General features: G+C 43.2%; 2 protein-coding genes and 1 long non-coding RNA gene across 7 annotated transcripts; 2 read left to right on the forward strand and 1 right to left on the reverse strand.

The window, feature by feature from the left end:
• Window positions 1–6387: 6387 nt before the first annotated feature.
• On the forward strand, window positions 6388–145052 carry LIMS1 (LIM zinc finger domain containing 1). 4 transcript variants are annotated; one of them, XM_045006911.1, is made up of 10 exons: window positions 6388–6586; window positions 86884–87043; window positions 107766–107832; window positions 116913–117033; window positions 119312–119461; window positions 122218–122368; window positions 125198–125290; window positions 126967–127015; window positions 138285–138360; window positions 138643–138805. In XM_045006911.1, the coding sequence occupies exons 1-10, from the start codon at window positions 6555–6557 to the stop codon at window positions 138788–138790; spliced, it is 1047 nt and encodes a 348-aa protein (XP_044862846.1). In that variant the 5' UTR covers window positions 6388–6554; the 3' UTR covers window positions 138791–138805. The 4 variants fall into 4 exon arrangements, with proteins under 4 accessions (XP_044862846.1, XP_044862839.1, XP_044862828.1 ...); XM_045006904.1 differs by lacking the exons at window positions 6388–6586; window positions 138643–138805 and adding exons at window positions 64771–64891; window positions 143318–145052; XM_045006893.1 differs by lacking the exon at window positions 6388–6586 and adding an exon at window positions 84293–84594.
• LOC123364639 lies at window positions 108763–150289 on the reverse strand. Its single transcript, XR_006577190.1, has 4 exons — window positions 149366–150289; window positions 147127–147231; window positions 115384–115469; window positions 108763–110842 (listed from the first exon to the last, which is right to left on the reverse strand). It is a non-coding gene; the product is annotated as an uncharacterized LOC123364639 (long non-coding RNA).
• Window positions 150290–150537: 248 nt separating this feature from the next.
• On the forward strand, window positions 150538–218515 carry LOC123364640 (E3 SUMO-protein ligase RanBP2-like). Of its 2 annotated transcripts, XM_045006932.1 has the most exons (29): window positions 150538–150624; window positions 155112–155179; window positions 155729–155840; window positions 157190–157342; window positions 159464–159694; window positions 160128–160273; window positions 163483–163675; window positions 164388–164478; window positions 165428–165637; window positions 168989–169167; window positions 169250–169425; window positions 170636–170759; window positions 171220–171381; window positions 179664–179801; window positions 179877–180023; window positions 182052–182234; window positions 182316–182399; window positions 184259–184394; window positions 184608–184705; window positions 185256–190341; window positions 199425–199589; window positions 200699–200791; window positions 211160–211362; window positions 212540–212813; window positions 213387–213482; window positions 213745–213890; window positions 215637–215910; window positions 216032–216366; window positions 218021–218515. In XM_045006932.1, exons 1-29 carry the CDS (start codon window positions 150553–150555, stop codon window positions 218321–218323), a joined length of 9678 nt encoding a protein of 3225 aa, XP_044862867.1. In that variant the 5' UTR covers window positions 150538–150552; the 3' UTR covers window positions 218324–218515. The 2 variants fall into 2 exon arrangements, with proteins under 2 accessions (XP_044862867.1, XP_044862858.1); XM_045006923.1 differs by lacking the exons at window positions 150538–150624; window positions 155112–155179; window positions 155729–155840; ... (9 more) ...; window positions 171220–171381; window positions 179664–179801 and having other exon boundaries at window positions 179900–180023; window positions 212540–212593; window positions 212624–212813.
• Window positions 218516–226186: the final 7671 nt, after the last annotated feature.

Consider the following 226186-nt stretch of genomic DNA (forward strand, 5'->3'; position numbering starts at 1 on the left):
AAGGTGGGGCACAGAAGGAGGGTCTGACCCTTGAAGAGGAGAGAGGGCAAGTCCCCAGGGATAGGATTTTTGTATGTGGGAAGACAGGATATATTAAAAGTTTCTGTCCCGTGAAGAACTTGAACTTTGGGTAGAAAGACATAGCAAGGGAGCAGTCAGAAGGCAGATAATTGTATTTTTCACCAGCTTGGTTTTATAGCTGTATCTACGGCCAATTGTTGCTGAAACTCTCCCACCAGCACTGCAATAATAGTTTTATCACTGGTGCTAGCACTTTTGGTCATCTAGGCCTGCTCAGAGTAAGTGACCAGCCTACACTATGATTGCCACCACTAACTAACCCTAGCGGTGTTGCACTGGCACTTCAGCAATAGTGGGAGATTTTGAGAGAAAGATCTTTGTATATAAGGCCAAAAGCATAGGCCTAACTAAAGCTTATTTGTCATCGTCTAGCATGGAGGTGCCAAAAGCGAAAGGAGGAAGGATTTGTCAAGTGGTTAGAGTGCTAACTTAGGACTTGGGAGCCCAGTGTTGTTTCATGCTTTGTCACAGATCTTGAGCAAGTCACTTAGTCTGTTTCCTCACTTGTAAAATGGAGCTAGTAGTTCTTCCCTATGTCACAGTGGTGTTATGAAGATGGGTTCGTTAAAGATTGTGAGACCTCAAATGTTTTGGGGGAGGGATAGCTCAGTGGTCTGAGCACTGGCCTGCTAAACCCAGGGTTGTGAGTTCAATCCTTAAGGGGGCCATTTGGGGATTTAGTTGAGGATTAGGCCTGCTTTGAGCAGGGGTTGGACTTAGATGACCTTCTGAGGTCTCTTCCAACCCTGGTATTCTATGAACTAATAGGGGCCATATAAGTATATTATGTAAATAGTGGCTGAAATGAGTGGATTCTGCATAAGAAGGAAATAATCAAAGTGTAAATGTATATAGCACTCACATGGGTTAAACATTTAATCATTTTTTGCATCTTACTAAACTATTTTCCTCAAAAATATCCTGAGACAGTGAATTTCACAGCTTCATTAGAATACACATATTGTAGTGGAATATTGGCTGAGTCTCTGATATTGCATACTGCCAGCGAGCAGAAAAAAGACAACGGAGATTAAATCAGCACCCTGACTGAGATGGTCTAACCACCACCCTAGGGAGGGGCAGGTATTGGAAACCATTAACTTCCAGATTTTCATATAGCAGCATTTGCAAAAAGTGCTTTTTTATATTTGAGCTAAATTTGTACACCTGTTGGACAAAGTCATCTCCATGATTACCAGTGCCTTCATCACTTTAACATTAGATTATTAGTGCATTATGCTTTATATAGGGCTGTACTAAAGTCATGCAAAACCTGCATGTAGTGCAGAATACATCTGCCAGCACATGATAACCAGTGCACACCAGTAATCACAGATATCAGATGATTTCCAGATAAAGTGTAAAAGGTTTTGAAGATCGGGGGGGGGGAGGAGAGGGATCATATAATTAATGCAAACACACAAGGGGGGCTGAACTGAGGTTGCAAAGGCTACCTTAATTCTTCCATTTACCAATTTTTTGTATGCTTGACTTTGCAACCTTGATATTCTTTTTAATATTGTGGCTTTTGTATGTATAAATATATAGAACACCATTCTTAACACAGATTTATGGGATATGCTGCTATCCAACTCTGTCAGTAATTGTTCTCAGGTATTTGTTCCCTGGCAAACTGGAAAATGACCAGTTTTCCAAACTCAGCTATACAATCAATAGATTGCTGGCTTTTCATAGAATTATACAATATCAGGGTTGGAAGGGACCTCAGGAGGTCATCTAGTCCAACCCCAAACTCAAAGCAGGACCAGACAGGGCTTTGTCAGACCTGACCTTAAAAACCTCTAAGGAAGGTGTGACAGTGCGGTTCTGGCGAGACCCAACTGAGAGTGCCAAATCAGGACCAATTGCTCAAACAGGGCAATCACAGCCCTAGGCTGGGGTTTTTCCACCTCTAAGGCAAACCAAACCAGCCAGACAAAAAGGACTTTGGTCTCACCCCACTGGCTAACCACAAGTCACACAAGCAATTTCCTTAGACACTCCAGTTTCCCAGTATCACCACCAGTGCACTCGTCCTGGGGATGAATGGTTATGAAAACCAACACCCCAATAAAAGAAAAAGGTTCTCTCGATCCCAAAGGACCAAGCCCCAGACCCAGGTCAATATACACATCAGATCTTACCCACAAATCACGCTGTTGCCAATCCTTTAGAATCTAAAATCTAAAGGTTTATTTACAAAGGGAAAAAGGTAGAGATGAGAGGTAGAATTGGTTAAATGGAATCAATTACATACAGTAATGGCAAAGTTCTTAGTTCAGGCTTGCAGCAGTGCTGGAGTAAACTGCAGGTTCAAATTAAGTCTCTGGAACATCCCCCGCTGGGATGGGTCATTCTTTCAGTCCCTTGTGTAGAGCTTCAGTTTGTAGCAAAGTCCCTCCAGAGGTCAGAAGCAGGATTGAAGACAAGATGGAGATGATGCATCAGCTTTATATAGGCTTTTCCAGGTGTAAGAATCTCTTTGTTCTTACTGTGGAAAATCCCAGCAAAATGGAGTCTGCAGTCACATGGACAAGTCTCTGCATACCTTGCTGAGTCACAAGGCGTGTCTGCCTTCTCTCCATGGGTCAATTGTGTAGCTGATGGTCTTTAATGGGCCATCAAGCCAGCTAGGCAGGGCTAACACCAGCTTGTCTGGGATATTTCCCAGAAGCAGAGCATAATACAAAATACAGACAGTACAGAGCCAATACTTATAACCTCAACTACAAGATGATACACAGACATACAGACAGCATAATCATAACCAGCAACCCAGAACCTGGTCTTAGACACCTTATATGACCCCCTTTACTTAAGATTTGGTGCCACTACAGGACCTTGGTTGCAACCCATGTTCTATATGGTCCCCATTTATATCAATAATGTCACAGAAGGAGATTCCACCACCTCCCTAGGTAATCCATTCCAGTGCTTCACCACCCTCCTAGTGAAAAAGTTTTTCCTAATATCCAACCTAAACCTCCCACACTGCAACTTGAGACCATTGCTCCTTGTTCTGTCATCTGGTATCACTGAGAACAGTCTAGATCCATCCTCTTTGGAACCCCCCTTCAGGTAGTTGAAAGCAGCTATCAAATCCCCCCTCATTCTTCTCTTCCGCAGACTAAACAATCCCAGTTCCCTCAGCCTCTCCTCATAAGTCATGTGCTCCAGCCCCCTAATCATTTTTGTTGCCCTTCGCTGGACCCTCTCCAATTTTTCTACATCCTTCTTGTAGTGTGGGGCCCAAAACTGGACACAGTACTCCAGATGAGGCCCTTGATCTGCTAGCAGTGCCCTTATTTATACAGCTCAAAATGCCGTTAGCCTTCTTGGCAACAAGGGCACACTGTTGACTCATATCCAGCTTCTCATCCACTGTAACCCCTAGGTCCTTTTCTGCAGAACTGCTGCCTAGCCATTCGGTCCCTACTCTGTAGCAGTGCACGGGATTCTTCTGTCCTAAGTGCAGGACTCTGCACTTGTCCTTGTTGAACCTCATCAGATTTATTTTGGGCCAATCATCTAACTTGTCTTGGTCCCTCAGTATCCTATCCCTACCCTCAGGGCTGGCTGCAGCTTTTTGCTGCCCCAAGCGGCAAAGTGGGGGGAAAAAAAAAAAGATAAAGCCAATTGGCGGCACTTTGGTGGCAGCTCAATTGTGCCACTTAATTCTTCGGGGGCAATTTGGCAGCGCGTCCTTCATTCCCTCTCTTCCTCTTCAGCGGCACTTCGTCGGCAGCTCAAAAAGGAAGAGAGGGACTGAGGGATCCACTCCCGAATTGCCGCTGAAGACCCGGATGTGCCGCCCCTTTCCATTGGCCACCCCAAGCACCTGCTTCCTTCGCTAGTGCCTGGAGCCGGCCCTGCCTACCCTCCAGCGTATCTACCACTCTCCTCAGTTTAGGGTCATCTGCAAACTTGCTGAGAGTGGAGTCCACGCCATCCTCTAGATCATTAATGAAGATATTGAACAAAACTGGCACCAGGACCAACCCTTGGGGCACTCCACTTGATACCGGCTGCCAACTAGACATGGTGACTACCTGTGCAGTAGTTTGATTGATTATTGGCTATGCGCTCCTACTTTTGCTTCCTATCACTGAACCAGATTTTAATCAATGACAGAATTTTACCTCTGATCTCATGCTTACTGTCTTTCCCTCTTTTGAAGAATTAAGCCTATTGGAAAAACTATAGCCACAGATTGTTCTTTATTCATTCTGAATACTTTCCAGCATGTATTGCAAGTAAAGCCCAACCTTCTCTTTAAAAAGCCATGGTGCTTTAAAGAAATACTAGAAAGGCTTTCGTTTTTCTGTTGAACTGTTGACCAGGATACTGATTGTGTCAATAATAAGGCCTTATACTCTGCCCATATTTTTTCTGCATCTTGATGTCCTACTGTTTTTTCTTCTTTGTTTTGCTTATACTGTTGGCTATTTTGATGACAAGAGGACTGGTAAATAGCACAGCTGTATTTGAAAATAGGGCTGTTAAAATAAAAATTGGCACTGGTAGAGTAGAAAGTGTTGAGATAAGCACCTAACGAATAACCAAGTGTTGAGTCACTCTTACTTGGGGGAAAGAGAGAGAACAGATCTGCCAGTGAAGTTACTGAGTTTCAAAGCTGCATAAATTCAGTATAGAACATAAACTGGAAGAAGAATTAGAATGAAATGTTGTTTTGATTTCGATGTACAGTTCTGAGAAAACAGTCCTGTTCATTATCTAACATAGTGGTTCTCAACCTATTTATCATTGTGGGCTGCATATGTGGCCCCCAATATATTACCTGGGCTGCACGCAGTGCCCCCTCCCTCAAGCCTCCCCACAGACCCCTATGCCTAGCACCTCCCCGTCACATACCCCCCCACAGAATGGGGCCAGGAGCAGAGCCCTGCGTGGGGGGCTAGGCAGCAGGGATCCCAGACTCTGTGGAGCCAGGTGGCAGCCCTGGACTCCTGGCAGCCACCTAGCAACCCCAACCCTGCCATACTGGGCGTCCAGGCAGCTGGGAACCTGGACTCTGAAAGGCCGTGTGGCAGCCCCGGACCCCCACCACACGGGGCTGGCTGGTGACCCCAACCCTGCCAGGCTACCAGGCAGCTGGGAACCCCAGACCCCATGCGATCCGGTGGCCTTTAGCATACAGTTGGCCAGTGAGGTGAGAACATCTGGTCTAATGTAGACTTCATTTGACTCCTCTTAGCTTTCCTCTGGTTGTGTTTCTCTACAGACACATAAAATATGTGGATAATCTAATTACATGATTGTGTATCACTATATTTTCTTTGAAAGAATTCATATGGGCATTCCAGAGGTGGGTCTTGAAAACTTGACAGGGAATTTGTTTCTTTGACTAGAAAAAAACCCAGGGTCCTTCTAAATGAGGGGAAAGGGTCTAATAATATTTGACTGGGTTTGAGGCAAAGGCAGCCTCTGTACTTAACATCCTGTGGAAGCTGCAGGCCATCACTGTCTATTTTCCTGACTCATGAGTGTTTTTCCAAGAAACTGCAACCACTGAACGTTTACTCAACTATGCTTTTAAATTCAGTGAGAACATTTATTAACTGAATAGCAGACTAGTGTGGCTTTTAAAAACAGCCCTCAGGAGATGATTTCAGTGGAAACTATGTCATATGCCAAAGTAGGGAACATGATGGCTTTCTCCCGTCTTCTTCCAGTCTCATTCTTTTTTTCTGTTCCGCCCCTTGCACAGACCATTTAAAAGTTTGGAAAAGTTTAAGCAAAGACCAGCCCCACACCAGGCTAAGCTGGCTGCTCCTACTGCCATTTACAGCAGTGGCAAAACTCCGCTTGAGTGCGGCGCTGCCAGCTCAGCCTCAGACGCGTGTCAGTCAAGTCTGTCTTCAAATGCAGAAGGCTCCCGTGGGCGGGCTGAGCATGGCCGTGGCGGGGGGGAGGAAGGAGCGTGGCAAATGCTGCTTTGCCCCAGCCCCCGAGGCGAGACCAGGCCAGCCAAAGTGAGGCCTTCGCACAGCCCCTAGCCCAATGGGCCGCTGCGAGCTGCCGCCAGCCGCTACCCCCGTGCAAGTAGCTAGCGCGCCTCAAGCCCCGGGGCCAGCCCCGCAGTGTGCGCGCCCCTCGGCCGGGGGAGGTGGCAGGGGCTCCGGGGCCAGGGAGCCGGCGCCGCGTGTGTAATAATGTACCCAGGGGACAGCAGCACCCACCCCGCTGCCTGAGGCGGGAGAGCGCCCCGGCCAGCCCGGCGTGGCCGGGCGGGGAACGTGGGAGGGGGCGGGCGCCGGCTGCGCTCCCCTCCCTGGCGGCCGAGCAGCAGCGCTGCAGGCGGCGGGCCGGGAAGCGCCATTGCTGCCTGTCCGAGCCCCGCTCCGCCTTCCTGCTCCTCCCGCGGCGGCGGCGACTCCTCCTCGCTGCGGCGCGGAACTTGCCCGGAGCAGGGCGCGAAGTTGTCTGGCGGGAGGCGGCTCCCGGCCGCCGGGATGTTGGGGGTCGCGGCGGGAATGACCAACAGGTAGGAGCCCGTCAGCAGCGCCAGCCCACCCGGCCCCATTCATCCCTCCCGGGCCGCGCTGCGCCGGGGGCTCTGCAGCTCCCCCTCCTTGCGGGGCGGCGCTCGGTCCCCGGCCTCCCGGGCTGGCGGGTGCGGTCCGGGCGCTGAGCGGGAGCCAGCCCTAAACTTGCCCGCAACCTCCCAGGGTGCGGCAGGGGGCAGAGACCCCGCATCCCCGGGGGTGCGCTTCACCGCTCCGCGCCCGGCAGCGGCCCGGCTGGGGGTGTGCGCGTTTGTGGGGCTCGTTGGGAGGAGAGCAGCGACCCCCCAGCTGGGTCATGCGGGCAGGGGCCGCGCACCCCGGCGGAACGGGGCAGGGGAGGAAGTAAGTGGTTCTGGGCGGACTGCGGAGACCGTGATTATTAGGCAGACCAGTGGGGTCACCACCCCGGTGGCTGCTTCTGGGGGCTTGTTAGTAAAGCGGGAGTGACACAGCGCCGGCTGTTGAACACCGGGGGCGGCTTCTGCACCCCTGTTCAGCTGGGCCCGGGCTAGAAGATTTTAGGCGGGGGTGGGGCGTGACTCAGATCCCCAGATGCAGCGTGTGACCGGCTCGGGCTGGGGGTGTTCCTCCTGCTGCAGGGTGTGATCTGCGGCTTGCAAAACCTGCGGGCTCTTACAGCCACACCCAGGCGTGGGGTAGTTTTTTGTCAGCAGTCCCGCCCAGGCTCCCGCTCTCAGGTAACAGCACCTGCAGTTCTCATTCATGTTTTCACAGTGATCCGCTGCTCACCAGGGGCTAGCAGGAATTGCCTTCCAGCTTGTACTTGTAGAGTTTTCTAGGATTTTTTGTGTTGGGGCAGTGGGTGTGGTAGCCCCCGTTCTCCCACCCCGCCCCCCATCATACACCAAGGACTTGTCTCCATTGAAACTCCTATGCCTGCCCCAGGAATGCTTCACCAGCATAGAAATACTGGCATATTATATGGTAAAGCATACTGGGTGCAGCAATATCAGCAATGCTGTGTTTTGTACCCATATACTAAACTAAAGCCACCCCTCACTAGTCTGCACTAGGGACTTGGGCCAGCCCAACTATGTTGGTCAGGGATCTACACCCCCCTGACAGAGATAGCTGTGCCAGCAGAAGTCCATACGGTGAACATAGCCTTACTCTGTTTGAGTTAGCCTACCTCAAATGAGAGCAGTTATCCTGTGAAGCAGCGCTGAAGCTGCACAGAGGGACTGGATTAGTAGCTGATGAATTATGCTAACTCAAGTTTCTAGTCTGTAGCTGCACCCCCACTGCATTACTAGCTCAAGTGTTGGCAGCACCAATGCTCCTGACAGGCCGGTTATCTCAAATTTAAAGGACCACTGAACTCAAACTATACATTTTTGTGTGTAGACAGGAGCTGAGTTAGGGGTAACACTCAAATTGTACCTTGAGTTAATACTGCAATGAAACAAGCTGTTCCTTGTGGATGAAGCAGAGGGGTTTGGCCTTTGAGATCCAGCGGTCCTGTGTATCAGTACTAGCTCCCAGCCTCGCACTCCTGAACAGCTTGACTTCTGCAAAATTCATCTTGCCAGGGACTCTCCTAGAGCAGCTGCTCCTGGAAATCACCATCAGGCTAGTTTAGATTAGTGGTGGTGGGGAAATTTAGACTGCATGGGAATATTGGGTGGTTTGGAGGGAGGGTAAAGGTGAGTAAATGCACTAAAGTGGCTTTTCCCCAAGGCTGGTCTCCTCCAATTCACTAATTACCAAATCCAGCATGACACCTCCAGCTGGCTTGAAAGGACAGAATGAAGCCAAGAAGGTAGCATTTGGTGCTTTTGCACTCCCTGACCAGATGCATGAGGTTCTTGTCCATTCTGCTCATCTGGAGGAAGGGATAATAAGGCTGTATGTTTCATTTTATTTACAATTAAAGCTCTTAGTACAGGGATTTTGGTTTTGATGGTTATTTTTTAAGATATTGTATTTTTTCCTCACGTTCTTTCATGTATTTAAATGCTAACCCAGTCTAAACAGTTGATGTAAGCAGAATAATGTTTTATGTAAACATTTGAGTGATTCAAAAGTGTTTCTATCCTATTCATCCGAAGAAGTGAGCTGAGCTGTAGCCCACGAAAGCTTATGCTGAAATAAATTTGTTAGTCTGTAAGGTGCCACAAGTACTCCTGTTCTTTTTGCGGATACAGACAACACGGCTGATACTCTGAAATCTATCCTTTGTGTACATCTTCACAATTGTGATAAACTGCCTGTGACAACAGACACATATAATGATGCTCAGAGCAGAAATTGAGAGAGCATAATTAATTCTTACTAAAATAAAACTAGTAAATGTGTGAAAGGAGAACATAGAACTGTTTATCATTTGAGCCCTGCAGTTAACACGTCACATTTTACATCTGTTTAAATACCTTTGTATGGTGAGCTGGATGTCCACACTGAGGTGAACTTAGAGCCCATTCTACCAAAAAAAAAAAAGTGTGCTTTGTCATTTTAATTCCTTCTCCCTTTGCTTGAGCATTTAATTTTTAAATAGACTTTTTTCTTTCACCATGCAGCTTCTTTGTACTGTGGTATCTAGAATTGTAGTGAGGACCTGCAATAACTACTGTAACAGCATAGATGTTCCTTGCCTCTGATATAAGGGATTTAATGTTATGACTAGGCTGGGCAAACTGGTCAATTGACCGCCTATTATTTGACCACAGTCGGACATTGTCATATATTCCAGCAAGAATGCTCTGTTAGGCGATGGCCAACTTTTTTTTATTGCATTATGGTCTTTCATTCTTCGTGCTTTGCAGTTTTCTGAGTTAAAATAACTCAGTTATGTAACTTGTTCTTTATAATTAGGTACAAATATCTGCCTAAGCCTTTCAGAGGCCACAGATTCTTACTTTTTTTTTGTTACTGTTGTTATTGTTCTAATAAATTAGTGCTTTAAAATATTTGACTATTTTTGACATTTTATTTGATAATATTTGACCAGTCAGTTGACCAATGATTTTTGGACCAGTCAAATGCTCAGCCCTCCTTTATGACTTAATTCACACAAGAAACAGGAGCATGACTGTCAATGCGGTATGTACCAGAAGACATTTATCTCTGCCCCGAGGAGCTTATAATTTTAATGAGACAAGACAATAATTAAACAGCCCCAGGTGGAGGTTCATGTTATGGAACTATGATTTTCTGTGTAGATTTTGCAATTAGTGTAGGAGTTAATGCGGAGGGGTATGAAAAACTAATAAAGAATAATAAACTGTTTCACTAATTACACAGCATTTTAAAGCTTCACCCACTGTAAATGTTTCTTGGAAACATATGTTCCAAATTAAAGAATGTCACAATCTTTCTTTGGTAGACAAAAATAACTAATACAGTATGTAGTCTCCAGTTTGGAGACCTTGAATGCTGGCAATTTAATGGATGCTGGAAATGTTTAAAACAACTAACTTGCAAACTATAAACCAACTAAATGCTATCCTGTCTTTTTTTTTTTTTTTCCCTTCTCCCAATCCCACTACTTGGTCCTCAGCTATTGATTACTCACCCTTGTCTCTAAGAAAACAAAGACTTAATTTGGCTCAGTTGTTTGACTTCACTAGTGTTAACTTTTATTTATAACAAACAAAAATAACATTTTAATTTAATGGGGTACAAGAGCATTCTAGCCAGTGATTGTTCCTGAAAGATGCCAGACTGACAGTACTTGAAACGGAGGTTCTGTCTTTGTCCACAAAATAGATACCAGTGCAGGCAGCAGCAATGCACACTGCTGTGTCCTGCTAATGTGCCTTAGCTCTGATGTGGAGGGACTGCCTCTTCAGGTCATAGAACAATTAAGTCCTTGGCATCTTTTCTGCTGAGACAGCCATTAAATGCTGCTCTGACACGTTAATCGGGAGATGAACTGAGACAATCAACTAGGTTGCCAAACACCCAGACAGCAGTAATGAATTTTGAGGCAAACTCAGCTTGGAGTCCGCACTTGCAGCAACTTGCTGAAATGAACTAGATAAAATGCTCCTGTAGAAGTCTGCAATTCTTGGCAGCTCATAAGTCATCTGAGAGGAAGTTTCTGCAGTGCAAAACAAACAAAGTGTGTCCCTCTGGGATATACGGGTAGCTGGTGCTGCACAAGAAGTGGATGGTGTTGGGCAAAAAGGTGGTGTGGCCAGGGTATGTGTTGATTTAGTACATCCCCATGGCAGCTTCTCCTAGCAGGGTTCCTGTAGAAATTGCCAGGCCTGCCCTTCCTTGGAGTGAATCCCTCCTGTGACTGAAGGAGAGAGTTTGAATCTGGCACTTAGGCCTTGTCTACACTGCCACTTTACAGTGCTTCAACTGTCTCGCTCAGGGGTGTGGAAAACACCCTCCCCCCTCGAGAGCTCTGCAAGTTTCAGCGCTGTAAAGTGGCAGCGTAGACAGTGTACCAGTGGTGGGAGCTATTCCCCTCATGGAGGTGGTTTTTTTACAGTGCTGGGAGAGCTCTCTCCCAGTGCTGGTGCTGCGACTACACAGCTATGTGGCAGCACTTTAACGTTGCTAGTGAAGACATAGCCATAGTCACTACTAACATGTTTTGATTATGAACCAGTAACCCAGAAGTGACTGATCACCTGAATTGTCCAGTCCCCTTGTTTATGGCTTTCTGCCCTTAAAAGTAGAATATTGAAAAGAAGAAACCATTATCTGCTACAGTAGCATTTTGAGAGGATGTCTTTCTGGCATCAGTAACTGTGTGAGGGTTGTGGAGCTGCCACATACCAATCTATGAAAATGATATGTAATAATGGTGTGGATATTGTAAGTGACCTGGTCAGTGAGGAAAAGTTGCTGTCTAACTGTGGAGGGTTATCAGAATTTCCTATATGAAAGTATTTGATCTAATTTGATAGGAGGCAGTGAGAAGAACCAACAGGGAAGTGGCACAGTGACTTCCCAGAAAAATAATGTAGGTACACCTCTACCCCAATATAATGCGACCTGATATAACACGAATTCGGATATAATGTGGTAAAGCAGTGCTCCAGGTGGGCGGGGCTGTGCACTCCGGTGGATCAAAGCAAGTTCGATATAACGCGGTTTCACCTATAATGTAAGATTTTTTTGGCTCCCGAGGACAGCGTTATATCAAGGTAGAGGTGTATATGTTTGAAAAACAATGGAGCAGGCTTCAAAGACCCTGTCTCCTATTGTAAACTGTTTTGCCAGAGTGGGGAGTTGCTAGATCAAAGGGTTATACACAGTTAAAAGTGTATTTATTCCTTGGGAAAGTGTATGTGTGGGGAGGGAGTTTCCATAAGTTGCCAAGAGAGTGTCAGTGAACTCTGACAGGCTGACAGTGAGGCTCTAACAAAGAGTATATAGGGAATTAGTCCTTCGAGGGTCTCCATGAGGAAGATGGTTAGACAACCTACATGGATGCCTGCTTACCAGGTGTTTTATTGCTTTTAAGATCTATTTTCTCTGAACTGTTCTAAATAAATGATACTGTGCTTTAAGGAAGCTGTTTAGTCACTGATTACCACTGACATTATCCTGGAGGGAACAGAATTGCAGGGTATGGACATAAGTCAGACTTGCTGAAGTAAATTGTGGTTGATACACAGGGAACTGCAACCCAGGGCTCGCTTTGAGAGTGGAAGAGTCACAGGATTCTATGCCAAGAGACCAGTGACTGCTCAAAGAGGGGTCACAGGTGCTGTTTGGTAACCGCGACAATACTGTAGTGATTTCCATTCTAGGTTAATAGTGGCCATTTCTTGCTTGTGGTGGTCACAAATCAAAGTACAGTAGTTTTTTTTTTTTAATGTACTTGTATTATAATTTGGATCAAAAGAACCTTGAATTTTATGCCTGCACTTCAGAGGGAGAGCTAAGTCTTGTGTCTGTAGAAAGAACTAGGTAACTGATTTTGTACAGATTTTTGACAAAGGTGTTCTTATGCTTATGTAAAATTAAAAGTAGTCATCCTGGTGTACTGTTATTGGCAGAGTAGGAGTTTCTGCTGGGACTATTGCAGTAAATTGCAAGCTAGCATTTCACAACTGCTTACTGAAAATACTATTTTTCAGTCAATTTACCTTGTGCTTATAGTGCCTAGTTCAAAAAAGTTTTTTCTCATAGTGATATTTACAGGCAAACATACAAATAAAATGTTCTGGATATAGATTCATTTTCTTTGCTCAATATTTTAATAAGTCTGAAAAATCAGCCTAGACTCACTGCCTTTTTAACTTTTCTTCTGTATATAAGGGCTTGGCTACACTTACAAATTTGCAGTGCTGCAGCAGGGTGTGAAAACACACCCTCTCCAGCGCTGCAAATTGCGGCGCTGCAAAGCGCCAGTGTAGTCAAAGCCCCAGCGCTGGGAGCGCGGCTCCCAGCGCTGTCCGTTATTCCCCACAGGGAGGTGGAGTACGGACAGCGCTGGGAGAGCTTTCTCCCAGCGCTGGCGCTTTGACTACACTTAGCGCATCAAAGCGCTGCCGCGGCAGCACTTTGAAGTGTAAGTGTAGCCAAAGCCTTAGAGTAGATGATAAAGCTGCAGACTTCTGGGCTCTTATAGCATTAGTGACTATTGTGAATGCAGTGGTTAGGGCCTCCGTAAATCAGAAGCTGTATATAGTACTTGAATGAAATCATATTGTAACCCACAGATTCTTTTTTCTCAGAACTGGCTCCAAATGCTTACTGCAGATAATCATTTAAAGACACTCACTATACTCTGCATAGCTTGCATGGTTAACAAAGTCTTTTTTTTTTTTCCAAGTTGTAGTAAAATATTTATGGAAAAGCACTTAAGGCAAGCTTTTTAGTGTTTTCAGTTGTGGTTTCATGCTGTGTGTGTCATTCTGGACATTCTGATTCCTCTGCATTTTTGTTCTGTTCCAAATTATCATTTTTGGACTCCCCACCCACTGTAATGCAGCCTGCATTATTCTTTTTCCATACCAGGATATGTTAAATATTGTTAATATTGTCAAAGTTAAAAACAGGGCTTTTCTTAGTGGAGGAAGTGGTTCATCTTTAGGGCCTGTCCACCATGACAAGTTCTGATGAAAGGCCAAATCAAAAGAAGGCTCTGATCTGTTATATTTTGTTAAGAGCAGTAGTATATTACATACAAAATCTAGAGATTGAAGAATCCAGACAACTGACACTATATATATGCCATATAACCTTTAGAATTCAAGGCATAAAACAAGCCTGAGATTAAGCAGCAACTTTTACTATAGAGATATTATTTCATTGTCTGTTTATGGAGTTTCTTGTTCTTTTCTCTGAAGCTCTTTCAGTGACCAGGCACCAGATTATTTGATTTATCATTGATCTGATCTGGTGTAGCATTTCTCATGTTCCTAGACTTCAGAGTGCAGGAAGATAAACTACTAACTTCACTTTGTTTTAGAAGTTTCTGCCATTTTAAAATCAGATATTTTTGCTGTCTGGCAAGAACACTGAAAAACTGGGAGACGAAGGGAGTTGCTTTCCAGTATTGCTGATACGAAAGCAATTATGAGTTTGGTTTAAAAATAACAGGATTAGTTTTTTAAATACACTTTGGAGTCTTTTTATTTGCCTCCTTGTTTTGGAGCCTTTACAGTGTATTTGCGTCAAGTTTTCATGTCTTTTTTTCACAGCCATGTAGGCTAGTAACTCCCTTTTTAAACTGAAAGCTGAGATTCTCATGGAATCCATTTATTCCAGCAGTTGGGCAGGAAAAACACCAAATGTTGTAACACTTATCATGGCAAAACCACAAGAGTTGGCAATACCATTTCTCATTTGGAGTTCCTTCATGGATGTATTCTGCCCTCAATGCATGTGCATAACTCACATTGCCATTAATGTGTTTTCTGCATATAATCAGAAAAATAATCCTCCAGTTCAGCTCCACTGCTAGCCAAAGGTTTGAAACATCTTGAAAATACTGTGCAATTTTTAATTGGCTGTAAAAGACTCTCCATGAAGAGATTGTCCAGCTGGTATTAGTTAACTCTGAAGCCTGTTACTCACCACAGTTAATTCATTTTTTTCATCGGTTGGAGAACATTGGGAGACAAATGATACCAGACAAATGATGATAGCCTGTGCAATGACAAAATGTTTTGAAACAAAGGGCTTGTCTACACTGGCAATTTACAGCGCTGCAACTTTCTCGGGGGGTGAAAAAAACGCAACAAGTGCTGTAAAGCGCCAGTGTAGACAGTGCACCAGTGTTGGGAGCCACGCCCCTTGTGGAGGTGGAGTTTTTTAGAGCGCAGTGCCATGACCACGCAAGGCATGTTATAGTGCTGCTGCGGCAATACTTTAGCATTGCCAGTGTAGACTAGCCCAAAGTGACCATCCTTTCTGTAGTCTCAGAACAGAAATTTGGTGTGTCATTAATACATGTTTAAATGGTGTGTATTTGAGCATTATAGAAGTGCCTGATAACAGCTCCATCATTAGGGTTGTGTTCTAAAATGGGCTTAAATTTTGGCATAAATTCCTTTTTGTTTCTGGTAAAATGTTAGCTTTTTTGTTCTCTGAATTTTCAGTGTCGAATGTTTGGTTTCTCTTTATTAATTTTTAATAGGAAATCTTTGAATTTGGGTACTGGCTGAAATTTGTCAATGGAATTCCTACTTTTCATCGTTGACTGTTATCTCTTAAATAAACACTGACTGTAAAAAAAACAAAACAAAAAAAACTTGTGTTTTATTTAACTGATGGATTTAGGATCATTTTAGCTTTTTTCATGTTAGAACTGTAAGTTTTTAAGTACTGTGCACACAAGCCTGAATGATGGATGGGCTGTGTCCGTCCCTTCCCCCCCCCCCCCCCTCGCGAGCCACCTCCCCAATTCCAGGAGTTCCAGAGGCTGCTTCCTAGAGCAGTAGGGGAATGCCCTGGGGCACTGAGGATGGTGTTCATGGTTGGTGCAATGAATGGGGAGTTGCTGTGTAATAATCTGAGAACTTTGAGGAGATGTAATAATTTTATGAACACTACATGTGACCTGGCCAGGGAGAAGTTATTGTACGTTGGGCTGTAAGTCATCCCTGTATGCATGTGTTTGCTGTAGCTTAATAAGATGTTTGGGGCGGGAGAGAGAGAGGAGCACAAAGGAGAGAGAAAACACAATAGTTCTAGATAAGCAATTCTCAGCAAACATTGGGGGGGGACAAGACAATGGCATACTTCCAGGCCCAGGTCATAGTGACACAGCTGTTCAGCCAGTGCTGGGAAGGAAGAGATCAAAATAACACTAAACAGTTAAAAACCCTTCTCAGGAGAGGAAGGGAGGTCAGTTGTCCTGGGCTGTCAGAAGGACAGGCTGAGGGTGGGTGGGGGAGGGGCTCTGTGGAGGATGGCATATGTATGGACTGCTGTCTTTATAAGGTCTGTTTTCTCTGAAATCCTGTTCTAAATTACCGGTAATTATACTTTGCTTTAAGAAGGCCGTGTGGCTACTGGATACTGCTGTTCTTGCCTATAGAGAGAACAGAACTGCAAGCACTGAAGATAACTGAGTCCTGCTGAGGTAGTCATGGTTGATACACAGGGGACTGCAGTCCAAGGCCTTGTCTGAGAGTGGGAGAATCACCTGATTCTCCCAGGAGGCAGGTGACAGCTTGAGGTCTGAGACCTGAGGGGGGTGCACTTGAAGAAACCAGGAAGGATCAGGGTACAGTTCACCCAGTAACTGTCACAGTTAGTAGTATTGGGTGGAGCCTGTAAGCTGGGGATGAAGACCGGAACAAAGTGTGCGGAGGTGAAGACCTGAGTTGGAATCCTTTTTGCCAGAGGCAGGAAGAAATTTGTTGTAGAGGAAATGGTGGAGATGAAGGTGTCACAGTTCGGGACAACTGCACCTGTATTCTCCCTCTGTGGTCCAGCCAGGGCACCCGCTCTAGGCTTCAGATTCCTGGGCTGTCACCTCTATTGAGTGGAGACCCACGTCTCATTCCCTTCTGACTGGGGTCTTTCCAGGCTGCACTGTCCCCTGACTATACTGTGAGATCCTAACAAGAAACTCTGCCTGAGCAGGCCTGTTTACTTTCTTTTCACAGACTAATAATAATTGCGCACAGTCACAAGGTACCATACTGCAGTTCCTATGCAAACCTGGTTTATTGTTAAGATAAAAGCATTACAGAGAAAACATACTAAAAATAGTAAAAGAACTTACTCACATGCTAATAAGCTTAGTAGTCATCACCCCATCCCTAATGCGGGCTCTGGCAGGAGCAGTCCTTCAAAATCCCACCCAAAGGATTTCTTTGTGGTTTCAAGTTCCTCACAGCTTCAGCTTAGAACAAGCATCCAGAACCTAAGTCAGGAAGTTTAACTTGCTGATACTCACACCTTCTTGTCAAGTGTTGGAAATGGCTGGGGTCCACCTTGGTTGCATTGGCTTCTAGCACTACAAAAGTAATTTTCCCTCTCTTGATATTCACCCCTTCTTGTCAACTGTTGAGAATAGGCCACTTCCACCTTAATTGAATTGTCTTTGTTAGCATTGCCCCCAACTTGGTAAGGCAACTCCCATCTTTTCAATGTGCTGTAATATTTATACTGCTTTCTGTATTTTTCACTCCATGCATCTGATGAAGTGGATTTTAGCCCACGAAAGCTTATGCCCAAATAAATTAGTTAGGGCCACAAAGATTCTTCATTTTTGTTAATTCAGTAAAGTGTCTCTTAATTCCATAAAGTTTGTCGGGGTATTGCAGGCTATTGTCAGTCCGTCACAGAAGGTTTGTGAGAATGAGAGCGAACAAGGCTTCAGTGCCAGTATGATAAGAGGACAGAGGGTGCTATAGTTCACCCGAGGAAAAGTGTGGTGAGGAACATGTGGAAGGGGAAATAGCCTCCGTGGAAGCTTGAGGACAGATTCGGGAAGCAAATGCTGCAAGCAGCAGAAAAGAAACTCTGGGTAATGGTGTGGGGCAATGGTGCAGATTGGGAGATAATCAAGCAGGGGGACACTGGTAGACAGAAAAACAGTGGTGCCAAATAGGGATGTAAATAGCGTTTTAAAAAGGTAACCATTTAAACTATTAAAATTTTATCGTTTAAACATTTAACTGTTAAGTTCACAACATAGGCATGGGAACTATGGGTGCAGGGGGTGCTGCAGCACCCCCACGTTTTACCAGGTCCCAGCTGCTGGCCCTGCACCTGGGGTCCTGGCTGCCAGCCCCGTGTAAAACATGGGGGTACTGCAGTACCCCTTGAACCTCTAGTTCCCACACCTCTGACATCAGTTCCATAGCAATGGTCCCTACTCCTAACAATGTGGAACCTGGTTCCACATACACTATGAAATAGTATTGCTGTGGCGTTTTTAAGGTGCACATTAGGCATTAAAATGTTAACTGAATATATTACCGGTAAGACTGATGCTTATTGGTTAACTGGTTAACACTTTACATCCCTAGTGCAAAATGGAACAGTATTGTTAATTGAAAGATAGTAATAGCAGATGGGAGAATGGAGGTATTGTTGTTGCTGGGGGTGAAGCTGTAGTGGAATTCAGCTGCCATATGTATGTGTGTTTCAAGGCATCGTGGGTGTGGGGATTGCTGTGATAAGCTAATGGAGAGACTTTGGGCACTGGTGAGCTGAGTGAGATGGACTGATTATTATGCATACTGTAAGGAAAGACTTGCCTTTTTGCAGGTTCAGAACTGATTGAGCAAAGCAGCCTCTACTTACAAAATCCTATAATTGTGGTAAATATCCTGTTGCAGGAGAACATTTTATAAATAGCTGCATGTATGCAAGGCATGAAACCTGACAGATTAAAGCTATATGTTTCTAATTTTTTTTGTAGAGGAAATATGTGGAATAAGCGTGTAGTTTCTGGTGGGAGAGAGGTCTTCCTTATGACATCTGAAAAGATGCAGGTTACAATAAGAGGAAAATTGTACACAAAAGTGTGCTTTTGTGCTGTGGTGAATTTGCAATAAGAATACCTACAGACAGCATTTTTGTAAGCCTAGAGCAGGGGTCGGCAACCGGTGGCTCGCGGCTCGCCAGGGTAAGCACCGTGGCGGGCCGGCCCGGTTTGTTTATCTGCCGCGTCGGCAAGTTCGGCCGATCGCGGCTCCCACTGGCCGCGGTTCGCGGTCCCAGGCCAATGCGGGAGGCAGGAAGCAGCGCGAGCCGAGGGATATTCTGGCCGCGGCTTCCTGCCTCCCGCATTGGCCTGGGACCGCGGCCAGTGGGAGCCGCGATCGGCCGAACTTGCCGACGCGGCAGATAAACAAACTGGGCCGGCCCGCCAGGGTGCTTACCCTGGCGAGCCGCGAGCCACCGGTTGCCAACCCCTGGCCTAGAGATTTGTTTGTATATTGTACTTGCCTTTTTAAAGATATGTGTAAATTTGATCTTTCTCCATCCCTTTCCAGTTTCTCCTTCTGCCTGGTCTTGCAGGGAAGTTACTCCTGTGTGGATTTCATCACTCTTGTCGTAGAACTAATTTTAACAAATTCAGCCTTATGACTTGGTTGCAGGATCCAAGGGAAGGAGAGCCTCATTTGTCATCATCATAAATGGCTTATAATTAGAAGGGGCACAGAAACAGATAAACGTATGTTTAAATACATGTTAGTTTATGTATCTTCATTCAGTGGCTTCACATTTTTACATTACATTGAGGAATCAAACACTGTTCATATTAGCATATTGTTTATTTTTGTATGGTGCATTACTGATGGTAAGATCACGGTGCAAGTTAAACCACATATGGAAGAACTGGGTGGTGGGTTACTGCAGTCTATGAAAATACATTTGTGCTGTCTCTCTTGCTCTTATGAAATGCTGAACTTCAGAGATATTGTAGACAGTATTGTAGCAAAGGATATTGTAACGGGGGTTTGCAATAGACCTCATGGGAGCTGGAGTAATCTGTCAAGTGAGTATATTTATGATGAGTTCCTGTGCTACTTTTAAATATTCCAGAGAGTATGTAGAGCTGTGAAAACATTCCTGAAAACGTGATTGAACTCAGACTTAAAAAAAAATTATTGTATATTTACAAGTATATGGAGTTTATTTTCTATTACAAGATACAGCCAGTATTAAAGTGGAAGTTAAAAGTGGATTGAGTGGGATAATGTCAAAGCTGCCATTCAAAAATCTTAGTTACTGCATTCACATTTTTTCCCTTTTGTTAGCCCATTTCATGAAATGGGGGGCATTCTTTTGGCTTGCCTTATTTTAGTCAGATATTTATATATGATGAAACATCTGGAGAGGTTTGTTTCAAAGGGTTGTTTGCTTTGTAATTGGATGTTTGAACTCTGAGTGTTTGCATATTGTAAGATATTTGCAAATGTCCCTATGTTTCTGTGGCTATGGGGAGATGTGTATTACATTTCAAAAACTGTAGCAGTTCATCATCTTGTTTTCCTAAAGTATAAGTATGGTGACAAAGTCAGACTGGACAGATGTAAGAGAATGGGGGAAGGCAGGTATGTCAGCCCTAGAATGGTAAAGGTTCTTTTCCCCCATTAGCTGAAAAAAGGTTAACTCAGGTCAACTAGGGACACCTGAGTCCAATTAAGGGCTGCCTGTGACCTTTAAAAACCTCTCTTCTGGTGAGATGGAGGGAGGGAGCGCTAAGCTATAGCAGGGTGAAAAGCTGTTCTCCTTAGGGGCAGCAACAAGCTAACTGCCTGTTTGGGGAAGGACTGGTGCCCTAGAGCCCACATAACAAAGCAGCACCCCAGAGAGGGGGCAGGGAAGAGTATTCGCTTTTTGTGTTATGATCTTGGCTCAATACTGCTTGGGACCCCCCAGAGGACCACTGTCAAGGCTGATGCCCCACTCTGGCACTTTGATTCTAAAAATTAATACTGGCCACTCCAGGCTGGTATTAAACTCCTATGGTTACAGCTTCTCTCTGACCTTGGATAGGTAGATGCTACTACCACCCAAGTGCAAAAAAACCCTTTTTGGGACCTAGGAAGGCACACTTGGGAATTCCTTCCTGTGGGGTACCCTCAAGCCCTTTCTTCCCCTCTCTGGGGAAGAGCTGAGAAAGAAAACAAAGGAAATCAGCTGTTGCCACCAGCTAATTAAACAACATATGCACAAATCTCTTAGGACACACAAATCCAATCCTGTTCTTAAAAAAGGTAAATTTTGTTAAAAACAAAATGAAAGGAAATACATCTGGAACGTAGGCCTTTTTGCTAGATTAAAAAAAAATTACAAAATTAAGAAGCAAGATAGCTCTCTTAAGGTCCAGCTTAAAGGTTACAAGCAAAACAAAAGCACCTAGGGTTAGCACAGAGGAGTCTACAAGCCATAAAGAAATAAGAGATAAACCTAATCACGTCTTGCTAGACATTTTGTGATCTACTTACATATCTGGGGGTTTCAAATGAGTAGTTTCTAGGTATGGTCTGATGATTTTCATACCTGGCCCACAGCTTTTTACAGCATAGCTCCAGCCCTGTTTCTGCTCTGTCCCCTCTCTCCAGAGAACAGACAGACAAAGGGAAAGTTTTTTTCCCAATTTAAAAAAGTTCTAATCCTCTCATTGGCTCTTTGAGTTAGTTGCCCACTCCCTCCTTTTTACCTATGGGCTTTTTAAACCCTTTTCAGATAAAGCAAGTAGAGAACAGCCAATAACAGATTTTGTAGCTAACTGGCTGGCTAGATGTCCATAAAAGGGAGTCATTCTCCCCCCCCCCCTTTCATTTATCACACCCACCTTGTAAAATACTGAAAAATAAGACTTGAATGAGGAGTAAAAACTCTCTGGAGTGGGACTGCTTTATTCCAGGACCCCCGACCCCTCCCCCCCCCTCGCTAAAGGGGGAAATGCTGAGCTCATTGAGGCTGAGGAAGTGCTTTTCCACAGTATAATTCATATCATGCATTTTAAAAAATCTTTTAAAAGTAGACTTCTGGTCATTCAAATTTTGCCGAAACTGTTGTGTGTCCAAGCTGTTTATGGGCAGTTGTCTTCAATTAAACAGTAGTCATGGTCAAAGTCTGTGTTTGTCCAGGATAGGAATAATTTAAAAAGGGGGGGAACCGGGAAAGTTTCTGGTGACTCCTTCCTCACCTTAAAAAGAAAAAGAAACAAAAAACATTAAAATAATTGCACTTTTGTTTGTCAGCTAATAAGCCTGGGCCTCAGTTGGTGGGTTGGTGGTTTTTTTTTGTTTTTTTTTAAAGTGAGAGTCAAGGATATAGCAACACTTCAAACTGTGCAGAGACAGTCCTCTGTCTTTGTACTAGGGTCATGTTGGGATCATGAGACCTAGACTTAAAATAAAATAAAAAGTCTTTGTGTTCCTCCGTTGTGCTAAACTCTTCTTATTTTTAAGCAGAAAAATTCCTGCCCATATGCATACAGTGGTTATTCAGTATAGATACATTGAAAACTGTGTGGGATCAGCAAATGAGGAAACCACTACTGATGAGAGGGGAAATAATCATTGGAAATGGCTAATGAATAAAACAGGAAAATTCTTCAAAGGGTTCTTTGAACCCTTTGGCTATATAACTATAGCCATTGCTGCTGAGGAGGAGATGATTTCTGAGGGAGCGATCTGGACTGCTTTTGGTAGGTGTATTGCTGTCTGGGTATTTATATGGTCCTCACTGCTATATTATGTGAGCACCTTGTAGTTTATAATCTGTGAGATAGGGAAGTACTTCTATCCTCACTTTATAGATGGGTTACTGGGGCATGGAGAGATGAAGGTAGATTCGTAGGTGTCGCTCAAAGATTCTTTGGAGTCGCTTTGATCAGCATTGCAACACCTAATCCTTAGATGCCCTGCTGCATAGAAGAATCCTCAGCCCTGAGCTAGGTGCCTAGGCCCCTTAGACAATGCATAGGGAGAGTTAGGTGCCTAAGAAAGGGGTCCTCATATGCCAGGAATCTGTGATGGGAGCTGCCTAAGCAAGCCAGGAGTGACATGCCGAGGAGAGGGACAGGGTGAGGGATGGGGAGAGGAGAGGGGTGTAGGAGTCTAAGTGGCTGTCCTGGTGTGCCTAGCTGATGGGCCAGAGATAGGCACCTCCCTCCACTTGGAATTCTCAGCTGCAAAATCCTCTCCTGGATTTAGGCACCTAAGCCCAGTCAGCCATTTAGGTAGTCTGTGACCCAGGGCCGCCCAGAGGGGGGGGGCAAAGGGGGCAATTTGCCCCGGGCCCCGGGCTCCGCAGGGGCCCCCAAGAGAACAGCGGAGGCTCCTGCCTCCGCCCCTCTCCTGGAGCCTCAGCGCATCAAGCGCCGTGTCTCCGCCGGGGCCCCTGAGCCCCGCCCTGCTCAGAGCCGCGTGGGGAGGGGGCGGGGCTGGGAGCTCCGGGCTGAGCTCAGCTCCCTCCGCTCGGCGTGGAGCTCGCAGCCCTGCCCCCTCCCCACGCGGCTCTGAGCGGGACGGAGCTCAGGCCCCGCCGGCCACACGCTGCGGCTGTTCCGGCGAGGCGCTGAGACTCCGGGTGAGCGGGGAGCCGGGGGTAAGAGGCTGGGGCCAGGGCGGGGGGGAAGCGGGACCCGCTGCCGAAGCGCAGCCCGGTCTTCGGCGGCGGGGGGCCCCTTCTGTTCCGGGACCCGCCGCCGAAGTGCCCCGAAGACCCGTGGCGGGGATCTCCCCCCCCCCGCCATTGAATTACCGCCGAAGACCGGGCTGCACTTCAGCGGCGGGTCCCGCTTTGGCGGTAATTCGGCGGCGGGGGGCTCCCGCCGCGGGTCTTCGGGGCACTTCGGCGGCGGGTCCCGGAACGGAAGGGGCCCCCTGCTGCCGAAGACCCCGGGCCCCCGGAATCCTCTGGGCGGCCCTGCTTTGACCTAGCAGCCAAAATACTCCCTCTCTCCCCCACGCCCTTGATACCTCTCTCACATCGGCACTACGTTTTTCTGTGTGGGTGTTGTGTTGCCCCCACCCATCAATGTCCTGCATCCCACCCCACTGCTGCAGGGCCTGACAGGTATCGGGTGTTGGTCATGCTGAGAGCACACCTACAGAATTGGGCCCGATAGGCACCAACTTTTCCTGGCGGCAGTGGGTGCTCAACCTCTCTCTGCCTCCAGCCCTGCCCTGACTCCGCCCCTCCCTCCCCTGTCCTGCCCCCATTCCAACCCCTTCCCCAAATCCCTGCCCTGGGCCTGCCTCTTCCCCACCTCCTCCCCTGAGCATGCCACGTTCCCGCTCCTCCCCCCTCCCTCCCAGAGCTTGTTACGCCGTGAAACAGCTGTTTTGTGGTGGCAAGCGCTGGGAGGAGAAGCGGGGATGCGGCACGCTCAAGGGAGGAGGCAGAGGTGAGGTGGGATGGGGAGGGGAGCTTGGCTCACCCTCCAATTTTTCCCTGTGGGTGCTCGAGCCCCGGAGCACCCACGGAGTCAGCGCTTATGTTGGCCCCTACTGTGAGAATCCTGCTTCGGGGGCTCCAGGGCTTCAGTTAGAGCTAGGGCTCTGAGCTGCTCATGAGCTGGGGACTTAAGCGGCTTTGCGAATATCAACCAGTGGAAACTTGGATGCTAAAGGGTTAGGTGGCAGCTTGAGTGGCAGTTCTGAAAATATCAGTGGCACCTAAATGGTAGCCTTGGGTGCCTAAAGAGGCAGGTAGGCACCTCAGTACCGCAGAGGATCTGAACCTAACACATCAGAATCTGACATCAGAAAAGGGCAGACAAGTAAAAGTCACAAGTTTTTAAAGTGCTTGTACACAAATGCTAGAAGTCTAAATAATAAGATGGGTGAACTAGAGTGCCTCGTGTTAAAGGAGGCTATTGATATAATAGGCATCACAGAAACCTGGTGGAGTGAGGACAATCAATGGGACACAATCATTCTGGGGTACAAAATATATCGGAAGGACAGAACAGGTCGTGCAGGGGGAGGAGTAGCACTATATGTGAAAGAAAATGTAGAATCAAATGAAGTAAAAATCTTAAGTGAATCCACATGTTCCATAGAATCTCTATGGATAGTAATTCCATGCTCTGATAAGAATATAACAGTAGGGATCTATTATCGACCACCTGACCAGGACAGTGATAGTGACAATGAAATGTTAAGGGAGATTAGAGAGGCTATCAAAGTAAAGAACTCAATAATAGTGGGGGATTTCAATTATCCCCATATTGACTGGGTACATGTCACCTCAGGATGAAATGCAGAGACAAAATTTCTTGATACTTTAAATGACTGATTCTTGGAGCAGCTGGTACAGGAACCCACAAGGGGAGAGGCACTTCTCAATTTAGTCCTGAGTGGAGCGCAGGATCTGGTCCAAGAGGTAACTGTAACAGGACCGCTTGGAAATAGTGACCATAATATAATAACATTTAACATTCCTGTGGTGGGAATAACACCTCAACAGCCCAACACTGTGGCATTTAATTTCAGAAAGGGAAGAGCCTGAGTCTGTAGACCTGAGCTCTGAGACTTGCTGCCATGGGCTTTAAAACACAGTGGCGACGTACCCTAAGCCCCAATCTTGCCTTCAGAGCTATACAGACAAACATATTTTTTTTCAGGCAGAGCCCCATTGTAGTCATGAAACTCTTTGCACCGATTTGGGGGTCGGCCTGCATACATCTGATCACTGGACTAGGGCCTTAGTTTATAAAACGTTTTGAAGAAGGAAGTTATGTATTAAAGTTATTAATTAAACCCTTGTTACTTAATGCTCGTGAAGGATTTGATGTTTGCATTTTAAAAAGACTCTGTAGTCAATCCAATATAAAAGGAAATAATTTCAGTTCCTTATGACTCTGGTATAATTGAATCTCAGTTACAAAAGTGCATTGAAGAAATCAGTATTTTTATCATTACCATACAAACACTTGGTAAATTGTATAGCTCAGACGATCTTTGATGTGTTGTGGTACTTGTGGGATAATTTTTATAATGCTGATGGACTCTTAAAATGAGAGAGGATCCAGGAACAGCAGTACCCTATTTTCACAAGGAAACTTTATAAACAGGTTTTATTTTAAACCGGGTTTGCTGTACATTTATTTAAGGGATACTTTTAAGGGAATAGAACATTATTGCATGATAGTGGTTTCTTATTGTTAGCCACTGTAAATGCTGAAGCAAAGCTGAGAAATTTATTTTTAAAGTATGCAACATTGACTCTATTGCAGCATTGTGATGCCATGACTTTGTTGTCTTATATCAAATTATGTAGATTTGAGCATTTTTATTTAATGGCTTTTGGAACTGGTATACATTGTATCATTACTTAGTAGCTGCATTTTGGATTAGTTTTTATAGCAGATTTGCTGAATGTTCTTAATTGTAATTTTTCAAAGTATATTGAAGTATTAGTCCCAAGAATTGAAGAAGACGAGGAAGACTGGAGGGAAAAAGATTATGGATGAGATGCTGTGTTCTCTCCAAGAAATGCAACCCAAACTTGCAGCCAGAGGAGGAGGGGCCTAAGAAGGTTCTAAGCCATTTTTGCTCCTTATCTTGGGCTGTTCTGGGAGTTGGAGAGGTCCCCAGAATAACTTAGACAGCTCTGGGGACCTAAGTTATGGCAGATCCATTAGCCTGCCCTATAGTCTGAAGTGCTGTCTGAAATCTATGTAGCACTATGTGCTGCAACCCCAACACAGAGCTTGGGAAGGGGTCCGTGGAAGGCAGCTTTATAGTGTGCTCCACACTCCCAGTAGCAGGGGAATCCTCCCTTGGTCAGGTGCGTAGTGAGTTGGTCTTCTCTCAAGTCTCCAGTTTCCAGGAGTTAGCAGCACTTGCTCTCAGACTTCTAATGTAAGTAGCGGTGTTATCCTTGCTGCCCCCTTTTGCTGCTTCAGGTCTTCTCTCCTGAAACACAAAACAGGAACACTCATGAGTATTTGCAAAGCTACTCTACTCTAATAAACTACCTACTTCCTGACTGGTTGCTATTTTATTTATTTATTTTTTTTATTAAGTTCAGGTATCAGCTGTCTAGCAGTCTGATACAGCTGATACAGAATCCATTTGGTGTAATGGTATTAAGAGGGGAAATGGCTTCAGGTCTGTGTGGGACAAGGATTTTTCCATCTAAACACTGTAGGGCTGAGAAATAAAGACATTTACTTTTCCATAGTAAGTTTGTCAGCTTGCAGTACTTATTTACTTAAATTTCAGAGTTGGGAGAAAGTCTAGCTATAAAACTGGCAGAATCCAGACCTCTCACTACATCACCAATCACTTTTATTCACCTAAATTATACCAGGAGGACTACTTGCATATGTAAATGTTTGCAGGATCAGGGCCATAGTTTTAATTAAAAAGATTTTCCAATAAACATTGTGGGGAACAGTTACTTGCTATATTGATGATTTACTTGTTACAAAAATATTTTGTAGTTCATCCTGTTAAAAATGAATGCTTCTGCATACCATGGAAACAGGATGCTAACTCAAGAATCCTATCACTTTAATATTTTAAGTAAAAGTCCTAAACTGTGGTGTTATAAAACAGCTACATTTTGGGGATGTCTCACGTTCTGTGTAGCCTTTGAGCCACTCAACCACTCTCCTCTGAGCTACGTCAGCCATGTCTTTGCCTAGCAAGTTAACAATAGATGTACCCCAGTCCCCAAGTCCCTTTGAAACATTCCCCTATGATATCCAGCCTGTGATACTCTCAGAAATCCCAGGTCCTCTGCCCCCAAAGGAGCAGTGTTCCCCAGTTTTACCTTAAGCCACCGCTCGGGTATAACACACAGCACTGATAATAAAACAAAAGAAGGTTTAATTAAGAAAAGAGAGTGATGGAAACGAATGGTTACAACATAAAACAAAATCATAAAATGCGACCCTTGGTCTACGCTTATCAATAGTTACCTTTCCTGTCTAATAAAGTATGTTTCTCCCCTTACTCCCTTCAAAAGTCAGTCTGTTGCAGAGTTGGTTGGCTTCACAGGAACCAGGATCCAATTTTCATGAGAACACTCGCTCCTCAAGATGTCGTCTCGTTAAAAAAGAAACTGTGTCTTTCCCCAGCCTGTGATATACTGAAACAGTCCTTTGTCTTTATTCATAGGCAGGGTGACAGTCTGTTGTAATGTTCCTTTTTTACCTCCACATGGTTTCAGTTGTTTGCAGTTGTATCTGATAGTTTCTAATTTAAAGTCTAGGGATGGAGCACGGCTAGACCACTGAGTCTTGCATTACATCACCGGCTAACCAGAGTGTGCTGAAAACTCCCTCCTGCTTGAATAGGCCATCACAAAGGCTTGGTCACACTACAGACCTGTTAATGTTGATATAACTACGTTGCTCAGAGGTGTGGAAACTCACCCCGCTCCTTGTCCCCTGACTGCCGCCCTAGAACCTCCGCCCCTTCCAACCGCTCCCTGCCCCTTATCCAAACCCTCCTCCCAGCCCCGGCTGGCCCCCTTACCATGCTGCTCAGGGCAGCGTGTATCGATGCCGTGCGGCCCGCTGGAGCTCGCAGCCCCACCCCCTTACCATGCTGCTCAAAGCGGCAGGAGGCTTGCTAAGGCTCTGCGAAAGGGGGGAAGGCGGGGGAGGGGCCGGGGGAGCCTCCCCAACCAGGAGCTCAGGCGGGCCGGACAGGACGGTCCCGTGGCCCACGTAGTTTGCCCACCCCTTTACAACCGGTTCTAAACCAGCTTCTAAATTTAACAACCTGTTCCCGCGAACCGGTGCAAACCGGCTCCAGCTCACCCCTGGGCTTACCTGAAAGCAGCTTACAGAAGTGTTCTTGTCTTTAACACTCAGATACCCAACTCCCAGTGGGGTCTACACCCAAATAAATCTGTTTTGCCCTTTATAAAGCTTATACAGGGTAAATTCATGAATTGTTCGCCCTCTGTACCACTGATAGGTATGCACAGCTGTTTGCCTCCCCCCCCAGGTACTTTGGGTTAATAAATAAAAAGTGATTTTATTAAATACAGAAAGTAGGATTTAAGTGGTTCCAAGTAGTAACAGACAGAACAAAGTGAATTACCAAGTAAAATAAAACAAAACACGCAAATCTAAACCTAATACAGTAATACAACTGAATACAGGTAAAATCTCACCCTGAGAGATGTTTCAATAAGTTTCTTTTCTCAGACTGGACACCTTCCTAGTCTGGACACAATCCTTTCCCCTGGTACAGCTCTTGTTCCAGTGCAGGTGGTAGCTAGGGGATTCCTCATGATGGCTGCCCCTTTGTTCTGTTCTACCCACTTATATATCTTTTGTATAAGGTGTGAATCCTTTGTCCCTCTGGATTCCCACCCCTCCTCATTGGAAAAGAACCAGGTTAAAGATGGATTCCAGTTCAGGTGACATGATCACATGTCCCTGTAAGACCCCAAGCCTTCATTCCTCCCAGCCTGACTCACAGGAAGGCTTGCCTGCAAACAGAGCCATCCACAGTCAATTGCTCCTGGTTAATGGGAGCCATCAAGATTCCAAACCACTATTAAATGCCCACACGTTGCATAATTACAATAGGCCCTCAGAGTTATATTTCATATTTCTAGTTGTAGATACAAGAGTGGTACATTTATAGAAATAGGATGAACACACTCAGATTATAAGCTTTGTAATGATACCTTACAAGACACCTTTTGCCTGAAGCATATTTCAGTTACATTATATTCACTCCAGGGGTGAAAGTAACTTAAAGGACTTACCGGTACACTGGAGTCCTGAGTGGGTGTTGCCTCAACCGGAAGAGATGGGGCCTTTCAAGATTTAAAGGCCCTGGGGCTCCGGCTGTGGCTGGGAGCCCCAGGGCCTTTAAATCACCCCAGAGCTACCAGCTGCAGAGGTAGCTGTAAAAGCAGCAAAGGGTCCTGTGGCACCTTATAGACTAACAGAAATTTTGGAGCATGAGCTTTCGTGGGTGAATACCCACTTCGTCGGATGCATGTCCCAGAGGTAGCTGGGAATCCCAGGGCTCAGGGGCGAATTAAAAGGCTGGGGCAGCAGGGCTAGGGCTGGGGTTGTGGTGGTAGGGCTCTGGCGGTGATTTAAAGGGCCCGGGGCTGTGGCCGCTGTGGGGAGCTCTGGGCCCTTTAAATCACCGCCCCAGGGCTCTGGCAGCGGGGTTTGGGCGGTGCTTTAAAGGGCCCAGGGCTCGCCGCAGGGGCTGGAGCTCCGGGCCCTTTAAATCCCCGCCTGAGCCTGCTGCCAGAGCTCTGGCGGTGATTTAAAGGGCCCGGGGCTCCTCACAGCAGCTGGAGCCCTGGGCCTTTTAAATCACCGATGGAGAAGCCGGTCCAGTCCGGCATGGCATACTGGCTCTTGCCAGCACGGCGTACTGGACCATACCAGCTTACTTTCACCTCTGATTCATTCATTAGCATATTTTTATAAAATCATATAGACTGCAACGTCACAGGGAGAAGCTCTCCTATCGGAATAGATCACATCTTCACTAAGTGCTACAGCAGCGCAGCTGTATCAGTGGATGTGTAGACAAGCCCTGAGACATTATCCCCTATTGACTGACTTTTACTCCATACTTACCAAGCATATTTTCAATTTAATTACATTATTCCTTAAATATAACTCCTACATACCTCTTGCAATGATTAGGAATCTTGACAAATTATGACCTTTCTGTAGATTCCTTACATGCTACTTTTTATGGGTAAATAACCTGCAAGACATGTTTGGTGTAGTGAGTTTGTCAAGTCTGAGAAGAGTCACTTGCAAAAGAATAGGGGACCATTTGCCAAAAAGCCTCTGTGTCACAATCTTTACTTAATTTTTTGTTCTATAATAAGGAAACCGATCTTTCTAAAGCAATGTTATAATTTTTGAAACATGCAGAGATTATATGTGGCTGCTGGCTTTAAAGAAAATTGCTGTTGCTAGCATCATTATTTTAATGGTTGAAAATTATGGCTGCCAGTTGGCAGGATGGATCTTCCCATCACTGTAATAGAAGCTTTGTGGTACTATAATTCTGGGCTGAAATAGGTGTTGAAAACTGCTTCTAGTTAAGTGCTATCTAGAAACTATAGCTGTGTTTTCTGAACTCAAAACTCCCTCTGCTAGGCACTTTCATGGTATCTTCTTCAAATTGAAATGCAAAAGTCCTTCCACCCATGTTTAAATAACAATAAATTTGTGACGCACACTAATGAAATCTAGGAAGTTCAAAATATAAGCTGATATTCTGTGCTTTGTAGCAAAAAGAGTACCACATATGCATGAATTAAGATTGGAATGTCATGATCTGCTGTATATTTTCTGCCCTCAATCAACTTTTTATATCTAATTTTTTTTCTTACAAAATGAAAGGAAGCTTATCACAGAGTATTACATGGTTTATTCTAGTCCCTAAAAGAGCAGATATTCTCTAATGGCTCAAGTCAGAGCAAAAATGGCTGGACAATCTATGTATGTATGTTTTAAGAGGCACATCTCTAATAAATATCAGAGGGGTAGCCGTGTTAGTCTGGTTCTGTAGAAGCCTCTAATAAATGACTTTTCTAAACAAAAACATTTGCTATTTTTCCTTTTGAAAATACAGGCTCTAGTATACAGGCCACACTGTTAACTAGTGGCCTTAAAGTAGAAATATATATGAGGAAAAAAGCATAAAATAGTATTTGAAATCAAGCAGCTTTTGTTCACTCATTGGTTTTAAACTAACTGGGGATCATTTCCAGCAAGCTGACCAGTATGCCACTGCTTGCTCCTTAGTTGAGTTCATTCTGTGGACCCCCTTTCTCAGTCACACCTTTGAGGGTAAATCTTTACTGCAGAATTAGCCTGGACTTGTCTTGCCAAGGTGGAGCATCCCCCCCTGCAGAGCCCTATCCGTGTCAGACCCATGTGGCTGCAGTGCTGCTGTATTAGCTCATATATACTCGGATGGGTTTCTGGCAGGCTATCCCATGGTTCTTAGTGGTGCATGAAACTGGGCTGTTCTATGAAGTCATTCGCAGGATGTTCTCTCCCTTCTTTCTCTCTCGCCTAGCATGGAGCTGCTGTCTGGCAGTAGTGACACGAGAATAGTACTTTATGTAAATAACTTCCAAGTGGAGCTATTCATTATTAATGCAGACAGCACCGAAGGAGAAAGTGAACAGCACTTGGCAGCAAGGGCTTCTAACGAGAATGCAGGCTGAATTCCATAATGACAAACCACCAAGTGATCTGTGCGGACTAGGCTGACTTTTCTGCCTCCCACGTTTCTTTCTGTCCACCACCCATACAATTGTTATTTGGGGCATGCTCCCCCAAATGCTGGGTCTTACTGACCTCGTGCCACAGCTTTACCAGAAGGCTGGCATTAGTTTTTGGCCAGCTGGCAGCATGGTAGGAGGATTTCTTGGGTAGTGTCTCTGTTCGAATGCAATGGAATCACAGCAGAAATGGAACAACCAAGTGCGGGGTTAAAATGCTGGGTCAATGTAGATGATTTAGAGGAGGAGATAGACAGGAAATATAGGTCAGGAAGAATTGTGGAATAGCATAGGAGGAGTAATAGCACCTGGGCTTGATTAGTCTGCATCCTGACTGCAAAGTATGTGGGTTGCCAGTCCACATTGAAGTGAAATCTGAGCTCAAGCCTATACCTTTGGCTGTGCCTCCTACCCTGGGCTTAATGAACCCTTAAGCCTGAGTTAGAGGCTTTTTTGTGTGGCTTGAAGGAGGGTAGGGGCAGACAACACCTGGGGTAAATCTGCAGTGAATGTATTCTGGAATGTGAGTTTGGGAACTTAATGGAAATATAGACCAACACCGCTCAAGTCCTTTCTAGTAAGTTAGGACTACATTTCCAGCAAGAGAACTTATTAGATAAAATTGCCCCCAAAATTAAAATTGAAACACTTATATCCCAGTGTTCATCATGATTCAGATAACGAGGGCAGACAATTAAGGACAGAATTTTAATTAATAAAATCCTCTCCCGTGAATTTACTGATACCCATGTGGCAGAGACCAGGTGGAGTGAAGAGGCATAGGGAAGCATGGCAAAGTCATTTTAAAAAATACTTGCGAAGATCTTTGTTTTTGATTCTTCATGCTGATGTATACAGGCCTGAATGGTGAATTTGGATTTATGACTCTTTTCCCCTGCTTGTTTTTTTGTTTCTTTTTTGTTTTACTTTAGAAAGGTGAGGAATTTGCTCTCCCCTGGAATGCCTTGGGGATGTTTGCTGTCAACTCTTGACAGCTTAGTTGAAAAGGTGAATGTCTTAAATGTTTAATATCAAAGTTTCCTTTATCCAAAATGTTAATTAACCCTTGACAAAGCTAAGGCCTGATTTACACACACAGTTGTACAGATACCACTGAAGATGTTATTTTTATGTGTGTTTAGCCTGCACTTTTAAACTTACAGGAACAAGCTGTGCAGATGTAAACACTTTTGTTGCAACACTGTGTGCAGACTAGCCCTGAAAGTTTTAACAGTTGAGAGAAAAAATACCTTCCCATCTCAGCAGTGCAACTTGTACTGTCTCAACTCCTGTGATGATGATATATTACTAGTTTGCCAATCAAATTAGAGCCTTCCAATCTAGACAGGATCTGAATTGCTAATACAAAAAGCCACAAAAAACTGCTTCAGATACAATCATTATAAATCATAAAGAAGTGCACAAGCCCCAGGTTTTTTCTCCTTTGCACATCATTTTGAAAGTCTACCCTGGTACTAAGGGTTGAATTAATATCTTTCCAAAATAGTAATGAAAGAGTAGTTGGAGCACAGGTGCCAGTTTCCTCCGGACCCTTGGGGGTGCTCAACCCCACACTTTGCCCCAGGCCCTGCCCCCACCTGACCCCTTCCCTCAAACCCCCATACCCACCCTACCTCCCTTGAGCGCTCCCCCTCTTCTTCTTTTCCCCCCTCTACCTCCTGCACACTGCAGAACAACTGATTATGACGGATGAGAGGTGGTGGGAGGGAGAGGAAGGAGTTGATCGGTGGGGCGCTAGCTGGCGGAAGGTGCTGGGAGTTGGGGAGCTGGCTGCTGGTGCTAAGCAGCCCTGGAGCACCCACGGAGTTGGTGCCTATGAGTTGGAGCAGGGGGACTGGACCCTGATCTCTCATCTCCCAGGTGGGTTCCTGAACCACTGGGCAACAGTTAGTCTCACTTTCTCTCTCCGTAAGTATGTATACACAGTGGAACAGACTCAGCTGGAGAGACTGGGGGAGCACCACACCAGAATACCCCAGAGCTCAGAGGTTAGAGCACTCTTCTAAGAGTTGGGAGACTCTTCCTTTCTCCCTTTCAGGAGGGGGATTGGGCGGGGGAATTGCACCTGGGTCTCCCACATCCCAGATGAAAAGTTATAAAGGGGGTATCACCCCCACTCCTTCCTTCTCTGCCCTCTATTTTGTGTGGAGGCAGACGCCTGCCTAAGTCATTCTCACAAGAAACACCTCAGGCGCCTAAGCTGCCTGACTCCAGAAGAGGGGTTCCTGGCTGTGGATCACTAGCAGAGATCTAGCCACCTCCCTGCAGCCTGGGCTTTTGTACCTATCTCTGTGAAAGGGGCAGAGCTTAGTACACCCCTCTCATCAGCATCTCCAGTTAACTTTCTTAAGTGGCTCCTGGCCTACTATGCTGGCTTTTGTGAATCCCATTCTGAGGCACCCTATCTTCTAACTTAGTGCATGACTTGGCTTTGTGGATCTCAGGCCTGGTCTACACTGGGGGGGTGGAATCGATCTAAGTTACACAACTTCAGCTAACTTCAGCTGCCGCTCCCCCATCGACTCCGCCTGCGCCTCTTGCCGAGCTGGAGTACAGGAGTCGATGGGAGAGCACTCGGGGGTCAATTTATCGCATCTAGACTAGACGCGATAAATCGATCCCTGCCCGCCTATCCACTTAGTCTTGTTCCTGTGATTTTCTAGGCACCAAAAATTTGGTACCAAGACACTCAGTGTCACACTGCCTAAGTCCTTCTGTGAATGTAGCCTTAAGTGACTTGCCCAAGAGTCAGGAATAGGCTCCAGGTCCTTCCTTCATGTTTCAGTTAGTTTTCTGAGTTTGCTGGCATGGTCCTCAATGGAGACCTCAAGTTTTAAAGCAATAGCTCTTGGCTAGGTAAAAGTCTGTTAGTAGTATTCATTACCGTGTGTGTGTGTCTCTCTCTCTCTCTCTACTTGGTTGCAGGTTGTCTGGAGTATAGACTGGTCTTTCTCTGTGTTTGGGAAGGTGCCTAGCACATGGTGAGTGCTACAGCAATCTAAACAATATAATAATTGTGACCTGATTGTAAAGACCTCTTTAGCCACCTTCATTCAGAAATAACTGATGTTGCAATGAAACTATATGCATACAATTTTCTCCCAAGTCAGTTATGTTGTATGATGTCTCCTTGGGGTAGGTACACACTATTAGGCTTTGTTTAAAGCCAAGGCTGCAGTCCATATATACATTAATCAAGATTTTTTTTTAAAAATTGCTATTGTGCTTAATCTAAGCAAACATAATGCATTAATGGTAACAAAACTGTCAGAGGGGTTCAAATAGGTATATTAGTGTGGCTCTTCACAATTAAAAATAGTTCAGCTGGAAACCCTTGTGCCTTCTTTATGATTTTTAATGATTGTTTCTGAAGCAGTTTTTTGTGGATTTTTTTGCATTAGAAATTTAGATCCTGTCTAGTTGGAAGGATCTGATTTGACTGGTAAACTAATAATATGACATCACAAGAGCTGAGATGGTACAAATTGCACAGCTGAGAGGGGAAGGTGATTTGACCATGCTGAAGCAGGAGATTTTGCTTTTTTCCCCTCCATTTTTCTTCGCACGTTTCTCTTTCAGTCCCAGTGTCTAATTGCTCATTCATTGTTAGTGACACCTGGTGGTAAAAGCCAAAGATTTCAAGCATTTTGCTGATTTCTTGTTAGGCCTGTGTGTTGAAGGTCAGGATATGGAGATCCCAGATGTTAAAGAAACTTTTTGTTGATCTGTTTACCGCATGTTAGAGTGGGATGTAATTTTGAGTTCTTAAAGTCATGTTTGAAATGGAGGTACAGCAAGTGAGAACCTCTGGTTGATGAGTTACTTTTTTCCAATCTGTGTAAAGAGGTATTGGATAATTAAATCTGTGTTTAAAAAGCTTATCCCTTATATTGATTCCAGGAACAAACAGATCTGAGTTAAACCTGAGGTTTAGGAACCCAGTTCTGCCTTCCGTATGCATCTAACACTCTGCTCACTGACTTCAGTGGGCTACCCTCTGACCGTTCTGATGCTAACCAGTGTGGTACTTGCATCAGCAGCAGTAACATAATTAGTGCTTCTGAGTACAAGGGGCTTTTGTGAGCCCATCATTGAGCACTCCTCTCATGGGAACTCCTGTAAAGACATTTACTTCCATGTCAAAACTCTCTCTCTTGATCTGTTCTGTTTTTTGTTAATTTCCTCTGCATTTTTGGTCTAAAATTGAGATGAGAGAAGTTAAACTACTTTCCCATGTGTGGTTACATATGCAAAAGGTTTTGGCTTTGTCATAACATTATGGAAAAATGTCCAACTTTATTTAAAAAAAAACCATTTTGCCTGCACTGAGTCTTTACTTTGTGCTAGTGCCTTTTTCAGGATTTTTTAAAAATTATATCACAGCTACTGTTTGAAAAAGTTTCTGCTGGACAAACAGAGTGACGCTTTAAAAAAAATAGATCTTATGCCCTTGTTAAATGTTAGCAAAAGGAAACATGTGAGCACCCACATAGATAAATATATGCTGTTGATACTGTCAGGATCAGAAGATGACAGTAAAATAAAGAAATGTAGATCTGGGACTTAGAATCTTCTAAATTAATTCCATTGTGTGCTGTATCCGAACTACTGCTCCATTCTTGGAGATTTGCAATACTTGGACATGACAAGTAAGTTTTGGAAGTAACTTTCTTGTTTTTGTTGAATGCTTCATTCAGAACGTCTTATGTTTTTATGTCATGTGGTAAGTATGTGATTTTGGGATTTTCTCATATTTCCTATGTTCATATTAATACCCTGTGAATTATTTTGAAGATGTACCTATTTTTTGGCAAGCTCTGTGGTGATAATAGGTGCAGAATTCCAGAAGGGGTGAATTCTAAGAGTTGTAGTCCAGGTCCAACCACAATTTCTTCTGTGTGTAATGGTTACTATGTGTCTTCCTTTTATGGTGAAAAATAATAATAATAATAATAATAATCACTAGTTAATGGAGGGCTGTATGATATGGGATATAAACATAGAATTGCAAGTCAGAAAATTCAGTGGTCTGATATGACTCTTCTATATTTGTCTTAGTTTTCCCATCAATAACATACGTATAAAGCTTGCTTAACAGCCTCATGGGGGTTAGGATTAATTAGTTAATATTTATACACCACTTTGAATATGTCAAATGCTGCATAACAACTTGGTTTTATTATTTTTCCAGTGATGAGACATATAGGCAGGTAGTACATGGAACATATCTGTTCATAGAGGGAGCAGAGTTGGCATATCACAAAAGCCTTCACAAACCAGTTCTGAATTTAGCACTTGGTGTTTTAGCTGTCAAGTATTGTGTCAGAGGGCACAGCATCAAAGTAAACATGTGCTTACCTGCTGTGGTAAATTGGACATGTAAAATACTATCCATATGTAAATAGGCTGTAGTATTTCTCAGATTTTTTACTTTTAATCCCAAAACTATGCTTGGTTTCACCTCTTTTTTTTTTTTTTTTGGTCTCTTCTTTCCCTCCCACTCTTGGCCTTTCTGAGGACTTGTCTACACAAGAAAGTTGCATCCGTTTAATGTAAAGTGTGACGTTAAACCAATGCAAAAGACTGTGTGGCCACTTTTAATTCCATTTAAACCAAGTTTATTTCAGTTTAATTTAAGTTGATTAGGAACTGGGTGCAGATAAACTGAAAAGGCTTCTTTTATACTGAAATATTTTTAACTACATTGGTTTAAAATCAAAGCTTAAATTAAACCAGTGCAACTTTCCCAACAGATAAATCCAACTTTGCCATACTCTGTGTCTTTTCTCAGTGCTATCTTTTCCTTACTTTTTGAAGTCATTTTCCTTCACCCACTCTTAGTCAAATGGTACGGTGAGTAGCGATAGATCTATCGGGGACTGATATATCAAGTCTTGTGTAGACGCGATATATCGATCCCCAAATGCGCTCCCGTCGACTCCGGAACTCCACCAGGGCGAGCGGCAGAAGTGGAGTCGACGGGGGAGCCGCAGCCGTCGATCCCACGCCATGAGGACGGGAGGTCAATCGAAATAAGATACGTCGACTTCAGCTACGCTGTTCCTGTAGCTGAAGTTGCGTATCTTACATCGACGCCCCCCAGTGTAGACCAGGCTAAAGGCTACAGATTCCTGGTTGAGAAGGTTGGCTATGGCTGTTGCCAAGGTTGCCAACCTTGTTGCCAGAGAGCTACACAACACAGACTCTTCCCAGAGGTTGTGTGGGCCGCCTCACACCTACTGCACTTCTAGCACTGGTTGGCACAAATCCTGAGCTAAAATACAAAGCCACTAGATCACTGGAATGGCCTAGTCCTTTCTGTGAGTGTCTCATCCCACACTTCCATTCTGTACTCTCTTTCTGCTCCCTCCCAATTGTTTGTCCCCCTCCCTCCCTCTCTCTCTACCTCATTCATGCTCTCTGGCCTTGTCTACGTGCAAACATTTCACTGGGGTTTAATTTAAAACATCTTTTAAACCAATTTAATGAAACTGGTGTGAGCCCCTTTGTGGACATTCTTGTTTCAGTAAGAGTGGCTAATTTTCATTTAGGTTAAGTCTGTTCCTACTTGACTTAAATAACAGAAATAAACCTGGTTTAAACCAAAACAGGGGTTTGCACTGGTTTAACTAAATTGATTTAAAATCACAGCTTAAGCTAAACCAGTGAAAGGTTCTTGTTTAGATGAGCCCTCTATCTCTTCTCCCTACCTTTTGTTTGTCCTTTTCCACATGTCACATCTATGTTGAGAATCCTGCAAATAAGACTAGTCAAGTAGCATTATCTGGAGCAGCAGACACGTAAAACCTGATATGAGTCTCCGTTGTTTCACTCTAAGCTTCACTGGGCTCCTAGAAAAGCATCTTGTGGAGGAGCAGCATAGGCGTGATCTTTCCCTATTGGAGAATTACACAGGAGACTATAAAAAAATAGAGAGAATTGGTGTGTAATAATGTGGGTTCCCATGACTCTGCTTCAATTTTAAATTCTGATCTGCTTCATATTTTTTTCTATAATAATCTTTAATTAACATAAAGCTAGCCTCATGAGTGAAAGCAGACTGTCTAGTCTCCCTCTAAATGCCAAAGAACATCCTGTTTCTGTCATACTGTCATTTGTTGTCCAAGTGACAGTAAATATGAAAATGAATTTTCACTTTCCACTCTCTGCCTAATTGTGATTCTGCTAATCTCAGCTCTTTCAAATAGAGCCTTGCCCCCGCTTGCAGATAACATCTAATGAAAAAAACACCACAGGTAATTCAGCTGGATATTGCTTCCACAAGACAAGGAATTGGCTAACAAAATTAATCTGACTAAAAGATGGGAATGTTTTGTAGCCTGCCTCTTCCTTGTAATTAGTTATAATGCATTCTCTCTCTCTCTCGACTTTAAAGGAAATTGATTCTTTTCCAGCAACAACAGTGAGTTTGTCACCTGTTATCTTTCCTAAAGTAAAATCTGTTATTTTCTGGTGCTAGGTTTCGTTTATAGAAACTTGAGAGGAAAAGGATGTGCTTCTGGATGAAATAGTGTAGCCCAAGGGGGTGGATTGACTAAGACTGGGCTAACTTCCATAAAAAAAGCCATCAGGCTTGATTTTGAAAGGCAAGAAAGGGTGGGGTAGGAGGAGGAGAACAACAAATGCAAGCCTGGGAGGGTAATTGACTCGTATACCAAACATACATTTATACAATCAAAATTCTGCATTTCTTTTCCTTGGGGTCAGAAACTATTCTTGATTCTTCCTGTACCTCTTCTTTTTTCTCTTTGAAAAACATTTGTGTTCTCTTGCTTAAAAAAAAAAATCTTACACACTCTAGAGGCAAATCTCCTCCCCTGGACTCCACAGACTTGTTTAGGCAGGGTCTAGTGCAGGGGTCGGCAGCCGTTCAGAAGTGGTGTGCCAAGTCTTCATTTATTCACTCTAATTTAAGGTTTCGCGTGCCGGTAATAAATTTTAACATTTTTAGAAGGTCTTTTTCTATAAGTGTATAATATATAACTAAACTATTGTTGTATGTAAAGTAAATAATGTTTTTAAAATGTTTAAGAAGCTTCATTTAAAATTAAATTAAAATGCAGAGCCCCCTCGGACTGGTGACCAGGACCCGGGCGGTGTGAGTGCCACTGAAAATCAGCTCGCGTGCTGCCTTCGGCACATGTGCCATAGGTTGCCTACCCCGGTCTAGTGGCTTGAAAGAAAGCCGAGCACTGTGCTGTTGTAAGAAAGCCTGGCAGATCACTGCAGTGTCCTTGATATCTTAATTAGTTAATGTTAGTACAGATCTTTATAAGAAGCATGATATGACTGCTAAGAAGCATGTTGTCCTTGTATTGCCGCCAAGGTGAGACTCTTTGTGCCATAGAAACATAGGATGTATGATCAGAAAAATAAGGTCTAAGTTGAGGTGAAGTTAGTCTGTACAAATAATCAATGCTTTTTCTGATCACATGGAGGTTTTGATTTTTTAAATCCTTCTTTTCCTCTTCAACAAAGCTGCTTTTAAACCTGACAGTCTTGCTGTTTTACTTTTAATCCAGAAAACATGTTTCAGTGGAAGGATGGTCCAGTGGTTAGGGCGCTAGTCTAAATTTGGGAGATGTGGGTTCAATTCTCTACTTTGACAGATTTCCTGTGTGATCTTGGGCACATCATTTAACCTCTCCATACCTCTGTTCTCCACCTGTAAAATGGGGATAATAGTACTTCCCTACCTCACAGGTGGTTGAGGCTCTCAGATACTATGGTGATAGTTCCTTTAGATTAGTAGCATTAGCCCCAAGTTGACAATACTGAGCAGCTAAGTTCCCTCTAAGCTGCACGGCCACTCAGCAAGCTATCAAGGGCTGTGCAGGCGGGGAGAGGCACCTTTCCCCCAGCCCCAGCCTCGGAGCTGCTGCGGCTGGGGAGAGGCACCTTTCCCCTGCCCTGGGCTGCTGTGGCGAGAGAGGGATAGGGGGAGTCCTCTCTCCCTGCTGCAGTCCCAGGGCAGCATGCACCCCAAAACCCTCATTCCCAGCCCCACCCCAGAGCCTGCATCCCCAACCAGAGCCCTCACCCTCTGCACCCCAACCCTCTGCCTGAGCCCTGAACCCTCTCCCACACCCTGAACCCTGGCTGCACCCTAGAGCCCGCACCCCCAGCCAGAGCCCTCACCTCCCTCCCCCCACACCCCAGCCCTGTGCGTCAGTCCTGAGCTCCCTCCCACACTCTGAACCCTTGAGCCCCGCCACACATCACCTCCATATTGGTGCACATAAAATTCATTCTGCGCATGGAGGTAAAAAATTAGACGGAACATTGCTGAGCAGCCCAGTTTAATTGTTGGTTGATTTCTAATAAGAATGCGAAGATTATGGAATTACTCCTGGGGGCATTCTGTGTCAAAAAAATAAAAATACTGTGCACATTATAAAATTCTGCAAATTTTGTCAAAATATCACTTTCAATTATTTTGGTGATTTATTTCAAAATAACTGTCAGCAAGTATGTCTGCAACAATACAGACAAGAAAAAAGATTCAGGAAGTGTTTTTTGACAAATAGATTCCTTACTAGGCATATTAATACAGAACTTTGAGTAATAATTCATTTAAATTACAATACAGAAACTTATTTCCTGCACTCCTGAGAAGCAGTGCAAAGGCTTGGGGGAGTCAGGGGTAACAGAGGAGCTGAGGGAGAGGGAAGTAATTGCTGGCACACCCAACAACCCTCCAGGCTCCTGCCCAGCAATTACTTCTCTCTCTCTCTCAGCTCCTCTGTTACCCCTGACTCCTCCAAGCCTTTGCACTGCTTCTGAGGAGTGCGGGAAATAAGTTTCTGTATTGTAGTTTAAATGAGAAGTATGGAACAGGGTTCTTTTTTGGGGGAGGGGGGGATTGTTAGGGAGTTGGGAAGCATCCCCCATGCACACCCTGGCTGACCCCTATACTCTCCCATTCAGTCAGACACACCTGCCCGTGTCCCCATGTGCCCCTGCACCCCCCTGCCTATGTCTCCAAACACCCCACTCAGCTACCCCCTTTCCCTGTCCCCATGTATCCCTGCACCCCCACTCAGCCACCCCTCCTCTCTGTTACCCTACTAGCTCCTGTGCCCCTGCCCATTAGCCCTTCTGAACCTCAGTCTGTGTGACTCCCCAGCAGCCCGGTGGGCTCCACTCTTTCTGTCCCACCATATCCTGTGCCTCCTCACCTCCACACCCTGTGGGCAGGGTCCAGGGTGCTGTGAAGAAGGCAGCCTTTCCCTCCTCCCTCTCCGTGGCTGGTTGCTCTGGCCCTGAGCCAGCTGCCCTCTCTCCTTGCGCCACAGCAGCCTCTGGTGGGCAAAAGGTGTAATTGCAGTGCCTCCGCAGCAGAATGTATTATTCTGCAGAGGGAAAATCTGCAGGGGACATGAATTCTGCACACACGTAGTGGCACAGAATTCCCCCAAGAGAAACGGTCTTGCCAAGCAGCATCCACAATAAAACTGAGAAGACATGGATCAGTTTCATTGCTGCCCACTTAAACATTTTATGAACTCCACACATACCTGTGGTGCTGCTTTCATTACTGTAGAATTTCTACTTTTCTAATGGAAGAAAATCTCTTCACTTTCTCAAATTACGATGAAATAGTTCAGTAATGACATAGTGGTAGTGAGGTCTTGAGTTTGTGTCTTTATTCAGTAACTGACAGATACCAAAAACTAGTATCTGTTATTTAAACAAATTGAAAAATAAACTTAAATTGTTGAGTCCCTAATTTCTGATGTGCTAAAAATGATTGATAAATATAAAGAGGGTTAACCAGCTGGATAATTTATTTTGCTTTTTTTCTGTCTCTCTGCCCAATATTAGTGGAATCAATAATGAGTTCTTATTGCAATTTGGTCTAGGGCTACAATATATTTAAAAATATAGTGGAATTGCATAAAACAGCAGTTCTAAACCAGGAGTCTGGGGCCCTTTGAGGGGCTGAGAGCAGGTTTCAGGGTGGGGCTGCCAGCAGCACTGGCACTAGACTCACCCAGGGCAGAAAGCTGAAGCCCTACTGCATGGAGCTGATACCTGTGATCCTGAGCCCCACCATCTGGGACTGAAGCCAAAGCTTGAGCAACTTGGCTTTGCGGGGCCCCTGTGGTGTAGGGCCCTCAGGCAGTTGCCCTGCTTGCTACCCCCTGGTGTTGGCCCTGGCTTTTATATGCAGAAAAAAGTTGTTGTAGCACAGATGTGCCATGGAGTTTTTGTAGTGTGTTGGGTGGGCCTCAGAAAGAAACAAAGTTGAGAACCCCTGGCATAAAGTATGGCACTCACATTGGCACCACATTAATTCATCCTTATTTGTTGTTCAGTGAGTAACAAATCATCAGTGATAAGATACTTGATATGGGAACTGCTTCATAAATAGCACATTTTTTAGATCAGTACATTTTTGTTCCCTATTCAGTACTTTTAATTTAAAAAAATTACAGGCAGCCAGAAGACATAAGGAGGCAATCAACCATCGTTAATTCAGAGCCGAGTCAGTTGTTCAAGGTGATCAACAAATCTTTAAAGACAATAAAAGTGAATGTAATGTTGCATATTGGCATCCTCCAATAGAATGAGTGTTCATGCTCTCAGCAGATGAGGGACTGGGGAAGCTAAGCCACAAAAGAAGTTTCATTTCCAAAGTCCTGGTTGCTCTGCTCTGCAGCGTCTTTCCAGCATGCACCATGCTGTGCTACTATAGCTATTATCAGGGTGGAAAGAACATCAGGCAAGTGGGTTTTTTTCCTAGTATGTGAGAGGGCTTTGGAAAGTGATTTTTTTTGTTTAACCCTCTGTGGCATAACATACAATCTTTTAAACAAAACACTACCCCCACGTTATAAAAACCAACACAACACTTACCTACCCTTTTGTAGACTGGCACTACACTTCAGTAAGGTTTTCTGGTAGGCAGCATATCACAGAGCTGTGCATGTAAAGTGACAGAGAAGATGGTAGCGATAATTAATATTAATAAAAAAACAGCATTTTTCCAGTCTCCTCTGCTGACTAGCTGACTTGCCATCTCTCTACTTTTGCCATTTGAGATGTTCAGCTCACAACCCTTCATTTATATTGTATTCCTAAAAACATTTTCCGGTCAGAAGGGGTTTTCCCATTTGTGCGTGTGTATGGAGAGGGTCGGGGAGAGGGTATTATCCAGAGACTGTTTTGTCTTGTCCAGAGAGTAGTTTCATGCTTTTCCAAATTGTTAGAAAGAGTCTCACCAGCTACATGCTGGGGAATGTTTGGAAGAGTGGAATAGTAGGTGTTCAGTGCGTTGACACCAGAATTCCTCCTCCCCCAATCTCAGCACTTCACTTTAGGAGAAGAGGGAGTAGAGATGGAATTAAAGGGGAGGGGAATTTATCTTTGATGTCACAAGCTCACTTCTCAGAGGGCAACAGCGGAGAGTGGTGGAAGAGATGAAGATTAGACTAAGAGTTCTACCAGCCTATAAATGTTTGATGGGTAAAAGCTGATGTATATTGCTTAGAATGCAAAAACATCAAGGCATTTTTCATACTGAATTTCAAGAACTATATAAACTCAGAAATGTAATAGCGTATAGTTTGAATGAGGCCCCAAAGTCAAAAAATACTTATTTTTGTAGGTAACTTACACAAGTAGTTTACATACTTCTCTTTCCAAACCCTTTAAAGTGCTTCTGGATCCTGTAGTAGGAATTCTTGATAAATCTTTAACAAGACACTTCAAGTATGACTCACTGCATTTTTTTCTCCAAACAATTAAATTCTTCTACTGAGCTCATCTATCCCAGCTTGATGTGTAACAACTTGTTTATTTCCTCCTTCAGTGCTACTACCATATACATAGAATTCATTCTGTCTTGTAACTGTAGTTGAAAACAAGCTTTTCAATGGAAAATATTTTCTAGTAAATATTGCTTTTTGTCTGGGACTTGATCACAGAACTCTTGAAGCAATCTGTTCACATTTTATGACAGATATGGGGAGGAGAGGGAAGAGGGGTTAATTCCTTTTTGTGTACATTCTTATGCACCATAGAATATCAGGGTTGTAAGGGCCCTCAGGAGGTCATCTAGTCCAACCCCCTGCTCAAAGCAGGACCAATCCCCAGACAGATTTTTGCCCCAGATCCCTTGATGGCCCCCTCAAGGATTGAACTCAACCCTGGGTTTAACAGGCCAATGCTCAAACCACTGAGCTATTCCTCCCACCAGTTTGGTGGTCCATTCCCATTCAGCAAAACACTTAATTAAGCACATGCATAATTTTAAGCACACTTAATATTTCATGTTGGGATTTGACTTTCCTGAAGGAAGCAACTCTTTTTCCAGCCCCACAGGGTCATAGAGCAAGACCTGGGAACGGCCTTAGAGAACTAGCCTAGAGTGAACCCTTGGAGGAAGGGGTGGTGTGCTTCTTATTGATTTAAAGTAGATCTTCCAATAGCTACCATCTCCAGTCTGAAGAGTTTTTGAAGTTGGGAGTTTTCTCTTATGAGACCACCCAGTATTATTGTTTGACAAATAGTCCTCACTGTTGTCGTGGCATTCCTCCTTCAGTTAAGCATCAAAGTCCAGACGTTAAGAGCACTGACACTATCAGGACAGAGAAATGATTTCTTCTGTACTGAGATCTGCTAGTGGCAGCGTGGTCAAGGAATTCTGCTTGCTGGTCATACAGTGTTTCACCAGTGTCTTTTTTTTGTTTGTTTGTTTTTGTTTTTGGCAGAAGCTTTCTGTATGCCTTACTGCCTGGGGAAGATGAAGTATATAAAATATATAATGTTTTGAATGTCCATATTTAAAGGATGATCCTTTTTCCAGTCCAGGAGGCACACTGTTGTGAAAATCCCATTGTAATGGATCTGTGGACCTCAGCACAATGAGGAATAGGAAAATGTATCCATACTTACCTGACAATATCCTTCTTTTGAGGAATAAGACCTGGCCCACCGTGGATAAAAGCAGATCATTCAGAATAGAGATGGAAATTGACATCCAAAGATTTGGGGTTTTTTCATTATGGGGTGTTTCCCATGCTCTGCATTCGGAGAAATTACAGTGCATTTTCCTCAGAGTATAAACCAATCAGTAATGTAGGAAAGTAGAATTGAATTATTTTTGTATAGGGAAGTTGTCTTAATTGGAGGGAACTTCAGGGAGTAGGGCATTCCCCTGCAGCCAGTAACTAGTGAGTACTGGTTCTGCCTCCAAGATGCTAGCAGACTGAAGTACCCATTGTAACAGACTTGTGGAACTTACTAATTGAAGAAAAGTTTTCATGGAAGCAGATTTACATTTTCTTATTCTGTGACATTATTATACCTTTATTTTGTGTACCACATTCTGGTGAGTGGAGGCATTTAGTGTGCACTTATGAGCTTAAATCAGTTTTTATTTTGCTGTCGCGGTTTACCCAAGGTGGAAACACTATAAAACATATGAACAATTGAAATTTGAGTTTCAAGATAGAGAGTTTCTCATGCCTCCAGCAAGTGGGGGATTTAGAAATTGTGTCTTCCTTCTTTTGAGATCAACATAATTGTCTAATGCAGCATGAGAGTCTCATTCCCACCACTTCTGGTGTGTAAAAGAATGACTTTTTCTATTACATGAATTCATGGTGAACTGTAAGTTATCCTGGGTAACGTTCATGCCACAAATGTGGAGTGGGCACAGTAGAGACTATAGCATAGTACTGCAAGTCAGGCTGTTTGGGATTATTTCTTGGCTCTGACATGAATCACTGTGTAACTTTGAGTAAGATTTTTAAAGGAATTTATGTATTGCTATGCTCAGCATTTCAATGCCTGACTGATTTAGGATCAAAGTGATTTAGGCACTTAAGAGCATAAATCTCCAAGTCTCTAACGCACTTTTGGGAAGGAGATTTAGGCTCCTAAATCAGCCAGGCATTGCAACACTGAGCTCAGCAACGCCTAAACACATTTACGAATCTGGGCCTTAAGCTTTGTGCTTCACTGTCCCCATCTGCCTCTCCCCGGCCCCCCTTTCAAAAAACCCTGAGTACAGAAATAAGTGGGTAGTTGTATTTTTTCAAGTTAACCATCATTGGCTCTTGCTAATTAAAGAATTTTCCAGCTGATCCTCAAGCTTGAGTTAACTAATCTGGAGGATGAAGTTCCTGAAGCCTAAAAAGGATGAAGACTTGCCAGGCTGAAAATATAGTAAATATAGTAGTACTGTTTTTGAGACAAATATTCACCATGCTTGCGTTTTTCCTTACTGACGTAGTCCTGGCAATGCCACTGGTGTGACAGTAGCAAACAGAATGGATCAAAAGGTAAACAGTTTAACTGATAAAGAACTATGTAAATGGCTCATAAGGGGTTGCGACACCTCTTAAAAAAAACAACAAACAAACAAACAAACAAAAAAACCCCAACCCTATATACACACATACGCCTAGCGACATGGATTGAGTCAATTAAAATTTATTTAGTCGTGGAGTTGCAGTTTCTCAGCATTACTCATTGGATAGGCCCTTGTTGGAGGGATGTTTCTCATGGTCAACTGTGCTAAATGTTGCAGTATCACTTAAGAGAGACCTCCTTAATCCTATTCCAGGAGGATGAGAATGGATGTCTGTCCTCTATCCATTGATATGAGGAGATTGTCCATCAGTGCCACTAAAATGATTCTGTGTGTTCCATGTCCTGACCTGAATCCAAATTGTGCTCAGTCTAGGATATTAGTTTAAATCAGGTGAGCTTGAAGTTTTCGTTTGGCTAACTTCTTTGTGAGTCTACTCAGGAATGGGAGGTTTGACACTGGCTGGTAGTTGGCTTGAACAGATGTTCCAGGATGGGTTAACAGCCATGCAGAGTTAAATTAAAGACTGAAAGGTCACCTCCCTAGTCAGACTTTGAGCTTAATTTTCCTGTGTTGGTAAAGAAGGAAAAGGAGCTACATCTTTCTTTAGACGTCTCTGCTGCTTGCCAAGCAACCAGTTGTTTTTTGGAAAGAACAGTGTTGCAGTGGGATTGAAGAGAGGAATTTGTACAAAATCTTGAATATGACTGATAGCTGACTGAAGAACAAGGATGGAAACGGATTTTCAAAGGGGCTGGGGAGGTGTGTATGTGTGGTAATGGAACTTCCTTTGGGAATAATTAGGGATAAGCTCGTTTATATGTATGAAGAGATAGTAGCTAAAAACTGAGTAGAACAAATTGGTATTTTCTATTAACTACATCATCTGAGGGAATGCAGACACTTGTTTTGAAGATCCAACCCACGTTAAAATTTGCAAATGGAAAATATTTTCACTTCCGTTTTCATGTACTATTGGAGATGAGGGCATTTTTATTTTCAAATCTAATAGATCTCTGGCTCCATCTGCTGGACAAAAAGATTCCTGCTAGCATGCTGAAACAAAATGTTGCTAGGCCAGGCTTGTGAGGAGGGCTTTGCAATAATAGCAAGTAAAGGGGGAGATACAATCTGCCGTGAGGAGATACAATCTGCTTCTTTCATAAGGAAGTTGGGTGTGAAGAGGAATTTTTGTAAAGAAAAAGGAAGTCTGAGTACTTAGCAGCAAGCAGAGAGAATTCAAGTGCTTGTATACCTCCAGTTTTTCTCTGTGTGCATCATTCTTGGCATGGACTAGGGAGGTTACAGTCACACTCTCTCTTTTGTGAGATCACTGTTAGATAATTGAGTTTTGAGTACCTACAGGCTAGAGATAAGGTAACCTGCCGGAGAGAGTTCAGAGCAGAGGATTGAAAATTGTTGTAATTGGGTTGACAGGATTAACTTGACAGGAGTAATTTTAAAAACTGTGTGTATAACTTACCTCAGCAGTAGTGGTGGATATCTTAACCAACTGCAAGTATTTTGATAGTACTGGTGCAAAGAAGGAGGAATACTTATTTAGGGTAGCACAAGGGGATATAACTGGGGCTAGTAGAAATATAATTGGGAAAAGAAGAATTTCATCTGAAAACTGTGGGAAGAAAGCATGGACAATAAGATACCAGTTAAGCTGTGCTGCACTCTTCCACGGAAAATGGTGGAAGCTCCATCACTTTAGATTTTAAAACTAGACTGACCGGAGCTCTGGAAAGTACGAACAGAGGATTTAAGGTGCCCTTAAACGCCTTACATTGCATGTTCTGTGATTTACACGAGCTGATGTGTACAGATGCTGAAGGAAAGGATGAAACTTAGTTTGTTTAATTTTTTAAAAAGACACAAATCAGGGCAGGCAAATTATGGTTGGGATCTACTGCAGACCCTGGAAACAAAATGAAGAAATCCCACTGTTAAGAGTCTCACGATTTGTTACTCGTTGTGGATTTTAAATAACCTGTATTTGCTGAGAAACACAATACTACATTCAAGTGACTTCCTGAAATTTGTTCAGTTGGTTTTCTAATCAAAAGCTGAAGGGCTTAGCGGAGATGCTATTCTGATGAATGAGAAAAGACAACAACAAGCCTGCAGATTACTAGGATCAAAAGATCCTGAAATGATGATGGATAAAATTCCGCAAGTGCCTAAGTCTGGTTTTCAAACGTGACTGCACTTAGGAGCCCAAGTCTCATTGAGTATTAATTGGAGTGATGGGGGATAGATAACCTTAACATCTTTCATAGCAAAGCATACCAAAATACTTTACAGAAAGTTACAATATATCACTTCACCTGTCATAGAAATGTATTTTCTTCTGGGGTGGAACATGGCAGCCATTCTGTGCTAGCAACACTACTAAACAGTTTTCTCTGCTTTCCTTCTTAGGACTTTGACCTATCGTAAGGCATTCATCACCTAAAGGATTGGCTAGTTCACAAAGTTAATGTTGGTTTGGGAATAAGTGGTGGTGGAGGAAGTAGTGAGGCTAGGAGTTCTGGCTCTAGAAAACATTTTAGGAGATTGGGTCTCTTACACAGAATGACTAGCCCACTCCTCCGAGTTCATACTGAGAACTAGCAGGGATAGGCAGACTGGCAGAGACAGTATATGAATGGTCACTGATTGAGTTAAGAAAAGAGCCATGCCAATTTAAAGTGCTTTTACCAAGGTTTCTCTTTGTAATAGATGCTAGTTCTTTACCCAGTCTTGGTAATGCTTCAGCTAGGAAATAGTTCTATTCTGAAGACCCAAATTATATTAATAAACAGGAGTGAGTCCAAAGGAGAGCTGCTAAGACGATTAAACAATAATATAAATATATGAACTATACCTGGGCTGGTACTTTCAATGAGAATTTGGCACCTGCCTCCTTTAGATATCTTTGAAAATCCCAACCCTGGTCTGCATTACTTATGCAAATGGATGTTGTTATTCAAGTAGTCAGACTGTAAGATAAAGAGTAACAGGTTGGAGGTAGAAAAAGAAAAATCACATTCAAAATTTCTTCCTGTATCTGACAGTGAGCACAGTCACTCAGTGGAAGACCTAGGATGTGACGCCTTCTTGGGAAGATGCTTCTATTTTCTCTTGGAAAGCCTAGCACATCCCCAGTCCTGATGTTGGGAGTGGGATGAGGGAAAGAGAAATGGAGAGGGCTCTATGAGGAAGGGATAGCAACGCACAAGGCCTCAGGCTGAAGGGATTTAATCAATGAATATATATTGACCAAAAGGCCCTGATGTCATTGCTCTTCCTCTTTGTTGCATTTCTCAATTGTTTTAGTTTTGGCACAAATCTCTGGAGAAGGTGTTGATGCAGACAAAACTGCCAAATGCAGTTATATTGGTTTGCCAGTGTCAAATTCTACATAACTAAGTGGGTTTAAGTTTCTTCAGATGGGCTAATTTAAAGGCTAATGTTTGGTGTCTTAGTTCCTTTTTAACGGCAATTTATCTGAGTTTTCCTTGAAGTGACAAAACTTTTACCGTCCCCATGAATCAACAAACTGTATTTGACTTCCTATATATATGTATTTGACTTCCTATATACATATCTGGAGTGCTGCCGATATGTGAAATTTAAACACATCAACATTCTAAATGGCTCTTGTATTTTAACCTGTATCTTGATTATAGGAATTTGCTTTCTCCATGATCAGAAAAAACACTTCTTTCTTGGATGTAGTCATGATCCTTCTGAGAAGTAAAGCTATAACATATTTTGTCATCTGGGTAAACTTCATGTGACTATTACACAAGCTTAGATAGAATTAAAGCATAGTTGCAGGCAAGAGATAAAAAGTTCATATGAGGAAATATTGTGCAGTACCGGAAGCAGCAGCTTGTAAAGATAATTATACGGTTAACTTGTCCATAATAAAATGACACTGATATGTGAATTAAAGTGTCATGAAGACAGAAACAGAGATACTGAGGAAACAGTCCTGTATGTGATATGGCGAGACTGGGGAGTAGACAGCAAAATATGTGAAGTACCTAAAGTAAGAGTTTGTTAACATTAAGCAGTGGAATGTGTGGTTAAAGTAATCAGGATATAAATATGAAGAGTGGGGCATGCATTTTATACTGAAAATCTTTTGTAAGGAAGCCCTTGAGGTACACAGAGTTGTGTAATAGGCTTGACTAGATCCCTTACTCACAGAGTGAGTATCATAGATCCTATAAATACAACATTTCTGTTATTGCTTAATAAGTTTGTTTGTTAAATGTCAGCCTAGCAGTGCCTTTTGTGATATTCCAGGGTGAAATTCAACTCTGTGCAGTGGGCCAGCCCAAGGCCTGTGCCTCAAAACAGGGCTGAATGGGATTGAAGTTTTGCCATAGGCCCTGGATGGTCCTCTGCACAGAGCTGAATGTCACTCTTTGGCAGTGTCTCATTAAAGTCTGACTGTTTTGGCTGATCTAAATTTGGCCCTATAAATATCTTGTTCATTAACTTTGTAGGTGTTCTTTTCCTAGCAGAAAGAAAACATCCTTTTAGGAACGCTGTTTCACCTCTAATAAAGTAGAGAGGCGGATTGTTAATCACCTTTCCATAAATAGATTACTCAGAAGGTACCTTCAGAATTCAAAGTTATAATTAAAAGTGTTCCAGGAAAAAAAATCTTACCGTTAAACTTTTTTTTTAATTGATCAAGCTAGTTATGTTATAATGGGTATTTATAAAGGCTTTAAAATAATTAGGAAAATCTAATGTAGGATTGCAAGCTGGTGTGTTACTCAGTATTTTCAAAGCACTATCAGATTTAAAAAAAAAAGCTTCCTGATTCTTTTAAAAACTCTACAGAGTTTTTTACTACCTCATTGCTTTGGAGTAGTTAATGAACATTAATGGGAGTTGAATATTCACAACTAAGGCTTTGTCTACACTAGCACTTTTGTCGGCAAACCTTTTGTTGGTCAGGGGTGTGAAAAAGAAACACCCCCCCCGACCAGCATAAGTTTCACCAACAAAAGTGCTGGTGTGGACAGCGCTGTGTTGGCAAAGAGATGCTCTCTTGCCGACATAACTACAGCTGCATGTTGTGGGTGGTTTAATTATGCTGGCAACAGCACTGAGCGGCTACACAGGAGAATTTACAGCAGCGTAGCTGAAGCGGTAAAGCTGTGCTGCTGTAAGGTCTGTGGTGTAGACATAGGCTAAGTGAATATGCCTTTTAGAAATATTTCAAGGGGCACAGATACTTCTGCAAGGAAAAAGAATAAATCTCTCTTTAAAAAGAGGCAAGCTACTTATGCACAGATGCTGTGCAATGTGAAAACTATCTGCTTCCTCATTTCTTTGGTAAAGCCACAGATAAAAATCTTGTTTTTAAAGGCTTCCAGTGAGATGTATTGTTGGGGATGTTTGCAGAGTTGCATGGATTTTAGTCATACTCTTACCATTAAAATCTGAGCTGGGAACCAGATTCTGCCCTGATTTACACCCTGTGCAACCTCGTGGAAGTCAGGGCAGAATTTGGCCCAGTATCCCTAAGAGCCTTTCACTTCCACAACTCCATGGCTTTCACCCTGATCTGCTAATTGTAGCCATTCCCAAAAGTAAGGCGTTGTCTACATTTGTGGCTGTGCATAGGGTACATGTAGCTACACACCGCTGTGAAATGCAGGCTGCATCCACGCTGCAGCGTACAAAGCTACATGTGCAGAGCCCTATCATATTCACAGCTGTGAAAAACGCGTCATGTACCGTGAAATCTTGTCTCTGTCATGAAATCTGGTCTTTTGTGTACTTTTACCCTATACTATACAGATTTCACGGGGGAGACCAGCATTTCACAAACTGGGGGTCCTGACCCAAAATGGGGTTGCAAGATTATTGTAGGGTGTGACTCACCCCCACGGCGCCTCCTGCTGGCCATGCTGGGAATTAGCTTGGGGTTGCTAGTGCGCCCGCCTTAGATGGTGTCTCCTGTCTCCATGTCTGGGATCTGCTTTGCTCCCTGCATCGCGTTGTCCTCTTCTGGACACAACCCTCCGGCTGTGCTCTACTTGGCTCTTAGGAGCTGGAGGGAGGACATGCCGTTGCTTCCGGGAGCTGTTTGAGGTAAGCACCGCCGAGAGCCTGCACCCCATAACCCCTTAGGGTCACATGAGTAGAGTTAAAGACACCCCTAAACCCTATGGGTATGTACTCTACACAGCTCTCTACCAGCCCATGCCATGCTTCCCCATCTATGCTGCTGTTTTTAGCATGTAGTGTATTCTGCCTCCCTGCTGCTGGAGTCTTTCCCTATTGCGGGGAAAGGCTCTGGAAGTGGGGAAAGGCTCTGGCAAGTTCCAAGCTTTTCCCCACTGCTTCTCCCTCATGCCTGAGCCTTTCACTGACCTGGGTAGCTCCACATTGCAGTGTGGATGTAGCCTGCTTTGCAGTGCAGCATGTAGCTACATGTACCCTACACGCTGCCACAAAAGGTGTGCAAAGTAGACGTAGTCTAAGAGTACACTGCTAAGGAGATCTGCACTTTTAGTATGATTGCATACTAAAGGCAAGCAACTGTTCTGAATCCTGAGAGAGTGTATTAGTTCTTTCGCTTGTTAATAGAGAACTGCTCAGTCCCTTTGAAGTCACATGCAACATTTTCAGACATCTTTCAAAAAGGCAAATTTAATGCCCTGTTTGTCCATAGAACAAGTGCAGAACAACTCCTTTTTGTGCCAGATCCCCCACGATGTCCTGCCAGTGCCCTTCCTTCCTGCCCAGGAATTAGAAGGTAGTTCATTCTCTGTACCCACTGTATCCTTTGCCTCTGATGAGGCTGCCAGCAAGGGGGGCAGTTTTCTAGGAGATGGGGCAGAAAAGTGAAGCTGCTCCCTCCATTAAGGTAAGATAAAGGATTCTCTGCTTCCTTTATCAACAACCAGGAGAACAGTGTAAAAGGGTTCCTAGCTCCGGCACATGGATAAGGGGAGAAGCTCTGTATTCACCGGGCCTGTTAGCTGCCAAAGGTTGGGTGCCTGCTTATTGTTGTTTACTGCTTGTGGTGACTAAAGCTGTTGGTCTTTCATGTCATGTAATTGTGTTAAAATAAATGTATATATTTAAGTGCATAGCGTATGGATGACACACACAGCACTTACCATCTATTTTTCTGCTCTTCATCCCCTCCCTCTATTGTGTAATTCCCCTTCCAAGAGCAGGCCTTTTTGCTTACGTTGTTTTAAAATATTGGAAGGGCACTTGAATTTAGTCCCCTTTTCTGAGGAGGCAAGTGTTTTCTTTCTGCTCTGCCCTGATGGCCTTAGGATCGCGGTTTGCCATGGCAGGAGCTGGAGTGTGGAATTTAGTGAACTCCTTCTGTTGGTTTGCTGTGTGAGATACTTTAATGGCCAAAAGTAGGAAGTGGTTTGCTAAGTCACATTGTTTTTTATCACTACCACCAGTAATAACCACGAGAGAAATATGCAAATGCTGAATGTTCAGGGTAAAGCTATATATGGGAAAGATTACTTGTGCAATTCTTCTGTTGGCAAGTCTACACACTGTAAGTACCAGCTTCTTCATGCTTTGATCCTTCAGGGGCTGGCTTTGGCTTCTGTATCCATATGCGTTAAATTATCTTCAAGGCACAAGCTGGATGCCTTATACAGATATACTGTCTTATAGTCAGTTTAAGTGTTTCTTATAAACAGCAACCATATATGGGAACTAACATAAACATTGCTATGGGGATTTTGGAATTGAAAAATTAATGTCAGCTTGCTGGCTTTTACGGTGGTTAAAACCTAATTGCACAGATCATATAGCTTTGAATTTAGTCATTTATTCCATTTTCAGTCATCTTAAAATTGATGTGATGGTCCCTGTGTTCTTGTTGCTTCTATTCTGTGTAAGTGTTTTTAGGAGAAATATTTTGTCTTTGTTCTGTCTTGTGGAACTAAGGATTCACGTACACCAAGGAAAATGACCAGTTAGTGACAATGATTCCTTCTTAACTGGTATTAAGAATTGTGTACCTGCTAGTGCATGGGGGAAGAGGGGCATTTTTAGAACCATTACAGAAAGCATAACTGATACCTGGAATCATAATTTCTGTGGGGCTGACAAGGGTTTTGTCCCACCTTCTTGTAGAAGCATGTCAACATGATTTGAGAGCCAGTTGCTGACAGTCATTGTTCAAAATGGGTCATTTTCCTAGTGCAGATGAATCTTTAGAAAAGGGTGGTTTTTTTGCCATTGAGATGGCCATTCTGTTCCATTGTTTTTAGTAATCTATTTTTCAGGTACTTGAAAAATGTCACCTCAGGAAGAATTTTGATAACATTTTTATGTTTGTCAAGTATCAGAGGGGTAGCCATGTTAGTCTGGATCTGTAAAAGCAGCAAAGAATCCTGTGGCACCTTATAGACTAACAGACGTTTTGGAGCATGAGCTTTCGTGGGTGAATACCCACTTCGTCGGATGCAAGACATCCGACGAAGTGGGTATTCACCCACGAAAGCTCATGCCCCAAAACGTCTGTTAGTCTATAAGGTGCCACAGGATTCTTTGCTATTTTTATGTTTGTTCTTACTCCTAAGGTGACTTCTTTTACATAGTTGCGTAAAATCTGAGTTTTTTTGTTTGTTAATTATCCAGTTATTGCAGAAAAGGAGCATGATCATACTCCAAGACAAAAGTTAAGTTTTGTTTCTTTTGCACTGTGATAGCTCATTTCTAAAACTTCCAGTTTGGCATGTATATTGTTTTCAATTAGTATTACCCCTTTTGTTAAGTTTGAATTTAAAAAAACAAATTAAGAAATGTTGAGTGACTGAAAATTAACACATAGCAAAATAAAAAGAATGTGCTTTGTGCACATGCAAACTACATAAGCATGTACGCTGCGCATAATCTTCAATAGACAGTATACACTGGCTTTTCCAAATTCAAGAACCCTTAAACTATAAATTTCATACTTTTTAAAGGTGATCTGGAAAGGAAAAATTTAATTAGACTTATTTCCCTTTTTTCTTCTTCTTTGATTTACTGGACCAACTTCTACTGGGGAAAGAGACAAGCTTTTGAGCTTACACAGAGCTCTTCTTCAGGTCTCTTCTTTTTCTACTTGTTTTTACCATAGTAACAGTACCCCAAGATGCTGGGGGATTAGTGAAATAAAATCAGAAGGGTTAACAATGTAAAAGTTGAGCAACTGAAAGAGACCTTAATATGAACTAGGGTGACAAAATGTGTTTCCAAGGAGCCAAAAAAGTCAAAGATGATACGGTACCGTCCAAGTGCAAGGGTCTTTTTATTTGGACTAAACAGTGTGTGCTAAAATATTCAAAGGTTACCAAGACAAGTGCAACCAAAAAATGCAAAAATATAGTGACCGGGTCTTGAATTGGCTGCTCAAAAAGAAAGACATAACCAAAAAAAAGGGGAGAGGGTGGACCTCCTTACACAAGCAAACCAGGAACAATGGAATATAACAGTAAAAACAACATAAAACCAATGATCACTAGGAGAGAATAGGCAGATTCTAAAACTCCCCAAGGGAAATATTGTATTATTCAAATTCAAAGATTACTTGCTTGATGAGCCCTTTCCAATATTGTTAGTACTTGCCCTCCACAGGGATGTGAGGATGGAGTTTGACAGAATATTTACAGCAAATGCTACAATACTTATAATTAAAATCCTGGTCAGGGTAAGAGCACTCTGCATAACTAGCACCTACAAAGACTTTCTAGTCTTGGTTCACTGGGCAAATTACCCTCATAAGAAATCTCATTATAAAAGGCAGGATAAAACTGACTAATTCTATGGCATGTGGCACTTTTCCACTTATCACACAGATTTTGTCGATCTACTAGACATTTTTCATTGACTGACTACCATTGTTACCCGTTAGTCATGGCCCCACCCTGCATGTTTAACCACTGGTTTACCCTTCCCTGCCTCTCTGTCTTTTGTCCCCATCTACACCCTGAAAGCAAATAATATTCTCACAGACTCTGCCTTTGCATGGGGGAAGAGGGTGAATATCAGCATTTCTGAATTGTAAAAATATGAGTTGAACTTTATTCAACTCATATGTGTAATAAGAAATGGTGAAGGAGAACCAAGGTGATACTTAGCCAGTAGGGGGAGATGCTGTAAAGCTCATTTTAAGTGTACTAATATGTAGGGTGACTATATTTCCCAATGCTGAATATGGGACATCTGGTAAAATTACTTGTATTCAAGTGAGTTCAGTGGCAATCAATCAGAACTATGCAGTACAAACGTTCAAATTAACATCAAGTTGCTTGAGCCCCCGTTAAAAAGAAATACTGTGTAATTGGATTATTTTTATGTACCTTCTTATCTTTAAGGCTTTACGGTTCACACTGGGAAGGGTGACGGCCCCCCACCCCTACACACACACACATACACACACACACGGAGAGATCACACACACACACACACACACACTCCGGTACACATTTCTCACATGGAGGTGGGAGGGACTGACCGACTGACCCTCCTGCCCGGCACTCTCCACCTTCCATGCCTGGCTGGGCCCCTGGGATGGACCCGCCTCTCCTGGTACCTGGTGCCACGTCTTCCCGAGGCAACACAAGGGGGGGCATGCAGGGTCATGTGCGCCCCCCCCACGGATTTATGCCAGGGTTCACACCAGAATGTGGCCAGAAGCAGCCTTTTGGCACTGTGCAGGAGGGAAGGGATGGGAGCTGCTTCCAGCCGCGGAGGAGTGGGTGGGGATGGATGATGTGGCCCATGTCTTTGCAGAGCTCATTTCTTTCCTTCCCCCCTCCCCCCTCCGCCTGCCCACTCCCCTCTGGCTGGAAACAGCTTGTCCCTTCCTGCCCGCACAGTGCCGAAATGTAGCTAACACCTCCAGGCTGCTGCTGGCCACCGACATAACCGAGCTGCCTCCTGTCCCCCCAGCTACAGCGCAGACAGGAAGGGGTTAAGCCATAAGGATGCATTGTGCACCAGGGCACCTCCTTGTCCATGACTTTGTCCTTGGGGTTAAGTCTGCTGCCTCCAGCCCTGCTGAGGTATCCGCAGGGCTCTTGGCAGTGGAGGTGGGGTCACCGCCAAGGATGGTGTGCAGATCCTTATAGATTCATTCATTCATTCATTCATGCCCGTCACCCTAATCAGGGTATGGGCCGCCAACAACAGATCTCCAAAGTCCTCTATCCTGGGCCATTTGCTCTAGCTGGTTCCAGGTATAGCCCATTTTTGTGCTCTCAGCCTGAAGGTCGCGTCGCCAGGTGTTTCTAGGACAGCCTCTTTTCCGCTTGCCTTGGGGGTTCCACCGCAATGCCTGTCTGGTGATGTTGGTTGGCTGCTTGCGTAGTGTGTGTCTCCTCATCTCTACTGCAACCTGCGCCGTCTTTCCTGACTCGTACATGGTCCTCACGTTCCATGTGCCGATGGTAATCCTCCTGGTTGCAAGAAGGGTGATCGGCTTAGTGGCTTCCTCACGGCTTTCACCACCCAGCGTCATGCGTCTTCGAATTGAAGACCCTTCTTTTTCCAGGATAAAAATCTCTGATATCTCTATTGTTGGCGTTTCTGTAGCAAGTTGATTTTTTACGGGGTGGGGTTGCTAGCCCCACACCCAACCCTCCTCCTTTACCCTGACTTGGGACAGGCAGATGGCCCCAAAGGACCACTCTGGTGGAGTTGATCCTTATAGAAGCAGCAGCTTTTGGGCACAGCGCTGGAGCGACAGTTTGCCTCCCTGGCCTTCTGGTATGCCTGCCTCAGCTCCTTTATCTTCTCTCTGCACCTGCACCGTGTCTCATTCATCGCCCTTATCACACAAAGCAAGAGAAATCTGCGCGTGGGTATCAAAGTTCCTACGTCTGGAGCAAAGCTGGGCCTGGACAGTCTCCTCTCCCCATATACTCAGCAGATCCAACAGCACCACAGTGGTTCATGTGGAGCCATCATGGTCAGCTGGGAAGATGCGATGTGAGGTATCCACACCAAGCAAACAGGAAGTGGAATGTCAATAATTCATGGGCCTTTAAAGAGGAAGGGGCAGATGCTTGTTTACTTTGGTGAAGGGCAGCAGAGTTTGAAGTGTGTGTGTGTGTGTTTGGGAGGGGAGTTGTATCTTTCCCTCTTCTGAATTGTTCAGTTGTAGAGATTTCTCTTGTTATTCTTTCAGAAACTTGTGCCATGATTACCGTTTTCTAGATAAATGCATCTCTTTTTTTGAGAGAGATTAATTGGCTCTAATCTCCTAATTTTCTTATCTTTAAGGAAAGCCCTCTGTCTCCCTGCGCGCTCCCCCCACCACGTAAAGAAAGGTCTGAAAAGGAAGAGAGGATAAAGTTTGTATGCATTTCTCTCCATTCACTGATCACGACTGCAAGCAAACCGAAGTTATATTATTTTCCTTTGTTCCCTCCATGATCACCTTTAGCTTTATCTCCTTTAGAAGCAGTTGAATGATAAAGGCAGTAATGACAGGTTTCAGAGTAGCAGCCGTGTTAGTCTGTATCCGCAAAAAGAACAGGAGTACTTGTGGCACCTTAAAGACTAACAAATTTATTTTAGCATGAGCTTTCGTGAGCTGCAGCTCAGTTCTTCGGATGCAGTAATGTGATTCTGATTCTTCAACACATTCCACTCTTAATGTCTCATTGGGGATGGTTTTCTCTGGAGTAAAAAGTAATCTTCAAACTTAAATATAACATGTTTCAATCTAGAATAGACTATTTGCTCTAAATTTATAATTGTATTTAAATATTCTACATAAGTAGAAGGAAAAATAGTGCAAATGATAAGATTAAGGGTTTTCTCTGTGCAGAATGATACCGCCAAAGCTTTAGCTGTAACTCTTATCAAAGATGACATGCTTATTTTCCATAAATTTGAACTCATGAAAAACTTTAAATCTACGAATATTTAGAATTTTTAGTATTCCTAACTCTCAACCTGAGTTAAATTTCAGCTCTTTTAGCTTCTCTTACTGCAACTCAAGCTCCTTTAAGCATACTGAAAGTGTTTCTTATCCCCTTTTTTAGGAACAACATATGTCTTGCAAAATATATAGAATTATTACAGGTACCTTCACAGCATTAGCTGAGACAGGACACTGATCCTGCCAAATACTTAATCGTGTGCTGAACTTTTAGCTCATGGGTTGTCTAATATGGTCTTTATATCTTGTAGTATTGTTGCAATGGATTTTAATTTGGGACTAAATAAAGGACTGCAGAGGTTCTCTTTTCTGAATCATTAGGGTTTGATTTTCTGTTAGTAAGGGCTCAGTTGAATATTTTGATCTGATATATGTTGACAATATTAAGACTGTTATGATGGTCAGTCCAGCTGTAGTACCAGCACTTATTATTTTTTATAGTTAGGAAGAAATGCATTTAAGGCTGAAGGAGGGGGTCTAAATTCTAAGGGATTAAAAGTAGGTTAAATACTAATGGTAACAAGACAAGCAACAGTGGCTGTTCGCTGATCCTGAAAAATTCAGGCTGCAGGAAGGGAGGCCAACACATCCCTCGGCCTGTGCCGCTTCCCGCAGCCCCCATTGGCCTGGAGCGGCAAACCACGGCCAGTGGAAGCTGCGATCTGCCGAACCTGTGGATGTGGCAGGTAAACAAACAGGCCCGGCCCGCCAGGGGCTTTCCCTGAACAAGCAGCGGACCGGCTTTGAGAACCACTGATATAGAGTCTCCTACATAACTAGAGGAATGTCTGGAAACATCTGCGCAGCTCAGGAGAGGACTGTCTGCATTTCCTGTAGTGCCCCCTGCAAGGTGCTGTTCCATATGTTATCCGCAGTGTTTCAGTTTTTGAGTTGTACATAGCACAGGTCGAGTGGTCTGATGAGCAAATTTAAAATTGAACCACCCAACTTTTATATGATCTTAAACCAGGTGTTAGGAGAAAAGGAAGAATTTGTTTCAGATTTCTGTTTAGGAAGGTTCTGGCACATCCCCAAATATACTCTATTAATGAAATGTCTTTTCCCATTGAAATCAGATCAACTTAGATCAGGGGTCTTAGATCGCTGGGAGCTGCGGGGAGCTGTGCCTGCAGATGATCAACGTAAACAAAACGTCTCGTGGCCTGCCAGGGGATTACCCTGATGGGCCGTGCGCCAAAGGCTGCCGACCCCTGGCTTCGATCCTTCCCAAGTTCAGCTGCTAAAAGAAGCCAGTAAACAATCTGAGGGGGTGGAAGTGAGTTCAAGAACCATACCAACAAGAAGTATCCTGGGCCTGGTCTACACTAGAAAATTAGGTTGGTTTAACTAAGTCGGTCAGGGGTGTGAAAAATCCATATCCCTGAGCAGCATAGTTAAGACGACCTCAATCCCAGGTGTAGACAGCACTAGGTAGATGAAAGAATTCTTCCATCAACCTTTCTACAGCCTTCCGGGGAGGTGCATGTAGGATTAGTATAAAATTAAAGAACTAAAGTGAGTTTGTTTGGTTAAGGAAATATATGTGTGTTGTGAAGAAAAGCCCTGTCTAGCAAGTAGAAGGAAGGCCTTGGAAATAATGTTATAATGCCAAAAGAAATGAAGTAGGGAGGATGTCCGGTGCAAAGAATAACTAATGAAATAAGGGGAAGTTTCTAAAAAGAAGCCTCTGACTGATAGGGCTGACTGCAGATGGTTTGAAATCACACAAAGAATGACTTAAAATGAGCCAACATAGCCCTTCCCCAACCCACAGTGTTAAAGCCTGTGTGAACTCAGGTGCAACAGGAAAACTGTTGGACAGCAAGGAGAGGAGGAAAGGCCTTGGGGAGAAAGGAGGTTGTAAATCTTATCTGGATTAAGACTGGAAATAAGGGTGAACTGTCTCCAATTGTTTTTTAGCTGAAGTCAATAAATGGCAGTGACATCACTTGCTTGTGAAAGGGTATAAAAAGTAAACTCTTAAAGGGTTCATTGCTAATACTTGCCTGGGTCTAAGCATGCCTGGGTTTAGCCTGTTTGTAAGTATCTTGATCAAATGCTTTTAAATGCTTTGTTATTGTTTGGATGTAGTAAATTGCTTATTAGGCTTTTTAGGCATGTTTAGAGCAATTGTATAAATACCATTTGGTATTTGGATTTAATAAAGGAATGTATGGTGTTTAGTGATTTCCCATATTAATATTAATTGGCTATTAGCCAGGATGGGCAGGGATGATGTCCCTGGCCTGTGTTTGCCAGAAGCTGGGGAATGGGCAACAGGGGTTGGATCACTTGATGATACCTGTTCTGTCCATTCCCTCTGGGGCACAGGGCATTGGCCACTGTTGGAAGACAGGATACTGGGCTAGATGGACCTTTGCTCTGACCCAGTGTGGCCGTTCTTATGTTCTTAATAATTTCAAATATTATTAATAATTCCAACAGTGGATTACCTACAGTGACGAGAGAATCTCTCCCATTGGCAGAGCGCTACAGCGCTCAGCTGTAGTAGACAGGTATCTTTGAGGATGAATAGGTGCCAAGCAGCTCTTTATTAAAAGAATGATCTCTCCAAGGTCATGTGTGGATCTGTTATATTATGCTGTAAATTGTTGTGTGTGCTGTCCTGTGACTGATTTGATCTTGGAACCACTTCACTTTGGGGCAGATGTGGGCACGTAACATTGTGGCTTGAGTTGTTGCCTGGCAAGCTCACACTGCTTGGCAGTTGTTATGCAAACAATCATGAGTTGACATTATGCATTTTGGAGCAGTCTTTCTTCATAATTAAATAGAAACCATATGTAACAAAAAGGGGCATGGCATTTTCTCCATGAGATTTTGAGCCACTCATTTAAAAGAAAAATGCAAGGTTAAACTGAACAGATACTACTGTATTTTGAAAAAAACACTGTTACTTACTTCTCTAGTCACTACCATAGCTCAATTTATTGCTAATAATTCAAAACAGGTTTTTATATAACATAATATCTATCCGTAGGTTCACTTTGTACATTGTAGTTGTTAGAAATTAGTTGTTTGGACATGTACTGATGATGTCCTTATTAAAGGACTATAAGAAGTTGGTGACGATTTATAAAAACTACCCTTCTATGCGTATCAGTCATCACCATACTTAACAGGTATTTGTAAGAGCATTAACTAGTCATTAGAAACTACTAATGTCTGACTTTAGGGAGGTGTTGCTTAATTCTGTTTAAATTTATCCTGCTGTGCATTGAGGGTTTACTTGAATATTGCACTTGAAACTGGAATGCAGCATGTTTAGGCAAATACCATAAACTGTTTTCCTGTTCTTATTTTTCCCAGTGTGATTTCTAGGTGAATGGAGATGTACAGCCTTTTTCTATCTTTAAATCAGTACAGTCCTTTAAAATCAAATATATATAATTTTGTTTTATACATGATTTTTTTCAGTCTTACAGGATACACTAAAGGTATTTCTTAAACATTGCTAAGAAAATGTTATGTTTTTTTAGGTCTGTCATATAATGCCTTTCTTAAAAATTCTCCAGATGGCATTCTATACTGAATTGTTCCTAGAATATTCTTGTATAAAACTCCCATGCTTGTTTATAATCTAATAAACTTGACAGAATTCACTAGTATGAAGCTACAGATCCAATACTACATATTTAAAACCAAAATTTGCATTCTTTGCACATTTTGTTATTGTAGGAATTTTAAATTAACCTTTATATGTGTTCCACTACAAATCAAACACTCTGATAGTTGAATGTATAATTCATACCACATAGACATGTCTTACAAGTTTCTTGCAAGTAATCAATGAGGTTTGGGTTTTTTAGCTTCCTCACTTCATTTTATCAAACTTACATTTAACAAAATAAAAACTGGAATAGGTTCATGTATAATTTCTCCCTAGAAATAAACCTGGATAAGAGTCTGTATACATGTGCCAAGATTAAAATCATTTTTTGAAAAAACATTCAGGTCTGTTTAAACCTATTTTAAAATTCAAGTGTATAGTTTTCATTACCAGTTCAAATGAGACAAGCAGCTTGGAAAACCATGATTGTCACCTTCCTGTGTTACAGGAAACTTTTAACTTTATCATTCATGTTTTATAGTCTCCAAAGGACCTTGCACCATTGAAAAATAGACAGATGCCAGAGTGGCAGTCCTTTTGATAGTTTATTGTTTTAATTTTTAGAGTTTGGGAGGAAAAGTGTTTTTGTACTGGTAGCATTAGTCAGCTAGGTTTGTAAGAAAACGTTTGAATGCTGGATGTGAAAGTTCTTGTAGGTCCTCTTGCTGCTCAGTTTATTGGATTAACCTCCAATTTTTTGGTTTGCTTACATGCTTGAGTAACTTTGGATTTTATAGTGCTAATGGGTCTCTTTTTGTTATAAATAATGGTATGGAAGAGATAATTGCTCGTGAGATTTTTAGCCAATTCCAAGAGGCATAAGGACAGTTGAATAGTTTGCATAATAAATTGTAAATTTGTTCATGATGACTGGGCACTTAAGCTTTAATTTCCAACAAACTTTCATGGAACCTGGTAGGCTTGCCACAGGCATCCCTTAGGTGTGATAAAGGAAATGTAGTGCCCTTCTGAAGGGTGTGTACCTATGAGAAACAGGAAGCAGTACAGCAACTCTGCCTGTGCTGAGAGATTTGTAACTCTGACGAGTGCAGGTGTGCAGACCCACTGCTGAGCGTATTCTCTCCAGGCATCTTGGCAGCTGCACGACTCAACAGAAACTTTAAAAAACCCTGTGGGTAGAGAAATATGACTGCATTACAACTGAAAGAGTTATCGTATTCTGGTCTGTATAGGAGGAGACGGGATCGCCCTGATAGTTTGGGACTTCATGGGTTACATGAAGAGAAGCTAAGGTGAGTGCACATTAATGGTTAACAAAGGCTCAGGATACCTTTGTAGTTAACAGGCGTTTGTTTACATGATTACAGCAAACTAAATACAAACTGAGGTTCTAATAATGTCATTGTAAAACGTGTAGTTTAAAAGTAACCCCAAAATACCAGAATAAATCTAGGAGGGACTAATAAGAAGCAGATGTCCTGTGTTTGCACCAGTCATAGTGTAGTTTTTGGCAATGGCATGAATCGTTTCCTAAATTTGGCAAATGCACTCTGTCTCCAACTTTCTAGTACACTTTTGACAGCTGGTAATGTTACTAGTAAATAACTTCCCCGTATGTGTTATTGCAGTGTAGATTAAAATTCAGTGTTAATCACGAAAGCACTCTAATTGAAGCCAAGCAAAGTTGCCTGGTTTCTCTGGGATCTTCCTGGTGTCATTCTGTAGGGCTTTTCTTTGTTTAAGATGGTCTAGTGCAGCTTGTTGGATCATGCTTCTTTTCATAGGGATTCTTTGTGAAATGGCTCTAGACAAAAGAATGCAGTAGAACCACTTGACATGACCTTATGTGAAGGAAGGGTGACCAAAAATCTGAAAACCATTTAATGACTAAGGATATTTTCCCGATATGAAGTTCCTTTTAAAATCTTACATGAGATTTTCAGTGGCCTACATTTGGAACATGAAAAAATAATAGTTTGTAGCCTCAGTAAATGCAGATTCAGACCAGTGAAAATGCTAACTTTTTGTCTCCTAGATAGGGAAACAGTCTGTTCACATTTCATGTTATTCAGTAATGGATTCTTGTGTAAATGCTGCAAAAGCATCAATGGAGAGGAAGTACTTCCTATCCCCTAATTACTTTTACTTTGCTTTTATTTTTAAACTGTGTTTTGATTTGCGTGTTTCAACTTCATAATTGGAATGCTTCATACAATTTTGTGCTTCTGTTTCATATGGGGGTTATAATGCCATCCTTTTTTTCTTATAAACTCTGCTTTTTCAGGCCGTCAGAATTCACTTTGTGCTGAAACTTTTCATAGAAGTTTACTTCTTTAATTGCGGTTTTGTTATTTGTGTTACTTTATTTCAGAAGAATGGAAGTTTACATTTTAAGATGTCCCTTTGTGTTAAGATTAAGAACTTAATTTCGTCTTAATTTTTTTTACTAAATATTAGAATAATTTACTGAGATTATTTTTAATTGTCATGACAATTATCATGACAATAATAATCAGAGTTACTTAAGTCATATAATGAAGCTGCTATATATACTTAGATTCTATTCTAAAATCTCTGCCTATGTAGATTTCTGAGGGTATTTATGTATCTGTATAATATATAACACATATGTTTTCCAATCCAAAGTCATTAACAGAATGTTAATGTTTTAACAAACCAATAGCAGCAAAGAAGTTAAGTGGAATGAAAAGATGCATTTTTCTTTAAAAACCTATATCCATAGGGGATACCTCTTTATCTGCTCCTTTAAGCACTCCATTGTGCATTAATGTTGGAGAGCTTGTCTTATATCACGTCATTCTTAATGGCAAATGTCCTTGTTTTCCTCATTACCAGTTGAATGTTCTTTACTGTAGTGCTTTATGTACACAAAAACAAACTGTTACACTAAACGCTTGTCTACACTTGAAACATTACAGCAACACAGTTGCCGTGCTGTAGTTGTGCCACAGTTGCACTTCAGTGTAGACACTACTTATGCCAACAAGAGAGGTTTTCCCACTGGCATAGGTAATCCACTTCCCCAAGAGGTGATAGCTAGGTCAATGGAAGAATTCTTTCATCAGCCTAGTGCTGTCCACACTGGAGAGGTTAGGTTGGTATAGCTACATTTCTCATGGGTGTGGCTTTTTCACACCCCTCAGAGATGTTGCTATGTCGATGTAACTTCTTAGTGTAGACCAGCCCTCAGTTAATAACATATGTATAGACTGAAAAATCACTTAGTAATTAAGCTCAGTCGAATGGGGTATGTTCAGAGGTTCATTCTCCACTCAACATTTCCTTTCCTTTGTATATATTGTTTTTAATATATTCAATGCCCTTTATCTACTTTTTGTCTCTTTTTACTAGTTTTAAATAATGTATCAAAGTCTTTATGGGATCAGAATCTGCTTTCATAAATAGAACCTGCAAATAGATCTGTTGGAAGCAAATAAATGAGATCCATACTTTATAGCTGTAATATTATCATTATTCTTGTTTAATGTGGATATCTTGGTAGCTCCTAGCAGCCCTGATTTGGATTGTGTGCGATGCTACACAAACATAAAGACAGGTTTCAGAGTGGTAGTCGTGTTAGTCTGTATCAGCAAAAACAATGAGGAGTCCTTGTGGCACCTTAAGAGACTAACAGATTTATTTGGGCATAAGTTTTCATGGGCTAGAACTCACTTCATAAAGTTGCGCGTGATTCCTACCCTCAGTAGCTTACAATTTATGAAGATAAGCAACATGTGAGGCAGAAGTGGCTCCTGAGAAATAATTTGAAGGAGAGGTCAGTAAGTAGCCTTTCGGTTAATTTAATGGAAGGTGTTCCAAGCGTAAGAATGGAAGAAAGTCCAAAGATGTTCATGGGACAAAAGGGCAAGCAGGTAAACAGTAGGCAGCCTATGTCAAAAGTGGATCACTAGGGAAGGGCCAGAGTTGTAAAGTGCCTTGAAGGTTAATGTCTAAGAGGGGACTTGATTATGTTTAAAAAAATGTTTTCAATAGATGAAAATTATAACATAAATTCAGTCCTTTTGCTCTTTTCATAATAGTTCTTATCAGATTTGCTAATTGCTGAAGTTATTTCTGCTTAATCTGGATTTTGCTCCTTGCTAACCCATTTTCTTATTTCATCCTGTAGTTGCCATGCTGCCTTATTTGTGATTTTGCAATAATTTCTATGGCAAAAGATTGCAATGTTATAAATACAGGATTATTAACTACAAGATGAAGAAGAATGAGAACTCAGGAGGAGGAAGCCCTGTAGTTGCCATGCTGCCTTATTTGTGATTTTGCAATAATTTCTATGGCAAAAGATTGCAATGTTATAAATACAGGATTATTAACTACGAGATGAAGAAGAATGAGAACTCAGGAGGAGGAAGCCCTTAATTTTCATGAATATTAAATGGAACACTGCAGAACATTCTCTGTTTTCATTGAGTTCTCCACAGTTACACCTTAGGATCTGTCCTTAGTGGTAACATTTACTTTAGATTCTATCAATAGGATAAAATATTACTTGCAGTGTGCATTACTTGTGTGCACTGAATTTAATATGCCATAATCATGTTGCCCTATTGTATAGCTTTGTAACATCCCCCTGAAGTTCTCCACTTCAGTAATTTTTCGTAATCATGACTAACCCCTCTTTTAGATCGTTATTTAATTAAATGTTAAATAGTACCAGTACTTGGGTCAATTCACTGTAAACCTTTTGCCATGTTAGAAACTGGCCATTCATCCCTGCTCTTTGTTTTCTAATCCAGCACCAAAATTTGTGTATGACTTAGTTTTCTCGGGGCTCACCCACACACCCAAAAAACCCTCTGCGGCAGTGAGTCTCAGAGCCAGGTCAACCGACTGGGGCTCTCAGGGCTTGTGCTATGAGACTAAAGCTAGCAGTATAGACATTCCCACTTGAGCTGGAGCTTGGGCTCTAAAACCCGGCAAGGTGGGGTGGGTCTGAGAGCCCAGGCTCCTACCTGAGTGGGAACATGTATACCAGGGGCCGGCAACCTCTGGCACGCGGCTCACCAGGGTAAGCACCCTGGCGGGCCAGGCCAGTTTGTTTACCTACCGAATCAGCAGGTTCAGCCAATCGCGGCTCCCACTGGCTGCGGTTCGCTGCTCCAGGCCAATAGGGGCCGCGGGAAGCCGCGGCCAGCACATCCCTCGGCCCGCACTGCTTCCTGCAGCCCCCATTGGCCTGGGATGGCGAACCGCAGCCAGTGGGAGCTGTGATCGGCCGAACCTGCTGACACAGCAGGTAAACAAACTGGTCTGGCCCGCCAGGGTGCTTACCCTGGCGAGCCGCATGCCAGAGGTTGCTGGCCCCTGATGTATACTGATATTTTTTTCCCCATAGCATGAGCTTGAATCAGTTCACACAGGTTCTGAGACTCACTGCAGTGGGGGTGGGGGGTTGGAGGGGTGTTCTTTTGTTTGTTTGGGGTTTTTTTTTCAGTGGAGATGTACCCTTCGTGGGGCATTGTGAAGAAACCTTAAACGAAGCCCAGGTAAATGTCCTCTACTAGTTCTCCTTATTCCAGCACTTTATTGCCTCTCTCCCTTATAGTGTCCCTCTCCCTTACCCTTCTTTTGTTACTTGTCTTCCTAGATTGTTATTTTTTTGGGGAGCAAGCACAGGGTGATCATACCTGTTTGTATAGGGAATAGCACAGTTACCCCACTCATTGTCCTTGGTAAGGGAATTGATTTAATATCCCTGAGAGAGAGAGAGAGTGACACTCTCTTTCTCTCAGCCCAATTATTGGCTGTTAGGTGGAGTGATGAACATCATTTTGATAGAATGTATATACTAAGCATATATTCTTCCCTGAGTTCCTGCATGTAGCTGGTGTGTTGGGTGAGTGGGTGCAGCAAAGGTTCTTTCTAGTTTTAACTGCTGGGATTTTCCTGAGACAGGGACTGTTACAGAATGCTTTAGTGATCACAGTGGGAGCTTGGACTTGAGCCCAGTTTGGATTTAATTTACTTTATGGATCAGTGTTAAAACTGAGTAGCACCATGGGAACACAAAGTCTGAGAACCCCAGTACGATGATAACTTCTGTCTTGAACTCAGATGTACGTATGATTCCATATATTCTGCAAAACCAGATACCTGTTTAATCCTCATCTTCTGGAAATCACATTTTCCTGGCAGAGTCTTCACAGACTGCTGCAGAAGCATCAATATTGGCTGGTGCCAAAGAGCTTTAAATGGATATTTGCTGCTGAATTTTTTAAATTTTTTTTTAACTTTTAATTTGAAATTAAGTGTAATGTGACTTAATCTGAAGCATTAAAATACAAATAATTAATAATTAGGACACTGTAATTCTGCATTACACCATTGAACAATATATTCAGAATATGTATGTAGGTTTTAATTCCTAAAGGTTTACAAAATAAGAAAATACCATTGACTTTCCCTAAAAAAAAAGAAAAAAAAAATCCCTTAAAGATATGTGAAGTAGAGAAGGAAAATAGAGTAATTTCCTGTGTTAACATAACTTTTGAGAGAGATCATCCACTGCCGGCTTTTAGGGTCCATAACAGGAAACAGATCTTTAACTTTTGAAGCTGTACCCATTAATGCTGGTATTAGTCTATTTCCATCATTGTCTTCCAGAGATTTATAATTCTGCTGTGCAATTTCCAATCAATCAGCCCAGAACCATTTTTTTTACTGCAGGGAGTGTTGTAGGGAAATTATGTGGGTTTGACAAATAAATTTTAAAATTTGTCATTCTCAGTCTGCAGTAGAATCCTCTTAATAGCATCTTAGTGAATGATGCTGTGTCTTCATTAAGTTACTATCTGAAAATATTTCAGACTTTACCTGTTAGACCCCTTTTTTTTCTTGTCTAATGTGCAGAACTGTGAATTGGAAAATTTGCCTTCAGTTTCTGTATCTGCCACAGTTTGTATGATGTTGGATGAGTCACTTAAGCACTCAGTGCCTCAGTTTCCCCAGCTCTAGGGGTTACAGATTGGTGGTAGTTAAATGTTTTAAAATGCTTTGTTGCTGCAGAGTTCTGTAAGTGCAATCCAGAGAGTTTCTCTCTCTCTCATTCACTACCTCTCCACAGCACTTGTTTTTTTGGTCAAAGACCTGATCCTGCACAATTGGAGTCAGTGGGAGTTTGGCCATTGTGCACTGAATCAAGCCCTAAGTGAATAACTCCCATGTTTTCTGTTTCTGCTTCTAGCTTTCCAAGGCATTAGCTTCAGCATCAGTGTGAAAGCGACATGATTCCTGGTAGTCTCACTGCTCTCTGCAAAGTTTCTGAATATCCTAAGCAAACCACCAGGAGTCTTGATAATTTCACCATGCTGCTGCTTAGCAAAATTATGAGATTTGTTTGTCTCCAGATCTGGGGAGATGACAGTGCCCATCAATATACACACAGTTCATCTATGGAACGCTTTAATGACAGGACTAAAAACTTGTTTTTTGAAAATGAAAGCTTGGATTCACCACAGGTTGATGGTGTGTGGGTCCCTTCACTTCCCAGGTCAAGCTTTCCACTTACCCTGGGTGAGTGGATTTACTAGCCCTTTCCACAGAAATTAATTTAAGACAGAATGAATATAAACCATCACAAATGTTTTTACTTGAAAACTTAAAGTACACCAGCCTGCAACGGTGTGTTTTGAGCACTGCATTGTGATGACGGACATTACATTCATCATGTTTAAGCTGTGTTCCGTGGCTCCTATTTGAATTTCTTTGTGTTCTCATAAATTGATCACATCCCCATTTTACTTTTTATAATTTACCTAGATTTGAAACAAGATAACACCAGAATACTGTACATTGGGGGTACAGTCATCATGACATCTTGAGTGAAAGTTCAGTGTACACTGCTAATGTTTGTATTTTGAAGCTCTTTGCTACCTGTTACTATGTTAAAACAAAGTATTGTTAGTTTTTCTTCCTGCTGTGCTTAGCACCTCATCTATATGAAGAATTTTAAATTCACATATCATTAGAAAATGATAGAGTGAAACATTTTTCAAAACCACCTCCTTAGAGATTTTTTTGTACTGTGTTGTGAAATACTTTTTTAAGTGATATTACAAAAATTCTAGCTATCTGGTAAATTTTTTCTCCCCTACTTTCTCCAGCAAACAGGATGCTAAGGAAATAGTAAGCATACATCTGTGACTAATCATTCGGAGCCATTCAACGGCAGCTTTATAAGTCCTATTTTCACATTCCCCTCCTCCACCCTGACCTTCCTAACTTTGTTTGGCCTGAAAAATTCTTATGATTTACTTTCACAATTCGGTAGAATATTTTGGAAAAACTGGAAGAAAATTGATTAAAACAATTGTTCAGTTAGTGTTTAATGATTACACTTGAAAAAATAATTGAGCTAAGTGTCTTACTAACTCTTTTAGGTCACTACTAAGTAAAATTAAAGTTAAAATTTTAAGAACTTGTGGAATGGCTGATAGTTTGTCAATTTCAGTAATCACAACAAATAGGAACGAACTTTCTTCATTTAGTTTTCATCAGTTATTCGAGTAGTTAGTCACTCTATTCTCTTGTCACAGAAGATATCTTATAAAGTTTTCTCCGTATTGAGAGACATTGACAGTTGAAAACTACTGGATCAGTTTTGTATTCGCCTGGTGAACGCCAACTCTTAATTTCGTGCACTGAAGTACTAAGCCGTTTTACAGACAAATTGCTTTAGACTCCAGTTAAGCACATACTTAAGGAACTTGGGATGTAAGCATATGATTAAAGTTAAGCATGTGTTTAAATGCTTTGCTGAATTGGAGCCCTAGTTTGTAAAGCAGTTCAGCCGTGTCCTGGGCCATCCATTTCTCAGTGCCCCATAGCATTTAAAGGTTATGCAGGGTGCCAAGCATCCCCAATGTAAAATCTAAAAAGCTCTCATCAGACAGACCCCTAGTTAGATCTCATAAGATGCCTATGGACTTTGCCTGCCTGCAGACCTATTAGTGCTCATAGGAGAAACAGTGAGGAGCTGACTTGGAGGAGTGAGATGAGGCAATAGGGACCCTGCAGAGCTTCTGAACTCTGCAGGATACTGAGAGCCGAGGAAGCAAATTTGCAGAATTCCTAAACTTTGGCTGTTGAATATTAATGTGTAACATTTCACAATAGTCTCACAAAACTTAAAAGAATGTTAATACATCGTTTCTTCAGCTTCTTTAAGGTGCAAATATCAGCAGAGGCTCAATACCAGTGTCAACAGCAATCAGTACCAAAGCAGAAGTACAGATATCGAGGTTTTACACAGTAAATATTCAATAATAAAAATATTGAAATAAGTTTAGAGTCCAACATTTTGTACACGGCTATGACTAGAAATACTGCCAGATCAATCTGTATTTTGGACCAGAAAACTTTGGCCATGAATCAAAAACATTTTGGACTGTTGAGGTTTTAAGTGAAGAGAGGGTTCATCAATGTCTGCTCACCATTAGAGGAAATATTGACACTTCTTATGGCAACTTCCAGAGAGTTTGACACTTCCAAAGGATTAGAGGAACACAGCTTACTTTAACCCTAAGCAATGAAAAGTAACTCATGATGAGAACACCCTCTCTCGTCCTCACCCTCCTTCTTTTTTTATGTGGCATAATCATTCCTAAACAATTTCTTTTGATTGAATCACCATCAGACAATATCCTTTGAGTCCAAATGACTAGGTGGTGATAAACAGTACTTGTGTAGGTGAAAATTGAGCAATCATTCCTCTTAAATAACTGTAATGATCCAGGCATAAAATATTGTCTGGTGGTTTTATAAAATGGTGGTAAATACAATGGTTATAGTAGATATCGACAAATAGATAGAGGAGTGAGAATTCTTTCTTTCAGTGATAGTTGGTTACATTTCATAAATAGATCTTATTTTAAAACCTGTTTTTGATATGCAGACTTAGTGTGTTTAACAAATAACACCTGCATCAAAAACATTCTATAAATAACATTTAATCTAATACCTTTTCATTTTTAATGTATGTGTGAGTATTTTAAACTAGATTTTAAATACAATATTTGCCATAAAATGATTATTTTCCACATAGGGATGCTCTGTAGCAGAGATAAAACTTAGTCTTGGTTAAAACCGACTGATTCACAGACAGCAGGAAAGAACGGTGAACCCCAGTCTTTTAGTAGAGGAGGTCTGGGTTCATGATTTTTCTGTCCCTGTAATTAATAAGTTGTGTTTTAAAATGTGAATCTAGCCCACGCAGTGTTCTCTTGAGTACCATAAACTGAGTTGGGGATGCCAGATAGTGATAATATTTTAGTGTACGTCCCAAACCTAAATAATACTCTGAATGGTCATGCATGCCATCTGATGTCTTAGTGCACATGGTTTTTTGAGGCCCCTTCATTTCGCTTGGTCTCTTCCATAAGAATTCATGAGTTGTGGGACTTAGGAATTCAAATTCCTTGTTTTTTATATTCAGAGCAGTCAACTTAGTAGCAGTTAGATTTTTCTTTAAAGTACTTGCGTGAACCAATAATTTCATTAGAGAGCTTTTCATAATGTTTTGGGGTTTATTAATGAGGAGAGGAACTGCCCACTTTTGCCAAAAGGTTTGCAGTTCTTTCTGCAAGGCTGTTCCTGTTTCTGCTTTTAGGTATCAGCTAGGCAAAGCTTGGTCATTTTGGCTGAGGTTTTTGTTTTGGAAGGAACCTGACACCACAGCAAAAATCACAGGCTGTGAACTCATACAGACAGAAGTTGAAACATAAAATGAATACATAAAATAAAAATTATCATAAACCTCTGAACCAAAACGGAAGAGTTTTGCACACTGTAACAAAAATGTCTGTATTGGCAATTTGTTTCTAAAATAAACCTGTTTGAACTATTTTTTTTAAGTGTGCATTCCCTAGAGCTTTGTTGCTTGCCCTTTGCTATACCTTAAATCTCCAGATTGTTAAACTGTTCAACTTTTTCCATCTATATCCAACCCTGCTACAATTGTCCCTCCCCCCCTGTTTTTTCCAACTATGCTTTTATAAAAGATTCAAAAGGCTTTTGTACCAAAAAAAGAATGAATGAAGGTGAAGAAAGTGTGAAATGTCCTTTTGTATTTCTGTATATTAAACCTGTGCATGTCACACTCTTAATGATTGATAATGTCCTTGGCAGAAAGTTTGTTTAGTAAATCTGGTTACTCCATGTTTCCTGGCCTAAGCAGCTATTGAAAACTGTTATCATCCATGCTGTAGATAAGAATCAGATTACCTGAGCTGGCCTGTTTGCTTTTGTTCTAGTAAACAGTGTTTGTATTTTCCTGCTGTTGACTTTACTTTATTTAGGCCTTTTCAATGAGAAATGTTTATGTATGTTTCTCCTTTTGAAGACTTTGATTATTAAACCAGTAGCAAAATCAATGTTTTAGTGGGCTCTGTACTAACCTCTAACAGCATACATTCAGTTCACAAGGAAGTGTGTGCACATTATGCTGGACTAAGTTTGCTTTTTTAAATAGCAAATGCTAGCATTGTCGCCTTGGGACAGCTAAGTAAATTGCCATGTTAGTTGTGATGAATTTTGACTGAAGTATGCGAAGCAGTCATTAGGATTAAACTGAATTCTTTATTTAAAATAACTCTCAAATTGTAACCACTTTCTTCATCTTTCCTTCCTCATCTTTCCTCACTCAATCTGTCCCTATTGTTCTCGAGTATGTATTTCAATTGTTCATTCATACTCTACTCATTTAACATTAGACAATGGGGACATACCCTGGTGCCTGTCACTTTAGAAAAGTCTAAAAAAAACCAACTGTAAACCCATAGCCCTGGGTTTAGAAAGTGTTTGGCATCTCTTATTTTACAGTTGGTGGTACTGAAATTCACATACTTGTTTCTGAGGGAGTAAGCCCTAAATACACAGTGTAAAGTGAGGGGTTTTGACCTGTGTTATGGAAGAGATCAGACTAGATGATCGTAATGGTCTGTTTTGGATCTTAAAATCTCTGAAAGCAGACATTTGTCTCATGGTCCAAGTACAATTACAATGAATACTTACTCTGTTGCTGGCTGTTAGAATGTGTTAACCAGAATATTTAACGGGGAAGCGAAATACGGGTTGTTTAGCTATTTTCCATTCTCTCCTTTCTGATGTTGGAACTTGATAATGCAGTGATGAATATTTGAGAAATAAAATGCAATGTTTAAAACCAAAGTGGTTAAGGGATGTGACTTAATCTTTATGGGAGGAAAAAACAGTGTTGTGTCAATAGATGAGCTTGATGAAGAAAGCAGATCTTCCTTCTCTCCCCAACACAGCTTGTTTAGTTCAAACAGCTAAAAACTTAACAGACTTCTAAAGTTACTAACAGAAGTTATAGAATATTTTAGACAAGAAAAGCTTTACAGTAAGGTGAAAGGTGAAATAAAATAGATTCTCCTATCAATGCTAATATCTTTGTCTACTTAAGAAGAGATTTATATAAGACTGACATGTGACTCAGTAAAGAAATAAACGCTCTCCTCCACCACCGCAGCTGAAGGTCAGTCCTTCAGTGCGGAGTCTCCAGTGGAGTCATTGCTATAATAAGAATGTAGTTTAGAGCCAGAACGTCTGGTGTTGACAGTTATCCCAACCATATAAGGAACTACATGGACATACAAGAAGGCTTTCATGGAAGGCCGGGTGTTCAGTTTAGTCAAAATATTAATTATAGCTGCTGGAAGTACTCCTGTTCTTTTTGTTCAGGTCATGGCATTCAGCTTATAAAAACATCAGTTGTAGCTACTGTAAGAAGATGGCTAATGCAGGACTAACATTTAATATAATTTCTCCTTTAAATGTACATGCTTATTGTTTAGAACAGCATCTGTGACAATATGTAATGATAGATTATATTTATTAAATACCTGGTATTGGGAAAGGAAACTGCTATTTTCAAAGGGAAGTACTGTAACCCAGCATTACCAAAGTTCACTAGGACACGAAGTTTCATAGAAAATATAAAGATCAATATTGCAGATTTGTGTTTATAGTTACAAGAAATGATGATCAAAATAGAATTTACTGGTGGGGTCAAATGCTTTGTAGCTTCTGCAGGCGGAGCTCATTGCACACATGAGGGGCTCCTTGCATCTCTCCCTGTGTGACACACTCCCATTCCCCTCTGTTTCAGGGACTCACTGGAATCCTCCCGCCCCTTCCATCATGTCAGGGCCTGCTTGCCCCTCGACTTCTCCACTCTTCTCATTCGAGGCTCTCATTTCCCCCCCACACCCCATGCCAGAGGCTCTGTGTGTGCCTGTCTTCCCCCATGCCCTCCAATTCTTACATTTTTTTTTTCTGTCTGGGAGATAAGTCATTCATGATGTCAACATGTTAAACTCCTGGGAGGATGTGTGCAATGTAGTTGTAGCCATGTCAATTCCAGGATATTTGAGAGACAAGGTAGTAATATCTTTTATTGGACCAACTTCTGTTGGTGAGGGAGAGGACAGGCATTCGAGCTTTTGAGTATAGAGCTCATCTTGGGAGGATGGGCAGAACTGAGATGGGAGGAATTGGGCTGGAAAGTTTTAATGGCTGACATGAACCAGTTCTTTAATCTATAGACAATTAGGGTATGTTTACATGCAACTAGACACCTACCGCTGGTCCATGTCAGCTAACTTGGGTTCATGCGGCTCGGGCTGGAGTCCAGGCTCTAGGACCCACCGAGGTGGGAGCTTGGGCACCTCCAGCCACGCTTGGATGTCTACACAGCTGTGAAACAGCCCCACAGCCTGAGCCCCATGAGCCTGAGTTGGCTGGCATGGGCGGCCAGCCGTGAGTTTTTATTTGCTGTGTAAACATATAACAGGCCTGGCTGAAGCTGCTGAGTCTGCTAATTAGATGAAGGGAGCTCTATGGCTATGTCTACACTGCAGTTAGACACCCACAGCTGGCCTGTGTCGGCTGACTCAGGCTATGGAGCTGTTTAATTGTTGTGGAGATGCTCAGGCTCGGGCTGCAGCCTCAGCTCTGGGGCTCACCTGGCAGGCTCTAGCATGAGCCAGAATATCTACACCTCAGTTAAACAGCCCCTTAGCCCAAGCCCTGCGAGCCCAAATCAGCTGGCATTGGCCAGTCCCGGGTTTTTAATTGTAGACTTACCCTATATGTTTCCCATTTCCTGCTTCCAGGTTTCCACTTTTACCCAAAATCAATAGGGATCTGCCTATTATTGCCTTGAGCGTTTCCTGAAATTTTGGTTTTGATCAGATGTGGTGCTCAAATGTTGTTACAAACAGACACACGCAAAGAGAAAATGCTATCCAGTCAATGTAGGACCTCGCTTCTTCTCTGAGTCAATAAGACGTACGTGTCTAGCAATAGGTGTCCAGTACCTGACACTTTTTATAGTTCACACTGTAAAATTAAATTCTAAATGGATTCTAATGTTTTTCTATAAAAAGCACTAGTGTATATATAACTGCTTAAAAATTTACTAACATTCAAGAGTTGAATATAGCATGAGTTCTTGCAGCACAGCCCAGTAAGTGTAGGGTGCCTATTTTATGGATAAGCTATTTCATGCAATGTCTCACTGCAAAGGTGTTAAAGTACTTCTGATATGTTGTGGTATATTTTTGGAGTGTTGGCGTAAAGGTATTCAGGAATAGCTGGATGGGGGACAGTGGTGGGAGGAAAAGAAATGTAATCGAAGGTAACTTAAAGAAGGGTGTAAAGAGAAAAATTATCCATGTTCTATATATTTCACACAAAGCAGGGATTCGCTAGAAAACTTTTTTCATCAGCAAAAGAAAATACACCACTTTCTGAAACATCTTAAAAAAAAGTATTGTTGAAATCTCTTCTCTCCCACAAATTCTAGTTTAAGATTACATTCACTGATTATTATGATCTATAAAGATCCTTGTGGGAAGATGCCTCTTATCAAATTCCTGTAATATTCACTTTCCAGTAAAGAAATGGAAAATGAATTCTCTGTAGTAGCAGATACCAAGCACATTTGTTTACACTGGCATAAGGTTATACCGAATTATGTTATAAAGGCTGTCTGTCATCTACCCTGTAGATAATTCTGTGTGAAAAACATCACTATAGTTTTCGGAAACACTCAACTTTGACCTAATTCTGATCATGTTGAAGTCAGTGGGTATTTTCTCATCATCTTAAATGGGAGCAGAGTTAGGCCAGTGTTGAGGACTTTTGAAAATCCCATCCATCATTTACAATTAAAAAACTAGAAAAAGAAGAATTGCTCCTTTCTTCAAATTAATTTGTAAGAACCATTTGATTTAGGGATCACTTGCCCAACAATTACAAAAACTAATATTCTGGTCACTTAAGACAATATTAAATTTTAAGTTTAATGATGAGGAGGAGAATCCAATTCAGCACTTTAAAAAAAGTCAGTGTAGAATTTTATGCAGGGTCCTGGAAAGCCATGTATATTTAATAGCAAGTGGAAATTGAATGACTTTTTTCTAACTACTGACTGTATATTTATGTGTGTTCCGTTGCACAAAGGCTGCTGATTAATTTATTTAAAATTAAATCATCCTTTTATGTGTCGCGGTTATGGAGGGGGAGGATTGTGCTGTGAGTTTTTATCCTGCTCTGCAATAACTTGACCTTGTACAGGGAATGTAGCTGCTTTGCTTTCAGCAGGTCAGCAGTGACACAGCAGCCTTTCAGATGAGGCAGACAACATTATTTCACTGTAGTGCAATTAAGTCACCAATGGCAGCTGTTATTGCCAAGCACCTAGTTTGGAGCTGTGACTGTTCTGCACATCTATTTGTGGAATGAAGTAAAATGTTCTACGAGCAGCAAGTCCTGCTGAACTTTCTCTATAAAAGTCCCCCCCTTTGATCTAAGACAGATACCCAAAATATTCAGCCTGGTTTTAATACTCACTAGACAAAAGACAGTTTTAAATAATTCTTCATGTACTGTAGAATTGACTTAGTAGCAAACGTTACAGCTTCTGTTAATTAAAACAACTTATATGGTATCATCCACCTTATGTGACATTACAGTTGGGGTTGTATCTGTGTCCTCATTATGAATCTGATTTTTCAGAAGGTTCATCCTAGAATCCCTCGATTGGAGTCCTATCTCGTGCCATATCGAATGCAGGTGCCTCATCTGTTGTGGATTAATCCCTTGCCTAGCGTTTGTGTTTTAAAAGCACAAAAATCCTTGTAAATGGTCAAAATCTTTTGGGGCCAAATTTCCAAGTAAGATTTTTACTTATATCAGTCTCTTTCCATTGTAACCAGTGTCACTTCTGACTCATAGCAGTGTAAACTGGTAGAAGTTCAGAATCAGGCTCCTTGTATTTATTTAACATTTGTAGTCATGTCACTTTAAGGAATCTGGCTCTAAAACCAGCCAACAAGATTAAAACAGCCTTTGTGGACTCAGATCTTGAGGTAAACACAACTTTTTGTAGCTGATACCACTCCTAATGAGGAGAACCGGAGCCACATGGCCAACATGCCATGAAAACTTTTGATATGCAACTCAGGATGCACTTTCATTATTATTACAAAACATTTCTGTGGCATCAGAAGTTTGCCCAGTGTTTTACACCACAGATAAGAAGAGGCAGGTTGAGATTCTGTACTGCGCCTCTTGGCACAGCTCAAAAGGCGAGAAAGCCACCTTTGCTCTCTTGGGATTCTAGACTGCTGCAGGAGCTGAAAAGGGCCACAGCATAAATTAGAGGAGCCCCTGGGGTCCTCAATTTATGGCAGTCTCCTGAGAGCAACCTAGAGGATGCTCGGCACTGCTAGCTATCTAAACAAGAAAAGACAAATAAGAATACAGAGGACAACTGAAGAGAATGGGTAAAGAGTTGATATTCGTGCCCTCCGCCTCCCCTTTAGGAAGTGGTATTTTTGAAGAAGGACTTGCAAGAAGAGGAGGCTTGGGTGGAAGAGGACAGGGAGATTGTTTTGGGTGCTGAGTGGAGCAAATTAGAAGATCACAAATCTAAGACTGGGGAAAGGGATGAAGGAAACAGTAAGGTAAAAAGATTGGGAAAAGCTTAGGCATCAGCAGGGGGAGCAGGGAAATGAGAGCATAGATGTATAGGGGAGTGGCATTGAAATGGAGTGACACTGGTATATGTAAGAACAGAATCTGGCCCAAGAGGTTTTGCCCATTTAAGATGATTTGAGGGCTTTTAAAACACAAAAACTAGTTCATAAACTGTTCTGGCAAGTGATTGATCCACAACAGCCTGTCATTTTTTTTTTTTTTTTTTGCTGCTTTAAAAATAATGACTTACTGAGATATTAAGACTAAAAAATTGGCCATCAAACATGTGTGGTAACTTTATAGTTTCATTTGGATTTTCGACATGTTGACTTAGTGCTCCTGTTGAACTCCTTAGTTCATCCTGCAGCAGCTGGATGAATTGACATGATTAGACTGCAGCTCTGGGGCTAGAGCTCTGACAACCATCAAACACTCAGTTTTTAAATGCCAAAACAGCACTCTGTCATTGAATGAAGAGGACAGGAACTGTAAAAGCATCTAGAATACAAAAAAGTATCTTGTGTTTTTACAAAATAGTAATTAATACATCTATCAAAACTCCTAAATAAATTTCTCTGAATTGGAGCAACATTTAAATCATTTAAACAGAAGGTGCTACACTAGCTGACTACCAGCACAAACATTGGACATATGTATCTATTTTTGAGTTTACATTGACCTTTTTTGGGTCAACTAAGGTATCATTGGGAAGTCAATTCCACCCTGAGAAGAGCGCTCATAGGATATGGGAGAAGATTAATAAAAGAATAGTGATACTAGGGTAGAGTGCAGCAGCACTTTACATGTAGAGAGGGAGTTTCAAATTCAAACAGGTTTTGGTTTTTTTAAGGTTTTAGGGGAACATTTTTTTTAAAGGAGGTTGCATTTGTGCTGTTTAACTCCACCAATCTAAAATATAAAACTTAAACTAAGAAAAGAGCCCCAAGTGAGAACCAAATCACCTCTCTATGTAAACTGCTGTTGCGATATTACTATAGTACTGTATTCGTTTTGATCCTGCATTTCCAATAGAGCTAATATGGAAGAGGACAAGGAATATCACAGTGGCTACATCTCCACTGCTATACCTACAGTGCCTGTTGTTCGTCACTGGTGCAGCAGTAGAATTATAGAATCGTAGGATTGGAAGGGACCTCGAGAGGTCATCTTGTCCAGTCCACAGCACTCATGGCAGAACTATCCATGAGAGGTGTTTGTCTAGACCATCCCAGAGAGGTGTTTGTCTAACCTGCTGTTAAAAATCTCCAACGATAGAGATTCCGCAGGAGCAGTAAAAGTGCTATGTAGTCAGGGCTCCCAATTTTTCCAGCACAATGTTCTGAATCTATCCTCTGACCAGGGGCGTCAGGACATAGTGCTACAGCCTCAGCCCTGTCTGTGCTAGAAAGTTCACTGTGACAGACACAGCATTGCTGTCAGCGGGTACATCGTATTCTAATATGGACGCAGCCTGCGATACTAGCACTGAGCACCAGGATCAGGGCAGGAGGGATACTGAACACATGACTATTACTGTGATAGCAGCACTGTTAGTTGAACCAAGGTACCATGACTCTAAAACATGTTTTTAAGTATCCTTTTATATCACACCAGCTCCAAAGAAACAATTACAAATTTTATCTCCTCTCATACACATGCCACATATTCTACTTCAAAGTTACAATGAAAAAAGGGAGGAAAAAAATGTTTGCTTGTCAAATATCAGTAAACAAAGTTTAAGGTTGGTGGGACAATAGCCCTGTCCACACTACATTTTTAAGTGTGATTTTTGTGATTGGTTAGATGCACAGTCAGCTTAACCATGTACAAGTGACATGATTCAGTTTGTGTCCACACAGCATCTTTTCTGATATCACAGCTATGTTTGTGCATCTGAACCTCACATGCTACCTAACCATGTGCTAAGAGAGTGTTCTATGCAAAGCTGCAAAATAGCGTGACCTGCTGAACGGGGTACCGTATGCTAGGCTAGGCCTCTGCCAAGGGTGACAGACTTTTTAATCATATTGTGTGTGGATTCAAATCATGTTTAGAGCCAACCATGCCAGAAAACACTTTCAAATTTGTTTTAAAATTGTAATGCAAACAGGTCCTTTGGAATGGATTCTTCCTTTTCTTTTCAAAGACACTGGCATTTATTAAAAATGAAAGATTTGAATGGAAATCCCTTGATTTTTGTCAGGGGCTTTTTGTAAGACCCCTGTGTTGCTTGCTGTTCCTAAACTGTATATTTGTTCACACTTCCTTCCCCCTATTCTCCTTCCTCACTTTCTCAGACTTCCCTCTAACAAGCAAATTCTCTGGATACCGAAACCTCTTGCAGAAAAGGCAAAATACATATGGTTTACTATTCATTTTTGTAATCAGTTGCTACTAAAACTGAGTTGAACGTGAGGTGTCAGTTACTTGAAAGAACTTTCAAAAATCCATTTTGGTTTGAAGTCCTAAGCTGTCAGAGGCTGGGCCTATCATAGCTGACTAAAATGTGACAAAGGAGTATAACTATTGTCTGCAAATCCAGACTTTTTTTCTTTCCAGAAAGAGTAAAGGTACTTAATCTCCTGGGATAGAACAACTTCTCCTACTAAGAAATCTGCAGTTGGAGTGCGGGGACTCATATCAAATTGAATGTTGCATTAAAATAATTACTGTATAATAAAACCCATATGAACAGACTTTCCTGGGACAATTTGAGAAGCAGAGAGAGGAAAAGCTAGCGGGTTGGACTAGATGACCTCCTGAGGTCCCATCCAACCCTGATATTCTATGATTCTGTGAAATGGTATATAGTCAGCTTCAGAAGTCATCATCATTGTGATGATAGGACAGTTGACATCCTTATAATCTGCTGCCCCCCCCTTCCCTAATAGCCATATTAAATTCATTCAGCTTTCAGATCTATATGGGATTTATCTGTCAGTGCAGTGCTGTAAACACAACCTGGTAACTTAAAATCAAGATTATACATCAGCAACTAGAATTTGTTAGTCTTTAAGGTGCCACAAGTACTCCTGTTTTTTTTGCGGATACGGACTAACACGGCTGCTACTCTAGAACTTATTTGGCAGTTCAGCTAATGATGTGTGAGACAAAATAGAAAATAACCTATCCACTTGTAGCTATATCTTCTTTGCAATGCTGGCAGAAAGAAAAATGTTTATCAATAAACTCAGCACATTTGACTGAGAAGATACATAAGGAGCACACATTGTAAAAGATTAATTTTACAATCTGGGCTAACGGAACTTTAAAGCAATCTGTATCTAATGATATAGAATACTTTTCTTGGTGTGTTCATGATACAGTATTATTGGAACCATTTCCCCCAGTAAATAGTAACTATTAATGAGTTTGACAGTGAATATGTTGAGTCATATATGCTTATCATAAATAGCTCTTCTGTGTCTGAATGGAATTCTTATTATCAGCAACAGATAGTGAAGACTGTATGTACTGCCCAAGTTTGTATTACAACCTTGTAATGGAATGTGTTCCAATGCATCTTAGCAAATCACAGCATGTCATTCTAACTCCTCTACTGGTAAACTTTTAACTTGAAACTCTAGCAGAGGGCTCAGCAAGCCTAGCTAACTGATGTGAAACTGTGGAAGTAAATCACTTTGCTGGGAACAAGGGGAAGTCCTGCATATTGTGGCTCCCAACTTTCTTGTCTGCAGCTTCTTTGCACAATAGCAGTTGATTTTTTTTTAATAAGGATTAAATTAATTGAATTTCCAATTATGGAAAATATGGAATTCCAAAGCAGAGCTCACTCCTATATGATTCCAGAGAATGAAGAAGTTCCACACAGTGGTATTCATGATGTCCATAATACCAATGGAAATGAAGGCGAGAAAGCAGTGTCAAAATTACAACGTAGGCACAGTGACATAAAAGTATACAAAGAATTTTGTGACTTTTATGCAAGATTGTAAGTTCACTTTTTCAGGTTGGGATGTTACTGTGGTAAAATCATTTTAAAATCTGCAGTTGTTTTTTTTTCCAATGAAATTTCATATAGAATGTGTTTTGAATCACACCCTAACGTAAAGCTTACTATTCCTAGGATAAATTTATAGTTTTGATTTCTTCTAAAACTTGCAACGGTTGCTATAAACAAAACCAGACTTTAATTTCAGTAGGTTTTATTTCAGTTACATGTATTAGATTGGATTTGTTGAATAGACTATGTGCTCTGTCAGACTTCTGATATTAGGTTCTGTAAATTATGGGGGAATGTGTAAACTGTCCCTTTGGTAACAATAGAAAACCATTCTACATTCATCAGTAGTGCTATAGTAATACATATTTCTCAAAGGAAAGTGAAGAAATATTTGTGCATTTTTGGGAGAAAGGAGGGTTATAAGGCTTTGTTTTGCTAGAAGCTATAATTTTCAAAGGTTCTTTATTTTATACGGTTGCCTAGATTATTTCATATCTGACAAATGCTGACAGTTGAAATTCTAAGCTATAGTCTTCGTTTATCATTCTTAGTATTCAAGAGCTGTTGAGCTCTAAAGAAAGGTCACAATTTATATTGTGATCAATATTCACGTCACATCCAGTTTATTCTGTTATTGGGTATGACAAATGAAGCGATTCAGTTGTCTTTCATAAAGCACAATGGTTTTGATGGAAATAGATTGTGGAGAAAGGCAGTTAGCTTTAGAGCTTAAACACAACTGTTTGCGCTTAACATTTCTTTTTGTATGTGTTTGACTGAAACCCCTGTGGAATAAAATGTTCTTGGTCTGATACTCTTTGTCAGGGATTTTGCTCATTTTGCTCAGGTATCTCTCTGGAAGACACTTTTTTCTGTAAAGTGCTGTAGAATAGAAAAAAGCAGCAGATTAATAATAACCAGTCAAGTGTTCCTTTAACCAGGGGTTAGCCTTTTTTGTGGTACAACAGGATAAGGAATAGACCAGCTTTCAACTATTTAATAAAATATATTCTTGCTAGTGCTTTGTATGAGATTGTTCCTGCACAAGGTGCTGAGCATCCTCCAACTCCTACTGAAATCAATGGGAGTCACAGGCACTCAGCACCTCGTGTGGGATTGAGCCTTTTATATCTATAGATACAGCATGATTCTTTTCTGAACAATAAAATCTCTTTATTTTTGAAGAATAAAGCAGAGATTGTTTTATAAACTTCTGATTAAATGTTTGGATCAAATCAGATTACCAGCAAATTCAAATACCTGAAATTGTTCTTGTATGCACTCTAGAACATGTTCTGCTAACATTTGTCAGATGTTGTGAAACTTAAGAGTTGTCCTGTGCATTCTCCATGTTACAGATAAGTATTCAATAGAAAACTTAGTCTCAAAGACTTAAGTTTTGTGAATTTAAATTTAAGCAAGAAAACTACTTGCAGTGTGAAAAATCAAGCATGGACTTTGAAATTTTAGAGCAGTTCCTCATTTGATTGTAAAGGAGCTGTTTTGATTTATTGCAGATGAGGATTTGTCCTTAAAGATAGAGTTTAGTCCCTCTGATATTTGCAAATATTGCATTATAATGTTATTACTACATGCCTTTAAGAAGCACACCCCAGGCATTGTTCTTTGGAAGTTTTCCTAATCTCTGATTCAAATTCCATGTAGCTTCAGGTCATTTTGCAAAATCGAAAAATCTAAAGAACACTTTTTACCATTTACCATTCCTTACCTCTTGATTTTTTCTGCCGTAGCAGTTATGTTAAATATGCTCTATCCTTTTTATTGATGACTCAGATCTTTTGAATTGGTTTTGAATTGATATTCACTTTCAGAACAATATTCTTGCTTTGATCTCAGATGGGGAAACATCTTTAATTACTGATGAAATTGGCTCTTGTCTTCCATAATCATTGCAATTGTTTATTTCCTTTTCTTTCTTTTGCAGTGCTTGATTGAATGAAAATATAACTTGTTTTTTTCCCTCATACAAGCTTGAATATACATTTTGACCAAAAGTTCTTAGAATAGGGTGCTGCTTTGACAAAAAAAAAAAAAAAAAGGAAACATCTCACAACTTTTTCCTCATTAAGGGACTGCTGCAACTCCCATTATAGTCAGTGGAAAGATTTCCATGACTTCAGTGGGAGTTTGATTGGGACAGTTGGCTTTTCAAAAGAGAAATGAAATAAAATCAGTGGAACTGAGTGTTTCCTTTTTCTTTATCCCCTCATTTTAGAGAAGATCAACAATCTCTTTTTGGTTTGTTTTTTGTTACAGTAATATGGCAAATGCTCTTGCAAATGCCATATGTGAGCGCTGCAAAGGGGGCTTTGCACCTGCTGAGAAGATTGTTAACAGCAATGGTGAACTGTACCATGAACAGTGTTTTGTGTGTGCCCAGTGCTTTCAGCAGTTCCCCGAAGGGCTCTTTTACGAGGTAAGTTGGTTAAAATATTTTTCTCCCCTGAGTTCCTTGGCTTTTATTTTTCATAATGTACAAATGATAAATACTGACAGTGCATTTGTTTATAAAATATTATCACAGAATGGCAGGAGCATCCTTTGAAAAGAAATATCCAGCAGAGACAGAAGGAAGTAGAGACATTTCTAGTTTTGCCTTTAAAGACACATTATGGGACATTTCTATGACATACCTACATAATGTGGGAGTGCAGGAGTTTTGCCTATATAGACACATTATGTACATCGTACTGGAAGCACGCAGAAAACGCAGGTACTAAAATGAAATGTAACATAGAGAGTGAAATCCTGACCCCACTGACTTCGCTGTGGCCAGGATTTCACCCAGAGTGTTTCTATTAGAGATGAGCCCATGATGTGATGTTCAAATTCAGATTTGAACGTACCCAGAGTATGATAGGATTTGGATCAGGTATTCTACTTCAGGACCATCTCTAGTAAGGTTTAGCATTTTAAACTAACAAAACTAAAACAATTCTGAGTTAATGCTTTGCTCATTCTATTGTATTATACTGTGAGAATTTGTATAACTTTAGTTATGCAGTTCCTTGGCATAGCAATCTGGGGTTATTCTAAATCAATTGTTAAACATTGAATTTAAGGGTCCTTTAGCATATTTTTCTAAAATTTATGTTCTCTCAAGTCAAATATGTATTTTAATTTTAATCCAGTTTCCCCCCCCTCTTTTCATTTTCATGGGGATTCAGATGGGCTATTTTCACCTAGTACAAAGTGACCTTAGAGAGAGCTTTTGACCAGTCTATAAAATATTGAGTGATTTGTATAGGACAGACTAAAGCCTGTGAGATAGGCAAGTATTGTCCATGGAAAGATTTATGTTACATTACAATCTCAGAATGGAGTAAACCAGCTCTTACTAACCTATTCACATTCTCTAGGCTTCTAAGGTGCTTCAGACACGATGCAGTATGAAAAGATGCAGTATTATTATTTCAGTTAATACTCTCGCCAAGTCCCCAGGCCCTTCCTTTTTCCTGTACAGTCAGAATCTTTGGACTTTCTCTCCACCAAATGCATTTCTTGTGTCTTTATTTTCACTGGTGCTATTTCTAATTCAGAAGTGAAGGAGATACAACTGGAGGTGGGCTAGGCTATTGGGTGGGGTAGTGGGAGCAGGAGCTTGGTTTGGGAGCAGCGCAAACAGCCAGGTAAGGAGGGGAAGAGCATCCGGAAGCAGGAGGATGCCTGGCTGTGAGTGGGGGGGGGAAAGAGTTCTGAGAACTGCAGGGCTGCAAAAGCAGAGTAGGGAGGGGCAAGGCTAGGCAGAGGTGGAGAAGTGGGTGAGAGAGGAGTAGAGAGGAAGAGACAGACAAGCACAGAGAAATAAATAACAGGGTGAGGCAAGGCTACTGGGAGAAGGGAAAGAGGATAGGTTTGAAGAGGCAGTTGGGTAGAAGCCATTAACTGGGTCCTGATCTGGAGGAGATCTATATCTGGGACATGCTGTAGTGGCTGCCAGAAGGCATCTGGAAGGAGAGTGTGTAGCATACTGGCTGGTAGGAGAGGAAACTGGGCAGGCTGATTGCTGTGAGCTTGCTGAGAATTTGCTATTCTTTGACTGGCTTGAGGATCCAGTCCTGCAGGAATTCTGCAAATCCTCAGATGTTGGAGCAGTTCTTGGGTGCCATTGTAGTGGCACAGTAGAAGGAAGGGCTTAAATCACAGCTCAGCCTATTTTTCACCTAACCCAAAAAGATTAAAATCCCTTTAGTGCTTACACACAGCCATATGTGAATAGTCTCAAAGAGCATAAGCAAGTTCCCCTGTGTTGTTTGGATGTATCTAGGCTCTTTGCATCAACAATGAAGCAAATGTCTCTCCCCTCCCCCATTATCTATTTAATGTCTCCCTTAACATTCTTGTCTATGGTGTGAAAGCACCTATTGTCTGGCCAAGCTGGAAGAAAGAAGGGAGCCAATGGATGTGGTTTATACATGGATTCCAAGGCCAGAAGGGATGATTCTGATCATCTAGTCTGACCTTCTGTATAACAGAGGCCATAGAACTTCCCCCAAATAATTTCTAGAGCAGAACTTTTAGAAAAACATCCGAGTTTGATTTAAAATTTGTCAGTGATGGAGAACCCACCATAACGCTTGGTAAATTGTTCCGATGGTTAATGTCCCTCACTGTCAAAAATTTACACCTTATTTCCAATCTGAATTTATCTAGTTTCAACTTCCAGCCATTAGATCGTGTTACACCTTTCTCTGCTAGTTTGAAGAGCCCATTATTGAATATTTGTTCCCTTTGTAGATACTTACGAACTGTAATCAAGTCACCCCTTAAGTTTCTCTTTGTTAAGCTAAGTAGATTGAGCTCTTTGAGTCTGTCACGATAAGGCATGTTTCTTCTTCGAGTGCTTGCTCATGTCGATTCCATTCTAGGTGTGCATGCGCCCATATGCACGGCCGTTGGAGCTTTTTGCCTTAGTGGTACCCTTAGGGCTGGCTGTAGCTCCCTCTAGAGCAGGGGTGGGCAAACTATGGCCTGCAGGCCACATGTGGCCCATGGGACCGTCCTGCCCGGCCCCCGAACTCCTGGCCTGGGAGGCTAGCCCCCGGCCCCTCCCCCACTGTCCCTCCTCACCGCAGCCTCAGCTCGCTCATTCCGCCAGCAGCACAATGCTCTGGGCGGCAGGGCTGACCCGGTCTCTGTGCTGCGTGGTGGTGGCGGCAGTGGCAGCGTGGCCTGGCTCCAGCCGGGCAGCATGGCTGTAGCGCCACCAGCCACCGGTGCTCCAGGCAGCGCGGTAAGGGGGCAGGGAGCAGGTGGGGAGTTGGATAGAGGGCAGGGGGCAGGGTGTGGATAGGGGTCGTGGTGGTCGGGGGGGGAACAGGGAGTTGAATGGGGCAGGGGTCCCGGGGGGCAGTCAGGAAGGAGGGGGGGTTGGATGGGGCGGAAGGGGGCAGTCAGGGGCAGGGGTTCCGGGGTCGGTTGGGGACAGGGAGAAGGGGTGGTTGGACGGGGCAGAGATCCTGGGGGGGCCATCAGGAATGAGAGGAGGGATTGGATGGAGCGGCAGGGGCCCGGGGACAGTCAGGGGACAGGGAGCGGGGGTGTGTGGATGGGGCAGGGGTCCCAGAGGGGCCGTCAGGGAATGAGGAGGTTGGATGGGACAGGAGTCCTGGGGGACAGTCAGGAAGGAGGGGAGGTTGATGGGGCAGAAGGGGGCAGTCGGGGGCAGGGGTTCCGGGGGCAGTCAGGGGACAGGGAGATGGGGTGGTTGGATGGGGCAGGGGTCCCGGGGGGGGCCATCAGGAATGGGAGGAGGGGTTGGATGGGGCGGCAGGGGCCTGGGGACAGGAAGCAGGGGTGTGTGGATGGGGCAGGGGTCCCAGAGGGGCTGTCAGGGAATGGGGGGCAGGTAAGAGGTGGGGCCGGTCCATGACCCCCTCCCCTAACTGGCTCTCCATACAATTTACAAAACACGATGCGGCCCTTAGGCCAAAAAGTTTGCCCATCCCTGCTCTAGAGTGCTGTGCTCATGCCGTGGTATATCAGGTGCTGCCGGCCCACGCCCTCTCAGTTCCTTCTTAAGGGCCTTGGTGGTCAGTCAGAGTGCCTCTCTTCCTTGTCCAGAGCAAGCAGTTTCTTCCATTGGACTTCTTACCTTTGGGCCTTTGTTGGTTAGTGTTAAGTAGTTGTTAAGTGCATAGTTAGCTGACAGTTAAGGTCCCAGCTGGGACTTCCCCCCAAGTGGGGCATGCCCCGAGTCTCCGGGTTTAAGCCCTGCTCAGTTTGTGGCAGGTCTATGCCTGTGAGTGACCCCCATGCAAGGGCAACACTAGGGAGGGGCCTGAATGGTCACATGCCCCTCTCCAGACGCCTGGGGGGAGGCATTCCAGAGGGGGGAAGCTGTCCCTGTTCTATCCTGCCCACCAGCTGTGCTTGGTACATGCCTAGACCAGAGTAGCCTGTCTGCCTGAGCTTGCTGGAGTCCATGTGCCTGCCACTGCCTATCCGAGAAGCAGAGGAGCTTCTTTCTTGCAGTGACGGGGCAAAATGGGAGGGCTCAGGGGAGGGAGGAAGGGAAGCAGGGAGGAATGGGGGCCTTGGGGGACACTGGGGATGATCATGGGAGGAGGGGGGAGGCAGCATAGGACAGGGCTGAGAGTCTGGTGCAGGGGAGGGGCAAGGAAGGAGCCATGTGGCTGGCCTGGATGGGCGTCTGGGGGAGGGAGCAGCAGGGCCAGGGGCTAGCCATGGGAGGCGTGTTTGGGGGTTGCAAAACCCATGCAGGATGGTGGATTTCTGTGGGAGAGAAGTTTCTTGGCCTAAGCTAGACGGAAATCCCTAATGTGCTTTTAGCAATGCATAGGTTTCCTTTAAAGCCATAAGGGTAGGAAACAGGTATTTTACTTTAAATAAGGCCCAGCCTGAGTTCAAACTATTGCGTGAGTGCAGAATCAGACTCATATTTCATGAAAGAAAACCAAACTTCTCATATGATCTGGGCCAGCCTACTAGTAGCTGGTGAGCACTTTAAATTCCAGTGCATCCTCCAAATGTTTGTTGTGTGTTGATATGAAATTCAAAGGAGGATGAGGATGGTCTTATGGTTAAAACACTGGCTTCTCTTTATAAGACCTAAATATTATTATTTTGCCACAGACTTCCTTTATGCAAGTCACTCAATTTCTCTCTGCCTTAGTTTCCCTATCTGTAAAATGGGGATAATTCTTAGCTAGGAAGGGCATGTGATCATGAACTTGTCTGTGAAATTTTGTAAGAATGTGCTATAGTAGCACAAAGTATTTATTAAAATATTAGAGATGAGACTTTAAAGCAGTGTTTCTCAAACTGGGGTCGCCACTTGTGTAGGGAAGGCCCCATGCACGCTGGGCCGGTTTGTTTACCTGCCCCGTCCGCAGGTCCGGCAGATTGCGCCTCCCACTGGCCACAGTTCGCTGCTCCAGGCCAATGGGAGCTGCTGGAAGCGGCGCGGGCCAAGGGAGTTGAGGCGATAAGCTGTCATATGTAAAGATATTGAAAAGATTGGCATGTTTACCAGAGAGACGTGCTAGGATTTTCAGAAGAGCCCCAGGAGTTAGGTGCCCAACTCCCATTGAACTTCAGTGGGATTTCAGTGTCTAACTTTCCTAGGCTCCTTTGAAAATCCTAGCTGAGATGAATGAGAGAGGACCGATAAATGTGTAGAAAACCATTACTGATACAGAGAAGATAGATTAGGAACTTCTGTTGACCCTGTCTCATACTGTGGGAACAAGGGGATATTAAATTAAATCGAAAGGCAAATTCAAATCTTGTAAACGGAATTATATTTTCACACAATTCAAAACTAGCACGTGGAACTCACTGCAATCTCACTGAGGCCAGAAGCTGAGAAGGAGTCCAAAAACGATTAGACATTTATGGATAGTAAGAATATCCAAGACCTCCTGAGGTCCCTTCCAACCCTGATATTCTATGATAATAGTAATTATACGGTAAAAGAAATACCCTGAGGAATTTTGGAAAGGATATAAACCCTTAACATGCTGTAGGGCATAAACTAACCTCTGCTATTGGGGAATAGGAGTAAACTTTCCCTGGGGCACCTTAGACTATAGCTGACTACTGCAGGGTTTCTTGAACCTTGTTCTGAAGCATCTGGTGCTGGTTCCTGTTGATGACAGAATACTGGACTAGGTTGACCGCTAGTCTGATCCAGTCTCATAATTTGGCAATTCCTATATTTCGGTGTTCCTGTTATTAGAAACAAGTATGACAGATTTTTGGATCCATTTATATATAACTGAACACCCTCAATTTTAAATATATATATTTTAAATAGCCATTAAATTAACCCTATGTAATATGAATTCTCTAACCAAATTATGTATTAAAAATAAAGCAAAACAAAAAAAAATCTTAGTAAACTAAGCAGCATCTGTTGTTCATCTTCTTAAACTGCCATCTTCACAATAAATCCTGAGTTGCACAGTTTATATTACTGAATGCTGGATGCAGGGTCAGAAAAGGTGGGTAAATATGCATTTATTTTGTGGATTACTAATAATGCACTACAGTGCTGCATTTAATTGTATGTTAACAGCTGCCTCATTATTCAATTTATTTTTACTTTTTCTGCAAATGAAATATTCCTTTTATTACAAGTCAAAAACGTAGGAGTTAACGGGGTATTCCTGGTTAACAGCAGGCTACATCTTTCTATATAGTTCAAGTGTGTTGCTGACTTTGAGCCTTTTAAGGTATGGGTCCTCAACCGCATTATAGACTCAGCCCACCACTTTGAAGAAATACAGGCCCTATAATGTTTAACTATGGTTTGATGCACTCTTCTGTTCTGTGTATGACAGAGCCATTGAGTTTCCTTATGGTACATGGAACAGTTCCATGCACCTGAGTTCCCTTTTGCATCTAGCTGGCCCTTCCAATTAACAGGAGGATAGACTGAACATGAGAGTTCCTTCAGGCCTGAGCTCACTAGAACCTCCCAGTGTCTTGTTTGATCTCAGGAGCTCTAAAGAATAATTTTCCAGTCCTGGGTGGTGTTCCATGAATGCCTGTCAGCTTTATTTTGCCCTTGTCAAAGCATCTGTTATAGGGGTACAAATATGTAGTAATTGGTCCAACTTAAAAATAAACCAGATTCCAGATAAACAGATTCCTCCTACTACTAACAGCAGGGAGTATCTCTGCAGACATTTTTCCACCAGATGCTCTTTTTAGGTGTTTTTGTATCTGAGGGAGAACACAATTTCCCAAATAGGGAGAGACAGGAATAAATTACTTTTGTGTCCCCTGCTTGTGTATGGACCAGACCACTTGCATTGATTCTGGAAACATACTTTCTCTTGCAGCCTTTCTGGAGCACAGACTGCTTGATCGATAATGATTTGTCAAATTTCCAGTATATTTGAAAGAGCTAAGATTGGCTGTAGAGTAATATTTCCTGAAAGCAGGGTTGCAAAAGTGCTTACATTTTTTATTAAGATGGCCACCATCCAAGTTCTGCTTTACACCAGGCCTGTGACAGTCAGTCTGGAATTCCCTACAGGTCTAGGAGTTCTGCATTCCTCCCCAGATGGGCAGAAATGTAGGATCACGGCTAAAGGCACAATGTCAACTTAAAAATCACGTTTCTGTATGAAAACTTTGTACCTACTATAGTGACAAGCTAACAAGTAAGATTACGAAAACCAAAAGAGATTAGGGTGTGTGGGTGGTGTGGGGGGTGGGGGAAGAGTCTCCTCTACTTTTTTTCAGTTTGTTTATTTTATGTATTGAATATTTATTGTATTTGTGTATAGTCAGTTTCAGTGTCCCTGTAAGGTCTGTTAGGGCTAAATTTGGGCCATGCTGCAAGCACCATGTATGGGGCAATGCAGTACCACCATAACCTTTAAATTGTGCCCCTTTACTATCAGCAGTTACTAGTCACCTGTGCCCCCACGACAGCTGCCTTAAGTGCTTGGGGGAATTACACATCAAGGAGAGTTGCCTCACACCCAGAAGGAGAGGGTCATTCACCTCAGGGCCCTCCTGATGGAGTCTTCTTGCCACCCGGCTTCTGAGCCCTCTACGCAGGCTGCACCGAGTACTTTGGCCTCTATGTGCAGTGTGCCACCAGCGCCCGACTCCTCTCGGCGCCGGTCCCGAAGAAGGAGGCAAAGAAGCGCTCACCAGCACCGAGCAAGAAGGCCCAATGGTCATCCGGTAAAGGGACCGTGCCTGTCCGCCAGCCTTCTCTGGAGCAGCACAAGTGTGCCTCCGTGGCTGGGACTCTTAGCGCTCTTAAAGGTCTGTCACTGACTCTGGTGGGCGGTATGGGACCCACCATCCTGCCTGCACCATTGTCATCCCAAGCCCAGGCACAGAGAGAGAGCACAGGTCTCCACCTGCTCCTATAACGTCTCTGGTGCCACAGGACCAGGCTAAGGCTCCCCGAGAGAGCAAGCCAGCCATTAAGACCCCACCAGGGTCAGGGGAGCGCCGTAGGTCTCCAGACAAGCAATCCTGTGGCAGGTTGCAGGTGCTCTGCTGATCGCCCAGACTCTTCCCCCAGTCGCCAAGACGTTATTCCCCAGTGCGGGGTTGAGGCTCCCCATATTATGACCGACACTGTTCGCCCTCTTGCCGATCTGTGTCTAGATGTTGGTCTTAGTCACTGGCACCATGGGACTGCTCCCCCTCATGTTACTGGTCTTCTTGGCACCGTTCCCCCGATGCTGATCTCCCCGGCACCTGGACCATTCTCCCCGGTATAATCACTGGTCACTTACACCTGGTCAGCGCTCACCGGTAGCCACGACCAGCAAGCAGACCCAGGCATCAACGGCTCCTCCCTTGTCGCCGGAAAGTGGTTCCTGTGGCGTGGAGGCCCAGTTCAGTCCATCGCCCTGGTCTCTGCGAGAGGATGGCCGTATTGGGGATCATGGGGCATTCCGGTGATGACGATGCCCCCTTTGCAAAGTGCTTCAGTGGCCACGTCAGAGCAGAGATCGACAGCACTGGGCCTGGTACTGGAAGATTGCTCTGAGGTCGGGGTGGAGGATCTGGTGCCCACCCCAAACGTCCTTCTCCAGCACCTGCCAAGCCCTCAGAGTCTCCACCGGCGGCCAGGGCCACCTCCTCTTTCCTGGACGAGGAGGTTGCAGGACCTTCTAGGGCCAGCCCCCCAGATGACTTTAAAGAACACCAAGCCCCTCTCAGGCGGGTGGCCGAGAACTTGGGGATGGAAATGCAGGAGATGGTGGAACAGGAGGACACCCTTTTCAATGTCCACATCTGCCCTGATTGCCCTATCTGTACACAGCGAGGTCCTCAAGATTTCTAAGGCTCTGTGGCAGACCACCCACCTCAAAACGGGCTGAGAAAAAGTACTTTGTGCCAGCCAAAGGTTTTGAGTACTTGTATACCACCCCCTCCCCCAGGCTCACTGGTGATGTTGGTGGCCAGTGAAAAGGACAAGCAGGTCCCCTCCGCCTCTACCTCCAAGAACAAAGAAGCCAAGAAACTTGATTTGTTTGGCAGAAAAATTTATTCAACAACCAGATTACAATTCCAGGTGGCGAACCATCAAGCCCTGCTGGGCTGATACAGTTTTAACCTCTGGGACAGCCTCCAGAAGTTCCAGGACTCCCTTCCTCAGGGTAAGACTCAGGAGTTTGGCACCCTGGTAGAGGACGGGACCGCGGCAGCCAGATGCTCCCTGCAAATGGCATGGGATTCAGCAGCGAGGGTGATTGCGTCGGCAGTGGTTATCTGACGCAGCTCTTGGCTGTGAACAGTGGGCCTCTCCCAGGAGATGCAGGCCTCAATTCAGGATCCCCCCTTGGATGGAGTTGGACTCTTCTCCGATCAAATGGACGCCAGGCTACATGGGTACAAGGACACTAAGGCTACCCTTGGCTCGTTGGGCATGCATGGGGATGGAGATGGATGGCAGGAGAGAGATCACTTGATCATTGCCTGTTAGATTCACTCCCTCTGGGGCACCTGGCATTGGCCACTGTCGGTAGACAGATACTGGGCTAGATGGACCTTTGGTCTGACCCGGTACGGCCTCTTCTTATGTTCTATGTTATGCCCTGCACTCTGCCAGAAAGCTGGTCCTGGACATAGTAGCCCGGGGCTACACCCTGCAGTTTGTAGATACCCCTCCTTCCTGCCTCCCTGCTTTCCTGTCCCTCATCAGGGACCCCTCTCATGAGCAACTCCTGGTTCAGGAGGTTGACAAGCTCCTGCATTTGGTGTGGGGGTGGAGGTGGTTCCTCAGGACATGGAAGGAACAGGATTCTACTCCCGATACTTCCTAATCCCAAATGCCAAGGGGGGCTTCAGACCCATCCTGGACCTGCATGGCCTCAACAAGTCTCTCAGGTTGAAATTCCGCATGGTCTCCCTGGCTTCCATTATCCCCTCCCTGGATCTGGGGAACTGGTACGCCGCTCCTGACTTGAAGGACGCTTATGTTAGAAGAGAACAGGCTGACCCAGAGGCGGGTTTGAGTAGATGGGCTTCTTTATTGCGATACTTGTTCCCCTTGACCCAATGGTCAAGTAAGCACTGAATTAATTACCTCACATTCTTTTATCTAAGTTAGTATGTAAATACCACCATTTAAAACCACCAAAACCCTTATTGAGTAATATGAACGCCCACACAATGAATATTAATAGCTATATACTGAATATAATTATCCCTGCCACTGATTACTGTTTACAGTATTAGCATATTCTACAGACAATTTTTACTTTGGAGATACATTTCTTTGCTATAATTGCAGCCACAAATTCCCTTGATCAGCAATTCACAGGGAAGGGAGGAAGGGGCCATGACCCCGAGCTCGTCTGTAGAGCTGGGAAAGGAAGGGAGTGGGAGATAACACTGCTTTACACAAAAAGGTATCCTTTAGATCCCCGCCTTCCTTATGCAGCTGCAACATTTATCAATCCTTAACAAGGAGAAGGGAGGGGAGAGGGGTAGTACTTTATCAAGTGAAGAGATGGTGCCTGCCCACGCCTTCCTCCCTAATACCATGCTAGCGGTTATCCAGGTCTTTACTTAACCCTTACATACCCCAACAGCTTACTTCCATGTCTCCATATTCCCAGGACATAGACGGTTCCTGCATTTCATAGTGGCAGGGCGCCACTTCCAGTTCATGGTACCACCCTTTGGCCTGTTCTCGGCCTCCAGGGGGTTCACGAAATGCGTGGTGCCAGTAGAGGCTTACTTCAGACATCGGTGGGGGAGGGGGTGTCCTGATCTTTCCATACCTCGATGACTGGCTTATCAAGGGCAGGTCTCTGGAACAGGTGTGGAGAAGCCTCAATCTGGAACACTCCACCTGCAATGACCTGGGCCCATTAATAAATACAGAAAAGTCCATATTAACGCCGGTCCAGCGCATAGAGTTTATCATAGCAGTTCTTGATTCCACGCAGGCCAGGGCCTTCCTTCTGGAGGCACACTTTCAGGCCATGGTGGATCTCATTGCCCACGTGAGGAGACATCCAATCGCCAGGACACACACTTTCCTGCGGCTGCTGGGCCACATGGCAGCGTGCACATACGTGGCCAGGTGCTCCCGGCTTCATCTGCGACCCCTGCAAACGTGGCTAGCAACGGTTTACGTTCCCAGCAGACATCCTCTAGACCAGGGGTCGGCAACCTTTCAGAAGTGACGTGCCGAGTCTTCATTTAGTCACTCTAATTTAAGGTTTCACGTGCCAGTAATACATTTTAACGTTTTTAGAAGGTCTCTCTCTCTATAAGTCTATAAACTATTGTTGTATGTAAAGTAAACAAGTTTTTAAAAATGTTTAAGAAGCTTCATTTAAAATTAAATTAAAATGCAGATCTTATCAGTTTACTGCGGTGGTTCATAACCTGGGGTGCACGCACCCCCTGGGGCAGGGCCAGTGCAAGGATATTTTGTGCCCTAGGCGAAACTTCCACCTTGTGCCGCCCCCCCCACCACGCACATCAGTTCATTGAGGGGCAAATCCCAACGAGCCTTTATAGACCCCAGGGGCCAGCCGTGCCCAGGGGCTACTCCCCAGACCAGGTTCCCCCCTCCCCGCCCCCTGAACTCCCCTGGAGGGTGCCCTGCAAAGGCGGTGGCGCCGCTAGCGGGGAGCAGCTGTGCCCCCCCGTCCCTCCTGCCTAGGCTGCGGCCTGGCACCGCCCCGAGGGCTCCTGCAGGCTGCAGTGGATGTATGCGGGTGCCAGCCCCCATGCGCCCCCTGGCTCCCCCCTCGCCTAGGGTTACCATATTTCATCAATCAAAAAAGAGGGGCAAGCCCTGCCCTAACCCCGCACCCATCCACTCCCTCCCACTTCCCAACCCCAATGCCCCTGTCAGAACCGCCAACCCCCCCTCCCCGCTCCTTGTCCCCTGACTTCCCCCTCCTGGGACCCCTGCCCCTAACTGCCTCCCAGAACCCCACCCCCTACCTAAGCCTCCCTGCTCCTTGTCCCCTGACTGCCCCCATCCTGAGACCCCCCCACCTTAATTGCCCCCATAGGACTCTATCCCCTACCTGTCCCTTGACTGCACCAACCCTTATCCACATCCCCAGACAGACCCCCGGGGACTCCCACGCCCCATCCAACCACTCCCCACCCCCTGACAGGACCCCCAGAACTCCTGACCCATCCAACCCTCCCCCTGCTCCCTGACTGCCCCCCCAGGACTTCCCTTACCATGCCCATGCCGGTCAGATGCTGGCTCTACGTGGAGGCAAAACTCCAAGTGGAGTGCTGAGGCAGCGGGCGGGGGCGGGGGCGGCGGCTCACACTCCCGGGAGCTGCAGAACCCGAGCTTGGTGATGGGGGAGCATGGTTGCGTGCCGCCGGCCCTGCTCAGCCTCCTGCCGGCCTGGGGTTCCGTTCACTCAGCCGGCAGCCGGGACCCCGGCTGGCAGCCGCGTGCCAGGCAAAATCGGCTCGCGTGCCACCTTTGGCACACATGCCGTAGGTTGCTGACCCTGACCTATGCCAACAGGAGAATCCCTCCCATTGGCGTAGGTAGTGTCTATGCTGAAGCACTACAGCATTTTAAGTGTAGACAAGCCCATAGACAACTTAGATGTCTTCAAGTCAGCAGGGCCTAATGATATACTTCACAGAAAACTTACAGAACTGGATGAAGAGATCTTTGAGCCATTAGCAATTATCCTTGAGAATTTGTGAAGGATGGGAGAAATCCCAGAGGACTGGGGAAGGGCGAATATAGTACCTATCTATAAAAAGAGGAATAAGGACATCCCAGGGAATTACAGACCAGTCAGCTTAACTTTGGTACCTGGAAAGATAATGTAGCAAATAATCAATCAATCAATTTGTAATCAGTTTGTAAGGAACTAGACAATAAGGTGATAAGTGACAGCCAACATGGATTTGTCAAGAATGAATCATGTCAAACCAACCTAATATGCTTCTTTGACAGGGTAACAAGCCTTGCAGATCAGGGGAGGGAGTAGAGGTGATAGATCTCAACTTTAGTAAGACTTTTGATACCGTCTCACACGACCTTCTCATAAGAAAATTAGGGATATATAGCCTAGACAAACCTACTGTGAGGGGGTGCCCAACTAGTTGGAAAACCATCATCAGAGAGTAGTTTTCAAAGGTTTACAGTCAAGCTGGAAGAGCATATCGAGTGGGATTCCTTAGGGATCTGTCCTGGATCTGGTTCTATTCAGTGTCTTTATAAGTGATTTGGATAATGGCCTAGAGAGTACACTTACAAAATTTGTGGATGATACCAAGCTGGGAGGGGTTGCAAGTGCTACCCCTATCCTCCAGGGCTTGGAGGATAGGATTAGAATTCAAAATGATCTGGACAACTGGAGAAATGATCTGAAATAAAAAGACATGCAATGTACTCCACTTAAGAAGGAATAATCAACTGTACAACTACAAAATGGGAAATGACTGCCTAGGCAAGAGTATTACAGAAATGGCTCTGGGGGGTTATAGTGGATTATAAACTAAATATGAATCAACAGTGCAATGCTGTTGCAAAAAAAGTGAAAATAATTCTGAGATGTATTAGCAGGAATGTTGTAAGCATGACACAAGAAGTAATTCTTCCACTCTACTCAGCACTGATAAGACCTCACCTGGAGTACTAGGTCCAGTTCTGGACTCCACACTTTAGGAAAGATGTGGACAAATTGGAGAAAGTCCAGAAGAGAGCAACAAAAAATGATTAAAGGTCTAGGAAAGATTGAAAGAAATGGGTTGGTTTAGAATGGAGAAGGGAAGACTGAGAGGGAACAGGATAACAGTCTTCAAGTATGTAAAAGGTTCTTATAAAGAGGAGGGTGATAAATTGTTCTCCTTATCTGCTGAGGACAGAACAAGTATTATGGGCTTAAATTGCAGCAAGGGAAATTTAGGTTTGATATTAGGAAAAACTTCCTAACTGTCAGGGTAGTTAAGTACTGGAGCAAATTACCAAGGGGGGTTGTGGAATCTCCATCATTGGAGGTTTTTAAGAACAGGTTAGACAAACCCCTGTCAGGAGTCCAGATGATACTTAGTCCTGTCTCAGTGCAGAGGACTGGATTAGATGGTCTATTGAGGTCCCTTCTAGACCTACATTTGTATGATTATGAATGAGAGTTCCCGTGGAATGTCGCCAATTACTAGAAGTTGAGAAGTCTCCCACCTCTGCCTCTCTTGGCCTCAAAGACTGCAGTTTTCTCAACTTGTCACCAGGATGCTTAGCAATGCATTTGTATGCTCAGGAGATAGATTCTTAGGCAGTGTGTGTACTGATACAGCTACACCTGGGCAAACCTCCTGTGTATGTGGATGCATTTCACTGGTGTGTATGCGGCTTGTGTGGGTGCAGCTCCCCCTGGCTTGATTCCAGGATGAGACACTGGTGCACACCCTGTACTACACCAATGTAGCACTCTTACAACAGGATGTTTACACTGGTTTTGCAGTATTGGTTAGCGCTACCAATGCAAAAAATCCTGTACATAAAAGGCCTCCAGAGCATTTTCCCCAGGTTTATTCACATTTTCTGTAAGATTACAGCAACTCCTGCAAAGTACAGGAGCAAAGATTCTTACCCAATTCAGATTCCAAGAATACATCATCTGGGGTGGAGGTGGGCGTGGCTGGGCTCTGGGGGGTTAGAGGGTGTGAGTGTCTGGCTGGGGGTGGGGGGGCATGGGTAGGATCTGGGGGAGAGGGGTGTAAGTCTCTGACCTCCTGGCTGGGCTCTTGTGGGGGCGGGGCAGAGAAACACGAACTGGGTTGTCATAGGGGTTTCTTTAGCTCTCCACTCCTGGGGGAATTTCTGTGTCTCTCTATATTGTTACAGACATTCTTGCTGACAAGTATTTTGAAATAAATTACCAAAATAATTGAAACTGGTGTGATTATATAGTGTTGTTTCAACAAATACAATTTATAGAATTTTTAATTTTTTGGCACAGAGTTCCCCCAGGAGTACTTGATAGACTTGTTTTCCATTATGTTTGGCCTCATCAGCTTAGCAGTTTTCCTGATCTGACTAATCTGAATAAAAATGAGTCCAAATGGAAACCCCAGATCCAGACATTTTTTGCTTTGGATTCAGGTCTACACTTTGTAGTTCCAGTGCACCTCTAGTTTTATACCATAATCTGACAACAGTATGTTCTGTATAGACACTGCAAGGAGTTTTATAGCATGTATCAATGCATAGCCATGTACTAATAACATCATAACAATCAACCTATACTGAGAGTTTTGGTGCCAATATAACCAAGGGACAATGAAACATAGCCCTAAAACACTGATATCAATCTGCAGAATTGAGAGTGGTACCCATGTTAGTCTGTATCAGCAAAAATAACGAGGAGTCCTTGTGGCACCTTAGAGACTAACTAATTTATTTGGGCATAAGCTTTTGTGGACTAGAACCCACTTCATCAGATGCATGAAGTGAAAAGTACAGGAGCAGGTATAAATACATGAAAGGATGGGGATTGCTTTACCAAGTGTGAGGTCAGTCTAATGAGATAAATAATTTAACAGCAGGATACCAAGGGAGGATAAATAACTTTTGAAGTGGTAAGAGAGTGGCCCATTACAGACAGTTGACAAGAAGATGTGAGTAACAGTAGGGAGAAATTAGTATTGGGGAAATTAAGTTTAGGTTTTCTAATGACCCAACCACTCCCAGTCTTTATTCAGTAAGTTCAAGTGTACATGAACACGCATGCTTAGTGATGCCTGTCACGTCAGTCATTACTCTTACCTTTAGTGTGGTAACACTATAATTAGAAAAACTATTTTGTCATATGGATCCTTTTCATGTCTGCTCCTGTAGGACATGGGGCTAGTACAGATGGCGTGGATTTGTGGGGAAAGGATATAGGGAAGGTCTGTCCCCTGCAGAAGTAGAGAAAAATCCCTCATAGATGCTCAAGGGGGAGGACCTGCTTTTTAAGAAGATTATAAGTGTTGCTTGGATAACAATTCATGATTTTGCTAAATCAGGCACAAACATTGGAGAGTTTTGCTTCTGAGGTGTGGGGGTGTTTTGTTTTGTTTTTTAAATATTTAACAGCCTATGGGAGGGCCCAGGGGCGGCTCTAGGAATTTGGCCGCCCCAAGCAGGGTGGCATGCCGCAGGGGGCGCGCTGCTGGTCCCGCGGCTCCGGGGGACCTCTTGCAGACGTGCCTGCGGAGGGTGCGCTGGGAGGGCGGCAGGCGGCTCCGGCGGACCTTCCGCAGTCATGCCTGCGGGAGGTCCACCGGAGCCGCGGGACCAGCGAACCTGCGGCATGACTGCGGAAGGTCCGCCGGAGCCGCCTGCCGCCCCAAGCGCACACTTGGCGCGCTGGGGTCTGGAGCCGGCCCTGGCAGGGCCAGAGGATGCTGCTGCAATTAACATGGCAAACTTAATTATTATTTATATTAGAGTAGTACCTGGAGGCCTCTCCCAGTATGGGTGGTGTTTAGCAGAAACAGTCTTAAGGAGAGGGTCCTTGAAGGAAGACTTTTTACTGTATATCTTTCTAGTAAGCTATTAAACACCTGGAGATTTGCAACTAGTTAGTGATTATTTTGAGATAAGATTTTCTACCTGGAAACTTTTGATTCTTGGAACTCCTGTATATGTCTTAAAAATGTGTATTGTGGGATTAGTTACCAGGGATTGAGGGTTTTCCCTGCTAGGTAAACAGTAGAATCAGCCACAGGGTACTGCAGAGGTGAGGTAAAAATAGATTAAAACAAACAATATGCTTGCTTGACACAATCAGAAGAGAAGGAAAACCTGTTCAGCCTACATAGATTTGCGTGCAGTGGCACTGATCTCCAAACAGAGTTAACATGTATAGGTAGAGCTCCATTGTATCACTCAATAACACAAAACAGGAAGCGGTCAGATTTCATACTCTCATATAAAGAATCCTGTGGCACTTTATAGACTAACAGACGTTTTGCAGCATGAGCTTTCGTGGGTGAATGCCCACTTCGTCGGATGCAAGAGTGGAAATTTCCAGGGGCAGGTAAATATAAGCAAGCAAGAAGCAAGCTAGAGATAACGAGGTTAAATCAATCAGGGAGGATGAGGCCCTGTTCTAGCAGTTGAGGTGTGAAAACCAAGGGAAAACCGTGGGAGGAGAAACTGGTTCTGTAGTTGGCAAGCCATTCACAGTCTGGGTGGTGTTAATGTGACCATCACTGATGTCACACCACCCTATACCGAAATGTTAATGTGACACCACCCTATACCGAAAACCTACCGACCGCTATGCCTACCTTCATGCCTCCAGCTTCCATCCCGGACACACCACAAGATCCATTGTCTACAGCCAAGCACTGAGGTACAACCGTATCTGCTCTAACCCCGCAGAAAGAGACCAACACCTAGAAAATCTCCACCAAGCATTCTCAAAACTACAGTACCTGCACGAGGAAATAAGGAAACAGATCAACAGAGCCAGACGTGTACCCAGAAGCCTCCTACTGCAAGACAAACCCAAGAAAGAAACCAACAGGACTCCACTGGCCATCACATACAGTCCCCAGCTAAAGCCCCTCCAACGCATCATCAGGGATCTACAACCCATCCTGGACAATGATCCCACACTTTCACAGGCCTTGGGTGGCAGGCCAGTCCTCGCCCACAGACAACCTGCCAACCTGAAGCATATTCTCACCAGTAACTGCACACCGCACCATAGTAACTCTAGCTCAGGAACCAATCCATGCAACAAACCTCGATGCCAACTCTGCCCACGTATCTACACCAGCAACACCATCACAGAACCTAACCAGATCAGCCACACCATCACCGGTTCATTCACCTGCACATCCACCAATGTAATATATGCCATCATATGCCAGCAATGCCCTTCTGCTATGTACATCGACCAAACTGTACAGTCTCTAAGGAAAAGGATAAATGGACACAAATCAGATATTAGGAATGGCAATATACAAAAACCTGTAGGAGAACACTTCAACCTCCCTGGCCACACAATAGCAGATCTTAAGGTGGCCATCCTCCAGCAAAAAAACTTTAGGACCAGACTTCTAAGAGAAACTGCTGAGCTTCAGTTCATTTGCAAATTTGACACCATCAGTTTAGGATTAAACAAAGACTGTGAATGGCTTGCCAACTACAGAACCAGTTTCTCCTCCCTTGGTTTTCACACCTCAACTGCTAGAACAGGGCCTCATCCTCCCTGATTGATCTAACCTCGTTATCTCTAGCTTGCTTCTTGCTTGCTTATATTTACCTGCCCCTGGAAATTTCCACTCTTGCATCCGACGAAGTGGGCATTCACCCACGAAAGCTCATGCTGCAAAACGTCTGTTAGTCTATAAGGTGCCACAGGATTCTTTGCTGCTTTTACAGAACCAGACTAACACGGCTACCTCTCTGATACTTGATACTCTCATATGTTCATGTCCAAATCCTTTCCAACTCATATGTAATCTGTTTTATAGCTTTATGCTGTATGTCATTACAGAGTGTCTGGCACATTTGATTTGTGCTAACATCAGACAGGTTGGATGACTCACTGTAAGAACACTGGCTTTTCATCCCTAGTGACCCCAGTGAAGTTCAGCATGAGAACTAAGCTTAGGATCTCATGTTGATAGCAGAGAGCAATCTGCATCATAAAATCGCCACCCTGCTAGACAGTTTAGTGTGACTCACCTTGCTGTATAATGATTCATAAAGATAAAAATTCTCTGATCCTTAGAGCAGTATACCGGAGCTAATGTGTAAATGTTATACTATTCCTAATTTATGCCTAATATTCACTGAGTTTGTTTTGTTTTTTAGTTTCCAGTTGAAAATGCTCCCCATTTCCTCCATTTTAATGGTTGTCTCAATTTGTAAAATACCAAACATTTTATAGGAAACCTAATGATGTGTGTCTGGTTTTAACATAGCTAGCATTTGCATCTGGTTATGACGGGGTCGGAAACCTTTCAAAGAAGAAGAGCCATTTTTTGTGTTTGTCTTTTGACCAAAATATTTCAAGAGCTGCATCACATGCAAAGCTACTTGTAGAGTTAGAATTTATCAACTAATAATAATTGAACATATTAAAGTTACTACTACTCACTAACACTTTTAATGTGACTTTTGCCATTTGAATATAAACAGGAGGGAGCTCCGGGCTGGGGCAGGGGATTGGGATGCAGGAGTGGGTTTGGGGTGTGGGAGGGAGTTTGGGTGCAGGAGGGAGTTCTGACCTGGGGCAGGATGTTGGAGTGGGGGTGGAGGTTGTGAAGTGCAGGCTCTGGTCGGGAGGCACTTACCACAGGTGGCTCCTGGCCGGTGGCACAGCAGGGCTCTGGCCCCATGCTGCTCCTGGAAGCGGCTGGCTGCTGGCATGTCTCTGCACGCCCCTGACGGGGGTAGGGGAAGGCAGCTCCGTGCGCTGCCTCCGCCCCCAGCACCGTCCTCACAGCTCACATTGGCCAGGAACCAGCCAATGGGAGCTGCAAGGGTGGTTCTTGTGGGCGTGGGCAGCGCACGGAGACCCTGGTGCCCTCCTCCTCCCGAGGGGCACGCAGAGACGTGCCAGCAGCCAGCCACTTCCAGGAGCAGCGTGGGGCCAGAGCCCTGCTGTGCCGCTGTCCGGGAGCTGTTTGTGGTAAGCGCCTCCCGGCCAGAGCCTGAACTTCAGACACCCCCAAAAAAGTCTGCCCGCAGGGGGGCAGCCAAAATTGCCGCATGCATCTTCGGAGCCTCAGGTTGCCGACTCCTGGGTTATGAGATGCCTGAAGGCACCCACACATGAGCAGTGCCTCCCCTTCACTCCAGGCCATGTTTTCCTGTATATTATTACAGTAGCTGTTCTACAGCACTACCTTCACTTCCTTGAAATTGTTTCCCACCTGTTTCTGTGAAGATGAGCCTGAACCAGAAAATCATGTCTGAAGCACCCTGGACTTTGAGAAAGTTCAGATCTAAATTCAAGCCACACGTCTGGCCTCAAACTCTGTAATGGGCCAGTTTGAAGCTCCAAATCTAGAATTTGTTGAGAAAGAGATCAGATATGAACTTCCTTATCCTCATCAGTTTGTCAGATTAATTGAATGGAAGTTCTCTTCCTGCATTTTTCCGTGTTATACTACTGAGCTAGAAAGTTGTTTTACACAGTAAATTGCAGAGATTTTTGACATGAACATTCTCCTGCACTTATTTCCTCCAATATGTGGGGCCATTCTTTCAGGAAGTGCAGAGGTGATCAGAGGGGTTCAGGGAAATTGCTTCCTAGTAGGAAGGGTGTTTATAAGTTGATCCAGTCATTAAAAGGTTAATTCCTGCCTGTAGCACTGTATGTTGCATCAGATTTTCTGTATCCTGTCTGAACGTAAATATTGTCTGACAATGTAAATGATAACACAGAGCAAAAACTTTAGACGCTCGGCTTTTTAAAAGGAGAGTTAATACTGTAACAAATAGTGTATTCCATGCTTAATATTAATGTAAGGTAGCTAGATTTAGTATGAAAGGGGTTGATCAGTTTGTCTCCTACAAAAACCTGTTTCTGTGTGTCTCATCTTTGTTATAGCCATGTCATCTTTCACAATTTAATTGCATCTGGGAATGATACAGTATTGTGACGGTATGCATATTATTGATGTGAAATGTGAAGTACACTTTTTATTCCTCTAACTTCCAGTTTGTTTCCCATTTACAGTTCGAAGGAAGGAAATATTGTGAACATGATTTTCAGATGCTTTTTGCCCCTTGCTGTCATCAGTGTGGTAAGTTTTATAGTAGGGGTAGTATTTCATACTGATCATCCAATGTAAATTCAACATATAACCTTGGAAACGAATGTAATCCTTGTGAACGTTCCCTCTGAAGGTAGACTTCAGAAAATGTTGGAAATAACCAAAGGATTTATTTGAATAAACAGAAGCAGGCAGTAGGGCTTAAAAGATGGATGAATTAATTCACAATGATTAGTGATTTACCATTTGATTGAGTTAACACTTTAAGGCCTTCATGAGCTTTTGATATGATGTAACAAAAAAAGTTCTCATGCAACTAAAACTCTCAGACAAGCTCTCATCATCTCCTGTTTCAATTATTTTAACCACTTCCTAATTGGTCTGCTCAAGACCTACATTGTCCTACTCCAGTCCGTACAAAGTAAGATAATCTTCCTTGCCCATCTCATGAAAACACTGGCTCCCCCATCTCTACTGCATCAAATTCAAACCCTTTTAAGCTTTAAGCCACTTCTAAGGCCTTACTTAGCACTGACTCACCCAGTGCATTTGCATTGTCTCTATTTCAATGAAAATACCCTTTGTGAGGGGTTGGACCCCTGGGATGTCACCTGGTGAGTTGGGGCACCACTGAGTCAGACTATTCTGTCAGCCTGGATCCCCTTTACCTGGCCTTGATGGGCTAGGCTCCCGAGCCTTTTCCAGCCAAGCACACAGGCAGGGCCACACCCAGCTGAACAGAGAGCCGGAGATCCGCTCTGGGAAGGCTCATCTTAGGGGACTTGCCACAGCACCCAGATGTCCACCCCCCTCCCCTTGGAGTACAAACCCAAAATTATATGAAATTCACCTCTTTTCTCAATGTGGAGGAGGGTGTACACTTCTCCCTCCCCTCATTAGAAATGGCATAAACTGTGCTATATTATAAACCAGAAATACATTTATTAACTATAACAGGTGTATTTTAAGTAGTTAAGGAGGTAGCAGACAGAACAAGGCAGATTACTAAGAAAATAAAACAGAGCACACAAACTAAGTTTAATACACTAAAGAAACTGGTTACATGTAAGGTCCACCCTAAATGTGGTTCTAATAATCTCCTTCACAGGCCAGATGCCCTTCCAGCCTGGGTTCAGTTCTTTCCCCCAGTTCAGTCTTAGTTGTTCCCAGCAGTCATCTTGGGTGGGATAGCAGGGGAGAACTGAGGACCCAGATTACCTCACTCCCCACCCTTAAATAGGATTTGCATAAGGCGGGAGTCCTTTGTTTCCTAGTTTGACTCCCCACTTCCTTTACAGTGGAAAGTTACAAGAAGTCCGAGGTAATGTTTTAGTATCAGGTGACAAGACCACCTGATTCTGTGGGGCCCTTATAGCCATTCTTCACAGACTGACTCACAGGTTCATAGGAAGACTAAGCTTTTTTACAGTCCATTGTCCTTGTTGATGGGCCATCTGCCCTGTCTGGCTTGTCCATTGTTGTACCTGGAGTGTTGGCAGTGGGCGTCACCCAAAGTAGCATAGTTGAAATACAAATACATAGTCAATATTCCTAATTTCAGATACAGAAATGATACATGCATATAAACAGGATAATCACATTCAGTAAATCATAACCTTTCCAATTATATCTCACGAGCCATCTTGCATAAAGTATATCTGTTATGTCATATTCATATCATAATATTTTCATAAAAATATGGAATACGTCACACCTTTATTGCCTGCTCCTCCCATAATCGTTTCTCAGCTTTCTTCAACACTGTCCTGTGCATGGAATGCCGTTCCTGGGCTGGTCTGAAAAGTCACTCCCCTCCCCTCATTTAAATCTCTCCTGAAGCCCCATTGTTTCCGTGAACTCCACAGGAAGCTACTTATTTCACTTATTTATCTTATGTGTGAACTGCATATTTGTATGACGGGAGGAGGTTGAATGCTGGCAGAGAGGGGTTTACGGACACTAGATCTAAAGCTAGGGATTGCTAGTAGGCAGAGCGGGTTGAATGGTGGAGGGAAGATATGGGAAAGAGTTTAGTGTGTATAACTCAAACAAAACCACAAACATGACTAACTACATGGACGATGGAGTTCATTGTTTCTGTAGGCCAAGCACATTGAACAGATGAGGGGCTCAATGCATTCCTCCATTCTCCCCACAAGTGCCTGGTGTGCTGTCCCCCTGCTCTAATTCTGCTGCCTTCTTGGTCATTTCTCTCCTTAACAAATCTCTCTGCCTGCAATATCAAATGGATACCATTTAGATGAACTAAAACACCTGTGACTGGGCAAAGGTAAATGATCTTGCCTGAGCTAGACACAGTGTGGACGGAGCCACAATGCAACTCTCGAAACTCACTCCTACTCAGCCAATATAGCTCCTGATGTGAAGGAACCTCAACTCTTCCGGTCCTAAACCTTCACGACCCCAGCAGTCTAGCAAAGCACCTCAGTCCTAACCAGCAGTTCCATTTGCTGATTCATTTCACCAATGGGATTGAAGCAGGGCTTAAATTCCCCCCCAGTATTTCCTGGAGCCTTGAACTTCAGCCCCGTGAGAGGCACTGGGGCATGGGGCTTTGCCCTGTGGGGTGCGCGGCTCTGCCCCACAGGGCACACCGGGGCTTCTGCAGGTTTTAAAATATTTACTGGAGCTCCACTCTGGATGGCTCCGGCTGAATTTAAGCCCTGGATTGAAGTATGAAAATGCAATGGACAGAGCGAATAATGACTGGCTGAGTTACCTCTGATCTCACAATGCCTCTCTGCCTGGAGCACCGTATAGGCATTGTGTGTAACTCAGGCGGCTTCTTCAAGTGCTGTTCCCTGTCTGTATTCCACTGTGGGTATGCATTCACTCCATGCATCCAGAGCCAGAGAATTGTGAAAGCAGCGTCTGTTGGTCCACACATGCATCCTGGGTCACCTTGTGCCTCCCACTTAGGAAATAAAGGGTGGGGCTGACCAACTGCCTCTCCAGTTCCTTGTCACTGCCGCTTGGTCCAGATTGGAACCTCCAGTATCCGAAGCTTTAGCTTCTTTATCTGTGAAAATACATTTAGATATCTGTAAACAGCTTTTTTAAATTCTAGTTTTTATCTGACAGTTTTAGCATTTTATAGTTAGTCTTCCCTGACCTGGGGAGCATGCCCCGATGCCAATACCCCATTTGGGTACTGGACTACGCCCAGGACTTGAAGCTTCAAAATTTCTGCTTCCTGCGTGTAAGGGTCCCCCTGTCGGGTGAGGGGTCGCTCTTCGCCCGCTGGGCGCCTGGGGACCAGGCCGCCCCACTACACACGGGTAGTACAGTCTAGGAGTCCACAAAGCCCAAGCCATAGCTCAGGGCGGGCGACAACCACAGGTGCAGGGCTCAGCCCCTCAGGCACGGCTGAGCCAGCAGTTCAAGGTAAGTCTAGAAAGCCCACTCAGGCCAGGGGGAGGGGGGAGTCTGCCACGCAAGGAGTGGGTGGCAGAGGGGACGCAAGCCCTCCCACTCCACTGCGTCCCAGCCCGGGGCCCTAGCAGCGCAAAGACTCGCTGCTGTCAGTGGGGATCCAGGCCGCAACACACTGACATGGGTTCGGGTATGTCTGCAGCCTGACTGGGGTCGGCTACCCCCGGGCTACTTCCAGTTCCCCCCTCCTCGGATATCTGAGTCGTCGTGGCTTCGGCAGGGGGGTTGACCACCATCGGCTCCTCGGGGTACGGGTGCACAGGTGGGTGGAGCGGATCCTCGGGGTTGGTGGCCACGGTCCGGCTCGACGACTCCTCGGGGTAGCGGGAGCGGGGCAGGCTTGGCCAGTCCTCCTCTGGGTAGCGTGCGAGGGGTAGGCTCGGCCAGTCATCCTCTGGGTAGCGGGCGAGGGGGAGGCTGGGTCGGCTGCTGCCTTCTGCGGCCTCCCCAGCGGGAGCTCGGTCGTGGACGTCCAGCCTCGCTGACCGCCGGCCTCTCACTGAGCCCGGAGGGCCCGCCTTTATACTTCCGGGTCGGGGCTTGACCCTTTCCGGGGCGGGCCCAAAACCCCGTGGCTCTGCCCAGTCCGGCCTCCGGCTGGGCTCTTTGCCCTCTGGGGCCCCTGTGGGCCAGGCCGCCTCACTACACTGCCTGCAATCCTTCTCGGTCAGCAATGACCACCAACAGTGCTTATACTGCTTCAGGGAAGCCCCCCATCACAGTAAGGTGCAGTATCTGCTGTTTGTTCCCCAGCCGAACGCAGGAAGCATCTAATAGAAAAGGCCACAAAGCTGCAATCGGACCCACGCCAGGGACCCCTCCCTGTACATTGAACTGATAAAGCAAGGAGCACCCCCCCCCCCCGCCACGAGGTCCAACTCAGGAGCAAAGGAGTTTACTCCCACAAGTCCCCTGTCAGGATCTTGTCAGGGAAGAAGGGAGAATAAGCATGAGTCTGAGTCTTCCTCCAAATCCACTTTGAAAAAGTTGGATTCAGTCCTGCCTAAACTGACCGTTAGCTCAGCCCAAGAGAACTTAGTACGTCGTAAGTGTCAGAGGCATGACATACTGGGCCCTCCAGTACCTCCCAAGCACAAATCCTGGGATCTGCCAGCACTGACAAAAATGAGTTGCCAAGAGCATCAGTTATCCATGGTACCATCTCTGCCTTCAGTAGCTTTGGCACAGACTGTCTCTATTGCAGCTCTAGGACACCTCTCTTCCAGACCTGGAGTCTCTCAGACCCGGAATATCTCACTCCATCGGCTCTCCCTGTTTTGAGAAAGGTTATAACTCCGCCAGGGGAGCAGGCCTTCGGGAGGAATCTGTCTCCTATTCCATCTTCAGGCTGTGATTTCCCTCCAGTGGCACTGTCAGTATCACAGTTGGAACTGGAATTGGCTTTCTTCTCATCGGGAGATTCTGAATCACACTGAACCATTATGCCTTCTTCCTCCAAGACACACCTTCCTAGTCAGAAGACTTGCCCCAGCTTGGGACCAACCTCTGCCTCCTCATCTACCTCAGAACTGTTGGTACCCCATGCCATGGGGACCATCGCAACCATCCTATTGGCCATACTCTGGGCCATGGGACCAGTACCATCTTGTAGTTGGCTCAGTCTGCTAGGGAGTCACCCCTTTTCTCCCCTTAAGGAGACAACAGGAGCTGTCCTCCAATCCTGCTGCGGAAGAGTATGCTCCGGATCCGGTGGTTCCGTTGGATCTGATAAGATTCATGTTTTTATTGCCAGATGAGGTGCTGACTCTGATGTCTCCATCCTGCCCCACCCTGCTCCCCAGTGACTATAAGCTGTTCCAGGAACTCCTTTCCAGAATTGCATGGGAGCTGAAGATTCCTCTTGAGGAGGCTCAGGATCCTTAACACAAGCTCCTGGACATCCTTCAGTCCTCCAGCTCCAGTAGAATAATGCTCTTGGTTAACAAAGCCTGGAGTCAGCTAGAGTAGTCTGGCATACCCAAGCTACCTGCACCCCTACCCCTAAGAGGGCAGAGAAATGGTATTGTGTCTCAGCCAAAGGTGCGAAATTTCTGTTCTCTCACCCTGCTCCCAATTCTGTAGTGGTCCAAGCCACTGCAGAGAAATGTAGGTAGCAACACCCCAGATCGACCCTGACTGATAAGGACAACAAGTGTTTCAGCCTATTGGGAAGGAAGATCTTTTTTTCTTCTAGTCTCCACTACTGGCTAAGTATGTCTTACTGAACTATTCAAAATTTGCAGACTTTGACAGTCTCCCACAGTGGGACATAACTCATTTCCAGGCTCTTAAATGGTTGCCATGACCACTCTCCAATCAGCAGTAGATAGACCTGATACATCTTCCAGGGCAATGGCTACTGCCATTGTGATGCACAAGGAGTCATGGCTCCATACTTTAGCGCATCCCAGGGAAGTCCAGTACACCACAGAGGATCTTCCCTTCAGTGAGACTCATCTGTTTAATCAGAAGATGGATGAGTCCTTACATACTTTAAAGGACTCCAGGGGCATCCTCTACTCCCTGGGAATATATGCACATACCCTGAAGAGAAAATTCCACCTTCAATAATACAAGTTTAGATTGATGTCTCAACAATTCTTCCACCTGAGACCTTATGAGCAACCCCTAAGAGCAGAGAGTTCAAAAGACCTGCTTCATCACACTTTCTGCAGCAGATTCCTCATTCCAATCCCAGCCCTTGTCGAAACATTATTTTAGATGGAAGCTGTAAACCACTGAGTCCAACATGTCCTGACTGCCAACACATTCTTGGGGGGAGTCATCTAGTACTCCTTTTCAACACCTAGAGTGCAATAACAATGAACAAATGGGTGCTCAGCATTATCCACTCTCGCTATATAATAAAGTTTGTGCCCTACCTCCTCCAAAACCCCCTTTTCCTCCTCCCTCTCGGAGGCCACTTTCACAAGAACATTCTCAAACAAGAGGTGGAATCTCTCTTACAGCGAAGAGCAATAAAGCGGGTTCCTCTTCAGTACCAAATAAGGGGTTTTTACTTGACATATTTCCCAGTTTCCAGAAAGAAAGGCAGTTGGAAACCTATTCTTGGCCACTGCCATCTCAACTGCTTTATTTGCAAACCCAGGTTTTGCATGGTCATGTTGGCATTTATAGTTCAATCTCTGGAAAAAGACAAGTGGTTTACAGCTCTTGACATGAAGGATGCCTACTTTCACATGGACAGCCACCCCACTCGCCAGTGCATTCTCAGATTCATAGTCACCTCCACTCACTTTCACTACAGAGTACTCCCTTTCAGCATCACTTCCTTCCCCAGGGTCTTTACCAAGGTGTTCTCTGTCATAGCAGAGAACTGTGATTATCAGATGCTGTGATTTCACCATCTTCCCCTGCCTCGATGAATGGCTCCTTGTCACCAGGTCACGCCAAGAAGCCCAGGTGTGTACTGCAACAGTTGCTACAACTCCTCTCCTCTCTGGGGTTTAGCATAAACACCGAAAAATTCGTTCTCACCCCTAAATTTTGGACTTCATCAGGGCATCCTTAAGTTCAATCAGGCAAGGGCTTACTTTCTGAGAGACAGGTTTCAGGCTATGAATGTTATCATGGATCAGTTCATAACCAACCCAGGGTGCCTGTCAAGATCTGTCTTTCTCTGCTAGGTCATATGGCCTCATGCACATGTCTCGCCTTTTGCGAGACTCCATTTTGTTGCCTACAAGCGTGGCTTCTGACTTTGTACTCACCAAACATGAGCACATGAGCATCAAAGTAATATTGTTCCTGTCATGGTGGAAAAATCCCCATCAGGTTTGTGTTGGTTTTCCTTTCCTCACCTTCACACCAGAAAGGATGATGATTACTGACGCATTCCTGTTGAGTCCAGGAGCTTACATGGACAGCCTTGTTCTCTCAGTGCTCACTAAATCTCCATTTGAAACATTAGCTTCTTGCTTCGTGTCTCTCCTATCCATGAAGGTCACATTCCTGGTAGCCATCACCTCAGCCACGTGGGTTGGTGAGCTTGCGGCATAGATGGCAGAGCCTCCTTACGCTAGATTGCATAAGAACAAGCTTCCATTACATTTATACCCTAAATTCACCCTCAATCTGAGTTTCACCTGAACCAGCCTATCCGCTTACCTGTATTCTTCCCAAAACGTCACACATCCTCAGAAGAATGGAAGCTCCATTCCCTCAATGTTTGGCAAGCCTTAGCCTTTCATAACCTGCAGAGAATGAAGACAATCAAGAAATCCCCTGGACTATTTGTCACCATAATGGACAGGGCCAAGGGTCAGCTTATATTCTCTCAAAGAATCTCAAAATAGATGTTGGCCTGTACTTAGAAAACTGATATCAGAGCAAATCTTCCCCCTCCTCACGGGGTAAGAGCTCATTCTGCAAGAACGCAAGGAACATCTATGTCTTCTTTTCAGTAGGTGCTTCTACTTGATAATTGTAAGGCAGCTACATGGTGCTCAGTCCACACATTTATTATACACTATGCTGTGGTACAGGACTCCTCTGCTGATGCATCTTTTGGAACAGCAGTCCTTTGTTCGGCTCTGCCGTCTACAACCTCTCACCCTCCTATTTGAGTACTTCTTGTCAATCACCCACAGTGGAATACACATAGGAACCAGCGCTCAGAAGAACAGAAAGTTACTTACCTTATAGTAACTGGAGGTTCTTTGAGATGTGTGGTCCCTATCTATATTCCACTACCTGCCCTCCTTCCCCTCTGCTTTAGATCTTCTCTGATTTACAGTGGAGAAGGAACTGGAGAGGTGGTCCTGCTGTTGAGCTCCTCAGTTGGAGGCTTAAGGTGAGCCTGGGTGCACGTGAAGACCTACAGACACTGCTTTCAAAGTTTTCCAGCTCCAGGCACATGAAGCACATGCATACTCCACAGTGGACTACAGATAGCGACCGCATATCTTGAAGAACCTCCAGTGACTAAATATAAGTAACTTTCTTTTTTCCAGTTTTTCTGAGTGTCAACAAAATTGGACATGGTCTTCAAAAGTTACCATGTTAGACAGACCAATAGAGAAATGACATCAAGTTGAGTGTGAAGCCTCATTTTGCTTGGCCAGCAAGAATTGCATCTATCACCACCTGATTTGTGGTGTATCCCATTCCCCCATCCTTCAGCAGATGGTATGCTCTTCAAAGAGCCGGGACTGAGTCTTTCTCTGCATTTGTAAAGTGCCTAGAGCCTTTGGGAACTACTAGAGTATAAAACAAAACAAAAATCCTGCTAATCTGCTGGTTAGTCAAAGCAGAAAGGAGAAAGTAGTTAGGAAAAAGTCATGCAGAATAAAGAACTGCATGAATACCAAAACAGCATAAGAGATCAGATGACTGGAAAAGGTGAGGGATGGTAAAAGAAAAACACAGATATACAGAAAATGAAGTGTATGAAGGAGGATGAGTAAATAAAGTGTTAGCTAGAAGGGGGAGTGCTTTGTTACTAAGGGAATTTGCTTTGGATTTGTAGCCAAGAATAAGGTTGAGAACCAGAGCCCCTGGAGCCATATACCTGAACCCGCAAGCTGGGAATTTTTGGTTTATTTTACTTTGTCTGATACAGTGTAACTTAAATCACTTTGGTATTTAAAACAACTTTATTTTATTTTTTAACATCCAGATATTTTATTTACCTACAGGTGAGTTCATTATCGGTCGTGTTATTAAAGCTATGAATAATAGCTGGCATCCAGAATGCTTCTGCTGTGACATCTGCCAACAAGTACTGGCAGATATTGGATTTGTCAAGAACGCTGGCAGGTAGATCTTCACCCCCTTCTGTATTGATCATAAGCAAAGTGGTGGTGATAGGGTTTAAAGTTTATTAAGGCTTCTAAAAATCTTTAGCTGACATGATGTAACCTCTTTAATAAAGCACAGTTAAAGGAGTAACTGAAGTATCTCTCAAAAAAATGAGGAGTCCTTGTGGTACCTTAGAGACTAACAAATTTATTTGGGCATAAAGCTTTCGTGGGCTAAAACCCACTTCATCAGATGCATGGAGTGAAAAATACAATTCAATTAAGGTGAAAGTGACACCTTCTTGTCAACTGTTGGAAATGGGCCACCTTGATTGAATTGGCCTCGTTAGCACTACAAAAGTAATTTTCCCTCCCTTGGTATTCACCCCTTGTCAACTATTGAAAATAGGCCACTTCCACCTTAATTGAATTGGCTCGTTAGCACTGACCCCCTACTTCGTAAGGCAACTCCCATCTTTTCATGTGCTAGAATATATATTCTGCTTACTGTATTTTTCACTCCATGCATCTGATGAAATGGGTTTTAGCCCACGAAAGCTTATGCCCAATGTGATAAACTCAGGACAGACAGCTGCAAGGGAGGGGTAGAAATCAGTCTCAGAGGGTTAAAAGGCCCTCCTCCCTATCAACTGGGGGGTAACTACAGGTCAATCAGGTTCAGCTGAGAAGGGGTTACCAAAGTATCAATTAGAATCAGCTGAGAGGGAGCTACCTGAGGTTAATTAGGATCAGCTGATTCCAACTAAGGACTGCCTGAGACCTTTTTTAACCCTCCCCTGGGAGGAAGGCGGGGAGGAGAGAAGAGAGAGAAGGAGCCCTGCTGCCAGGAGGTTAGGAGTAGCAAGACAGCGAGCCTCACCGGGAGGAGAGGCAGTACTCTCTCCCACAGGGGAGAAAAATATGCTAAAAAGGACTGGTAGAGAGAAGGAACAGACTTCCCCTGTGTCCCAAGGGGGACCACATTACCCAAGCCTGTCTCACCAGGGCTAAAAGCAGCAGAGGCTGGGGAGACCGAGAAGGTGCCTTGCCACACCAAATAAATGTGTTAGTCTCAAAGGTGCCACAAGGACTCCTCATCGTTTTTGCTGATACAGGCTACCACTCTGAAACCTGAAGTATGTCTGTTTACATGTAAGGTACCTTTCTGGGGCAGGGGTTCAAGCAAGTCTCATCTGCAGAGAACATAGCTCAAGAATGAAATGTAAACATTAAATATTGATTTTTTTAAAATACTTTACGAAAGCATTTAACAGATGTTCCACTACACCTTCAGACTTTCCATCAGGGTCACCTTCTGAGTATATCAGTTACCTTATATCACTCAGTGCCAGTGGTACTTTGAGATATAATAGAGCGAGAACATTTTGAAAGTAGTGTACCAGAGGTAGATAAATGTATCCTGTTAATGCTTTCACATGAAATATCAGATTTTTTCTGGTGTGATTCCCGCAACTCATGCATCACAACCAGTGGAGCTGAGGTACTAAAAATTTAGATAAAAGTGCACACACCTACCTTGCACCACTTGGAAATTCTGATGGCACCTCTCTAGAATAAAGTGCATTGCTACAGTCAGCGCTTTTTATTTTCTGTTTTTAATGCTTTTTTGTTTGTGAATTTTACCTGACTGAGATGATTTTATATTAGGGAGCCTGGAAAAAGTAGTAGTTTGGTTCATACGTAAAAGTGTTGCTCTTATTTGCAAGCTCTTTTGAGGCCATTGTGGGCTTACTCTGACTATCAGCAGCACCTTACTCCTGGAGTAGTCCCCTTAACTTCAGTGGGACTATTCCTAGAGTAAAATATTTTTCAATGTGAGTAAAGGTCCTACAGCCCTATGGCTACTATCTTGCAAACAAATACATGCTTAACTTCAAGTGTGTGACTTCACATGGTAAAAGTGACGTTCATGCATAAGTATTTGCAGAATCAGGGCCTTAGTGAGCATTAGCTTCCCATCTAAACTTCTGAGATTCACAGAGTAAAACACTTGGCAACAAAAATCTTTTGCAAATTCTAATTCCTTTTTTTACTTTTACACATACATTAAATGCAAGAGAACAGAAGAATGAGCCCCTGGGCTGGATGGAAGTAAATTGACTATTTTTTCCCTTCTCTTGAGCTTGGGTTTCCCTTAAGGATACTGCTTATATGATTTATTCAAATAACAGATTGAATTGAAATCCTAATAGATTTTTGTTTGTGTTTTTATTGTGTGGTAAGGTTCCAAAAAGTATTTATTATTGTTACCGTTTTAATTTTTTCTCTGTTTTCAGGCATCTTTGCCGTCCTTGTCACAATCGGGAGAAAGCCAGGGGTCTGGGAAAATACATCTGCCAGAAGTGCCATGCAATTATTGATGAACAACCGCTTATATTCAAGAATGATCCCTATCACCCTGATCATTTCAACTGTGCCAATTGCGGGTAATTGTATTTTATAGAAGAAAAAAACTAAGAAAATGCTGATTTTCATTTGTTTTGTCTGTTTAAATTTAAAGTCAGCTGTATCGATGTAATCCACGTTATCAGAGTGTGATTCTTTGTCCCCTCTAGTAGCTAGACCATGTATGGAGGTTTGAGTCCGCCATTACCTCTAGGCTCATGGACTGGATCCTTTAGCTCAAACAATAGAGGCTCATAGATTACAGAAATCTGGGGTGCAGTCCTCTCTCAGACAAGCTTAAATGAAAGCTGAGGTTCTGGAGAACAAGATGGTATCTTGGAAGAGGTTGTAGTATCACTGTGTGTACCCCCAATTCTAGCTCTGGGCACAGATGAGGGTTTCAGTAGTGAGGAAAGGACAGATTTTGGTAATACTGTAAGAAACAGAAGTGACCTACTGAGAGACTGGATGCAGGGGAGAACAGGAGAGAGGAGTTGAAGATGACACTAAGGTTGCATTCCTTGGAGGATAATCCAGTTACAAGTGACAAAAGAGCTAGGAGGATGAAGTGAAGAGGAATTAAGAGGAAAGATGAGAATTTCATTTTGGAAAGAGATTGAGTTTGAAATGGTGATAGAAGATGTGAGACTGGACAGAACCTCACCCCATGCAATCCTTTAAAATAATCGAACCATTTGTAACAGTGAGGGTAATAAACCACTGGAACAGTGGTAGGTTCTGGTTCACTTGAAATGTTATCAGACTTATCAGTAATCTGATTAACAGACACTCAAGTTTGTGTGGCACATAGTATTGACTAGGATTTAAGATTATAAACACTGTGGCCTGAAGGAATAAAAAAGTCAAAATGCCCAAAACCGTAGGCTGAATGAACTGCTACTTAGCAGTAATCTTAATGATAAACTAAGAAATCTCAGTGACTTTTCTATTTTTCTTCACTTGTTTAAAAAAAATAAAAAGTGCAGCCCCTTCACCTCCCCCACTTGCTTCCGTCTTTTGCTGCTTAACTTATTCCTTGGCCTCCTCTGGTTTTTAAAAGCAAATTGTAAATTCTTCCCTCCTTTTTCTTTGAAACAATGTGTCTTCAGCTGTGGCAGCTGGTCTTTGTCTTCAGGGCTGAGCCACTTCCCCAATTTTTACAGGCTGCGATGGCAGCTGTGTCGACACTATACAGCAGAAACCCTATAGCTCTTGGGGCAATTCTGAGGAGTGTTTCTGCTTCAAACAGCTCCGCAGAGTATCTATGGATTTTCAAAGTTGCCTCTGCAGCAGCTGGAAAAGGCAATTCCCCATCCCCTGAAGGGACTAAAGCTTGCATGGATATTAGCAGTGGGTAAACACTGATTTTTCCTCCAGTGTTCCATGTCCTGCACAGAGATGCTGATTGGAGGTATTATGGGAGATAACACAGGTGCACTAGTTTGTAGCTGACCATCCAGTAATTTGGTGGTAGGGAAGTTTTCACTTTAGATATTTAGTGCCACAGCAAAGATCAGTTTAAAAAGAATCTGTAATCCTAAAGCAAGAGCAACCAAATGAGACCACCACTTATTATACAGGTTGAACCTCTCTAGTCCGGCACTCTCTGGTCCAGCAATATCCGTGATCCAGCATGATTTTATGTTTTTTATGCTTTATTTACTTATTTCCTTGTGCCAATACAGTAAAATTGTGTAACAACACTAACACTTTGTTATGAAGAGAGCCAGTAAGTCTGAACTTGGTGGCATTGCAAGCGTTGTTCCATTTACTCACCTCGGCAAGATAAAAATAAAGAGAGACCCACTTGCTACAATATGGACCTCCCGTGGTTCGACAAATTCTCTGGTTTGGCACCGGTCAGGTCCGTAGGGTGCCGGACTAGAGAGGTTCAACCTGTAGTCCGTTTTAAAGCTTATTTCTGACAATGTCATTTAACTGTTCTTAATAACATAATTATTCAGATTGGATTCAGATCATCCAATTTAGTGGTTAAAACAAAGTAGCATACAGAGATTCTGAGATAGTAAAAATATACATGACTGTCACATATAGGTACATATTTTTCTTTTCCCTGAACCCTATAAAGGCATGCATGATTGACTTGGACCTAGAGCACTAAATTCCAGTCTCAGTTATACTGATGTTAATTCAGAGGAAATCAGATGACTATAGTGGATTATACTAGTGTCACTGAGAACAGAAGTTAGCCCAGTGTATCTAGGACCTTGTCTACACTAACGAAGTTAGTCAATCTAAATTATGCTAGTTAAATTACGTAAATTATAGAGCTGAAATCGAGGTAGCTTAGATTGATTTACAGTGGTGTCTACACCATGCTATGTTGGCAGGAGGCACTCTCCCATCAACATATCCGCGTCTTCACCAGACCCACTAAATCAATGCTGCTGCATCGATCGTAGCAGCACCGATTTAGCCCGTAGTGAAGACACGCCCTAGATCTTACAAATGATCTTGTGTTCAGTGTCAATGGCATGTAAGAAAATGATGAAACTATTATAAATCAGATATTTAGAGAAAGTAAAAAAAAATCATGCATTATACTTCTCACATATATCTGAGTTTTCCATGCAAACATTCAACCTTCAAGATAAAATCCACTGAACCAGGCTATTTTGAACACTAGTATCTAAATCCCATAATGGAGTGTAAATAAAACTTTTGAAATAAATTCATAACAATAAAGTCATGCCTTCAAAACATCCCATTAACTAAAATCATTCTCTGTATTCTCAGATTCTGTGTGTTCATGTTTGATTCATTAATTTTTGAACAGGAAGGAACTTACTGCTGATGCTCGTGAGTTGAAGGGAGAATTATATTGTTTACCATGCCATGATAAAATGGGTGTCCCCATCTGTGGCGCATGTAGGAGACCAATTGAAGGACGAGTGGTGAATGCTATGGGGAAACAGTGGCATGTGGAGGTAAATGTCAAAGAGTGTATTGTATTTTATAAATATTGGCATGAATATACTAGGTCTGGAATTTTATGGGTCAGTTTCAATAGAAAGGATTAGAAAATTCTACAGAAATGGTTGATAAAGTAAGTTGTAGAGCATGTCTTCAGTTGTAATCTCACACAGTTTATTCCATTTTGAAAATTTATGCATTTTGAGAGAGATTCCCTATATTTCAGATGAGAAATAGTTGTAGAACTCAAAATATCTCTTTAAATCAACAAACTTTTTAAATGTCTATATACACGAGGACACTGGCATGAAATATGGTTTAGCTGCCACAAATTTCCTGTGTGGTCTTGGGCAAATTATTTAATCTCTCTGTGTCTGCATCGTCATCTGTAAAATGGGGATAATAATGACATTGCCTACTTTACAGGCTGTGTATGAAGTTAAGTTTACTGTTCAAAAAGGTGCTTTGAGATCCTTGGAAAGTTCTATAGAAGTGCAAAGTATTATACAGAAATGTAGTAATATTTTGCATAAATACTATTCATTACAAACTGGAGAATTGGTTTGAAATAAATAGGATGAAATTCAGTAATGACAAATGCAAAGTGCTACACATAGGAAGGAATAATCAAGTGTACAACTACACAATGGGAAATGACTGCCTACAAAGGAGTACTGTAGAAAAGGATCTGGGAGTTATAGTAGATCACAAACTAAATATGAGTCAACAATGTAATACTGCTGCAAAAAAGCAAACAGCATTCTGGGATGTATTAGCAAGAATGTTGTAAGTAAGATATGAGAAATAATTCTTTCACTTTACTGATAGGGCCTCAGTAGAAGTACTGGGTCCAGTTCTGGAAACTTCAGGAAAGATGTGGACAAATTGGGGCAAGTCCAGAGGAGAGCAACAAAAACGATTATTCTTGACTAGAAACAATGACCTATGAGGAAAGATTGAAAAAATTGTGTTGGTTTAGTCTGGAGAAGAAACGACTGAGAGGCGACATAAGTCTTCAAGTACATAAAAGGTTGCTGTAAAGTGTGTCTGGGGGAGAGAGGGGATACATTTTTCTCTCCACTGAGGACAGGACAAGAAGTAATGGGCTTCAATTACAGAAAGGGAGATTTAGGTTAGATCAGTGATTTTCATCTTGTGGTCCATAGACCCCTGTGTGTCCACCCACTACATGTTAGGCAGTGGGTCTCAAACTTTTGTTTTGGTGATCCCTCTGAGTGTGACCCCTCCCTTATAAATTAAAAACCTTTTTTATATTTAACACTATTATAAATGCTGGAGGCGAAGTGGGATATGGGGGTGGAGGCTGACAGCTCTCGACCCCACATAATAACCTCGCGACCCCCTGAGGGATCACGACCCCTCACTTTGAGAACCCCCTGGTCTAAAGGGTCTGTGAAAGATGACTATGAAAATAAAGTTTTAGATCCCAGAAAAAGCATTCAATTTTTCTGATCAATCAAAAATATGTGAATACCCCCACCTACAGGTCAAAACCCAGAAGTACTATCATTACCATAGAAACCCACAGTTTAGCAAACTCTCACGCTGCGTCAACTGTTGTGCTGAGCACATGCAACATTTATATTTGAATTCTGTTCAGTCAGTTTTCAGTCTCAGACTTCTGTGGTAGGGGTCCGCAGACCACAGGTTGTATTTTGAAAGGGGGCCGCACCTTCATTTGAAATTTTTTAGGGGTCCAAAATGAAAAAAAGGTCATAGATCATAGAATATCAGGGTTGGAAGGGACCTCAGGAAGTCATCTAGTCCAACCCCCTGCTTAAAGCAGGATCAATCCCCAGATTTTTGCCCTAGATCCCTAAATGGCCCCCTCAAGGATTGAACTCTAACCCTGAGGTTGAAAACCATTGGTTTAGACATCAGGAAAATCTTCCTAACTGTAAGAGTAGTTAAGCACTGGAACAAATTACCTAGGGAGGTTGTGGAATCTCTATCATTGAAGGTTTTTAAGAACAGATTAGACAAACACCTGTTAGGGATGGTCTAAAGATAATCAGTCCTGTCTCAGTGCAAGGGAATAGACCAGATGACTTATTGAGGTCCCTGGATTCTGTTAGAGTTCCATAATACTACTTTGACATCAATGACACCTTCTATTTGAAAATCTTAAAGCATTTCACAAACAACTGTTGAGCATTTCAAAGAAGTGCAGGAGATTTAGCAATACATCTTTCATTACATTTAATGGAATATGTGTAGCTAAATCCTTTAACTGCTTTGAAAATCTCAATCAATAAATGTATCCTTACACCACATTCCAGTGAGGTAGGCAAATATTATACCCATCTTATGGATGGGAGAATTGAGGCAAAAAGAAATTAAGTGACTCCCAAAGGGGCAGGGTCCTAAATGGAACCAAAATCTGCTTAGTCTCGCTCCCTTAATCACAAGATCATCCTTCCTCCTCAGATATCTTAAAATAAATAAATAAAAAACACACCACCATTGACCAGGTTATTGTGACTGCCAAACAAGAAGTGTAGCAATAAAGTTTCTTTAAGTTAGTTTAAGAATTTTCCACGATATCAATGCAATTTATCAACTAATAATGAATCCAAAACCTTTTCTTCAGTTTATTTTTTTCTTTAGTCTGTTTCTTTAAAATAAGACTTTAAAATGAGTAATATTTTGGTTTTTTATGTTTTAAATCTACAAATAATAAAGTGATGTTTCTAATTTTAAAGAAGGCATTACCAGCAGACTATCCTTCAATAATGCTCAGTCCTGAGGTTTGTGTATCAGTTTCCAAAGAAATGCCATTAACTCAACCAATCCAGAAACAATTCATATCATTTTCTTTGCAGCATTTTGTTTGTGCAAAGTGTGAAAAGCCATTTCTTGGTCATCGTCACTATGAGAGGAAGGGCTTGGCATATTGTGAAACCCATTACAATCAGGTAAGGTTGAATTTTGTATCTTAGCCATTAATAAATTAATGATTCATCAACTCACTTATATCTGTCAGAGAGAAAAATATTAACACCAAGGGACTAGTTTTGCCTTCTGACAACCATCTATGTCTTGAAAAATAGTGTCTGTAGTATTGTAATTCCTTAAACATTTTAACATTTTTCTGCAAATGGTTCAAGTATTTAAAACCAAAACTGTTAAGGACTTAACAAAACATTCAGTATATAGTTGGCCTTCAAATCCATAATTACTAATGACTGTAGGACTATTGGCTGTGAACTGCAAGGTCAGTGCACCTGTTCAGGGGCTACTAATGACACCCAGCTTTTCAAAGAATCCAAGGAAAATTTGTCACTCACTGTCTAGGGTTTAACACTAGGCCTTAGTTAATAGAGTGGCTTCCTTACAGCTGCTACCACATGATAATATGACTCTACATGAAGATAGACTGTGTAACCCAGCTTGACTCACTTTTTCTCCATCTCAGACTACAAATACCAAATGCATTTGTCAGAGAACACCACCTAGTGATTACTTTTATTTTCATACATGGGTTATAGTCATTGTTCCTTTTCCCTACAGATCCCTTTTTTATAGTCACTCAGATACCACAGTGAGGAGCATAGTTTAAACATCTGGATGAATAAATAGACAAAAGATTTTTTTGTGTGTATTTTGTTAACTGTTTGTTGCAACTATTTTAAACATGAGCAAACTGCAAAGTTTCACATGCACACACCTTTTGGCACATAAAAAGTGGGTAATAAGCTCCATAGTTCTATGGCAGGAGTCAGCAACCTTTCAGAAGTGGTGTGCCAAGTCTTCATTTATTCACTCTAATTTAAGGTTTTGCGTGCCAGTAATACATTTTAACGTTTTTAGAAGGTCTCTTTCTATAAGTCTATAATATATAACTAAACTGTTGTATGTAAAGTAAATAAGGTTTTTTAAATGTTTAAGAAGCTTCATTTAAAATTAAATTAAAATGCAGAGCCCCCCGGACCAGTGGCCAGGACCCGGGCAGTGTGAGTGCCACTGAAAATCAGCTCGTGTGCCGCCTTCGGCATGCGTGCCATAGGTTGCCTACCCCTTTTCTATGGCATGTATTAATTACAGATTCCTGAATATTCAGTTTTGAAGGTTTGATGTTTGAAATATTGATAGTATAGCTGTAAATAATAAATGCCAAAACACTACAGATGTTAGGTAAAATTTGGGCCAAAGTAGAGTGGGAGGGTGGATGGGTGTGTACATACAAATTGAAACTATGCAACAGAAACAGCAAGACATTGTTCTAGACATGCAGGAGAACCTGAAAGTTCAAATTGACTAGAAACAAGTGATACACAAACGTGAAACTGTCCAGCTTAATTTTCCAAGATGAAAGAAATGCAGAAAGGAAACAAAACATAATTAGTAGAGAACAAAAAATTAAACATTATTTTTCATCTTTAATAATGAAGGGTCTTATTTGTAATGGGAATGGAAAGGTGACTTTAAAAAAAAGAATTAAGTAATTTGACAGTATGCATTCCTTTAATCTTACTAAGTTTGTTAGAAAAGTTGCTATGTCTATATGCTGAGCTGCAATTATTTTGTTTCTAAAATTCTATCCACGATAAGTTTTTAAAGTTAAAAATTCATATTTTCCCCCTACCCACAGCTGTTTGGTGATGTTTGTTTCCACTGTAATCGTGTGATTGAAGGAGATGGTAAGAATTTCTTAAATTGCATTTTTTTAATGTCACTTCAGTAGGAGGCACCAGGGAAAGGGAAGACTGGTGTTGAATTCCTTTCGAAATGCTGATTCCCATAATGCCTTTTTCTAAATTCTTCAGAGTTTCTGTGAGTGAAATAAGAGTGTAAAATGGCAAGGCCCCAATCCCTTAGTGAGTTTTACACAGGCAGCTTCCTTTACCTGTGTGGAGCCCCACTGACTTTAATAGACCTCAATGCAAGTGCAATAATCCACATGCATGCACCTCATTACAGAATTAGGGCCTAAGGGCCTGATTGTTAAAGGTATTTAGGTGCCTAAAGAGGCAGGGGGACCTGGCAGAGGAGTGAGGAGGCAAGCGGTGAGCCAGCAGCAGGGTGGGGGGTGGAGGCCCTAAGACCCCTCCCTCTTCTCTCCCCCCACACTTGCCTGGAGGAGCTCCAGTCTGGCCGAAGCCCTGAGCCCCTCCACCTGCCCGGAGGAGCCCCAGGCCAGCCCCAGCCGTACCTCCCCTCCCCAGACCCGAGCCACCCAGATGTGTTTTTCATTATTATTTGGACTTCTATTACGTCAAAGCATTTTTAAATTTACTTCAGAATTGTTATACAGACAGCCACTTTTACCAAAAAAGCAAAAGTAGTAGTAATAAAAAAGACAATGTGCAAAGCACCTTATTTGTGTTTTTATTCTGTTAGGTCCAGTAAAGAATAGAGATAACTGTGCATAATTTTTAGTGAGTCTGAAAAAAAAAACCCAAACCTTACATAAATAAACTACAATGATTTGGATGTATATATGTGCATATTACTTTATTAACTTTAGGAAAAAATAAATAATTTTAGGAAAAAGTGTCAGTGTGGCCACCAGCAAGAGTTGGTGGCCGCACTCTGAGGCCACCAAAAATTTTGTTGCAAGAACCCCATATCTATGGAGCAATACATCAATTAGGATGGTTCTGACGAACAGCAGAATACCTTTCTCCAAAATGACACTTATTGGACAACTAGCACCCAGAAGTTGCGGAGAGAAGTGCTTGACCAAGGGTGACAGCTACTATAATTGAACATGACTACAGCTTTCTGGCAATAGTCAGTTTCATTCATAGTAGGCGGTTGGGTTGCCAACCCTCCCGGTTTCGCCAGGAGTCTCCCGGAATCAGACACTATCTCCCGGAGGCTACTGCAGCCAAACTGGGAGATTTTGGCGCTAAAAGTCCAGCAGCGCAGTGGGGCTAAGGCGGGGCTCCCTGCCTGCTATGGCCCCGTGTCACTCCTAAAAGTGGCCATCCTGTTCCTGCGGCCCCTGCGGGGGGGGAGGGCCAAGGGGTCTCTGTGCGCTGCCCCTGCTCTAAGCACTGACTCTGCAGCTCCCATTGGTTAGGAACTGCGGCCAGTGGGAGCTGTGGGGGTGGCATTTGCTGGCACGTGCAGCACGTGGTGCTCTCTGCCTCCCTCCCCCGCCCCCAGGGCTGCAGGGGATGTGCCGGCTGCTTCTGAGAGCGGCACGGGGCCAGGGCAGGCAGGGAGCCTGCCTTAGCCCCGCTGTGCTGCCTGGCCTGAGCCTGCACCCCTCATCCTCTCCTACACCCCAGCCCCTCACCTCCTCCTGCACCCAAACTCCCTCCCAGAGCCTGCACCCCGCATCCCCTCCTACACTCCACTCCCCAGCCCCACGCTCAGTCTGGAGCCCCCTCCCACACTCCAAACCCCTCTGCCCCAGCCCAGAGTCCACACCCCAGCCCAATGAAAGTGAGTGAGGTGGGGGAGAGCAAGTGAAAGAGGGGGGAATGGAGTGAGCAGGGGCCTCGAGAAAGGGGCAGGGCAAGGGTGTTGGGGTTTGTGTGATTAAAGAGTTGACAATCCTAGTAGGCAACTTTAGGTGCATTTTTGTAGTGGAGCTGCACCTGTTGACCTGAACTAAGAAGAGGAAATAGACCATTTTTTGGCAAGGGAAGAGGTGGAAAGTGTTAGGATCTTTATTTGAATGTTCAAATGGACCAACACCAGAATTCAGACAGATTTCTTTATTAATCCAAAGATCAAATTGGCTTTTATATGGTTACTTTAAGCATGAGTTAGCTAAACTTAGCATAGTGTGACAGGGTCAGGCCAGATGGCTACAGGAGAGTGATCCTCCAGCAAAGCCCTCCCACTGCTAAAGGACCTCCCCCCAGCCTAAGGGGAGGATCTACAGGTCTGTGATACCAAATAAGTACGGGGGACAACTAATGAAAAAAACAGGATTGGGAGTGAGGTCATAGGGCTTAATGAAGGGAACCTGATGGGGACACCGAGCAGAGAACCCCGGACAACGCCCACTGCTCCTCGAAGGCGTCAAGGGAGCCAGTGGACACCGCCCAGAGGAACTCTGCCCGGATGCGTGAATGGACGGAGGAATGGAATACAGGAGAGCGATAGAAGGCAGATATATTAGCCCCAGGTTAAGTAGGCCCCCTTTCCCTGGGTAAGGTAACAGGAAAGGTTGCAGAACAATCAGGAGCTTTCTGGAAACAATTAGGGCAGACAGGCTGATTAGAACACCTGCAGCCAATCAAGAAGCTGCTAGAATCAATTAAGGCAGGCTAATCAGGGCACCTGGGTTTAAAAAGGAGCTCACTTCAGTTTGTAGTGCATGTGTGAGGAGCTGAGAGTGAGAGGGTGTGCTGCTGGAGGACTGAGGAGTACAAGCGTTATCAGACACCAGGGGGAAGGTCCTGTGGTGAGGATAAAGAGGGACCTGGGATTGTTTAGTCTGCAGAAGAGAAGAATGAGGGGGGATTTGATAGCTGCTTTCAACTACCTGAAAGGGGGTTCCAAAGAGGATGGATCTAGACTGTTCTCAGTGGTACCTGATGACAGAACAAGGAGTAATGGTCTCAAGTTGCAATGGGGGAGGTTTAGGTTGGATATTTGGAAAAACTTTTTCACTCACAGAGTGGTGAAGCACTGGAATGGGTTAGCTTGGGAGGTGGTGGAATCTCCTTCCTTATAGGTTTTTAAGGTCAGGTTTGACAAAGCCCTGGCTGGGATGATTTAGTTGGGAATTGGCCCTGCTTTGAGCAGGGGGTTGGACTAGATGATCTCCTGAGGTCCCTTCCAACCCTGATATTCTATGATTCTAAGGTGTTTGGAGGAGGCCATGGGGAAGTAGCCCAGGGAGTTGTAGCTGTCATGCAGCTGTTACAGGAGGCACTATAGACAGCTGAAATCCACAGGGCCCTGGGCTGGAACCTGGAGTAGAGGGCAGGCCCGGGTTCCCCCCAAACCTCCCAACTCCTGGTCAGACACAGGAGGAGTTGACCCAGACTGTGGGTTCCACCAAAGGGGAAGATCTCTGAGGCGAGCAAATCTGCCAATAAGCGCAGGACCCACCAAGGTAGAGGAGGAACTTTGTCTCAGTAGCTAAACCTAATATGTACCCGTATAACAGCTCTCAATCATAAGTATTGATCAGATACACCTCTACCCCAATATAATTCAGTTTAATATAACACGAATTCGGATATAACGCGGTAAAGCAGCGCTCCGGAGGACGGGGCTGCTTTACTGCATTATATCCGAATTTGTGTTACTGCAAGCGGTTCCTTTGTGCCCCTCTGTTACTTGCTGCGGCCCTCCCCACCCCCCCAGCTCACCTACGCTCCGCCTCCTCCCACGAGCACACTGCAGTTCTTCTTCGAGTGATTGCTCCTATGCATTCCATGTAGGTGTGCGCGCCGTGCGTGCACGGCTCTTCGGAACATTTTTAGCCTAGCAACACCGGCGGGCCGGCTGGGCGCCCCCTGGAGTGGCGCCGCTATAGCGCTAGTTATATACCCCAGCCGGCCCGTCCGCTCCTCAGTTCCTTCTTCCCGCCCGTGACGGCAGTTGGAACTGTGGAGTGCTTGTAGTCCTCCACGTACCTAGCTCACCTTGGTTCTAGTTTGTATTTAGTGTATATAGTTAGTTGTTAAATTGAGTTAATTCAGTAGTTAGTAGTTAGATTAAGGGGAATTAGGGGGGCTTAGCCCCTCTTTTCCCGTCCGGTGCGGGCGTATGCCCAAGACACCGGGATTCAAGCCCTGTGCGGCTTGCCAGCGGCCTATGCCCGTTGGGGACCCCCAGTCCCCAGCCTTCGGTGTCTCGGCGAGGGACATCGACCTGACAAGTGCCTCATTTGCAGGTCCTTCAAGCCGCGGACTAAAAAGGAGCGGGACATTAGGTTGCGGCAGCTCCTTATGGAGTCGGCGCTTACCCCTGCGGTGCCGACTCCTCCGGCTCCGGCATCGTCCTCGGTGCGGAGTGCGCCAGCGGTCCCCGGCCGGTCCGGTACCGAGACTGTTAAGAAGCAGCAGGCACCGAAGCCCCGGCGCCGTTCCCATTCACCATCGGGGAAACGGAAGCCTAAGCCCAAGGCTGTAGAGACTGCTCCAGCGAGACCAGTGGTCCAGCAGCCAGCAGCGGCGCCTTCGGCACCGTCCAAGACAGCGCACGGACCGTGCGCGGTACCGTCGACTCCGGCACCGGCTGGGCCGTCGAGTCCGGTACCTCCGCGCTCCCCGGTGCAAGCCGTGGTAGAGCTGCCTCTCCCGTCCACGCCCGAGACGTTCTCGACGGCGAGGGAGCTCATAGAGCTCACAGAGGCACCGAGCCTCCGGCCCCCGGCACCGCCGGTGCGGGCCGTTCTGTCAGTGGGCAAACCGGCCATGGTACGACCGGCCACCCCTGACTCACGGGATAGAAGGCGATCCAGGTCCCGCTCCCGGTCCCGATCCCGGAGACGGTCACCTTCCCGCCGTTCTAGGTCACGGCACCGGTCACCATCCCGGTACCGCTCTCCTTCTCGGCGCCGGTCGCAGTCCCGGTACCGCTCGCCATCGCACTCCCGGAGGCGTTCCAGGTCCCGGTCCCGCTCTCCGGACCGTCGGCACCGAGGGAGGTCCGGCTCCCGGCACCACTCCCGACGCCGGTCTCGAAGCCGCTCCCATCGAAGACGATCGAGATCGCGGTCGACCTCCCGCTACTCTCGCGGTCGCAGGTCCCGCTCCCGGCACCGCGACGATCGGCACCGGTACCTGGCACCGTCCACGGACAGACTAGTGGCATCGACGGCGCAGTCTTTGAGCGCCTCTGCCCCCCCGTGGCCTTCCCGGCAGCCGTCGGTCGCTTCTCACGACGACGCCGGCGCAGACTACCGCGCGGACCCGCAAGGTCAAGACCCGGGTCCCCAGCAATGGGGTTTCTGGACCCCCTGGGCCGCCCACGAGACTCAGGGTGCCCCCTTCCTCCCGCGACAGGGGACTTCGGTCCAAGGGGTGCCGGAAGCCACTGTCAGCAGGCCCCCTCCATCGCCTCCGGTTGAGGTTCCACCGCCGCCGGTGCAGACGGAGCATCCCGGGGAGGCGACGGCTGCGCACCCCATGGACGAGCCTCAGTCACTTCCCCTTGGTCAGGCCCATTCCTCGTCCTCCTCGCCAGACGAGGCGGTGGCAGGATCCTCATCATCCGATCCACCACCCATTGAGTTGCGTGCCCATCAGGACCTCCTGCGCAGGGTGGCACAAGCTGTTAACCTCCCGGTAGCGGAGGTCATTGAGGACGAGGACCCGATCACGAATGTGGTCGGAACGGAGGCCCCCATGCGAGTGGCCCTACCATTTGTTAGGACCATCCAGAGAAATGCCACCACGCTCTGGCAGTCCCCAGCGTCCATCCCTCCCACTGCCCGTGGGGTGGAGCGGAAGTACTCGGTACCCCCGACTGGGTACGAGTACCTATACACCCACCCGGCCCCGGACTCCCTAGTGGTGCAGTCTGTGAATGACAGGGAGCGGAATGGACAACCTGCGCCTGCTCCTAAATCTAAAGACGCACGCAGGATGGACCTGTTGGGCCGGAAGATATATTCGGCTGGCGGCCTCCAATTACGCATAGCGAACCAGTTGGTTCTTCTGGCCCGCTATGCTTACGATAACTTTGTAGCCCTCTCTAAATTTACGGAGTTGGTTCCAACATCCTCCAGGCAGGAATTCTCAGCTTTGCTGGAAGAGGGCAAGAAAGCTACCAGGTCCTCTATTCAGGGCTCACTGGACTCTGCTGACTCCGGAGCCAGGACCTTAGCATCGGGGGTGACAATGAGAAGGATCTCCTGGCTGCAATCGTCCACCTTGCCGCCAGAGGTCCAGTATACTCTGCAAGACTTGCCTTTTGATACGAAGGGCTTATTCTCGGAGAAAACGGACTCCAGGAGACAGACCCTTAAGGTTGGGCGCATTGCCATCCGTACGCTAGGCATGCATACGCCTGCGACACAACGGAGGCCCTTCAGGCAGCAGCCCTTTCGGCCGTTCAACCAGGCCAGGTCTCGGCAGGACAATGCACGCAAGGGCAGACTGAATCGTCGTCGCCCATCGGGCAATCGCCGTAACCAATCCCAGGCGCCTTCCAAGGGCCCCCAAGGCCCGAAGCAGGCGTTTTGATGGGACGCCCGAGGACGGCCCATCAGTCTCTCCTCCGGATCCTTCCCCGTTCTTTTTCAATCGTCTTTCCCACTTCCTCCCGGCGTGGTCCCAGATTACATCAGACAGCTGGGTGCTACGCACGGTAGAGTCTGGTTACCACCTCCAGTTTGTTTCGCCCCCTCCCTCCCACCCTCCCACCCCGTCCCTCTTCAGGGACCCCTCTCACGAGCAAGTCCTCCTGCAAGAGGTCGAGTCTCTACTGAGATTGGGTGCTATAGAGGAGGTGCCGAGCGACATGCGAGGCAGGGGATTTTACTCCCAATATTTCTTAATCCCCAAGGCGAAGGGAGGCCTACGACCCATACTAGACCTCCGAGAGCTCAACAAATACCTGGTCAAGCTCAAGTTTCGCATGGTGACCCTGGGGACTATCATTCCCTCCCTGGATCCGGGAGACTGGTTTGCCGCCCTCGACATGAAGGACGCGTATTTTCATGTCTCCATTTACCCGCCGCATCGGCGCTACCTGCGCTTCGTTGTCAACAATGTACACTACCAGTTCGCAGTGCTGCCCTTCGGCCTCTCTACAGCGCCGAGGGTATTCACCAAGTGCATGGCAGTGGTGGCCGCGGCCATCCGCCGTCGTCGGATACATGTCTACCCCTACCTCGACGACTGGCTAATCCGAGGACCATCCCGCCAACTGGTGGCGTCCCACATGGCCACAGTCCTAGCCCTGTTTCAGCGTCTAGGGCTTATGATCAATGCCGAGAAGTCGATGTTGACCCCCTCGCAAAGAGTGGAATTCATCGGAGCGGTCCTGGATTCCAATTTGGCCAGGGCCTGCCTGCCCCAACCTCGGCATCAGTCTCTGGTCTCTCTAGTTCGAGACCTACAAGCTTTCCCACGGACAACAGTACGTTCCTGCCTCCGCCTTCTAGGCCACATGGCGTCGTGTACGTTCGTCACCCAGTACGCGAGGTTGCACCTTCGCCCATTTCAAACTTGGCTCGCGTCAGTGTACCGGCCCCACCGCGACTCCATCGATATGGTGGTCACGCCCACGAAGCCAGCGCTCGCTTCCCTCACTTGGTGGTTGGACCCAGCAGTCGTGTGTGCCGGGATCTCGTTCCGCCCCCTTCAACCATCCGCCACTCTGACCACAGATGCGTCAGAGCTGGGGTGGGGAGCGCACCTAGCCGACCTGCACACCCAAGGCCTCTGGTCGCCCCGGGAGCTCGCCCTCCATATCAATGTCAGAGAGCTCCGAGCCATTCGACTTGCCTGTCAAGCATTTTGCCCCACTCTCCAGGGGCGTTGCATCGCGGTGTTGACGGACAACACAACGGCGATGTTTTATGTCAACAAGCAGGGTGGAGCCCGATCTTCCCCGCTGTGCACGGAGGCGATGCTACTGTGGGACTTCTGTATAGCCCACTCCATTCACCTGGTGGCGTCCTATCTTCCAGGGGTGCAGAACACGCTGGCCGACCGCCTGAGCAGGTCGTTCCTGTCCCACGAGTGGTCCCTCCGCCCAGATGTGGTTTACACGCTTTTCCGGAGGTGGGGGTTTCCCCCGATAGACCTGTTCGCATCCAGGGAGAACAGGAAATGCCACCAATTCTGCTCGTTCCAGGGTCGCGCCACGGGCTCCCTGTCGGACGCCTTCCTCTACCCCTGGACGGATCACCTAATGTATGCCTTCCCTCCGTTCCCGCTCGTACATCGGGTGCTTCTCAAGCTTCGGAGGGACAGAGCCCGCCTCATACTCGTCGCTCCGGCCTGGCCGAGACAGCACTGGTACACTCTGCTGCTCGAGCTATCGGTACGAGATCCCATCCCTCTGCCCTTATGGCCGGACCTGATAACGCAGGACTTCGGCAGGCTCCGCCATCCGGACCTGCAGTCCCTCCATCTGACAGCCTGGTACCTGAGTGGTTAACCCACGCGGAGCGGACCTGTTCGGCGGCGGTTCAGCGGGTCCTGCTGGAGAGCAGAAAGCCCTCCACTCGCTCGACCTACCTCTCCAAATGGAAGCGATTCGCCATATGGTGCGATCAGAGAGATCTAAATCCATTCGTCGTCCCTATCCCAACGATACTGGACTACCTCTGGTCGCTTAAAGAGCAGGGTCTTGTGCTCTCATCGTTAAGGGTGCACCTGGCAGCAATATCGGCCTTCAGGCCACCCGTCGGTCACCGATCCATCTTCTCTGATCCTACGGTCTCTCGCTTCCTCAAGGGTCTTGAGCGTTTGTTCCCACCAGTGCGGGCCCCGACTCCGCCCTGGGACCTGAATCTGGTCTTGGGCAGGCTCATGGCCCCCCTTCGAGCCCATGGCTACGTGTTCCCTGCTCCACCTGTCGTGGAAAACGGCATTTCTCGTCGCAATAACCTCAGCAAGGCGAGTTTCCGAGCTCCAGGCCCTAACGGCCGGTCCTCCGTACACCGTCTTTCATGCGGACAAGGTCCAGCTTCGGCCTCACCCGGCCTTCCTCCCTAAGGTGGTGTCAGCCTTCCATGTAAATCAGGACATTTTCCTTCCCGTTTTTTTCCCGAAACCTCATGCCTCGGGTCGGGATCAACAGCTGCACACCCTAGATGTCCGACGGGCCCTTGCGTTCTACATACATCGGACAAAATCCTTCCGACAATCGCCACAACTATTCATAGCGGTGGCGGAACGTATGAAAGGCAAGCCGGTCTCCTCTCAGAGGATATCCTCATGGATCACCGCGTGCATCAAAACTTGCTATGAGCTGGCTGGGGTGCCAGCTGACCGTCTTACCGCTCACTCTACGAGAGCGCACGCCTCATCTGCAGCCTTCCTGGCCCATATCCCCATTCAGGACATCTGTAGAGCGGCCACCTGGTCTTCTGTCCACACCTTCGCTTCCCACTACGCGTTGGTGCAGCAATCCAGAGACGATGCAGCCTTCGGCTTCGCAGTCTTGCACTCTGCCACGTCTCACTCCGACCCCACCGCCTAGGTAAGGCTTGGGAGTCACCTACATGGAATGCATAGGAGCAATCACTCGAAGAAGAAAAGACGGTTACTCACCGTTGTAACTGTTGTTCTTCGAGATGTGTTGCTCCTATCCATTCCAGACCCGCCCTCCTTCCCCACTGTCGGAGTAGCCGGCAAGAAGGAACTGAGGAGCGGACGGGCCGGCTGGGGTATATAACTAGCGCTATAGCGGCGCCACTCCAGGGGGCGCCCAGCCGGCCCGCTGGTGTTGCTAGGCTAAAAATGTTCCGAAGAGCCGTGCACGCGCGGCGCGCACACCTACATGGAATGGATAGGAGCAACACATCTCGAAGAACAACAGTTACAACGGTGAGTAACCGTCTTTTCCGCTTCTTCCTCCTCTACTCCCCCCCCCCCCCAGGCTTGCTGCGCCAATCAGCTGTTTTGCGTGGCAAGCCTGGGAGGGAGGAGAAGCAGAGCTGAGCGGTGGTGCTCTTGGGAAGAGGAGGAGGCAGCGGAGCGGAGGTGAGCTGGGGTGGGGAGTGGTTCCACTGCGCTCCCCCCTGGCTGCAGCCCCCCTGCCCCAGCTCACCTTTGCCTCCTCCCTCGAGCATGCCGCTCAGCTCCGCTTCTCCTCCCTCCCAGGCTTGCCCTGCAAAACAGCTGATTGGCGTGGCAAGCCTGGGAGGGAGGGGGGAGAAGCGGAGCTGCATCGTGCTTGTGGGAGATGGAGCGGAGATGAGCTGGGGCGGGCGGGGAGAGCCGTGGCAAGTAACGGGGTGGGGGCGGTGCAGAGGAACTGCTCCCTGCTCCAGCTCATCTCTGCCTGCACCCTGAGCGCGCTGCCGCCGCTCTGCTTCCCCCCCCCCCCCCCCCCCCCCCGCTTGCCCGGCCAAACAGCTGATTGGCGTGGCAAGCCTGGGGGGAGGGCGGAAGCTGGGGCAGGGAGCGGTAAAAACGGTTCCTCTCCCTACCCCAGGTCTCACCTATAAAACAGTGAGATTTTTTGTGTCCTGAGGACCGCGTTATATCGGGGTAGAGGTGTACTTACAACAGGATTAGGCCTGGGATACTCAAACCCATATTGGCTGGCTTCAGCTAAACAAGCAGGCACTAGCATGTGGTCCCTCCTAGTCCCTTCCCTCTTCTATATCTTACAATAAACAAGCCTACATATCTGACGTCACTGAGTTTTAGGTATCCACCTTTGTCAAAACTGGTTAGAACAGTGCTTGACCAGTTTGCTGGCAAATGCCCCAGGGCTTGAAGGACTTCCCTCACAATATTTCACTCATCTCTATCATATCTGCAAATGTTAGAGGAACTTCTCCTCCCATGAATCATTCCTTATCAAGGCCTTATGTTTCATTTCTCTAAGTTTCGTTTTGTTCTTTTTCCCAATAAAGCATGCTTTAGGAGGTTTCATTTCTTAATTCTCAGCAACCCTATGTAAAGAAAGCAGGATGGAAAGAGATACAAAGGAAGGGGAAGTAGAGACAAAAACAAAGGGGGAAAGAAAGGCAACTTTGATTCAAGATCAAAATGGAGCTCTTCCAAAGCAGAGCTATCACAAAACAAAGAGCAGAGCTAAATGTTAAGCATCAGCTTAAACACTGAAGTAATTTAGAGGCATCTATGCCTTTTACACAGCACTTACTTACAATATATGCGTATGTGTGTCTCCTTACCCTCACTTCATTTTCATTATTGTGGTCCCTAATTTTATCCCTAATTGAGAAATAGGTTTAAAAATAATCATCTTTTGCTGTACGTCTTATGAATGTGTAAATTTCAGAAGTTTTTAACAAATGCCTTTGTTTATTAAACTGCTAATATAGTCTTTTCCTCCTCCCGCTAGTTGTCTCGGCTCTGAATAAGGCATGGTGTGTGAACTGTTTCGCTTGTTCCACTTGCAACACTAAGTTAACACTCAAGTAAGTTTATCAGATAGTTTAAGAAGACGGAAAACAGTTGCGATCTCTTCAGAATAGATCAATAGTCACCTTTCAAGCACAGTTGTTATAGTCATAGCTTAACTGTAATGGTTATATAACCTTTATAGATAACTTCTTGTAAATGATATATGTATTTGTTCCTTTGCTCATTTATTACTTTAAAATCTATTTGTGCTTTGTGTTCAACTCTTCTTTCAGCTATGACTTATTCTTAAATCTTTTCCTGTTCTTTCCACTGTTTCCTCTGTGTCTTATCTAAAGGGATAAGTTTGTTGAAATTGATCTAAAACCTGTCTGCAAACACTGTTATGAGAAAATGCCAGAAGAATTTAAACGTCGACTTGCCAAACGGGAGCGAGAAGCAAAGGATAAAGACAAGCTGAAAAAGAAAAAGCCAGTCTGTTTGTAAACTTTTCTTTTCCTCCTATCACCATCTCTGCTCCTTTCTTCTTTGGTCAGTGTTTAGAACATGTATTTTTCTTTTGGTTTTCTGCATGTGTTTGTGATAATCAAAGACAAAACAACTATTAATTTCCACATATCTATGATTTGAAATTTTGAACACTACATTTTAATATGTTAAGTTTAGGCCACTGTGCTCAGAAATTGAGCTTGCAAGGTTTCTTAAACAGCAAAATTCATAAATTTTGGACTTCTCGGAGAAAAATTCTTACCTTGTTGAACAGACTGTTCTAGACCACTGTGTAGCTATGATTTCATTCCAGCTTCCCAAATTTCATCTGTTTTGTGCATATAGTTAATTACATATGCCAGTAGGCATTTGTGTGCATGCAGGCTGAATAGTTAGCTGTCCACATGCTCAAATGCAGGATTATGCTTAGAAAACTTGGGGATGCAGATTTAGAAGCTAGCTGTGAAAACCTGATAATTTTGAAATTCAGTTTTTAGTAAATGCCTTGTGCTTCCGTTTTAACACCCACAAAATAGTTTTTAAGCTAATATAAAATGTCAGTTACTGAAAACAATACTATATGCTGAGTACATTTTCTTGTTTTATGACGTTTTCACTAACATTAACATTTTGCTCCATTTTCAAATTACTGTATCACAACAGCCCTCAATTAGACATATAACCATAGGGATGAGACTATGCAAATCCACATTCTTCTTTGAGTGCTTGCTAATGTCCATTCCATTTTAGGTGTGCGCGTGCACAGCCGTTGGAGACTTTTGCCTTAGCGGTACCCGTAGGACCAGCTGTGGTGCCCTCTGGAGTGCCGCGCTCATGGTGCGGTACATCAGGCGCCGCCTGCCCTGCGCCTTCTCAGTTCCTTCTTACCGCCCATGGTGGTTAATCGGAGCACCTCTGTCCCTTGCTTCACAAGTGGTCAGTGGTTTTTCTTCATCTGTTTAGCCTTGTGCTTCTCTGTAGATAATTTTAAGCGTCGTTAGTCGTTAGTTAGTAGTTAAGTACCCGTTAAGTGTTTAGTTAGTGTCCAAGCAGGAACTTCGCCCCAGGAAGGCATGCCCTGATCTCCAGGTTTCAAGCTCGGTTCTTCCTGTGCCTATGCCTGTTAGTGACCCGCACAAGAGCTGTTTACAGTGCCTCGGGGAAACCCATATAAAGGAGTACTGTCGTTTGTGCCCGAACTTTTGTCCACGGACTCAGAACAAGCATGACATCTGCTTCAGGGCCCTCCTGATGCAGGTTGCCCTGCGTCCAGTTTCGGAGCCAGTGTGGCCCAAATTGGCACCCAGCACTTCAACTTCGGTGCATAGCACGCCTCTGGCACCGGGGTCCTCCCAGCACTAATCCCTGTCACCAGTGCCAAAGAAGAAGCCTAAGAAGATGGCACCAGCCAAGACCAAGTAAGAGGCTCCGGGCAAGGGACTCTGTTCACACCGTCCGCCCACTCCAGATCCGCTGAAGGCAGAAAAGGCCCTTTACCACTCCCTGGAGTCAGTGGCGGGTCCAAGCAAATGGTGCAACTGGCCCCCTCCAAGGGCCTGGCACCAGGAGAGTCCACAGTGCCTCCTCCGCGTGTGGCAAAGGACCCGGCTACGGCTCCCCGTGAGGGCAAGCCTGCCGGAAAGGCCTCCAACAAATCAGGCGAGCGCTGCCGTTCTCCAGAGCCAAGACAAAGCCAGAAGTTGCCACATTTTTGGTCTCCATGTCAGCTCAGTCTCTAATTAGCCACTACAAGTCACCGGCACCATGCTCTCGATCTCCGTTGTCGCACCAAGGTTCGCCCAGGCATTGTCGATCACCCTGGTACCAGTACTCATCCCGCCGTTGGTCACCGTCGCCAAGACTTTGAGGACAGTCCCCGACGTGATGCCACTCCTCCTACCCCCGGCACCGGTCTCCAGCAGCAACCATGAGCTGTCAGACTCAAGCCTCCACAGCCCCTCCCTGGTCATCGGAAGGAGACGACTTCTCGGGCTTGGAGGTGCAGTTCAGTCCCTTGCCCAGACAGCGTGAGTGGCCTCCGGAGGGCGCATCAGCAACATTGGTGCCGACCTGGTGCGAAAGCCAGTGGCCAACCCAATGGCTGAATTGGAACATATGGGGCGTTCCTGTCATACTGGTGCCCCGCTCCTGCCACCCCTTATTTGCCACATCAGGCAGACCATAGGCGGCACCGGGCTTGGTGCAGGACGTCCCAGTGACTGCCTCCTGTAAGGAGCCAGTACCCAACCCAAGGCCCCCCGCCCATCCAGTCATCTTCCTCCTCCCCAGATGAAGCAGTAGCAGCACCTTTCAGAGCTAGCCCAGCTGACAATCCGCAGGGTGGCGGCTAACTTGGCCCTCCAACAGGGGCGGCTCCAGGCCCCAGCATGCCAAGCGCCTGGTTGGGGCGGCATGCTGCGGGTGGGGGGCGCTCTGCTGGTGGACCTCCGGCAGACGTGCCTGCGGAGGGTCCGCAGGTCCCACGGCTTCGGTGGAGCATCCGCAGGCATGTCTGCGGGAGGTCCACCGGAGCCGCGGAACTGGCTACCGGCAGAGCGCCCCCAGCGGCGTGCCGCCGTGCTTGGGGTGGCGAAATCCCTAGAGCCGCCCCTGCCCTCCAAAGTGGAGGAGATTGAGGAGCAGACGGACATGCTTTTTAATGTGCTCTCTGTGGCCACCCCAACCCAGGTCGTGCTGCCGATTCACGAAGGGGTTCTGAATATCGCCATGGCCATCTGGCAGACCCCATCCTCCATCCTGCCCACCTCGAAAAGGGTGGAAAAATACTTTGTTCTCGCAAACGGGTTCGAGTACTTATATACCCATCCATCACCAGGTTCGTTGGTCGTGTTGGTGGCCAATGAGCAGGACAAATGGGCCCACCAGTTCTACCCCTAAGAATAAAGAGGCGAAAAGACTGGACTTAACTAGCGGAAAAAAAATGTTTTTCTATGGCTAGGCTCCAGTTTCGGGTGGCAAATCACCATGCCCTCTTGGGCCGCTACAATTTTAACTTGTGGAGCTCTTTAAAGTTCATGTCCCAGGAAGCAGCCCAGGAATTCGCCACCCTGGTCATGTAAGGGACCACGGCTGCTCGGTCCTCTCTCCAGATGGCCTGGGATGCTACCAGTTCAGCTGCCCAAGAGGTCACCTGAGCGGTGGTCATGCGGCGCAGCTCCAGACTGCCAGCCTGTCCCAAGAGATGCAGGCCTCAATCCAGGACCTTCCATTTGATGGTGTCAGCCTGTTTTCTGATCAAACAGATGTACGTCTGCATGACTTACAGGACACAAAGGCGACCCTCCGCTCCCTGGGGATGCACAAGCCTCAATCGTCTAGGCAGCCATTCCAGCCTCCCCACCTCCTAGGCAGTGGCAGCCTCAGCAGGGGCCTAGAAGGAAAAGGGACACTGGGTTCAACCGCCGCTGCCCTTCATCATCCCAATCTCCTGCGCAGCCTGGTCTGGCAAAACACCAGGGGAGCCAGAAGAGCTCATTTTGAGGGTGCGCTCGGGAGCGATGCACTAGCCAACTGCCCGGATCCTTCCTGCCCTTTTCTTGACTGCCTTTTCTCTGACCACTTGGTCTGGTCACGGGTTACCTCAGACCGTTGGGTCCTGGACATAGTGGCTATGGGCTACACCCTGCAATTTTTGGCCACCCCACATTCTTCATTTCCTCCCCCCCGCCCCCTGCCTGGGGGCTGTGGAGGAGCTTCCTTGGGATATGCAAGGAAGAGGATTCTACTCCTGCTACATCCTAATCCCAAAGGCAAATGGGAGGTTCAGACCTATCCTGGACCTGCAGGGCCTCAACAAGACAGGATACTTATATATGGCCACTGCTCTGATCCAGTGTGGAAATTCATAGCATCTTCTAAATAAAAGTCCATGCCTATACCCACATCAGATATCTGTAGGTCCATAACGCTGGTATCCACAGACTTCTGAAAATATAGTGTGTATCTTTACTGTTAGGTTTACAATTCAGTGGTTGCACAACATACAGTATTGCATAAAACAATTTTCCTCAGTATCCAAAAGTTCTCTATTTTTTTTCTGTTTTCCTGTACAGTTGTCTCTTTCACTTCCGCTATTTATTTTCATGTCTCTTTCACATAAATATTAACTATATGTGCAATGACTGGCCATCTCAATCTTTCAAAACTCAAATCTGTCACCTTTAGCAAATTCACCTGTACTTAACCTGCCAGGGTTAAAAAAAATAAAAATAAAAAGTCTCTCGTGAATTTGGGTTTTCCTTCCTGAATGTTGGCACCCGGTGACAAAGCTGGGCATTGCTAATAACAAATATAATTGTATGTATCATAAAAAAAATAGATTCACGTATACATCTACATTTGCTGTCTTGCTATATCATTTATAATCTTAGCTCCATGTATATTTTGAGCAAAATACTGAAAAAGCATTATTTTGCTGGCCTGTACAATGTCAATATGGAATGCTACAAATACTCTTTGAAATCTCTTTCACTAAAGATATTTTTCCTTTTATATCATTTGTAGGAACAAATTTGTTGAATTTGATATGAAGCCTGTCTGCAAGAAATGCTATGAGAAGTTTCCTTTGGAGCTGAAGAAAAGATTGAAGAAACTAGCTGAAACTTTAGGGAGGAAGTAAAGCCTCCTTCTCATCTCATCTTCCTGTGCAAAAACGAGAAGATATTACAGCTATTACTTGACTTTTATTTTATTTTTCTTTGAGGCTGCAATTAGCAATACATAAGCAAAAAAAATGAGTTTCCTTGATGCATGACTAGCTTCATACTAAAGTACTTTCCTCCTTATCTCCCGCAAAACATGCATCTAAAAACCCCTACATTTTATATAAACCTCATAACTAGCAAAAACAAAATATATCTTCAATTCTGTATTTGATATTTACATGTATACATATTTGTTATGTAGATTGTACTTGCATAGTAAATTGCAGATACAAATTCATGTTAAACTCTTATGGCTCTGGTACTGCAGTGGGATCTGCCTTGTACCCATTGATATCAGTGGGATTCTGTGCAGACATAAGATCTGCTTGTGCATATCCTGCAAGGACTTAACAGACAAGCCTAGCTTTCTGTACACAAAGAGTGCCGTTGAAGTTAACAGTAATACTCGTGCACAGAATTAAGCATCAGAGGGGTAGCCGTGTTAGTCTGGTTCTGTAAAAGCAGCAAAGAATCATGCTGCAAAACGTCTGTTAGTCTATAAGGTGCCACAGGATTCTTTGCTGCTTTTACAGAATTAAGCATGTTTGTAAGTCTTTAAATGACTAGCATCCCTTTTTATGGAACTATTCATTTTTTAGATTCAGATCCCAGTAGTCATTATGAAGCCTTATTTTAAATATTTCTGAAGAAAGTCAAACTTCTAAGTGCAACCACTGCAAAAGTGTAGTGCCTTTAATAGATAATTCTTACACAATTAATCTTTGTATATCAGACTTAAAAGTTGTAATGGAAATACAGAAAACATATTCCTGTTGCAAGAAATATGCATATTCAGAGCTACCTGAATTTTGCTATGTTCCGTTTAAAATAATCCAATAACATTCATGAGTGTTTTTGTATTTTACTTACATTTTGTGCCTTATTCTTCTGTATCTTTCACAATAGTATTCCAAAAATTTGATGCATTAAATATATATACAGTTTTATTTTTATTTTATATTTTTATGCAGAAAATGTATACCAGGTATTACAAGAGATAATATGCTTTAACTACTTCAACTCTATAGGACGTATGCAGTTGTTTTTTCAAATATTGAGAACACCTGAATTTTAAAAAATACATTACGTTGCTTCTAGGCTGAATTAATTTTTTTAATAGTACATGAAATAATTCTCTTTCATCTCCTAATGTTACTTTTACACCAGTGAGTGTATGTATAAATAGTCTATCCTGGAAGGTGCTGAGCACTTTCAGCTTCCATGTCAGCCTTGAAGGACTGGGTCCAAACTGATCAGAATTCCCTATAACAGACTTCAAAGTCTTATGCTATTCATTTGTATTCAGAAAGAATCTAGGGGAGGTTTCCCTTCCTTTAGAAAAGTGCAGTAGTATGGCAAACTTGTTTAACAAAATTAATAAATATGTTTTTCCTTTACTATAGCAACCTAAACAGATTGTATAGGATTATATTCTACCAACTAAAGTTTCATTTCATATCTTTAAGAAAAAATCTCCCTTAGTTGGTTTAAATGCTAAGCTTCCCAGTGTGATTAATAAAGGCTACAGAATACAACTTGTCTGACTTTTTCTTAAAGGGATGTTTGGTGGCGAAGGTGAGAGACCTCGTATATGTTGTCTTCTTATTGTAGCCCTGTATATGTTCTCTGCTATGTAGCCTTACTAGTGCTACACAGAATACAGCCCCCAGTTTGTTGTGTTATTGAACTGTCAGAAGTGACTCCATAGTTAAGGCTGTATTTCCCTTACTGTGCTTTTCCCTTAAAGCAGAACTACAGCCCCCAGTTTGTTGTGTTATTGAACTGTCAGAAGTGACTCCATAGTTAAGGCTGTATTTCCCTTACTGTGCTTTTCCCTTAAAGCAGAACTACAGTCCGTCTATTTCCCACTTTAATAAATTAATTTAGCTTTTAAATTTCAAATACTGTTCAGTGGATAGTTGAATTGTCTAGGAAATGTTTCAAATAAAATCCATGCTAACTTTTCCTAAAATAAAATAATTTAAAATAGGCTAGTTTTGAAATTTACCCCTGAATGCTGCCCACCCTCGTCCAACACAGTCAGTCAGTCAGCACACATTTTCACATTAGCATACGGGTCACATTAGATATTTAACAACTATACAGAATAAATTTATCTTCCTTACTCATTATAATCAAAACTAGAAAAGACCACGGAACTTCAGAGGGCCCATCTCTAACTAGTGAGCGGCTAACATGATCCCATATCAGAGGGGTAGCCGTGTTAGTCTGAATCTATAAAAAGCAACAGAGTCCTGTGGCACGTTATAGATTAACAGACGTATTGGAGCATGAGCTTTCGTGGGTGAATACCCATTTCGTCGGATGCATGATCCCATATGAAATTCACTAATGACAAACGCAAGGTAATAAACATTGAAAAGTAAGTTAAATCCATACACTTATTGAGTTCTAAGTTAACTGTAACAAATCAGGAAAAAGACCTGGGCATCACTGAGGACATCATTGTGTGGCAGCGGTACTGTGTAAATGTTATAATATAAGCAGTGGTGAGCTGGAACGGTTTGCACCGGTTCGCAGGAACCAGTTGTTAAATTTAGAAACCCTTTTAGAACCGGTTGTTCCAGGACAACCGGTTCTAAAAAAGCTTTTAAATTTAACAAAAGCTCGGGCAGCTGTCCACTCCGGCCCCAGCTCACGTCCCCTTCCTCACCTGAACGCTCCGCCCTCCTCCTCCCCTCCCCTGCTTCCTGCGAATCAGATGTTCACGGGAAGCCTGAAACAAGCAGCAGGCAGGTAAGCTGGGGCTGGGCGCGAGGAGGGCTCCAGGGAGGCATGGAGTGGCCCTGTCCGGCTCCCCTTGGCCCTGGCCTGGCCCCAGCTGAGCGCCCCTGCCCGGTCCCGGCCAAGCACCCCCGGCTCTGGCCCCAGCGGCTCCGGCCCGGCTCAGGCCCCACAGCACTGGTCCCAGCCGAGCGGATCCAGCCCGGGGAGTTAGGTCCCGCGGTGCTGGTCCTGGCCGAGCGACTCCGGCCTGGCCTGGGGAGTCGGGCCCCGCAGTGCCGGTCCCAGTCCCGGCCAAGCGGACCTAGCTGGCCCGGCTCGGGCCCCGCGGCCCCAGTCCCGGCCGAGCGGATGAGGCGGTGGGGGGCAGTCAGGGACAAAGAAGGGGTGGTTGGATGGGACGGATCCCGGGGGGCCATCAGGAATGAGAGGAGGGCTTGGATGGGGCCGCAGTGGGCAGTCGGGACAGGGAAGGGAGGTGGATGGGGCGGGTCCCGGGGGGGTGTCAAGGAACATGGGGGGTTAGATGGGGCATGACCCCCTCGTGGGGTGAGGAGGAGGGAACCTGTTAATATTTTGGCAGCTCATCACTGAATATATGTACATAATCGGTAGCATACCCTGACCTGCCATTTAGTCCTAGTCACTTCTTTTTATCACGCTAAGATCCACAGGTCAATTACAACAGGTATTTTAGCATGGGGGGCAGCTTGGCAGCAGAACCAGACCTGTCTGTCACTGGCTCTCCTTGAAGTTCCTTCTGGTTTTATCTGCTACCCCAGCAGTGTCACAACTAAAGATAAACATAGCTATCATCCCTGGTTGTGAGGGACTCAGTGTTTCAAAGAGGATTTTCTTTTTTACCTGAAAGGAGTGGCCTCTTCGTTAAACAGGCCTTTTACAGGCAGCTATATCCAAACAGGTGTCACCTCATCTCCCTCCCATGTATGAAATATGTCAGCATGAGCCCTGCAATAATGACAATCAATAAAAACAAATAAAAGTATTAAATGTTATTTGACACACTTAATGTGCAGTCTCAAGAATTGCTAACATGGGTGGACAGTATCACAAGGTTTTCTACATTTAAAAAAATCCCATAGCCAAACAGCTTCTCCTTGAAAAATATATGGGGTCCTATCTCTTTAATGCAGATACACAGGGTCTAGTTACTGAGATCAGACAACTCAGGCAAATCAGTTCCTAAACTGTCTTGGCACTACAGTGGGAAACGTTATGGAAAGTGGAGCTATTCAGAATCATCACAAAACCAGATGTACAATCCTGGCTCCTGCCAAGTGCTACAGAAAGGAATACAGGTCATTTGGCAAGTTGAAGCAGCCCCTGAAGTATGAGAGAGAATACCACTTTGCAAGTCATAGCTCAAACAAATCCAATGTGCTGAGGCAAAGTCAGCAGTTGTCCTCAGTTGTCTCAAACCAATCTGCATGACTCCCAACAAGCCCTGTCTCAAGTTAGACTCACCCCCCTCAAATCTGTGCCACACTTTCAGTTTGGAAGCAAATGGCTTCTTATGGCTTTGGTCAAAATGAGGACACTGGACACATTCTGTAGTGGTACAAGAATCAAAGCCACAGTTTTGTTTCTTCCTTATCTCAAGCAGGCCATAGAAACGTGTGGACATGAATGAAACCATCCATCATCTATAGGCCCTACCAATTTCATGGGCCGTTTTGGTCAATTGCATGGTCATAGGATTTTAAAAATCATAAATTTCATGATTTCACCTATTTAAATATGAAATTTCACTGTGTTGTAATTGTAGAGGTCCTGACCCAAAAAGGAGTTATCGGGGGAGGGGAGGTTTCGCAAAGTTGTTAGGGGGATTGCAGTATTGCTACCCTCACTTCTGTGCTGCTGCTGGTGGTGGCGCTGCCTTCAAAGCTGGGCAGTTGGAGAGCAGCGGCTGCTGGCAGGGAGCCCAGTTTTCATAGAATCATAGACATTAAGGTCAGAAGGGACCATTATGATCGTCTAGTCTGACCTAAGGCAGAACCACCGCCAGAAGTAAAGGTAGCATGGTATGGTATTGTCACCCTTACTTCTAGGCTGCTACTTGCAGAGCTGGGCCCTCGGTCAGCAGCCACCACTCTCTGGCTGCCCAGTTCTAAAGGCAGCAGCACTGAAGTAAGGGTAGCAATACCATACCATGCCATCCTTACTTCTGTACTGCTGCTGGTGGGGTGCTGCCTTTAGAGCTGGGCACCGGCCAACAGCCACCGCTCTCCAACCACCCAGATCTGAAGGCAGTACAGAAGTAAGGGTGGCAATACCGTGACCCCCTCCAAAATAACCCCCCCCCAAAATAAACCCAACTCCCTTTTGGGTCAGGACCCACAGTTTGAGAAATGCCGGTCTCCCCTATGAAATCTATAGTAGAGGGTAAAATCACATAAAAGACCAGATTTCACAGTCCATGATGCATTTTTCATGGCCTGGAATTTGATAGGGCTCTAATTATGTACTTCAGAGCACTACAACCAATTCCACATCAACGATCGTTCCTCATTCTATTTCGAGGACCAGGAACAGGGCTCCATCTGAAACATCTAAAGGAGGTGTACTTTCATATTTCCAGTTACCATCCACCAGACCATTCACCTGCTTTACATATAGATGTATGTAAATCCCACCCCAAATTCTGATTATTATTTGATCAGACACATGCTCCCAGGGTCTCTTACAGCAGTGGCTCTCAACCTTTCCAAACTACTGTCCCCCTTTCAGGAGTCAGATTTGTCTTGTGTACCCACAAGTTTGACCTCACTTAAAAAGTACTTTCTTACAAAATCAGACACAAAAATACGAATGTGTCACAGTACAATATTACTGAAAAATTGCTTACTTTCTCATTTTACCATGGAATGTAGATATTGTACTTATATTTCAGTGTACAGTATATACAGCAGTATAAATAAGTCATTGTCGGAATGAAATTTGTCTGTACTGACTTTGCTAGTGCTTTTTATGTAGCCTGTTGTAAAACTAGGCAAATATCCAAATGAGCTGATGTACTACCCCCTGGAAGACCTCTGCGTACCCCAGGGAGGCATGTATGCCTGATTGAGAACCATTGTCTTACCAGATCATGTATTAATACTGGCTTTAAGGAAGAAGGAACTCGACTCCTATTTCTTCCTGGATAATTTTGCTGGTCAGGATGCTGTACAGAGAGAGAGCTGAAGGAAACAGACTTATACAGTTGCTGAAGTAGCTTGGACTCATGATAAACACATCATAATGGCTCCAGGTAGGTAGTCAATCACAGGCTTGGTCTGAGGATTAAGCCTATTGTGTATACACTCTAATCTCAGAAGAATATTAACTGAAGATGGCCATAGTGGAAAACAAATGTCACAGACATAAATCTCTACTGGGCACGCTGATCTCATGCACCAACCCGGTTCTGTGACACAGAGTTCACACGAGTCCTACGCAGCCTCTCCACATCCCTTTTGGATCACAGAGATGCAGGGCTTTAGGGGCCCTTGAGACATCCTCAAGACCAGCCCCTTAACGCTGAGGCAGGACTGAGTTACCCTAGGCCACCCCCGACAGGTGCTTGTCCAACCCGGTCTTAAAAACCTCCAATGGCAGGGACGCCAGGGCCTCCCTCGGACGCCTGTTGCACAGTTCAACTTCCCTGAAAGTTAAGACAAGTTTCAGCTTAGGTCTAACCCAAACCTCCCTGGCCGCAGATTAAGCCCGTTACTTCTCGTCCTGCCACCAGTGGCCACGGACAATTGATCTTTGTACTCGCCCCTCAGCCCCCGACTGACACTGTTATCAGGCCAGGGCCAGGCAGCGGTGACAGGGCTCGGCCTCCGCCCACCCCGTTATCCCGGAAGAGGCCCAGGAGCAACGGCGGTTGGCGGTTGTACAGGTCGGTTCTGGGCACGCGCACCCACGCTCTCCCCCCCGCCCCCCGCCCCAACGCTGGCTGCGATTGGCTCCCGGGGACTGTGACTGGCCAAAGAACGCGCCGTGAGGGCGGCGCCGCCGCGGGCGCGAAGACAGGAGACGGGCCAGATTCAGATTCAGGACAAGACAGGAGAGGGGGTAACATGCGTAATTTCCGCTTCCGCAAGCGGTGACGACGCACACACACGTAGCGCGCCGCGTTACGTATCCTGCGGCGCGCGAGCGTCCCCCTCCCCAGTCTCACGCCAGTGGGCGCAGCGCGAGCGAGGCGGGGGGAGCTCGAGGCGGCGTTTCGGTTTCGCTCAGTGAGCGAGCGAGCGCGCGGAGCCCGGCGCGCGCGGCACGACCATGAGGCGCAGCAAGGCCGAGGTGGAGCGTTACATCGCCTCGGTGCAGGCCGCGGCCCCCTCCCCCAAAGAGGTGAGCGGCGCGCCGGTGTCCCCGCCTCCCTGGCCCGGCGAGCTCCGCGAGGGGAGTCCCGGCCCGCCGCCCGGGTGATCCCGGGGCTGGGGGGGGGCGGGGGGCGGCTTGTTCCCCAGGAGCGAGGGCCGAAGGGACTTGGTGCCTGCGAGGGGCGGCCGCGGGGCGGTGGCTGCCCCGATCCGGATCCGGCACCGGCGGGACCGCACGCAGCAGGCCCCCGCCCGCGCCAGGGAGGCTGGAGGGGCAGCGAGTCACGGGCCGCGTCTGACAGGCGCCCGGTGTTCAACGCCGCTGCCCCGGCCTGGCCTCAGTCGCTGGGGGCGGGGCCCGCCTGCCTGCCTCCCTCTGTGGGCCGGTTGCAAACGCCGGGCCCCTGGCGGTGGGGGCGGGGCGGTAGCCAAGGCTGGGGGACGAGTGTAGCAGCCGGGTCCCCTGACTCTAACGGAGACGGGTCTGAGCCATCTTCTTGGCTGTGCCAAGCGCTTTGCCTTCAGCCCTTAGACCTTCCCTCCCTCCGCGGTTGGGTTGAGTTGAGAGAGAGCGATGGGATCGTGCAGGGAAGCTCGTCCTGCTGCTTCTGCTAAGCAAAGGATTTAAGTCGCTAATTCAATGCTGCAGATTTGATTTTGTCTGATAAACACTGGTATTGCTCTCAAAGAACAAAAACATGCAATTTAGCTTTCAGGGTTGTTAATTTGTAGGGCAGTAATTCAAGGGCTCAAACTTTTTTCACAAAACTTGGATCACATTTTAATAAAAAGTGGCTGATTTATCTCCCTGCTTGTTCATGGTCTTGTAACAACCCCATCTACTACCACAATTGTTTACATGGAATTAGCTAAGTTTATCTGGTAATGCACTTTAGCAATGAAAATTTTAGCTAGTTCTATGTCACCTGTTAACTCTCTGCAGATCCCAGAAGATGTTCTCCAGATCACCGGTGGTCTAAACTGATATAGTTTAACATAGGCATTTAATTCTGAAGAGCTTAAAACACAACTGTTAACATTTGTTCTATAGTTTTAGTCTGATCAGTAATTGCTGTATATTGCAGTAGCAGGAAATTTAACAGTGTTATGTACTGCTTCCTAGGCACATCTGTGCGTTTAATATATAATAAGCTTTTTAGGCAGGATTTGTGCGCACAATATAGGTCCTATCTCCTTGAAATACGTATGCAGAGATTTTGTTGATTGTGGAAGTCATAGGATTCAGATGCCTTTTACAACAGAGACAACGTCAACAAATTTACTCAATTTAAAAGTTACACCTACCACCCATTTGTTGTTACATCACACTTTTTTAATGTTTGCTCCTGTTCACGATGTGAAAGACCCACACAAACAGGGAATGCTGACTTTACATGGGTAACATTGTAGCTGATTGTACAGTATGTACACAAAGTAAATAATGGAAAATAGATGCTTCTCATTCTTCCTTTTTCCCGATCTTCTGTACTGTAAAATTAAGAAGGGACTGAAATTAACTATCCCTTGAAATTGTAAAGAAATGTGGCTCACCAGCCCTTATCAAACTTATCAAACACATTTGTCCAATAACAGTTTTTAATCTTCTCCATAAATACTAACGGTCTTTATTAAAGGGTAAAAAAAAAAGCATACTTTTGTTCAAAAATAAATCTTTGTGCTGAAACACTGAGAGAGACGCGTAATATCTAGTGCGTGATTTGAGAAAGTTGAGGCATTGGAAATACACCGGACCCCTGCTAGGAACGCGGGATTCGGGATCCATGGACGGTACCACGTTAATGTGGGGACTGCATTACCATGACAACCAATGTAAATAATTACATTTGGGAGCCATGGCCGCAACAGCATTCTAAAAGAATTTGTGCTATATAGGCGCGCGTTCTAGTGAGGGTCCGCTTAGTGCTTAGAATGTAATAGGTCATCCTACATTTGCCCCGGATCTTAAATGTGATTAAAGTTGTATTTTTTCTTTAAAAAAAAATTGTGGTTGAGAACTTAATGATACAAACAAACCAAAAAATTCTAACCATTCTTAATTTGCTCATTACCTGTTAGGTTCACTCCCTCGGGGCACCTGGCATTGGCCACTGTCGGTAGACAGGATACTGGGCTGGATGGACCTTTGGTCTGACCCAGTATGGCCGTTCTTACATTCTGCCTCCATAGTTCATCCACTTTTCAGAGAAGCACTCAGTGTCCAATAAAGCCTCATCCCTACATGCTTTATGGATAATTTTTTGGGTTGTCTTTATTTGCTGCTAATGCAGTGGTTCTCAAGCTGTGGTCAGTGGACCACCAGTGTTCCTTAGAGCATTTGCTGGTGGCTTGCAGAGATCTGGCTGGTCATGTGATTTTTGACTCTCCTTATTTCTGGTTCCTAAATTGCATTAAAGAAAATCTAAAAATACATTGAATCTTTCTAGTGTTGCACTCTCTCGTAAGCAATTTCTGTAGCTGACACAGGGATGTTTCCCAATTGTGAATATGGGAAGTGATCCATAATACAATCTTTTTATGAACTATTAAAACATTTGAGAAAATGTAAAGATTCCATAGCTGATGCCAGTATTTCAGAAATAAGTTACTTGGACTTCCAGTAGAAATATGATAGGATCTTAGGTTGGTTTTGTTAGCATTGATGGATATATTCCTGGAAGGAGAAGTACTTGGCCCTTTCCAGTTGGTGCCATGTTAGGGGCTTGCCAGTAGCTAATGGCTGGACCAAATTTGCATGAAAAAGTCCCAAACTTCATTATATCTAAAACATTTATTTCTACTTCTGTCTTCCTTGATAGAGGAGTAGAAATTACTGTTGGCTGAATTAAATGGTGAGGGGGAAAAAGCAATTATCAGTTGCTTCCATACCCTGTAGGCACGTTGTTGTTGTTTGAGCACACAGAGATTTTTGAGGTCCATGCTCCAAGGAGCTTACAGTCAAACAAAGATAAAGTAAATCCCAGGGCAGACTTAAGTCCCAAATTGCAAAGAGGGGATAAGCTTTTGCACTAAATATCCTTTTAAACAGAGATTGGTATCTATTGTGGATTTGCGCTGTGACTTTGGCCCCATCTGCTGCTTCTGGCTGTATGTTCTGAACCATTCTCCTGCAGCGTCTTACAGGTGAAAAGGGTGTATATTTGCTTTGTTTCTTTCTTGCTACAGTTCCAAGTAAAATTAAGTTTGTAGCAAAAAATACAAAAATCAGAACTTAGTGTTAATTAGCAGTTCATTTATTTTGTCATTTTTTACCCCCTTCTTTTTGGAATGATTTCACCAGTGTCCTTTATTTATTTCCTCCCTGCTTCTCTGCATCTTTCACCTCTTCTGGTTTTACTTCTTTCTTTGAGACTTTTCAGGGACTTCCATTTTATCTTTTTATCTTGTTCATTTACCAACAACCCTTTTTTTTTAAGTGATACTCACTCTCTCCTAGAAGCCCTGGAGGTGGATTTTTTTCATTATCCCATCAGTGTTGGTCCTCCACTTAACGAAAATGAGTTGCTAGAGAAATAAGGTGCTCCCTCATTCCCCTTAATGCCTGATTTTGTAGTATACGCAGGTGCACATCACCTCCATTGGTCCAGGGAGAAAGGATCTCGAGAGTCACAAGCTGATGCTCTGCCATTAAATAAAAAGATGTAGCCTCACTGTTTTTTCTCATCTCTCCTCCTTTTTGTTACCCTTCATCTCCATTTTCTTCTTTCTTTTCCCAAGAAGTGCCTGTTTCTCTTCCACAGGAGGAGCCATGACAGGAGCTAGTCAGTTTCACTCATGTTCCTGCTCCAGCAATACTATTATCGGAGCAGCTGAGGCACAAGGATGATCTTCCGCTGTTAGAGATACAGTGGGTGGTAGAATGGAGAGAAAGTACTTTTGGCTCCTTCACCCTTCCCTTGCAGAACATCTGTATTAATATCAGCTCACAACTATATCGTTGTGGCACAAGCAGAAATTTTCCCTTTGGGGAGAACTATCAGGGAGTAATCAAGAGTAGTGTAGTTTGGGAATACTATGGGATTCCTATGCCATATTTAAACATCAGTGTTTGATGACAGACTTGTTGCAGTGTATAATTTAAGAAGTTAATCATCTCTCTATTGGTGGAGGATGCATAACAAGCTTTTCTAGTAGCAAGCATATTATATTGTGGCCAAAATTATCCCATCTGGTCTTCCATTCATTGTTTTTGTTAGCTGCCTCTCATATGTGCTCCTATTACAACCAAGCAATGAATTTGTCTGGTTCACTAGTAGCCTTAGTTTCCCAACTGTACGCTATCCATATGGTATTAGGTCTTTCTCTACAAAGATGTTATGGGGGAGAATATTACAGACCATAATGAAAAACTGGACTAGGGTTGATAACTAATGTGTCTGAAGTTTAGTCACTTAGTACAGTATATGTTAACTGGGAACTTTGTCTAAGCCATTTCGGGTCAAAAATATAGATGTATTTTAAGCATATTTATCATAACAATGTTTTTTCCCCCTCCAGAAATCAATGAAAGGATTCTTTTTTGCTAAACTCTATTATGAAGCGAAAGAGTATGAACTTGCTAAAAGGTAAAGTATGTGTTGTTCTGTTTTCCAAAGAGCTTCACTGCTATAGAAATTAAATGGATACCGGTATTGTTACAAAGCAATTTCCGATGCCTAATACTGAATGATCAAAACTGTTATTTCCAGACAGTGCTGATAGCACTTCCTTGATACAGATCCATTGAATCACTAATGGGGAAACCTGAAGGAAAATTGGAAATGGGGGACTGAAAAGTGTTCTTTATTCAGATGGCTGTCATTCAAACAGCATAGCGGAACTTTATCTTTTAGTTTCCGTAAGTTACTGTTTCTGAGTGATTCACAGACACAAGTCTCCCTTATTAGACATGCACATTTGCTGGCAAACAGGTAATGATGGCCCATATCAGAATAATGTTGGTTAATTTTTTTTTTGAGGTTCCAGAACAGATACCTGGAACTAAACACTCTGCTCGCTCTTTTTCCTCATAGTGCAGAGCACCAGTAAACTATGTTACGTTGTTTGACCATCTGTTTCAGGTTTTGTTTCAGAATTATTCATTACATACTGATATGGTAACTGCTTTCTTACAGGTACATATCTACTTATCTTAATGTACAAGAGAGAGATCCCAAGGCACACAAATTTCTGGGCCAGCTCTATGAAGCTGAAGATAACATAGAAAAAGCTGTGGGTTGCTATAAGGTAGGAAGTAAAAGTGATCAAATCAAGTGATTCTTGAATTATGGACAAATCCCAGAAGGGTTTCGTGTCACTTCTTATTTCTCTTTCCCGGCTTAAGTTACTAGAAAGCCTCAATTTTATAACCCATGAACCTCAGCACATGCTAAGTTAACTCTGAAAAAAATCTACGAATTGGAAAACATTCTGGCATATCTGTAGAAAAGCAGGTTTAGGTCTGACATTAATTCACCTAACGTGCATTATAAACATAATTGTCATGAATCATACCAGTGATTGCTCTGGTTCTGGACAAAGGCTGTTATTTCAGGGACAGCTATAGCTCTCTGCTTACCCTCCCTCAAATGAACAGTTAAGAAGTAACATGAGTATGGGGGAATATTTACTTCTAACCTTGAGTGATTGACTGGCTTATGTTCTAAAGCATGAGGATTTAGTCCTTATGAACTTTATCCTATCTAATGTAACTGGATATTCATATAAATATCTAACCCTTTAATTGTAATAAGACTTTTAGCTCAGTTTCTTGCAGGACTGAGTTTGTGAGACAGCTTTTTGTGATTCTTATATTTTCCTCTCTTTCAAAATGTGTATTTTCTTCTCTGGTGCTGTGTTAAAGACCAGCAAAACCAAAGAAGGAAACTAACTTGCTATCCCTGGGAAAACAAAATTGACTATGGTCACTACTGTCAAGTGCACAAATTAAAACCATTGAAAGAAACAGAGGAAATCCTTCACCTGATCTTACTATTGGTGAATTACTTACATATTGATGCAATATCTATAAGTGTAAAGAAAATTCAAACAGAAGTGACTGTATACTGAATCTGTCCTAGATGTGATCTTTAAAAAAACCCTGCCATTAACTTCTTCCCACACTGAAAATTGATTAATAGGGAGTTTAGGCTGGTAGAATACTTTTCAAAATAAGGCATCAAGCTTGCCCTGGGATTCCCTAACAGGGTTCCCTGTAACTTTATGGTGTGGATTCTAATTGCTAGTAAACTGCATTACAGAATCAGGACCAAAACTTGTTGGTCTGACTTGTTCCATAAGCATATAAAGGTGTAAAACTACTAGCATATGTTTCTTCACCTAATAACTTTTTGAAAAATAAGCTTATTACAAACATGTCCAAAACATTGTGTAGTGTAGTACTATAGCAGATTTTTGAAGCTGCTTTCATTGAACACTTAAAACTGTAAAAGTATGTACTGATGAGTATTGCTGAGTAATCTGAGTAGTTTTTTTGTTCCGTTTATCTAGTTATATACTGAAATACTTCATATTTCATACTAACTACAAAAAATAACAGCTGTTATTTTTTTTTGGTGGTGGTGGTGAAATATTAGCGTTCAGTGGAATTGAACCCAACACAAAAAGATCTTATACTGAAGATTGCGGAATTATTGTGTGACAATGATGTTACAGATGGAAGAACAAAATACTGGGTTGAGAGAGCTTCTAAACTCTTCCCTGGAAGCCCTGCTGTTTACAGACTGAAGGTAAACTGAAATTTTGAGGTGTGCTATAATCACTAAGTTCTAACTTGCATGCACTTATTTTAAGCTCTTCACATCTCAGGTGAGTACTCTTAACTAGTGGGATAAAGCTTATAAGGGAGGCACCCCTCCTTTTTTGTAAATTTAGTCTGCTTCTTTCCTTTTGTCAAAATGCCTGAAATTGAAGTGAATTTTTTTCAGTTGGGTTGAAACAAGTTTGTTTCAACATTACTGAAGCGTTTCATTTTTTTTCCCCTGTTCAGTCTAAATATTTGACAGATTTTTGAAACTGCTGGAAAAGTTGTCTCATCTCCATTCCCAGTATTGTGGTGATGGTAATCTTACCAAACATAAGAATGGTCATCCAATATGCATTACTTTGCATTTATCAACATTGAATTTCATCTGCCATTTTGTTGCTCAGTCACCCAGTTTAGTGAGATCCCTTTGTAACTCTTCGCAGTCCACTCTGGAGTTAACTATCTTGAGTAATTTTGTATCGTCTGCAAATTTTGCCACCTCACATTACCACTTTTTCCAGATCATTTATGAATGTTAAACAGCACTGGTTGCAGTACAGACCCCTGGTGGACACCACTATTTACCTCTCTATTCTGAAAACTGACTTTATTCCTACCCTTTGTTTCCTATCTTTTAACCAGTTACTGATTCATGAGCAGACCTTCCCTGGTATCTCATGACTGCTTACCTTGCTTAAGAGCCTTTGGTGAGGAACCTTGTCAAAGGCTTTCTGAAAGTTTAAGTACGCTATATCCGCTGGATCACCTTTGTCCAAATGTATATTGACCCCCTCAAAGAATTCTAATAAATTGGTGAGGCATGATTTCTCTTTATAAAAGCCGTGTTAACTCTTCCTCAACATACTGTGTTCACTTACGTGTCTGATAATTCTGTTCTTTACTATAGTTTCAATTTGCCTGGTATTGAAGTTAGGCTTATTAGCCTGTAATTGCTGGGATCGCCTCTGGAGCTTTTTTTTAGAAATAGGCATCACATTAGCTATCCTCCAGTCATCTTGTACAGAAGTTGATTTAAATGATAGGTTATATACCACAGTTAGTAGTTCTGCAATTTTATATTTGAGTTACTTCAGAACTTGCTGTAGGGAGAACTTCCTGGTCCATGACAGCACTTCTAGTTCTGACAAGTAACAGACCTTTAAACTGTTACTGGTTTCTTTGTCTAGTGATATATTTTCTGATCTGGGTTTATGGCTGACTACCTAACAAGTACCAGGCCCAACCTCAGTCACTCTCACACTTTGCTTATTTTGTTTGAGTTTTCTGGGAACAATTGTGGACATCTCAATTTGTTAGAATCCCTAATTCTGTATTGATTATAGATCTATAAAAATATTGTTTTCTCTTAAATTTCTGAAGTCCATCACAGACACTGACTTTCTTGCGTAGCTTTTCCTATCTGAGGGGTTAGTGCAGAAATGTAGCAGCTTTTTCGATAGTATTGGGCTAGTTTCCTACTTTCTTTACTCTTGAATAAACACTTGGATAAATATTTGTTTTTTAAATTTTTTTGTTGCTGCTTTTGCTTTCCAACATGGGGTCTGTATCTTCACTCCCATTCTTGAGAGTACTGACGTTTGCTCTTTTCAGGTAACTAAGCATCTATGGCCTGACTTGTGTATGAATGCATTAGTTTTCTAATGTATGCCAGCAATAACGTAGTTCAAATTGTCTGTCTTTTAAAAAAGTTAACTCTGCTTTTTTAACAAAAATGAATCCTTGACTAGATACAACGGTATAGAATAGGAATATAATGAAAAGAATATTCTGTAAAACCAAAATCCTACTAGATCTGACAGGGTTCTCTGAGACTCCTTGTGTACTTACTTCAATAAAGAAACATTTAAAAATATTTTTTAAAAATCTCAAATAATGCTATTAAGTTTTAGCAGATTATACAAACTCTCATTTCATATATAAATGTCTTAAAACTTGACATACTCTCAACCACTTGGTCTATGCATAATCAGGTTGCTAAGAGTAGGGATAACAAAGGAAACTGTCTTGTCATGTGGTCAGTGATTAAAAAAAAGTTTAAATGGAAAACGAGATACTAAAAACACACTGCCTTTGTTTTTAATAGGAACAGTTATTGGATTGTAAAGGTGAAGATGGATGGAATCAGCTTTTTGATCTGATACAATCGGAACTTTATGCAAGACCAGATGATGTCTATGTAAACATCAGGCTAGTAGAGCTCTACCGTTCAAATAAAAGATTGAAGGATGCAGTGGCTCACTGTCGAGAGGCAGAAAAGAAGATTACTATGCGATCAAGCTTGCAATGGTGTTCGTGTGTTGTACGGGCACTTAAGGTTTGTTAAATCCATTCTGTGGTTTTGGGAGAATCTCTTGTGTTTTCTATACTAGGCTGGTTCTTTAGTGGAACTAGTGTCTATCCTCCAAGTAGTTGGGGACTAGGGGACAGCACAGGGACTATGGAAGAGTTCTCTTTTCTAAACTAAACTCCACTAAAACAAAAGGAGGTACAACACACTTCAGTTTACTCTCCATACTTTATTACATTTGATCTTAATGTTTATACATAAGACTGTTAAAAGATTTGGCGTAGCACTTCAATCTTTGGTAGAGAGGCTTTGTTGCTGGAGAATCTGGGAGAACTGGATGTTAAAATCCCACCTTGCAAACTGGAATATTCTGTGACTGTAACTAACATGCTCTAGGGGTGGTACTATTACCATCCCAAGAAAGGTGACTAAATTATGTCTTCTGATAAATCTTTTCTAGGAATATCTGGAATCTGCACAGGACTCAGAGTCTGAAAAAAGTATTTGGAGAAACACCAACAGAGATCTGCTGCTGGCCTACTCCAACCTTGTGATAATGACACTTTCTACTAGAGATGTTCAAGAAAGCAGAGAATCACTTGCAAGGTACTATTTTCATCACATTCCTATGGTAAAAGACTTCTGAGTAATCACTTGTCAAGGGGTGTCATTCTGTGCCATGGAGCTTCAAACAGACGTTTCTTTCAGTGTACAGGTGTTTGAGGAAAACGACTAACTTTAAAAACAACTCTGTAGTAGTCACTGAGGCTGGTACTTCTGACCTATGTTATCCTGACTGGTGCTGTGCATCTGCCTTCAGTCTGCTGGATGCTAGGCTGGAACTGATGCGCATCTCTTCTCTTTAGTATAGGCTTGAAGACCCAGAGCAATATTTTTCCCATAAGCTTATACATGGTCCCTTGCTTGTCTCTTATCTTGTAAGAACACTTCATAACTGTACAGTTACCAGTGTGTCTCTTCAAATTGCTCAAGCAGCAGAGATAGGCCCCTACCAATTTCACGGCCGTGAAATATGCCTTTCCCCGTGAAATCTGATCTCCCCACAATCAGGTGGGCTGGGAGGGACAGGACTTGCCCTTCCCCTGCACGGCTGTTACCGGAGGGAGATCAAACCCACCTCCATAGGCAGAGCAGAAGAGAATGTACCATCCTCACTTCTACACTGCAGCAGCCCCAGAGTTGGGCTCTGGGCTGCTGCCCCCACGGCTCTTGCTGTTCTCCTGCCGCAGCTCTAGGCTGCTGTTCTTCTCCCCCCCCACACACCCCAAGTCTTGCTAGGGCTGGGGGCTGCATGGGCGGGGCTCGGGACTGCCACCCCCTGCAGCTGCAGCTCCTGCTCTGGGGCTTCTGTTCCCTTCCCTTCCCCCCCGGCTTCTGCCCAGGCTCCAGAGGCTCGAGCTCCAGGGCTTCTGCCCCCTCCCACTCAGCTCCTGCCCAGGCTCCGGATGCTCGAGCTCTGGGGCTCCTGTCCCCTCTCCAGCTCCTCCTCAGGCTCTGGGCACCTGGACTTGGGGCTTCTGCATCCCCCCCACAGCGGCTCCAGCTGGGATTCGGGGCTTCCACCTTGCAGCTCCTGCCTGGGCTCAAGGGCTTGGCCTGGGCCTGCCCCCCTGGGCTCGAGGCTGCTCCCCCCCAGTGGCTCCTGCCCGGCTCAGGGACCTGGGCTGGGGGCTGCCACTCCTGCGGCTCAAGCTGGGACTTGGGGCTTTTGCCTCCCACAACTCCGGCCTGAGCTCAAGGCTTCTCCTCCCTCCCCTCCCCTCCATGGCTCCTGCCCAGACTCAGGGCTGCTGCCCCCGATCCTGGCTCCTGCCCGGGCTTGAGGCTTCAGCCCCTGCAACACCTGCAAGGGCTCGGGGCTTCCACCCTATGACTCCTGCCAGGGCTGGGGCACCCATTTTTCAAAATGTCCAGTGGCCCTGGCTAGGAGCCCCCAGTTGGGGCACTCTCAGCAGCACTGGGAAGATTGGACCTACCTCCACTTCCAGGAGCCTCCTCCAGCTGCAGGAAACTCCGCAGCTGCTACCTTCAGAGCTGGGCTGTGAAGGCAGCACAGAAGTGACAATGGCAATCCTTCAACCTCCCTACAACAGCTTGCGACCCCACCCGTCCCCGCTTGGATCAGGACCCGCACAGTTACAACTCCATGAAATTTCAGACGTAAACATCTGAAATCATGAAATTGGCCAATTTTAAGACCCTGTGGTTGTGAAATTGACCAAAGTGAACCGTGAATTTGGTAGGGCCCTAGGAGGACATTTCATCATCAAAAAAGACAAGAAAGGAAGTGCTTACCAGCTTGCATACAGTCTTGTCTCAGTGTCTGGTGTAAAAATTCTTTAGAACTAAATTGCAGTTAATTCAGTGTGTGAATATTTGTATTTGTATTTGAACCTCTCAATTCATACTGTATCCCATTGTTGAGATGACACTTTCCTTCCAAACTCCTGTGATGTGTTAACTCAACAATGGGATAGAGTATGAATTGAGAGGTTCAAAAACTCAAACAAATTTTCCCTCTGGTCTGAAATGTGTCATGCTTTTGGCTCAGGCATCTGAAAAATTTAACTCCTAGATCTTTATCTGTAATTGTTCAGTAGATGGGACTCCAGGACACTAGCTGGAGGCTTTTTTGGGAAAAGCATTAGGCTTAAGGAACTTCTTGTGAATAGTCAAGTATTTCTGCTTGAGTGAGAACTGTGCTTGCCCATACTCAGTCATCTTTTTCCTTAGCTCCTTTATTACCTGTGGAGTAGTTTAAAAATTTGAAAGGAAGTTACTTTTAAGAAAAGTGTGTAGTTGATTACTTAGTGCCTGCTAGGACACACAAACTATAGGATTGGAAAATATTGCTTTACAAGGGGTAGGCCATATCATTTGGACTGCGTTATCTCCTCTAACTTTCTGAAGCAAAACAGGTTTGGGTTGGTTAGCAGTCGAATGGGTGGCCAGCTGAGAAATACATAGCATTAAAAAGCACAGGACACTGTGATACTCTCTATTACTACATAGCGTCTCATCTAATAGTATTTTTTGGCAGTATTATCTGTAGACCCATTTGATTTATGGGTTGTTGTTTTTTTCCCTGCCATCTTATCCCATGGGGCTTGAATGAATACATCTGAAACATTTTCAAAATGGGCTATGATCTTGTCGGATCACTTAAAGAATGTTTTGCCCTAGTTAGCATTTGGGAAACCTTCCAGGAATGGAGTTTGTGCAAGATGTGCTTCAGGTACCAGATTGTAGCTGCTACTCAGGTTCCTGCAGAACCACCTCCGACATTTAAAAGTCTAATGCTCAGATTTTTACTGGCTTTGGTTAATTCAGATCATATGCTCACTTAGTTCCAATCACCTTCTGCATGTCCCTTTTACCACCACTTACTGTTTTTTCATTCTAATCTTTCCCCAAATGATTCACTCTTCTCTCCTCATCTCAACACTAGCTTATGAGGTGCAGCCATGTCTCTTGAATAATTCCTTTTATTTTTGAGGCGATGCCAGTGGGAGAACTGACTCAAGGGGTGCGTTGGGGGATTGTGTCCTTGCTAAAGAAGTGGTTTTGAGAGGGAGGGGACAAGATATCAAAGCATACGATTCACTCATGGGAGTAGAATGTACTTAAAAAAACAACTTCTGAGCATTGAAAATTTGAGATTCCGGTGTATTGAGCCATTTGATTCACTATCATGCAAACATACTAGTTCAATAATCTTACTGACGTAACGGCAAGTCTGAAACCACTAGTATGCAGCTGTCCCTAGTTTTAATGACTTTTTGTTTGTACTGTAGTTTTGATCACGCTCTTCAGTCTGTGAAACCATATGTGAATGGGAATGATGAGCTGTCTATTACATTCCTGGAAATGAGAGGTCACTTTTACATGTATGCTGGAACTCTCTTGTTGAAAATGGCCCAGCACAGTGAGAAGCAATGGAGAGCTGTATCTGAACTGGCAGCTTTGTGTTACCTTATAGCTTTTCAAGTAAGCTGTTTTTAAGTTTTTGTATTATTATGTATTAGTTGATATATAACTCATTTTTATTTTATTTTGAACTGTAGTTCTCAGATGAGCAGCACTTCTATGTACATGTTTAACAGCTGTAAGACAATATTTTACCACCTCTCAGTTTGTTGTAGAAAATTTGGGGTAGGTGAGTGCACGTTTTATCTCTTGCCCTCATCAGAAGTAATCAGGCTCTAACGGGTTAGCATTTTTATCACCTTTGCTCGGACTACAACTACACCATGTACCTGCCAGTGTAAAATTGGCCCCAGCCTTGGGGAGGTACAGATCCTTTTATGTGTTTGCCCCACACCCAGCGTGTTGTGGACACAGCAAAGAATTTGGGCCTCAGTCCTTCACCTTATTAAATCAAGATATCGCCTTCCACCTTGGCACCTGTAATCTGGCATGAATACAGACTATTCCCATCTTAATCTTGCTATTAATTTACACTTCACAGAGATGTCTAGCAAAAATACATACTTAAATGCTAATTAAGAAGAACTTTTTGGGGGACTGGAAGGTGGTGTCTGGTAACTGAAAAATAGTAACTTGCTATGATATTAAACTTCCTTCATGTTCAATAAATATAAATTTTGGATTTTCTATTTTACTAACAAAAAGCTAGAGGGGAGTTTCACTTTTGAAGCAGTAACTTCTTGGTTCCTGACTCTTGTGTAATTCCCACCAGGTCCCTAGACCAAAGACAAAACTAATAAAGGCAGATCAAGCTGGACAAGATATGCTGGAAATGTTAGCCTGTGATCGACAGAGCCAGTCTGGTAACAAGAATATTAATTTCAACTGTTTAAAAGAAAACTAGTAATCCTGTTCTTTTCTAAATGTTATATAAAAGAGAGGTTTTTTAGTGATTTGAAATTTAGACATAACTGAACATTTTTCTATTTAAATTCATGAAAAATGTTCAGAGCTTCAAGTAGGTTTATCTAAAAAGCAAGTCTGATCATGACACTTAAGTTCCCATATCTTCCTCTTAACTTAGCACTCATTTTTGAACTGTTTCAATGTTCTTAAACTACAAAAACTCTCTTCTTCACATTCTTGAATAGGTTATAAAACTTTGGAAGTTGTTACCTCAGTCTCCTTAAAATCCTTTCTGCCGTAGCCCCTACAGTCACTACCAGTTATGCCCTGCTCCTATTATTATTACCATGTCTTCCTTTCCCATCACACCATCTATTGTCTCTGAGCCACCTTTTTCTTTGTCATTAATCTAAGTTGTGAATTCTAGGCTAGGGACTGTGCTGTGGGAATGCATTGTGGTTAAAGGACTTTAGGATGAGTTGCCTTTCAGAAATTTCCTTGCTCTGCAAGGGATCATTCTACTTAAGCCATAGCTATTCATACTGAAGGTAATTCCAGGGACCCCAGAATACCAAGAATTATGGCTTTCCTATTTGCTATACTAGTCCTACAAAGACTTCCATATCTTTGTGTTTAGATGATTGAATTTAAGAATTCTTTGGTCTGACTGCCTCAAAAAGGGTGGCATGAAAAAGACTTGAAAACATGTGGGGTTAAATCCTGGCCCAATTGATGGATGTCGGAGTTTTTCCCATGGATTTTATTGGGGCCTGGATTTCAACCAAAATCTTTAATCCTTGACATGTTGGATTAATGATCGGATGAGACATGCTTGCTACTGAACAATCTTTATTCACTGCACTACTCGTATTTAAAATAATTCTGTGTGAATGTTTTGCTTTACAGGTCACATGCTGCTAAACTTAAGCCATGGCAAGCAAGACTTCTACAAAGAGATTGTGGAGTCTTTCGCAAACGAAAGTGGGCAATCTACTTTATTCGATGCACTCTTTGAGAATGGAGCTCCTAGAGAGAGAACTTTCCTTGGCACCGATAATATCAGAAATGTCTGTATACAGGGACCAGACCATGTGGAGCTAGGCAGATATGATATTGGTAAGAAGCATCCCTTAAGAACACTTTACACTTACTTTCTATATCTTAGTGTGATATTTCTTCTGATTTGAAGAAAAATCATGCAGATAATACAGACTGCAACCAAGGATAAATGGCCTTTATACAAATAGCAACTTTGACAATCTACAACATGGCTATAACATAGACTTTATTAAATATTAAAACAGATGCCTCAGACAAGCAACCCATTTCTCAGAGAAATGCCTGAGGGGAAGTATATTAGGCTTGGAGTATCTGTAGAAGATCATTAAACCTGGCTGTGAGACTCTCTCCTTTTTTTGTAAGTAAGTTCAAGAGCCATAGCTCTTTGAAGAGGATAATCTATTAGCAACCCCTTTGTTAAAATAAAGGACTGCTAACTCAGGAATTTCTGATGGTGGCAGTGTTTGCAGTATTACAGAGATGACACCTAGATCTAGAGGAAAGGTATTCCATTGGCCAGTGAGTTTGCAGTTCTAAATACCGTTCTCTAGCATCCCTACTTTCATCTTAATAGTGTGTGTTGTGCAGACTTACTGGCCTCTCCTCGCTGGTTAGTCTTAAATTATAAAGTTATTTGCCCCAGTATAAACATACATTGTTCACCTGATAGCTAAAATAAATACTTACTCTTTTTGCATTCATTTTATACAGTGCAAAAAAGTGGAGATTGGGAATGAGGAGTGGTTAAAATGAAATAAATGTTAGGATGCTGCCAAGTGACTCATTAATCTCTAAGGCTGATGCAGCATGTACACTTACGACGCCTGAAGTGATGTCTGAAACACTCCATCTAATTCTACAGTATCAGAACTTTTAGAGCAAAATCATGGAGATAGTAAGACTTCATTTGCAGTGAAGTTTGGAGTTTTCATGCTCTGTCACCTGCTCATGGCCCCCTTCTGCCAAACTTATCTTCCTCAAAGCATAGGTAATTGTTTGAGTGCTTAGAAATGCAAACATAGACACAAACGTTTAAGATGCAGATTAGAGAGACAAGGTGGGTAAGATATCTTTTATTGGACCAACTTCTATTGGTGAGAGAGGCAAGCTTTTGAGCTTACTTAGAGGTCTGCTTCAGGTCTGGGAAATGTGCTCTGAGTGAATGTCTATGCAGCCGTTAAACCCCTGTGACATGACTTGTGCTTGTGGGGCTGTTTCACTGCAGTGCAGACTTTCAGTCTTAGGCTGGAGCCCAAGCTCTGGGTTCCTTCCACCTTGCTGGATCCTAGAGCCCAGGTTCCAGCCCATGCCTGGGAATCTACACTGAAGTGAAACAGCCCTGCAGCCTGAGCTCCGCAAGCCCGAGTGAGGTGGCACAGGCCAGCCACTTGTGTTTAATTGCAGTGTAAACTTACCCAGAGTGTTGCAGCTAAATACAAGGTGGAACAGATTGTTTAGCATAAGTAGTTAACCCCTTTCAAGTGGAAGTGGCCTGTTAACACCCCTCCAGTCAGAGGGCGGGGGGAGTAGCTGGGGGGTTGTAAACCATAAAGCGAGTCTCAGGGCTTGGCTACACTTGAGAGTTGCAGCGCTGGTCGTACAGCTGTGTAGGGAAAGCGCTGGTGTGTGGCCACACTCACAGCTACCAGCGCTGCAGTGTGGCCACATTTGCAGCATTTGCAGCGCTGTTGGGAGTGATGCATTATGGGCAGCTGTCCCAGCGTTCAAGTGGCAGCAATGTGCTTTTCAAAAGGGGGGGGGGTGTAGTGTGACAGGGAGCGGGGGAGAGAGAGAGAGTGGATTTTTGGAGCCGACACTGTGTATCAGCTCCCTGCCTTGCAAAATCAGAAAATTTTCCTGACCTCTTACTCTTAACTGCAAACAGCCTGCAGACCAGATAAGCAGCTGTTTCTCTCGTCAAGCAAACGCTCAACCCCTGTGAATGAGGCAGGCAGGGGGATATCTCATTTGATTGTTCACAGTCAGTTACAGATTGATCACAGCAAACAGGAGCTGAGTTTGTTTTTTAGATAAGCAGCTCCCAGAGCCCCGAGTTCACAACAAAACAAAGAGAGGCTGCATAACAAAACAAAGAGAGTAATTTAGTTAAAAGCATTCTGGGATATCTCCTAATACCCTGGAGGCCAATAACAGCGCTGGTGTGTGGCCACACCTGACGAGCAGCGCTGCATCACCGGCGCTGCACTCATTACACCCCAAGCAGACCAGGTGTACAGCCAGCACTGCAGCCAGGGAGTTGCAGCGCTGGATGTGCCTTGCAGGTGTGGACAGTTACTAAGGGTAGGTCCATACTTACCCGCCGGGTCGACGCGGAGAGTTCGACTTCTCAGAGTTCGAACTATCGCGTCTAATCTAGACGCGATAGTTCAAACTCCGAACGCGCTCCTGTCGACTCCGGAACTCCACCACCGCGAACGGCGGTGGCGGAGTCGACGGGGGAGCCGCGGAGTTCGATCCCGCGGCGTCTGGACAGGTAGGAAATTCGAACTAAGGTAGTTTGACTTCAGCTACGCTATTCGCGTAGCTGAAGTCGCGTACCTTAGTTCGACCCACCCCTGTAGTGTAGACCAGGCCTAAGTTGCAGCGCTGGAAAGCCTCCACCAGCACTGCAACTCTCAAGTGTAGCCAAGCCCTCAGTTCAGGGAGTGATTTTTAGTATCTAACAAAGTTATGAATTTACACTCCCAGTCCTGTCTTTTGAAAGTGTTGTGCACGTTTCCTTTGCAGATGGGGATTGATAGGTCAATTATAGAGTGATTGCTTTATGAAAAGCATTCACCCATTCTGTAACCCACTAACAATGTCCACAGCTGCTTCCTCCTCCTTCCTTTCCCCCTATGACTGGAGGGATATTAATGGGCCACTTTACCTTAATGGTCCCTGGAAATACGTTAACTACTGATGCTAAGCAATCTGTTCCACCTTGTATTTAGCTGTGATGCTCTGAGTACGTTTCCCAGACCTGAAGAAGAACTCTGTGTGATCTGGAAAGCTTGTGTCTCTCACTAACAGAAGTTGGTCCAATAAAAGATATTACTTCACTTACCTTGTCTCTCTAATAACCTGGGACCAACACGGCTACAACAATACATAAGATGCATACATAAGATAGTGAGGGCATTTTTATATTTAAAATAAAATTATCCTCCACACATAACACATGGGATCCATTTGCTTCTGAGGAATGGACTTGGGGGCTTAGTCATAGAAAGAGAAGTAGATTCAAAGACAGGAAGCCAAAACGTTTGGCTGGATTATCATTTTTTAAAGATTTCATAACCTAAGGATTTTTTTAATGGAATAAAATGCAGTTTTGATAAGTTTACTGTTTGCGTGGATACTGCTGATACAGACTTCAGAAGTAAACAATCATCTGTTTCTGTTTAGGCGCAATTCGAGTGCACAATGGTTGTCTCCAGCACCTTACGTGGCTTGGTTTACAGTGGAACTCCATGTCAGTCTTCCCTGAAATACGCAAGTGGTTAAAACAGCTTTTTCACTTGCCCCAGGAAACATCAAGACTTGAGACCAATGCTCCTGAAACAATCTGTATATTGGACCTGGAAGTAAGGAAACAGTTTAAGCACTGAAATTTACTACGCTATGGAGAATTGCACAGTATAACATGTATTTATTTTATGAAAACAGGTATTTCTACTTGGAGTGATATTTACTAGCCATTTACAATTACAAGAGACATTTAATACTCACTACAGTTCACATCAGCCTCAATTTTTACCACTGCCAGTGAGCAAACAGCTCTGTAGTGAAAGGCAGAGATCCTGGTGGGATGCTGTTATTAATCTTGTTCACAAAAGAACAGTGTAAGTAGTTTTTTATTATTATTATTATTTTTTACATTTTACTAAATCTAAGTCGCTTCCAGCATGAGAATCTTAGCATTATTAGTCAGGTGACTGTAGATTCTTGTAGCATGTACTTCATTATGTCAACACCTTCAATCTTAGATGCTCAAATTTTGATAGTAAAAATTTCTGAGAGTTTTGAAAGAGACTTCTATGGTATTTTTATGCTGCAAGTGAAGGTGTCATAGCCTACCCATGGTACAATCTTTAAACTAACCAGAAAGGGTAACAAATGTGGTGTCACGGGCTCCAGCGCAGGATAGCAACACAAGTACACTTGGGCAGCTAGCCCAAATACAAGTCCATGCCACCACCTCTTCACAATTGTTGTTACCAATGATTAAAGCTAGTACAGTATACCTACCTGTGCTACAATCACAGCTGTAGTTGCAGTGGCAACATACCTTTAGAAATGGATTGGTGTATGTAAAGGGATTCACTCAATGCAGGAGCATCTCCTTGTGGCTGGGTGTGGCATAGCAGCTGACTCCCTGTGTGGTGACCCCTGCCCATTGTCACTTCAGTGGTCTCTCTTCCCGCAACTTGGCCCTTCAACCAGGTTACATTTTAGTCCGCCCCTTCCTGTGTAAAAGTCCAATGACGGTATAGTAGATCTTCCATCTGTCGCTGGGCTCTGTTCTTACACCCCTTACCTCAGGAGATTTCACTTCACCTTCCTTGATGTCTGGTAGGGGAACCCAGACCCATCCTCTACAGGCCCTGTAGCTGGCAACCAAGGTCTACTCCCTCAGACTCCTTCCTGCCACCCTGGACTACTTCCTACATCTTCTATTCCCCAGACAGTGCTTGCAGACTCTTTCCCTGCAGCCCTTTTCTGCTGCAAACTTACTGGCTTTATAATTACCACCCAGGCCTGCTCCTATAGGGCTTCATTATCAATTATACCTGGCTTTCTTTCTCTCAAGTACTGCCAGTATGTTAACTGGCCTCACGGGCCTACCTAAATCCTTCAGGGCCTGTGTGGGGTGCACACCGCGATCAGGGTAGTTCTGCAGATATATGGCAAATGGGAGGCAAAAAAGGAATTCAAACCAATAATCTGCATGATATTAATAATTTATCTTCATTATTGTAATGGATAGACAAGCAAAAATTTTCCATAAAACAGAGCAGGCTAATTAGGCAATGTGTCTTCATTACTTTTCAGACCAGGAACAGTAGCAAAATTAAGGCTTCTAGTCCAGCATGAAATAAACACTCTCAGAGCACTGGGGAAACATGGACTTCAACCTGCCCTAATTGTTCACTGGGCAAAATGTCTTCAGAAAACAGTAAGTTGGCAAAAAAATATTTTTACTTTTATTATAACTTAAATAATTAACGCTGTATCTTACTTAATCTTTATAACTTACATATTTCTGTTTGAAGTGTTCTAAAATATTTTATCATTCTTAGCACAATTTAGCAAATAGTAGAAATAAACTGAAAATGTAGTAAATGTTCACTTGCAAAATTATTTCATTTGGCATAACATGATCATTTCTTTTTCCAATAGTCATTTGGTACCTTTCTTTTAAAATCTAATTTTTTTTCTAGCTGCATGTGTTGCATGCATTATGTAGGCTTGTACAGAGACTGGATGAGGCTCACCTGAGGAGTCAGAGGTGCATAAGACAATACCAGAGCTTTTGAAGACTGTCTGTAGTTGAATCAAGTTAACAGTTTGAATAATATCTAATAATAGCTGAAATTCCTTAAAATAAACACTCTTCTATTCTGCTTCCTTCACAGGGCAGGAATCTAAATTCTTTCTATGACCAAAGGGAATACATTGGACGAAGTGTTTATTATTGGAAAAAAGTTTTGCCTATGCTGGAAATCATCAAAAAGAAGAAAAGTGTTCCTGAACCTATTGATCCTTTGTTCAAACACTTCCATAGTGCAGACATTCAGGTACTAACATAACTAGCTGGATTAGATTGAGGGGCTGGAAGCAACCTGAAACCTACTCTGTTGCAGAGCTGTGTAAATAACTGTTGTTGAGGGAGGGAGAGAGTTGATTTATGGGCAGTTCTGAAATCTTGTTTTGTGTCAATCCAAAACACAATTTTTTGTGAACTAAAGTTGGAAGAGACTTCATTTTAGGTCAACCAAAATGTTTTGTTTTTGATTTTGGGCACTGTTAACTTTTTAAATAAAAGCAAATGAAATTTTGGGCTAGATTCACAAAACTCCAGAGGAAGTAGTACTGAGGACCGCATTTAGCCTAATGGTTAGTTAGGGTACTCACCTGGGATCTGGAAGACCCAGATTTGAATGACCTCTGCAGAGTAGGGAATGGAACCCGAGTGTTCTCCCTCCTTGGCGAGTGCCCTAACCATCAGGCCATAGCATCATTCTCAGTGTCTCTCTGGCTTAGAGGATATTGATTTATACTAAGTAGAACAGCTCCAACAGGGATCTGGGTCTCCCACATCCTGGGTGAGTGCCCTAACCCCTGGGCTGTTGAGTAAAAAAGGGATTTTGTGACTCTAGCTTGACACTTCCAAAACTATGTATGCAGTGTAGCTGTAGCCAGATTGGTCCCAAGATATTAGGGAGGGTGGGTCAGGTAATATATTTTATTGGACCAAGTTCTGTTGGTGAGAGAGACAAGCTTCCGAGTTCAAGACTTGTGTAAGCTCAAAAGCTTGTCTCTCACACCAACAGAACTTGGTCCAATAAAAGATATTACCTCCCCCACTTCCAAAACTGTTTTTTGACTGAAACAATTAGCTGAAATAGACACGAATTCACAAAAAGTTTCCCTCAACTTGAATCTGCATTTTTCAGCTTAAAAAAAGTTTTGATTGAAAAACTTGACCCAGCTTTACTCTAGTGCTTCAAATAAGTGCAGAGTTCTGATTTCTGGTAGGGTTTTGTACATTTCAGTGACTTGGTTACTGCCTTAATTTCTTAGCAGCTTTAATAACCTTGCCAGAAATTTTTCCTAACGCCTGGTTCAAGCTTGATCTTCTAATGTCAAGCTAATGCTCATTGTCTTGCGTACCTAAACTGTGCTATTAGAGTAGTACCATCCTTTATTTATTTTTGAAAAATTAGATTTTTATGCCTTTATACTGTGTCCTCTCTTGTGATAAGTACAATAATTTGATCCTACATATTGCATGACTAGGACCCTACCAAATTCACGGCCATGAAAAATGTGGCATCGAGGAGACCCAGTATTTCTCAAATTTGGGATCCTGACCCAAAAGGGAATGGTGGGAAGTGTGTGGGGGGTGTCACAAGGTTATTTTAGGGGGAATTGCGGTATTGCCAGCCTTACTTCTGCGCTGCCTTCAGAGCTGGGTGGCCAGAGAGCGAGCGCCCAGCTGTGAAGGTGGCGCCTCTGCCAGCAGCTGCACAGAAGTACGGGTAGCAGTACCGCAACCCTCCCTACCATAACCTGGTAACACCCTCCCACCCCCAACTCCTTTTTGTGTCAGGACTCCTACAATTACAACACTGAAATTTCAAGATTTAAATAACTGAAATCATGAAATGTATGATTTTTAAAATCCTGTGACCGTGAAATTGACCAAAATGGACCATGAATTTGGTAGGGCCCTATATATAAGGCATAATCTATTATCTTTCTGTGACTTTTTTTGTTTTTATTGGATTCTAGTTTAATCCGTTTTTTACTGAAAAGCCCAGAACTTACAGCAGTCTAGTTAGTCTTCCAAAGGCTTTGTAAAAAGAAATGATTACATCACCGTTCTTATTAGAGACCTTCAGGGCTTAGGAAAAAGTAGTAGGTAGATGTACCTTAAGGATTTATGCTGCTGCCCATCACTGTAGTATGAGTACTGAATTCTCATTGTTTGCTCATGTTTATAATTTCTCATTACTCTAGATTTTGTTCCATATAACTCTGTTAGTAGGATTTTTCCCTCTTCCTTTCCTTATTTTCTTGTCTTCCATTTCTGTACTGTATTGTGTTGGATGACATAAGGCTCCTAGATACATTGTTGCTTGATTTTATGACATACAGAGTTCAGCCAACTCTTTGCAAGGAGTAGTCGTGATTCTCCCCTTTTCAGAGCATGTAAGTAACTTCATGTGAGCCTAGTTGCATCAATTACAAGTATCGGCAATTCAGCACTTGAGCCAAATTCTCTGCTATTAAAACTCAGTGAGATGTGAAATCAGTTTGCCAGAGGTTAAGCTTAAGGTTAAAACAGTTTAGGGCATTGACTCTCTTACAGTCATGTAAGAGAGATGCCATGATATGAGAACCTGATAGAATCTAGGTGTGGGAGAAAAACCCTTTTGATTCAGTTTAAGATGTGGCCAAGATCTGTGCAGTCGACATTGATTCTGGGATATTTGTATTCAAAATTGTCTATGCGAGTGTCAAGGATTAGTAAATATTTTGTGATGGATGAGTCTGTTTGGGGCACATGAAGCATACTTTTGGGTGTGCGTGTGTGTGTGTGCACGCGCGCGCGCACAAAGTATATAAGTATTTCTCCTAATGGAGATTGGGGAAGGAACTAGAAGGCATCTGACTTTTTTTTCTGGGAAAGAACGATAGTGTTGGCCTATTACTATTCTTCCTATCTCATCAGGAGCTTTTTTGTGACCTGAAAATCAAAATTGAATCCTACAGAAAAGTGGAAACATGTACAAATCAAAAGGATGAGCACAAAAGAATAGCATAAGCATGTAGGGGAAAAAATCAGGCCAAGGCACAAGTAAGTTACACAAGAGACATAAGGCAATAAGAGGTTCTATAAATGAATTAGGAGTGAAAGAAAGATGGAAGTGTAGGTCTGCCACTTAGCTGTGATGCAGGTCTAATAAGGGATGATATCAAGAGGGCTGAAATGTTTAAGGTGTTCTTTGCTTCAATACTCACTAAAAAAGTTAATTGTAACCAGTTAATTGACACAGTTAATATTAACAAGGGGGAAGGAACATAGTCCAGAATAGGAAAAAACAGGTTAAAGAATATTTAGGTAAGTTAGGTGTATTCATCAGGCTCTGATGACTTGAAATTAATCCTAGGGTACTTAAGGAACTAGCTGAAGCAATCTTGGAACAGGTAGTAATTATCTTTGAGAACTCATGGAAGACGGGTGAAGTCCTAGAGGACTGGAGAAGTGCAAACCTAGTACCTATCTTTAAAGGGAGAATAAAGAGAACCCAGGGAATTATAGACCAATCAGCCGAACTTCAGTACCTGGAAAGATTCTGGAACAAATTATTAAACAATCTGTTTGCAATCCCCTAGATGATGATAGGACACTAAGGAATACCCAACATGGGTTTGGCAAGAACAAATCATTTCAAACTAACATCACTTCTTTGATAGGGTTACTGGTCTAGTGGATAGCAGGGAAGCAGTAGATACGATGCACCTTGATTTTTTTTTTTTTTTTTAGTAAGGCTTGTGATACCATCCCATATGACATTTTCATAAGCAAACTAGGGAAATGTGATTAGATGAAATTAATATAAGGTGAGTGCACAACTGGTTGAAATGCTACTCAGAATAGTATCAATGGTTCACTGACAAACTCAGAGGGTATGTCTAGTGGGGTCCCAGGGGTCTGTCCTGGTTCTGGCACTAGTCACTGATTTCATTAATGATTTGGTTACTGGAGTAGAAGAGTATGCTTATAAAACTTGCAATGACACCAGGCTGGGAGGGGGTGCTAGCACATTGGAGGACAGGATCAGAATTCGAAAGGTCTTGGACAAATTGGAGAATTGGTCTGGATTCAACAAGATGAAATTCAATAAAGATAAGTGCAAAGTATTTCACTTAAAAGGAAAAATGAAATGCCCAAATACAACATTGGGAATTACTGGCTAGGCAGTATTACTGCTGGAAAGAAGCTGGAGGTTATAGTGGGTCACAAATTGAATATGGGCCAGCAATGTGATACAGTTGCATAAAAAGCTAATATTGTTCTGGGTTGTATTAACACTAGTGTTGTACATAAGATATGGGAGGTAATCGTCCTGCTCTGTTTGGCACTGGAGGGGCCTCAGCTGGAATACTGTGCCCAGGTCTGAGGGCCATGCTTTAGGAAAGGTCATGGACAAATTGGAGAGTCTGAAGGATAGCAACGAAAATTACAAAGATTTAGAAAATCTGAGTGGTAAGGATAGGTTTAAAACAAACAAAAACGCTGGTTATGTGTAGTCTAAAGAAAAAGACCAGGGAGCAGATGGGAACCTGATGAGTCTTCACATATTTTAAGGGCTGTTAAAGAGGACTGATAAATGTTTTCCATGTCCATTGAAGGTAGGACAAGTAGTAATGAGTTTAATCTACAGCAAGGAAGACTAAAGTTATATATTAGGGGAAACTTTCTAATTATGAGGATAAACTCTACAATAGGCTTCCAAGGGAGATTGTGGAATCCCCATCATTGGACGTTTTTAAGAACAGGTTAGAACAACGCCTGTCAAGAATGGTTTGTTTACTTGGTCCTGCCTCAGTGCAAGGGGATGGACTAGAAGACCTCTCAGGGTCTCTTCCAGCCCTATTTTTCTATGATTTCGTTGCCAATGCTGATATTCAACATAAAATTCTGTTCTGACTACCAGGATAGTTTGAGATATGGTTGAGTAGAAAATGAAACTGTTCAGACTTTCGTAGACACTACTCTGGTTTTGACTGAGCTTTTTCTGGAGAAACTGGGAAAGTGGAAGGAACTAACACAGTGAAGATGTTTGTATTTGCATATTAAATTGAAGACTTTTTTGTTTGATTTAGTTGTTGAGGCTCTTATGCAGTACTGTTCAGGGCCCTGGGTAAGTATTTAGATATTGAAGTAACAAACTATATAGAATGTGATGACATCATATATGGAAACCGCTGGAATTGAGAGTACGCTTTTGAAGGAAGGGTTTTGACTATGATTGTGTGAATGCACGTTTTCATAGACCCCCTACAAAAAAAAAGAGTAGATGAGAATAGAAGACTAACACAAAGATATAAAATCCAATTTAGTCTGTACAAACTGGTTGTTTTTCATGACTTACTACTTTAGAGCTTCATATTCATAATTAAGTTAGGTGACATTTCAACACATCCAGAAAAATGAGCAGAAGGATATATCTTGCAAACTGGCTGAACTACTACTCTGTACTTGATCTCAGTATAATGGCGCACTCCAGTGTGTGATATAACAAAAGTTGCTTTTCCCTTGGTGTTAGAACAAGATATTTGCCATTTTATCTGAATTTTTTTCAAAATATGTAGTGTGTAGTAATATAACTTAATGCTCTTCATCCATAGAATTCAGTGTTTTACAAGGATGGCCACCTGGCCTACACTATCTCTCTGTCGGTCTCGGAGGGAGGCCACGCCTCCTCACTGTCGCGTACCTTAGAGGTGCTCAAATGGGGGAATTAGCTTCACATAGTGCTCTGATCCTCCAGCTGGGCAGAACAGTACAGCAGTCTTAGAGCCCCAGGCCCAGTCAGGGCTGGGCAGCAAAGCAATGGGTAAGCTCTGGTCTGCAATCTGCAGAGCAGCTAAGCAGTCTGAGTCTCAGTGGGAGTACATACCATAAAGTCTAGAAGCGCAGGTAAGGGTGAGCACCAAGAGAGTCTATGGGGCTCAGGTAGGGTTGTGTGAGGAGCACAGGCCTCCTGGCCTAAGGAGGGAGAGTACTGCCACCCCAGGGATGGAGTGGCAGCGGGACGCAGGCCTGCCCATCTCCACCACATTCCAGCCCAAGACTTGAACAGTGGCGGAGTGGTCTGCCACTGGGTCAGCGGGGATCCACCTGCAACACGGTGACTCTGTATCAGGCCAGCTCCCAACCAGACTGTTGCCTGGTTTCCCTGGACTGCTTCCTACTCTCCCCCTCGGGTGTACTTGCGTCTGTCATCTTGGGGGGCTTTCTAGCCAGTCAGCAGGCGTCAACCCTAGCAGCTCCCCAGCATCTTGGTCTGCCGGCAGCCCGGGGAGATCCAGCCAGTCCTCAGGAGGCAGGTCTTCTGCAGGCTCCAGCAGCAGGCGAGATGCATCTGTCTCTTGTGGTGGCTCCACCACAACTAAGCTGCAAGGCCTGCCTTTTGTACTTCCCCTTCCTATCCCACCCTTCTGCTTCTGGTGGGGTAAACATGGCTCTCCTGGTTCGGCCCATCAAGGGGCATGTTGTGGTCCCTCCCTGTCATTCTCTGAGGGCAGGGGTCACACCACCTTGCTATAGGTAGATAAACAGCATTTGCCCTATTTTACAGATAAGGAGACTGAAGCGCACAGTCTAGTCACGTAGGGAGCTAATAATCAAGCTTGAAATAGAGTACAGATCTCTTGGATACTACTCTAGTTGCTTTTTAACTCTGTACCTCTTCCGGATCACAATGCTTCTCATCTGTATGCTTCATACATAGTTTAGCAGAGGCATGCAGTATCTGAAATGCTGGAACTCAGTCATTACATCAGTTGAAGAACAATACTGCACCAAGCTTAAGTTTACTCTGCTGTGGGCCATGTTAGCCACATAATAGGGAGAGTCAAAAATTGAGAAGTATTATGTGGTGGTTGATCAACATCAATATCCACCTCTGAAAACTTGAAGGTATGTGAAATCTGACAGAAAGGGAGTGCTGTCAAGCTCTTTAAGCCTGAACTTTAGGCTTTATTTTAAAAGAACATCAGCTTGAAATCTAGTCTCTTTCAGAGTTAAAGATAGGGATGAGTAGTACCTGAAACTTAGCCCCCTTGTCATTAGTGAATTTTCTATTATATTAAAAATTTAAACACAAACTACGTTTAAGGAACATTATTAAGATTACAAAGTTGAAAATTCAGAAGTTAAGAAATGCCAGAGATGCTCTAGGCATCTAAGGTTAGACACCTAAAGTTAATGGACTCTTGACTTTGATTTCTCTTATTTCTCCATCTGTAAAATAGGGATATAGCCCCCTCATCACTGGGATGTTATGAAAATAAATTCTTTAGTGTTTGTGAAGCGCACTCGTATTATGGTGGGTATGGAAAAAGCCCATGAAGAAATAATTCCCTCTTGAGTGCAGAGTTTGAGTAGTGTCTAGTAAAGAAGGTATAAGGAAAAAACAATATGGAATAGCTACTGCACTGTTCATCCTGAGCACAGAACAAGGCAGGGATTGTGTTGAAAAAATATTATGTGGTCATGAAAATAAAGACTGTGTCATAATACATATGCTCAAGGGCAGGTTGAACTAAGGTTGCAAAGGCATTTCCTAAATTGAGTGCCTGAATTTGCAACCTTAATGTTCTTTTAATGTAGTGTTGTGTATGTAATTTCCTAGCTTTTAAAAAGGCAAACTGCAAGGGAAATTCTGCTCAGCCCCTGAGGCACAGGACCTCAGCTTGTTCAGAACAGGTGGAATTGTCAAGAAATGTGGCAGCAAAGTTGCAGCAAGTCTCCATGGAGCCACATGCAAACTACTGCTTTTAATGGCTTAAAAAAGCACATCTGACACACAGGCCAACCCTCTCCCAAATTTCAAGTTCCTGCTCAAAAGCATGGAGGCACTAGAACTACTGGATGAAAAAGTTGTAAGGAATTCTTTATCATGGGCAAAACAATGTATGTTTCCTAACCTTGTTCTTGGAAATGGCTGGAACATTTGTGTTGAAATTTATAAGCAACTGAAAACAGGATCTTATGGTTGCTTGGCATTCCTCTAAGTTATAGATGGTGCTACCAGCTCCCCCTATAACTTTAATCCCCAGATTCATACAGAAACTGAAATTGAGTAGACTCAAATTGCTGTCAGCTGCACAAATTAAACAAGCCAAACAATTTTTCTTTCAGTTTCAGTAATCTTAAATGTTAATAGTCCAATTGAAAGCTTAAAAGTTTAGGTATTTTTAAAGTTGATAACTTTTCAAAATGTTACACATGGGGACAATTCAATTGGATTTCCATTCTTAACTTTTTTCAGGCTAATTTCATGTGACTCAAACATTTTTTGTTGTTGTATTCCTGTGCAGCAATAAATGTGTTTTAGAAACGTTATTGTGACTATCAAATTGCTCTCAAAAATACAAAAAGAACACATTGGGATCTGTATTTTTATTTTTTTTTTAAAGTAGCGGGAAATAAACTTTCAGTAGGAATGCTTTTTTTAAAGCACTTCCAAGAGAGTGAGGTTAAATGTACTTTGTATCAAGCAGTTGCCTAGAGGAGGATGTAAGCTTTACTTTTAGTTTTTGACAAAGCTTCTCTTTGTAGGTTTCCCAGGTTGCAGAATACGAAGAGGAGGCATATATAGCATTTGCTATGTTGGATGCAGTTGATGGAAAAACCGAGGATGCTTTGCTAGCACTTGAAGCTATTAAAAATGTCGTTTCATATTGGAATCTTGCAGTAGTAGGTGTAACTCTTTTATTTTAATTTTTATGTTCTTAATAGTGCGTGGTAAAAATTACTACTTTTGTTGGATAGATTTTCCAGAGAAAGGCTGAAGAAATTGAGAATGATGCACTCTCACCACAAGAACAAGAAGAGTGCAAAAGTCACCTGCAAAAGAGCAGAGACTATCTATTAAAGATCATTGATGAAAGTTTTACAGACACTTCAGTAATTGAGAAGGTATGTAATTTGGTTTGCTCTATAGTTTATTACTGATGGAATCCTTTGCATCAGCAGGAAATCTCATGTTTTAAATTATCCTTTCAAAATTTGATAGAGCATTAACATTTTCTTCAGTGAAGTGTTTTGCTTTACAAACCAAATTCAGTACTTAAGGATGAACTATGCATTCAAAAGGTCTCTGCATAGTTTGTTCCTAAAATGGAGGTGGCAACAGTTCTTTTCTATTTTGGAAATATTTTGTTATGCACATTTTTTAAAAAGCTTTATTTTAAAAAAATTGTGAATCAATACTGTAGTCAAGATTCTTAAATTGAACTAAAATAAAAGGAACTTTTATTTTTGGACAAACATTAGGCCAAGGTTAGAGTGGAGATCAAATATTTGACTGCATTTAACTCTGTATCTTTGATTTAATCCTAATCAGTCAGTGCTTACAAAGTGGGGCTGATGAATCAGGAAAAGACACATTTATATACTACTACTGGTTAGATGAATCTTTCTACTGAAGTTCATGCAGAATTAGGATGAAATTTAATAGTGAAAAGTGCAATGTCATGCATTTAGGGATTAATTACAAGAATTTTGGTTATAAATTGGGGACACATCAGTTGGAAATAACAGAGGAGGAGAAGGACCTCGGAGTATTGGTTGATCACAGGATGACTATGAGCTGCCAATGTGATATGGCTGTTAAAAAAGCTAATGCGGTTTTAGGATGCATCAGGCGAGGTATTTCCAGCAAAGATAAGGAGGTGTTAGTACCGTTATACAAGGCACTGGGGTGAGACCTCATCTGGAATATTGTGTGCAGTTCTGGTCTCCCATGTTTAAGAAGGATGAATTCAAACTGGAACAGGTACAGAGAAGGTCTACTAGGATGATCCGAGGAATGGAAAACCTGTCTTATGAAAGGAGACTCAAAGAGCTTGGCTTGTTTAGCCTAACCAAAAGAAGGTTGAGGGGGGATATGATTGCTCTTTATAATATATCAGAGGGATAAATATTAGGGAGGGAGAGGACTTATTTAAGCTTAGTACCAATGTGGACACAAGAACAAATGGATATAAACTGGATACTAGGAAGTTTAGACTTGAAATTAGACGAAGGTTTCTAACCATTGGAGGAGTGAAATTCTGGAATAGCTTTCCAAGGGGAGTAGTGGGGGCAAAAGACATATCTGGCTCCAAGACTAAGCTTGATAAGTTTATGGAGGGGATGGCATGATGGGATAGCCCAATTTTGGCAATTAATTTGGCAATTGATCTTTGTTTATCAGCAGGCAAATGTGCTCAGTGGTCTGTGATGGGATGTTAAATGGGGTGGGATCTGAGTTACTACGGAGAATTCTTTCCTGAGTGCTGGCTGGTGATTCTTGCCCACATGCTCAGGGTTTAACTGATCGCCATATTTGGGGTCAGGAAGGAATTTTCCTCCATGGCAGACTGGAAGAGGCCCTGGGGTTTTTTCGCATTTCTCTGCAGCATGGGGCATGGGTCACTTGCTAGAGGATTCTCTGCAGGTTGAGGTCTTCAAACCAGAATTTGAGGATTTCAATAACTCAGACATAGGTTAGGGGTTTGTTACAGGAGTGGGTGGATGAGATTCTGTGGCCTGCATTGTTCAGGAGGTCAGACCAGATGATCATAATGGTCCCTTCTGACCTTAGTCTATAAGTCTATAATTATATCATTTAATATTTTTGTCCTATGTATAGTGATGACGTACATGCAGAGTGGTCATTGAGTTTTGGAACAGACAATAAATCATATATCATGTAAATAATAGTAGTTGACAATGGCAAAAGTTGTGGGAAACTGACACATTAGCATATCAAAAGCTAAAAGTTCAGGTTTTGCGTTAGTAAAATATTTGGAATCTATTCAGATAGAGGAATAGTCATCTTGATAATGTGGTATTTTTACATGAAATTCTATTTGCTAATAGTGCTTTATTACTCCAGTTGCACTTGAACTCAAAATGAGAGTATATCCCTAAACCTCTTTGTGCACTGCAATTCTCTCCCAGTTACCAGTGTCAATAGAAACTGTTAAGGAGATGCTGGATACAGTAATTCAAGAGCTTGGGGATTATGGCGAAGAAGGAAGTCCTGTCTTCAAGAATGGCCTATCCCGAACTGTAGATTCAGAATTTAAACACTCCACTCCATCACCAACAAAATTTTCTTTATCACCAAGTAAAAGCTACAAGGTATATCAAATAACACACACAATTCTTCTGAAATGTATTGTTTTAAATTAATGTGATAAGAGTCAATTATTGTTCTTTCAGTTCTCTCCCAAAACGCCCCCTCGTTGGGCAGAGGATCAGAAATCTTTACTTCAGATGATCTGTCAGCAAGTAGAAGCCATTAAGGTAAATAAATCCTAATTGAGTTATTGTATCAACAGATGTGTAGTGAAGAGCACTTCTAACATTGGATTTGGTACTAAAGTTAACATTAGATTACAAAGCTCAGACTGTTAAAAAATTTAAGTTAAACTTCCAGTGTGTGATGAGATTTCCAGTTATATAAATGGAACTAAAATGGTTAAATCTCTGCATAATTTGAAGAGTACGGGGGCAAGTGTCAGTGTATAGAAATTTGATTTCAGAATCTGTGAAATTAGTGCGTAAACAGATAAAGGCATCCTTCTGTGGGACCATACACTGAGCATGTGAATTCTGTTGACTTAGGAGAAGACTCTTGTAGTTTCTAAAATAAGACTCTTCTTCTTCTCGTACCTCTCAAGCCATTAATGATAAGAGAAAGATGGCTTTAGTTGGATGGTTATAGAGGCAGGACAAAAGCACTATGTAAGGTATTAGTTTCAAGTGTACTTAACATTGAATGGGGTAGCTAGTACTGACATCTAAAAATGGATTTAATTTGTTCTACCTATTCTGTGTCAGATTGGTTCTTTTACCAGTTTATTTGATCTTGCACTTAAGCAGTAAAGTTATGGAAGTCCAAAAGTAAAACAAGAAATTCATTGTTGTTGTTTGAAATATAGTTAATGGTGATTAAATTATCACTGATCTTTCTCCATATTTTAATAATTTTCTTAACAACCGCACTGCTGCTGACCAGATGCAAAATTCTTATTCATTCCCTATTTCCTATGTTAGCCTTGTAAAATTACACTTGCCAGGCAAGCAATTGTTTCTGCCTTTTAAAGGGCCTTTGTTATAATAGGACAGTCTTTCAGATTGTATCTCTGTCTTTTTATTGCCCTCTCTAGTGCTGCTAATGGTCCCAGAGAATGTCAAATGATTATGTAGTGTATATAATAATCTTCTTCCTCCAAATATTAAAGTACATTCCACTGGACTAAAGCACAGGGTCTAGTCCTTTGCACACTTCTGGAACATTCCCAAATCTGAAACTTGCCAGACAGCTACATAGAGTACTTTCTTTACTTTCATTAAACATTTTCCTTGATCTGGCTGCGAGAACAGATGCCAGATTTGGTAGGGCAGTGTTAGTCATTGTTTGGCTAAAGTGGGATCCACACGGATGACAACATTGTTACTATAAGGCAAATAAAAGTTATTCTGCAACATTAGTAAATTTTCTCTGTTAGCATATTATTGGCTCCCTATCTTTGCATTGCTTCAAGATTAAAAGAAATTAACTCAGCCAGTATATAACTAAAAATATTTCAGTGTACCTGAGCATCCTCTACCAATATTTGCTAAAAAATCAAGGGCAAGGGCAGCTATCCAAGTAAAAGCTTATCCTTTGGCTCCTCTCTAAGGACGACATTAGACGAAAAATTTGTCTCTAGCTGTTCTTGTTTCAGAACTGCTCTTTTTAGTCTACTAATGTGTGTGACTGGAGGATTTAGATATTTTATATAATGTTGAATATGGCACTTCGGATGTGTTCAGTTCATTTTTTGCTAGTACTTGACTTTTTTTTTAATTTACATAATTGGTTTTGTGTACTGGCTCAGTAGTAGACTATATTAATTCATACAAAGAGACCTCTTCAGTGTTAATTGCTGTATATGATAAACAAAAACAGCTAGAGTAATCTCTTCCTTCAAAACTGAGGCTTGGATGGCAAGAGTATCTGGATAAAAGTCAGAGTTTGTTAAACACTAAAGTAAAACTGAGAATTTTTAAGGCTTTGCGTAGATAGTACTTACCTCAAAGTAAACATCTGCTTTAATATGCAACAATACCTATCTTTAATTTTAATGTAACACTATATAAATACTCTCTCCTGATAGAATGAGATGCATGAAATGAAACTCAATAATTCCAATTCAAACTTGTCTCATCGGTGGCCTGCTGAAGGCTATGGCACAGATACAATGTCAGATGGCTATCAGGGAACACAGAACTTTCATGGAGCTCCACTAACAGGTAAACTGGTGTTGAGGGTTTAATAAGTTACTGTATCTTGTTTTCAGAAGACCTTGGTCAGCTTTTAAAATGGCTATAAATTAGGCATTTAAGGTTTAAACACTGCAAATGAGTTTAAAAATACCTTTCTGTTGAAAAGTATTACCTTTTGAAGATGGTTCTCTTTTTGGGTCATGGCAAAATAGAATTACACTTTTGTGTGTTCTCTTTTAGTTGCTACCACTGGCCCATCAGTCTACTACAGTCAGTCGCCTGCATATAACTCTCAGTATCTTCTCAGAACAGCTGCAACCAATGTAACGCCAACAAAGGTGAGGAGAGATCTGTTAATTTACTGCTTTGAACTATAGTCTTTAACAATTTTCAGCTTCTATATGTGAAACTGATTCTTCCAATGAAGGCTTTTAGGGATAACTTTGTGTGATATTCATACTTATGTGGATTATGCTCAATGCCCAAATGTGGATGACATACTGAGTGAGTCCTCTCAGATTCTGGTGGTGTGGGAGGGGAGAGAACCATCAAGAGCAATCTTTTACATTCATATTTGAAGTATACATGCTCACTATAAGTTATCTTCTATTGAGAAAATCTTTGACAATACCTAAGATCCGTTTCTCTGTAGGATGGGAAGAAGTTTTGGGAGTAGTAGGAAGGAATAGAGAAGAAACAAGCAGTATCTTCTCAAGCAGCTAGGTGTTTCTATAAAAAGCTGTTCTGCTTCACTTAATATTAAGGACTATACATATTTTTTAAGATAAGAACGAAAACATCAACAAACTTTTCAGGGCAGGGATTGTCTTATGTTTGTATGGGCACTACCATAGTACAAATAGAAAATAATAATCTTTCTGTTTTTAGGCTCCTGTCTATGGCATGAACAGGCTTACACCTCAACAACATATATATGCTTATCAACAGCCAATGCATACACCACCACTGCAGAACACCTCTGCCTGCATATTTCCCCAAGAAATATATGGTGCTCCTTTGCGTTTTGATTCTCCTGCTACTGGAATTCTGTCTCCACGTGGTGGTGATGAGTATTACAATTACAGTGTTCCACAAGCAAGCGCAAATCCACCATTGCCTGAGCCAGGCTATTTCACAAAACCTTCAATTGGTCCTCTGGTTCCAAAGTCTGCAGAATCAAAGGTGATAGAATTTGGGAAATCTACCTTTGGGCAGCCTGTACCAACAGAAGGAACAAAATCCTCTTTCACAACACCTGCACAATCAGCTCAACCAACCACTTTTAAATTTAACTCTAATTTCAAATCTAATGATGGAGACTTTACATTTTCATCACCTCAGATTGTAGCCCAGCCCCACAGTGCAGCTTTTAATAGCAGTGAAAGCCTCTTGGGTCTTCTGACATCAGATAAACCTTTACAAGATGATCGATACATGGGGCAAAAAACAGTTCATGATCATACAACAGGCCAAAGAAATGCTTTCAATTTTGGTAACAAAAATATTTCAGGCATTTCGTTTACAGAAAACATGGGGCAAAACCAACCTAAAACCTCAGGTTTTGGCAAGGGTGACATGTTCAATTTCCAAGATCCTGGAAAACCAGTGTTTGGAACCCCAAGTTCAGATCTGGCCAACAGAAGTCATGAAACTGATGGAGGAAGCATCCATGGTGCCGATGATGATGATGATGGTCCACACTTTGAGCCTGTAGTGCCACTCCCTGACAAGGTTGAAGTAAAGACAGGTGAGGAAGATGAAGAGGAATTCTTTTGCAACAGAGCAAAGCTGTTCCGTTTTGACGCAGAATCGAAAGAATGGAAAGAAAGGGGCATTGGAAATGTGAAAATATTGAGGCATAAAATATCTGGGAAGATTCGGCTCCTTATGAGGCGGGAGCAAATACTGAAAATCTGTGCAAATCACTATATAAATACAGATATGAAACTGCAACTAAACGCAGGTTCAGACAAGTCATTTGTATGGCATGCTTTAGATTATGCAGATGAGTATCCAAAACCTGAGCAGCTTGCCATTAGATTCAAAACACTAGAGGAAGCAATGCTTTTCAAGCAGAAGTTTGAAGAGGTACAGAATATTTTGAGAGCCTCAGGATCAAATGTTGGTACAACAGCCATTCAGAGTGTTGGGACTACAAGAGAAATAGCAAATCAGGATAGCAAGGAGCCTTGCAAAACTACTCCTGGAGCCCTGAATTTTGGATTTCAGTTTAAGAAAGAGATGTGGCAGTGTAATGTGTGCTCAGTGAAAAACAGTTTAACTGCTTCCCAGTGTAGTGCTTGCCAGGCTCCAATTCAAAATACAAACAGTTCTGTAAAGGGACCTGATGGCAAAAGCAGTTTTACAGTTACATCAGCTGCATCTACACCAATATCCTTTTCCTTTGTCAGGGAAATCCCATCCACATGTACTACTAGTGGATTTGGGGAACAGTTTATGTTGAAGAAAGGTCAGTGGGCTTGTAATGTGTGTCTGGTTCGAAATGAAGCTACTGATGATAACTGCTCAGCATGCCAAAGTCCGAATCCAAGAAACAAGGAAATGCATGCTGTACCATTACCTGAAACTTTTGAAGCTTTCAAACCCCACACTGATGCCACACATGATAAATTTGGATCAGTTTTTGCTAAAAAAGGAGGTCACTGGGATTGCAGTGTATGCTTAGTAAGAAACGAGCCCACTGCATCTAAATGTGTTGCCTGCCAGAATCCAAATAGAACTAACATGCCAGTATTTGGTCAGCAAGCTTCATTTAAAATTGGCCAAGGAGATGTTCCGAAGAGTACACAAAACGATTTTGGAGCTGCGTTCTCTAAAAAAGAAGGTCAGTGGGATTCCAGTGTGTGCCTAGTCAGAAATGAAGCAAGAGCTGTAAATTGTGTTGCTTGTCAGAATCCCAATTCACCAAGTCAGCCTGATGTGTCTACATCTACTATTCAAGCATCTGCTATTCCTGGAGTTGGTTCTACCACTGATGTAAGTAAAACCCAGAAAAGTGGATTTGAGGGACTCTTCACTAGAAAGGAAGGGCAGTGGGATTGCAAAGTTTGCTTAGTACGAAATGAGCCCACTGCATCTAAATGTGTTGCCTGCCAGAATCCAAATAGAACTAACATGCCAGTATTTGATCAGCAAGCTTCATTTAAAATTAGCCAAGGAGACATCCTGAAGGCTACACAAAATGATTTTGGAGCTGCGTTCTCTAAAAAAGAAGGTCAGTGGGATTGCAGTGTGTGCCTAGTCAGAAATGAAGCAAGCGCTGTAAATTGTGTTGCTTGTCAGAATCCCAATTCACCAAGTCAGCCTAATATGTCTACATCTACTATTCAAGCATCTCCTGCTCCAAGATTTGGTTCTACCACTGATGCCAGTAAACCCCAGAAAAGTGGATTTGAGGGACTCTTCACTAGAAAGGAAGGGCAATGGGATTGCAATGTTTGCTTGGTACGAAATGAAGGCTCTTCAGTAACCTGTGCAGCTTGTCAAGCACCAAATCCATGTAATAAGCCTGTTGCTGACGCCCCATCAACTCTTACATTTGGCCTTAAAAGCAAATTATCTGAACCTGCTGGAGGACAACTGGGAACAGGTTTTAAGTGTGACTTTCCTGAAAAAGGGTTTAAATTTGGCCATACAGAACAAGGAAAAGCACCTTCTTCCTTCACCTTTCAGATTCCTTCAGATACTGAAGTAAAATCTGCAAAAGAAGGATTCAGCTTTTCAATGCCTATGCCTGCAGGTGGATTTAAATTTGGCATACAGGAGCCTAGTAGAAATATCACAAAGGATGAGCCACCCAAAGAAAATTCCAATGATTTCTTAAACAGTGGTGATGAAAAAGAGAAAAGGGAGAATTCCTCAAAGGGTGTAACTGGTATCCAGTCTCATAATGTCTCTAACAAACTGAACAGTGATTTAGTTTTTGGCCAGAATAGCAGCACTTTCACTTTTGCTGACCTTGCAAAAACTACTTCTGGAGAAGAATTTCAGTTTGGTAAAAAAGATCCAAACTTCAAAGGTTTTTCAGGTGCAGGTGAAAAGTTATTTTCCTCACAGAGTTCTAAAGTGGCTCACAGGCTTAATACTTCTGTTGATCTTGAGAAGGAGGATGATGCATATAAGACAGAGGACAATGATGATATCCATTTTGAACCTGTAGTCCAGATGCCTGAAAAAGTGGAACTAGTGACAGGGGAAGAGGATGAGACAGTGCTCTATTCACAAAGAATAAAACTATTTAGGTTTGATCCAGAAACAAGCCAGTGGAAAGAACGTGGTGTTGGCAACTTGAAAATTCTTAAAAATGAAGTTAATGGGAAACTAAGAATGCTAATGCGACGTGAACAGGTACTGAAAGTATGTGCAAACCATTGGATAACAACTACCATGAACTTGAAATCTCTGTCTGGTTCAGACAAAGCATGGATGTGGTTAGCCAGTGACTTTTCTGATGGAGATGCAAAGTTGGAGCAGCTGGCAGCTAAATTCAAGACGACAGAGCAGGCTGAGGAATTCAAACAGAAGTTTGAAGAGTGTCAGAGGCTGCTGTTGGATATACCACTGCAGACCCCACATAAACTTGTGGATACTGGTAGAACAGCTCAACTCATACAGAAAGCAGAAGAAATGAAAAGTGGGTTGAAAGATCTCAAAACCTTCTTGACAGATGATAAAACTAAATTGACAGAAGAAGAGAATAAAAACTCAGCTTCAGCCAGTAGTACCTCTGATTTAATTATAAAGCCACATGCTGAAAGCACTGGGCCTACTCTGGAGTGGGATAACTATGATTTACGTGAAGAAGCATTGGATGATAGTGTAAATAGCTCTGTGTATGCCTCACCTCTGGCAAGTAGCCCTGTGAGAAAAAACCTGTTTAGATTTGGGGAGTCTACAACAGGATTTAATTTTAGTTTCAAATCTGCCTTGAGTCCATCAAAATCTCCTGCCAAACAGAATCAGAGCAGGTTGTCTGTGGGAACAGATGAAGAGTCTGATCTTACTCAGGAAGAAGAAAGAGATGGACAATACTTTGAACCTGTGGTACCTTTACCTGACCTTGTAGAAGTGGCAAGTGGTGAAGAAAATGAGCAAGTTGTCTTCAGTCATAGAGCTAAACTCTACAGATACGATAAAGATGCCAATCAATGGAAAGAAAGAGGTATTGGGGATATAAAGATCTTGCAGAATTATGACAACAAACAAGTTCGTATCGTAATGAGAAGAGACCAGGTATTAAAACTCTGTGCCAATCATAGAATAACACCAGACATGAACATGCAACAGATGAAAGGAACTGAAAGAGCCTGGGTCTGGGCTGCATGTGACTTTGCAGATGGGGAAAGAAAGGTAGAGCTCTTAGCTGTGCGATTTAAACTACAAGATGTTGCAGAATCATTTAAGCAAATTTTTGATGAAGCAAAACATGCCCAAGAAAAAGACACCTTGATTACACCTCTTTCTTCACGTGCCAGTACACCAAGAGAGTCTCCATGTGGCAGAATTGCTTTAGCTGTACTGGAGGAAACCACCAGGGAGAGAACTGATCTGAACCAGGATGGCGATACCTCTGATGTGACGCTAGAGGTTTCAGAGGTGTCAAGCACTTCTGAAACACCAACAAAAACGGTGGTTTCTCCTCCAAAGTTTGTATTTGGTTCAGAATCAGTCAAGAGCATTTTCAGTAGTGAAAAGTCAAAGCCATTCACATTTGGAAATACTTCAGCTACAGGATCTCTCTTCGGTTTCAGCTTTAACTCTCCTTCAAAAAGCAAAAGTGAAGAGGATAGTTCAGTGTCTCAAAACATAATGCAGAGAGAACTAGAGCTCACAGTAACTGAGCCTCAGGAAAGCTACACTGCCAATCAGAAGCCTACAGACAGCAAGGGAGAAAATTACTTGGTTACATCAGCAGCAGGATCCTCTACTTACACATTTAAAACACTAGAAAAAGGTAAGCATTGCCTGAATTGGCAACTGTTTATACTAAGTAGAAATGTTACTTTCTTTGAGAAGATTATTGAAAAATTTGTCATGGAAAGCAGTTAGTGGCTTTTTGTTGCAATTCAATGAAAATACTGTATATTGTGTCCCAGTAATAAAAGTAAACTATTCTCTTCAGTAGTTGAATGCAAACTTCATCTTTCTTGCAAATACCTCTTTAGCTTAAAATCTTATGGTTTTGTTCTTTGCTTACAATTGTTCTTTTTGTGCATGGTGAGGGGCAGAGGATGTCTGAACAACTGTGATATGTCAGCATAACTCAGCCCATATCTCGGAAATCAGACGAGCTAGTAATTACCTCTGCACTTGGGCCAAAATTTTCAAATGTGGTTGCCTAAAGTTTGGAACCAGAATCCGTAAGTTGGACTTGTACCTAAATAGGTAGTCTTGTCAGCACTTCTGAAATTATGGCTTTTATTTTGGTACTTGAGTACAAATGCAGGGACCTGTCTTTAGACAATCATGTTTGAAAACTTTGGCTTCCATTTCTTTATGGAGAGGCACAGTGGTTTAGCTGAAACCTGCCATAACATAAGAACATGAGTGCTGCTGATGTATTTTGATGAGGTGGTATTAGTAGAATGGTTTAAACTAGATTTTTGTCTTACTGTTTTTTCTAATCGGATTCCTAAATTTTTCATCAGCAAAGTGAAATATTTAAGTCAGGAAAACATCCTGCTTGAAGACAAGTATGGTATATGAAATTTGACTCCAGTCTTTCATGTGATCAAAGTGCAGCCCACAGCCAGTCATTTTAGAGGTCTGGCTTGAAGAGGCTGCACAAATCCTGGTATTGGTCTGTTGTCTTAGCAGACAGAAAATGAATGATGTACCTTAGTGATTTATTTGTATCTTCTGCTGGGAAAACTCTTGGGCTTCACCTTTAAATAGCCACCTACAACTTTACAATAGAAACTGAATATTTCATTGTATTATATAGCTAGTAACATTTAACATATTAGGGCCCTATCAAATTAATGGTCCATTTTGGTCAATTTCAGAGTCATCCAATTTTAAAAATAATAAATTTCATGATTTCAGCTATTTAAATCTGAAATTTCACAGTGTTCTAATTGTAGGGATGCTGACCCAAACGAGTTGTGAGGTGGTTGCAAGATTATTGTCGGGGGTTGCGGTACTGCTACTCTTACTTCTGTGCTACTGCTGGTAGTGGTGCTGCCTTCAGAGGTGGGCAACTGGAGAGCAGCGGCTGCTGGTCGGGAGCCCAGCTCTGAAGGCAGACCTGCCGCCAGCAGCAGAACAGAAGTAAGGGTAGCATGGTATGGTATTGCCACCTTTACTTCTGTGCTGCTGCTGGCAGGGTGCTGTCTTCAGAGCTGGGCACCTGGCCAACAGCCACCACTCTCTGGCTGCCCATCTCTGAAGACAGTGCAGAAGTAAGGGTGGCAATACTGTGACACCCCCTCAACCCCCCCCCCAAAAAAACCTTGCAATCCCCCCTGCAACTTCATTTTGGGTCAGGACCCTCAATTTGAGAAACACTAGTCTCCCCTGTTAAATCTGTATAGTATAGGTAAAAGCACACAAAAGACCAGATTTTATTTTGGGGGGAGGGGACCAGATTTCACGGTCCATGACGCGTTTTTCATGGCCATGAATTTGGTAGGGCCCTACATATTATGATTGTACTGGCATTTAAAAGTGGGGTGGGGGGGGTGCAGTCAAATCAATTTTGTTAAATAGAAATACTTTGAATAAAGTGCAGTCAAAATTGGACAATGCAGAATTTTGGACTAACAGTGGATTTAAGAATTATGAAAAGTATGCTGATCTATGTAGTAAAGTATCCTGGTAGGAAAAACTAGATAGCTGGTGCTTGTTTACATGCATTGGATAGATTGATAAACAGATGCAGCAGGCAATGCAAATTGTGATCTCTAGATATTGGAGACATACACTTAAGAACATAGATATGTTTGTGCCCCTCTAAAAGTCCAAATAAACACTTACACCTACATAATTTATTTTCTAGGATTTAATTTTAGTCTTTTTAAATCTAATCCTATGGCCTTTTGGACCAGCACACCTTCCTTCCAACCCGATAGTAAAGGTATTTAAACACTGCACTGAATGTGTGATGAAATCCCTCTTTAGCTGGTACTGACAATTGCCTAGTTGTGGCAAAGCAGTTGGCTATATAATGGTATGAAAATTTAAACAAATTTAATATGCATGCTGAAGAGCAGTAGTTAGAATTAGTGTGTCTTTGACTTTGTACCTGTCATAGCAAAAGAATGTCTCCCTACCTTCTGTTAGTTTAGGTCTTTTTTTAATTCACACAACTGGTGGTCTTGGAGTGCTCAACTTTGTAGACTTTTGGCTTTTGTATTGCTTCAGATTTACCGTAGGGACTCCAGATCTGCTTGCTAAAATCTTACCTAGGAAGATGAGGAGAGGTATGAGAAATAACATCCTGAGCATACTCAGTGTAGGAATTTCTTATGAAGAGGGTTTCAAACTGGCTCAGTTCCATTCCTAGTGTCTAACCAGTAAGAACTGTATATCCTTAAAAATAAGCATCTGTGAAATGGGAGGCAGAGACAGCTCTCCTGAAATCTTGAGTTTTTTCAGCTAGTGTCTGAATTGAATCCACCTGTCTGCTACTGGAAGTGTTCAAAAGTTTGCTCACTGCTCCCCTAATTGTTTACTTTTGGCCCTTTTCATAATTAAGTCACATTCTGAGATTGGGAGGCCAGTGCTCTCTACTCACCCAGTGTGTGGCTGCATAAGGAGTTGCTCTGCATCTAACTTATTTTTAAAAATAGACTTTTGTTGGGTGACTGACTACTTGCTGAATAAACCAGGTTGGTGAGAACTTTTGGAACCTTTATTTTTATTTTTTTCCTTTAAAATAGTAATATAACTATTGATCTGTGTACATTATATCTTGGTTTTTTTTAAATTGGACACAAAATGTCTTATACTTGAGTACTGCAACAGTCCTCAGTACGAAACATATATAACCAGATCTTAGAACAAACACATGGTATAATCCTAAATACATGCAGTTCTACCTAGATTAAGAATAACTTGGTCAAATGTTCTCCATAAAACAAATACTTCTCATTGATCTAACAATATTAGTTCCTCTATAGCATCCAAAAAGTGTTTTCCATCAGTATAATCTGAAAACGTATATTACATGCTTCCACCAATAGTAATTCTTTATTAAAAGCAGGGCCGGGTCCAGCAATTTTGCCACCCCAAGCAGCGAAGCACGGGGGAAGAGCCCCGATCTGCGGCCGTTCAGCAGCAGCTCAGCCGCTCCGCTTCATTCTTTGGCGGCAATTCGGTGGCAGGGACTGAGGGACCTGCCACTGAATTGCCGCCGAAGACCCGGACGTGCCACTTTTTTCCATTGGCCGCCCCAAGTACCTGCTTCCTTTTCTGGTGCCTGGAGCGGGCCCAGATTAAAAGAACCATATTGCTGTTTCCAAATTTAATCAGATTCTAAATTTAAAACCTTCAGTTAATCTCATTGTTTGTGAAATAAAGTAAATATCCTTGATTCTTTCCCCCGGCTAAATTTGTTCTTTATTATCTTAGTCGTCTTCCTTTACAGAGGAAAAAGTGATGAATATATAGTGTAGCTGATATTTTAAAATGGTGAGTACCCATAGCTTGATATTAGTTTGTAAAAAGAGGAAAAACTAAAATAGGAAACACTTTCTGCTCTCACATTCACAAGATTAAGTTGCACAAAATATTCCCTGATCTTAAAATGAAGCTTGTACCTCAAAATTTACTTTAGTGATGTTCCATTAAGGTGCATTGTTACATGGAAAACAGAAAGAACCCATATATTTTTTGGAAGTTTCAAACTGTTCTTAACTTCCACAGGTAGAGACTATAACACTCTACAAGATCTAGTTCAATAGGTTCTTCTGCATTACAGACCTTGGAAATATGGTGTGAATTTTATTCTTTTTAAAAAATTGATACTAAAAAATACCAAAATCCACATTTGACTACAGCTGAGCCTTCGAATGTACTGATCTGATGGGGGTGGGGGGTGGGAGGGAATTAATAGAGGACACGTCTAAAATCTGCCTTTCAAATCCAACCCATTAAAAATGTAGTCAAGGATTACGGATGGTGATATTTCTTTTTAGAAACTCTAGCTCTTTCCTTCCAGCCTCGGCAAAAGGCAGCCCTCTAGAAAAATGTAACTGTTAGCAGAACATAGTAGTTCTAACTCACCTGCAAAAATTATCACCCTTAGAGCAAAGCAAGGATGTTTGTTAATATAAGCCATCTGGAAGCCAGCCTCTGAGTCTTTCAGTAACATGACCTAATGATATCAAAGTATTTACAAAGAAAACTCAGTTAATCTTCAGGTCTACAAAATCTTCAATATCAGTCAACAAAAAATCAATTCACAGCTATCAAACACTAGCAGTCCAGACTCAGATACTTAGTTCTACCTAGTCTTGACATCAGTAAGTTAAAAGAAAAGCAAAATGCTAGGACAGCAATGGAGAGCTGCTTTGGATAAGTAATGCCTCTTTTCTAATGTTATGGAATGAACACTAGTGATGGATCATAATTATTTTCCTTGTATCTGCTCAGTCTGCAGAATCTAATTTTGGTTTTGTGGTAGTTAAACAGTGGTGTATAAAATATCTCATTTGTTTTATAGCTATGTTGGAAATGTTATAGCTCAGCCATGTCTATTCATATAATTAATGGGAAAATCAGATTTTGGAATGTTAATAGTAAAACATGAAACAAGGACAAATTGACTCTTCTAAAGCAACCAAATCTGGCTAGATTTTAGGTCAGTTGTCTGCAATACCTGTTTTGTAACTTGTCTTCTGAACCATGCATTTTGCGAAGTGGGGATTGGAATTCTAGGATGTTGCAATGATGCCAAACAAATATTGGACTCATTCTTGGATGATTTTGGCCACCACCTTGCTTAAACTGAACAGACTTTTCTGTTTAGTACACTCTGGTGTACCTTTAACTTATTTCATTACTTGCTTTATTGCATGGAAGTAATGTATGTTTTCTGCATGTCTGATTTAATGATGGTTTACTGGAAGCTTGGTGTTCATGAAAGGTGCTGGATTGGCAGCCTTGGAACTAAAATCCTATAGCTAGCCATCGAATGGGTGCAGCATGGCCAGTAGCAGCATGAGCTTTCCCACTCTACCTCAGCTTTGTTCTTGAGGACCCAACTCTAAGGCTATATATACCAAATTCTCCATTCTCTCTTTTGAGGGTTAATCTCACTATAACCCTACAACAAACCATGTTTTTAACCAGATATGACTGATGAGGCTTGTGCTGAAACATCCTGAGGTGGGCTTGCTCAGAGTAAACTTTCATGTCAAGTGTGAAACTTGGTGTAGCTCTATTTGAGTAGTTGGAGCATGAACTAAAAAGTACGATGTTTTTGGTACTTGGAGCTCTTAACTGCTATGATTTTAAACCCAGCCTTGATGTTTAATTCTTGAACTAATTACTCTCCCTTTGCCCGGGGGGTGGGGGGCAGGGGGGGTGGGTGGAGGAAGAGAATCTTCAAAAGATGTGCTATGCAAACTGTTCTCCTTTTTTAGAACACATAAAGCACATGGAAACTTTACTGTCTAGCACAGGGATCGGCAGCCTTTGGCACGTGGCTTGCCAGGGTAAGCCCCTCAGACGGGACTGTTTGTTTACCTGCCATGTCCACAGGTTTGGCCGATCGCGGCTCCCACTGGCTGCAGTTTGCTGTCCCAGGCCAATGAGGCTGAGGGAAGTTGCGGCCAGCACATCCGTCGGCCAACGCCGCTTCTTGCAGCCCCTGTTAGCCTGGAGCGGCTAACCACGGTCAATGGGAGCCGCGATCGGCCGAACCTGCGAACGCGGCAGGTAAACACACCAGCCAACCAGGGTGCTTACCCTGGCAAGCCTGCCAAAGGTTGCGGATCCCTGGTCTAGCAGCAGCTACTCTTTAGATTTCATCTGCACTGCTCTTCAGAAGCTGTGTTAAACTAGTGCTAATAGTATAGTGGAAGTAGAGTAAGATCTGGACAAACAGGATAATTCCTTGGATGCCCAAGTCCCAGTGATGAGCAGTGACTGTTGCAGTTCAGGATTGAGGTATCATCATCTCTGTAGCATCTAAAAGCCTGAAAGGATATAATTGTGATTTTGAGAACCAGGGAGTGTTTTTTTTAATGAGATTTTTTGCTGGCTGACAGATGTTGTGTGATTTTTGGGAAGATTTAAATAGATTTTTGGAAGTCCAATAAAGCTTGGCTGGCTCAATCTGTTTACTTCTATGAATTTGACATTGTTCTTTCTCAATGTACTGGTGGAGCTTTACTTACTAATTAGGTGTTGTTTCAACATACATGTCAAGGGGCCAAAAGCCATGGGTGTGGCACATTATACAGGCTTAGATGTATTTCCCAATGTGACCCAATTTCTTTTGCGAACAGTAGACCTTAAACTGCACAGGCATGAAAAGAAGAATTGGTGAAAAAAGTAATTTTAAAAGTTAAAGGACCAGGAAGAAGAAGCTTCTAAACTTCTTTAAAGATGTTAGATGAAATCCTGGCTCTCAAGTCAACATCAGAACTCCTGCTTACTTTCTTCAGGCCCGGGTTTTAGCTATTTTTATTTACCTAGGCAAAAGTGTACACAAGCTGGGCTTAAACCCTTTCTTAAGGAATGTATTCACTGCCAACAATCTTGATTCAAGTTTCTGTGTTGTAGCATGGTAGCAGATTTTCTGATTCCTAACGCAATAAAAGTTGCAACAATGAGTAGCTGACAATCAGCTGCCACATTCTTATCCAGTGCTTTCTTAGGGTATGTCTTCACTACCCGCCAGATTGGCAGGCAGCGATCGATCCAGCAGGGGCCGATTTTATCGTGTCTAGTCTAGACACAATAAATGGACCCCCAAGTATTCTTCCGTTGACTCCTGTACTCCAGCTCAGCAAGAAGTGCAGGCAGAGTCGATGGGGGAGCGGCAGCAGTCGACTCACCGTGGTGAAGACCACCACGGTAAGTTGATCTATGTACATCGACTTCAGCTATGTTATTCACATAGCTGAAGATTCGTAACTTAGATCCTCCTCCCCTCCCCCCCCCCCCAATGTAGACCAGGCCTTAGTAAAAGCAGAATGGGCAGCTTTGGTAGTACAAATGTTGGGGAGGGTGTGGAAATAAAATCAAAGCGATGTGCAGAAAAGATGGGAGTGAGCGAAGGTAGATGTGGCAGTCATTCTAGCTGGAGAAAGTAGTTAATTAAAATGGGCTGAAAATCAGTCCTAATTAAACTTGTACGCTTAAAATGATCCTGTTCTTCCAAACAGAGAAGGGGAGTAAGAATAATTTTAACATGAAATTTGCATGTATTGGGTGCATAGCCTGCCTTATTACTCCATCAAATTTATCGATGGAGTAGCTAACAAGAAGCCCGGTTTTTTAATATAGAAAGTCTACTATGTAAAATATTGAGCTCCTGCTTGAGATTTTTCAGGAATTAAATCCCATTTGGAGAGACTTTTAATTCATCTGGCAACACTTCCTTGTAGACAAATTCAAGTTTTTGTCCATAAATTTAGGTCTCAATCATACAATTAGATCCGTGTGGATGGAATCTGGTGGGGCTCTGAATGTGCCTGTGGGCCCACCTGTGCAGTTCCGGTTGCAGGATTGTTACTTTAATGTGCTTCCAGTGCAAGAGACAAATCAGTTGGGTAATTACACTTGCACAAGTGCAAGAGAATAGTCGATAACAAAATTTGGTATTCAATTTAGTTCTCAGTCTCTACATTGCATCTTTAAAAGTGAATTTAAATAAAATTATGCTCCATTGCTCTAATTCATAGTACTCAGCATGCGAAAAGTACCTACACTTTACTATTTAAATAACTTTCTAAATTTAAAATGCATGCAGCAGTTGGGTCTAACTAAAGTTGTGATGAAAATAAACAGAAGTAAGGACTGTGAAGAGTGAAGCATGCTTTATATAGGCTTGCCAGGCGTCCAGTTTTCGACCCGAACACCCGTTCAAAAAGGGACTTTGGTGGCTCTGGTCAGCACTGCTGTTAAAAGTCCAGTTGGCAGCGCAGGCAGGCTCCCTACCAAGCTCTGTGCAGCTCCCAGGAAGCTGCTGGCATGTTCGGCTCCTAGGTATAGGGGTGGCCATGGGGGCTCCACGCACTGTCCCCACAGCTCCCATTGGCCTGGCCATGTTTCCATCCAGGAGTCAGAGAGGGAGCTTCTGAGGAGCTGCCCAAGGTAAGTGCCCTGACCTCCCTCCTGCACCCCAGCCCTGAGCTCCCTCTTGCACCCGAGCTCTCTCCTGGAGCCCGCACCCCCTACCACACTTCAACCTCGTGCCCCAGTCAGGAGCCTCCATCTGTGCTCCGAATCCCCCAGCCCAGAGCCTGCACCCCCAGCTGGAGCTTTTACTCCCTCTGCACCCCAGCTCCCACCCCTGAGCCCCTTATGCACTCCAAACCCTTTGGCCCCAGCCTGGAGCCCCATCCTAAACTCCTCATCCAGGCCCAGAGCCCACACCCCCCAGCCAGAGCCTGTACCTCCTCCCACACCTCCAGCTCAGAGCCTCCTCTTGCATCCCAACCCCCTGCCCCAGCCCAGTGAAAATGAGCTAGTGAGTGAGGGTGGCAGAGAGCGAGGGAGGGAAGGGAATGAAGTGAGTGGGAGTGGGGCCTTGGAGAATGGGATGGGGCAAGGGTGTTCTGTTTTCTGCTGTTAGAAAGTTGGCAACCCTAGCTTTATGCCTAGCGAAAAGCATGGTGTGACACCTAAGTATTTACTAGTGTGTGTTGATGTTGGAAGGACACATTTCTTTCTTTATACTAAATTCCTTTCTCTTAGTGTTCTATCATAATTTTGATGCTAAGTTTCTTTTGGCTATATATATTTGCAGCTTACATATGTTATCTAACTTTGTCTTCAGAATTACTTTAGCTGTAGAGGCTATTTTCAGATTTGTTCTCAAGCATGTTCATTTTGATCCTGCTAATCTTTTTGGTTTTGTAACAGTTGAGAGGGAAAAGGAAACTGATGTAGAACTTCCCTCTGATGTACTCATTGTTTATGAGCTAACACCTACCCCTGGACAAAGAGCTCTTGCTGACTCTCTTAAACTACCTTCAACTTTCTTCTGCTACAAGAATAAGCCTGGCTACTTAAGTGAAGATGATGATGGTAAGGGGCTGGAAATTTTTTCATCCACTCTGGGTTAACTGTGCAGCAACAGTAGTATGCTTGGGCCTGATCAATAGAAATTTACCTTTTGGGGGTGGGGAGAGGGCAGGTCTCTTGTGCTCTGAGGAAGCATTATCCCTATTCTGAAGACACAGTGCTCCTGTCTCTTGTGGCCAGAGACTGTAATGAGATCTTCACGTTACTGTTGCATAGCTTAACTCAGCCAGATATGCCTTACTACAATTAAGTTAGCTCTTGGAACGGTAAAAGGGGATTCAGTGGAGTGTGCTCAGGACCTCATGGATCTGACACCAGAAGCACCAAGAATGGGCCCTATCTTCAATTGGCTGGATAGACTAATGGAACCACAAATGAAATGTGTTCTGCTCTTCCGTCTGACCTCCCTATTTAGGAGGCAGTTCTGGGAAAATATGAAATTATGAACACCCGCCATTCGTATCCCAAAACTTTTTAAAGGTATGGAAAAGTAACAGAAGGGGTCCCCCAACATCCTCTTAAAGTAAATGGCTTTTTAAAAATAACTTGTTTTCTGAAAATCCTAATGTCAAGATGCTAAATGTTTCAATTAATTTATGACTCTGGTTGCTGTTGAGGACTGAGATTGTCTAACTTAACAAAAGTTTGCCCTGAGAAATAAATACTTCATAAAGACTTGGTAGCATATTTATAAATCAACACATTTTAATATCCATTTCCTTTCTGAGTCCTTATCCAATTTTGCTAATTAACAGCTGCTTATGTGTACATTTTTCCTTGTTCATCTCATAATCCTGCTGTGAAACTACTTGATATGAAATTATTTTGGGCATCATAAGACTGAATTTGCCCCAAAATCAGAACTGTATATATTGAAGGAGTTTTTCAACATTTAACTACATCAACAAATACATGCACAACAAGAAATATTTAGATTAATTTTTTCTTGTTTGGCTGTTCCCGTCTTAAAAATTAGAAGCTAACATGAATATGCAGCTCATGATTCCCTAACCTGAGTGACTTGCAAGTCTGGATAGGGTAACTAGAATTGATGGTTACCAGGGGGTATGTGGTGTGAAATCACTGACTCTTTACAATTCTGTATCTTTAAGATGAAGACTATGAAATGGCTGTTAAGAAACTTAATGGAAAGCTATATCCTGATGATCCCAAAGAGCATAAAACATCAAAAGAACCTGTGCAAGGTAAATAAAAACTTTGAAACAGAATTTTCAGCTACACCCTCTGATTTGAAAGTGTAACTTTAAACTGCTGCTTAACTTAAAACCTCTTAACACTGCTTTTTCATGTCTAAATATTTAGAGTAATCAAATCTCAAAAGCTGCCATACCTTGTATTCTATCAGTGTTGCACCTTTGTGGAGGGTGAGATAGATAGAGATAGATGGATATATATATACACAATGTGCACTTCACTTCCAGAAATGATTTAAGATACAAAGTCTAGGAGAGCAACCTAAAATTGGGCACAAGTTATAGCAGTTACTTTAATTATCCTGGTATTGAACTTTTTATGCACACTATGGTATGTAATTGATATGTATATGTATATTTAGGCAAATTTGTACATAGGAATAACTCATCAGGACCTACATTGTACTTACTAAATTTATGGCAGGATGGAATACACTGACATATTCAAGATTCCATAATGATTGAAACATTAAAGAAGTTATTCTATTTAGAATTGCATAGGCTTCCTGTTTCTAATAGAGAAAGCTGTTCTCTGGAATGTAATAAAAATGAACATGAAGCCCCAGAGGCTTTAGAGCTACACACTATAAATCTGGTGGAGCATTTTTTCCTCTAGGTTGTCTTAACCGTACTATCTATCAGAAACCAGCAGAAGTTTCTTTCTGTAAATCTCAATAACTTCTCTGAATAAATTTTAAACTTTGCAATCTCAGCACTAGTGTTTCCATTCTTAGGGTTATAAAGTAAGGAAGGTAAGCTAAGTAAATTCTTCCTAGTCTTCCAGTGACTGTCCACATGGATTCCATTCTTGGTGTGTGTGGCCAGCGGTGTGTATTTGGGCTGCACCTGTGCCCTAGATGTCGTCTTGCCCTACCCCAGTGCCACCCGAGGACATAAAGGTTGAAGCAGGTCCAACTCACCATCCATTCCTTAACATCTGTGGCAGTGGGATGGAAACGCTGCAGTGGCAACTGTCTTCTCTGCACGCTGTGCTAGTGTTACCTAATTGGTTGATTTTGGGTTCGCTAGTATCTGCCCACTGGCAGAAAAGCCCCCCAAAATAATTTTCACTTAAGTTTGTTACAGTAGACACTTCTTCCTTCCCTATAGATGGGCCTAACACCATGGCAGAAGCTAAATTTGAAATTCAAGACCAGTTCTTCATGTGAAGGTGTGACACCTGTTGAGGATGGCGACTCTTGATGTCTGTTCAGACTAGAAAGACATATTCCCGAGTGGTCACTCATTCTCCAGGTGCACTCAGAAAGCTAGAGAAGACCATCTGAAGCTCTTCCTCCTTGAGAGCTCGATGCAAGATTTCTTGGAGAGGACACTCTAATAGAGGGTACTAGACCACAATCATCGAATCCAGAGTTTCTCAACCTGTGGGTCGCAACCCAATGTTGGGTTCCCAGAATGTGTCAGTGGGCCACGATGCTGGCTGGGCTCAGTTCCCCATTCTAAGTGCTGCAATGATGCACTGAGTCATAGTGCTGCTCAAGTTTGACCCAGCCACCCTTCCACCATGATAATGGGGGGCCAGCTGGGCAAAATTTGAGTGAGTCACGCAGTAACCCCATGCATCACATTGCAGCAACAACTCTCACAAATTTGGTCCGGTGAGTGCTGAGCTGCAACTGTCACTGAGTATTGCAACCTCAGTGGGAGGTGAGCCTAGCCTGCCTCGGAGGACAGGAGCCAAGAGGATGTAGTTGGTGTCATGTTCTCTAAGGAACCCCCTCCCTGACATCAATTCCCGAGCCCACAGCCAGGTACTCCTCCATCATACCATCAGTCCTGGTCCCCAGATGTTCTCTCACTGCACCTCTAGGCCATTCTGTCCCCCAGACACCTGTCCATATCTGGCTAGAGCATCTGGAATCTTCACTCTGAGCATCCTGCATGTCGTCCCCCTCCCCAGTGGACCCCTGTGCCTCATGACAGGCCATCAAGGTTTACAGATGGGTCCACAGCCCTAAAAGGTTGAGAACTATCCATCTAGTCTGTCCCTCTCAATTTCCTTTGAGCCGAGATGCCACCCTTAGCTCTTTGGCCTCATCTAAGAGGCTCCAGTCAACTGCCACCATTCTGGCATTGACATCACTAATGGGCAGAAAGGAGTGCTGCTCCAGCGAGGAACAAGGCACAAATTATCTTCTCTGATGCCTAGTAAGCTAATACCAAGAGCCACCAAACTTTTGACATTTTGAACTGAACTTCCTACAGGCCAAAAACCTGACAAGCCCTCTTCAGGTGCCTCCGTAACAATTTCCAGGAGAGCAGTTTTTATCCACTAAGTCTGTGGACCGCATTTCTCTCCGCACCAGGTTTCTCAGCACCCAGTGCCTCAGTTTCCGAAGACTTGTTCCTCCCACTTCTGAGGTGCCTATCAGAACAATTTTCCTCAATACCAGCCAAGCTGTTACCCAAAGCTATCACTGTACTACTAAGTGACTGATCTGTGGGCCTGGTACCAAGTCGCCTCTCCTTGAGGATGGTGATATCCAAGCACATCTCCAGAGTTATCATTACATCAGATTAAAGAGGTATCCCCAGTATCCATCTCTCCCCCCTTCAAAGGCAGGACACTCTGGATAGAATTAGCCCTCCATTAGAGGAAGCGTATTCCTTTTTGTCATCATGTAGACACAGCAGCAACTCATCATGCACACTTCCACCCTCCTCTCCTTGGATAGGGATTCTAGAGAAAACACCATGAGAGGTAGCAGGAAGATACTTGGGACTTGTATGAAATACCCCTCCTGGAACTTCCCCCTCACCCTCATGTGTCCCCCATCTCAGTATTCATATCCCTTCCAACCATGACCTTACTGGACACCCTGGGGTGTGCATCTATACTCTAGAAAGCCTACATCCTCTACTGTCTCTGGGGCTAAATACCCTTACCCAAAGAGAGACTGTAGGGCATCTTAGTAAAGCCAGGTAGTGCAGACTCAGTTGCAGGAGAGGCAAGAGGAGGAAAGTGAAGGAAGAGTATCAGCTACCTGCTGAAGAACTGGTCCCTGGTGTGATGATCTCATTCTCCCTTGATGAGGCAGTGAATCCCTTTTGCCTGACTTGGTGGATGACTTCAAAGTGTTCTAAGATATCATTAGGTGCATGGCAAAGATGATCCAGGACATACCGCAGAAAGCAGTAAAAGGAGAAATCACAAACTCCTGAACATCTAAAACCCTTCCACACCCTGCAGGCCCCCTATCACTAAAGAATGGACAACTGGAACTCTTGTTAGCCAAAAGGGCTCGTTTCCCCCTGGAGCTTACCTAATTACACCAAGGAGGCACGGAGACAGGAAGACAAGTACCACACCCTTTATTGATCGGTCAGCTGAGCGGGTGTTCCTCTCGGCTAGTGCCAGAGAAAGAGACACACCTTACATGGCCAGATGGGCCTACCTTTATACCCCGAAACAAACAACTTAGCCTACGTTTGTCTACGTCATTTGGTTGACCTGTAGAACCTGTACATGCATCTATTAGGGGATAATTGGATACGCAGGATACATATATCATTTTGTGGGGGCTACAAGAGACATACAGCTGTTGAGGATACATTTGTCATTCTGAAGGGGACACAAGATACATCCGTTGACCCTTTGTACTAGATACTTTGGATGCATACATGTGAACACAGCTGCATACACTTGGGGAGCCAACATATACTTGGGGAGCCAAACAAAACTGATAAGCGAAATAGCTGACTTAGGTAAATACACGGCCTTCAGTCTAATGAGTTCTGTAAGCTTTCCAACACAGTTTGGACAAGCATAACATAACTTTGGTTTACTCAGGCCTAATACAGAAAGGCTTCATTAGCACTATAATTTTCCAACAACTCCCCCCTTTGAGAATACTCACCAAACCTTTTGGCTGAGTTTTCTCACACTTTGAGGCCAAAAAGCAATGAAGCTCTGCAGAAATATTTACAACTGCTCTTTTAAGCTTAGTCACCCCCAACCCAGGAATGAATGCATGGACGAAAGAGTGGAACCTTGTTCATTTAACAACTAAGGGATCGGGGCACTGACTATAACTCAGGTAGGCATACTTAATGGTTTAATTTCCCAGATGCCTTGGTGAATAATTTAGTCCCATATGCATCCTCCCCATGGACCCGGCAGGATTCGGTATGTGGGAGCCCACATCCACCCTAACCGGTCCATATGCTTGGAAGGAGCACTGTAAATGTACACACTTTCATCCAGAAAGTGTCCAAATATGTTTCCATGACCACAGATCAGATGGTACTTCAGATGTGTCTGTAAGGGCAGTGGGCCAAGTCTGGTACTCAAGATTACTCCAAATGGCCATCAGCTGGTCATTCAGGAAATCCTGGATTTCTAAACATACTAGATCTCACTGCAATGCCTTCCCAGTCTTAGTGATATTTAACACCATTTCTGTCAGTAACTTCTGGGTCATAGAACTAAGGGTGGAAATGACATGTAACTCACCAGCTCCAGCCTGTACTTAAGATAGCTGAGCTTTAAAAATAAGGCTAGTGGCCCTTTCTAGTCGGCCCAATTTCTTATTATGTTCTTGGCCTTTAAGAATATTCCAAATGGCTGTTACAGTGTTAGCCCCAGCCTACAGGGATCTGCCCAATTTCTTCTTTTTCCAGAGGAAATAACCCAGGCTCTTTGTTGTGCTAATCTAATGGCAGCCCCTTGTGAGCAATCTGGGTATGTAAAAGTGATCTGAAAACTGGATAAAGGCAATGTCATTTAAAATCCAATTAGGGAGGGCAATACATACTAAAGGATTTATCCAAAACACAGGGCGCAGCCTGTAGAATAAACCCCAAAATTCAATTAATACCACATTTCCAAACAGGATCCCACAAGTTTCTTCCTGCCAGTGTAGAATTTTTGTTTCTTTACCAGGGTCAGTTCTCAATGTCCTTTTTAGTCAGGAATTCCTGGACTTTGGCAATGTCAGTGGAGTGAGTGTTTTTTTTCTTCTTTCCCCAAACAGTTGTAGTTCAGCATTCTACAGGGGAGGGATTAGGAATACACCAGCCTGTAATGGTTTTTGATTCTTCTAGAAAAGTTCAAAGGCACAGTAGGTCTGTCAGCGGACAAGGGAGAGGTTAGCTAGCACGTCACCTTGTCCTTTTTCCCTGCTGTCCAGAAGGCACAGTGGAGCTAGAAGAAGGAATAGGCTAATCATATAGGAGAGTTCTCCTTATGTGGACGGGTCTTTTTGCAGTGAGAATCATGGGTCCAAGCAATCAGTCTTTGGCACTTCACAGCGGTGTTGGTAATCAGCAGGACTCACTAAGGGCCTTTCCAGCGTGGAGCCAAAGCAGTCTTTCGTTGGTGGACCTGTACATTGATCCGGTCTCCAGGTTCCATGGAGTGGCAGGGCTGCTAGGGTCTTCGGGTAGTGCGTCTTTACCTGTGTAAAAAGGAAACCTAACACATTGCATTAGTGTCTTTGCAGATTGTACAGCCCCCCTTTTCTGGTTGTTAGCCAAGTGTCCTTGAACGAAGTCAGTGTATCTCTTTTTTTTTTTTTTTTTTTTTTTTTTTTGGACTGAGCTTGCTAGTTAAAGTTTTTCTCATTTAACTCGTTCTTTTTCCTTTTCCCCTTTTTGGCTTCCTTTTTTAACCTACAAAGGAAACTTTTACTTTTTACTTATACACCTTTTGTTAACAATGAACACATACACATTGCTGTTATACAGTACATTAGTCTTATTATTTAATGTATGCCACATATACCCTTCTACTAAAATAACCTTATTAGAGAGCTTTGGAACAACAAGCCAGGACAAGCACACCCACTTTGATGAGTTCATTCAATACAACCTCTAGTTCAATAGCTTCCCACCATCCCCAGCCCTCTGGCTAGAAATCTGAGGTAGCCAGAAGGATCACATGTACAATATGGGGAGTGGGTTAACTTTCCATGCCCTTGCTTCCAAAGACTGTTAGTATGCAATTTGGCCAATGCAGTTTTTTTCTTTTACTTAAGAAAATACATAAGACTTTAGTATATCACATTTTTCTGATGTATCCAAACACTTTGTATTTTAAGTTGAACAAAACAAATATCTGCATTTCAATTCAAGCCTTCTGCTTTATTTCAAACCAGACCATCCCATGAAAATATTAAACACAACAATTCTGGCCACTTGAGACAGACACCACAAGACAGAACATAGAACACAAAACATAATTTTTACTCTGCCAGTAAATCATGGTATGTTGTATGCTGTTTAGCTGGCATTAGTTTTCTTTGATTATCTGAAAGACAAAAACAAAGGTCTACCCCTTCTGGGCAGTCAATTATTGCTTAAAATATACAAATACCCTTGTTGATTTTAGGCAAAACAGGGGAATTACCCCATATTTTCTTGTATATGTTTTATAGGCAGCCCAGGGTTCAGTGGCTTTTACCTTATCAGTTAGATAATTTGCATTAATACAGATGCTTTCTGGCTTGCTTTTTACTTTTAACTCCTGCTTTTAAACACTGAAAGAAAACATCACCACTTATAGTGCCTTAGAGCCTAATAAATTTTTATTTACATAGCACTGTATACATTCTTCAGCTAATTCAACAAAATTGTTCATAGCCAAATGATTGCAATCTAATAATTTCTTTGCCTGAATTTATTTACAAACATTTAAAAAAAACACCAAGAACTTTTCTCTTTAGCATTTTTACAAAGTTCAACTACTATTCCCTCCAGCAACTACAGAGTTAACTTTTCACTCTCCTTCAAATCACTTGCTCTTTCCTTATATCACTTGCTTGGCTCCCAACAGCCACTTACCAATTCAAATCACCATTCCAAATATCATTCTGAGTATTTGAAATCCCCATGCTTACACTCACTTACTTCTTCCTTCCACGAGACCCTCAAAAGTTTCCAACCTGTTCTCCAAGCTCTCTGTCTGTTGCCTGCCCGCCTGGGCCCGATCCTTTTTTTTTTTTTTTTTTTTTTTTGCGCTGAACCGTGTCTTTCATGGGCTTCTGCCCCCACCCTTCTGTTTTTTTTCCTAAAACATTTTATTCACAAGACGACCCGAGTCCTCCCTCGTGAGGCTTGCCACCTGGGCAAAACGCATGGCCCACTGGCGTTAACTATTTAATTGCCTCTTGTAGCAAACACACTGCTGTTACGGCATATGCTGAGCACGAATGGTTACATTTTAACAAGTCCCTGAAGGACTGGTACTTGCTTAGCCAGGGCTTCCTTTTCTCCAACTACTCTATTGCCCAGTCCTGCTACGACTGGGGGTAGATCCTTTCACCTGCCACCCTTCCTGGTCAACCAGGGTGGAGAGAGGAATGCTAAACCCTTCTCCAGTTCTCAGACTTACTGCAGCTGAGAATGGGCACACCTTTAATTATGCAATCCTCAACATATAACACCAACAGAACCAAATAAAACAAACATAAAACAACAAGGGTAAAACAAATAGATGGTGTAAATTCTGCAGGGCTCCCCCATTCTCTATTGCTCACCAAACTGTGACAAATTTCTGTTACCAATTATCCCTCATGTCAGGTGATCAAACTGACACTGCAGGACGTTGCAGGAGGATAGAGAAAATACACCATATAACCAAATTTTAAAGCTTCATTAAAATGATAAAACAACAATGGAGAGTGTTGGGAATGCTTCCACATCACTCATAAAAAATACGAATGCCCCATACTTACACATATCCAGACTGGCCACGTCTGTATATAACATTCAGAAAAGGGGAATAGGTGGACGGGAGATTATCCTGTATATAGCTTGTTCAGAATTTCCAACATGCTTCCGCTCTTGGGAAGGCTGTTCTTTTACACCCTGGAATCTCCTGCGGTGTCTCTTTCAGAGATTCTAGTCCAGGTCAGCTACCTCTGGCTTCTCCAGTGTCACCAAGCCACACCAGCACCGGCATCCGTCACAAAGTCAGACTGTTGGATCTCACCAAACAGTTAAGCTTTGCAAATGTAATCTCAGTTCTGTAACTTGTACTGCCTTTGGTTTGCTTGACCTTGAGCATAAAACAACTTTCTCTTTTTATCTCTGGGCGAAGCTGAGTTTTAAATTAACCCGTTTCTAGACAAATTGCTCACACTGTGTCAGAGGCTTTTCTTTGGTGATTAAAAGCTCCTCTGAGATATATGATCTTATCTAGATTAAAGGTACCTTTTAATGGGCATTGTTTAGATGGATCTTCACGCGTATAAAGATTCCAATTCTCTAAATACCTGCAGGTTTTAGAACCATAATGTACGTACATATAATATGCTGGGGTACCCTTAGGGGGTGAGGTGGAATGTTTAGACTGTCCCTTACCCACACGGAAAAGAAGGGGGGGGAGAGAAGATGGGTTCACATGCTCCTAGACCCGGTTACAGTTTTGGCTTCCAGCATACCAATAGAACAAGAAACAAAAGTACCCCTACCAAAAAGAAAAGCCAGCCCTGGGGCTGCTCTAAGTCCCAGTAATTGTTCAGCACGGCCCACGGACTTGTGGAGTTAATGGAATTATTCATTAGCCGTGTCTGAACCTAGGTACCTTAACCAGAAAGCTTTTACCCACACACACCTTCCTATTTGTGGGTTCCTTTACCATTAGGGGCCCAAGGTCCCAACCCTCACTCTTCGGGGGCGTTAATCCTCAAACCCAGGAGGTAACGCACTTACCACGCCCGGAGTGGCCACGTCTGGCAGGTGGACTCCCCTCTTCTGGTACTGTCTTGCCTCCGTGTCGTTTGGAGTTCTCTATGGAGGGGGCGCAGCCGTCCCGGTCGATTGCGGCGACTCGGAGCTCGAGCAAACCAATAGCTCAAGGTGGCCACTCTCCTGAGCCGTCCTCGGCCGCCGGTCAGCGCCCCCAACAGGGAGAGAAGTCCCGGCGGAGTCGCCATTTGTTAGCCAAAAGGGCTCGTTTCCCCCTGGAGCTTACCTAATTACACCAAGGAGGCACGGAGACAGGAAGACAAGTACCACACCCTTTATTGATCGGTCAGCTGAGCGGGTGTTCCTCTCGGCTAGTGCCAGAGAAAGAGACACACCTTACATGGCCAGATGGGCCTACCTTTATACCCCGAAACAAACAACTTAGCCTACGTTTGTCTACGTCATTTGGTTGACCTGTAGAACCTGTACATGCATCTATTAGGGGATAATTGGATACGCAGGATACATATATCATTTTGTGGGGGCTACAAGAGACATACAGCTGTTGAGGATACATTTGTCATTCTGAAGGGGACACAAGATACATCCGTTGACCCTTTGTACTAGATACTTTGGATGCATACATGTGAACACAGCTGCATACACTTGGGGAGCCAACATATACTTGGGGAGCCAAACAAAACTGATAAGCGAAATAGCTGACTTAGGTAAATACACGGCCTTCAGTCTAATGAGTTCTGTAAGCTTTCCAACACAGTTTGGACAAGCATAACATAACTTTGGTTTACTCAGGCCTAATACAGAAAGGCTTCATTAGCACTATAATTTTCCAACACTCTCAAAGGACCTGAGGCACACACCAGCAACCATTTCAGCTGTATCAAAACAAGCTGACAGGACATACCATCATGTCCCTTCCCATCTTGAGGCTTCCATCTCTCTGCCAAATTTTTACAACCAAATTTTGAGGGATTCAGTCAGAACAGAGAAATCATAGCCTTGAAGTTATTAGCTTCAGTTCCAAAGTTGTGTCACCTTTCATGAATAGACTTCATCTGTAGGCACAAACAAGTGTGTAAATTAATGATCTAAAAGTTAGTGGTACCAAAAGTAAGGGCAAGAAAATGTCATTTTTGTAGAAAACTTCAGCATCCAATTGGCACACATCTTGTTTGGATTTATTTTACCCTGCCTATTACTTGGTTCTGGCAGTATAATTGGAAACTTTGTTTTTAAACCTCATCTAGGTGGTATGAGTTTTTTCTTGAGGTAGGAGGTGGAAGGGGTTTGGGCATTAGGAAGAGAAGGTATATCAGACAAGCCTTTTTGTGCAGATTCTTCCCGAGCCAAACTACTCAAATTGGCTGCTGGCAAAGTAATTGCAAATTTACCACCTTTTATTTTCCAGTTAAATGAAAAGCTTCTATTACCAATGGAGGGCTCTAAAATCGGTGGAGTATTATTTCCAATTGGATCAAGATACTAGAGTTAAATAAAGCAAGAAAATCTAATGTGCAATTTGTAAAAGTTAGCATAGAAGCTAAAAAATTAATTATTTATCCAAACCTCCTTTTTGTGATACTTAAAGTAGGAATTGACCAATGACTCATACTCTGTGTCCTAGAAACTTTGCTTCAGAACTCTGCTGTTTGCTACTTTTCAGTAACTTCTGATGTGCTGTCTCTCTAGGTATCATGGGAGAAACTGAACCAGAGAATGAGAGAGAGTGTGTTATTGTTTGGGAAAAGAAACCAACTCCTGAAGAAAAGGCTAAAGCAGAGACTTTAAAGCTTCCTTCTACGTTTTTCTGTGGTGTTGGTAGTGATACTGATGAGGACAGTGACAATCTGGAAGACTTTCAGACAGAACTTAAAAAAGTTCAAGAAGCCAAAGTAGGAACTAAAACTCAAAGCATGACTTTTCTAATTCATTTTGGTGGCACTAACTCTCAACACTGAAATAGCATTATGAATACCTTGTACATTTATTGAAATAATTTTAACTTTTTAAAATTAAATGTCTGGTGTACGCTAAGAAGTAAGAACAAAATAGTTTCCCCTGTACTGAAATAAGCTCAGTAGGGTGCCAATCAAATCTGTGGTAGAAGCATCTGAAATTTTGGGACCATTTATGAAACATTTCCTTTCGATTTCAGTCCCAGTGGGTTAGTATTCCTCAGGTTTCCCTTGAGATTTTTTTAAAAGTAAATAACAAATCTAATCTCAGACACAATTTTTTAAGCTGTTTGTAGAGACCATTTTTTAAAAAGCTTAAGTTGCAGAATTAAAAAATGTATTTGTGTACAATAAGATGCATTTAATATATATGGGATTTCTAACACTCTAGCACTTCATATTTTCAAAGTCCTTTAAAATCACTATCCTCAAACTCCCTGTAAACTTAGTGTGGTTGACATTTTATAGAAGATTCAGAAAAAGTAAATGATCTAACAGTATTTTTTAAAGAAGAATGTGAACATAAGGACACTTTGCCAAGTTAATCAGTAGTGTTAAGTGATTTAAATGTTAAGTTCATTACATTAACAAAAAATTCCTTCTAAAATCTTTAGACGTCTGTAACCTGTTAGCCTGCTTGTTCAAGCACCTTGGCTATTAATTTTTATTAATATTGTTACTTGGTATATTTGTTACAGTGTCAAAGGAAGGGCCCTGGATCCCAAAAACTTTTCCACTTGGGGGAAAAAAACACTTTGTAAGCAACAGAGATGTTGGATTGCAATCTGTGTTCTTTGCCCCTCTTCCTTCTAATTCCATGAGCATTTATGGCCTTATTTTTTCCCAAAGATGTTGATTACCCACAAACCCCATTGAAGTCAGTAGGAGCTAAAGGTGCTTTAGCTTTGAAGATCAGTGTGCTAGCTTTTATATAGTTTTCCAACACTCCCACCTTTCTGCAGTGTTCCTGTTCGGAGTTAGGGGAGGGGAGACTCCATTATCTAATGCTGCTGTTCTGGCAGCTTTCAAAAGAATTTAAGCAGGTGTTTTCTAAATGTTCTGAATACTTGGCTCTTTTAAAGCATTTATTGGAAAAACACATTTTCTTTTTTAGGAGTTTTTGGAAAATGAAGTTACCAGTTCAACTGATATAGTCTGTACCAGTGAGGCTGAAGTATCTGTTCCATCAACCAGTGAGGCTGAAGTATCTGTTCCATCAACCAGTGAGGCTGAAGTATCTGTTCCATCAACCACTAAATGTGAAGAACCAGACTCAACCTCAGAATCCCCCCCCACATCACAGACTTTGTCAGGAACTGATGACACACCTGTTGATTTGTCAACTAAAAAAGAAAATGATCCAAATTTAACGGAGTCCACAAACCAAGGTAATGTACTTTTGGGGCTTAAAGTCACATTTCTCTGTAGAAGTGTATGTAACTAAGATTGATTTAGAATGGTACTAATTCTGCTTAGCTACTTGTAATCATTGTACTGGACAAAGGAATAAATAAAAAATGAACATGCGCATCAAAGGTAATTCTACTATTATGAGAGCCCACACTACTGCATGCTGCTATTAAATATTGACTAATTGTCCATTGTGTACAAATTAGGGGGTGTGGAAAAGTTAGTAGTAGTTAAGGCTCTGCAGTTTTGCAAAGAAAGGGTGGTAATTTGTCACGTAAATTGTTCTCTGGGGGCCCCAAAGAACCAATATATTATTCTTTTATTAGGATAAATGTTTAAGGAGCCACTATCCACTTTGAAGTGTCCCTATACATTGGCATTCATGTGAAAAAGAGGAGGAGATATAAATTTGCTGTAATCCCTGGATTTATAGCTATATTAGCCACTTTCTGGATCTTGGTGTTATGTACAGTTATAAAGTTATGAGTATGCAGTGGGGAAAGTATCCTTGCCATGCTCTTTTCTCTTACACCTTTCTCTCATTGTGATAGGAAGCAGAACAATCGCATTTGGATTTGACACTACTTCAGGCTTGTCATTTGCAGACCTGGCTTCAAATTCTGGGGATTTTGCTTTTGGTTCTAAAGGTCAGATTCAAACTTTTGATGATAAACTCATATTGGAATTACTTTTGATTTAACTTTATGCCAAGTATTTATGTGCATTGAATCTCTACTAGTTCATAAGGTACTAAATTGTAAGTGACAGAATACATGTAAACTAAATATCTTTTTCTAGAAATGGTATTGTTTGTGAAAATTAAGAAACTTTGTGTATAATACACAGGAGTGTGTGTGTATTGGAGCATCTGGAAAGATATCTGAAACTTTAAACTCTTTTCATAACTAGATAAAAACTTCAAATGGGAAAATACAGGAGCAGCTGTATTTGGAGTACAGCCAGCCAGTAAAGGAGATAAAGATGAAGATGGTAGTGATGAAGAAGTTGTACATAGTGATGATATCCACTTTGAACCCATAGTGTCCTTACCAGAGGTAAGATGGTTTTGTCATAGTTTAGAGACTCTGTTAAAACAAGCATGCCCATGAAACTAACAACACATTTGATTAGTAAAAACTGAAAGTATTCTAGAACTCTAAATTATCCCCACTTTAGCAGGCTTTGCATTTCATTCAACTTGGATGCCAACATCTGCTGCTTCTAAAATCATTTTTGCTTTTCTGAGGCCCCGGATGGACAAAAATCAATTCTCCACCAGAGGGAAAAAGTAGGCTACACAGATTAGATACTATCAGGGCTAAACATTTTTAGGGAGTCTCCCTGGTTTCCAATAGGATGGAACACATGATTCTAATAACCCTGTTAAAATTGCAACATTGTATGGAAAAGCTGCTTTAGGCATATATTTTTAAAGCTTCTGAAATTATTTTAATTACTTTGAAGTCTATACAGCTTGACTTATACAAGGACCTAGAGTTTGTGCGCAAAAATGCACAATACTACCAGTAACTCTTTTAAGAGCTCAGATGGTTAAAGATTATTCTGTGAAATATGTGGTGTATTCAAAATAAATTATTGGAATACACTTGTTAGAGTGCTGCTTTGACCTGTAGAACTCGCTTATGGCTTTACCACTTATTTGTGATGCAGCCATCCAAACTCTTGCTAAGAATAAAACTGTTGTACCACACCATATATTCTGTTCTCTTCCCTCTAAACCTGGGTGAACACTTGCCAGGACCACTGAGCAATAAAGAATTAATAGCACAATCAGAGCTAAATTAATCTGAAGATGAAGCGCACAATAGGCAAAAGAAAGATGTTCAAGAGCTGGCAGGACGTAGTAGTCCTATAGTGGAAGGTGGATAGAATAGTGGAGAAAATGTTACATAACTCCATTATTCAGATTATCCTAGCACCAATTTCTTAATCTACAGTGAATGCAGTCTGGTAACTGGTAATGTTTAAACCATATTAGAAATGTTAATGAGGTGTCTATTTGGGTTGTATTTAAAATCTTTTCTAAAGACAAACTTGATTGTCTTTTAATTATAGACGTGGTGTAACAGTTATCCATGGTAACATTTCTCTAAAATTGTGCACAGCCTCACTCATCTTTCACCTTGTGTGTCTCCTTTTAATCTCCCTGGCCCCTTCTATTCCCTCTTCCTTTTTAACATGTCCTCCCACAAACAACCTTTCCTCATTCACCATCTCGCTTGTTTGTAATGCCAGATCTTCTCAAGCTTTCATTTATTCCAAAACAGAACTCTAACAGTAGTTTTTAACATTTGTAAAGAGACCAGAAACTTGAAATATGCACAGCCAAACAAAGCTTACACATTTGGGTGGGACCACTTCCAAAGCATTCAGGTCTACAAACATGTAGAAAAGAACTTCTGTGCCAAAAACTATGCCCCAGAACATGTCAAGGATTCTTAGAGCAAATTTAAATTTTCTAGGCGAAGCAGTATTTGAGAGATGACTTAATAAAAAGTTAACTTTCTAAACTGTGAAATAAACCTTACTTTTCAACTCCCTATTTCAAAAATGTATTCACCTCACCACAAAGTTGGGAATATATTTCCTCTGGCTACAGGCCTGCCCATGCAGAATTTCAAATAGAAAGTATGTGTTGGAGGAAGTCTTTAAATGGGGAGAAGGGTATAAAATCAGGATAATAGAAAGCTGTTACCCATTGTCTCTAATGCATGAGTAGATTCCTGGTGACTGTGACTGTCTAGGAAATGCATGAATATGCTGTTTTTGCTGCTTTCTAGGTGGAGGTGAAATCTGGAGAAGAGGATGAAGAAATTCTCTTCAAAGAGAGGGCAAAACTCTATAGATGGGACAGAGAAGTCAATCAGTGGAAAGAGCGTGGAGTTGGAGAGATAAAAATTCTCTTCCATACACAGAAAAAATATTACAGAATTTTAATGAGAAGGGACCAAGTTCTCAAAGTGTGTGCAAATCATGTAATCACAAAAACAATGAATTTAAAGCCCTTGAATACATCAAACAATGCATTAGTATGGACTGCCACAGATTATGCTGGTGAGTTTGAAAAGATAGTGTTTTGTGTAGGTTGCTTGAAAAAGTTTTCTTCATGTATATGACAAATAAAACTGTAACTGATGCTGAATAGGCTGTGATCTGTTTGGGAATTTAATTTCAGATGGCGAAGCAAAAGTAGAACAACTTGCAGTTCGATTTAAAAGCAAAGAAATGGCTGATTCCTTCAAGAGGAGATTTGAAGAATGCCAACAAAATTTGTCAGAACTTCAGAGAGCACATGTATCCTTGGCAGCAGAACTGTCAAAGGAAACCAACCCTGTAGTGTATTTTGAGGTTTCTGCTGACGATGAACCTTTAGGACACATAACCATGGAACTATTTTCAAATATTGTTCCTCGAACTGCTGAAAATTTCAGGGCCCTGTGCACAGGGGAAAAAGGATTTGGATTCAAGAACTCTATATTTCACAGAATAGTTCCTGATTTTATGTGTCAGGTAAGTGCAAGTTGAAGATTTTTTTTTTCTTAGAATAAAACCTATTTTCATTTCTTACAGCTAAGACCATTTGTTACATGGAGTGAGGAGGTTACCAAAGATTGAGTCAGTAGACAGGTTTTTACTCCCTAGTTTGAGTGTACTACTTGTCTGAAAAGTGGTTGTTTTATTTTAAAAAGTTGTAGGATTCCTTTTATTGTACCTCAGTGATTTTCATATCAAATTTGCTCATTTAAAAGTAATTGTTTTTCCTAAATACTAGGTCTTCAAATATAACCTGCATCTAAAAGTCAGGCTGTGCTCTTTCTGGCTCAGTGTACTGTCAGTAATAAAGATTCTCTAGGCCAGATGCATCAAGGCAATTGCCACTTGCCATGGATCATTTCCCTTTTCTCAAACTGATTTGCACTCTTTTCTCATCTGTGCAGACTTGATGCACCAACTTCTGCAGACTCAATCTTTGGCAAACAGTGACAGTATACTGAGTACTGTTTTTTATCTGGGTGCCCAGCCAATATGGTGGTTGGTAATTAGTGCAGCTATTTCAGTTCTCAGACAGAGAACCTAAACTGGCGGGTAAAGAGGCTGCCTTTGCATAACATTCAGAGTCAAAGAATTCAAGTTGTCATCCGATCCTATTGCATTGGAGTATGGCGCTCCGATTTCCCAGTTTAATAAGCATGCTTGAAAGTCTCCATATACTTCATACTTGTCTTTAACGTGTACTTGTTAATTCCATTCTTTACACTGATTTTTATTAGAATTCGTTTCACTTTGGATGTGGTGATCTCAACTGGTATGCTCCATAATGCTAGTAATGACCCATTTGCTTGTTAATACCCAAACACTGGCCCAGGCTAGCTGTGGACTAGAAAAACTAGTGGCCTGATTCTGAAGGGCATTAGAGTGTCTCGTATTAGCTGCAGGGTGCCCTTAGCAGTAAATATTTTCATTTTTCTTTGCTTGTTAAGAACACATGGCCAACATATGAATGGCTTGTCTACATAGACATCCAGGAAAATTAATCCAAATTGACTAAAGTTGTGAGTTTGAAGTGGATTAGTTAAATCATATTAAACCCTCATTCGGAACTGAAGTAGCCTTTAATTTGGCTTAGTTTAATTCACTTTAAACTGAACTAAGGCCACTTGAATTTCAAAAGCAGTGTCCACACAGGGATTTAGTGGGGTTAATTCACTTCAGATTCACACTTCTAGTTAATTGGGATTAATTTTCCTGGATGTCCCTGTGACAAGCCCAAAGAACGTCTTACCTGCCCAATTTTGTAAGGTACGGACCTCAAATTTGAGTAGATTCAACTAGAAAACAGAAAGGACACCAGTTATTCTCAGAGTAGAGGACTCTCTGTACCTTTCGCAGTTAGGCCCACAAATTAGCACATATGAAAACTTTGTCCTTGTTATGAGCACTTAGTATGTTCAGGTTTCTGCTCGCTTGTTATGATGATCACATGTATGGCTAAAACTAAGAATGAAAGACCATTCTGTCTTATTTTGTCAGTATCCAGACATCTGAGCTCTTAATATTTTTCTAATTCAGTTATTCTTAGAGGAAAACATGCAGGAAGTTTTCTACTTGGTAGATATTTATGGGCTAGTAATGAGTTAATTCTATAAATGATTAATATTTTCAGGGAGGAGATATCACTAGGCATGATGGAACAGGTGGACGGTCCATTTATGGAGATGCATTTGAGGATGAGAACTTTGATGTGAAACACACTGGTCCTGGATTACTGTCGATGGCAAATCGTGGCCGGGACACCAATAATTCTCAGTTTTTTATCACACTTAAAAAAGCAGAACACCTGGACTTTAAACATGTGGTATTTGGGTTTGTGAAGGATGGCATGGATGTTGTGAAAAAAATTGAATCTTTTGGTTCTCCCAAAGGGTTGGTGAACAGAATTGTCATCACAGACTGTGGGCAAATATAATGTCTAAGTAGTGATTCTACAGATATGTGCACTAACAGTATAAATCAAAGTTGGGCTGTTGTAGACTAATTATGTTCAGCTTTTTTAAAATTGATATTTCTGATGTATAAATGTAAAATTACAACTTACAGATAAGTACTTTTTTATGTGTTAATTGACTTTGCATGTTGTGAAATAAAAGTTAAAACACTGGCATATGTTATCCTGAAATTTGTTTTAAATGTGAACAATTTAAAATTAAATCCTGGTCTTGTTAAAGCAATTGTCTTTTCTTCACTTTGGTTTGTACAAGGAATATTACATGCATAATCTATTTTCAGTTATTTTAATTTGCTACACTGATGTATCCGTATTTTGAATACAGAATTAGAGCTACTTTAGTTTGGAAACATGATAGCTATGTGAGAACTATTTCCTCTTCTCCCCACTGATGTACAGAAAAATTTAAAAAAGCAAAGTGGCAATTCATTCTCCTTACCCTTAAGAGCATTCAGCTGCAAATATAAGTTAACTTCCATCTAGCGAGAGAGAGATGGTATCTTTCCTAAGTTGAAGAAAATGTGTTTTTTTTTTCTACCGGATGGTTTGTTTGTGAAACAGCCTTTGGGTACCTGAATCCTGAAGTTACTGAACTATTGTCTGTATACTATCTTAACATAAGTTCTTGTCAAAATCTGACTGAGAACTTGTGATCTTCCTGTGGTATTAATTAATATGCTTTGAGACCTGCTGCTTGTATCACTGCTTTGTATATGGGAGACTGATTGCAAAAAATACTTGTAAGGGCAATTGGATAAATAAAGAACTTGTAAAGCTTATTGGGTGAAAAAAAACAAAAAAGAAAAACCTGGTTAAAAACTCCAGATCTTAAATGAAAAATAACTATATTGTATTTCTGCATCTACTGTTACTGAGTGACCTTTTTGGTCCAAATGCTGTTAGGTTTTTTTGTTGCTTTTTATGATATCCTGTTTTTTTCAGCTGTGGTAAATGTCTGCTAAATTCAGAACTGACTAACATGTACACCAAGGAGAAGATTTTTCACTATATTAAATAGAATTCTGTGAATTTAAAGCATGTCTTATAAATGGCAATATTATGTTCAGATCCAATGCAAGCTTAACAGTATTTTGAATGGCAAGGTGAGAAAAGCAATCTTTCACTGGACCAACTTCTGTTGGTGAAAGAGACAAGCTTTCAAGCTGAAGAAGAGCTTTGTGTAAGCTTGAAAACTTGTCTCGCACCAACAGAAGTTGGTCTAAGAAAAGGTATTACCTCATCCACCTTCTCTTTCTAATATCCTGGGACCAGTATAGTTACAACACTGCATGTATCATTTTCAGTGATCGGCCCACAATTCAAAGCCAGGATATCTAAAGGTCCCCCTAGATCAGGGTTTCTCAATATGGGGAATGGGACCGAAAATTAGGTTGCCAGAATTTTTCAAAGAATCACATGGAAGGTCCTGTTGCTTCTGTCCCATAAGGCTGATTGGGCTTGCCTCCCTGCTCCAGGGTCCCAGAACTACTCAGGTTTGGCCCAGCGATCAGCATGATGGGAGTCCATGTAGGCCAAATTTGAGTGGTGGCAGTGCAGTCCCATGAGCCAGGTCACAGTGTCACTCTCACAAATTCCAGTCAGGGATGGGGCCCAACTAAAGCAGTGCTGTAACCTGGGAGGTTGCAACGCCCAGGGCTGACAGCTAAACCCTACCAGCCCCCCCCCGCCCCCCCGGAACTGCTACTGTGGGGGGAGTGCCAGGCAAGACCTGACCAAAACTATCCCACAGTCTCCATCCCCAGAGTACTGGTTCATAAGAGGTCATAAACATTTACAAATGGGTCCTGATCCCATAAAGGTTGAGAACTGATTTGCATACAAATACCATTTCACTAAAGTAGCTCAAAAGATAAAGAGCAGAAACACTTCTGAACAAAGTGGTATGGTCCACATTGAGAGCCCGTGTGCAAACAGGGCGTTGTTCAGGGCTCCTCTGCTGCTCAGTTGGAACATAGTGCCCCAGTTTGATTAAACTCTGCCCACTCTCAACTACTGGACATTCTTACTCATACCAAGAGAATTAGTACAAGCACCCTGCAACCAACAAAACTGTGGTTTGGTTATCAGCCCTAGCCAGTTTTCCTTAACCAACCATCTGGTGTCAGAATGCAGTCAATAAACTGCAATTAAAAACTGGCAGATGGACCATACCTGCTGACTCAGGCTTATGGTGCACAGGCTGTGGGGCTGTTTAATTGCAGTGTAGACATTCAGACTCATGCTGGAGCCAGGCTCTAGGACCTGCAAAGTGGGAGGGTCTCAGAGCTGTGGCTGCAGCCTGAGCCCAAATGTCTACACTGCAATAAACAACCCCATGACCTCGAGTCAGCTGGCACAGGCCAGCTTTGGGCTTTTAATTGCTGTGTAGCCATCTCCTAGCTGACTCAAGGCTATTTTCCCAAAACCTTTTGTTGCTTGTATTGTCCACATGCAATTGCTCTCTGTGTATAATAAAATTAATAGTTTAATCATGAAACTTGCTGTGAACCAAGTAGATAATCTTAAATATCTGAAAAACAAATTGTCACTTTTGCAAAGCTTTTATAGTTCTTAAAAATGTCACCTTGGCAAAATCAGCACTATTACAGTGTGCATAAAATTGTGGTGCTTTTGCACAAATGTTTGATATCTCAATCTTGCTTTGTGATGGTTAACAGTAAACTAAGAAGGATATGGCTTCGTCACTTAAAACATGAGAGCTTAAATAAAGTGGTCTGGCCAAACAATCTATACACATTTATGAAAAAACTATTAGTAGCAGGAGTCATGAGCATGGTTTATAACTTGTCAGTAGATTTAGTTTATAAAATAGTATGAGGAAACTGCTGAAACTAAGCATCTTGCCTTGTATTTCACTTTACAAAAATTATGTGGCTTTTTCTGGTTAATGGAACAAAAACAAAGCTATACTGTCTACTAATTGGTTGTACATATGCCACTTACTTCAGCTTTGCAGAGTACCAAAACAACTCTGCCAAAGGTCTGTTACAGTATGTCTCTCTGCTAGTCAATAGGAGCATACAGGCAAAAAATAAAATCCCATCTGTACTAGTCACGGAAACTATGCTGCAACCCTACTACTAGCAACCATCTTTAAAACAGTTGTTGCTAGCATATGTCTGCTCCCAGTGGGGCTGGGGCTAGCTCTGTAAAGAATTGAAAATACTTCAGCTAATGCTATGTTCCTTCAACCCCTGATTCGTATTATCCTTTTTTCCTTATCTTTGGTTTAGTTAGAGTGGAGCAGACTGGAACGAAAAAGGTATCAATGGCACTATAACCATCCATAAACCTTTTTGCACTCAGTTTGGGTGGAGAATGTCCTAATTTGCATTTAATTCAGTTAGTCTTTCTCAAACTCAGTTAAAGTTTAGTTTTCTTCAAGCTTTAGCCTGTTCCTGCTTCCTACATGGTGGTTGTAGTCAAGCATGACAAGTGGGGTAACAAGCAATTCAGTAACCTACTACAAGCAATCTATCTGAAGACTTCAGTCTGTTTTGAGGAATTCCTTATCAGTGGGCTCAAAGCTGATCAGCTGAACAACTGGCTGCTATGCCCAGCTTTGAAGCGTTAAGCCTGGTAATACAAGGGCAATGAGAAGGTATTTTATGTATATTTTCAAGATCAGCGTTGGCTTGATATAAGTACCATTCTTTATTTAAGCAAGTTATTACTTTAACAATTGTAATGAGACTTCCAAAGTGCAATGTAACTTTTTTTTATTAGTCTCTCACCACTGAAAAGCTGTCATAACATAGAGTATAAGTAATTTGGAGAGGTGCAAGAACAGCAGGGGCTCCCTATTGATTGTTTAAAATTAAATTCTACAGAACCTGCAATATTCCTCCATAATATGATGTACATATGGACTCTGGCCATAGATAAAAATCTGAAGCATACAATACAGCAGGGGTCCCCAACGCAGTGCCCGCAGGCGCCATGGCGCCCGTGGGGGCATCTAAATGTGCCTGCGTCCTGGTCAGCGGTCGAGCATCCTCCAAAATGCTGCCAAATTTCGGTAGCATTTCAGCGGCGATGCATCCAGATGACGCCACTTGCTGCTGACAGGCGTCGCTGCAAAAATTCAGCGGCATTTCAGGGGATGCTTGACCGCCGCCACGGTCCTTTGTCTGGCGGCTGCCAGACAAAAAGGTTGGGTACCACTGCAATACAGAAATAAGAATGAAGGTGAGCATGTACGAACAAAACTAACCATCTGTACTTGCAACTACTGCATACACTCATAGCTGAAAATGATCAACCTCAATTTGCATGTTTGAGGCACTAGGAATGCTGGAGCATGAAACTGAAGTAGCAACTAGAGCGAGGCAGGGAACAGTTTTTCTGCATCAGGATGAACTGTGAACCTTCTGATGTCATTTGCAAAAAGCTCGAGACCCATCCCTACATAGCCTGGTGGCCAGGACGCTCACTTGAAAAGTGGGAGACCTACGTTCCAGTCCCTGCTCCAATTAAAGTGGAACAGCTCCATCAGGAGAAATTGAGAACCCCATTCTAGAATAGCTAATAGTCTGGTGGTTAGGGCATTCACCTAGGATGTGGGCAAATGGCAGAGCAGGGACTTGAAGTTGGGTCTTTCACGTCTGAATCCTGGGCTGTTCTAGGCAGGGTCTCTCTCTTATCTTGACAAGGAATGCTATCCTGGACCTGAGAAACCTCTAATCACCGAAGTTTAATCAAAAGTGATATGATATTGTGAAGAATTTTGGTTTTGATGAATTGGCCTTTTTAACAAAGTTTAGTTGAAAAATTCCTGACCACCTCTAATTATTACCCCTAGTGTCGTGAAACTACAACCAAAGGACTGCACTTCTCATGTTAGAGCATTCGTGAAATTACTGCCCATGCCATAATTATGGATGGTTCAGTGCACTGGAGGCGATTCATAACTTTGGTTTTGTACAGAATTTAGGGGCGGTGGAAATCAGCCTTAGCAAAATTAGAGAAATTCTCATTTGCCGTGCGAGCAGAGTTTGCCATATGTGACTAATAAACTGCATTTATTCCATCTTTTACAAAAATTCTGAATTGGTTAATTTGTATTCATTGTAGATGTATAATCTATGTATAGAATACATATAAAACAGTGCTATTTGTGCATTCATGACAAGCTTAAAAGTTTCTTGTGCAATTAGCATCTTGATTCAAAAAAACTCCAAATCTTTAGTATTTTGTGTAATGAGGCCACTGACACCCTGCTCCAACTCCTCTCTCCTTACCCCCTTTACTAGTGTATGGAGCATGCACTTATCAAACAAACTGTGGCCTTGAAGTTTTAAGAAAGTGGATACAGCACCTGCACTCTCCCTACTCAAAGTACCAAACTCAAGGCAGCGAATGCATTGTTTACACTTCCAATTGAAGTCATTTTAATATTAGACATAACTGATGAAAAATGTCTCCATTTTTTACATTTTTTGGAAGAATTAAAAATGTAGACTGAGATAAATATATAAATTACTTTAAATGTACCATATCTTCATTTGTAAAAATTCATTTGTATGTTTTGGTCTTCAAAGAACATGAATCAATATACCTACCTGCTGTAGCACTGCAATGTCCTTAACAGCGTTTCTGTTTGTTTACTTTTATACTAGCCCCACGTGTACTCTTTTTCTTTGTCAATTAAGTCGCTTGATTTATGGAACATTTCCTGTGTTGATTTCTAAAACATCTCAGTAGAGATGAGGAGAGACCGCTGTAAATACTACCTAGTGAAGTAAGTGAATGACAAGTGCATGACTATGTTCCCATGTACAGGGGGAAAGTAGGCCCTATCCAAAGGACTTCACATTGTTAAAAAAATAAATCATCAGTAGTGGTAAGGCTGCACTAATATAAATGTGCAGTACATTATAATTAGAGTGAAGTGAATAATGGGAAAAAAACACATGCAAATTATCAAATTCAAAAGCAAATGTTGATTTGAATGTATTTGCCCTCTTCCATGTTTTCTTTTTGTGAATATTCAAAAGTTTAATTTCATTTTGTTGAGAAACACTTGTCCGTGATGAGAGTTTGGCAGCACAGCCTGAAAAGTCTTTAGACTCTGGTTTCATCTGATCATGAGGTTTGTTGCACAGCTGACAGCCTTTCACCAGAATGATTTATCTCTGGCTCTCCTACTTTGTCCTAGGTTTCGTGAGCTGCCTTGTCCCAGTGTCACTGATTTGATGGGTCATAGGTCATTACAGTAGATGGTTCTTGGCGTTGATCTGGTCACAGAAGTAGTCTGGGAATCAGCAAAGGGATTGGAATAGAAGTAACAGGCTTTTGGCATACCTTTCTGTTGAGCAGGCAGGCTGCCACATTCTGCACAAGTTGGAGCCTCCACATTGCCGCTACCTGCAAACCCAGATATGGTGCGTAACAGTAATCCTGGCTGGAGGTGACAAATCCATGGGTAGATGTAGGATCCTCATCTGTGAGGAAGGGGTGAAGTTTCTTTGCATGCTGGTGATGGGAGACCCTGATCGGGTAGGCTAAATATTGAGTTGACAATAGCCTTGAGGTTTCGTACTACTTTGATGAACAGTAGGAAATCTCCATGATGGAAGGTGGGAGGGCAGTGATGTAGTTATTTTTCAAAGCATTTCTGCCTCCCTGAAGTATCACTTGAATCTTGCCCAGGTTGATTTTAAGTTCTTCAAAGGGTACTGCTCTCCTTTGATCAGTATCCTGGTTATATTGGAAAGAAATGACTGGCAACATTGTAGTGCTGCACCATCTACTCCAGCTGTGTCACATAAAACAGGCCATCAGTATAGCGTAGTTGGCTGTGTTGACAGTTGCACAGAAATCAAGAAATATTAACAGAGATGTAGCTTCCATCCATTGCCATGGGGAGGTGATCTCTTAGCCCCACTAAGGTTTGTCTCATGTTGTGTCCCAGAATGAGGTCCACTGGCAAGGCATGGAGGATGCTGGCAGATGTCCCATGTTACAGTTGTTTGTCACTATTTTGCAATTATTTAGCCTAGGAATGAAAGGTTAGAGATGGATGAGATGTATTCTGCATCAAGTGTTGGCTTTTTGAGGATCAGGTGGATTATTGCATTTTTCAAGGAGGTTGACCGGTTAATTTCTTTAAAGGAAACCTTGATTTTCCTTTAGCATTGGACATACTGTTTTCCAAGAGCTGTAAGACCTACAGATCTATTCTGCAGATCTTTTCTCTTTTCATCATTTGTGGGGAGGCCAAATTCTGAGAGGTGTGGGGTGGTTAATGTGATGGGAACATGAGTAAGTTCAACAAGTTCCTCTTGTATGCAGTTGCTCTGTTCTGCAAAGTATCAGGTGAGCTCTTCATCCGGCCACATGGTTCACACACAAATGCTCCTTAACTGTAATTTGAGGGAGCTGCCACACATTAGAGTAGGCTAGATCCTCTTCTGACCAAGAGAACTGAAAGGAATAGTACAGTTACTCTCTCCACTGTATGCTAGCAGTCTGCAGGCCACACTAGGCTCACAAAGAAGCTGCTGCTTTTCAGCTGCGAGCAGTCACAGGCAGCATCAGCACGGATAAGAAACTAAGAGATTGGGGCAGAAAGTAGTGGTGTGATAGCATTCCTGTGCCCTGCCTTCCAATACTTCCTTCTGCTCACAGAGCCCCATGGCAGATGCTAACATTCTAGCAAGGTGCTCCACTTCCTCATGGATGTTCTGATCCAAACTGTGTAGATGCCTGGTTCTAGGTAAGTTCATGGAGGGTAGGTCCATCTCTGGCTGTTAGCACAGATGGTCAGATTAAAGGAAACTGAAGATTTGACATCAGTCGGGG

Source organism: Mauremys mutica, chromosome 1 (genome assembly GCF_020497125.1).
Source record: "Mauremys mutica isolate MM-2020 ecotype Southern chromosome 1, ASM2049712v1, whole genome shotgun sequence".
Lineage (NCBI taxonomy): Eukaryota > Metazoa > Chordata > Testudines > Geoemydidae > Mauremys > Mauremys mutica.

What these genes read in the sequence shown, in the direction of transcription:
- LIMS1 (XM_045006893.1), top strand. Translation starts at nt 84,404, where the DNA reads ATGGAAAATATGGAATTCCAAAGCAGAGCTCACTCCTATATGATTCCA. An exon ending in CCGAAGGGCTCTTTTACGAG is followed by an intron (nt 87,044 to 107,765) that starts GTAAGTTGGTTA and finishes TCCCATTTACAG; the next exon opens with TTCGAAGGAAGGAAATATTG. An exon ending in AACACTAAGTTAACACTCAA is followed by an intron (nt 138,361 to 138,642) that starts GTAAGTTTATCA and finishes TCTTATCTAAAG; the next exon opens with GGATAAGTTTGTTGAAATTG.
- LOC123364640 (XM_045006932.1), top strand. Translation starts at nt 150,553, where the DNA reads ATGAGGCGCAGCAAGGCCGAGGTGGAGCGTTACATCGCCTCGGTGCAG. An exon ending in AGCAGAGAATCACTTGCAAG is followed by an intron (nt 160,274 to 163,482) that starts GTACTATTTTCA and finishes TTTGTACTGTAG; the next exon opens with TTTTGATCACGCTCTTCAGT. An exon ending in TGATCGACAGAGCCAGTCTG is followed by an intron (nt 164,479 to 165,427) that starts GTAACAAGAATA and finishes TTTGCTTTACAG; the next exon opens with GTCACATGCTGCTAAACTTA.